This window comes from Condylostylus longicornis, unplaced genomic scaffold, assembly GCF_029603195.1.
Source record: "Condylostylus longicornis isolate FDR11 unplaced genomic scaffold, ASM2960319v2 ptg000051l, whole genome shotgun sequence".
Classification (NCBI taxonomy): Eukaryota; Metazoa; Arthropoda; class Insecta; order Diptera; family Dolichopodidae; genus Condylostylus; species Condylostylus longicornis.
Genome location: NW_026578020.1, coordinates 877,581 through 1,160,120, shown reverse-complemented (window position 1 = coordinate 1,160,120; position 282,540 = coordinate 877,581). Strand labels below are relative to the sequence as shown.

At 29.1% G+C, this 282,540-nt stretch overlaps 5 protein-coding genes and 1 long non-coding RNA gene across 14 annotated transcripts; all 6 read left to right on the top strand.

The window, feature by feature from the left end:
* The first annotated feature begins 4,793 nt into the window (after nucleotides 1-4,793).
* LOC129611529 (transcription factor grauzone-like) lies at nucleotides 4,794-6,935 on the top strand. The gene is made up of 6 exons (XM_055524721.1): nucleotides 4,794-5,080; nucleotides 5,133-5,367; nucleotides 5,424-6,003; nucleotides 6,067-6,236; nucleotides 6,291-6,496; nucleotides 6,552-6,935. Exons 1-6 carry the CDS (start codon nucleotides 4,970-4,972, stop codon nucleotides 6,714-6,716), a joined length of 1,467 nt encoding a protein of 488 aa, XP_055380696.1. The 5' UTR covers nucleotides 4,794-4,969; the 3' UTR covers nucleotides 6,717-6,935.
* A 25,689-nt stretch (nucleotides 6,936-32,624) lies between these two features.
* Nucleotides 32,625-54,860, top strand: LOC129611519 (uncharacterized). The gene is made up of 2 exons (XM_055524709.1): nucleotides 32,625-32,961; nucleotides 53,856-54,860. Exons 1-2 carry the CDS (start codon nucleotides 32,868-32,870, stop codon nucleotides 54,680-54,682), a joined length of 921 nt encoding a protein of 306 aa, XP_055380684.1. The 5' UTR covers nucleotides 32,625-32,867; the 3' UTR covers nucleotides 54,683-54,860.
* LOC129611520 (uncharacterized) lies at nucleotides 34,910-35,752 on the top strand. The gene is made up of 3 exons (XR_008697174.1): nucleotides 34,910-35,287; nucleotides 35,350-35,559; nucleotides 35,625-35,752. It is a non-coding gene; the product is annotated as an uncharacterized LOC129611520 (long non-coding RNA).
* An 18,539-nt stretch (nucleotides 54,861-73,399) lies between the features above and the next one.
* LOC129611518 (phosphatase and actin regulator 1) lies at nucleotides 73,400-185,484 on the top strand. Of its 7 annotated transcripts, XM_055524706.1 has the most exons (14): nucleotides 80,575-81,372; nucleotides 81,442-81,513; nucleotides 99,064-99,231; nucleotides 102,728-102,826; nucleotides 107,862-108,323; nucleotides 123,593-123,622; nucleotides 159,065-159,289; nucleotides 164,446-164,670; nucleotides 170,623-171,016; nucleotides 176,846-176,875; nucleotides 180,992-181,335; nucleotides 182,076-182,138; nucleotides 184,520-184,796; nucleotides 185,037-185,483. In XM_055524706.1, the coding sequence occupies exons 1-14, from the start codon at nucleotides 80,805-80,807 to the stop codon at nucleotides 185,050-185,052; spliced, it is 2,973 nt and encodes a 990-aa protein (XP_055380681.1). In that variant the 5' UTR covers nucleotides 80,575-80,804; the 3' UTR covers nucleotides 185,053-185,483. The 7 variants fall into 7 exon arrangements, with proteins under 7 accessions (XP_055380683.1, XP_055380681.1, XP_055380676.1 ...); XM_055524708.1 differs by lacking the exons at nucleotides 80,575-81,372; nucleotides 81,442-81,513 and adding an exon at nucleotides 73,400-73,825 and having other exon boundaries at nucleotides 185,037-185,480; XM_055524701.1 differs by having other exon boundaries at nucleotides 80,575-81,513; nucleotides 185,037-185,484.
* Nucleotides 185,485-193,808: 8,324 nt separating this feature from the next.
* On the top strand, nucleotides 193,809-247,743 carry LOC129611547 (cell adhesion molecule Dscam2). Of its 3 annotated transcripts, none has more exons than XM_055524742.1 (34): nucleotides 193,809-194,228; nucleotides 200,061-200,402; nucleotides 204,554-204,675; nucleotides 205,777-205,898; nucleotides 209,091-209,149; nucleotides 210,446-210,522; nucleotides 214,756-214,945; nucleotides 215,374-215,539; nucleotides 218,635-218,725; nucleotides 219,139-219,226; nucleotides 219,528-219,676; nucleotides 220,105-220,228; nucleotides 220,287-220,414; nucleotides 222,702-222,838; nucleotides 222,908-223,050; nucleotides 223,120-223,281; nucleotides 223,379-223,523; nucleotides 223,875-224,311; nucleotides 224,395-224,548; nucleotides 224,611-224,728; nucleotides 224,795-224,957; nucleotides 226,448-226,945; nucleotides 227,603-227,749; nucleotides 227,811-227,963; nucleotides 228,025-228,119; nucleotides 228,174-229,060; nucleotides 229,117-229,204; nucleotides 237,899-237,974; nucleotides 238,037-238,183; nucleotides 238,294-238,619; nucleotides 238,711-238,783; nucleotides 240,540-240,692; nucleotides 240,766-240,940; nucleotides 246,998-247,743. In XM_055524742.1, exons 2-34 carry the CDS (start codon nucleotides 200,351-200,353, stop codon nucleotides 247,143-247,145), a joined length of 5,793 nt encoding a protein of 1,930 aa, XP_055380717.1. In that variant the 5' UTR covers nucleotides 193,809-194,228; nucleotides 200,061-200,350; the 3' UTR covers nucleotides 247,146-247,743. The 3 variants fall into 3 exon arrangements, with proteins under 3 accessions (XP_055380717.1, XP_055380718.1, XP_055380716.1); XM_055524743.1 differs by lacking the exon at nucleotides 193,809-194,228 and adding an exon at nucleotides 197,627-197,881 and having other exon boundaries at nucleotides 199,852-200,402; nucleotides 240,609-240,692; XM_055524741.1 differs by lacking the exon at nucleotides 193,809-194,228 and adding an exon at nucleotides 197,629-197,881 and having other exon boundaries at nucleotides 199,852-200,402.
* A 17,932-nt stretch (nucleotides 247,744-265,675) lies between these two features.
* Nucleotides 265,676-267,799, top strand: LOC129611544 (uncharacterized). The gene is made up of 6 exons (XM_055524738.1): nucleotides 265,676-265,817; nucleotides 265,965-266,028; nucleotides 266,086-266,342; nucleotides 266,402-266,612; nucleotides 266,674-266,767; nucleotides 266,888-267,799. Exons 3-6 carry the CDS (start codon nucleotides 266,144-266,146, stop codon nucleotides 267,044-267,046), a joined length of 663 nt encoding a protein of 220 aa, XP_055380713.1. The 5' UTR covers nucleotides 265,676-265,817; nucleotides 265,965-266,028; nucleotides 266,086-266,143; the 3' UTR covers nucleotides 267,047-267,799.
* The last annotated feature ends 14,741 nt before the right edge of the window (nucleotides 267,800-282,540 follow it).

Sequence of the window (282,540 nt, the reverse complement as noted above, 5' to 3'; positions counted from 1 at the left end):
TTTTTTTTATTCAATGTATGTAATATCATTTTTTTAATACTTCTCTTACATATATTACGAGAGCAAAAACTTGAAGAAGAATACAATCAAAATTAAAGCTAACATTTCTAATTGAAATTTGAACTTTGGATTTTGAACAGAAAACCTTAAACTTCATTTTAATTTAAAGATCGTTAGATTTTAGTAAATTTTTTCATATAAACTCGAAATGAAATATTTAGAGAAATGTCATTTTGCTAAAAATACATTTTCAAAAAAAAGTTGTGTTAAGATGCACATGCATCATTACGTATTATTGTATCATTAATCATGAAAGAAAAAAAAAACAAGAAAACTAAATCGAATAATATTAAAACATATTTTATTAGCCTTTATGAAAATCTCTATTATCTTATCAGAAACTCAATTGATTTCTTTAATAATGAGAAAGACCGCAAGAACATAATAATAAAAGAAACATAAAAAAATATTTATGTACGGTTTCATATTACCAGCTAAATTAATGTCATATATTATGGTATAGTGATATACATATATTACTCACTGACATTATTGTCTACTAAAATTTATAACAAACAAACAAACACAATCAACCTTGAATCTTGAAAAAAATAATAATTTTGACTTATTTTTTTAGTATAGGTATTAGAAATCGTCGAAGATAGGCGGACAGAAATAGTCGTCAGATCCATAGTCCATAGTCCCCCACTATGACCCAACCTAGAAGGCATGTGGCTGGTCATAAACTCAAAAAACTAGTCAAACTGACCAATCATCAGTTTTGCTTTATAGTGTTTTAGTGTGTACATTCTGTGAAGGAAGGCACGGAAGTGCCTTCAGTCACTTCAGTCTTTTTGTTCAAATCCTCTCCCATATAAGTCGAAAGGCCTTGAGATTTACATGCAGTTGCAAGCGCGCCCTAAGTTTCATACAGTTCCTTTTTTCCCCACATCGAGGGACAACATGAAAAGAAGAAACGTTTGTTTTAATGGTATTCACCTCAATTTGTTATTTTAACTAATCACGTCAATTTTTTTAACTAATTTATGTTTTAAATTATTTTGAAGTAATTATAGTAACCCCGAATTTCAGAATGATCACATAACAGTCAACAAATGAGTACGAGTAATAACGTAAGAGGGAAAAATGACGTTTTTGAAACTGACACTTTAATGGAGGAATTACCTAGGGAACTATTACGTTCGTTTTGTCACTAAATAAACGATTTGCGTCTGAAAATAATAATGATTGACAATGTTTTGGATGATGTTACTTACATAGCATTAATATTTACTTAAAGGAAATAAAATAAGATACAATTGAATATATTGCTGGCTATATAATAAAAATCTTAATTAAAAGAATGAAATTTCTGAAAATTCCAATTTTATTCCTGATGATCTTCTTCTTTGTAAAAGTAAATGTAGGTATAGCATTTACGTTCTCCTTTTCTCATAGACTATTGCTTCTGAATCCTTTGACGCAACACCTTCTGGTCATTTCTATTTAGATGAAGGTAATCAAATATATTACTATATTTTATTTATATATGATTACAGTAAAAACTTTAGAAAGTACAACACATATTACTAAATATTTTTCTTTTTAAATAATCTTTAGTTTTTTAAATAAACTTTTATTTTTGTAATTTTCGCGTGAGAAGAATTATTTGGTAGATACGCAACTCGTTTTTTCTAAAATGCAAAAATTATTCGCTTTGTTTTTGAAGGTGCAACGTTCAGTTTAATAATTTGAGAAAAAATGCAAAAATCCAATTAAAAAAATGAGTAATCTTATTGGAAAAGTAAAACATCCATTAGAAAACACTGAGAATTCTGATTTAAAAGTGAATAAAAAGTAAGTAAAAAAGCGAGATACATGATCAGGCTGTAAATATTACGACAAAAGAAATTGATGTTTGAGAAATTTTTGTCTGACCTCTACTATAAATATGTGTAATTTGTAGGTTGATTTTTTTTAAAATATCATTTGAAATATTTGTAAAAACCAATTCAATTTCTAACAAATTTTAATTAATATTTTGGTTAGTACTGACTAAAGTAGATAGTATATTTCGCGTATTCTTTCTCATTAACTAACTGAGCTTCACGTATTTATTCAATCTAATGCAATATATTTTATGAATAATTTACACTAATATTTTGTTTTACTTTTTTCATTAAACGATACCGCACTGTCTGCATATATTTTTTTGTTGACCAAATCTTCGCTCTGCGAAGAAATTTTAACAAAACAATTCACATAAAAAATTTTTTGTTACAATTAAAGAAAAATCCGCCCCTGGTAAAATATAATCCGATGTAATTCCAGTTTAATATAAAACAAAAACAAATGTTTTATTCGCAAAATTAAAATTTAATAAATTTACGAGTTATGAATTAACTATGCACTTTTTCTTTTCCCAAAAAACTTTGTTCTTATTTCACGTTATATTTTTTTTATTTTTATAAGTTCTTATAGAATAATATTCTTTTTTTAACAGTTATTATTAAATATTTTATAATTTTTCATTTACAAACTGTACCAACTTTAAAACTAAATTCGTTAAACTTTCTTTGTTTACTTTTTATAAAAGCGCGGTGTACTTTTCCAAGAACAAAAAAACATTCCGCCTTTAATGCCAATTTCAATTTGATAATGCTTTGAGCAAAGAAAGAGACTTGCCTGAAATTTTTGGCTTCACTGTGTTTTTTTTTCAATTTTTTAGAGGGTGCACACAATTTTTTAGAGGCGAAATGAAACAAGGATGATCCCTCCTCTAGTATTTTTAATTCGTCATTTATAACGAGGCTCATAAACAATGGTCAAAAATTTTTTTTTTTTTAATAAATGATATTGCAACTAAGAAAATAATTTCTATCTAGCAAATTTTCTGGCTTAATTTGGGGGTTATGGGTGCATCATCCACTGATTAGTTCCCTGTACATTATATTTGTCTAGCCGATGAGTTCAAGCGGTCTGACCCTTTTTAGTCGTCTATGCACTTGATCAACATCTAAAAGTTGCAGCATCTCGGGGTTATCATGCTGGAGTAATTTTGATTGATGATTGATTGCATACTTCTTTATTTCATCTTTGACTGTCGGCACGTTTAGATCTCGATGTGCATTTACAATGATTCGGAAGACCTAGTTTTGGAAAGTTTTATAATTTTCAAAATGGACTCTTTGGTACAGCTCCACAGCTGTATACCATAAGTCTAAACAGGCTTAAGAACCTGATTGTAGAGTAGTAGTTTGTTCTGTGTATTAAGCTCAGAATGTCTTCCAAGAAGCCAATACATGTTTCTCAATTTGATGTTCAGCTCATTTTTCTTTTTTTTAAAATGCTCTTTCTTTTTTTTAACATTAAGTGAGACACCTATTGGATCGCTCCTTCTGTTGGTGTAGTTTACGTGTACTGATTTAGCTTCGTTGAGTTTGAAACTCCACTTTTTCGTCCAAGTAGACACTTCGTTCAATGAGGCTTGCAATTTATTCGTAGCTTCTTCAACAGTTTTACCGGTCGCTAATATTGTCGTATCGTCTGCAAAAGTTGCTAAGAAAGTTTTTTCGCTTTGCGGGATATCTCTGGTGTAAAGTAAGTACAAAAAGGGTACCACCACACTTCCCTGAGGCACACCAGCCCTCAAATTTTTAAAGGTGGAGTACTCTTCCTCAAATTTTACCCTGAATATTCTGTCAGAGAGGTAGGACTTCAATATTTTTGGAAATGGCTCCGCCAGAAACTCCCTTATTTTGAAGTTGAGGCCCTTGTGCCAAACCATGTCATACGCCTGGGCTACGTTCAAGAAGACAGTTGAGCAGTATTCCTTGCTTTCAAGCGCATTTTAAATGACGTTCGTTAGCCTATGTACTTGGTCGATAGTGAAATGTCTAGACCGAAGCCCAAACTGATGGTCGGGGATGAGACCTCTATTTTCTATTATTGGTTTCAGGCGATTCAATAAAACCCTTTCAAACAGCTTCGACAACACCGGTAGGAGTGAAATAGGTCTATACGACTTCATCTCATTGGCAGATTTTCCAGGCTTGGGTAACATGATGATTTCTGCGACTTTCCACTGAGCTGGGACATGATTAAGCCTCAGCGACGCATTGAACAGAAAAAGCAGCTTTTTTACAGCAATGTCTGGCAGGTTTTTCAGTATTTCAGCTATTATCAAGTCGTAACCTGGGGCCTTGTAATTTTTGAAGAGCTTGATTTCAGCCTTGAGTTCAGTTATTTTAATTTTCGGAACTCGTACAGCGTCAATCCTGTTCGCCGAAGTTAGACTTTCTTCTGAGGTCTGTCTTGGGAGTGGTAAAGAGATACCCTCGAGATAGTCTGCAAAGTTGTTCGCCTTTTCTGCATCGCTTACTATCCAGGAACCATCATCCTTTCTAATAGTAGGAACTTGATACTTAGGTTTCCTAATATTTTTAACAGCCTTCCACAAGGAGTAATTGTGGTCCTTGTCAGTCGATAAGTTACCTAAATAGTTGGCTACAGATGCATTTTCAAATTAAATTAAAATCAAAAATTAAACAAAAAAAAATATTTCAACCACAATACTTCGCAAACATAAAACAATTAGAATTGCTTTTGTAACGTTCTCAGTTCGCAATATTTCGGAAAATAACTTCAGCTTGGTGGTCGCTTTGGTTATGTTTTTACAATTATATGGCACCACAATATTGACATATTATGTTAACACCATGTACACTGATCAAAAACGCTATAAATTTACTTCTTATATGGCAATGCTGCAATAGTTTTGATTGAATGAAACATTAAAAATTAGTTATTTTGTGATGCATGTTTTGGTTTTCAACAATTAATTTTATTTAAGTTTATAAGTACATAATAAAATTTGTTTAGATTTGTTTATAAGAATATATAAATTAAAAAATTCGAAACCACTATTTCATTTGTGTTTCAATATTTGAGTTCAAGTCTGTCGAATAAGATGAATGTTTGCAGGCTTTGCATATCAGAGATCCCTAATAAAGATGGAAAATATATATTCAATGAAAATTCAAATATAGCTAAAATTATTGGAAAATATCTTTGGTTTGAAGTACGATTTTTATTATATACATATATACAACTCACAGCAAATTTGCTTTTAGCCGAAAATTGAGGATTTTTTACCACAAACTATATGCAATTGTTGTTGGGAAGATTTATCAAATTTTGATAAATTTTATAGCCGAGTGGCCGAAGCACAAAGTATTTTGCTTATGAACAAAAAAGAGAACGCATACACAGCGGAATTGGATATTAAGACGGAAAATTTTGAGGCGAACTCAAATGAGTCTTTTAACGTTTTAATAAATCCGGAAAATGAAGCTTCTGACTATGATGGTAAGTATAAAAAAAGAACTATGATGATTATTTTTAAAAAATTCGCAATATTTTAGAATCAGTATGTTCTGAAAATAAGAATATAGACGCATTAAGCATTGAACCCAAGTTTGAAGTTTTTGTCCCAACGAAATCCAAAAATACTGTAACAAAAACTGCTGCAAACAAGGCTTCAGGTAATAAAAGTAGCGATAATAAGTCAAATGAAAAACAGAGTCCCAAACCCCGCTTTGATGAAATAGATAAAAAAATATCGGACTTCATGAAATTGTTCTGTGATATTTGCATGTTGGAATTTCCAAAATTTTCTGAAATTAAAAGTCATTTCCGAATTGAACATAATATAACAGGATACGTAGTGTGTTGTGATAAAAAGTATAATAAGAGAATATATTTGTCTGATCACATAGATTGTCATCTAAATCCAGAGGAATTTAAGTGTAATATATGTAACAGGGTACAAAAAAATCATAATGCCTTACGTCAACACATAAAAGTTATTCACGAAAAACCAAAGAATTTTAAATGCGAAACTTGCGAAAAGTTATTAGCTTCCAAGTTTGCTCTTGAATTGCATAAATACACTCATATACCAGAAAATGAACGAAAGTTCAAATGTCCTAATTGCGACAAATGGTAATACGTAGATCTTTAAATTTTATTGTTGTGCTTTTACATATTTTTTTTAAATAATTCTAGTTTTGCTTCTGAAATCCAACTTAATTCTCATTATGCAAAAGTACATGAAACTCTTTCTAGTAATGTTTGCCATATATGTGGTAAAACTATAAAGGACAATGCTCTCTTTAAACGACATCAACTAGAACATGAAGGAATTGTAGAGCCTAGAGCTCAGTGCAAGATTTGTGGTTCGGAATTTGAAAATGAATTATTTCATTCAAATTAATTTTTTTTTGTTTTAGATATTTGGCTTAAAAACGAAATGTCCTTAAGAAAACATTTAAGGAATTTGCATGACGAATCTAGTATGGAGCATATATGTCCAATGTGCAAGAAAAAATGTCCAACAAGATCAGCTTTAAAATCACACAAATTTTATGTTCATAGCAATCGGACGTACGAATGTACGATTTGCAAAAAAGCATTTAAGAAAGCTATATCACTCAAGGTTAATATTTCTTTACTTATTATGTTATTTCTTTTTTAGAAATTAATCATTTTAGGAACACATGACAACGCATACGGGTGAAATATTATATACGTGCCCTCATTGTCCAAAAACTTTTACATCAAATGCAAATTTGCATCATCATCGTAAAAAAGAACATCGTTTAGAATGGGAGCAAAAAAGGGCTAATTCTATTTTCAAACGTTCTGTGAATGTTTAAGTTTTAGCCCATTAAATAATATATAATGTATATGGAACTTAAATTGGACGAATATTAAATATTTAGGAAAAGGCTTAATAAAACAGAAAATCCTATTTCTACATATAATTCTTAGTAGTATGTACTTGATTGTAAATTTTCTTGAAATTCTTAAATAGGAATTTTATAGTAAAAATTAAACTATGAATTTAAATTATTTTCTGAATAAAGTTAATTAGCAATAAGTTCTCGTTTAGAGATTTGTAATTTTGCAATTGCGTGGATATGCGAACAATTTTTACTCAATAGAGTCGGTTTTATAAATTCCTTGCTGTCGAACGACATTTTTCACGTGTTCAAATCGTTAATTAAAATTACGACCCGTTCGACAGGTTAAACAGTTCTCTTGCGAAATTTCTTCATGTTACTCCTTCAAAAATAAGTCAGTAACAAATATATTTGAAAACATGATATTTAATATCATTCATATTTCTTTTTTATACGTGTGTGAGATATTTTCATTTTAAAAATATTTATGAAAAAAATAACTAATTTTTACGGAGAACAATTTTTTAGAAAAAGATTATGTTTAAATATATGTAGCATGTACAACCCATTAGAGTTCCTGATACTTAATTGCCAAAAACCTATTACTTTCGAAATGATTAAAGAAAACGCAGAAAGCAACAGATATTTTTTTTGTATCTCAAGTTTTGAAGCTCATTTAAAAATGAAAATTATTTTTGGATTATTTTCTTAATTACAGTATAGAATTATGTAAAGATGAGAGTCAATTATGAATTTGTATTTGAAATTAACTGAAATATTTCATTTTCCAATTACAAATAAAATTTTAACTTATTGAATATGTATTTCGACTGCATTAGGACCCGGCCAACTAGCCTTTTCTACATGTTTTTTCACTAGAATCTATAAATACAAAATGCAGAACTGGTTATCTCAAATGTAATAACAATGTTATTCATTGAATAATCTAATGTATCAAAAATCAATGACTTGTAATATAACCATTAGAGAAAAAGATAAGACTTCATTATTTCAAACACAATTAAAAAAAAAACTCAATCAGTAACTCAAGTTACCTACAAAGGAACCTAAAGAGTTATACAAAAAAGGATTGCTTTAAAATCGTTTTAAACCTTTAAAAAGGTTGAAGAAATAATAAATTATGCGAGATGAATCATTCATTCTTTTCTAAAGTAAAGCTTTTTAGTAAAATTGTTATGTATATCAAATATGAAAATAACGATGCAAAGTCGATACAATTGTGTGTACTTCAAAATACGATTGCATGTATTTAATTTTTATTGTAATTTCCTCCAAAATTTTAATAGAGACCATAAAAAATGAAACAAACAATTTAATTTTGCAAAATCCTGCAAAAAGAAAGAAAATTCTCATTTAAAAAAAAAACCAGACGAAAATTTTCCGCCACTACGTCACGCTATGCGTTTTCCCACGGCTGACAGAAATACAGGCTTGAACCCTAAGAGAGAGTCACAGTTCACATTTGACGAATTTACACGTATTCTTATCGGATCTATAGAGCGCGCTTTTTAACATCATAAATCTCCCATAAGATCAACTTTTTTCAATCTTTTTCTACTTTACTAGTGCTTACATTTTTAAAGTTTTGTGTTATTAAAACATTAAAAAAAACCTTAAGATTCTGTTTATTTTTTTAAGATTTCAATATATGGTAAACTACAAGAAAAAAAATTGTGAAATTTTTTTTTCAGTGTTAAGTTGATTTTGGTGTATTTTTCAACTTTGAGAAAATTTACATTTTATACTAACGAGCTTGCTACTCTTATATAATATGTCTCCCAAAATGCATACTTCTGATATAATCACATACATATCTACATACATACATATATATTTTTCATGTGTATACTATATTAATTAAATTCATATGTTTGATAATTCATAAAAATTATTGCATACATATGTGAATTATTTTATATCAGAAGCTAATTTTAAATATTTGAAAAAATAATAAAGTCAGATTCATGAAACTTGGCAGTTGTTTGTCCAGTTATAGGTCAGACATATCCGTGAAGTTTCTATAGAATGGCTTCACAGGTTTGAGTAATTGCTATACAACAACGATAGGTGCAGGGTATAATTTAATCGGTTTATACCGACTTGTTGCTATATAAATCGGTTTTTACTTGTTGCTATATAAATCTGTGCGAAAATATATGACGGGAAGAAAATATATGTAATTTCTAAATTTTTCTAAAAATACATTATTTACTAAGGGAAGGGTATACTAAATTTGCCTTACCGTTTGTAACGCTAAGAAATAATGGTCTGAGATATAGACTCAAGTCTATGTTGTTGATCAGCGTCGAATTCTGAGTTGATTTAGCGTTGTCTGTCCGTCCGTCCTTCCGTCCGTCCCAGCGATAACTCAAAAACTAATTGAGCTAAGTTCACCAAATTTCCACAAATGATTTATTGTAGTAAGTGCCGAAACCCTATTTAAATTGGACATAATCGGAGTACAGGTTCGGGTAGCTGCCATACAACTTCAAAGTTTATTAGGCTATATCTCAGAAACTATAAAAGTTATGACATTGAAATTTCCCACAAATGAATACATCAGTAGGGCCAATGTGTTTGATAAAATTCGTTGAAATTACTTGGCTTCTTCTGGTACCAGCCATACAACTTCAAGAGCTATTTGGCTATATCTCAGAAACTTTAAAAGCTATGGTATTGAAATTCCACACAAATGAATATATTAGTAGAGCCGATGTGTTTGATAAAATTCCTTAAAATTGCTTGGCTCTTTTTAGTAGCTGCCATACAACTTCAATAGCAGTTTGGTACACACAGTGTTTTGAAAAAAAAACAGTACTGAAATTTTTCATAAATTAATATGGTAATACGGCAACTTAAAGTCATAGTCTGTCTCATAATCAGTTATGGCATATTTATTCGCTCATAGGATAACGAATTCGTCAGGGTATCACAGAGTTGACAAGGTCAACTCTATTTTTTCTCGTTTTTTATATAATAAACTGTGATACGATTAAAGAAAAAAATTTATCATTCACTTGTTTTATAATAACTGAATGATAAGTTCTACAAGTTTTTAAAAGTGTGAGCAATTATTCACAAACATTTTTGGGTCCTTTGAGCCGGATTGAAGGCTCCGTAATACTTTTCTTTTTCAATAAAAACTATTAATTTCACATAACTTTACAAAAATATAAAATTATGTATAGGAAATTAATTATAATTAACATTTACTATTTTTTTAGCACTATAAATAATTTAAAACTAACACTTCATTTTTCTAAATACTATTTAAATATCAATTCTAACTTTTAAAATTTTTTACTTTTACTAAAATGTTTTAAGTTTACTTTTAAAAATATCCAATTTTTCAGTATTTTTAATGTTTGTAGGAAGACTGTAAAATAGTTTCTTTGCACTACATTTTAAATTATTTTCTTTTTTCATTGTCCTGGCTCCAGATATATCTAAGTTTCTTCTATTTCTGGTATAATAATTATGAATATTTTCTCTATTTGTCAGAATTTATTTTGACTTAAAATTATTATTCAAAGCATTATACATATATTTACATTTTTCAAAATATATTAGCTGATTTACTAGTTCTAGGACTAATTTCAAAAAGTGCTTTTAGTCCTTTATTCATTATTGTACAACTATTTGCTTTATATGAAATTTAGAGCAGTAACTCCAGCTACATATGATATATCTGATTTTTGATAGAATATAGCCATTGTAAACAAGTTTAGCTGCATGTGTTGGTATGCCGTCAGATATTTTTATAGCCATGCTTATAAGGATGATCGTTTGCTTCAATTTTTTTATGTGGAAGTCTCATCTCAGATTTTTCTCAATTATCATTCCTAAGTACTTAACATTATCTACATTTTGAATTGAATTACCTTTAACCTTAATTGTGATATCATTAAACCTTTCTTTAGGAATTTTGAATATTATACAATTGGTTTTCTTGCATTGACACACAATTCATTACAATCTGGCCAGCAGCATAATGTTTTTAGATCTTTATTTAATATATATTTTAATTCTCCTAATGATTTGGCTTTTGCAATCGAATTTGTGTCATCCACACAAATGTTTTAGTTTGCTATAAACTTGTTTTATGTTTAATGCTCATAATATATAACAAGTAAAAAAGTGAAACTAATATAAAGCCTTGTGGTACACGTATCTTAGAACCTAATCTTAAAACATTGGGCGCTATTTGTCAAATAGTTTTGTAGTAGAGCATTTAAAATGCCTCTTATTCCCTCTTAACGAATACGGCTCCGACATAGTGCCCTCTTCTAATGCATTATATTTTTGTTCTAACGTAGCTGCGATCGTCGATTATATACCACTATTTTCCAACAAAACCATATTGATTCTTATCGAAACCTATTGTTTCCTTTATGAAATTTCTAATTCATACGCTAAATGCTTTTTCATACATTTTTGATATTGAGTTTTAAATTAAGATTGGCCTATTATTTCCTCATTAATCTTTTACGCCAGCTTTATAAATTGGAACCAAGCATCCCTTTTTCAATTCCTCCGGAAATTTGCCTGTAGATCTTTAATTGTTATTTTATCCAATCCTAGTGCTGCATTTTTACTAAGGTTTATGACAATATCTTGACTTTCTGTCCCTATAACCGGTGCAAGGAATATTGCTTTGGTATTATGTAGTTTCCGCTGGGGATTTTTTGATTCCTTCTACAATTTTTTCCCATTGAAAAACTTGTTCATGGTTTGTGCCGTATTTTTTCCTTCCATATTTTCTTTCATTACAAATGGTCGATGTTCAGATACGAGTACTTCATCATTCTTATTACTTATTGCAGCATTCAATATTTTCCATAGTTTTCTAGAGTCGTTTCCCGCTTTTATAATCGCTAAAGTTACATTTTTATCTCTAGCTTCAAGATATCTTTTCTTTTTCCAATGTTGTTTGGTTCTCTTTTATGTTCATCATACAATGGACGGCGGATTGGGCTACGAAATATCCGCAGTAAGGTATGCTTGTGGTAAGAGTCCACTAAAATCCAAATGAAAATCCAGACGCGACGGACTCACAATGAGCGGCTCTCTGGTCTGCGACTGATCCCTGAGGGACGGCAGAAATTATATGTGCTGCCTTGCACGAGGGAATTATTCTCAAAGGCTAGGAGAAGGAAACTCCGAAATAAAACAAACAAATGTAATGAACAAAACACAAGGATTGAATACCCCAGGTGGTAATCCAGTAATGCTGGAAAATCCACACTCTTCGGAGGCTAGTCTCATGGAATCTGGGGGAGACCACTTATTGCATAGTAGATTGGCGTTGATGGACCCATTTAGAAGGAGATCGGGGGTCATGCGATAACCCCCATTGGTGATTGCAGAGAAAAAGGACAGAGTTAAGGATGATAACTCTGAGAAAAAGTCTAGTAAGTTTGCGGAAGACAAAAAAATGAAAGCCCAAGAGGGTAATATGAAAAGGCATCTTATGCAGGAGAATAAATTGGATATTCAGGACTCGAGAATAACCGAGTTGGAGAGTCTTTGTAAGGTGCTGCAAAACGAAATCTGCAAATTACAGGCAGAAAATGTAGATTTAAAAAATCAAATAAAATCTGCATCAACAGAAAAGAAAAACAAAGATGCGGAAGTTATCGTATATGAAACCGACGAGGAAGAACTGGCAAGAGAAACTGACTGGATCCTAAAACAGAATAATGCAAAGAAGCGAAAAATGGAAATGTCTCCTGAAATAAATTCAGAGACAACAGTTAAAAAAAATAATGAAACCAGCCCTAAAATGAAGGCTGAAAATCCAAAAAAGCACAAGCCTCCTCCGGTTATATTGAGCAACATTAAGAACTACTACCACATAGTTAAGATATTAAAAGAAGAAAGAATAAACGTTAAGGTCAATATGATGAATAATGACCAATTAAAAATAAATGTGGAAAATGAAAATGAATACAGATTACTAACAAAAGCTATAAATAAGGCTAGACTGGAGTGGCACACCTATGAGAATAAACTGACAAAGCCAGTTAAAGTTATGGCTCGAAATCTCCATCCATCGTGTGAGCCCACGGATATAAAAAAAGAGCTTATTAGACTTTAAATGTCTAGATGTTGTAAATAAAAATAAAAGGAAGAAGGCTGTTTGGTTGCAAGAGAATTGCAAAAAAGAAAATTGAAAAAGAATAAGACCAAACAAAACCAAGTTAAATTTAATGAACAAATAACTCCAAAAATAGGCAGAATTACGTATTAAATCGACTAAACAGGACTTTAGTGTTGGTGCTGTATACTGTCCACCAAATTGCAGCATTAAGCAAAATACTTTTAAAGATCTCCTGTACAAGCATGGACACAGATATCTAATAGGAGGTGACTATAATGCCAAACATACAGATTGGGGTTCTAGGATTACCTCAACTAGAGGAAGGGAGCTAAGCAAAGCTATTCAAGAGCTAGGTTGTTACTATCACTCCACTGGCACTCCTACTTATTGCCCTACTGACACAAACAAGATTCCTGATGTTATTGACTTTTTTCTAACCAAAAAAATATCAGAAAACTTTCTAAGCCTTGAAGATAACTATGACTTTAATTCGGATCACTCTGCTGTCATATTAAAACTGAGTGAAAAAATAACTAAAACGTTATTTAGGCCCAGTTTAACAAAGAGCACTACAGATTGGGTGAGCTTTAGATACGAAATAATAAACAATATTGACGTAAATATTAATATACAATCAAGAGAGCAATTAGATGTGGAGTTAGAAGGTTTTATTAAAATCATACAAAGAGCTGCATGGAACAATACAAAAATATCAAAGTACAAACCGACAGCAAATAGCTATCCTCGAGAAATAACTGATTTAGTAGGTGAAAAGAGAAGGGCCAGACGTAGACGGAAACGTTCGCGTCACCCCGATGACAAAACTGTTTTAAACAGACTTTCCCAGATGCTTAAAAGAAAAATCCAAGAATTTAAATCGGCAACATGCGAAAATTATATAAAGAACTTGTCAGCTTCGAGCGAAACGAATTATTCCTTATGGAAGGCGGCAGGGAGCAAAAAGAGACCGATTAGGCACGCTCCGCCACTGATGAAAGCGAGGAGCAATATTGAGAAGGCCGAATTGTTTGCTGATCACTTGGAAAACATATCCACACCAAACGGAATAACCTCAAATGTGGGTTTAGTAGAATCTATCGCAAATGAAGCAGACAGTATAACTCCACTTACTTAATTAGAGGTTGCGGAAGATTTAAGATCCCTGAAGTTGAAAAAATCGCCAGGTTTTCATCTTATTACTGCGGAAGTACTTAGAGAGGTACCAGACGAGGCATTGGAGCATCTAACGAAAATCATGAATGCAGCTATGGATTTAAGGTATGTTCCTTGTGCTTGGAAAGTCGCGGAGGTAATTATGGTGCCGAAACCTGGGAAATCCTTGAGGGAAACAAAGTCTTACAGGCCCATTTCACTGTTACCAATGATGTCTAAGCTTTTTGAAAAACTGCTATTAAGGAGATTGAAGCCAATAATAGAAAATAGGGGCCTCATACCGAACCATCAATTTGGTTTTAGAAGAAACCATTCTACAATAGACCAGGAATAACTAATATTATAGAAAAAAGCTTGGAAAATAAGGAAATCTGTTCTTCTATGTTTCTAGACGTAGCACAGGCATTCGACAAGGTGTGGCACAGGGGCCTAATACTTAAGTTAGGGCAAATGTTACCATCGTCATTTGTAGAAATTTTGGAATCTTACTTAGCTGATAGATTATTTAGAACTAAACAAGATGCTGAATACTCCACGCTAAGAGAAATAAAGGCAGGTGTGCCTCAAGGCAGTATATTGGGCCCAACGTTGTACCCGCTTTACAAGAGTGATTTGCCACAAATAGAAAATGTTACGATAGCCACTTTTGCTGACGATACTGCAATATTGGCAGTAGGAGCGAACATTGACGATTCGACAAAAAAATTACAGGAGGCAATTAACAAAATAAGCCAGTGGATTAGAGATTGGGGGGTAAAGTTGAATGAAGCAAAATCGGTTCACATAAACTTCACCAATCGGAAAATAGTGAATCCACCACAAATTTACGTAAATGGAACGAATGTAGCGATCCATAACTCAGCAAAATCCCTAGAAATGACTTTAGATGTCAAGCTAAGGTGGAAAGAGCATATAAAGAAGAAACACATAGAATTAGAAAATAAATATACAGAAAATTATTGGCTCCTAGGTCGTAAGTCCAATTTGGCAATTGATATTAAGATATTAATTTATAGCCAAATCATTAAACTAATATGGCGATATGGCATTCTGCTGTGGGATTGTGCCAAGAAGATTACCGTCCAGAATAAGGTTCAGAATAAGGTTCTACGGGGCATGGTAAACGCGCCATGGTATATGCGTAACAGTGATATCAACAGGGACTTAGGAATTCCTTTGGTTGTGGATGAAATTAGGAGTTGTGCTACAAAGCATAGGGCTCGTCTAGAACAGCATGTAAATATGGAAGCAGCTCGGCTGCTAGACAATGGCGTTATGACAGAAAGACTTAAACGAACAAGACTATTCGATTTAACACGAAATACCAATTTCCTTATGGAAGGTATTTAATTCCTGCACGGAAAAACCAAGTTAGCGAGGAGGTAATAGCTGGTCTGTAGGACCAGTTTTATCCGTTCAGAATTTAGGTGATTTATTAGGGTAAGAGTCACTCTCCCCCACTCCCCACTCTTTCGAGATTTTTTCACCTAGTAGAAAAAAACAAAAAAAAAAAAAATCATACAATGATTTTCTATATTTCAATTCTTCCAGTGAGAACAGTGTTATTCAACTGTTATTTTTAGCTCTAAACGGGAAAGTTTTTGTACACATTTCCCTTGCTTTATAATTTTTATAAAAACATTAATTTCCGTTACCTTTGTCCTGCCTATTTTCTCTTTTACAATCTGACGTACGAGTAGTCGATCATAATTTGTTCTATGCATTTTAACTATATTTCCGTTTTCATAGGCATAGGCTTGTATTATAACTACTACCTGGGTTTTCATAGATAACTTTTTGGGCATTTCACATTTTAAAGCAACTATGGCTAACTGATGATCTGATAAATTTTATCTTCTATTTTGTAACTAATATTAAAATTATTATAAATATTTGTAATTATATGATCAATTAAGCTCTTTGTTTGTTGTCTTACTCTTGTACTTTCAATTTTGTTTACTATGTAATATTGCTACCAGTAAAGAACAAATGATCTGAATTATTTGTTAGTTTGTTTTCTAAATGTTCTATAAATATTTTGTTTATACGAGTAGTAACAAATATATACGAGTAACAAATAGTTTGTTTTCTAAATATTCTATAAATATTTAGAAAACAAACTAACAAATTCTAAAAAAAAATTTAAAGTGAAAAAGAACAAATAAAAGTAGAAAACTTAAAGTGAACTGTAGTGTAAAAACTGAAACCTTTATATACTTTATAAATAAGAAACAGTGTTGTATTTTAAATCGATATTAAAATAGACAAACAAAAGTAGTGGTGCGTTAGAAAAGAATAAAGATAACTAATATTAAATATTAAAATTGTTACATTTAGTCTTTTTTTTATATAATTTTTTAAACTGTATGTTTAAAAAAAGGTGTGCTTGATTCCAAAAAAATTATACTAAGACTTTTAAAACATAATTAAAACATTAAAAAAAAAGAGAAAAACTATTATACATACTTAAATTTTTGTAAAAAAAAAACAATATTAAAACTTAAGAAAACAAAAACAGGGAAATTTTTGGTTTAATCTTTTAGAATCTCTTGAATCTTTTGAAACTCGGTGTTGTGGCTGGAGAATTTAAAAGAATCTCCATGTCGATTCCGAAAGCTGCCAAAAACTCGATCTTCTATTTTCTATTTCATAGTCACATAAGCTATGGAAAAGGTCTGTCTAGGATAAAACTTGAAAAAACTTTATAAAAGAGAAACAATAGCAAAATTTCTCGCAAAAAGAAAAAAAAATCTCGTTTAAAAAAATATAAACTAGATGAAAAATTAAAAAAAATTTTCAAAAAACTTTATATGTAAGTATGCGATAAACGTTAAAATTCAAGGTACATATTTATCAAACATAAACACATATTTTTTGGTTAAAAACCCGAAAATTTTGATTTTGAATTATAAAAGTGTGAAACTTAGAAAAAACCATTTGTGAACCCATTTTGGTAATTTTATTTTATTTTTAATTGAAAAGTTTTGAAAAAAAAGTTGTTGTTGATGATTAAATTGTTTTAAAAAGTAAAACATTTTGATGTAACAAAGAAAAACATATGTTTTGACAGCTGTGAAATTTTTAAAGCACTAAATTTTACTTTACAAAACTTGAAAAAACTTTAAACTTGAGAAAATGTGAATGTCATCATTTTCTCTCATTTTTGTTCAAAAAGTATTAGGCCAGACAGTTTGCATACAAAAACTTTATAAAGTTTTTAAAAGTTTTTAAAAACTTTCTTTAGCAGACAGACCTAAAATATGGGGTTGATATATTGCTTATAGATGATTTATTGAAAATCAAATTAATACTACATCTTACTCTTAAATCGTGGACAAATACAAATACCTACGATTTAAGATACTAGATACTTTAATATTTATTCTTCAGCTGACTTAACAAAAAGAAGTGACGTACTTTCAATATACAAGGAATAAAGACTTACTTCATTTAAACAAGAAAAATAACTCACAATTTGGAACATCACCTTAAATGTATGTATATTGCCATAAAATTATATAATGAGCTTAAAAATGATATAAAACAACTTGATGCATTTCAAATGAAAAACGTTACATTTTGACCATACACCACAAAACTTTTTTTCCTTCTTTTTTCTATTCTTTGCTTTCTTAAAATTTCGTAATTTTATTTTTTTCTTTTTTTTATTTTATTTTTGTTTTCATTTTTATAATTTTTGAATAGTCATTTTATATTTTGTTTTATATACCTCTCATAACAACTTTCATTATAATGTTAGTTTTAATTTTTGCAACACATAACATATAATTACATATGTAGATCCTTATAATCATTTAAATTTTATACATATTTGATTTACATATACATTTTTATACATATGATACTTTTTTCCATTTTTCTTATACTTTCATTTAAATTAAATTAATACATGATCAATTATAATTTCAATAGTTAGTCAATAAACTTTTATTACATTGTAAAATCGCAAATTTTATACGAGTACTACATAGGCTAAGAACGAGGATCTGCTATGTTTCTCTTTGGATACTTTGAATATATAAATAAATGTATAAATAAATAGTTAATAAAAAATCTGATAGTGCAAAACGGTTTCGGTATCGATTCGCGTTTCGCGTTAGTTTGGAGTGAGTAGCTATCAGAAAAAAGAAGTAAGTTTTTTTAAATTTTTTGTTGAAAATTTTTTGGTTATAATTTGGTTATTAATTTATTATAAACATTTTAATTCAAATAAAACACTTTTATTTTTCAATAAAATTTATAGACATTTTTTGATGAATAGAGGAATATTATTTATTTTAAAAGGATAAATTATTTTAAAACGGATTCATTGTTTGTTGTGAATAGTTGTGAATATATAAATTTAATAATTATTAATTTGAAACATTGAAGGTATCTTTTACCATAAATAAAGTGCTTTGTTAATAAGGAGTATAAAAAGCGGACGGTATTGATTATTATTAAAATTGTTGGACATTGGATATTTGCTTCTGGTATATGTGTATATTATAATATATTACGTATATTCTCTGGTTTGGTAAAGTGAATTTAAACAAGTAAAAACGTTTCAGTCGGTATAAACCAATTGAATTATATCCTGCACCTTTCGTTGTTGTATAGCAATTACTCAAACCTGTGAAGCCATTTTATAGAAACTTCACGGATATTTATTATTTTTCCAAATATTTAAAATTGGACACATGACAGCCAAGTTTTATGAATCTGACTTTATTATTTTGCCGAATATAAAAAATTTGTTTTTGGAGTTGTATGACAGCCACCCGAACCGGTGCAGCTATCCCATTAAAATTTTTAGAGCATATGTAAAATATAATTGGACACATGTATACAAAAGTTTATATTTATACCCTTATTAGTTTTTGAAATACTTAAAATAAACTTTTTAAGAACCCGTTGTCCAAATTAGTCCAATTACAATAGGGTTCGTCCTTGGCACAAAAGAAACAACTTGTGAAATTTTGGTGTCGATTGCATTATTTGCTTTATTTGAGTTATCGTGCGATCGGACTGACGGACAGACGGACGGACATGTCTAAATCAACGCAGAATTTTACGCTGAGCAAGAATATATACATGTGTTCATACTGCAGATCACTCCTTCAGGTAGCTACAAACTCCATACCAAAGTGAATATACCCTTCATGAAGTTCAGGGTATAAAAATAACATTTAATAAAAAAACAAATTGTGTGACAAATAAATTAAAAGGATTTGGTATAACATAAAGGAATGGCAAATACAATTTAAATTAATTAGTGATGTACAATATTAATTTCATTTATCGATAAGGTTGTAAAAAAAAAGAAAATAGCAAACTTTGTACATAAAAATTCTATATGCAGTGTTGAAGAAAAGACATAGAGAAATATAAATTGAATTATATACAGATAAAAATGCAGACAATGTAAAATACCAATACCTGGAAAATAGCGTCTTCAACGAAAAAAAAAGCATTCTACCAATATAAACATTATATTATAGAAGCTGAATTTCCAGAAAAACCACCAGATCTATAGGTAAACCCGAATCAAAGCCTAAAGCAATGGATAGATGTTCCCAATACGACAATAAATCTGCCAAAAATTACTTTGGCAAAATTTTACCGCGGTTATCAGAAGTGGCCTTCATAATAATGAAACGATCTCTTAAGAAGTTACAATACCTCAAATTGCATCTTTCCGGCGAACCAGAGCATTTACTAAAAGCTTTTCAAGTCACGGAAAATAATAATGTTGCTACATTTAACATGTTAAATTAAAGATATGACAACAAGCGAGTATTGGTCAATAGTTAGCTCAAATTGCTACTCAACCAAAGTTTTATAAATCAGGAGTCGGCTGCGGCTGTTAGAAAGTTATTGGACACTACTAATCAATGTATGCAGGCGTTAATGAATCTGCAAATAGTTGTAGAGGGCTCGAATCTTATAATAGTTTATTTCATCATGCAGAAGCTACCAACCGAGACACATTAGCTGTGGGAACTGAGCTTCAGCGCAGAAAATCAGTTACTAACTTGGCGACATTTTTCATCAGTGACTAATTTGGCGATAACTTGCAAATTTTTCTTAAAACTAGATTTCGTACATTGGAGGTTACATCACCGAGGTTATATCAACAGAAGTTATAACGAGGTATTGTAACTTTTGGACCGTTGAGATCGGTTCATCACTATGCACCAAAGATTTTATATGGTCGCATTATAGACCCATACAAAACGATGCTAGTAAATATAGGAATATTCACGTTTCGTATGCTGCTACAACTGTGACAGCGAATAGTAACTCACCTTGCTCTATTTGTTAGGGCCCCCATAGGTTGAAGCGATGCAAAAAGTTTTTGGGATTAAAAGAAGCCAAAAGATTGGAGGCTCTTAAAATAGGATTGTGTAACAACTATCTCAATTCTGGGCATATGATGACCGATTGCCCTAGTCAACAGAGTTATCATCGACATGATACCCTATTACATAAAGAGAATGAGGAAATTGGGGATCGAAGCCTATCACGTATCACGATCCACCACCTCCAACCACATTTCGGTGCCAGCATTTGGACTCGTCAACAGCCATGTTCACACATACGTTATCAGGTTGAGTTACTTTTCATACCGAATGAACGTCCATCTAGACATCTAGACTTTGCGGAATGAAGAAATAATTTTCTAAAAATGAGGTAGAGACAACTACAATAAGTATATAACCAAATATTTAGACTTCAATCACATAGAGCAAGTCGAGTCAATGAAACTGAAAAGTCAAAAGCAATAAATTATTTAGAATTATTTGCCACAGCACGGCGTCATAACAGAAAGTAGTTCCACAACAAAATTTTGAGTCGAATAGTTCATCATTAAATGAAAAAATATTAAAGTGCCCAATCATACAATACGATTTGTCCACTCTTCTATTGTGTTTTAGAAAATATAAAATTGCATTTACGGCTGATATGGAAATTTTGTAGGTAAATCCAAAAAATCGGCACCGCAACATGCCGATTACTAAACAATATTTGGGAGAACTTCTTCTAGTGAATCAATTCTAGATTATGAATTAAGTACAGTAATCTTTGGTACGAAATCAGCACCGGTTCTAGCAACGCATGTACTAAAAGAGTACTAAAATTTTGGCAGTAAAATATGTTCTTGCAACAAGAACAACACTGGATTCCTAGATGACCTGCTGTTGGGTTCAAATTGTATCGAAGGTCATTGGAAATTCAAAAACAACGGACATCGGGCGGATTCTCGTTACGCAAGTGGTTGTCAAATGCAGCTGAATTCTAGAAGCCCTTCTACCAGGACATCGAGAAATCTATTGGCCTTTAAAAATGGAAGAAGTCGAAATAATCAAAACATTGGGCACATGGTCGATTTTCGTTTAAAATTTCTAGAATTCGCTGAATTGGACCAAGCGAACAATTTTATCAGAGGTTTCTAAAATGTTCGGTCCTCTCGTCTGGTTGGTAGAAAAGAGCTTGCTTGATGAATGACAGTTTTACAGGAAGGCTCTTGTTCTACTAGAAGTTTTACGTATAGACAGATGTTTCTAATATACAACATAAAATAGAAGTACATGGATTTTGTGATGCATCGATAAACGCATATGCAGTGGTGATCTACCTGGTAGTCATAGATGAAAAAGGAAACAGAAAAACTAGCATGTTAACTGCAAAATCAAAACTGCAGCTGGGCTAGGCCGCATTATCGGCTAAACATATAAAATATGTTCAGCGAGTTTTAAAAATTCAAATTATATCGGAAGTACTAGCTTGGACAGACTAAGAGATTATTTTGGCTAGGCTAAGGTCAAGCAAACAACGTTAGTGAGGAAAAAACATATGGCGTCACGTATTTTTAGTTTTTTACTTGAATTTTGGTGAAAAATTTTGGATTATTTGTGCACGAGATCAAATTCGACAATATGCATCACGTGCTATCGAAAACGGGCTATAGTTCAAACACAGCTTATAGGGAATTTGCCTGCCATTCGATTGGGGCCACTCGGCCATTTACACATACTGATGTTGATTATTGCGGGCCATTTGAATTATGAACCAATAAGGGCAAAAATCCAAAAACATATAAGACGTACATATGTATCTATTTTTATATGTGTTACAGTCAAAGCTATACATATTGAGCTGGTCACGGAATCTCTGCGGGGGATTCATCACAGTGTACTGACGATCCAGTAGCAGACGTGACAGGTGCCAGTTGCTCTATTACGATAACAGTTCTAATTTTGTTGGCGCGAGCAAAGAGCTCGCAAGGCCATATAATTAGATGTTACAACAGTTAAAAGCGGATTTAGCACAAGTGTGCGAACATGAAGGAGTAACTTTCAAGTTCATAATGCCCGGTTTACTTCACTTTGACGGTTCGATCTTAAAAACAACATCTTACTCGAATACTCGGAAATGCAAAGTTGACGTATTAGAAATTGTCACCGATCCTGAACTCTAGCTAGGGCCTAACATTTGGACATTTCCTGATTGGCGATGTAATTATAACACCACCTGAACCTCGTCAGATTTAAATGGAGACCGATTGAACAGGTGGCAGCTATTGCAAACCTTTTGCATCAACGCATCGGAGTATACTTATGCCGATTCTTGCTTATTGTTAATAAATTTTTTCTTAAATTAATTTTTTAGTTTGCTTATTGTTAATAAATTTTTTTTTCCTAACTCCCGCTTCTTTCATCTTCTGCCCTCTGCTCTTCATGAACAAAATCCATTTACATGACCTTAGTGATGGGTACAATTGGCATTTGGAACGTTTAATAAAAATTTGAAAACTTACCAATTATCGTCAGAATATAGATAATTAGCAATAGAAAATAAGAAAAAACGTTAACAACGGAAAAGTGAACCTGCCCAAGAACAACTCCGCCGCTGCACAACAGTTAACTCCAGATATTTTGAATTGGATCTATATAATATATTGTATATTAAAACAAAAATTTAATTTGTCAATCTCTTGAAAAGGAAAAAAAAAATTGTCTTTTCATAATATACATCTTTGTGAGACAACATATCAAGAGAAGAAAATATGTGTGGTTTGTAAATTTTTTTAAAAATACATTATTTTATTACATCTAATATTTTATATAATAAAATGTAATACGATTAAAAATCGAAAAACTTATAAAAGTTTTTAAACTTTCCGTATTGGTTTGTGTTTCAAGTTGAAATTCATGAAATTTGGTGAAAATCGGATGTGTAATCGAAATCTGACACCAGATAAGATCTGAATAAAAACAATAGAAACATATCCAATTATCATAAGATTTTCTGCTAGATTTTAAAAAATAACATGGCGGTAAATAAATTTTTAAAAAATTTTTGTTCTCTGTTTAGAAGTTACAAATATTGAAAACATTCTCGTCAAAAGTCGGACGTAAAAGTATTAATTAATCTGATGTGTAAATGCTCACCAGACTTTATCTTAGATTAAATGGTAGACATAGTTTGATGTAAACTGGTAGACATAGATTGGCACCTGCATATGCATTTCACTGATTGAATCGAAAATTTTATCGTGTATGTAAACGGTAAATTATTCTATGTAGTACGTGTGCGAAATAGAGTAATTTCAATAATTTTTCTGTGTTTGTACGACAAATTTTTCATTAACGGTTGACATAACAATAAATCTTCATAATTTAATAATATTTTAATTTAATAATTTTTCTGTGTTTGTACGACAAAATTTTTCATTAACGGTTGACATAACAATAAATCTTCATTACAAAGCTAATGAAACGTATGTCAACCATTGATGCAAAAGTCGTCGTTTAAAAGTTATTACGGAAGTTTTGGAAAAAGAGTTTTTGATCTGTTACAGAAAAAAATCTATTAGACACTACTGCGAAATTTTAAAGTGATGATTTTTTCCTATTTTATAGAGTTTGAAATTGCAATCACATTTGTGTAGATTTTCCAACAAAAACATTGAAATGGAAGATAGAACTAAGACTAAATTTATATTAGTCATGTGTCGTTCGCGAATCTTAAAGAACGAATCACTTCACTGAACTTAGCTGATTAGTTCACTTTTTCCAAAGTGAATCGTTCACTAAGAATTCCAATTTTTTAGTTATTAAAAAAAATTACTGCATATACATTGGTAATTGATGTGCACTTTACATTTTTCCTTATTTCTTTCTGTATTAACATTACACAATACAAATAAAATTTAACGATATACTAAGTCCAATACAAATACTCCTATATGGAATATTGATAAAAGCAAATGAGAAGTAAAATAAATGAAATTCTATACACACAAAAGTGACCGAATCAGTTGCTAATATAAATTCAATATCAGTAAAATTGAACGATATACTAAATCCAATTAAAATAAAAACGAACGAGAACTGATAAAATATAAATACAATGACCGATTCACGTCCCACGTGCCTATTGCCTAATATAAAGCAAAACAAATACAAGTGACCAACTTAGGAAAATTGAAAGATTGTACTAGTAGATTCAAATTGAAAGCTACCTGTATGAAATAAAAAAAAGGAAGCATTTAATTGAGTTACCATGTCTTATATTTCTGCATAAAATATTTAAAAAAGGGTATTACTTATAATTATTTTAATTGTATAAATTTCATATAAGGAATAATAAGAATAAACTCAAATGGTTTAAAATTTTTATTTCTTCAAATTTAAGAAATTACTTATAATTTCTTTTAACAGTTTTTTAAGTAACTTTTAAATTTTTTTAAAGAGACATTTTGTGGTTCAAAACTTATTACTAATTTACAAACACATTACATATTCTTTTCTTTAAAATTTACCATAAATAATATATTATATATTATATGGCTATTCGTATTCGTACAGAATATTATATATTATATTATATACAGAAGGAAAGAGAACGAAATGAACGATTGAACGAGATTTTATAATCGGTCAGTGAAAAAAAGTAGTTCGTTTAGAACGAATCACTGAAATGAACGATGCCCATGGCTAATTTATATATATTTTAAAAGTACTTATGTACTTGCATAAGTGAGTACAACAATAAAAACAAATCTGATGTGGTCAGCACATAACCGACCGGAATGTGTGTTGTCTAATTAAGTGAAAATGTTACAGAATATTATAAAAATGTCTATTAAATAATTATTTCCAATTTATAGGACATTAGTAAGTTTATAGTTAACATACCTAGAAAAATGTAAATTTGGCTTTGTGCTACCCGAATTCCCTGAAATGCTCGCCAGTTAGTTTCGGTAACAACCAGAACTTAAATATCAAATTTCAAAAAGTTCCATCAATTCGTTCCGTAGATATGGTGAAAACGGCCCGCAGATCAGTTTTCGAGCCCTGATCTTTCCAAAAAATTTATATGTTAATTGCTTTATACGAAGAATTTAAATAATAAATTTTAATGAAATCGGTTGATTATTTCTCTTTATATACGCAAAAATGTATATTTGACCCGTAGTAAACGTCCAGTTGCTGATACCTGATTTCTTACAAAAGTTAGGATGTTTTGCGGACGGTCGAGCTGAGCTTATATATGAAATTTCAAGGAAATCGGTTGAATATTTTCTTCAAAATGGTCAAAAATGTAAAACAGGCCCGCCAAAAAGTGCAGTTTCCGAGGCCTGATATATCCCAAAAGTTGATAAATCCGTGCCATGGTCGAAACAAACTTACATATAAAATTTCATCAAAATCGGTTCAGCCGAACTTGAGATAAACGCGTGCACACACAGACCGCCAGACCGACACTTCCCTTACTTACACTTCCCTACTATGGAGAAGTGCATTCCCACCGAAAACTCGATATGCAAAATTTGTTGCCATCACATAGCCTACCTATTGTATACACAATACGGTCGGTAAATGTTAGTGATTGGAATTATCAAATAATCGAATTGTTATGAAAAATTTATTCATTTTGGACATTCGTAAGATAAGATTGAATTAATTCGATAGTGCTTTTTCTATCGAATGTTAAAATTTTTCTCTTTAAAAAAGATATTTTCTCCTTAAATATTTTTGGTTTTCTTGTAAACTTAAACAAACAACATGATAGTATAATCAAGAAGTAAACATCATAAAGGAGTAGTAGTTGCCAACTCAAATTGTCAATTTTTTTATATCAGACATCCATTGCGCAAATAAAAATATCGTTTAGTCGCAATTATGCAACTATCAGAAAAAAAAAACCGGCTCATTCCTACCATAACCAGTAGAGTAATAGCGAACATTAGAACTCCACAGACCTAAGATTCCTTACGTTATCCCTAATAGAAACTTGCCTCAACAAAAAACGAGCAACAATGGCTCCGACACGAGCTGATGGATGAACACTATGTCAGCAACAACCCTACGTGCCCCCAAGGACTGCAAATCAATCAACATCAATCTAGCCACATACGACGGAAGCCTAAAAGGATCAAACCAGCCCAAACCCCTCAAAGTAAAACGCAAAAATTTCCTCTGAACAGATTCAATACGAGAAACATCCACAATACGAAAAGGCGCCGAGACAAACCCAACCAAATTGGTAACAACAGACCTGCCCCAATGAAAACCATGCTGGCCGGAGCGAATAAAAGGACTACAAAAGGAGTGGAAGTAATCAGCCAAAATACTTTCAAAAAGCTTCAGAATAGCCGACATCTTAACAATAGGCTTATAATTACTAACCGAAGAACATAAACCTTTCTTATGAACCGGAACAACGTACGACTCCTTCCAAGCTGAAGCAAAAACAGAAGACACCAACGATAGGTTAAATAAAGAAGTAAGAGGACCAACAAGGCTATCATCGCATCTATACAACACCACACCCGGAATCCCATCAAGACCAGGAGACCAGTTACCACTCAACCTCCCCATGGCCCGCAGAACGCAATCAGGTCCCAGAACAATACCATCAAGGACAAAATTATCAACAGACGCACGGACAATATTCACAAATGCAGCAAAATCCGGAGATAGTCCACCCACAACTTCTACTGGGGCAAAAACACTAGAAAAATGACAGGCAAACAAATTTAAAATAACCAGAGGATCACCAGAAGATCTACCAGAAAATTTCCTAGAATTAATAAAACCAAAAAACTTTCGCGGATCGCCAAACATGCTACGCCGAACGTCATTAAGATATGCACCATACAAATCACCGCAAAGAGACCTAAAGTCATTTTAGGCCGAGCAAAACCTGGCATAATCGGTCGAAGACCTCGAAACCACAAAAGCCCGCCAAGTAGAATTCCTAACATTCCTAAGACGCCGTAACTCAATGGTATACCAAGGAGGAAAAGACATACGTAACCTATCCCTAACCACTGGTACAGAGGCAAACAAACAGTCAAAGACGCACAAATAAAACTGACACAGACAAATTATTAAATAACTCGAAATCAGCCCTACGAAAATTAAAGTTGAAGCACCGCCCTCATATAAGATTCATCAGCATCAGAGAACACCCACTCAAGACCAGGCAAATTAAAATCACCCACCAACAAGAAACTATCCAAAGAATTCATACGAAGGCCCCTCACATTCTGATAAAAAATAGACACTACATCCCTTCCGCCCGGCAGCGAACCCCCAACTAAATTTTTGAGTCAGCCCGCACCGACGATCTCTGCCCACCAAAACCAGCTATTCTACGACCCGAGCGCGTGTATCAGATGGTATGCAGATGGAAGAACCAAATTCTCCGAACCTATGCGAATTTTTCCGAGTGTGGTTCGGGCTGAGTTGCACGCCATTGAAATGTGCGTGCGGTTCAGCTTGGAAAGTGGGTATCGGGGACAAGAGATAATGATTATGTCGGATAGCCGGGCTGCGATCAGAGTGCTGAACTTGTTTTCAGTATCCTCCGCGGCAGTATGGGGCTGTCTTGAGAAGCTCAATGATTTTGGCAGATGTAACCGGTCACACTGTGTTGGGTGCCGCACCATGTGGGCGTGTAAGGAAATGAGGCCGCTGATGCGCTTGCAAGGAAGGGGGCAAACATACCTCTTCTTGGGCCGGAGCCCTTTTTCGGAATTGGACCACATATTATTCGTTGGGAATTAAGGAAGGAATCAAAAAGAAGGCGGTCGGAGCGCTGAAGAAGTCTTCCGGGGCTGTGGCAAGCCAAGGAGCTCCTGGGAGATTATGACTAGAAGCGATTTAAGAAAATTATAGGGGTGGGCAAGAACCATCACCAAGAGAGTCCTCAACGAAATTTTGACGGGTCGCTGCAGGATTAGGGGACACCTCAGTCGGCTGGTCCTGGAAAATGAGGATACTTGCAGATTTTGTGGGGAGTATGGGGAGACCTCGGAGCATTTCCCGGGGGAGTGTGATGCTCTTGCTCATGGGAGGAGGGAGGTGCTGGGGGCTCAAGCGTGTGTTGTAGGGCACGCCTCGCACTCAGATGGGAGCGCACAATAGATCCTTATATGTGGCCGCGGTGCACTGTTGCCCCAGTTGTACAAATCTACAGAACCCAATTTCAGCAATTGCAAGGCCTCCAATGAAACCTTCCTACAATCACAACAAAACCGACAAATACCTGCAGTCTCACGAATACGATCAGCAACACTGCCCCCAATGCTAAGACATTTCGAATGAAAAGCCCTGCCACAAATTCCTGAGCATACCACATTGGTATCGGCCCTAACATGCTGATACAAATATTTATTTCTTTTTTTTTATGCCGATACATAAAAAAAAAGAAATAAATAAAAAAATAAGAACAACAATAACAAATTGTTGGCCAACAAAAAATGTAAATAAGAACAATAAAAATAAATTATTGATCAGAAAGAAAGAAAAAAAAAATAAGGCCAGCAGACCAAAAAAAAACCGCCAATAAACCAGGAAAGGGTTAATGAAATATGGAATAACCGAGAAGGCAACAGAAGAATAACTGTGAAAAGAAAAACACTCAAGAGAAAACGCTCGAGAAATTAAAATAAAATAATAACAATTGAAAACAAAAATGGCACCAAAAAATTATTCGAAAAAAAATATACATATAAAAAACAAAAAAAAATATATCATATATAAAAATAAAGGAACAAAATTGTTATGAAATATTCAACAAAAATAATGAAAAATATTTAAATTGGCAAAAAAAAGGAGTAAAAAGATAACATACCAAAACAACATAGACTTACGAGAAAAACGAATCATTCAGAAATAATCTAATAAAACAGAAACGGACACACAAAAAAAATATACCTTAAAATATTAACAAATCGCTGAACAAAATAATAAACTCAAAATTCAAAAAAAAAAAAATATCACATATAATTAACTAACATTAAAAAATTAACAAAATAAAAACGATAAAAAACACAACACTAGAGTAAAAAAAATATTTTGTTTATATTAATAAAAGTAATACAACAACTCAAAAATATAAAAATATAAGCAACCAAAAATCTACAACTTGTCACAACAAAAGGCAAAACAAGACTCGGAAGCTAAATAAAGATGGTAGCAACAACTTAAGAAAGACTTGAAAAGAAACTTTAGCTTTAAAGCATAGCTGATTTGTGACATATTTTAATATGATTTATCTAGCTACGTTTAATATATCACAAATCAGCTATGTGTATCACTACAGAATAAATATTGCTAGTTTTGTAATATTTTTAGCAACTTCAGACATAAGGTTGTAGTTATGTTTTTTGGCTACTAAAATAATTACCAGTCTTTTCAGTGTGTTGTGTTCAAACGTGAAACATGAAAATGAATAGCAAACGACAAAAACTCAAATATACAAAAAAAAAAACTTTTACATGTCTTTTAAGTTTTCAAATTTGAAAAATTGAACGGTGCGAATGCAACTCTCATTTAAATGTGCGTTCGGTTGAGTACGAAAACAAAACATATAGTGTAAATATTTGTGGAAAATTTCAAAAAACAAACGTGGTAATTTTAAATTCAATAAGGATATACGCAAAATATAATTTTAGTTTAATAAAATTTCTGCTTTTTACATTATTATGTAATGTAATGTAATACTTATTATATTACATTTATGATATACATACATTATCTGTTATAAACTTTAAATCTAATACGTATATTATTCGATGCATCCAATACTGAAATACATACAATATTCTTTTATTCGGTAGTAAAAACTATTCAATATGCAAACATACGATAGTACAAATCACTCGCTACTGCCCATCACTACAAAATATATAGTAATATGAAAGACATAATTATAACCAAAGTACATCTATTAATAAGTAGTTCGACTCGTTCCACTCCGTTAGTTTTCGTTTGCATTTTGCTTCCAAATTCTTAAAATATTCCATTTTTATTTAGGAATAGATGGTAATAAGAGTTGTGTAGGCAGGAAAGAAACAAAATATTGTAAACAGAAAACATTTAACTGAAATAAAATTAAGTTACGAAAAATTTTGTTATTTTTATTTTGATAACAATTTTTTTTTATATTTTATTTTTCATTTTATAAAAGTTAGGTAAAAACATTCGAATGTATGAAAGTAATAGTTATAAATTTAAAATTTCATACTTTCTTATACCGTACATACCTATTCAAGATAGATACACAACATAATGTAGAAATATGCATGTACCCCGTGAGAAAAACTCGGTTGTTGAGTTGAACATGTGCATAACAGAACACAGACACCATTTTGAACGGTTGTATACAGTAGTATATTTTTCTCAATCACTCCTACACCCGATCAGGTAGCGTGATGACTCATACACCAAATTAAAATTCAGTTGTCAAGGTTGCCACTTGTGCTAAAATTGGAGAAAGCTCCCATGTTACGTCACCTAGAAAATTAATGTTTTTTTAAAAATGAAAAGTTAAAATTTCAACTCTTTCGAAATTTAAAGTCATGCGATTCCGAAATCTGAACAGAAAGCCCTTGCTCTGAGGTTTCCAAATCATATTTGTTAATGCGGCTATGTTACACAGTCGCGGAGTTATACTTAAATCAGTCGAAATTGACTTTAAGCCTCTGTGGCTCCGAACCTGTTGAGCTGTGAACATGGTCTCCATACAAAAGTTTTGTCTACTCATGGGGGCCTATACAATGACATATAGTAGTGCACTTTGTTACAAGATAGCCTGTATATACATGTCCATATCGCAGATGACTCCTTCAAGGGGATACAAACTCCGTACCAAAGTTAATATACCCTTCACGAAGGTGCAGGGTATAAAAAATATGTACTTCAAATTTTCTTACTATAAGTTAATAAGATTACAACTTGCAATTTTTTTAAATAATTCTTTTGAGTTTAAAACGCTGCTTACCACTTCAACATAAAAAGAGTTTCTCAATTTAGTTTTAATCAAATTAACACATGAAAGTACCTTTTCATCTGCCGCACTACAATGCGCTAACCTTAGGTGGCTTTGATTAAATTCTTCAAGTTTTCAACAATATACTTGATCGAATTCAATTAAAATGTCAAATTTGCAATATTATCGTTCATTGAGCAAATTCTATATATAAACATATTTCAACTGCTGACGTTGTTGAATTTTCCTGTTTGGTTATGTGACTCTTTAACTCTCTAATTGATTAGCTTGAGTACAAAGAGATAAGTGGTGGCTTTAAAATTAGCAGAAAAAGGTATATGTACATAGTTTCGTTAATCAACGTAATGTCAACGAATTTTTAAATATAGCAAAAGAAGTTTGTTTTTACTTACAAATTATATTTTTCAATTGAAATTTTTCTTCAAGAATAATTATTAAATTGTTTTTGGTTCTGACTATGGAAAAAACAAAATCGGAGCCAATATGCAAAAGGAGGAGCCGGGGACACAAATTTTCAAATCGGAACCAAACGACAACTCTGGAGCAAACTATATGAATGCAGAATAATTTTTTAAAGCGAGTATAAAATTTAGCATAAAATTTGTATGTGTTGTTCACCATACAAAAAATAATTTCCTCGAAAAAAAGTTCTGTCCAGTATAAAACTTGAAAAACTTTCAAAGGAGAAAACAGTGACAAAAAGAAAAAAATTCTCATTTCAAAGAAAAAAATAGGATGAAGAACTTGAAAAAACATTTGAAAACTTTATAAATAGGCGATAAAAGAAATAAGTATTTTTTGAAACATGAACAAACATTTTTTGATTTTGATTTTACGATTATTGAAAACCGAAAATTTATATAAAAATATGAAACTTAAAAATAACCATTTGGGAATCCATTTTGTTTATTTTATTTTCAATTAAAAGAGTAAAAAATAACTATTGTTTGAAAAATAAAATCTTCTGACATAACCAAGAAAAACATATATTTTGACAGCTTTAAGAATAAAAGTTTTTAAAACACTAAATTTTACTTTACAAAACTTGACAAAACTTTTAAATACTGAGGTAATGACAACGTAGTCATTCTCTCATTTTTGTTCAAAATTATGTATACGAGTATAAATGCCTTTATAAAGTTTTTAAAAATTTTTTAAAAGGCAGACCTATAATATTGTACTTACTATTGAACCGCAATGTATATCACAATTTACGAACTGTTACCGTAACATGCAAGTAATTGAACTGTCAAACTTATTTAAATTCAGAATAAAATACAATCATTATGTTAGATAATATTTTATTATATGCATTACAGTTTTATTTTATTAGTAGAACTGCATTTTTATAATTAATTATTTTACAATAAATTTTTGTTAAATTTAAATATTAGAGATTGGCCTGTATATTTGGATTATAAAGTAATGCAAATTATACGTTATATGTGACTATTTTTATTATTGATAAACAATTTCATTGTGTACATACCTATAAGTTTATATGTATTTCGTGCACTAACATGGATACGAATTCGGAAAAAGTGCCATGTGTAAAATTAAATTCTGAAGAATTGAAAACAAGTTTGGTTGCTGAAATTCACCAAAATACCAAAGGTTTGTATTGATTATTTAGCTGATAAGTTTCATATAAATGAATAATCTCCCATTGAAAGATTTTAGAGGCAATAGACGATTTTTGATAATTCAGAGATGTATAAAAAAGTCTAAACCCAAAAATCTTTTCACGTACATATACTTACAAATTTACAGAAACAATATTGTACTTTTTGATTTGTAATTTATTCGAGTGGTTCTTCGATATCCAACATTTTTTATCTCTTCAATTTATAATATTTCTCTTGTAACCAAAAAAAATTAAAAATATTTTTCAGAACTTTCATTTTGGAAATGTTATTTTTGCAGATTTTGCACTTTGGATTTGCTTTACTCTATGATTCATGCTAGAACAAATTGTCGAAAGTTCCTATAATTTATATTGCGACCCAATTTTTTTTGGGATTGTCGTTGTTTTTTTTTTCTTAGTACCTATAACTTTAAAAATTCTTGCCTATATTGAGTATTATGCAGTTCATGCTTAAAAACCCGGAGAAAATCGATTCCGAATCATTATTATTATCATTATTTTTATACTTTTAATATATGTAATCTATAAAAAAGATAAAATTTGAATAATATTAAATATTTCAATTACCATAGAGCTATGTTTAAATAACCAGTTTGAGACCAATTTTCAAAATTTTTAATTATGGTGGCTGACAAAAATATAGGCCTGGACCCTTAGAGAGAGTGACAATTCACAGCGGACGAATTTACACGTATTCTTATTGGCTCTTTTCAACATCATTAATCTCCCCAGACATCTTTATTCTCTCCCTTATGTCTTTATAATTTCCCACAAAATCCTCCTTTTTTCAAATTTTTAATTAGAAAAAGTTTTTTAATTAGAAAATTCAATCTTTTTCTACTTTACTAGTGCTTACACTCTTAAATTTTTGTGTTATTAAAACATTAAAATTTGATTTAAAAAAAACCTTCCAAGTTCCGTTAATTTTTTTTTAAATTTAAATTTCAATAAATGCTACATTACAAAAAAAAAAATAGTGCAATTTTTTTTTCGAAGTATTTAGTTGATTTTGGTGTATTTTTCCAAATTTGAGAAAATGTACATTTGATATTAACGAGCTTGCTACTTTTATATAATATGTCTCCCAAAATGCATACTTCTGATATAATCACATATGTATGTACATATCTATATATTTTTCATGTGTATGCTATATTAATTTAATTCATATTCACTTTTTAATTAAAAGTTTTTAAAGTAATTTTACTTTTATTAGGAAGCGTAATTCGCTGATTTACCTAAACTACCGCATAAGGTATATAAAAACTTATACAAGTTTCTTTATAATATCTTTATTATGTTTTTTTATATAGGGGACGACTTGAAACGCGTTCCCTATATAAAAACTTTTATAATGATTATAAAATTTTAAAAGCACTTTCATAATTATAAAATTTAAAATCAAATAATTACAAACTTAAATTAAAATCTAGCAAAATTTTTTTGAACTTTTTAAGGCGTGTATTTTTGACTAAAAAATATAGAACCAATTTTTTTTTTAATCAGTGTATCATCATTTTTTACTTACAATTCTCTCAGATATGTTGCCTGACATGGCGGTACAAAAGAATGAGAAAAAAACTCGAAAATATATTTAATCAAAATTGTGGTTAAAATTTTGAGTTGAAATTTGAATTTTAGACATGTTGTTCAAAAAACTCCAAATTTCATTTTAGTATAAGAATTTTTAGGTTTTAATTAACTTTTCGTAAAGAAAACTTAAAATAAAAATAGGCAAAAATCATAATTTTTCTAAAAAAAACAAAAAAAGGATTCTTCAGGAATGTCCTTTTGCCAAAATATGCAATTTTACAATTAGATCACAAAAGAAGCAGGGTCCAGCCCCTTGATTTTTTGTAATGTAAAGGTACGTACTATTTTAAATATTTGATATGTATGTATGTATATAAATTTTTATTGTATGTATGTACTATTGTAAGTATTAGATTTAGATATGTAGTTCTTCATCTATTATGCCAAAAATAATATAGGTTCTCTTAATATCTTTATTATTTATATTTTTATTAGACATGTCTGTCCGTCCGTTCGATAGCAAGATAACTCAAAAACGAATAAAAGAAACAACACCAAATTTTCACAAAATGTTTCTATTCTGCCAAGGACGGACCCCATTGTAACTGGATAAACTTGGCAAACAGGTTCAGGTAATTGCCGTGAAATTCAACGAGAGGATTGTTGCATATTTTAAAAACTAATATAGTCCAATTACATTTTACATGTATGTATTCAAAAAATTTGATAGAATGGTTGCACTGGTTTGGAGCTGTCATATAAGTATAAAAACTAATTTTTAATATTCGAAAAAATAATAAAGTTAGATTTATGAAACTTGGCAGTCACGTATTCAATTATGGGTCAGACACATTGAATAAATTTTGGTAGTGTGACTTGAATGGTTCGGGTAATATCCAATATTAGCTTAAAAGCTAATAAGTATTGAATTTTTCAAAAAAATAATAAAGTTGCCTGCATGCTAGATATATCCTTGAAGTTTTTGAATTATATATCACCCACATTCATAAAGTTTTTATGAGATGGTTAGACAGGTAAGCCATACAACTGTGAAAGTTAATTCTAAATATTTCAAAACATTTTTATATTGTTATTGTAGGGTATGACTCAGTCCGTTCAAATTGACTGCAACGTTTTAACTTGTTTTAGAAATCATTAAGGATGTCTATGCAAAAAGCTTTAAAATTTTACATGTAAAGATTGCTAGTTTTTAATATTAGCTCAAATGAAAATAAATGTAGATACCTTTGAATGCTAATTAATAAATTTTCATAAATTTTTAAAATATTTAAATTTTCAATTTCTTTTTTTATAATCATTATAAGCATTCAATGATCAATGTTAAAACGATATAATAGTAGTTTAATACATACTTACATATGTGCATGAAAACTAAAAATAAAATACATATTTTTGGGAAGTATAGCGCTGGTAAATTTTTAAGTTCAGTTGCTCGTCTTTTTTGTTGAAAATTACTGTTTTTGTGTTTTTTTTAAATCCATTATTTCACAATTACAATTCACAAATCCATTCTACAATTTTGTAGGATTTATAAGGAAAATTGAAAACTTTAAAAGCTAGAAAATTAATAAAAAAATCAAATTAATGAACGTACAAAAAAACTCAAAGTAATCCTTGTTTATGGTAATTGTCGAGGTTAGGTTTAACTACAATAAGAATGGAACTTTATAATTTTATAAATAAAATTCCCTTAAATATACTTCGGACCTATTATGCAATCGATTCGGCATTTTAAATACATGAGTATATGTATTGGTACCCACCACAATTAGCAGAAATGGACCCTAAGAGACAATGACAGTTCTAACAGGCCTGGGCCCTAGGAGAGAGTGACAGTTCAAAACTGACGATTTTACACGTATTCTTATGAAAGTTATAAAGGGCCCTTATTAGTATCATAAATCTCCCACATGATCAACTATTAACAAATTTTGAGTTACAAAAAGTTAAAATTATATCTTTTTGTATTTTATTAGTGCTAACATTTTCTATAGTTTTGTCTAAACCTTCCAGACTTTGTTAATCTTTTCAAGATTTTAATAAATGCCTATGCTAAAAGAATAGTTTTTTTTTTCTTTGAAGTATTGATTTGGCTTTTATGCATTTTTACAAATTTCAGAAAATGTACGTTGTATATTAATCGCTTTGCTAATTATTAATGAGATGTTTCCCACTTATTTGTGTATATTTATATAATTACACATAACGTAAGTATCGGTATTTTTCATAGGTATACTATTTAATTATATTTGTATGCTTCATGATTCATTTAATCTATTTTATACATCTTTTCATTTCACATAATTCTTCTTAGGAATATATGTGAGTTTAGTTATACATATTAGGATACATGTATGTATGTATATTCATACGGGAAATAATAGAAATACATAATATGTACATTATTATGCTATAATTATTCTATTCATTACACATCCGCGTCAGGTACTTTAAAACTAATATAAATTTCTTTAAATTTAAAATATTTTTGTTCGTTTTTTTATATGCGACAACTTGAAACGACGCATTTTTATAATATGTAATTATAAATAATGTGTAATTATAAAAGCACTATAATAAATATGAAACTGAAAATCTTATCTAGTTGTAATAAAATTTAAAGAGAAAAACAATAGTCCACACACATAATAGGTAGTTGTAATGAGGATTTCAATATGCATTTTTTCTTATGAGAAGTACATATGCGTGTCAAGAAAAATATACAAACTTACATACATAATAGGGTTATTTGTGTCCAACAAAAATTGTGAAACAATTACATATATACATATTTATAGGCTTATTATGTATGTCGAATTCATGTATTGCATACTATTTTTAACATAATGCTGCATTATGCAATACATGAGCTATGTATGACTTGTCAAATTTTTTTGACCTGGCGAATTCGCCAGCTTTTGGTTTTATGAATAGCCTTACCAAAATAGACTGGCAGTTGAGCATTTCCTATTTATACATTTTCCGTAAAAAAGATTTAGGATTTACACAATAAGTTTTAAAGTATCTTCAAACATAGTGAAGTGTTTGCTAAAATTAATATTGACAATTGATTGAAAAAGTAAATACATATATTCTTTTTTAGCACTTCATTTTTATATTCCACATATTTCACTTCTTTAAATGTTTTTCTTGAGTTATGTTAGTTAATTAAGTTAATTGTAAGTTTTTCTTCATAAAACACTTTACTCATAAAAAAAACTCAATAGAATAAAAATACTATTAATAACGAAATGAAATATAAAAATATTAAATTTTTTTAGCAGGAACTTACTTTTGGGAGTATTAGCAGGAATTTACTTTTGGGAGTAAAATTCTCTAGGGGAATCTAAAAATGTGAACAGAGCTACTTTTCAATTTTGGGTGAAAATAACACTAGACGAAAGCTTCTTTTACTTTTCTTGGGGGTATTTTGTACATCAGGGCCTTATTGCATCAATCACTTTTTCCTTTCTTTTCAATCATTTAATCAAAAAATTTGCAAAACTTCTGTTGCATCAAAAGCCAAAACGATGATCATTTATACAAGAGCTGGGGAACCTTTGTACCCTTAGATAGCATATTTAAAATCATATAAATGTAACTTTTGCAAAGTCATTGCTGTTGGAATAAAGAACTTTACCTTAAGAGGCGGGACCGCTCTGAACTGTACTAATAAAAAAATACCTTTTTTAAAAAAGTCAAAATGATAAATAATGCCAAAGAAATACTGATGTCCCAAATACATAGTATAATATGTAAGATATGGGAACTAGAAATATTACCAGAAAACTGGAAGCGAGGTATTATTGTGCCCGCACACAAAAAGGGTAACAAGCTTGACTGCGCTAATTTCAGAGGCATCACCCTTTTTAATGTGGCATATAAAATATTCTCAAATATCAGAAATAGAAGACTCCAAACAATTTCTGAAAATATATTAGGAGAATATCAATGCGGATTTAGACAAAATAAATCTACTGTAGACCAAATATTTCTTTTAAGACAAACCATGGAAAAGTGCTATGAATATAATAAAAACTTAGACTTACTTATGATCGACTTTCGTCAAGCTTTTGACTCTATTAGACGTGAAATAATAGAACCAGTTTTTAGAAGGTTGGGAATTGGAAATAAATTGATATGGTTAAATTTACACTAAGTGACACTAAATGTAAAGTAGCGGTACAAAACAAATTAACGAACGAATTCCAAATCGAAACGGGAGTCAGATAAGGTGATGCTTTATCAACCACTATTTTTAACATAATGCTGCATTATGCAATACATGAGCTAGATCGAGGCGGACACATATGCAGATGATCTTGCAATTGTGGCCAGCTCTTTTAATGAAATGAAAGAAATGTTTTTAATATTAGAGAGAAGACCTTTTTCTGTGGTTCTGATAATCAATGAGTCAAAGACGAAATACCTGCTAATGACCCGAAATGATACAAGAAGGTACCCTTAAAACATAACCATTGACAATTACAACTTTGAAGGCGTAAGACATACCCGGGCGCCTTAATAAATAACAAAAATGATATGCACATAGCAATTAATGAAATAATTTTAGCGGCACAAAAATGTTACTCGTATAATACATACAAACGGCTTCTCTAATCCAGGCTAATAGCCAGGTTAATAAAAATTAGAATATACAAGACGTTAATTCAACCTGTACTAACATATAGCTGCGACACATGGGCCATGACAACAAGTGACGAGGAAAAGTTAAAAATATTTGAAGGAAAACTGCTCCGAAAAATATTTGGTCCAAAATTAAATGAAAATGGGGAATATGAAATAAGATCAAATCGGGAACTAGAGTGACCAATTGATGGAAAAACCATCGTCAAATATATTAAGGGACACAGACTAAGATGGTCAGGACACGTATCTCGAATGCCAGAGCATCTAGCGCAGAAACGAATTCTAGACGCAAGGCTAGATGGCTCGATGATATAGAGACTGATTGCAGAAGAATTGGGGTCCATGACTGGAAGGCAGTTGCCAAGAACCAAAAGCTGAAGTTTGGCAGAAAATTGTGAACGAGGTTAAGGCTCACCCGGAGCTGTAGAACGAAAAGATGATGATGAAAAAAGTCAAAAGTAAAACTGGTTGGTACAACAGGACCCTTATATTACACGCAATTCTTTTTACCGACCGCGTTGTATGCATTTTTCAGGGACGCACTTTTCCATAGTAGGAAGCGTTAATAAACTACTAAAGAGATGTCGGTCTGTCGGTTTTTGTGTACATGTGTGTGTTTCAAGTTCGGTGAAATCGATTTTCATGAAATGTTATATGTTAATTTATTTTAGCTATGGCACGGATTGATAAACTTTTGGGATATATCAGACCTCTGAAACTAGAACTTTTTGCAGGCCAATTGTTGGGGGTGTTAAAACAATGAATCTATGAATTTTTGGAAATATCAGGGCTCGGAAACTAAATTGGAGGCCGCTTTGCTTGCATCTTTTACTTAATGGGATTAATGGAATTTCTTGAAATTTGATATTTGACTTCTGGCTGTTACCGAATCTATCTGGTCATTTTAGGGAATTATGGTGACATAAAGTGAAACTCTCCTCACAGGCAAATTTACACTTTTCTAGTTATATTAGCTAATTTCGTTAAAAATAAAAGGAAGAGTTCTAAATGCATTTTCATAATCTCCTGTAACACTTTCACTAAACTAGGCAATATACATTCATGTATATGTGTTCACCACATCAGATTTTTTTATACTTTTTTTACAATATTTCGGAATAACACGGTTCATAAAAAAAATTTTTACACCAAATATTCATTCAATACGTTTTTATTTTCAAATATTTAAATTTGGAGTGTACAGACAATGAATCTATAATTCTTTGGGAAAGATCCGAGCTCGGAAACCGATCTGGGGGCCGATTTTACATTTTTTATCATACCTACGAAACGGATTAATAGAATTGTTTGAAATTTAATATTTGAGTTCTGGTTATTACCAAAACTAACTAACCAGCATTTCATGGCATTCGGATGGCACAAACCGAAACTCTATTAAGAGCCAAATTTACATTTTTCTAGGTATATTAACTAAAAGCTTACTAGCGCTCTGCAAAATTGGAAGGAAATATTTAAACGGCAGTTTTATAATATTCTGTAACACTTTCAGTTAACTAAACAATACACATTGCGGTTGGTTATGTGCTGACCACATCAGATTTTTCAGTTTGGAAAAGTAAACAAAACAAACCACTTTTCCACTTACGTATATTTTTGCCGACCGCATTGTGTATACAATAAGATAGGTTGTGTGACTATTTTGAAGAAAATATTCAACAGATTTATTTCAAATTTCATATATTAGCTTCACTCAACCAAACGCGCAACCATCTAACTTTTGAAAGAAGTCAGGTGTCAGCAACTGAACGTTTGTTACGGGCCAAATATACACTTTTGCGTTAAAAAAAATTTTTATATCAATATTTAATAATTATTCTTAAATTAATTATATTTTCAACTTGGCGCTACAGTTACTTTTCTCTTCAGTTAAAAATAATAAAATGCTTTCAGTACCACATAAGATGTTGAAGGTAAAGGTTGTGCTTCTCTCTTTTTCAGTTTATTTTGCATGTATTTTAAGAATTTTAAATGATTCTGAATGAAAATATTATTATATTCACTTGATTTGTTATATAAAATTTTTTTTTATATAAAACAGGTTATAATTATATACATTTTATACAAAAAGTGGAAATTTTACCTACCTAAAAATAAGTATGAATTTATCATACTTCTAAAAATGTATATGTCAGTAGTCTTATTTCAGTAATTTATATTACGTTGCTTCTCAAAAAATAGCCATTTCAATTAAAAAAACCCATATAAAATGAGTTAAAAGTTAAGTTTCTCTCTTAGCATTAGGACTTGTTAGATATAAAGACATCATATAGTGATACGCAGAAGACAATTCTTGTAATTAGAGAGCTAACTGCCTGCCGCTAGTGAGTACTAAGTTTTTTAATTTAAAAAAGAATCAAAAATATTAGTTCTATACGTAGTTTGATTAATTATAAAAATTGTCTTTTTTATATCATTGTAAATTATATACACAACGTTATAAACGGATACTTCGTCTTGAGCGACACTTGGTTTTTATGTACGTAGCTGAAATAGTTTTTGTTAATTTATTTTTAAATTTAAAAATTTTTTAATTCAACAATAATAAAATTTGAAAAGTAAATGATACATATTTTTTTCCTTATAACAATTGTAACGAAAGTAGGTTATATTGTTAATTTTTTCTGGTCCGGCGGGCGGGTTAATTTTTATCCCGGCGGGTGGAAATGCGAAATACCCGCAGTAAGAGTCCACTAAAATCCAGTACAAATCCAGAAGCATCTGATCCAGAATGGACGGCTGTCTGGTCTGCGACTGATCCCTGAGGGACGGCAGAAATTGGGCGTGCTGCCTTGCACGAGGTATTTATTGCCAAAGGCTAGGAGAAGTAGACTCCCAAATAAAACTAAATCAATGCAATGAACAAAACAAAAGGATTTTACACCCCAGGTGGTAATCCAGTAAATCTGGAAAAACCACACTCTTCGGAGGCTGGTCTCGCGGATTCTGGGGGAGACCACTCATTTAAACCCGACGCTTTTAAAAGAACACCTCGAGTCATGCGGACACCACCATGTGGTAAAAGCAAAGAAAATATGTCCAAAAGCGATAAACATAAAAATACCAATATGGGTGCAGTTAATGAAATAAATGGTCAGAAAACTGATAACTGCCACTTAAATATAATAATAAGTGAGCTAGAAACGTTTTGCAAAGAATTAAAAAATGAAATCCGGTATCTCAGAGAGGAAAATAATAAGCTTGGAAGATAAATTGGAATCAAGCAATGTAAATACAATAAAAGAAATAAATACAGAAAAAAATGCGATAAACAAAGTGGAATACTGCACAGACGAGGAGGATCTGGCCTGGGAAACTGATTGGATTCTCAAGAGAAAGAGCAAAAAGCGAAGAGCAAATAAAGTCGCCTGAAATATGTAAGTTCTGAGGACAAGATGAGCAAAATAGAAAAATCTGATACACTACAAGAGAGATCAAACACTACAAGAAAGATCAAACCCCCTCCTTTATATGAAGCAATGTGGATGAATATCCAAAAATAAAGAAAATTCTAAAAGAAGCCAAAATAAACTTAAGGGTCAACATCATGAATAATAATCAACTTAAAATCAATGTTGATCAAGAACAAGATTACAGAGAATTAACGAAAAAAATAAATGAATCTAAAGTAGATTGGCATACCTACGAAAATAAAATTACAAGACCTATCAAGGTAATGGCTAGAGGCTTGCATCCTTCGTGCCAACCTGAAGATATTAAAAGTGAGCTAAAAGAAAGGAGCTTTAAAGTTATTGAAGTCGTTAATAGAATTAGAAAGCAGAATAAAGAGAACAAGATCACTATGATCCGACTTCCCCTCTTCATGTTAATCATTGAAAATTCGGAGGACATACATAAAATTTACAAAATTCATGTACTTCAGCACATGAAGATTAAAATTGAATCACTAAGGAGAAATAATTTAGTTCCTCAGTGCAGAAGGTGACAGAGATACGGCCACACACAGAGGTTTTGCCAGCGTCTGGCTCAATGTGTCACGTGTGCTGGTCCCAATTTGACGATAAATTGTACTAAACAAAAAATCGAAGCTCCAAAGTGTGCAAATCGCCCTGGGGCACATCCTGCGAATTACAGGGGTTGTATAGTCGCAGAGGAATCACAAAAAAGGAAAAAACCCTTACAAAACAGAAACAAAAAAAATAACACGAAAAAATATTCCCAAAACTCCAAAAACCCGAAAACAACTACATTGAGTAAAAGAGTGCAGGGAATACAATATGCCCAAGTGGTGAGAGGTGAAACATATAATCATACCAAAGAACAAAGAGATTTACCACTTCAAAGACCTCTTAAAAACAATATAAATATAATGCAAATGATGCAAAATATGATAAGAACTATGAACGAAATCTCATTGAGATTGAACAGATTAGAAGACAAGCACGGTAATGTTTATGTATGTACACCAAAAAGAATAAAAAATAATGGACGAAGATAAAATGAGAATTGCGACGTGGAACGCAAACGGCGTTCTGCAGTAAGAAGCGTATATTAGAAATATTCCTAAGGACCCAAAATATTGATATATGTTTCGTAACGGAGACACATTTAACACAGCAAACAAATATACAAATAAATGGTTACATGGAATATAAAGCGGCGCATCCCAATAATGAATCAAAAGATGCTTGCGCCATTTTGATAAGGAATAATATAAAACACAATGAAATAAGTAAAGTAGAAAGAGACGATAGCCAATTTGTTGCTGTACGAATAGAGTCTTATAAACAAAATTTCGATGTTAGTGTACTTTACTGTCTTCCGGGACGTGTTATAAAGAGTGGTTCATTCAAAGACCTCCTGAATCTCCTTAAAGAAAGGTTTATTCTGGGAGGTGACTATAATGCCAAACATTTTGATTGCGGTCTAGATTCTAGAAAATCTCGCCAAATTTCATTAGTTTAGAAGATAACTATGATTTGGATTCAGATCATTCCCCAGTTATATTAAACTTAGCTGAGACAGTTACGAAAAAACAAAATAAGCCCATGTTGATTAATAAATCCACTGACTTAACTAGTTTTAAAGAAGAGATAGAAAATAAAATAAACTTAAGAATTAAAGTACGAACCAAAGATGATTTGGATTCTGAGGTGGAAAATTTTAATAAAATCATACAAAACGCTGCCTGGAATAATACAAAACATTATTAGTATAAATCCGTGGGTATGACTTACCCAAGGGAAATACTGAATATGATAAGCGAAAAGAGAATAGCTAGACGCAGATGGCAAAACTTACGAGATCCGGGAGATAAAACTGCACTCAATCGACTCACTCAGATCTAAAAAGAAAAAGAAGAAAAATCAAAGAAGATTCATTTGATAATTACATTAAAAATTTGTCAGCCGAACAAGAAAGTAATTATTTCTTATGGAGGGCTGCAAAAAATATTAAAAGGCCAAATTTACATGTCCCCCCTATTAGGGGAACGGATGGCAGATGTACAATAGTTAATAAGTATAAGGGCTGAAATATTTGCAGATCATCTTGAACAAATTTTTAGGCCAAATGACATACACATTGCCGATACAGAATAAGATCCTGCTCTATAACCAAATTATTAAACCGGTTTGGTTTTATGGTATCCAGTTGTGGGGATGTGCCAAACAGATCCATGTCCAACGAATGCAAACGTTCCAGAATAGGGTTTTGCGGAATATGGTGGATTCCCCTTGGTATGCGCGAAATAGAGATTTGCACAGAGATCTAAGCATTCCATGTGTGATAGATGAAATTAAAGAAAGGGCGGTGAGACATAGAGCTCGTCTGGGGCAACATGTCAACGTAGAGGCCTTTCGGCTCCTTATTAACCGGAATTCTCCTAGAAGGCTAAAGAGGACTTTGCCTTTTGATTTTAGGGGAGCGTTAAATCTCTTTCAATCTATATTAAAGAAAATTTGATGGTTGGTCTAAGGGGACTAGCATCGGAGTATGAGGAGGAGGTTTTTGTGGTGAAACACATAACTAGCTATGGGTCATGCTTTTCTCCTTCCTTCGATGAAAAAAAAAAATTTTTTTCTGGTCTTTGAACGTACGCTATATCCGATTTCTAATGTTGTAGAAAACCAACTTGGTTTTTTACCTAATTATAAAATTCACACTGATTTATGAAAAAGCTCAGGGTTTTTTGTTATCAAAATATCGAATGCAATATTATGGAATCCGAAATTTTCTTCGGTATATTCTATTTTTAAGCAATCTGATTTAATTTCCATTAACCATTTTTAATAAATTTTTGATTAAAGTATTCCATACTAATTTAAATTAATTCAAAGAACTAAAATTACGTTAAATATGCTAAATTTAATGCAATATTGCTATACATTGCCAAGACTACAACTAAAACATGTTCTTTTAAAAGAGACTATTGAAATTCTTAAAAGTCGGAGCATAGCCGAAAGTTTTAAAATTAAAAAAAAAATGCAATTCAACAACTAAATTTTAATTTATTTTTATGATGTAAAATGTCTCTAACAATGATGCTTCAACCAAAGAAAATATTTGTAATTCCTATTATTGCCACAAAAACTCTAGATATCTTGTTCAAATTTTCAATCGTTTATATAATTTATTCTAACTATCCAACCAAATTCAAATATATTTTGTTATTATGTTAAAATAGTTTTGGCCCTAAATAATCTTTCAGGTTCTTTTGGACTGAAATTTTCCGTAAAATGTGATCATAAAGTGTCATTAAAAAGGTTTAGGAGGGCATTTCTTACAAGTTTTGTGCAAATTTTTTTCCGAATATTTTGAAAAATTATGGGAAGAAATCAGGGCTGAAACAAACGTTTCAAATCTAGTAAATTGAATAACACAATTAAAAACTCATAAAGAAGTTGGACCCTTAAGTATAGAGTTTGACAAACATCAAAGTTTGACAAGTTTAAGTTAAATTTAGTCACATCAACTTCAAATTTTTAAAACATGTCCTTTAATTACAGTACTTCATCTACTGAGCTTTTCAGAAAGATGGTATGAAATTTAAGTGAGAACTATTCATGAAAATGCATTGAGAAGTTTCGAATTCAGCAAAGCTTTTCACATTTTTTATATTGAAAGGAAATTTGATAAGAACCGTATCTTTATAAACCTTAAAAATGATACACTTTTTTTTTTTAATAAATTAATATTTTCACTTGTTGAAGAGATTCGATGCTGCTCTCAACGGCTGAGAAACAAAATTATGTTAAGAATTTGAAATAGATTATGCTGCTTGGTTTTTTGTACCGACCGTATTGTGTATACAATAGGTAGGTTATGTGATGGCAACGAATTTTGCATATCGAGTTTTCAGTGGAAATGCACTTCTCCATAGTAGGGAAGTGTAAGTAAATTATTTTTAGCACCCTGACGGTCCGTCGGTCTGTCGGTTTGTCGGTTTATCGGTCTGTTTGTGTCGGTCTGTGTGTGCACGCTTGTATCTCAAGTTCGGCTGAACCGATTTTGATGAAATTTTATATGTGAGTTTATTTCGACCGCGGCACGGATTGATCAACTTTTGGAATATATCAGGCCTGTTTTACATTTTTGACCATTTTAAAGAATATTTTCAACCGATTTGCTTGAAATTTCATATATAAGCTTTGCTCGACCTTTCGCGAAATTTGCTAACTTTTGGAAGAAATCAAGTGTCAGCAACTGGACGTTTACTACGGACCGAATATACATTTTTGCGTATATAAAGAGAAATAATCAACCGATTTCATTGAAATTTGATATTTAAATTCTTCGTATTGAAGTAATGAACATATAGATTTTTTGGAAAGATCAGGGCTCGAAAACTGATCTACGTGCCGATTTTACATTTTTCACCATTTTGAAGAAAATATTCTACCGTTTTACTTGAAATTTCATATATGAGCTTTGCTCGACCGTCCGCCAAAATTCCTAACTTTTGGAAGAAATCAGGCATCAGCAACTGGACGTTTACTACGTTCCAAATATACATTTTTGTGTATATAAAGAGAAATAATCAACCGATTTCGTTGAAATTTAATATTTGAATTCTTCGTATTAAAAGAATGAACAAATGAATTTTTTGGAAAAATCAGGACTCGAAAACTGATTTGCGGGCCGATTTAACATTTTTCACCATATCTACGGAACGAATTGACGGAATTTCTTGAAATTTGATATTTAATTTCTGGTTATTACCGAAACTAACTGGTGGGCATTTCAGGGAATTCGGGTAGCACAAAGCGAAACTCAACTAAGAGCCAAATTTACATTTTTCCAGGTATGTTAACTATAAGCTTACTAATGTCCTAAAAATTGGAAGGCAGCATTTAACAGACATTTTTATAATATTCCGTAACACTTTCAATTAACTAGACATTACACAATGCGGTCGGTTATGTGCTGATCACATCAGATTTTTTTTTAAATATTTAGATTTTTAGGGATACTATTTTTGTTGACTGAAATGCAAAACAAAAGTGAACTCCAGTTTTAAGAAGCAATTTTGCACTAACCTCTTAATTTTTCTGAAGAAGAGAAAAATGCTTCGCAAAAAATAGAATGAAAACATGACCTCAAAATGTTCTGAGCGTCTACCAAGCTCAAACAGTTTAAGCCTTATTCTAGTTATCGCGTCACTTACGTGACATTTGTCGTTGTCGCTGTCACAACATTTGAAATGTGGTATTCTGGTTGTCGAGTGACGTGTGTGCGAGAAATAATCCAAAATGAAACGTTTCAAGTGAAATTGATACATTTTAAAAAAAAATTTCGGCGAGTAAAGTTCAAGCTAAAAAAAATTTTCAGTGTATATATTTATATTTTTAAATAATAAAAAATGACATTTGCATTATGGTTTACGAATTCATCTCATTTCGGTAGTGATGAAATTAAAAAAAAACAACAATTAAGGATCGAAAGATTTAAGATTAGCGACAGCTCTAATCCAAAGGATTTGCCAAATTTTTTCTAGTAAATTAGTTGCAAACATTTTATTTTATTCACAGATTTATAAACTATTACAGACTTCTAAAGGAGGCCTTTGTATATTTACTGAATATATTCGAGGGAAAAACGAGTACCCGCAAAAAGGCGTTCTCTGTTATGAAATTTCCAATTCTTCAAATTTATAAATACTTTCACGCTAAAAACGAAAATTAAATTATATATTTTATGACTTGATTTATGTATAAAATTAATTTTTTTATGATTTTGTTAAATTGTTTTGTTTTAACTTGCATTTTTGGTGTATTCTTCTTTCTTGTCACTTGTAAATACTTTTCGACAAAAAACGTCGTTTCACTACGACATATCTCGCATCAGAACGACAACTGGAATATGGCTGAAACACATTTTCCCGCTATTCCCCGACGATTGTCACTGCGATCGCCGCTTAGAATATCAAATTTAAGTCGTAACGACAATTGTCGCTCTACTTCGACAACTAGAATAAAGCTCTTTATTGGTGCAAATCAGATATGTAAACATGTAATGTATGTACATATTTCCTTATCAGATGAAAATCACTTTATTTTATGCAGCGTTTTATTCCTTCTGCTTTTCTTTTGAGAAATCAAGCAAATCAAATAATTTTTATTTTAAAAAACTTTAAATTTTTATTCTTTTCCAACAATTTTTAGTTTTTTCTTCTAATGCGTTTTTATTTTGTTATTTTATTTGAAAATACAATATACATATGTACTTTTTTAGGGTTGCATCACAGAGGGTCTTAAAGGACGGCAAGTGCGTAAAGAGGATGTTTAAATCCAAAATTCATACAACTTTTTTTATTTTCAAAAGTTTTTTAAAACTAAATTTATGTTGAGTGATATTGTAAACAGCAAAAATTTCTCACATATGTACGTTATGTACATACTTTTGTACATTATGTATACCGTCTATTTGTTTTATTTGCGTATAAAAGTATTAATTATTTGCGGAATAATGTGGTGCTGTTCGAGAAAGTGTAAGATTATATTTACAATAAAGTCAGAGGACTGCACATATTAAAATTGTGACTGAAATTATTTAATAGATCTCAGAATTTATGTCAAAGTTTAATACTTTAAATTGTGTTTAGGTCGTAAATCTGAGAATAGAGTAATTTCAATTAATTGACCGGTGGACTATGTCTGATGTCAAATAGTGTTTAGATATACCATTTTCATTGGATTTCATAAATTATAAATCTTAAATTTTGTGTGTAAATAGTAATTAAAATATGTGTTTTGTATTTTAGCTATTTTGTATTTTAGCTAGAGTAAAGAAAAATAATTAGCTATTGATTATGTGTTGAAATCAAGGCATGCATCCTGCTTTTTTTGTGAAAGCATTTATAAAATTGCATATGTATTTTTGGCGAAATGACAATTTTGAAGAATAATTTTATTTGTTGTTTTTTTGGACAAATCATGATTTTTGCCTATTTTCATTTCGAGTTTTCTATACGAAAAGTTGATTAAAATCTAAAAATTCTTATACTAAAATGAAATTTGGAGTTTTTTGAACAACATATCAAAAACTCAAATTTCAACTCAAAATTTAAACTATAATTTTGATTAAATATATTTTCGAGTTTTTTCCGCATTTTTTCTGTACCGCCATGTCAGGCAACATATCTGAGAGAATTGAGAGTAAAAAATGATAATATAGTGAATAAAAAAAAATTTGGTGCTATATTTTTTAGTCTGGAATACACGACTTAAAATAAAGTTAATGAAAACTTTATTAGATTTTAATTTAAGTTTGTAATTATTTGGTTTTTAGTTTTATAATTATGAAAGTGCTTTTAAAATTTTATAATCAATATAAAAAATGTGTCGTTTCAAGTTGTCCCCTATATAAAAACAAACAATAAAAATATTATAAAAAAATTTGTATAAGTTTTAAAGATTTTGATGCGGTAGTTTAGGTAAATCAACGAATAAGCCTTCCTAATAAAACTAAAATCACATGCATACCTAAAAAGCATTGTATGAACTTTTATTAAAAAAAGGAATTCACATATGCAATAATTTTTATGAATTATGAAGCATATAAATTTAATAAATACTCGTATAGTATACACATGAAAAATATATAGACATATATGTGATTATATCAGAATTATGTATTTTGGAAGACTTATCATAGCCACAGACATCTTTATTCTCAAGACTCCGTAATACACAATTTACTAATAGATATATACGGTGTATTCAAAGTTGGTAATTATACTTTTTCTTAAGAAATATATTCTTATATTAGGTATTTTCGAATTAATATGAAATGTTCATATTATTGTTTATTTCGTTTAAATATTAACAAAATTAAATGTCTTGTTCTTTCAAACTAGTTACTTATTACAGGTAACAGATTGCATTATAATAAATTACAAGTAACAAAATATTTTTCAGCTAAAACCAAAATAGTAAATACATAACAAAATTGTTTTTGAATAACCTACATAACATATTTACATAAAAAAAAATAAAATTTTTAATCAATTTTTCTTAAAACTAGTAAATTTTGTAACAAAAATGTATTCAAATAAATTCAACAAAATTTTTTTAATTTTCTTTCTTTAGAGATTAAATGACATACATATGTACCTATTTGAATTGTTCAAATCTCAACGTTACTAAGTAATTAATTAAATTATATTTGCCATAGGCAGAAAAATAGAGTTTAAAGTTTTTACAAATTAAAAATACTTCGGTTGTGTCGAATTCGTTTTTCCTAATGCTTGTATTCATTTATCCCTGACGAAATCGTTCTTTGGCAAAGTAAATGTAAATATAGCATTTACGTTCTCCTTATCTCGCAGAATATTGCTTCTGCATCCATCTACGCAACAACCTCGGGGCATTTATATGACACAACACCTATTTACATAACGCAATCAAATATATTATTATGTTTTATTTAAATACGATTCACCTTTGTTTTATTCTAAATATTATGAACAAAAGACAAAATTTAGTTAATATAAATTATAAATCTTCATTTTATTTAATAACACAAAAAATTAAGATAATTACTCACTAAATTTAAATTAAAATTAAATTTTAACCTTAGCGACACAGCCTTGCCGTATGAAATTTATATATGGACTAAAGAAATGAAGAGTCTTTTTCTGAACACATAACTTTGGATACACACATACGCAAAAATATTAGATGCTTGTACATTATAGGAGTCTATGTCATAGCAAATTCGTTAATATCAAAATACATTTTATCAAAATTCATTTTCTCAAATTTGAAATAATACACCAAAATCAACTAAATAGTTCAAAAAAAAAATTGCGCTATTTTTTTTTTTGTAGTGTATCATTAGTGTTAAATTAAAAAAAAAGAACGGAACTTGGAAGGGGTTTTTTTAAATCAATTTTTTAATGTTTTAATAACACAAAATTTTAAGAATGTAGCACTAGAAAAGTAGAAAAAGATTGAATTTTAACTTGTTCTAATTAAAAATTTGAAAAAAGTTGATCTTGTGGGAGATTTTTAATGTTAAAAAGAGCCCTCTGTAGATCCCATAAGAAGTTGTTGTGCACTGTCACACTCTCTTAGGGTTCAGGCCCGTATTTGTGTCAACCGTGGTTGAAACCAAAGTTCTTAACGTCAAGTTATGTCTCTGCCATTGACAAAATTTGAGGATTTCTAGATTTATGCATGCAATTTTTTATTCCGTGCCATTTTTGGTTGAATATTCAACTGACATTTCGTAAAAAATGGCTCACAGGTTTTTATCAAGTGCCTTAAGTATTTGCCTCTCTATTTTGTACTATGTATTTGGAAAAAAATTAAACTAAACTAAATTTAGGAAGAAAAATTATAACAGTGACAAGGTTAAATTAATGTGTGCGTACTAAAAATAAAATCTGAAATCTGGTGGCGTATTAGATTCGGACTTGAGTCGTTATACATTTTTTGTAATAAAAATGTTATTTAAAAGTTTAAAAAAGTATTCGAAAATAAAAAAAAATTTGATTCTTTTCACAATTTAGGTTTAAATCAGGTTTCGTTAAATGAATTATATTATTTGTTTTAAAAATATTGTGTTCTCAGGTAAAACCGATAAAACTGTAAAAGCGGAGCCTTTTGCTTTTGATTATTGGTGACCACGTCTATAATAAGAAATGTTCACATTACCTTGTTTTCCAACTATTTAATTTATAATTCGTGGAAAGTTAAGAAAATTTTAAAATTTTTGTTCTCTGATGACATGACGTTAGTAGACAGACTCAAATAATAAAATAAAGGTTCTGTTCAAATTCTGCTGTGCGGTAATGGTAGTTTTCATAATGGCGAGTTCCATCGTTTCTATTGCATTTTGACAGTATTTTTGTTTTTCACAAATATCGTAGAAAGTATTGTTACAAGTTAGTTATAGTTATTATTAATTTCCCATATTTCCGGTTATAATTAAAAGAGTTAAAAAATATCTAAAGCTTTAATTTTTCTAAATTTGTCAATTTCTGCAATTTTTTCATAATCTTTTTTAAATTACGTTCTCAAAGTATAATTTGTTTCAATTACTTATTCTCTTCTTTACAAAAGTGAAGAGATAGTTTTTAAAATGTATCTTTATAATGTCACGTAAAAAAAATATTTCAAGTGAAACACGGTTGAAATTTTTTTTTGCTATTTTTGTTTTAATAAGTAGTGAAAATGTAGTGAAGATGGTTTAAAAAGAAATACACTTTTTCCGATTTTAATTATGTGGTATCAAGCAGAACTGAATAAGCTCTTTTATTTAGCTTTGAATGATTTAAATCGTATATATATGACTTAAAACGTTCACTTATATATGAACATAACCATAATGAACCATTGAATATGAAATTAAGAAATGAATATGAAGTTTCATTCTGCATGGATTTGCAATTTGAAGCAAAACATTGAAAAATAGAATACATTCTTAATTTTAAAAGTGTGTAACATCACATTTCAATGCCTCTTAAAAAATTTTATGATCTCGAAAAGTGAATAATTGTTCACAATTTTTACAAAAATTTCTAAAGGAATTGGCTACTTATAATGTTTTTCAAGGATTTTTTTTTAAAACTGCTGAAAAAAATTTTCTTGTGTAAATAATTGTGTCAATGTTAATGATACAAAACAAAAATAAATAAAATAAATTTTATTAAAGCTCGCTTAATTTTAAAAAAGCCTTATGAAAAATTGGTAAGAATTTATAAAGTAGATCTTTTCACATAAAAGGATCTATAAAATAGACCTTTTTTTCTCACAATAAGTAATTAGTATGAAAAATTTAGAAAAAGAGATACAGCACAAAGTATTTTTTTTTGTGTAAAAAAAGAATTGGATTGAATAAGGAGGATGAGAACCTGCTAACATGGAGTATAGAGTTTTCGTATGAGCAGTTTCTCTGCTTTAAAAAAAGTAACATTAATTTGAATTTCTTTTTGTGTAAATAAAATTAAGTAAAATTGTTTTTTTTATATTTGTTTTAGAGAATTCTAAAAAAAAAAATTAATTTTGTATGTATTTATTAGCACGATATTTAAGATTAATTATAATTTTTATAGAATATATATTATAGCTTGTATGTTTTACTTTGAATTCTTTCAGTTACTTTTTTACATTAATAACGTAATCAAGCTAATTCTAAGATACATTCCACAAATCCATTTTTCTACATTTTATTTCAGCTCCAAAATTGGAAAAACTCTCTCGGGAAAATCAACAGGCTCAGGAGAAAATATTTTTGCTTGAGGATTCAACTTTACAAAAACTACCAGACTACGCCGAAACTTTACTGAATATTTTTATGCAATCAAAACAACGAAGCGAAATTGAGTTGCTTATTGCTTTAATATATTGTATTGCCTTGGAATCTGGTTTTGCTGTTGAAAGCTGCTTAAACTCGAATGATAATGAAAATTTACATCTATCATTTTTTTATGGATCAACATATAACAAAATATTTGCAGAAACTTATTCATCACATTTTCCTGATATATTGCCCGATAAAATTAATCAGAATTTCTATAAATTCACTTTACTTCTTGCTAATTATCCTCAATACAAATGCGTTTTCGTAGCTATTCGTACTGGCGAATATTTGGTTGTTACATTGACAAATTGTCACAGTCCTGGCTATAGCTGGTGTTTATCAGTCCCAAGATATGTTTTGACAAGAACTTCAAATAATTTTCAAAGATTGTTTCGGAATTTGCAAGAACTATCAATGCTAATGAAAAATCACTTATTTGGACCTGTCAGAAATCTTATTTTAGCACAATCGAATAATTTATTTCCAGGGCTAACAGGCTTACCAGTTGAACTGTGTTGTGTAATTTTGCGAAATTTGAATAATACAGATTTACAAAGTTTATCTAAAACATGTTGGAAATTGAGATGCATATGTGTGGATTATTACGTATTAAAAGATAAACCTTTGATTAAACCATATGGATCAAAGTATCCTCAAACATTAGATAATTCGTCGTCAGCTATACTTAGACACTGTGTTTAAAAATTAAAAATGCAATAGCATTTCAATAGTTCGACTACAATTGAAACTTTAAATTGATGAAATTTAAGATTCAAGTAATCAGAAATGTGTCGCAAAATATCAATTTGCATCATTTACTTTTTCTGTTTAAAAAATTTTAATAAAGTTTTACAGTTTTAATATCAATTTTCGTCACGAATTTCTTGAGTTTCGTTTTCTAATAGAAAGCTTCTATTGAGTTTCGTTTTCTAATATAAACCTTGTATTCATAAAATTAACAATGATTATAATATGGTATTTTCATTTTGAATGCCTATGCTGAATACTTTTTATCTAGTTTCCAAAAATATTTGTTTTTCGTAAAAACATAATGCTATTTTTTAATTTCAAGTAAATACATACATAATTATGTGTGTATGTATGATTACTTGAAAAAAATTGTAAACATGAATTTTCAAAAGGGCTTCCAAAAGTTATGATCACTTAAGTTGGGTACTACTAACATAATTAATACGTATTCATGTCTGGGAATTTAATTTTTATAAAATTGCTTTAAAAAATTTCGTTTAAAGAAGTTCATTTAACTTTAGTGTGAAAGTTTTAAAAATCTGTACATGATAAATATTCTTCAAAGTACATATGTCACGTACACACGCGATGAGTGTTTTGCTCAAAATAGTTCAACTTACGTACTAGTGAATTACAACTTAAGCAATTAGTGAAGAATCAATAAGTTTGGATTACCAATTATGCTTATAAATATTCAGTACCATCACTTTTTTTTGGAAAACATGAGAAAAATGTAAGAAAATAGGTATTCTACAAAAATAAATTTCTTATCGGACACAAGTGATAAGACTACATTGTTCAATGAATTATTTAGACAGGTAAAGCAATAAACTTTTTTTTTTTATAAAATACAAAGAAAAATATTTTTTTGAATTAAAACCAAAATTAGTTCCATAATTTCCTTGTAAATTTTGATTTATTTTTTTATGTAACTGTGTGGTGAACGAAAATAAAATTAAAAGTCTAGTTCTGTTGATATAGCATAAGTAGATTAAATAAGCACATTATACATAAATATGTATGTAGATGTGCATAAAAACGGAATGGAACAAGGATTTTTTCCAAAAATAATTTGGTGGCATTAAAATTGGTATTTGATTTAATATCTAATTTTTACCGACCGCATTGTATATACCATAGTTAGGTTTTGGCAACAAATTTTGCATATCAAGTTTTCGGTGGGAATGCACTTCTTCACGGTAGGGAAGTGTAAATAAACTATTTTTAGCAACCTGTGGGTCTGTTGGTCTGTGTATGCACGCGTGTATCTCAAGTTCGGCTGAACCGATTTTGATGAAATTTTATACGTAAGTTTCCGTGACTTCAATAATGCTTTAAAAAAGATTTAAGTACGGTATTAATACGGTATTAGTACCGTCTCAGAGCTTTCAGTACCTTTACATTGTAAAAAAAACTACTAAAGCTTTTGATACATTTTGGAATACAATTTTTACCATATCAATACAACTTTGACATTTGTTTGAAAATTTCAATTTAAAGTTCTGTGCAAAAGTTAATTTTAAAAAAAAATGAATGTGTTCGCAAATATTGTTGTAAATAATTCAATTGATTTTAATAGTAGCAACAGTTCAAGTAATTGCAGCAATTTTAATAAAATTAAACAAATAATAACATTAAGAAAGCATTTTTTCCAAAATAGCATTCTTATGCTTTATTTTGGAAAAAACTTGATAGCTACCACTTTATTGCTGAAAATATATGCTAGTTTATTTTATCGGTTATTTCTGGTAACATTTATTAGGCAATGTATAAGAAAAGCGTGCTCGATTTTTTCGATACCCGATTTACTTTTATTTTACGTCTCCATTACGTATAAAACGCATTTTGGAAAAGTGTACAATGTCAAGAGCTTTTAGTAAACTTTTTGGAATTTGATACTTTGTAAAAATTTACGTCTTAAGCGCATTATTGAAGTCACGGTTTATTTCGACTATGGGCGGATTGATCAACTTTTGGGATATATCAGGTTTCGAAAACCGGACCTTTTAACGGGCTTGTTTTACATTTTTAGTCATTTTGACTTAGACATTTTGACACATAAACTTCATTCGACTGTCTGCGAAACTTCTTAACTTTTGGAAGAAATCGGGTGTCAACAACTGGACGTTTGTTACGGGTCAAATATACATTTTTCCTGACAATATATTACTTATATACAATATATTTCATAACAATATATTACTGATATATTGTTATGAAACCTTTGTTGTACGATTCGCGCAAAATGCTTGTGGTCATTATCTTGTTGATAATTCCAAATTAGAGGCATACTATTTTCGGCCTAGGGAAACATAATATTTTCTAAAATTTCTAGATAATAATATTTTCTTTTATCAAATATATCAAATCCCCACACTATACCAAGAAAAACAATCCCCAAGTCATTATATTGCCGCTATCATGTTTTATGGTCTTAAGTGTGAACCTGGGTTTTAATTCAGTATTTGGTGGACGTCTAACGAAGGTACGACTATCTGGCCAAATAAATTAATTTTTGTTTCGTCTGACCAAAGAATATTGCGCCACTTTTTTACATCTTCTGGCCGAATTCACTCTGAATAATTTTTAGCAAAAGTTATTCTATGTTTAATTTTTTTTTCTGACCCAGGGACCTTTTCTAGCTTCGCAATCAAATAAATTATTTTTATATATTATTTTGCGTAAGGTCCTAGTAGTTCAATTAGTAATATTTAGTAATAATGTGAGTGCTAGAACCAAACGGTAATTCTCAAATAAACTTAAAAATTAAAACAAATAAAAAATTCGATCACTGTAAAGTTATACTCGCAATAATTTTTAAATGAATTTTGAAGTGTTTTAGTCATAATTCAATAACTATGCAAATTTCAAAAAGATGAAAAAATCCAATTGAAAAAGTGAGTAAAAGGATGAGAATCCTGATTTGATACCAACTAAAATACAAACTACCAAATCAACCTGTCGTAACAATAGACTAGATTAATAGACTGGGAGTAGAGTTTATCTTTCGTCTTTTCTCTTATGGGATTTACCATCCATCCAATTTCCGTAAAAAAAGGTATGATTTGGTGACTCAGATGTTTTTGATAACTCATTATTTTAATAAAATAAGACAATTTTTAAAATGAGACTACTAGAACAGGTTCCTTAAAAGAATATTAAAATATAGGAACGATATTTCAAAGTGAAGTAAAACTATTGCTTTTAATAAAAGAAGAAAACAAAATATTTTGTATCATCATTAAATATGTATTTTAGTTCATCCAGGTTCTTTTCGTTTCTTTATTTTACTACCATTGGAATAGTATTTTAAAAGGTATTTTTTAATGCTGGTTTTCGCTGCAGCAATAATCAACTAGTTATATTCAACATCATAAAAACTTAATTGAATAAAACTTGAAATATCAAAATATATGTATGTACATTATTATAAATGTATTATTATAAATTATTATAATAATAAAAATATTATTATAAAATTCATTATAATAAATTAAAATATAAAAAAATTACTTTTTTAATTAAAGTACAAAAAAGTTACTTTTTTAATTAAAATCTAAAAAATTCGCAATTTACGATAGTCAACATTATTAAAAAGTATGTATAGCTTTCTAGAAAGTAATATAATGCATCTGTCTAGTTTATGTCTTTACATATAACAAGTCCCACCCAATACGAAATTTTTTTTACGAAATATTACGAATTCTTGCCTTCGTTTCTGTTTTTTTCTTTAAATGCCACTGATCGTGTCATATTTCTTATTTTTTTTCTTTTTTTTACGTAAAAAAGAGTTTAATATTTTAAAAAATCTCAGGATATTATACACATTTTTTAAAAAGCTGCCCATTTATATTGTATTACACGAAAAAGAAAGAAAGGTAGGAAGAAAAAAAAAATTAAAAAATTTTTCAAATTCATATTTCAGTATGGTTTCAAATGTTAATGAGGAAGGATGTATGATTCTTCATGTACATTTTGTATTTTTTATATTATTATTTTAAAACTACATATTTCAAATATGTTATACTATTTATTTTAAAAATAAAAAAGATATTCGAATCCGGTTATAAAACTATATTATTGTCTTTTCCAAAACCATAGCGTATAACGAGAGAAAATTCGAATAAAGTGAAATGTTTTCCAGAAAAAAAATTTTATTCTAAATGTATTTTTCTATATATGTATGTGCATATGTATGTATCATATTTTTGGAATTGTTTTTTCAAATAAAAGAGAATTTTGAAGGATTTTTTTTTCACAAATTACATTTCAAAATATTTATTTAAATTGACAACTGTTGCTTTGTTCTTTCTTTAAATAGTTCTCAAAAATAATAGCAAAAATTTCGACTTAAAACATGTTAATGTTGAGTGGAATCTGATCTCCATAACATGTTAATGCTATGAAAGCTCGGAAAGAAAGGAAAACATGAGCATGAATAAAATGTTTTCCTTTATTGTGAATTATAGAAAAACATGTTATTCTCCTTCAGCGTGAATAAGGAATATGTAGACTAGTTAGTGTGAATATAAGGTATGTATAAACTGTATAGATAAAGTACAGACTAGTATCAAGTCTACGGTGTAAATATGTAGACATGAATACGTGATACTTTAATGCAGTATAAATATTCTTTTTTAAAATGTCCATTACATTATTGACGACTTTGAAATATAAATATTTAAATTTTTACAATTTTTATCATCTCCTAAACTTACGAGTTAAAAGCCCAAGTATGAAATTGAGCTCTTAACGTTTCTAACCTTATATTATTGATTAATAATCATAATTATATATGCAACTTTTATCCGATATATTTTCAAATTGTATAATGCTTTTATATTAGGATTAATTAAATTAATATTAGGTTATGTCCCATTCACACTACAGTGAATAACATATTATTCTCGAACAACTTATTATGAATAGTGTTTTAACTACAAATTTTATATGGAAAAATTTGTCAAACTGAAATATGTTTCTTAGCGGATTTGCTATGTAATTCGATTTTCGTGAAACGACTTTCGTATTCAGAAAAAATCAGTGTTTGAAATTTTATTATTGATCGCTCACATTTTGTTGCGTATGATACAATACAGAAATAAAATAATGAAGCGAATATACAGCCGCAGCGAAAAACAGCTTGTTTGTTTTTTATTCTATTTTTAAGAGCTTCTTACCATTTAAATAGTATTCCGTGTTAAAAAAATATCATTTTTCTCACTTGATATTGTTGTTACAGTAGGGGAAGTAAGATTGAAAAGAAGAAAAAAATCTCGTGAAAAGAGAAAAAGAATTTGTTTATTTCTCATTTCGTCTATTGAAATATTTCTTACATTTTTTTATTTTGAAATAGTCTAATTACCAAAGTTTATTCTTTTTTTTGTTTTCAATAGTATTTATTATTTACTAAAATATACTCCAAACAAAAAAAAACAGCTTTACGTTCACTAGATCAAATAACGAAAAAGGAGAAATTGACTTGTACTTTTTAATACTAAAAATATTTCTTATACATTTTAACTTCTACTACAGCAAAATTTATAAGCGAATTAAAACGATGCTGCAAAAAAGAACTAATTTTATTTTCTTCTTTTTTATATGTACTAATGAGAGAACGCTTTATCGCTTTAAAATAATTTAAAAGATCATGTAAAGAAAACAAAAAAATCGCTGCAAAAATTTCGCAGATTATTTTTTTTTTTTTTTCGTTTATATTTTGTTTGTGTAAGAAGTCTATATGACAAAATACGTTTACTTGAAATGAGAAGCTGTACCATATGATGTGTTTTCTGTTTTTTATTTTGCCGGCGAAATCCATATTTTTACGATAAAGTATTTCTCTTTATGAGACGTTTTAAAAAACTATGAATGAGATCTCATTTAACGAAAAATTTCAAACACTGGGGAAAATGATAAGATTGTACCAATAAATTTTCATTGTTGTACTTTCTTTCGATTTCTGCAAATTCAACAATCGTTTCACGAAATTCGTATTACATAGTAGGGCCTGGATAACAAATCTTTCTATAGTGAATGATTTATTTTTGGGATTTCATCCTAAAATTAAAGGAAATTTTTTTTTTTTTTTGTTTTTTTTTTTTTTTTTACCGAGAGGAAGGTTGAAAAATCTCGAAACACACTGCCAGACAAAAAGCAGTAGTGTGGAACTTTAATCCACTAAAAAACACCCTCCTCAAAAATAAACTATAAAACTAGTCGGAAACGACTAACCATTAATTTTGCTCTAACTTTTTTGATTATTTACAAGCTTTTGATCTGACACAATAGCGTACTAAGTACTCATTGTTCCAGATAAAAAGCCTTAAACTAACTCAAGAGGTATCGTACGTTTAAGTCTCATAACAAAGTTTTGATTGTGAACCAATCGAGCCGCCTCGATATTGACATGATTGGATAAACGCATTTTATGATTGGCTGTTTGCTTTTTAATTTTGTCTGTGACACTTAGGATCGTGAGATCCCTGTGTATATCGGCATTACGGACATACCAAGGGGCGTTTAAAATGTCCCGTAATACTCTATTTTGAAATCTTTGTATAGATTGGATATGAGTCTGCGCAGCGCAGCCCCACAACTGAATACCGTAAACCCAGACAGGCTTAAAAGCCATTCAAACTTTCTGTATTCCTCCTCTAGTTGAGATCTTGAGATCACTTTTTCTTTATGTGCTCCTTCCATCTGAGCTTCGCGTCCAACGTCATTCTCAAATACTTCGCTGTGTTTACGGACGGAATCAAGACGCCATTTATTTGAACCGAAAATGAATTGTCAATTTTCCTATTAGAGAAATTTACATGTACTGATTTCACCTCGTTAAGTTTTATATTCCACTTTCTAGTCCATTTTGAGATCTCATCACTGGCCCTTTGCAATTTTTGTGTAGATTCATTTTCATTTCGTCCAATTGCGATAAGTGCTGTATCATCAGCAAATGTAGCTGTTGTCACTCCTTCCGATTCAGGAATATCACACGTGTATAGCAAGTATAATATCGGGCCCAATATACTCCCCTGTGGTACCCCCGACTTGATATCCTTAAGCGAAGAGTACTCCTCTTCCTGTTTAACTCGAAATACCCTATTAGTCAGGTAAGATTCGAGCAGGTCAACGTACTGCCTTGGTAGTAATCGCCTAAGTTTTTTTATGAATCCATAAAGGAAATTTTAAAAGAAAATTCAAAAAATTTTTAAAAACATTTAAATTCATAATAATTTTCAGTAAATTGAAATCCAGAAGTAATTTAAAGTACAAAAACAAGTTTACCGTCAAAAGAAAACAGCATTAGCTGTTTATATTAATAGTGTGAATCCAATTTTTTATAACATGTTAATCAAAGCGTATAACATGTTATTCTCCTGTAGTCTGAACGTGCTGTTAAATTGTATGATCATTTTAAAAGTAAATATCTAAATATGTAAGTATAAACAAATTATGATGGTGATTAGGTTTTTCAAAATATAGATGGTTCGGACACATTTTAAGAAGACCTATAGTGAGATAGGAAACAAAATGGAACCCCCTGGGACCTAAAAATATTGGAAAACCCAAAAATATTTGAAGTATGTTGAAAGAAATCACAGAAATCGGTAAAACATGAGCTAAAATTAGAGCGGTACCCCAAAATAGAGATAGATGGAGAGTCCATATAAAAATTTCGTACGGGAGAGTAAAATATTGCTATTTATAGCGGTAAAATATTGCTATTTATTTGCTATTTAAAAATTTTATTTTAATTTAAACTAAAACTAACTGAATTTAGTGATATTAATTTTTTGTGTTATTAAATAAAATGAAGATTTATTAATAAAATTTTTTCTTTTGTTCTTAATATTTGGTATGAAAGAAAGGTGAAATTTGAAAAAAATAATACTAAAATTTATTTAAAAAGAAAAATTACTTTATAAATAAGTAAGATTTGGTACCCTTTTAATTTTAAAGTTTTAATTGTAATTATATTTTATTAAAATATAATACATAGTATATTTGATTACCTTCATATAAATAGAAATGCCCCGAAAGATGCAAAAGCAATAGTCTACGAGAAAAGGAGAACGTAAATGCTATACCTTTATTTACTTTGCCAAAGAACGAGGTCATCAGGGACATATGGATGCAAGCATTAGGAAAACGCGATTCGACACCAACGAAGTATTTTTAATTTGTAAGAGCTTTAGGTTTTATGCTGTTGCCTGTGGCAAATATAATTTAGTCAATTACCTTCTATTAAGATTTTAACAATTTAAGTAAGTATGTAATTAAATCTCTAATAAAAGAAAATTAGAAAATTTTGTGAATTTAATTGAATATATACATATGTCATATTATTTATTGATTTTCTCATAAAATGTTACTAGTTTTAAAAAAAATGGATTAAAAATTTTATTCTTTTATATAAGAATTCTGTTGTTTTTTATATATTTACTATTTTGGTTTTACCTCAAAAATATTTTGTTACCTGTAATTTATTATAATGTAATTTGGTAGCTGTAATTAGTAAACTAGTTACTGTAAGAACAAAAAATTTAATTTTGTTAATATTTAAACGAAATAAAATAATTTCTGCATATCTTTTGTATTTAATCGTTTTTTAATTTTCATATTTAAATGTATTTTACATATTTAAATGTAACTAACCAAATTACCGCTGGTGATAAAATAGTCAAAATTCCTGTTTTTTTCAAAAATTTCTAAGACGATTTTATTTTGAAGTCACCTGTTTCCATGTATATGTGACATTACACGCAAAATATTGTACAGCTGATCTTGCCATTCCGCTGTTCTTCTCTCGCCTGCCGTTGCAACTCACTGGTTGGATTCTGCTTTTAAGATTACGAGTAAAATGTAAGCTGAAGTTTTTTGACATAACTTTCTTCTTTCTTGTTCAAGATGAAAACAGTACAAGTGCTTTTTCGTGTTGAAATGTCAGAATTCGTATAGAATCGAACTGCTCAAAATCAAGCAAAATTATAGCCGCGACTTCACCCGCCGGCGGCGAAATAGCTAATTCCTATTTTATCGGTCGCGGTTTTTTTGACATTATCTGCTTCCAGGTGTGTTAAACAGTACATGCAAAATTCTGTTCTGCTGTTGATTTTCTTTTCTGCAGTTATTTTGGGTAAACAACGGAAATCCTCCACCACTGGCAATCTCCGCCCATGTTTTCACAATAATATAGTTTTCTTTTTTGTTCAAATGTCAATTTAACTAAAAAAGACATTTGAAATGTTATAATTATGTTATTATTAAATAATGTAATTTTAACTGCGAAAGTACAAGATCCATCTATTGGGAATGAAGAAAATATAACGCAATTTGTCATTTATTATGCTTAAAAAATTATTATTAATTATGCTTAAAATTATTAATTTTCTTTTATATAAAAACAAATTTTAACTTTTTCACTCAGTTGAATTAGTATTATTCTAAATTTGAACTTACTTAAAAATTAGTCAGTTCATTACCATCCACATTAAGTTTCTCGATTGTACTTTCCCATAGCACTCTTTCGTACTTTACAGATCTGCTGTAAGTCTCGTTTCCTGGTTCTGTGGATTGGCTTCTCTGCTCATGTATAATTACGTATAGTTTTTTCAACTTTCCTAGTTAGCTAGTTCTTATCAGATAATTCCACAACTTCGGTAAATTTTTTTCTGGTATCACTTTTTCTTTAATTTTTTGTAGTTCTTATTTTTAGTTTTATTTTTACTAAGGGGTTACTTTCTTTTTTAATTTTTGTTATTAAGTTTTTTTTTATTCTGTACCAATACTATTTTTACTTTTATTTCCAACTCAGTTTGGCCTAAGTAGACTAATACAATTTTATTTTATTTTTTGATAAATTTTTTTTTTTGTTTTTTTACTTGAATAAAAATTCTTTTTTATTTTACAGGTAACACTCAGTTTATACACTAGCACATTGCAGTAGGCGGTTTCTGCTTGGGGGTAAATTAAGTTTTAATGCAAATATTTGATAACTTTTAGATTGTACAATTTTAATAAAAACTCTTTATTTGAAACAAGCTAAAAGTTAATCCATATAACATTTTCCTCTATCTCTCAAAGTTTTGCCAGTGAAACGTGTTAAAAGTGTTTAAAAACATGGCATAGACCCATAGCTAAAATGTTCACTATTTCTAAATTGTGTAAGAAGATTTTGGTTGGTTACTTTTATTCTTATTGTCAGCTTTTTATTTGCGCAAATCAAAATCGTTTTCAGAGAGGTAAGTCTGTGGTCACCAATTTGATGGGGTTTTTTTGTCTAGCAGGGTGGTCCGGTTTACGTCATTTTCACAGGTAATAGTAAGGCCGTCGATAGGTTTCATTTAAGAATAATAATAATGAAATTAAGTGATATAAGGTTCTCTTTGTTGCCGCTGGGACTTCTCAGATAGCCTCCACTCTTTTTCATTATATCGACGAACAATGCACCGAGTTCTGTAGCGGACTGTAGACTGAGTAGTTTTGCCATTGACAAAAAACTTAGTGAGGCGGTTTTTTTTCAGAGTGATTGTTTTTCGCTACAAAACGAGTTGGACGGATTTAATTTGTGGTGTCGCAGAAATGGTTTAGAACTGAACGTTGACAAGTGTCTTGTATTAAGTTTCTTTTGTAAAAATGAATTTTCTTTAATTAAATACGTTATATCTACCGCATGGAAGAATTCTGAAATCTTAGTTATCTTAGAAGGTTAATCTTAGATGAAATTCTGGGGGTTATGCTTAACCATAGGCTTCACTTTAAGGCCCATAATATGGTTATAAAAAGGGCGAATTTTAAATGAGGTTTCGTTGTGAGGTGGGCGACGGGGATTGCTGACCCCTACGTTGGGAGACATCCTTATTTATCATATGATAAGGACATGCATGTGTTCATGCATTGAGTGGTTTAGTTGGCCGAATCCTTGCAGGTTGCCGTCCCGTGAAGATAGGCCATTATTTTTAAACTTGCAAACGTTACACCTTCGTAGGATTTTTTCCCCTTTTCCACTCCTAGGAGGAGTATAGGGCTAGTGCATGACATCATAGACTATGTCATGCCTCAGTTTCATTGCGTCATAGAGTTTTAACTAGGTAGGTGACTAGCCTGCCGTAGTTTTTTTTTCTTTATATTAAATATGTAAACTTATTAATATTTATTGTTTATTTATCTTGGTTTTTAATATCGAATTAATTATGAATATATGAAAATTACTTGTATACTAATTTGTTTTTTCATATGTATTGCATATTAAATATTGAATATAATTTTTATAGTGGCCTGACCGGGGTTTGAATCCCGACACTTTTAGAAAGAATTTGAATTATTTGAACTTGGTAGAGTTTTTCAATATTCATACGGATTATGGTAAGAATGAGCCGATTACTATGATGTTGCCGCAAATTCTAACTATGTATAGTATTTTAGAATGTTGACATCTGTACTTTCTAAGAATTTGAATTATGTTTAATTACGAGTAATATAGGGTAATTCAGAAAGTTAGTCAACAACATATATTATTTGTTAGAGGATCAAAAAATTGTAAAACTTTTTTTCCAGACTAGGTGCTAAATCTCAAAGGTTTTTGAGTTACAGAGATTTTAATGCATTTTCATGCTTGTCCAAGTTGTTTCGCTTATAACTTCCCTTCTAAAAAAGATAGAAGCTTCAAACAAACGGGTTTTGAAAGAATTAGTAAAGGCCTTAAACATAATAGGTGATTTTTGTGTTCTTTCAGAATATTATGGATTCGAACATTGAAACTCAAGATTTCTTATGAAATTTTTAGGCACCTTAAAATTTTTTTTTCATAATTTTGGCTACTTTCTTAAGCTTTATTTAAGTCGCTAAATGTTAAAAATCCTGTACCATGACAGAGGAAAAAAACCCTTTGCTGTTTAAGAATACTTAATAATATGTGTAAGCTCAAAGAATTATCGTGATTTTTGATTTTGATTTTTATTTTTTGATTGAAGTGCTTTAATTTTTAAATATTATTTATTTTTTATCAGAAAAATCATTCTTGAAAGCAGTTTACATTTTTAAGAACCGTTATTTAATAAAAAAAAACTGACATTTATCAATGTTATTGAAATACAATGCATATTGTTACTTTTTTTAAACATCCCATGGTATCCATATCAGCAAAAAAATCTCGTTTGGGTTACTTTTTTTAACTTTTGCCTAGAAATGCTCAAATGCTCAAGCTGTTCGGGGATTTCAGAATTGAAAAAAAAATTGCACGAAATTAAATATACGGAACCTTGCCGATCAAGAAGGAGTGAATGAAATGACAATGTTCTTTCAGTGGTCGAGCGATTCTTTAAGCTCGCGGCAACTCTGAAATAGTTTAAATATTTATGAATGAACATATTATAATATTTTTTTGCACCAAAAAAAAAAAGATAGGAGGAAAGAAAAAATGATAAAAAATTTCAAATTCATATCTCAGTATGGTTTCAAATGTTAAGGAGGAAGGATGTATGATTTTTTATGCAACATTTTGTATTTCCCAATAAGGTAAGTTGAGTAGTGTCGGCTAACAAAAATGTTAGTAAAAGTAATATAGGTTGACACATTTCAACAATTTGAATTATCTCATTTATACGTTACTTATAAAATTGTTTCAAATAATTTCAGTTAGTTTTTAAGTTATTAAAAATAAATATGTATCTACCTACTTCCAATAAATTTTTTTTTAAATAATTATTTTAAAACTATTTCAAACATGTTATATTGAGTGCTTGAGAAATTTTGTTGTGCTCTTCCTTCATATTTTATTAGCAGGTCTTTAAACAAGAGCAACCTATTTATAAAATGGCCCTGTCTGTTTATGAATCATAATAGTAAACGCAAACGAACAAAAATTTAAATCAGTACCAATTACCTGTCATTTTACAATCGGAGTTTTTGAGTTATTTGCTAAGATACTATTTATTTCAAAAATAAAAAAGATATTCGAGTCCGGTCATAAAAATATATTGTCTTTTCCAAAACCTTTTAAATATTTTTTTACTTAGTATTATTAGTAATATATTAAGTTTAAAAAAATTTTCTCAAAAATAGAGGTAAAATTTTGAAGTGTATATAAAATTTGTATTTAAAAAATAATATTTGATCGTATTTTAGATAATCCCCTCTATTATGTATATCGGTATCGGCCGATAAACGATAATTTATCGGCAAAATTTTGTGTTTGTATTACCAACATTGTTTATCGGTAAATTTTATCGGAGTCGGGAAAGCTTTTTTTCCCTGTATAGGAAACGTATTAGCTGGTATTATGAAAACGATAAATTGTCGGGTTTTCACCGATTTAAAAGCGGGTACAAATTTTTAGACGACAGATTTTTTTTTTGTAAAATCTTCATTTTATCAAGGAAACTGGTGTAATTAATTGCTTTTTTAAAATGTAAGCATTTTTTCTAAATTATTTTCTTTCAAAATGTTATATATTTTATTTAGGAGTAAAATCGTAAGCAACAAAAAACAAATTGCGCGGTTAGTAGAAAAAATGGAAGAGGACTTAAACCTGGCAAAGAATGATAATCTGAAATTCTGGATAAACCTAAAAAATGTGTACATATTATATAAATAATAAAATAAAATAGGTACATAAACATACATTTTGTTGTCTAAATCCAATGGATTAGTTGAATCTCTTATATGTCGTCTTTGAATAGCTTGCGTTTCTTCACTTTCAAAATATAATGCACGTGACATTTTCCTGATATATGTATACTTTTATTTTACAAATTTAACAGAAAATAATTTTCTTACAACAACTTTTTAGCACATCAAAACCAAATTCAAAATAGTTTTAAAAATTTTTTGAAAATAACTTTTGAAAGAAAACAAATGTCATTAGAAAAAAAAACATTTTCTCCAATTTACAAAAACAAAAATTTGTATGAAAAAGCTTCTTTTAATCGGTTGAAATATTTTTATCGGTATCGGTTCATAATACAGAAGAAACCCAAAACCGATGAGAACTGCCGATAATATATCGGCCGATACCGATGTTCATAATAGAGGGGATTATTTTCTAATTCCCTCTTCAAATTTTTTCTTTACTATGTATTTATATCAATATTTAATAATTATCTTTCATTAATTATATTTTCAACTTCACACCACAGTTACTTCCCATATCTTGAGTTAACTTACTCTATTAGAAAAAAAAGCTGTTCACTTAAAAATAATGAAATGCTTTCAGTAACATATAAAACGTTGAAGGCGAAGGTTGTGCTTGTTGTTTTTCTGCTGTTTTAAGAATTTTAAAATAATTATGAATGAATATATTAATATATTTTCTTTATTTTTCAAATATATTTTCTAAATTTTACCTGCTTTATAATAAGTGTGAATTTATTTTAATATTTCTTCTCAAAAAATAGCCACTTCGATTTAAAAAAACCCATATAAAATAAGGTCGTGCTTTCAAGTTTCTCTCTGAGCATTGGGACTTGTTAGATATAAAGACATTATGTAAGCAAATGATCTAGTGATTTGTATGCGTTAGTGGACAGAGATAATGAAAAGACCTGTCATGTTAATTGAAGTACATATTCTGAGTAGCATCTTCGAAAACATAAAAAAACAAAAAGTTTCTTTCCCGGTTTTTTTTTTAACAAAACGTAGCCCTTCAAGTTACGATAATCGTATTTCTGGGTTGATTTCTGGGTTGAATATAGAAACACTGTGAAATTTTTGTTTTAAGGAATACGAGACATTTTTTTACGGTCCATTAATGAAGTAATCTAACGGATTCAAAATAATTGTGACATCATTACCGTTTCAAAATAAATTTTTATAACAGTTTATATATCGCGCTAATACAAATTTATGATATCTACCTATTTCAAGGGCTAATTTTAAAAATACATATTTAAAAATTAATTCAATTTTTTTTTCAATATCAAAAAATCTATAAAAAGATAAATAATATTGATTCCTGCGTATACATACATATGTTTTTTGATACCAGGTTTTGAACTGACGTTAGTTTTCTGAAGTAAAAGAATATAATTTTCTTGTACATAAAATATTTACACAAATGCTTCTTCTTGTTAAGTTTGCGTTACACATCAAATTTAATCTAACATTAAATGTGAATATAATGAAAAATTGATGTGTAATCAAAGTCTGATGTCAGATAATTAAATATTAAATTAAATATATTCTTTTATAACAAATATTAACAGGTAGTAATATATCACAAAAATTAAATTCATTTAACTTTACGTACATTCTCTATTTTATCGGTTGATAAATATCAATTTCCAATGATTGCATTTTTTATGTTATTATTCAGATTGGCTTGATTATTAAGTTGAACGGTTCTAGATTTAAACTATGTAATTTATCATGTTATTATAAATTAATCTCTATAGCAGATTTCTATATATTATCAGATTGGTAAAGACGCGTTAAAAAGGTTCAATAACTACAGTTTGTATGTTATTAGTTTACATAACCTCCATATACAACTTCTTATTTTTATCTATATCCGGCGATTTTGAAGTTACGGTTTTTGAATTAACAACTTTAATATTCAAATATTCTTTACGAATTTGTTTTAAAAGCATAACAAAAATCAAATATAAAGTTCATTCTTTTTTTATAGGTATTATAAAATTTAAAATACCTACAATTGCAAAGAACTTAAATAAAGGTTTTTTTAAATACCATATTTGACAAAGGAACAATGTGGGTTACGTCATTTTTTTTAACACACTTATTTAACATGCAATACATCGTAACACGATAATATTTGGGTTACGAGATATTGCAAGACAAAAATATGCATAAGGGAGATAGCAGGGTTACGTTTTATTTAAATTAAATTAGGAAAGAGCTGTTGTTGGTTTACGACATCAAACGACATCAAAATGTTAAATTCGAATTACGTTACGAATCTAACGATATCGAAATGTTAAATTCGAAATTTTGGGATTACGAGAAATTGCATTCACAGTTTGCACAGTCCATATACTATTTTGACACTTCAAATTTGAAAAATTATTGATACATAATAATATTGTGTTAATGGCAAAGATTACACGGTCAGTGTTCACATCAGTTTTCACTGAATCCCATGTATTTTTCTGTTGTAAAAAAGTGGGGAAACTTAAAACCACTTTTATATTTTCTTTTTTGTTTCGATTCCATTGTTTCTATATTTGGCGTTTTATTTGTATTTTTGTTTGTTTCTATTTGTTGTTTTATTTTTATTTGTTTCTATTATTTTCATATTTTATTATTTACGTTTCAAATGAAAGCGTCAAATTGACTTAGCAACGTCGTTCCATGTTTTTTTGTTAAGTTTTGCATGTATTTAAAAAAGTGAATGTGTATAAAGATTACATTTCTTTAAAAAAATTCCAATTTATGAAAAGTTGTACCATCGTACCGGATTTAACAAAGAAAATAAATACATTGAAAACATAATATAGTAAAAGAAAAATCTGATCATTAAGTCAAGAAAACATGGATCAGATGTGTAGGATACACCAAAATTATGGTTGTTACTAAGTAAGTTGCTGATTGTAGTTTATTATCCATTTCTAAAATAAAACTTATGTTAAATTTTTATTATGTATCTACATTATTATAAAAAATTTACGAAACCTATAGTATTAACATACCTATTTAAATTTATAATTTGTTATATTTTTTTTTTGAATTCAAGACGGAATTTGTATATGTACTATTATTATGTATGTATCTATGAATAATTATAAATATTAATAATTCTTTTTTCGGTAATGTTTAATTTTTCACTTGTTCTTCAGTGTTTCACTTCCAATCTGTCTCAAAGTCACAAATTAAATTTTTCATTTTCTTTAGTTAAAATTTATAGTGCAATAATTTGTCACTTTTTTAGTCCTGAATCACTAACTTGAACACAGCTTGTAATTTTAGCCAATGAATTTTAGCCGGCATTGTGTTCCCTTTCTCTGAGACAAAAAAAAAAGGAAAATGATGATTAAAAGAAAATATTGAAAATATGTATGTATGTACATTTTTTTAATCCAGTATTTCGTTTCTTTTATTGAACCATAAATATATTTAAATACATATTTATTTATTTTTTATTATTTCGTGGAGATATATATATATGATTATGACACTTTATTGTGCAAATATGTATTTACAAAAAGTTGACTTTACTCATGTAAGTTATTTTACTATTAATTATAAACAATATTTGATTATCTTTAAACAAGAAAACACCAACGCAAAATAAAATTCAAGAATGTTTTTCACAATTTTATCTGACTCATTACTTGTCATTTGACAATTTTACGCATTTTTGAGTTACTACAAAATTCTATTTTTTTATATTGTAGCTGTACTGTAGTAGTTCCTCGAACGGTAACACAGAAATGGGAGTGCATTTAAAGGCTATTATATTGAAGTGGAAATAATCACGTCGTGGAATAATAAATAATCAGTCTGATTTTGAATTTCTGAATTATCTATATTAGTATTTATTTATATTTCATAACAAATATTTTGTATTATTATATTTGAAAAATTATTATTTTCATTATTGAAAATATTTCACATTAAAATATAATAAAATATTGAATTTTCAAAAGATTTCGTGTTTGACAAATATCCGTTTTGGTTTAAGTTGAAAAACATTTAATATTTTATGATTATGATTTAAAATAAGGTTCCATTAAGAATAGTGCTTTTTCAGTAGTCAAAACTTGAAGGTTTTAAAAAATAAAATGTAAATTTTAGTTGTTTGCTTTAATTTTTACATTGAATTTATTTTGTTTTTTGTTTCTTTTTATATATATGGATAAATATTATACATGCACACACATGTATATTTGACGTTTAAAAATTTTGTGATTAATATTGTGTGAGCTCAGTGAATATATGTATGTACAAATATATTTTGGACAACTTCAAAATAATAATTTTGTAAAGGAATAAAATGCAATGAAATATTTATATGCAAACATATACATGAAATTTGTGACTAAACATTTTACTATGTGGTTCTGAACACATGCATACATATGTTCATTTAATATCAAATTAAGTATTCATTAAAAATAACTAAAACAAGTGTTATAATTTAAGAAAAAATGTATAACCGAAAAATATTCTGAAGTTTAATTAATATGAAACAAAGTCATATCGTCATAAGTAAAAGAAACATTAGCTTGACGCTTAAACATTAGCTTGAATATTTTTATGAATTAACTAATTTTGTTGCAATTTCTATTTTTATATAAAATGAATAGTTTTATCCATTTGAATTTTTGTAAAAAAATATTAAGAGAATATAAACAATCAATTTAAGTTTTCACTTCAAATTTGTTATGTTGGTACTTATCTCAAGTATTGTAAAAATGGGGGTGAAAAATATATGTACCTACCTACTTATAGAAAAATGAAACTTACATATTGGAATCTAAATACTGTCAGGTTTCGCAGTGGTAGATATGTTCCTCAGAAAAACTCAAATTTAAATTCACATTAGGACATTTCTTACCTCGAAAAAGGAATCCGCGATTTCCCAAAATAACTACAAACCAAAAGAAGCAGTTGAAATTAACTTAAAATCGCATAAAATATTTTGCAAGTAGGTATGTTAGTAAATTAAGTAGGCTGCTTAGTAAATTACTTAAGTGTCTGAAAGAAATTCATTCAAAAACTTAAAATAAACAATTATTCAAAATTAATTAATTTTATTTTATTGAAAAGTACATTTATTACTTGTTTTTATATTTTTTAAACATTATCGCAATCTGTTAGTGGTTTTTACTGTTTGTAATGTGATTCAAAATCACCCTTATGATTAGAAGAAACAGTGCTGTAACAGACATCAGCGGTATGGGCGATTGATTTTTATAAATTTCATTTTCTTTCTGTGTATATTTTTCTTTTTTGACATTGTAATCGATTTAAATCCTCCTATATGAATGTTTGTTCATTTTTTAAATGAAATGCAAAAAGTACAATTTTAAAACCCTATAAAAAGAGAACTTACAGTATGTGTTATTTTAACATTAAAAAAAATGGAAAAAACATGGAGACATATGTATTTGGTTCGTGTGGTATCTCTGTATGTATGTAAGTATACATATTCATGGAAATTTTAATACCTAAATAGATTAATTCAACTAATTAATATCAGTCAGTTAAAACTTATAAGAGATTGTATTGGTTTTTTTGGCATTTTTTAAGATTATGTACATTCAGAAAGATTTAATTTGAAGTATTTAGAAAAATAGAAAGTAAAATAGTTTTGTAAAGTATGCTGAAAATTATTTATGGCATCAAAAATTATAAGTAACCAAAATTATTAAACAAAGCAATATTAAAGAAATATTTATATTGGAATTTTGGTATAATTGTAGTTACTTCCTAAAACTTCCGTACGAACTATATTAGGAATAGGGATGTATAATGGGATATTAGTCGCGATTTAACGCCGCGCATCATTCTTCAAATTATGTTATATAACCTCAATAATGATAATTGCGCCTTTAATCATTCTAGTAATTCTAATGGTACGATTTCATTTCTTGTGGTATTATTAGAAATGACATTTGATAAATCAAATTTTCACGGAATGTACATATTTTCATTTTAGATACGAAAATAAAGAAAATCCTTAAAAAATATCCTTATTTAGGTTACATCTTTGTGGGCAATATACTAAACCAATATTGAGGTTCTGCTTGGTGAGTTCTTCACCACAAGCTGAACGGTTTCCGTCTCTAATTTGGATTTTTCATTATGCTTCATGGTTTTTTCATCTCCTCTTGAATGGTTATCAGGGTAAGTTCCCCTGTGGCATCTATAACCCAACATATCCAAATCTTTCCCCAAATGTGTTTCTAGCAACGGATATACATCGATATTTTCAGTTATAAGAAATACATTCAATTCAGACTTTCTACATTAGTATTCCACTTACCATTTGCTATATTTATAGACATTTTTCAAAAAGTGGAATCGCTTCGGGATCGCCAAATACACGTTACTATATCTCAATTCTTTGTAGCATGTCTTGCATCATTTGCATTATGCTACCGAAAATTTTTTTTAGGTTGTTGCTCTGTATTATTGTAAATTTCTTTAGTTTTCATGCCTTTTTTTAGGTCTTTATCTATATAACCTTCTGTAATTTTGGAAGCCACTTGTGAGTATGTAAACATTTTTTACCTTATTTGATATAAAAGTATTCATCGTCCTTGGAGATTCTTTTATGTTTACACAGGATCCGTTTAAGCCAATGTTTACTAGCATATTTAACATATATAACCCTTCTTTGGCAAAATTTTTATGTCCAAACTGGCATCTCTTGCATCTGCCATACTCTCATGCGCTGAAGATTTCCTGTTTTATATATTTTTATGTTTTCGGTATAATCGAAGGACAGCACGAAAAGGGGTAATATTTTAATAGTATTCACGTAATTTTCTTTAATTTTTTTAATTTTATTTATGATATCTACGCATTACAATCCCGTTTGGATAAGTTCACACTTAATATCCTGAGGTTCACATGATGGATGTAGGTTTCTGACCATTATTTTAATTGGCTTCGTCAATTCATTTTCATAAGTATGCCACTCCGATGTGGTTTTGCCAACCGCTTTAGTTAATTATCTCTATTTATTTCCACTTTCAGCATTTATTTTTATTTGATCATTGTTTACTTTCACATCAATACTTTCCTCTTTGGGGATCCTTATAAAATGCGTAAAATAAGTTAAATTACTAACTATTACCGGCGAGTGTTTATGTTTTTTAAGTTAATTTCTCTACTTTAATGCTATTCATTTCTAGTGCCGGTTCTATTACTGGTGAACCCTTAGCTTTTCGTTTCGCTCATCTGTTTCCTACACGACCTATTTTGTGTTTTTCGGTGTCATTTGAAACTGCATTCTACTGTCATAATAATCTCAGATTTTCTGCTTTGAGTTTGCAGATTTCTTCTTTCAGCTCCTTATACAGATTTTCCAAATCGCTTATCTGCGAATCGATCATTCGCTTTTTATATTACCTTCAGTGGGTTTACTTTTGTTGTCTTCTTAAGACTCTTTCTTTATAAACTTCTATGGTTTTTCTTCTAATTTCATAGGGGGAGACCTTGCAACCCTTGCGCTTTGTTAAATGGGTTCATTTATTTCGCTAAGTAATTTTTTTTTCCACTGGCGACTTCTCTGAAAATCTTGTCGACACTTTGGTAGATATTTCTACCGCATTTATATTCTTAAAATTAGAAATTTAATATTAAGTCTTAAGATATGTGGCTGTTAATCCAGCCAGATTTTTTCTACTGCCGTCCCTTTGAGATCGGACGCTTACCAGCAAGCCGTCCATTCTGCATTAAATGCGAATTCGGATTTTGTGGATTCGTACCACAAGCATGTGTGCTATAGGTGTGTTTCTACTCCCCAATCCGACGGACAAACAGAAAAGAGGATGAAAGTTTTAAGCACTTAATTACGTGCGCACATATTTTTTTTACTACTCGTATTAGTTTGATGCATGGATGGACAATAACATGTGGATAGTTAGTCCTATATGTTTTACTTAGACAAGAATATAGCTAACATAAAGAGAGTGTCTGAGTGTCTTTGAGAAGTAGAAATTCCATCTCTGAAAAATATTAAAATAGAGGAAAAAAAGTTATGGGAAATTAAAAAAAAATCTTGGATCTAAAACATTTAATTTTAAATATATGTATTATTTAAAAAAAAATATTTGTATAAACTAAAATAGAAACGTGAAAGATTGTACTAAAGATGACATAAATTATTTAAAATAAAAAAGATATAATAAGGTAATAGAGTACATTATATTATATTGCTAATAATATTACAGATTATACAAACCAAATCAAATTGAATAAATGAAAGTAAAAAGAAAAAGAAAAGTACAAAATGAAAAGAAGTCATTAACTAGAAAAATGTATAAATTTCGTTAAATGAATTCTTTTTGCTGACATTTTTTAAAAAGAATTTGTTGTTGTGGTCCTTTAACTTTCTCGCCGCTTTCCATAATGAATAATTTGTTGCTTCACTTGGCGTTAAGTTGGTTAAATAATTTTCTATTGCGTCGTTTTTTATCTTATTAAGTAATGTTTTTATTTTTTTATTAGCTTTGTTCAGTTTTTTCTTATTTGATGGAGCCCTAGTTTTTTGCCATATTTTCCTAAGTTTCCTTTTATTATATATTTCAAGCTTCGCAGCTCTCAGATATATTTCCTCCCACTTTGTATGGTTCTGTACCGGTGTTGCTTCTTTATCGGCAGACTCTATTGCTTTGGTAAACTCTACAATCGCCTTAGAAATTTTTCCTTCATCTGTTAGAGGTCTGTTGAAACTTATATGGTGGTCCAATGAATCTCTAAATTTATACCAATCCGTCTGGTTCGAATAAAATTTCGGCGATTTAGCTTCAGTTAGAACCCTTGTAGGGGCATTTACAATTACGGGCGTGTGATCCGAGGATAGGTCTAAACAAGATTCATCAAGTTGTTTACCATGGATGATTTTGGTAACGCAAAAATCGATTAGATCTGGATGTTTATCTGGTTCCGTTGGCCAATATGTTGGTTGACCCGTTCATAAATGGTTTAATCCATTACCTTGCATAGCCATAAATAACTGTCTGCTCTTATATAAAGTAGTTCTTCACCTACAGTGCAAGTGTTTTGCGTTGTAATTACCGCCAGCAATAAATCGTTTCCAAGTGACTTGAAATAATCTTCATACTGGAATTTTGAGATGCTAAGCTTGGGTGGACTATATAAGGCTGAAATAGTGATGGGTCTGAACCAATCCTCAATTACTGCACTTATTGCTTGTATGTACGCTGTATTTTAAAATTATAAAAATAATTTTTAGTTGTAAAATGTGTTTCTGATATAAGATCGATATCTGTATAATGATCATTGATAAAAGTTTTCAACTCTTCTTTGTGTTGACTTAAGCCATTAGCATTCCAATGTGCAATTTTCAGAAGAAAAGGCATTATTTCATTTTTGTAACGAGTGAAGTCAACAGGTTTAGCAGTAGTTGTTTGTCCAAATAGATCTTTCGCCATGACCTTAAGGTTATTGATTTCTTCTGTGAATCATTTTGTACTCTCAACACATTATGTTGAGAGTACAAAATACTCTCATTATACTCTCAACAATATATTATTGTAACGTATTACACTTGAGTAAGAAGTGTCTGGTTGAATAAGGACATTCTGTTGAACCGGTGAATTTTTCTCCATTTTGATTTGTTGCTTGATGTGCAATGGAGGGAACTTCTTTTCTGTAGTTCCTTATAGTGATTACAACCCTTATAATTTGCCGGATGGTTGCCTACGCATAATGCACATTTAACGTTGTCGCTCCTAGTTTTTCGTTGACACTCTTTTGTCAAGTGGTTTCCAGCGCACTTTACGCATCTGGCATCTCTATTACAATATTTGTATGTATGCCCATATTGTTGACTTCTGATGCATTGTGGAATATCCTTTTTCCTATGTGGAGGTTCAAAAGTGACTTTAGCATGCAAAAAAGTTTTTATATTATTGATGTTTTTGTTGTTTTTACTCGGGCATAGATCTATATAAAAGAACGGAAGTAGGGCGCCGTTATATCTGTTCTTGATGTTGTAAATATTTACAACATTGTGGTTTTCGTTTTTTATCTCCTCCATTATCTCTGTGGGATTAACAGATGGATGCAGCCCTCTAAGTACATTTCGAAAACTTCTCTTCTTTTAACTTGTACGTGTAGAATTTTGTGTTTTTTTCTTTTAGTCCATTGACTAGATTTCTATAGTCTTCTGGCTCCGAGGTCTATATTTTGACCTTCATCTGTGATTATTGCTTTTGTGCTGTGTTCCTGTTTACATGTGTCGAGAAGAAATTTATTTGAAGGATTAATGTTTTGTACTCCAGCTATCTAGATAAGTGGTGGTTTAGCCTTCTTTACATCAGCTTCCCTATTGTGGTTCTCTCCATCAGCCTTCTTATGGTAGTCTTCTTCATTTGCACTATCGTCAAGATTATTAAAATCCATTTTCGGAATTCTCGGTATTTTCATTATTTAACCTGTAGCCTTTTATTTTAGGTTGTTTTGATTTTGGAAGTTTTACGCGGCTGCTTCTTTTTCTTTGGTTGTCATCGATTCCGCTTTAACCTTCTTTGGGCAGCTGAAGTTTATGAATCTTCAGCGTGTTAGAATTTCGGGGCAACAATATATATTTTCGCAGCTCATTTATTTGTTGTTTTAGTTCCTGGTTGCCCTGCATTAGAAGATTCATTTTTTCAAGTTTTTATAAATGTAATCATTAATCATGTACTTTATTTAAGTAAATATGCGTACAATAAAAACCTTAAAAAATACAGTATATCTTACCAATTTATTAAGTCAATTTTGTTTTTTTAATAAACTTTAGTATTATTTTTTTGAAAGCACCTTTGTTTTAACTTAATATCACGAATAAAAGAAAAAATCTGATGTGGTCAACACATAATTGACCGCAGTGTACATCGCCTAGTTTAGTGAAAGTGTTATAGAAGGTTATGAAAATGCATTTTGAACATTTAGACATGGTAAAAAATGTAAAATTGGCCCGAGCCGTTTGGTTTCCGAGCACTGATCTTCCCAAAAAAAAATATAGATTCATTGTTTTGACATCCGAACTTTTCATCAAAATTTCATCAAAATCGGTTCAGCTGAACTTGAGATAGACGCGTGTACACACAGACCGGCAGACCGACATTTCTCTAAAATTAGTTTATTGACGCTTTTCTACTATGGAGAAATGCGTTCCCAACAAAAACTCGACATCGAAAATTTGGCGCAATCACATACCCTACCTCATTGTACAGAATGTGATCGGTAAAAATTTAATAAATATAAATTATACTTAAATCTTCATTTTATTTATTAACAAAAATAATAAATATAATTTTTCACTAAATTTAAATTAAAATTAAATTTTAAAACACAAATCCTTCCTGTACGAAATTTATATCTAGACTACAGAAATTCAATAGTCTTTTTATTCGTAAAAACTTATACTCTATACACGAATGCAAAAATATTAAGATGCCATGGTACGTTATAGGAGTTTATAACAGAGCACAAGAGATTTTAATTATGTAAAATTAATGGTAATGGTATAAAATTGCATATCAAATAAAATTTTTACAATCCATATTAAACTATGATTTCATTTACAAATATATACATATATTGCATTTTAAATACTTATTTAAAACATTTTTGAAGTTTCAAAAAATAATTATGAAATTTATGTACACACAATAAAAACAGGAATTTTGAAAAGCAACTTTATTAAAATTATAATATTTGTTATACGTTACGTGTACGTATAATAAAAGTGTGCAAAACCTTGTGCCAAAAATTTTGATAATAGTATTTAAAAAAAATGAACACCAGTGATTATTAAAAGAAAAGTTTGCTTAATCAAGTACGCTTTGCAATTTATAAGACAAATAACGTATGTATTATATTTAAAAAAAGTCAATTAATAGTTTTGCTAAAAATAATGTTAAATCAAAAATTTAATTTTTTAAGGCAAAAATGTATGTCAAGAAATAAAATAATGTAATATAAAAATGTAATATAAAAATGAACTGTTATAAAAGTAATCAAACTAAAAAATTTCCCACAAAAGTTTTTACAATAATAACTACAATACATAAGTAAATGAGTAAAATAACAAATTATATTATACTGCAGCCAAACCAATTTATAAAATGTCTACTTCCAATTTACATATATAAGTATAAGTAATTGTTTAGTAGAAAATATTATATGTTAGTGACAAATAAAATTAGTTAGATATACTTATTCTTTATATTTATACATTTAATTGGTAGATTGGCTTATAAATTATGTTTCTATTTAGAAAGCAATAAAAAATGTTTCAATGTACGCACAAAAAATTTAAAATTTTGAACTTTTTCTAAATATACATATGTATGTAAATGAATACACGTTTAATGAAATAACAAAACGTACTGTGTCGAAAATTTTATACACTTTAAAAAAACAATACTGAGTCATGTCAGTAAGAAGCACTTCAAATCATAACAAGAACACCGTTAATGCAACAATTTCAAGAAATGTTTCAGGGGTTTTATCATCTACAAATTTAATTGCTGTAAAAAATAGCGACAAAAAACAGCAGTCTCAGGATACTTTGCAATTAGCTGTACCTCCATCTAGAATATTATCACCAAATTCTCCAATATCCGAGTTTCATCAGCAACTCCAACAGCATTTGCAGCAAAATTTACAGCAGCAATTACAACAGTCAAAATTTTTTCAATGTCAGCAAAAGAATAACCAAGAACAACAAGTTTCTACCTCAGAAACTATTGATGATAATTTGTCAAATTTAACTAACAATATTTTGATAAATAAGAATAATAGTAATGATAAGGATCATGTTTATGAAAATTCCGATAATGATAGATTATTTGAATCTCCAGTGCCACAAAAACAACAACAACTTAATTCAAACATGGTGGTGAATAATGAAATTCCAAATGCGAATCGAAAACAAACTAAAGTATGTCTGGTCGCGAAAATGCAGAAATCTGTGACAATAACTGTGACACCACAACGAAGTAATTCAATGGATTATTTGAATTTTGAAGAAAAGAGGCAATTAATAGCATCTTCATTATCTTTATCAGATATACTACAGTGTGGACCAGCTGTCGCAGCAGCAGCAGTAGCCAAAGAAGCAGTGAATACAGTCAACATCGGTAAGCGAAAAGTATTTTGTAATTGATATATTGTTTCAACTTATAATTTGATTGTGAATTACATACATACATTTTATATACGTACTTACAGGTAGTCGCAAAAGTGTTGACTTACTTTTAAATTCTTTAAAGATATTTCGTTTTTGACTCTTGTAACTTAAGTGTAAATAAAGTAAGCCATATTTATAAAGTTCGTATATTATATATACTCGTATTATATATATTTCAAATAAAAATTTTTTTTCCTACCAGGTGGAAAAATCCTGAAAGACAAGGAAGGACGGCGCTACCTGCCTTTTTCCTCCGTCAGTGGGGGGGGGGCATGACTTCTACCCTAAAAGAATCACCTAAACTCTGAAGGGATAAAACTGGTACTACAGACCAACTATTGTTGCGCTAACTTTGTCTTTCCGTACAGTAATTAAATACCTCCCATAAGAAAATTGGTATTTCGTGTTAAATCGAAAGGTCTTGCTCGTTTAAATGTTTTTGTCTTCATGCTGTTCTAGACGAGCCCTATGCTTTGTTGCATAACTCCTAATTTCACCTACAACCGAAGGAATTCCTAAGTCCTAAGAAAGTTCTGATATTTTTTTAGTTATAAAAAAGTTAATAAAATCAGGAATCTTGTAAGTGTCAGTAAGCCAATAAGTAAGAGAGCCACTGGAGTGATAGCAACAACCTAGTTCTTGAATAGTTTTTTTTAGCTCTCATCCTCTAGTTGAGGTGATTCTTAAACCCCAATCTGTATGTTCGGCATATGTTACCTCCTATTAGATATCTATGTCCATGTTTGTACAGGAGATCTTTAAAAGTATTTTTCTTAATGCTGCAATTTAGTGGACAGTATACAGCAAGAGCACCAAAGTCCTGTTTAGTAGACTTAATTTTTATCGCAATAAGCTGAATTTCAGTAGTTTCTATCTTGAATTCTTCATAATGTTCTATACTTTCTTTTATTAGTATTAGATGTATCGTTTAATAGTGATTGTAACCTTTTATTTCAAGAGCCGTATTATATGTCAAATGAGCTTCCGACAGCAAACAAGTATTTATATTTCTCGTTTTGTGAAAAATTTCTAATTCTTGTTTCTTATTAAGAACACCATTAGCATTCCAAGTTACTATACGTACATCTTCATTTACGTACATCTTTTCTTAATTTCTTTGGTGTCCTGGTATACACCTCAGTGTATTTTTTTTTCTATTTTTAATAATCTTTTAGAGATCTCGTCAATTATGCATCAATCAACATATTATGCATCATTTGCATAATGTCTGCGTCAGTTCTTTTTATTTGTGGGGTTTTGTTCTCAGGTTCCTTATTATTATTCTTATATCCTGTTTTGATTTGAAGCGCTTGTGAATATGACACTCCCTTAAACACTTTTCTGGTTGTTGTTATTTTGGATATATTTAGAGCTTAACTTGATTTTCTTTGATTAAGTTTAACTTGATTTTCTTTGAATTTATTCTTTAATATTCTGTTTTGCAATTCTTTTGCAACCAAACAACTTCGACAGCCATCAGAGTGTGTCTCATTAAAGTTCGCAGATTTGGGCTGAAAATTATCTTTCTTGTTGCACTCTGCCGTCATTTAGTCTCTCTTTGGCTAAACTTTTGTGTGTGTTAAAATCTCTCGCACCTTTTGCATTTCGGAATGGACCTGCTGCTTCTAAGAGCTTCAATTTTTACTCTCATGTGTTATAAGTATTCTATTTAATAGATTTTGGTTATCTCTTCCGAATGGTCAAAAGATAACTAAAAGAGCGGCAGTTGTACTGAAATATATTTTCCATTTTCTTTTTTCATTTAATTTACAAATCTAGACATTCAAAGCCTTTGCTAATGAGCTCATTTTTATGTCCTTGGGCTCACACGATGGATGGAAATTTCGAGCCATAACTTTACCTGGCTTTGTCAGTTTATTCTCATACGTGTGCCACTCCAATCTAGCCTTATTTGGGTCAAAATTTAAAAGTTGGCACAAATGAATTTTTTTTTCCAAATTATTTTTTTAGAATTTTTTATTAAAATTATTTTTTTATAGTTGCCTATTATATAATGTACAATCTCCTCAAGTGGTCCGGAGGTTTTGTAAATATTTTAGAAATTATAACCAAAAAAGTAAGCTCAGGTTTGAATTTAGTTCAACTACGTTACCGATAAAAATAGCTTAAATTTTTCGATCTCTTCAATGGAAATTATTATTTTCATATTTTACTCTCATTTGTAATTAAAGTTATAAATAAATTTATTCTGTAATATTGAAAAATCATTTTTATAAAAAAATAAATTATAAGTTATTTCAACTTTGTTACTAATTTTAAATTTAAAGTTTTTATTTTTAAAATAAAACTATTTAATAGTTTTTTTCTTGCAGGAATTTTTACATAACTGCTTTAAAAATTAATTTTTTATTCTAAAAATGTCCATAACAAAAAAATTAAAAGCTTAAATTTGAAGAAAAAAGTTTAAAACAATATTTTTTTTTGTGACAAAACAGTAACGCAGTGGAAAATATAGTAACACTGTTGAAAAATTTGATTCAGTCTTCAGTATATTAACAAAAAAAATTAAAACAAAAACAGTAAATTTCCTGCTGTTCTGGAATATGCTAAGATATTAACTTTTTTCCTCTCGATGAAGTTGTATATATTCGGTTAAGTTTTTTATTTGCATTTTTAACAATATACATATTTAAAATATAAAATAGAATGCGGCATTTTGTCTAATAATCAATAAAACATGTTATCGCCTATTTGTATGTAAAATTATTAAGAATTTATTCACCAACTTAGAGTAAACTGCCTTAAAAATCAACTTTGTTACCATGTCCTCAGTAGCGTTACTTAAATTTAGTAACACAGTTGAACAGTAACGCAGTAGAATATTTTAAAATAAAAAGCGTATTAATATAAAACTACAACATATTTTTGCATTTCAAGGTATACAGTTGGTTAGTTTACTTGGTTTGCTTAATAATATGCCACTTTTTTGAATTTTTAAAAATAATATTTAAAAAAAAAAACACATAACACAGTTGAAAAAAACGTTTTACATTCACGGCAAAAAAAATTCAAACTATCTCCAGCGATGTGTTTGGAACAATATTCACCACAAGCCCGAATATACTTATTGCGTATTCTTTAAAACAAATAATGATGCCAAAATATTTAAAAAAATGATTAATTTTAAGAAGTTTTATGATGTAACATAGTTGAAGTAACGCAGTTGAACAATTCTTGTAACACACTTTTTTTCTGTTAAAATGAAATTAAAATAAATTAAAACTTAAAAACTAATTTTTGATTTTTGTTTAAAAATAATGAAATAATTTTGCAATATAATTTAAAATATATCCTTCTGTGGAGGAAGTTCATGAAAATTTAAATTGAAAATTAATAAAGTTGGGTCAAACCACTGGTTTGTATTGTAGCACTTTTCCCTTCAACAAGTGAAAATTCTGCTTTTAAATACAGTTTATGTATATTTATCACACTATTAAAATTATTTTCGTTCATATACAAAGCTATTTCTAGGATTGCATATATTTAGGATGATGCATACATGCAGTCTTTGAAATAAAGCAAAAATTAATATAAAGAGGGGTTAACATAATGCTCAATTTTAAGGGTTAATTGTGTGTGTTAAGAAAAATAATTATATTTTTGAATGTTATGAAATTTACCGTTAGCTTTTTGTGTTTATAGAAATTTGAAAAAGCTAGCGGTTTCGGAAATATAAGGTGTCAAAAATTCAAATTTTACAAATTTCAAGAGGCGATAACTTGAGAGGGGGTGGAGATGGAAAAAAATTTTCTTCTAACAAAATGAACTCTTTGTTAATGTCTAAAAGCCCCTAAAATTTCAAGCTTCTACAGGCTGGGGTCTAGAAGAAAAACGAAATCAAAAATTTGGAAAAAAAGACTTTAGATAACGGTAAATTTGAACGGCCATTTTGTTTTCTAAAGTTTAACTATAGTGTATCGCGCTAGGGGAAGCAAGTCGCTGCCTCTCTGCGTTTGCAAAATTTCAAAAATGCTTATGGTTTCATTGCAACAAATAGTTAAAAAAAGGCCAATTTTAGGGTTTTGGGGGGGTATAACTTTTAGAGGGGGGGAGATAGCTAAAAATTTTGTTCTACGGAAATAAGTTTCTAGTGAAGATCTATGTACGTATGAAATTTCAGCTTTCTATCTTCAAGGATGTAGAAGTTTTGTAAACAGACACACGGACAGACGGACGGACGGACGGACAGAGTGAAACTAATAAGCACTTTTTTTCAAATTTTTTTTTGGAAAAGTGCTAAAAATGTGGCCTGTGACAAGTTTCATTTATATGAAAACAGAAAACGCGCTCCGACAATTTTCCAAAATTTCCCAAAAATACTTACTTTTACAATTTAAAAATTTTTTTTATTTAAAATTAATTTATTTATTTTATTAATTATAGTTTAATTTATTTTCTAAAAAAGTATTTATTTAAGTGTACATTTTTGTGACGCAAATGTGCTAACTTTTAAATTTTCACCCATTTATAGCTTTTGTTCACAATCTGTATTCATTTTCATTCTCCACGTTAATTTTTAATTGGTGTTGAACCTAACGTTTATTTTTTCTTCTTTTAATATCTTAACTATGTGACAGTAGTTTTTAATGTTGCTCAATATAATCGGAGGAGACTTGTGCTACTTTGGATTTTCAGCCTTCATTTTAGGGCTGGTTTCATTATTTTTTTTTTAACTTTCTTCTCTGAATTTATTTCAGGAAATTTTTCCATTTTTCGCTTCTTTGCATTATTTTGTTTTAGAATCCAATTAGTTTCTCTATCCAGCTCTTCCCCGTCGTCCCCGTAACTTCGGCATCTTTGTTCTTCTTTTCTGTTGATGCAGATTTTATTTGATTTTTTAAATTTACATTCTCTACTTATAATTTGCATATCTCGTTTTGTAGCACCTTACAAAGACTTTCTAACTCGGTTATTCTTGGGTCCTGAGTATTCAATTTACTATCCTATATAAGATGCTTTCTCATATTACCCTCTTGGGTTTTAATTTTTTTGTCTTATGCAGACTTATTGGACTTTTTCCCAGAGTTATCATCCTTAACTCTGTAATTTTTGTTGGCAATCACCAATTGGGATGATCGCATGACCTCCGATCTCCTTCTAAATGGGTCCATAAGCGCCGATCTCTTATGCAATAAGTGGTCTCAAGCATTACTGGATTAGCACCTAGGGTATACAATCCTTGTGTTTTGTTCATTGTATATGATTTGTTTTATTTCGGAGTTTTCTTCTCCTAGCCTTTGAGAAAAATTCCCTCGCGCAAGGCCGCCCATATAATTTCTGCCGTCCCTAAGGGATCAGTGGTAGATCAAGAGCCGCTCATTGTGAGTCCGTCGCGTCTGAATTTCTATTGGATTTTAGATATTGGATTTCACAAGCTTACCTTACTGCAAATATTGCGTGGCCCAATCCGCCTGGAGTAAAATAAATAAAATTAATCAATAATTCAAATAAAATTAATAAAAAAAAGAAGATAAAAATTAAAAGAACAAAAAAAAACAAAATTCATATTCCAAATTTTTACGCACCAAATTATTGACTCATTGTAAAAATATTCTTGAAAAACTGGGGAATTCCTCTTTGTTAGTGGATTATTCGTTAGTAATCAGTGTTATAATAAATCTTAGCTGCCTCTTTATACTACAATATTAAAGTTTGGTGTTTTGTTGTAATTAATATTTAAAAAGTGGGTAAAGTTCGAGAAAGAACAATAGAAAAAAGAAAATCCATTATTTTTCTTTATGAGAAAGGGGTATTCTCAAAGAAAAATTGAACAAAAGTTAAATATACTACAAATACAAGGCACCAATAAACATAATAGAGAAATACACAACCCAAAGTCCTTTAGAAAATAAACCCCGTTCTGGTAAACCTAAAGTTTTGACCCCTAACGTTGACAGACAAACCATAAAACGGGCCAAAGAAAACCTAATTGCCAGTGGTGTAACTATTTGTAAGGAGATCTGAAAAGCCACAAAAACTAACGTAAACGTTGAAACTGTGCATAAGACCATTAGAAATTTCGATAGAAATAATCGTGCACCAAAAAAGCCTTGAATCAATGAAGCTAACAGGAAAAATTGTTTAGCCTTTGCTAAACTTGAGTTAAATCTTCATTTAACTAAAAATCCTAATTTTTGGAACAAAGTTATATTCAGCGACGAATGTAAATTTGAAATTTTTCGATCATCCAAGAAACGTGTTTGGCGAAAGCCCGGTGAGGGTTATAATAAACGAAATTCATTACTGACAGTAAAACACGGTGGAGGATCAATAACGGTATGGGGTTGCACGTCGGAGATTGGCGTTGGGCGTTGGTGACCTGCATTTTATAGGTTCAACAACTAATAAATTCATTCACCTGAAAATTTTAAAACAAAATTTAAGAAGCATTGCAGAACAATTAGAACTTTCTAATGGTTATATGTTTCAATATAACCATAATCCTAAACATTTTACTTTCTTAGTAAAAGAATGAATCCCATATAGTGTTTCAACAAAGCTTGAAACACCTCCACAATCACCAGGCATGAACCCCATAGATCATTTATGAACCTACTTAAAATGTTCTTTGCTGAAACATGATATTAGAAGTACAGAACCGCTGAAATCCTGCTTAAAAGAAGAATTCTCCAAAATTAGCACTTCCCTGATATCCATTCAAAGCCCAATAGACCTATTGTTGAGTCGAAAGGTTACTCAATCAAATATTAATGTATATAGATAAATTTAATATTGGTCAATTAATATTGAGTCAATACTTTTGTGCGTCTACATTTAGAATATGAATTTTGTTTTAATTATTATTTTTGTTTTTTTTTTAATTATAACAAAATATGAAGAACGATGTATAAATTTTTTCAAGTTGGCTTATTTTTTCTCAATATACAGTAGTCAAAAACTAAACTTTTTTGAAATAGTTAAAGGTGAGTCAATACTTTTGTGACTGTAAGTGTAAATTCATACATTTCTCTATTTTTTTTCGAATATATATATTATAATAACAATCATTTTTATGTTCGGTATAATTTACAGTTCCGTTTGTAAGGCTAAGAAATAATTATTTGAAATATAGGCGTATATACTCTTGCTCAGTATCGAATTCTAAGTCGATTTAGCTATGCCTGCCCGTCGATTCGTTCGTCCGTTTGTCTGTATGTCAAAATATTCGCATTTTGAATAAGCAAATGCGATAATAAGGTTACTACTTTAATAAAATTTAAAAGTGGTTGTATAAGTTCTTACAACAACTACCATGCAACTCCAAAAATAATTTAGTCAGAAACTAAAATGCCTATAGTACTCCAAATTCACATACTTGGTAATAGGACTACAAATCTAATATAATTTATTTTTAAAGGTTCTCATAGTAATTGCCATAAAACTTCAAAAATTTGGTCATATCGTGGAAATTATAAAGTTTACAATATTGATATATTGTATAAATGGGTGTGGTTATGGGGTTGTCATTCCTATTAAACTTAGTTGCAATAGATCTTACGGGGACTGCCATAAAACTTAAACCAAAATATTGTCATATTCCAAAAACAATAACTACAGTACTCAAAAAATCAAATTTAACAACTTCTTCTTCTTCTGCTGGCGCTACATCCCGTTGTGAGATTTGGCCTTCTTTAGAAGTTGCCTCCATTCTATTCTGTTTTCCACTTTTCTTTTCCATTCGCGAACTTCTAGTGTTCGTAAATCACTTTCCAAGACGTTCATACTTAACAATACTTAACAATACTTAACAAATTACTTAACAATAGCTTGTACTCAAAGATTCGCTTTTGTTTGCGGTCCTCAGGCATCCGTGCTAAGTGGTCAGCCCACCTTATTCTCTGTGATTTGATGTGTTTTATAATGTCTTCGCCATGCATTAACTGATTTAGTTCACAACAGTGCAACATAATCAATTAATTTGAATACAAATTATTTTTTTCGTTACTTTCATAGCTATTTGGAAGCATTCGCATGAGTGTATATGGACTAATTACTGCTGGTACTAGACTAATTGTTTTGTCACATACTCCTTTTGGCACTAGACAACTTTTTGAGCCAAATATTCAGAAAATCTTCGGTAGATATTGCAACTTAATCAAAATAGTTGAAAATAAGTTTCGTGTATTAACACGTAATATTAAAAGCTTTTCAACGAATTGTTGTAAGTAAATTATCTAAAACTTCAGTTATTTTTAGGAACAAAAAGAAGTATTTCCGAGAATATACCGTTGCCCTAGTAGAGTTGTTGATGAGAAAACAATTTTTGTAGCATTCTCTATTTTTGTATATTATGTATATTTTAGCAATTTTATCATCATGTCCATTTTCATCAAACAGTATAAATAACAGTATAAAACAATAATTTTGTTTTTGTTTTTCTTTCTTGTAAATATACATATATAATCCACTATTCCACTTGGTCCTTCAACACGTTGAAAAACATGTTGATCAACATAGCCATTAATACTTCAGCACTACGGATTTAAATTTATTTAAAAGTGCAGATGTAGTTTTATCCAACAAACAAAGTTACGCTAACAAAAACCAAATTTTTTCAATATGTTCTTTAACCAAGTTTCAACCATCTATCCGTGTTGAGGAACCAGGTTGAATAGTGAATGTGAATTATATACTAGCATATAAAATGCAAGTTACAAAATTATTATTTTATGGAAACTGTTTTGGTATTTTCAATGTTAAAAAAACAATCTTAAAAAAATTTTTTAACACTGTAAATACTAAATTAAGTTTTGACAAAATTTTACTAAATATCAAATTTTTATTAATTTATCTAATACTACTGATAGACATATAATATCGATATTGTAATATCAGTATTATAATACTCTCCATATTATAAGAGCAAACATCAGTGACAAACACAAAGGTGGTATAAGGCAGCTGCGTAGAGAGAGCAACTCTATTTTTCCTTTTATGGTTTTTAAAAAAATGTATAACGCTTATTTATATGAAGAAAAAAAAAATTAACGTCCTTTTATGATTTAAGTCATTTGCAACTACTAATAACTAAAAATATTTTTATGTAAATGAATTTTGGAATTTTATTTGGATGTTTGCAAAAAAAAAAAATGCCAAAAAAAGAACGTTTGCATTCAAAATAAATTTTATTAAAAATAAGTATGTTTATTAATAAAGTTGGGTCAAACCAATGGTTTGTATTGTAGCACTTTTCCCTTCAACAAGTGAAAATTCTGCTTTTAAATACAGTCTATGTATACCTATCACACTATAAAAATTATTTTCATTCATATACAAAACTATTACTAGGATTGCATATATTTAGGATGACGCATATATGCAGTCTTTGAAATAAAGCAAAAATTAACATAAAAAGGGGTTAACATAATGCTCGATTTTAAGGGTTAATTGTGTGAGTTAAGAAAAATAATTATATTTTTTAGTGTCACGAAATTTACCGTTAGCTTTTTGTGTTTATAAAAATTTGGAAAAGCTTGCGGTTTCGGAAATACAGGGTGTCAAAAATTCAAATTTTACGATTTTCAAGAGGTGATAACTTGAGAGGGGGTGGAGATGGAAAAAAAAATTCTTCTAACGAAATGAACTATTTGTTAATGTCTAAAAGCCCCTAAAATTTCAAAGTTCTAGAATATAGGATCTAGAAGAAAAACGACATCAAAAATTTGGAAAAAAAGGACTTTAGATAACGGTAAATTTCAACGGCCATTTTGTTTTTCTAAAGTTTAACTATAGTATACCGCGCTAGGGGAAGCAAGCCGCTGCCTTTCTGCGTTTGCAAAATTTCAAAAATACTTATGGTTTCATTGCAACAAATATTTAAAAAAGGCCATTTTTAGGGTTTTGGGGGGGTATAACTTCTAGAGGGGGGGAGATAGGTAAAAATTTTGTTCTACGAAAATAAGTTTCTAGTAAAGATCTATGTATATATAAAATTTCAGCTTTCTATCTTCAAGGGTGTAGAAGTTTTGTAAACAGACACACGGACGGACGGACGGACGGACGGACGGACGGACGGACAGAGTGAAACTAATAAGCACTTTTTTCAAAAAATTTTTTGGAAAAGTGCTAAAAATCGAGCGATACAAACGTTCCTCATTGCCATTTACAAAGGCACTGAGTTAAATTACGGAAAAATAAAATCAAAATAAATTTTATTTACCAAAATTTTTCTTAGGGTAAATTCACCAAACTCTGAACATATTTTGCTTTTATTAGAAAATTTTACTTTAAATCTTTATACATATTGAAAAAAATATTGGGTATTTTTAATAACCAGTGGTAACTAAAAATTAATACAAAATATTTCCGACGAATTAAAACTTCAAATCTGCAAAAACAGAATGTTTGATAAAAAAAGTACGTTCGAAAATCCGTAGTTTATCCAAATGTATCTAAAGTATTGTTAAAAATTTTGTTTATATATGCAACAAAAATATTTTAAGTTTGAAAAACATTATATTGAAATAATATTAAATATAGAAATAATAATTTGTTGCTATTGGTTACATTTTTGTATAAGTATATATTTTTAACTACATCATTTAACCAATAAATCTACCATAGTAAAATTTTTAATTATTAAAGATCAGCTATAGTTATGCAAAAAAAATATTTTTACGATTTCAAGTAAAGGTTTCAGTTAAGAACCTAAAAAGGATCATTCAAATACCTTTAATTGTTCATTTCGCTTATAATACGAGTATACGAAAATAAAAATAACAAAATACGAAGCAATCGAAAAGGACCTACTTCTTCAATAGTTTTCTTCCAACAAAAAAAATTTCAATAGAAAATAAATTGATTGAAGCAGTTCTGAAATTTTTTTTTAATGCGGTGGCCTTATACTTACCAGGGCAGTGCTTGTATCTGCTTAGTATAAATTTATTGACTATTTTTGGTATTAAATACATTAAAGAATTCAATTTTGAAAACTTGAAATATAAAAAATTATGGATACAGGGTATGCGCGGCTCAATGGTATTCCTGAAGTAGGGTGATAGAATAACTTCAGTTGAACAAAAAACACTTAGTAACATTTTACTTTTTGGACTCTCCTTGTCCAAAAGTTATCAAATATATATATTATCAAATATATATAACGACATTTGTCAAATAAGATATAAATGATATTTTTGGAACAAGTTCTACATGTATTGATGTACAGAATATTTCTCAACGTACCATTATTTTTTCAATAGTTTTTCTAATTAGTATTTAAATATTCCACTATAATATTCGAATACGTTAAATCCTCCTGGATTACGCTTATTTAAATTAAATATTAAGTTAGGGTGAACTGTAATGTTATTGAAAAACTTCTGCGTAAAAAATAAATTGTATAATGGAACAAGACTGATTGTTATAAGAATTCGTCAAAATGTTATACAGAGTAAAATCGTTAAAGGATCATCAAAATGAATACAAAACGAAAAATATTTAATAATAAAATCTGGCGAAAATGATGATTTAACTTAGTAAAATGTAGTATATAGATACAGTCATCAATATTAAAATTTTTTATAGAGGCCTATATTATTCATGTTATTTACATATATAAACATATAAATAAATAAACATATAAGGACTTAGTAAAATCCTAAAGCGCTATAAAGACTATGAAAGAATTTATAATAAAAATAAATAAATACATAAAAATATACATAACCTACTAGTTGTGAAATATAATAATAAAAATAAAAAATGTATGTAGAGAAAATTATAAGAAAGTTACAGTTACAAATAAATTTTTTATTTTTTATGATTTTTATGTATTATTTCTTCAATTTTAATATTTTTGTTATACTTACATGCTCACATATTTAGTAACTATCAAAAACAAAAGTTTACAATTTGACTTAAAAGGGGATCGAAGTTTTATTCAACTTAACTAATACTTTAGTTAATCACTCATATTCTGGTAGTGTGGTACCGTACGCTATACTATCGATACTATCACGTCTATGTATTATTTAAGTAGCCATATGGCAGATGTCAAAATCATCAGGTGTGCTCTTTCTGTAAAACTTTTCATATGTGATATGATAATAATTTTTTATCACCTCAAAATTTGCACTTGATAAACCACCACGGCGAGGTTTTTTAGTTAAAATCTATAAATAGAATGGAGGAAGTTAGTAGGTATAAAAGTTATTTAATTAATTTTATACAAAAAGTTTTGCTCTATTAATTTTTATATTGATAATTGGGATTTTTGTATTCTACAGGACGAAAAGAATAAACAATACGAGTAATTCAATCTTCTAATAAAATTAATGGTAGACAAAGTTGATAAAGCCGGAGGTTTTTGGGGATTCTCAAACAAGTACATATTAGCAAGTAATTTTCAAGTCAATAAAAGTTTAAAACTTTTTTTTGAAATTTGAAAATAAGATAAGTGTCTCTAATACTGACATACTATGCAACAAGTTCAACTTTGACGTGAGATATTTAATATGTGGAGCACAATAAGCGATCGTAGTCCCGATTTCTGAATAATTTAGATAATTAAGAATAATATTTTTAATAAAATTATTTAATCAAAATATATTTTAATTCATGATTGTCCGATTGAAGATGAAAAGAAAAAATGTTTTTAATATTGACGTATGCACAAATGTGTTGCTAATACCGACAATGTAATTTCATATGCTGTAATCTAAATTTTATATATGAATAATGGTTTAGGAATGTTAAAATGATAATATTCAATAAGAATGAAATGATAATTTAGATTTCTACGGATATTTCACCTTGTTTAAAAAAAAATTAAAAATGGGTCAAATTATAATTCAAGCAAAAATAAACAACATCTTTTATATTGAATTAAAGGGAAAAACATGTGAAATTCATTTGACTTGAATTTATTATTACTAAAGAATGTACTTGTACTAGTAGTCTTAATATGCAACAATGAATAAATAAAAATTTTTAAAATATTTGTGAAAATCCAATTTGAAATTACATAATTTTTTATAAAGTATTATAAGAAATATTTGCTACAAATGTATTTTTATAAATAATACTTAAGATATGATGTACCATATCACAAGATATTATAAGAGATATCATTCTGCCCATCCTCTACCCATTTGCTTTAACAAGGGCTATTTTGCTACGTAAAGAGAGCAACCCATCCTTAATTTTTTGAACAACTTTTTGAGATATTAAAAAGGGCCACTTTCTTCTTATTCAGAGAGAACCATTTCCGTTGTGATATCTGTTATAACGTTAATGGTTGGAATAATTTTAAAGGATTTTTTAGAAGATTTTTTTTAGAACAGCTATATGGAATTGTACTGTTTTTTTGACAGTGTTGTATGCAATATTGATACACAATTTATTAGAAGAATATCACTATTAAAAAGCTAAAAAGGTCGTGATCAGATATAAGTTTTCACAAATATAATTGATTTTTATAAAAAGAAATCGTTTAAATAATTTTAAAGTATAAAGAAAGTATTTTAAATAATTAAAATGAATGTAAAAGTCAAAACTTTATACTGACATAATTTTGTATATAATACTGACCTTTTTTAGAACCTATTTCTAACACCAGTTTTTAAAGCTAAAATACTCCGAAACTGTGATGAATTCTATTGCCAGAAAGAAAATTCAAGTTCGATTTTAATTTAAAAAGTTAAATATTTTAAATATGACGACATTTATTACTTGCTGACACATATGGCAGTATTCTTCTATTAGTATTACTGACACATATGTCAGTAATAGAAGCAGGGTCGAATTTCAAATGTTCCTAATACTGACAGAAATAATTTTTAAAAATTCTTATTTATTTAACGTTTTTATTCCGAATAACTTATAAAATAAGCAAAAAAAATAATCAAAATATTTAATTTAATGCGAATAAATATATTTCTAAAGCTCACATAAATCAAAAAACAATAAAAACAAAATCGGAAAAATTAAGCATAAAATATAAGAATACGTTTTTACTATGTCTACAGAAACAAAACTGATTAAAAGAAAACTTTCAAAAATGAATAAAAGAGAGTATCGCGATAATTTGAATTAATCTAGAAATAAAACAATATATATATAAGTACAGGCGCGGTCCTGGTGTATTCGTCGCCCTAAGCGGTTCCTAAAAAGTGCGCCCCCCCCCCCCCCCCTCCAACGTTTCACCTATTTTATTACTGCGAACAAAATTTAATAGGCATTGCACATTGTGCATCATAAAGCACTTTCTTGTAACCTTATTATGCTGAATTATAGAATTAAAGTCTGGAACTAAACTTTTCAATTTTTTGTTTTATAAATTCAAAAACAAGGTAATTTATTTAACTGTATGTTTTTTTATGAAGTTATGATCAGATTTATATCAATCATTTAAACTTGATTTTTTGATTTTAACAACCAAAAAATTTACTTTTTGACGTTAGTGAAACTTATTGTAAAAGGTTCTGTGAAAATTATATCAAATGAACTTTTTCAAAGCTTATTTGAATATGAAAAAAAGTAGAAATTTATTTTTATTTTTATTCGTAATTTTAAATTTATGAATAAAATTTGGCTTTTTATTTCACTAATCGCCTAAGAATTTAAGCAGCGTATAAAAAAAGTTTCGACTTGCATTCAAAAATTTAAGGAAAATCAAAGTTTCGTTCTAAAATTTATGACTTAAAAACTAAGCTTTTTATGTACATTGGTACAAGCTTTTATGCTGTTCATTAAATTTTTTTGATTTTATTAAAATAAATCCATTTTTAATTTTGGAGTTAAATGTGTGAAACCAATTATTGCGCCATTTCATTTTACTTTTATTGTTTGCATGATTTACACAAGATCAATTCAACATAAAATTGTTAATATTCGCTTGATTATTAAACAACATTTTTCCAATTCAATATAAGTAGTAGATATTACCAATTAATATTTAATTCTGTGATTGATAACAGTTTTTTCAAAAACGAAAGCAAAACATAGTAGTAGAAATTCATAACGATCATGTAATTTTGAAATTCATTCAAAATTTTTTGTTGTTAAACAAAAACAAAATATTGGTATACACAATCTCAACATCAAGCTACGCATAACGCATTCCATTGTTTAAAAATATTGCTCTCATTCTCTTTTTCTAATTTCTTTCTATTCTCATTCTTAATTTTTGTTTTTTTTTTTTTGTTCTTGTTGTTTACTAATGCAATAGTATACAGAAAAGTAATACATTATAATAATGTGTTTGTTTGTTTGGTGAGTGGGCGACAACTAAGCATAAATAAAATTTTGCATATATGAAACAATTTAAATATAATGTGTACGAACGACTGTAGCCAGGGAGATCACTAAGCATAATAAAAATTTTGCTTTGTGATATAATTATATGTGTACGAGCGAGTGTTGATAGGGAGCAATCTCAGCAAAATAAAAATCTTGCTTTATGAGATAATTATATGTGTACGCATGAGTGTTGATCTTATTCAAATTAAACAATATAAATTATGTGTGCGTGTGTATTTTTGAATATTTTTATTTTTTGCGTATCTTGCTTCTATGCATATTATATGAGATGATTTCACTTATGTATACGTATATGTAGGATTGAATGTGTATAGCTGTATGAAATAATATTTTCTGCGTATAGGCATAATATGCGAATTTATTCTAGTATGTATGTAAAAGGAAAAATTAATATTTGCAATTCTGATGATTCATACATTGAAAAAAATATTTTGTGTATTCGTACAATAAATAAAAATAAAAGAGTAGTTTAGAGTAAGAAAATGTGTGAATAATTTTCATTCTATGAACATTTCATTGTACGGTGCGAAAGGAAAATATATGAAGATCAATACTAAGTGTTTTGCGTAACTGACCGTTTTTTTTCATGCACATTTCTTATATTATTAGGAATAAAATGTTATGTTTGTATGTAGGTACATTTTATCAAGTAAATTTCGCTGTAGATTGAATTAAATTTGTATTAAAATTTTTTTTTTTTAAATTTATGGTTTTTTAAAGTTTCTAATGGCGCCCCTGCTTTTCTGTCGCCCACTGCAAATGCATACTTTGCATATATGAACCGTCCGGGCCTGTATAAGTATATATTGTATAGAGAAAATTTCTTAATAATTAAAAAAAACCTCGTTCGTATATGTTAATATTACACCACTGTCAGTATTAGAGACACTTACTTTACTTTAGAAATCTAAAAAAATTCCGCTTTCCTTCAATTAAATAGTAGTGCAAGTAATTAAAAAGATCACTAAATATTGCTTCAAAATCTTCTTTGCTTCCTCGTGTTTAAATTTTTTTGTGAAATTGCATCATCTGTTAATGCTATAAACCTAAAAACATTTTTTATCGCCTCTACAGACACGACCACTGGAAAGGCATATTTGAGGTGATGTGGCGTGATATTTTTTTTGTGAGAATATTTCGAATTTTCCACTATTTTCAGTTAAATTAAAGATAAACCAATTTAAAATAGCCTTTTGACTAAACAAGAGCTGGCTGAAAATCACAGAAAATTACGTTTTTTCTGTGCTCGTTTTTTAGCAAGTTCTTATATTACAAGTACTTACTTTTATCGTTTTGTTTTATCCCCTGTATCATGTTCATGAATAGTATGTTTATTATTAATGTTATTCACATTGTAGTAAAGCTGCCATACGTGTCATAAAAAATCGTATGTACCTACATAACAGTATACCGATGATAGGTGTAAGACTTACTGGTTTTAAGTATTTAATAGCTAAATTTTAATAAACTAAATATTATTATACCTCAACACTAAATATAAGGACTTTATTTTTTTTCTCAATGCGCTACATCTGCTTCTACAACTTTCGTGGCACGCCTGCGGTTTTGCAGCCAATGTAATATTTCACTTAATTAACAAAAAAGTTTTCAAACACAACTTTGCTCTAGCTTCAACCGCGTCCAAGATATTCACCACCCCCATCCTTTCACTCCCAATCCATACGAATTTTTTCCTTAAAAACTCCAACGAATCACCTTCTGAGAGCTTTAACATTTCAAAATCTTTTTTTTATTTATCAATGACAATATGTGGAAGTCTTTAGAATATTGAGAAAGACATGTCCAAATTAAAAAGTATATTATTTTTCTTAGAATTAGTTAAAAATGAAAAAATTTCGTTTTTCAATATATACTTATGTAAATCTTCATAGGTTGTATAGCTTAATACCTTATCTAGTGTAAGTAGGTTTATATAACATTTTTTCATCAAACGTACTTCTATGTCCAAACTAGTGCTCTTTAGATAGATTCATTGCATGTATAGGCTATTTCGCATAAGGTGACAAATAATTTAAGGGGTTATTCTTTGATTAATTTCCAGCAAAAACATATATGGGTGGGGGGTTTCTGCATGTACATATAAAGCGACACACCCTGTATATGTATATGCAGACCTAGGCTAGGGTTTGCAATAATTATATTTTATATATACATCGTATGTGTATTTACGAACATTATTTTTAAACATTTTCAATTTTAGGTAAAAAGCAGAATAGTTCAGCTTTGAGAACGAACAGTTTAGGATCAACGGGATCAAGAACACCACCTTTAGAAAGAAAAAGTAAATTTAGCGCAATAGGAAGATTCTTCAAGCCTTGGAAATGGAGAAGGAAAAAGAAAAGTGAAAAATTTGAAGCAGCATCAAAATGTAAGTATTGTTGTTATTAGTATAGAGCAAAAAAATTTTTTAGAAACAGACGACAATTAAGATGAATGACAGTGATAATTTTCTTAGAGGAGCTAACATTTTCTTATTATAAAATATACGTTTATTCAGCTTATGAGCATTTTAGAAATTAGAACTACTTTTCGGTCTTTCTAACTAATTTCCGAAAGTAATTTGAATTTAAATTGTCTTTCCCAGTTATTTTGCTTAATATTACTTTTTTAAAAATATTTTATTATATTTATGTAATCTAAATCTAAAATTGTAATTATGATCGAGAAATAGAAAACACGAAATCAAAAACTTCACGTAATGGAAGCGAACATCCCTCATCAAAACTAACAAGTAATAAGACTTGCGATGATTATTTTTAAATATGTAGATGAAAGACAGTATTAATACAGAAATGGCATCAATCAAGAAATATATAAACAGAATAAACAAGTGTAGTCCCTCACTTTCTTGCAAAAGAATTTTTCGAATCAGTGAAAGATTGATCGCTTTTCCTGGGAAAAATATATGAAACTTACCGTGACTTCAATAATGCTTTATAAAAAGTTTATGTATACTGTATTGATATGATTGTACTACCGTCTTAGAGCTTTCAATACCTTTAAATTGTAAAAAAAAAAAAACCAACAATTTTGATAAATTTTGGAATACAATTTTTACCATATTAACAAATACTTTGACGTTTGTTTGAAAATTTCAATTAAAAGTTCTGTGCAAATGTTAATTTTTAACAAACGTTACCACATCATTAAAAACATAGTATTTTTATGCTGCATTTTAGGGAAAAAACTTAATAACTAGCATTATATTGCTTAAAATATATGCCAGTTTATTTATTTCGTTATTTCTGGCATTATTTATATTATATGTACTATAAGAACAGCTTGCTCGATTTTTTCGATACCCGATTTACTTTCATTTTACGTATCCACTACGTATAGAACGCATTTAGGAAAAGTGTACTTTGTAAAGTTTACTTCGTAAGCGCATTATTGAAATCACGGTATGTTTAATATGAATATACTAACGCTCTGCAAAGAAAACAGCACACACATGAAACTGTCTTCATCAAAAATCATCACTGTGACATCAAAAAAAAATTCGCCACTGGTGAAACGGAGTTGTAGGATATTTTAACGCCAACTGCTTATATAGAAATAATATTTTTCAACTGAAATTTTTTTTTTTTAAATAATTATCAATATTTTTTGGGGTTTTGGCTGAGAAAAAACTCAAATCTGAACCAAAATGCCCCGGTTGGAGATCTTGCTAAGGTTAATATTAAAGAAAAGATATAAAAAGTCATTTATATATTTAATTTTCAACACTTTTTCAAAAAAGTTTTTGAAAAAAAAGTGCTTTTTAATTTCACTCTGTGTATCCGTCTGTCAGTGTGTCTGTTTACAAAACTTCTGCACCTTTAGAGATAGAGAGCTGAAATTTCATATGTACATAGATCTCTACCAGAAACTTATTTCCGTTGAAGAAAATTTTTATTTATCTCCCCCCTCTAAAAGTTATAACCCTTCAAAATCTTAAAAATGCCATTTTTTAGTAATTCTTGTAGCAAATCCAAAAACCATGTTTTAAATTCTGTAAACGCAAAACAGTAGTGACTGACTTTTTTCTACCGCGTCATACCTAATTTGAACTTTACAAACAAAAAAATGGCCGTTAAAATTTACCGTCATCTAAAACTTGCTCTTTTCAAATTTTTGATGTTATTTTTCTTCCAGACCCAAGGCCTTGAAAGTCTGAAATAATAGATAGACAGTAATAAATAGTTCATTTCGTTGAAAGAAACTTTTTTTCCGCCTTCATTCCCTCTCAAGGTATCGCCCCTCGAAATTTGCAAAATTTGAATTTTTGGCCCCTTATATTTCCGAAAGCTTTTCCAAAGTTCTACAAATGTCATGTCGTTAAAAAATATAGTTATTTTTGTTAACGCATCTTTAAATTTTTGTTTTATTTCAAAGATTCCTAAAGCTATGCAATATTTGAAATGTATGCGTATGTCAATGAAAGTAATTTTAATAATGTAGTACATAGCTACATTGTCTTTACAAGCAGTATTCTCACTAGTTGAAGACAAAAGTTCTACATTACAAACTATTGGTTTGCACGTTGACATTACAAAATATCAAGGCCTGGACCCTGCGTTTTTTGTGCATGTATTTGTAAAATTCCATATGTATTTGTGACGAAATGACATTTCTGAAGAGCAATTTTTCGTTGTTTTTTTGGAAAAATTATGTTTTTTGCCTATTTTTTGTGCGAGTTTTCTATTCGAAAAGATGACTATAATTTGAAGTTTTTTTGAGCAACATATAAAAAATTCAAATTTCAACTCAAAATTTTAACTATAATTTTTATTAAATATATTTTCGAGTTTTTTACGCCTGTTTTTGTACCGCCATGTTGGGTAATATATCTGAGAGTTGGTTCTCAAGTTTTTAGTCTAGATTACACGACTTAAAATAAAGTAATTAAAAATTTAATAAGGTTTTAGTTTAGAATTTAAGTTGAATAATTATTTGATTTTAAGTTTTATAATTACAATAGTGCTTTTAAAATTTTATAATCATTATAAAAACTGCGTAGTTTCAAGTTCTCCTCTATATAAAAACAAACATAATAAAAATATTATAAAGAAACTTAAATAAGTTTTAAAGTTAGCTGCCTGATGCGGTAGTTTAGGTAAATGAATTAGCCTTACTAACAAGATATGTGAAAATATTTCCTAATAAAACTAAAATATGTATGTGATTTTACCTAAAAAGAATATTATATAAACCTTAATATAAAATGGTATAAATTAGATAGACCTTTAATGTATATGTGATTATATAAGAAGTATACATTTTGGCAGACATATACAAAATTAGCAAACTTGTTAATATCAAATGTACATTTTCTCAAATTTAAAAAAATACACCAAATCAACTAAATACTTAGAAAAAAATCATTTATTGAAATCTTAAAAAACTGAACAGAACCTAGAAGGTTTTTTTCAATAGCACAAAATTTTAAGAATGTTGGCACTAGTAGAGTAGAAAAAAATTGAATTTCAACTTTTTCTAATTAAAAATTGGAAAAAAGTTGCTCTTGTAGGAGATTTATGATGTTAAAAAGGGCCCTTTATAGATCCCATAAGAATACGTGTAAATTCGTCAGCTGTAAACTGTCATTGTCTCTTAGGCCTGTATTTCTGTCAGCCATGGTTTGCGCCAACTTTGTTTTTGTTTTTGTTAGAGATTGTTAAATTTTATGCACACTTAAAAAAGTAAACAAAGGAAATAAAACAAAGGAAACTTTAATAAAAATTGACAAAATTATAATACATAGATATATTCCTTACAGTGGTGTAACCAAAATTTCGTAAATGCGTTGAATGTTTTTATAAACTTTTATAATATTTTTTTATAAACTTAATTTGCAATTTTAAATTGTATTTTTATCTTTTTAGCCCTTGAAAGAAAAATATCCGTACGTGCCAATAGAGAAGATCTTGTACAGAAAGGAATTTTGCTTCCAGAGAGCCCTATTGGAGCCATTCCTGAAATAGGTAAATTTAAATTAATAACTTTTTGCAACTATGCAATGTTTTGCTAGTATTTCTCGCAGAAATTTAAAAGGGACGACAAATTGCTTGGGTAAATGCTAATAGCTTATGCAACTTAAAAATGCTAGTTTTACCATTTTGACTTATACTTTTTTTTCATATTGCGACTTACGTTATTTAACAGTGCTTTAAGTACTTCAAATTCAAATATTAACATTTTGCAACTATTAGCAATTTTTTTTGTCATATTTAACGATCTGTGCCGAAAATTGACATATTTATAGGCTTTTGCCCTGCTCTTGCATAATCGTGAAATTTTTGTGACGGGCAGAGAAGCTGCATAATCACACGACAACATAATAGGATATCAATTCAACGGTTTAAAAAAAATTCTCATCTTTTCCAATGTTGTTTAAATTTAGTTATAAGGAGACCTTTTCTTCTTTTATAGGAATCAATTTTTGAGAATAATTAGTTACAAGTTAAGGATATTTTAAATACCCAATGCTAGAAAAGTATAAAAATACACTACCAATGACAATTGGAAATTAGGTAATTTTAGTTTGGCAGGTATAATGTAAAAAAAAAATTTTTTTCAAATTTTAAATAAATAAAATGTTATTTATAAATTCATCTATATTTGAATACTTTTTAAAAAATTAATTTTTACTTACTTAAATTGCTTTTTACTTTGAATTTTCAAAACTAAATTCCTTTATCTTATTTAAAATTATCTAAATGTAGAACAATGTACACCCTCTTTGAGAGCTAACGCTCTTTTTAAGTTTGTATAATAATATTTAAGTTTGAATAAAATAAATAAAAATAATATTATATAATCAGCCCTATAATGAATTGCGTTTGTAGTTCCGAATTTCGAAAAATTACAATTTTTATATTCTCAATTCCGAAATACTAAAATTCTATTATGAATATTGCTAGGTATGTTAATCTTTACTAATCTAGACTATATACATTGTGGTCGGTTATGTGCAGACCACATTTGATTTTTTTTGTTTGAATTTGAGTTCTTCTAAAACAGCTGCAATGAAACGAAATGAATTTATATTTGCTAAAAAAAAATTTTTCCACTTTTCAAAAAAACTCGAAAACGAAACAAAATTTCAAAACTTCGTTTTTAAAAAAAGATCTATTTTTATGAAAATTTTGTATTCAAATAGCAACAAAAGCAAAAATAAACATTTGATATTTAAAATAAAGTACTGATTTTGGCACTCCGGAAAATTGTACTGGCAACCATTACTGATTCATAATCTGTAATGGTTGCCAGTACATAATATTATATAATCAGCCCTATAGTGAATTGCGTTTGTAGTTCCGAAATTCGAAAAATTACAATTTTTATATTCTCAATTCCGAAATACTAAAATTCTATTATGAATATTGCTAGGTAAATAAATAATGTGTGAAAGGAATTTATCATCATTTTATTCATGATATGGCTGAATAAAATCTTCAGTTTCATGAAATGTATAAAACAGGTATTTTTGACATGCACTTTAGATTTTATTGTCAAAACTATGAGAGACTGACGAAAATATTGTATGGAGAAAAAAAATCGAAATTTCTTATTTTTCCCCCAAGTGTGTACTACTTTTAAATTGTGTTTAAACTAAAATATATAATTAAATGAAAAGTAAATTAAGATTAAGTAAGATAAGACTAAAAAAAATTAACTAGTTTTATGGAAGTTTTCCCGATTGAAATGGTTCGTAAAACATTTAATGATGCGGTGACTAACGATCACGATATTAAGTAATAAAAACTATCTATTAACATACATAGTTTTTGAATTGATTGAATGATAATTTTCGAAATCTTTATACTATTATTAAGCTAAAATAGTAATGCTATTGATGCATTTAAGGCGTAAGGGTATAGTTTCGGTTAAGAGGCTGATCGTTTACAAATTTTTGTTTTTATGGAAAATCGTTAGTTATACTGTGGAGGTAATAGTGGAGGACAATGGGGCTTTTGCGAATTTTGAGAGTTAATAACTTAGTAAAGAAGAGAGTTTAATAAAATTAATAAGTCGATATCTATAAATTGTTAAAGTTTGAGGCAAATCCAAATTGCTGTGTAAGAGGAAAATTTTTCCCAAAATGAGCGAAAACTGGGTTCATTTGAAAGGTCAATTCAATAGACTTGCATTTGATTATATTTTTTTAAACAGCGCAATAAAAATGGGTAAAAATTTTGTTCTGGAGTGTGTACCAATTCTAATTGGTTTCCAAAATATACGAATTCAAACAAATTTTTGCGAAATCAGAATCTTTGGAACGCATTTCGAGAGTAAAGAATCTTTGGGTCATTAGTTTTCTCTGAAATCGAACAGCGTTTCACTCATCACCCATCCACATTTTCTGAAGTATCTCTCATGAATGCTTTTTAAGAATATTTTTGCGGTGCAGTGGAATAATATACAGTCCTATCACATTCTACTCGTAGAATCTTACCTGGGCTGTCATTTGGGTCCAATCGGAGCCATTTGAAAATTGAAAATTTATGTTCCCGGCTCCTCGTTTTGCATTTTGATTCCGATTTTCGTTTTTCCTCAGTCAAAATTAAGAAAAATTTACATAATTTTTCTTAAAAAATTTTTTCAGTTGAAAAATATAATTTCTAAATAAAAAAAAAGAACTTGTTGCAATATAATTTTGTTGTTAAAACCGTGACTAACGAAGTTCTGTACATATACTAAATTCTGCTTATTTAAAAGCCGCTATTTTTTAGTCATGTTTCTCGTTGATTGTCTGTTTCAGCCGAACGCGCTTGAACTATGTGTACTTGATTGGTTTCACGTCTTGTTTCCGGTTCTTTACTGGCTTTTGAAGTCTATAATGCCTTTTTCCTTCGTGCTTGTATTGTAGATTGATCAATTGCTTGTCGTTTAGGAGATATAATATATCCCAAAATCAGCTAAGTATATGTATAACAATGTCGCAATGAATCAAACTTGTTCGGGTTTCACACACGAAACGAAAAATCCCTGTTGGCGACCGGTGATGCCAATATTTTTCACATAGAATGTGCAAAAGTCTCTTTGATGTTGTGCAAAAAAGTGGTAAATAATAATTTTCAAATTCTAAATCAAAGATTAGTTTTTCAGTCCTCATATTTTTATTTTGCATAATAAGTTAAAACAAAATTAAAACATTAAAAATTCATATTCAAAAACTTTTTCTAATCTTCTCTTATTAATAATATATTTTTCCAAAACTAAGAATGTGTAAATAAACTTTATGTCTAAAAAAACATGTGAAAAAATATAATCCTTCATTGAAAAAATATGTAAAAATTTTTTTAAAATAAAGTTGGGTCAAACCAATGGTTTGTATTGTAGCACTTTTCCCTTAAACAAGTGAAACTACTGCTTTTAAATATAATCTATGTGTACTTACCCACAGACATCTTTATATACATTATAGGAGACCTACCATACTATTAAAATTTTTTTTATTCATATACGAAATTATTTCTAGGATTGCATATATTTAGGATGAACGATTTTTGCAGTCTTTGAAATAAATCAAAAATTAATTTAAAGAGGGGTTAACACAATGCTCAATTTTAAAGGTTAATTGTGTGAATTAAGAAAATAATTATATTTTTTAATGACATGGAATTTACCGTTACTTTTCTCCGCGTTTATAGAAGTTTGAAAAAGCTGGCGAGGGGGTCAGATAGGAAAAAATTTGGTTCTACGAATGTTAATTTCTAGTAAAGATCTATGTATGTATAAAATTTAAGCTTTCTATCTTCAAGTGTGTAGACGTTTTGTAAACAGACACACGTACAGACGGACGTACAGACGACGAACGAACGGACGGACAGAATGATACTAATAAGCACTTTTTTTCAATATTTTTTTTGGAAAAGTGCTAAAAAGAACAATTGATCATAAAAAACATTAAAATTTATTTCAAGAGAACATTCTTATTAAAAGTCGTTTTTTGTTTAAATTTTTTTTTAATAATTTTTAAAATAAGTTTGTACGTGTATGAGTCTATTTTTTTATTTCAAATTTTTTTTTCTAATAGCTACTTTTAAATACTTACACATGTACGTGCACAAAAAATATCTACACATTCTTTTTTTTTCGAAAAAATGCATTTTTAATGAGAAAAAAATTTCCTCGTTTTTTGTAAAGGAGTGTACTTATTGTTATATTATACATAATTAAGTATCATTATTTACTTTATGATAAAAATTAATAAGAAGACAAATTAATTAACAATAAATAAGATTAAAAAAAATTATATTAAAACTATTATATAATAGTTTACTTATTTTGAATTGCTTGTTATTGACATTACCATGCCAGTCATTTCTTCGTTGTCATTTTCTTTTTCAAAATTATATAATTATGTTCTAACATTATTTATCACCTTTCTACGAAACTATAAGTATTGTAACATACCGAAAAATGCTAAATTGGCATCACTGTTAACCATACTGAAAATTTCACTGGAGAAAAAAAAATTAGTACTGGAGAGGGATCTAATTTCAATTCAACGTATATGACGACAAGGGCAAACACTGCATAATTAAATTACTTTTATAGTTGTAAATAAATTGCTTTATAGTTGGATAAAACTGTCTACTGATAAATAGACTGTACAGTCTTAAGATTAATTGAATTCAAGTAAGATTTCGGCCTAATAAGTAAAAAATAATTTTATCTGCTTTTTTTCATTTTACATATTTTCTTTATTTAACAACTTAACTGCCAAAAATAATTTTCTAAATTCAATTTGAGTAATATTCGGAGTATACGATTTATGATTTTTTGAACTGTTTAACTGTCAAGAAGTCGGAATTCTTTCTTATCCTTTGCTTTGTGCCTTCGAAATTAAATAATATTACAAATATATTACAAGAAAATATATTACAAAAGTTTTTTTATAAATGATGTTTTTGTGCATTTAGTTACTTTGAAAAGTAATATTCTCTTAGTGTTTAAATATATGTATAATGTATTGAAAAACTTAATATAAAATAGGGTTTCATATTTTAGGTGAGGAGACATTCTCTTCTTCCAATATTGCCAACGGTATTTCAAACACTGTTTCAAATAGCGCAAATACAAATAATGAGCCAGTGCCCGTCGGAAATATACAAACAATTAATAATTCGACACAGCTAATTCAACCTTCACAAAATACCACTTTACAACAGCAACAACAGTCACAACAACAATCATCGCAGCTTTATCAACAACAACATTATCATATTATTAACAATTACAATAGCAATAACAAGCTTCCAACAAATTCTCCTGCAACTAGTGGTAACATCACTGGGGTTAATCAAGTCAATAATTCTGTACAAAATATAAATAATTTGTCTTTGCCTCACTCACAATTAGCTCATCAATCAAATTCGAACAACAATAGTAACCAAACTCCCTTAACACCTCTGGCACAACATCACCAAGCGTTAACACAACAACTACAGCAACATTTCGCAAATGCCATCGGTAAGTAAAGATAAATTGTTTATTTTCTTCATTTACCTTAGTTTATTTGAAAACATGGGAAATAAAAAAAATAAATAAATTTGCCTAACAAGCAGAATTATTAACGATCAATTTCTTTTACTCAAGCTAGTAATTTATGAGATATTTTTGTTTTTATATTTCTTAATTACTAATATATTTAAAGTTAGATGGAAATAGCCTTAATTTCCATATTTTATAAATTCAGTAATTGAGAATGGAAATCGGTGTTCCAAGTTTTATTTCCATCATTAAATTCAATCTACACTCATTTTATATCCAGAATGAATTTAATTTTCGTACTTTATAATTGTAGAAAAAAGCATAATTTATTTCACATTTGTTATTTTGTGTGCATTTCTTTTTTAAAGTTGGAAGTAAAGTCAAGATTTAATAAATTCGTTAATACATATATTTTCTGGTTTCAATAATTTATAATTCTTCTGCCTTTTTGACAATTTTCAATTATTTTATTTTTTCAATGCTAGAACCCACTGGACCATGTTGTAGGTGTTAATTTTACCAAAAAATTTATTTATTCTTTAGTAAAAAGTGTTTCATGAGAGAAAAGAAGATTGAATAAGAATTTGAACATCGGTCTAATATAATTGGAACGTCTTTGAGTCAATTAATTTTTATCAGTTAAGGTGAAATGAATTTTGTAAAAATTATTTTTTTTTTAAATTTAAAATTAATTGCTTTATCAAGTATAAGGTTTCAATCAAATTGATTTCGTTATATTTTTGGACCTACTTATTTATTTAATTGTTTGATTTCGGAAAAGAACATGAATAATTAAATAAAATATGGCTTAAATTTACATAAACATATATGTTATATATGTTTTATATATAATAAAAAGTGATATTGCAACATTTCAATATATTAACTACAATAAACGGTAATTTGAAATATGTACTAGTAGATAGAAAGTATAAACTACCTGAACATAAACAAAGATTTTGGCTTGCTTTAAAAATAATCTGAAACTTTAAATTTAGTTATTGCACGAATTAATGCCAAATAGCTATGTAACCTTTTCAGATTACAATTATTCATGCAAATTTGTAAGCAAATCAATTGGGGTATCGGATTTTAATTGCTCGGAGAAAATTGGGTTACAAAACATTTAAGTATTAAACGGATTAGCATAGTTCACATTAATGTTATTAAGTCACTATCATGTTGCTGACACAAGACCCTTTGCTTTTGTTATAAATTTTAAAAATTGTAAAAAAGCCGATTTATTATTGTAGTATGCACATAATATAAATTTGAAAAAAGCAATTCTAAAACTGAAAAATAATATTATTTATTTTAATGCTTAAGCGATTAGAGTAATAAAGGTAGTTTTTTTATATGGATTACATAACTGAACCTATAGATTTTTGAGACTTTCATTCAACGTCCTACATTCCTATATAACAAGTTGATAAATTCACCAGAAAAATCCATTCCGATTAAAGAGAAAATTTTTGGCTGAATGAAATTACAAAAAAATTTTTTAAAAAGTTGCTTTAAAACTTTCCAATACTTTACAAAAGAATTTTGATATTAAAAAAATTTAAATGTTTGAATAAATAATTATTATAGTGTTTTACATAATAATTATATTATGCCAAATTATACAATATTTCCGTGTTTACTAGTATCAATATTAAAATAAATTAATCTTATTTTTCCAAAAGATTTTATAACAAATTTTAGCTTAGATTAACAATTTAATGCTCAATATTTTGAAATATATAATTGAATTTCCTAAATAAGTATAATTCACTTATGATGTGGAAAAATTACTTTAAAAATCAAAAAATCACTAAGCCATAATTAAAGCACTATTCCCATAAGTGCAAAAATCCAAAATCTTTTGACACACATTAGCTGTTGTAAAGTGCAAACTAGCTGTTATAACAGTATATTAACTGTTATTTTGACTCTTAGTTGTTCGTATCAACTTTAATGATATAGAATAGATAAGTTTGATGATATTTCCAAAAAGTTTATAGATTCTTAAATTTAAATGTTAAATTTAAATTGGTTGATTATTTCTCTTTATAAACGCAAAAATGTATATTTGGCCCGTAGTAAACGTCCAATTGCTGACACTTAATTTCTTCCAAAAGTTAGGAGGTTTTGCATATGATCGAATATATATATGAAGCTTATATATGAAATTTCAAGAAAATTTGTTGAATACTTTTTTCAAAATGATCAAAAATGTAAAATAGGCTCATTAAAATGTCAAGTTTCCGAGGCCTGATATATCCCAAAAGTTGATCAGCCGGTGACATAGTCGAAATAAATTTACGTATAAAATTCCATCAAAATCGTACCGACGTACACGCGTACACATAGACCGACAGACCGACAGGTTTCTAAAAATAGTTAATTTACACTGCCCTACCATTAAGTAGTGTATTCCCACAGAAATCTCGAAATCTAAAATTTTTTGCCATCACATAACCTACCTCATTGTATACACAATGCAGTCGGTATAAATGATATCACTTCAATTTTACAAAATGTAAGTAATGGTATAAACCGACAGAATAATACCCTGCACTTTGACAATCTGAGTTTAAAAATTTTTTTTTTGAAATATCTAGAATTAGCTTTTATTGTTAAATGGCAATTACTCGAACCTGTTAAACCACTCTCTAGAAACTTCCCAGATATTATGTTTGACCTATAAGTGGACACAAGACTGCCAAGTTTTCAAATATTTAAAATTTTCTTTTGGAATTCTGTGGCAGCTACCCGAACCTGTCAAACCATTCCACCAAAATTTCATGTTTACATCTGCACTGAAATTGCATACACGACTGCCGAGTTTCATGAATCTAGCTTTAATATTTTCCCAAATATTTATTAATAACTTTCGTTAAATATAATTAACTTTCGAAGTTGCATGGCAGCTACCCGAACCTGTGCAGCCATTTCATTAAAATATTCAGAATCTATGTAGACACACCTTTACAAAATTTGATATTAATATCTTTATTAGTTTTTGAAATATTTGAAAAAACCCGTTTGAGTTGTATGGCAGCTACCCGAACCCGTTGTCTGAATTGGTACAATTACAATAGCAGCCGTCGTTGGCACAAAAGCAACAACTTGCGAAAGTTTGGTGTCTTTTGCATTATTTGTTTTTGAGTTATCGTGCGATCGGACGGACAGACATGTCTGAATCATCGCAGAATTTTACGCTGAGGTCTTAATATATGTATATATCTGTCCATACCGGAGACGACTCCTTCAAGTGGTTGTAAACTTCATACCAAAGTGAATATAAGCTTTACGAAGATGCAGGATATAAAAAAAAACACATAATTGAATTTTGTACGAAGTTTCAAATAAACTATATTACTACATTAACACTTGCATTATTTAAAAAATTAAGGCTTTTATTAAAACAAATGCAAGTAATAAATAAACTAAAATAATTCTTCCTAAAAATTTACACTAGATACGAGTATTATAATAAATTTTAATAGTAATAATAAATTTATATAAATTTTTAAATTTGTTTCCCTAAAAAGGAATAAATAGAATGAAAATATGAAAATGTTTAATTCGACGCGTGACATAGAAAATTCGAAACGTGCCCAGTCTGGCACGCGTGCTAATGATTTGCCATGTTGAAAATTTTTTTCTATGGCTTGTAACGAAAAATTCCATAGAAAAACATTAAAGTTTAATTTTCCAAATAAAAAACTTATAAGAAACGAGGTGTTTCTATAACATTGAATTAAGACTACATATAAAAGCACCATGTTTTGTTTTGTCGAACTAAAATTCTTACTTTGAATCAAGGGCTGCGTTTTTTTATGCCAAGAAACATATTCCACATAATGCATACGCTACCCTTATATATATATACATTATTAAATTTCTCCGAATATTAACACCATTCTCTCAATTAACTCTCCAGAAACTTTGAAGTTTCAGCTTTTGAGAAACTTTAAAAAAATAAATATATATTATATATATATATATATATATATATATATATATTATTGCCATTGATGCCAAAACTGTATGTATCGTGCTTGTGCACACAAATAACTAAAAAAATGCTATTCTCCCTTTTATATTACCTCTTTTATTAGTTTTTAACTTTCCAGAAATTTTTGTCATTTAGCTTTTCCCACACTTGCATTTATTGTTGAAACAAGTGAGGGATGATGTGAAAAGCATTGGGCGCATATCGTGTAGAAAAAAAAGTTAAAATAGGAATTCTAATGCACAAAATATTTTGTTATTATTTCGTTTCCCTCTCAAAAATTACAAAAAAGCTTTTTAGAAATTTTAGTATTCCTTTCTCTGTTTTTGAGCTTTTACAAAAAAAAAACCAAAATATAGAAATAGACGAACAAAAAAAATGAGGAAATTGAGAATTGGAATAGTTAGTCTAGGGTAGCGAAAGCAAAAGCGCTGTAAAATTGTTCTTACAATTATATTTGTAGTTTACAAAAAAGAAATAAATTATACTTTCCACACAGAAAAATAAGTGAAGCTAAAATTATTTTAATTAAACAAAATATTTAATTATTTCGAACTAACACAAACAAATTAAAGAGAAAGGGAAATGAAAACTTAATAGAAGTGTAAAATTAATAATGTCAGCGGTTTGTTAATTTTTATTTATTTCTTCCAAAAGTAAGCAAATATGTCTATTATGTGGTAAAAAATTTAAGTTTTAAAATTCTCAAAACATTTATTTTTCAATTTGTTTTAAACTATTAAAAAATTTCATTGGCTTTATTAATGTGTTTGTATGTTTTGTCTTAAATAAATATGTATTAAAAACCAAAAGCAAAGACTTGTTTTTGAAAATATTTATCAGTAATTTTCTAATAATAAAAGCTCTGTGAAGCGTGTACTTTATAATGATAAAACGTTTTAACTGTGTTATTTGAGAAATTAATTAAATTATACATATTATGTACACATTTAACATATTTTACATGTATGCGCATATTATATATATTATAATATTCACTTAATTACTTGAAAATTAGAATTGAATGTATTTAAAAAAATATTTTAAGAAAACCATATCCTAAGGAATTGTTATCAAAAATAAATTATGTAGATTTTCAACGAAAAATGTAACATCAAGTTTTGTCTTTTTATTTCGATTTATGAAATCAAGGTCTAAATACTGTTATTTTTACTTCCTTTTTTTTTAAATTTTGGGAAATTTTGTTTATAGTTTTCACGTAATTTTTTATTATTTTATAAATAAATGAGATAAATTACGGTAAGATTATTTAAATTCATTTTTCCATAGTATGATTCTATTTTTGTGTTACCATACCTTTGAATATTAAATTTTTCCTTTCGTAGACTTTTTATTTCGAATTTTACCGGTATTTATTGGAATGTCCGTTTCTTGTTCATTATTTTTTTTTTTTTGTAAGAATAACCTTAATTTATTTTAAAAGATAAACAACTACCTGTGATTTTGTTGCCACGCTAAAATTAACTAAATTAAAAAATAATTTTTACTTTATCTCATTTTTTTACATTGTTTTATTAGTTTTACTTTGTGCTAAACCTTCCAAAAGTTTTAAAGCATTTACATTTCAAGAATTTATATATACAGTAGAGCATAGATAAGTAAATTAAAAAAAAAACATAGTTTATTGTAATTCACGTCACGAAGAAGTAAAAATGTACACATATTTTGCAAGTACACAGTACATGCAAAATATGTGTACATTATACGTACAAAAATATAAGCAAAAAGAAAATAAAAACAAAAAATTTGCACATTGCAAAAAAAAAATAATCAATTCATTACAACAAATTTATAACTGTAAAAATGAATTTGGAATTGCACCCACAGAGCGCATCTTGAAAATGCGAAAAGTAGAAAACTTTAACATAATTACAAAACTGAGTTTGTTACTTCTCCCCAGCATATTTGTTAGTGATTCTAAATTCACCTGAAACTAATGTAGCGGAATCGAGTATGAACATCTAACGTAGCAAGTAAAATAGAGATTGCAATTTTTGCAGAAAAATTATCAAAAGTATATCTGCATATTAACATAGGAATTAAAATTGCTTACTTAGCAGAGTTTTACATTTTTCCATGTTGCACTTAAGCGTGTTGTACTGTATATAGTTATAGGAGTTCTGTTAACATGGAAAAACAAAATTTTGTAAACAAACGGCTGTATCAAAAATAATGAAATGAGATAGAAAAACCAAAATAAAATAAAAAATTTTCAACAATACAAAGTCACTTATAAATAAATACATATGTGTACAGAGTTATACACCAACTTATTATACACCATAGAGATATACAGAGTTATTCACCAACAAGTTAGGAGCCAAAAGATAGAAGAAAAAGATAGAAAGATTTCCAAAAAAGATAGAAGTTTCAAGGAGCTTTAAGATGGCTTTAATTTAAGAACAGCGGATTATTTGGTTTCACATGTTTTTTAGAAATGAAAGTATTCGAACTTTAGGAAAATTCCGATTGTCCTCATCTTTTATTTTTTTACGTTTTTTGTCTCCGACAATTTTTCTTGAATTTTTTGAAACTTCCAAAATTCTCCTAAATCAAAGAAATTTCTCTTTTTAAATGTAACTTCTGCTGCGTTTTGTGTAGGTTTTGTAAATATAATTCCAGCCTGGAATTCAGAAATAACCTAAGCTTATCTGGCTCACGGAATCCGTGAACAGCTTGAGCAATTGAACATTTGCAACTCATTAAAAAAAGCAAAACCGTGGCAATTTTCTTCTATAATTTATGTACTTAATAAAAATGTTAAAATTAACTAAAACCAAACACAATGTTCACAGCCCAACAGTTTCGAGTCAGGGACTAATTTGGGCTGTTTTTTTTACTTTTTGTAACTTTAGGTACAACTTCGTTCTTATGTCAGCATTTTTGCATTATTAAATATGATTTGCAAACCTCTTAACCAGGGCTTTTCCATAAGTATTTGCATTTGGGAATCACATTGCTTTAAAGCTAAGAAAATTTAAGTTTTTGACATTTTTAAAACAAGTTCATTTTTTATGTGGCGTAACATTGCAGCTTTTTCTAACTGTAGGACAATTTACGACCTGGTTAACTGATTTTTTACTCGTCATTTTCCTACCTGTTTTATTATTTAGAAGTTCAGAAGTTATTTAGAATTTGACTGAGATACATATTTTTATTGTACGCAGATTAGAATTAAAAATGAAAAGATTGGCGCACTGGTACTAAATTTTCTCACACAAGGTCTCGGTAAAGGCTTTAAAAAAATTACAGAAAAATATGGACTTGCAGCATGTTATTGAAAATATCTCTGAAATTTCCACAATTTCTTTTGTCTGCCCTTTAAACTGTTAAAATTTTCTTTTCTCACTCTGAATGCAATAATTTGATGTACATACTTTTGTGTAATAGTGAATGTACGTTAAATATTGTAGTAGATTGTTTTTAAAAGCAATGTTTTCCCTTGTTCAAGGTAAAGGTACTACCTTATCAAACATTGGTTTGATTTAAATTTATTTTGAACATCGGTTCTTTAAGGTTGCAAAAAAATGTCTTTTTGTTTTATTAAGCTGCTATGGCCATGCCTGATAAGACATATGTATGTCATAAAAAAAAATTCTACGTATAAGTATTGGACAACATCATAAATTTTGCAAATATCTAATAGGGTCATATATCACTAATAGTTTGGCTGTCACTATACGTAAACGCCACTATTCACAATATGTATTGAAGGTTATCAAGAATGTAATTCGCATTCGGCAAAGGTCAAAAATCTTAAAAAAGATTAATCTCTTACTCTCTTTTTAGCACTTTTCCAAAAATTTTTTGAAAAAAAGTGCTTATTAGTTTCACTCTGTCCGTCCGTCCGTCTGTCCGTGGACACTTTTTTTGTTTACAAACCTTCTAAACTCTTGAAGATAGAAAGCTGAAATTTAATACGTACATAGATCTTTACTAGAAACTTATTTCTGTAGAACAAATTTTTACCTATCTTCCTCCCTCTAGAAATTATACCCCCCGAAAACCCTAAAAATGGCCTTTTTTAACTATTTGTTGCAATGAAACCATAACCATTTTTGAAATTTTGCAAACGCAGAAAGGCAGTGGTTTGCTTCCCGTAGCGCGGTATACTATAGTTAAACTTTAGAAAAACAAAATGGCCGTTCAAATTTACCGTTATCTAAAGTCCTTTTTTTCCAAATTTTTGATGTCGTTTTTCTTCTAGACCTCAGCCTGTAGAAGCTTGAAACTTTAGGAGCTTTTAGACACAAATAGTTCATTTTGTTAGAAAATTTTTTTCCATCTCCACCCCCTCTCAAGTTATCGCCTCTTGAAATATGTAAAATTTGAATTTTTGACACCTTATATTTGCGAAACCACAAGTTTTTTCAAATGTTAACCCCACTTTATATTAATTTTTGCTTTATTTCAAAGACTGCATGTATGCATCATCCTAAATACATGCAATTCTAGAAATAGTTTTGTATATGAATGAAAATAATTTTAATAGTATGATAGGTATACATTGACTGTATTTAAAAGTAGAATTTTCACTTGTTGAAGGGAAAAGTGCTACAATACAAACCATTGGTTTGACCCAACTTTATTTTTTATATTTTTATAAAATCTTGAATGTTTTTCGATCATGTTTTCACTTGTTTATTTTTCATTTGTTTTACTTTTAATATTTGTTTTTTTGCATTGTGTGTACAATAGGTAGGTAGGTTATGTGATGCCAACAAACTTTGCATAACGAGTTTTCGGTGGGAATGCACTTTTCCATGGTAGGGAAGTGTAAATAAACTATTTTTAGCAACTTGTTGGTCTGTCAGTGTGTCGGTCTGTGTGTACGCGTGTATCTCAAGTTTCGTTGACCGGATTTTTGTGAAATTTTATATGTAAGTTAATTTCGATCTTGGCACGGATTGATCAACCGTTGGGATATATCAGGCCTCGGGAACTACACTTTTTAGCAGGCCTGTTTTACATATTTGACCATTTTAAATTAAATATTCAACCGATTTACTTGAAATTCCATATATAAGCTTCGCTCGACCTTTCGCGAAACCTCCAACTTTTAGAAGAAATCAGGCATCAGCAACTGGACGTTTACTACGGGCCAAATATACATTTTGCGTATATAAAGAGAAATAATCAACCAATTTCGTTGAAATTTAATATTTAAATTCTTCGTATTAAAACAATGGACATATAAATTTTTTCGGAAAGATCAGTGTTCGGAAACTGATCTGAGGGCCGATTTTACATTTCTAACCATATCTACGGAACGAATTAAAGGAATTTCTTGAAATTTGATATTTGAGTTTTGGTTGTTACCCAAACTAACTGGTAACCATTTCAGGGAATTCGGGTAGCACTAAGCGAAACTCTTCTAAGAGCCAAATTTACATTTTTCTAAGTGTGCTAATTATAAGCTTACTAATGTCCCAAAAATTGGAAAGAAGTATTTAACATACATTTTTATAATATTCTGTAACACTTTCACTTAACTAGACAACACACATTACGGTCGGTTATGTGCTGACCACATCAGATTTTTTTATCTTCAGCTTCAAAAATGCTATTCATTTATTGTTATTTTGTTGCTTTTACTTTAGCATGCGACCTCTTAAAAAAAATAATTTTAATAGTATTAGAACCGAATAATAACATGTTTCAAAGAACAATTCGTATTTCAAATTGGAAGACATTTGCAGCGTATGTCTTAGATCTATATTTAGCTAATTTCATTAGCTTTAGTGAGTATAAAGTTCAAAAAATGTGAATTTTCGAATATTCCAACTTTGAGGCCCCATAAGTCGAGAACAAGGGAAAAGCCACTAGGAAAAATGTCACTAGGCGCTTTTGTTCGTCTGAATTCATTTTATCACGCTCCTTCAGGAATACCATTGATTTTCGCTTACCCTGTATATATGTATCTACAAATGTTCCATAACCACATAATATATGTTAATAACTAATAACTGATAACTAATAAGTAATAACTAATAACTAATAACTAATAACTAATAACTAATAACTAATAACTAATAACTAATAACTAATAACTAATAACTAATAACTAATAACTAATAACTAATAACTAATAACTAATAACTAATAACTAATAACTAATAACTAATAACTAATAACTAATAACTAATAATTAATAACTAATAAATAATAACTAATAACTAATAACTAATAACTAATAACTAATAACTAATAACTAATAACTAATAACTAATAACTAATAACTAATAACTAATAACTAATAACTAATAACTAATAACTAATAACTAATAACTAATAACTAATAACTAATAACTAATAACTAATACCTAATAACTAATAACTAATAACTAATAACTAATAACTAATAACTAATAACTAATAACTAATAACTAATAACTAATAACTAATAACTAATAACTAATAACTAATAACTAATAACTAATAACTAATAACTAATAACTAATAACTAATAACTAATAACTAATAACTAATAACTAATAACTAATAACTAATAACTAATAACTAATAACTAATAACTAATAACTAATAACTAATAACTAATAACTAATAACTAATAACTAATAACTAATAACTAATAACTAATAACTAATAACTAATAACTAATAACTAATAACTAATAACTAATAGCTAATAACTAATAACTAATAACTAATAACTAATAACTAATAACTAATAACTAATAACTAATAACTAATAACTAATAACTAATAACAAATAACTAATAACTAATAACTAATAACTAATAACTAATAACTAATAAATAATAACTAATAACTAATAACTAATAACTAATAACTAATAACTAATACCTAATAACTAATAACTAATAACTAATAACTAATAACTAATAACTAATAACTAATAACTATTAACTAATAACTAATAACTAATAACTAATAACTAATAACTAATAACTATTTAATAACTAATAACTAATAACTAATAACTAATAACTAATAACTAATAACTAATAACTAATAACTAATAACTAATAACTAATAACTAATAACTAATAACTAATAACTAATAACTAATAACTAATAACTAATAACTAATAACTAATAACTAATAACTAATAACTAATAACTAATAACTAATAACTAATAACTAATAACTAATAACTAATAACTAATAACTAATAACTAATAACTAATAACTAATAACTAATAACTAATAACTAATAACTAATAACTAATAACTAATAACTAATAACTAATAACTAATAACTAATAACTAATAACTAATAACTAATAACTAATAACTAATAACTAATAACTAATAACTAATAACTAATAACTAATAACTAATAACTAATAACTAATAACTAATAACTAATAACTAATAACTAATAACTAATAACTAATAACTAATAACTAATAACTAATAACTAATAACTAATAACTAATAACTAATAACTAATAACTAATAACTAATAACTAATAACTAATAACTAATAACTAATAACTAATAACTAATAACTAATAACTAATAACTAATAACTAATAACTAATAACTAATAACTAATAACTAATAACTAATAACTAATAACTAATAACTAATAACTAATAACTAATAACTAATAACTAATAACTAATAACTAATAACTAATAACTAATAACTAATAACTAATAACTAATAACTAATAACTAATAACTAATAACTAATAACTAATAACTAATAACTAATAACTAATAACTAATAACTAATAACTAATAACTAATAACTAATAACTAATAACTAATAACTAATAACTAATAACTAATAACTAATAACTAATAACTAATAACTAATAACTAATAACTAATAACTAATAACTAATAACTAATAACTAATAACTAATAACTAATAACTAATAACTAATAACTAATAACTAATAACTAATAACTAATAACTAATAACTAATAACTAATAACTAATAACTAATAACTAATAACTAATAACTAATAACTAATAACTAATAACTAATAACTAATAACTAATAACTAATAACTAATAACTAATAACTAATAACTAATAACTAATAACTAATAACTAATAACTAATAACTAATAACTAATAACTAATAACTAATAACTAATAACTAATAACTAATAACTAATAACTAATAACTAATAACTAATAACTAATAACTAATAACTAACTAATAACTAATAACTAACTAATAACTAATAGCTAATAAGTAATAACTAATAACTAATAACTAATAACTAATAACTAATAACTAATAACTAATAACTAATAACTAATAACTAATAACTAATAACTAATAACTAATAACTAATAACTAATAACTAATAACTAATAACTAATAACTAATAACTAATAACTAATAACTAATAACTAATAACTAATAACTAATAACTAATAACTAATAACTAATAACTAATAACTAATAACTAATAACTAATAACTAATAACTAATAACTAATAACTAATAACTAATAACTGATAACTAATAACTAATAACTAATAACTAATAACTAATAACTAATAACTAATAACTAATAACTAATAACTAATAACTAATAACTAATAACTAATAACTAATAACTAATAACTAATAACTAATAACTAATAACTAATAACTAATAACTAATAACTAATAACTAATAACTAATAACTAATAACTAATAACTAATAACTAATAACTAATAACTAATAACTAATAACTAATAACTAATAACTAATAACTAATAACTAATAACTAATAACTAATAACTAATAACTAATAACTAATAACTAATAACTAATAACTAATAACTAATAACTAATAACTAATAACTAATAACTAATAACTAATAACTAATAACTAATAACTAATAACTAATAACTAATAACTAATAACTAATAACTAATAACTAATAACTAATAACTAATAACTAATAACTAATAACTAATAACTAATAACTAATAACTAATAACTAATAACTAATAACTAATAACTAATAACTAATAACTAATAACTAATAACTAATAACTAATAACTAATAACTAATAACTAATAACTAATAACTAATAACTAATAACTAATAACTAATAACTAATAACTAATAACTAATAACTAATAACTAATAACTAATAACTAATAACTAATAACTAATAACTTATAACTAATAACTAATAACTAATAACTAATAACTGAATAACTAATAATTAATAAGTAATAACTAATAACTAATAACTATTACCTATTACCTATTAACTAATAACTATTACCTATTAACTATTAACTATTAACTAATAACTACTAATTAATAACTAATCACTAATGAGAAACAACTAATTTTCTTTTAAGAGAAAATTCATCGGGTGATCACGGGGGACTTTAAAGGTCCCCGGAAATCTTAAACATGTTTATTCTTTGTTTCATACACGTGTTGTTTATTCTTTGTTCCATACAAACGTATGGAACAAAGGTATGGTTTAAACGTACCCTTTCTCTACTTACTTGGGGGACATCCAATTCCGTTTTGCGTACATACTAGGAAGCATCCACTATATTACGAAGTACTTTATTCTGGAAAGTTTGTATTTGTTTGATACTATGTTTGCTTGTTATACCTGCATAGCCTATATACCTTATATGCGTATACCTTATGTCCACATAAATCTTAAACTGAACAAAATTTCAGTATAGAAAGGTGAGGAATCAAAAACAGATAACAGATGTTACTGCCTAGTAGAAGGTTGTTAAAACATATAGAACAAATTAATTAAAACACGCAATATTTTCGGAGATCGTTGCAACAAACTATGTCGCTGTAATGTACATAATTTGTGCAGGTGTGTAGTGAAATTATACAGCTATTCATTTAAGAATTTTTAAAATCATGTATTTGATTTTTAAATTTATTTGTTTGAAATATGTTTAAATTGAAGATTTACATTTGTAAAATGTAAAACATTAAACTAATGGTAAGGTTCCTCTTGTGAAAACATATGTACATGTTCCTATCATCAACATGTTGCTAAACTCCGTAGTAGAATCAAAATGCTACGGTTGTTTTATTGCTTTATTTGTTGAAGTTGCAGTAAAAGCAAAGCGTGTGACAATTTCATTCAAAGTAAATCAACTCATCTCGAAAGTTCACGAATCATAAAATCCAATTTTAACGCATGACCACAATAATAGCTTAAAATAGTTTAGAGCCTTGATTATATTCAAGCTGCTCAAAACTTACTTTCATTAACACAGCCGATGATATTTATTTTTATCTTTTGTTTATTCTTTGATGTATTGTGCAATATGAGAATGAATGTTTCCTTCTCTAGCACATTTTTATAAAAGTCAGTATTGAAATTTATACATATAAATAAATTGAATTACAAGGGTAAATTAAATTTACATAAAGAATTATTGCAATGTGCTTACATTTTTTTAATTAATTTAGAATGAATAAAACGTTATTCATTCATAAGTAAAGTAAACATTCATAACAATTTTCAGTTTTTCTTTCATTTCAAATGTTTATTTATTATATAACGTATGTATCTATTTTCTTGTATTGTAGACACGTTTATGTCTAATGTACTGTTATTACACTACAAAATCAAAAATTATGAAACTTTTTATTAAATTAAACTGTTGAATATTTTAAATAAGATGGATTTTTCACAAAACTGAAATAGTGTTTTTCAATTAAATTATTTATGTAATAATTTTAAAAATGCGTTTTATTAAAAGGTGATAGCGCTGACTTTTTATATATTATTTTAGTTAGAGGTTTATTTTTCAATTTTTGTCAAAAAAAAAATTAATATTTATAAACAAGTGAAACATTTAGTTGAAAAATATATCTCTTTAGCTTGCAAAAGTTCTTCCATTTAATGTAAATTACATATATTATATACAAAGTATAAGATAGGTAAATTTCTGCTAATAGTAGACTTTAAAAAAAAGTTTCGCGCACAAAGTTTAAAACCTGCTGCTCTGATGATGGGATACATTATGGGCTGTGCTTGTTTTAAAGGTAAATAGATGTTTTTCATTGTATTTTTAAAATTGTATAATATAACAAATTTTTACAAAAGATAATGTATTGCCTACATTTTCGATTTTTTGAATATTTGATAAAATTGTGAATATTCACAATGTCGAAAAATTTTCTGATAAAATAGGTCAAGGCAATTTTGTAATAAAGTATTCGTTGGATAAATTGCAGATATTAGCTATATCTTAAACCTAATTTTTATTTTTTTTACGTTACAGGTAAGCAAGGAATTGAAGATTTTAATAATGGTAAGCAATAACAAATTAATAATTGTTATAGAACTTTTCAGGAAAGCGAATACAGTTGAACGTTGATGTTCTATAACGTTTTTTATCAAAAAATATTAACAAAATTATGGAAGTTCATTAAACATTTTTAAAATACTTTATTTTTAACCGACTTCAAAAAGAAAATTCTGTTTTTTTCCGAAACAGCTCCGACTTTCAAAATTCTAGATATATTTCACAGATAAATTTTTTGTATGTATATTCGCAAAAAATTTTGGAAAAATTTGTGCCTACTAGTTTTATGCTGTTTGTCGTTCATAACCTTAATAAACAATCAAATTTTCATTAAATGAAAATTTTTGACGAATTAGTGTGCCCAAATCAAAAACAATTTGAAGATTATGTAAACGCATTAAAGAAATTACTTATACCTTAATTATGAACAATTAAATTTTACCTCAAACCGGGTTTTCGCTTATTTTGTAACAATTCTTTTCTTACACCACAGCTCGATACTGTCCCACATTGTAAGAGTATCTGTATTTACCCATACTGATTTATTAATTTTCACACCATAGAACTTGAAAAAAAAAGAATATTATACCTGTGGATCGTTCTGGTATGTAAATGTTCTGTTTTTAGCACTTTTCGTTTTTCTTCTAGACCCCAGCCTGTAGAAGCTTGAAATTCTAGGGACTCTTAAACACTAACAAATAGTTCATTTCGTTAGAAGAAAATTTTTTTCCATCCACCTCTCAAGTTATCCCCTCTTGAAATTTGTAAAATTTGAATTTTTGACACCTTATATTTCCGAAACCGCAACTTTTAACTTTTTCAAATTTCTATAAACACGAAAAGCTAACGGTAAATTCCATGACATTAAAAAATATAATTATTTTTCTTAACTCACACAATTAACCCTTAAAATCGAGCATTATGTTAACCCCACTTTATATTAATTTTTGCTTTATTTGAAAGACTGCATAAATCGTTCATCCTAAATATATGCAATTCTAGAAATAGTTTTGTATATGAATGATAATAATTTTAATAGTGTGATAGGTATACATAGACTGTATTTAAAAGCAGAATTCTCACTTGTTGAATGGAAAAGTGCTACAATACAAACCATTGGTTTTACCAAACTTTATTTTTTTGGATTTTAGAGCTTGTATAGATCCTCGTTCTAATTAATGGAAACTTTTTTTTGTTTTTATTAAAAAACGTTTGAGTTAGTTTTTCCCGAAATATTCAATCTTGTTTTTATACAATAAAAAATATCTTTCTTGATTTAAATTTGAACTTTATAACTAATTTTTTTCGGATTTTGATTTAATTCGGCTTTAAGTTCCCAGGCTTAAAGTTGATATTCGAAATGTTTTATTCGATTTTTTTATATGTTTTCTGAATATTATATTTTGAATGTTCTCTGAGTATTATTAACACGCAATAATGTTCTGAATGTGTTTTAATTTTTACAGTTTGTAATTAATTTTTTTAGTTCGATTTCTTATTTTTGCGATTGTGAATTTTAGTTTGTTTTATTTTTACTTAATTTTTGATGTTTTGAGTTTTTGAGTTTAGATTAACGTTAGGTTTAGGTTGACGCGGCTGTCCGCAGATAAGCCTAGGCTAAGTAAACCCGTTGTGATACCGCTGGATCTCCATATCTCCACCCCCATGTGAATCAGCTCGAATTCTTTATGAACTGGTTAAGTTCTTTATAACTAGCAAAAAGAAATGCGACCAAAAGAACCTCCACCTTTCTGTGCCAAAGCTGGGCATGAGCACAGAAAATGAGGCATTCTCCTCAGCGTCATGATAGTTTCTGCAAAGATCTTTAGCGAGGCGCTACATTCACCTGGCGTGTTCGCCATTCAGACAGTGTCCCGTTGTAGCTCCTATTACAGCTCTAATGTCACAACGTAGATCTAGTGTGCACACCTGCTGTTGGCTTGCTCCGTTGCCGCAAGGATCCCGAACCCTTCTTAAAGTGGACTTTCGTGTTATCACATTGCGCGGGATTGCTAGTTTGCAGTGTAAACGCGGCTATACCATAGAGTCACCGAACCAATGTGATGCAGTCCTTAGGCGTATAGCCGATCCTGCCGCTATTTGCTTCCCCAGAATGTCAACCGAAAGAAGATGAAAAACCATCTCAATCAATGCGCATTCATGCCATCCTTTGTACCTTGCTTGCCAATCTCATATTGATGGCAGGCTACCATACCAGAATATCGTACATCAGCACAAGTCTCACCACCGCAGGTAGAGTCAGTAAATCATGCGTGGGTCTACACCGTATCTTTTCCCAATGGCTCCCTTGCCCTTAGCTTAGAGTCTAAGATTAGTTCCAAAAATCTAGTCTCAGGGGAGGAAGAACCTTGTTTCATTCTGGTGGAAACACACCGGACATTTTATATTTTCTGCAGAAGATTGTAAAACGGAGCTTACGCATTTCCAAGATTTTTAATAGAAAAGATGTTAGATTGATCGGTCCAAGATCTTTAGATTACTTTCAGCTAGGGAAGGACGTTGAGCTTTGCAGTTCTGCCGGCACTATATCATCTGCATCAGCCGATTTGAATGGCTGGAAGCTGCGAATGGGGCATATCATTCCTCTTTTCAAGACGACGGTCCTCGAACACGATTGGTGGCCCGGTCCTGTGCAACTGGGAAATATGTGACCAGCATTAGCTGCAGAGATCCGATTAGAAGAGTCGGTAAATTGTTTCCTAGGAGACAACAGCTAATTTAGCACGACTAAGCTTCCTTGTCACTGCGGTACAGCTCCAGCAGAATACCTGCCAGATCGAGGTGTATTATGTTGTCGTACGTCGCTTCTGCTGCAGACAATAGCGGAGAGCAACCAGACGACTCTTCTGGCCTTGCCTCCACGGCTCCATCGGCAGTTCTCAACTTCTTCCAGCTTCTGGAGCTGTCGTATGCCGCGGCTTTGAGCTGCCCGTGGTGGGTCCTTTGTGGATGGTTGCCTCCTCTTGGCCTCCAATTCTCTCCAAATTCCTGAAGCATTCTCAGAGAGCGTGATGGCCGCCATTGCCATGCGTTTAACGCTGGAGTCAGTCTTCTTGATTGTAGCTAACTTTCACAAGTTGCTTCTTTTGTGCCAAGGACGAACCCTATTGTTATTGAACCAATTCGGACAACGGGTTCGGGTAGCTGCCATACAACTCAAAGAGTTTATTTTAATTATTTTAAAAACTAATAAAGGTACAAATATAAAATTTTGTGTACATGTGTCCAATTATATTCTACATATGCTCTAAAAATTTTAATGAGATAGCTGCACCGGTTCGGGTGGCTGCCATACAACTCCAACAGCAAATTTTTTATATTCGGCAAAATAATAAAGTCAGATTCATGAAACTTGGCAGTCGTGTGTCCAATTATAGGTCAAAGATATTTCTGAAGTTTTGGTGGTTTTGCTTGACAGGTTCGAGTGGCTCCCATACAAGTCCAAAAGCTTATTTTAAATATTTGGAAAAGTAATAAAGTTAGATTCATGAAACTTGGCAGTTGTGTGTCCAATTATAGATCAGATAGATTAGCGAAGTTTTAGTGGAATTGCTTGGCAGGTTCGGGTACCTGCCATACAACTCCAAAAGCTAATTTTAAATATTTGGAAAAATAATAAAGTCAAATTCATTAAACTTGGCAGTTGTTTGTCCAATTATAGATCAAGATATATTTGCGAAGTTTTAGTGGAATTGCTTGGCAGGTTCGGGTACCTGCCATTCAACTCCAAAAGCTAATTTTAAATATTTGGAAAAATAATAAAGTCAGATTCACGAAACTTGGTAGTTGTGTGTTCAGTTATAGATCAGACATATCCGTGAAGTTTCTATAGAATGGTTTCTTAGGTTTGAGTAATTGCTATACAACAATGAAAGGTGCAGGGTATAATTCAATCGGTTCATACCGACTGAAACGTTTTTACTTGTTTTGTTTTATTTTGGTATGTTTGAATGTATTGAATTATTCACATATTTAGCACATAGAAGATACACATATGTATGTATATGTACCTTTGGATTTTACATATGTATATGTAAATATGTAGTTACTGTAGTAAATAAATTTAAAAAAACACAAGAACAAAACTTGAAATAATATTGTTAATTATGCCTAGATCTTTATAAAGAAAATTGAGTTATAAAAGAAATGGAAAGCGTTAATAAAAAAAGTCTCGTTCGGAAAATGTTGTACAAAAATAAAATGTTGAAAATTGCAACTCAACGAAGAAAAATGAAAAATGAAAATAAAATATTTTGAAAAAATTGAAGAAAAATTGTAATGTAACCGTAGAAATTGATATTATTATATTAGAACTGCTATTGGATAACAAAAGACTTAAAAAGTAACACTTGCTAACTCAAAATTCGCTATTTTGAAAAAATTAAAGAATTTGTTATTATCAAAAAATCAGTTTTTCTTTTCCATTTGAGTTTGTTGATAAATCGCTACCCACATGGCAAAACATCTTAAGTCGGCTTAAGATCTTTTTCCTTGTGCAGTTTTCAGAATTTCATCGAATTTATTAGTGACGAAGATAATAGGCCCTTTCATAAACACAGTATATCGCGCCATATTTGTGTTTATAAACAAATGTTGCTAATCAAGTTTGTAAACATTGCTAATCTATTACAAAAAGATTAAAATTATCATGGCTAGCGCAGTTAAATTAGCTGTAATTTTTTTTTACTAGTTTTTGCAGTTTGGTTTCACATTTTTAATTGTTAATTGTTGTACTTAAAAATAACGAAATTTCTTTTTGTTTCAGTTTTCTTTTTTTGTTTTTCTTATTTATTATTTTCCCTAAAATAGAATTTTCTACTATACTTGGCCGAAAATAAATAAATTTTTTTTTGAAATAAATAAATTTTAATATTTTCCAAATTGAAATTAATTCAAATTATTAATTTTTAACTTAATGCTATTGCTTGTATGATATTATGTTGTATGGATATGTATGTAAATATTAACGTTAACAAAACTAAGTAGGTATAAAACGAAACAAAAGAAAGTGCGTATAAGAAAATGCTAATGCGAATATATTATTAATGTGTACTAATTCTCATACGCAAGTCCAATGTATATTGACATATGCAATAATACACAAAAAAAAGACATCTTTATATAAGACTTCGTAATAAACGATTTACTAACACATACATACGGTGTATTGATCGTACACTTCTCTATTTTTGTTAAGAAATATGTTCTTATATTAGGTATTTTCGAATAAGTTAAAAATGTTTGTGCTGATTTGGGATGTTTGAAAAATAAACAAGTGAAAACGTTTCAGTCGATATAAACCGATTATAGTATAGCAATTACTTGAACCTGTGAAACCATTCTATAGAAATTTCACGGATATGTCAGACCTATAATTGGACATACGACTGCCAAGTTTCATGAATCTGACTTTATTATTTTTCCGAAAATTGAAAATTTACTTTTGAAGCTGTATGGTAGCCATACTAACCGGTGCCGCCATCCCATTTAAATTTTTAGAGCATATGTAGAATGTAATTGGACACACGTATAAATAATTTTAATAAATACTCTTTGAGTTGTATGGCAGCTACCCGAACCCGTTGTCCGAATTGCCACAAAAGAAACAACTTGTGAAAGTTTGGTGTCGATTGCATTATTCATTTTTATGTTATCGTGCCGTCGGACGGATGGACGGGCATGTCTAAATAAACGCAGAAGTTTACGCTGAGCAAAAATATATATATGTTCCTACTGCAAATGATTCCTTCAAGTAGTTACGAACTCCATTCCAAAGTTAATATACCCTTCACGAAGTGCAGGATATAAAAACGATTAAATACGAAAAGTATGCAGAAATTATTTTATTTTGTTTAAATATTAACAAAATAAATTTCTGGTTCTTACAAGCTAGTTACTTACTACAGGTAAGAAATTATTATAATAAATTACAGGTAACAAAATGTTTTTCAGCTAAAACCAAAATTGTTTTTGAAAAACTACATAACATATGTATATACATAAAAAAATAAAATTTTTAATCCATTTCTCTAAAAACTAGTAATATTTAATGAGAAAACCTATAAATTCAATACTATAAATATATCTATGTATTCACCTAAATTACACAAAATTATTGAATTTTCTTTTATTAGAGATTAAATTATTTACTTATTTAAATTGTTAAAATCTTGACATTAGTATGTAATTGATTAAATTGTATTTGCCACAGGCACAAAATAATCGATGGTGCCGAATTTCTTTTTCCTAATGCTTGTATACATTTATTCCTGATGACCTCGTTCTTTGGCAAAGTAAATGTAAATATAGCATTTGCGTTCTCCTTTTCTCCTAGACTATTGCTTCTGCATCCTTCGACGCAACACCCTCGGGGCATTTGTATGACGCAACACCTATTTATATGAACTTAATCTAAATATGTTATTATATTTTAGAAACATTAAAAAGTACATCCAATCTTACTAATTAATTAAGTCATTTTTTCTTTTTAAATAAAATTTAGTACCATTTTTTTTAAAATTCACCTTTGTTTCCGACGAACAAAAGAAAAAATTTATTTATATATATTATAAATCTTAATTTTGTTTAATAAAACAAAAAATTAATGATAAAATAGTGAATAAATATCACTAAATTTTAATTAAAATTACATTTTAAACAGCTAATAAATTATTTTACCGCTCAGTCTTTTATATATGTACTAAGAAATGCTGTATTTTTTTAAAACCAGTAAAACCTTATTCAATAAACACAAATACAAAAATAATAACATGTATTGTGCATTATAGTAGTTTATGACACAAAACCATAAAATATGTAATGTACACAGTTAGTAATCTCAGTAAAAAGCAAAAAAAAGCCTTCGATCGAAGCCATTTGGCTCCGATTTGAAAATTTGTGTACCCGGGTCCTCCTTTTGCATTTTGACTCCGATTTTGTTTTTTCCTCACTCAGACCTAAAAACAATATTTATAATTATTCTTAAAAAAATTTTTTAGTTGAAACTTTTTTTTCGCAATATTTAAAAATTTGTTGAAGAAACCTTGGTTAGCGAAATTATGTACATATACGTATCACTGGCAAAACTGTGATACGACGTAAGTGCAAATATTTCCAAAAGTACTTTACCAATTTTCTGTTTAGGAAATGTCCATCTTTTAAATTTACGAAACAGTAAAAACTAATAAATAATTACATATTCTTTAAATAATTTTCATATTTTCATAAATTTAAAAGATGAATTGTTTGACATTTCCTAAACAGAAAATTGGTAAAGTACTTTTGGAAATATTTGCACTTACGTGGTATCACAGTTTTGCCAGCGATATACCTTTTTCTGCTAATTCGGAAGCCGTCACCTATCTTTTTGTAGTCAAGTTAAACAAATAGTCAATTAAAGTATTAAATAACCAAACTTAAGAAAATTTGTGGACGTCAGCAGATGAAATATGTTTGTATACAATTTTTTCAATAGACCATAATATTGCAATTTTGACATTTTAATTGAAGTCAATCGAGTATATTGTTGAAAATTTTAAAAATTCAAAGTTTGATTATAGCTCCCTCAGATTAGCGCACTGTACTGCGACAGCTGAAAAGGGTATTTTCTTCTGTTAATTTGATTAAAACTAAATTGAGAAACTTCTTTTATGTTGAAATGGTAAGCAGCATTTTAAATTCAAAAAAATTATTTAAAAATATTGATACGAAAAGCTAGGAACCAAGTTGTGATCTTATTTAACTAACTGTAAGAAAATTTGAAGTACTGTAAATTATTTTTTTATGAAATATAGGATTTGGCTTCACTTTTTTGAAAATGGCTCCCTTTTTTGAATGCTTTTGCTCCCCGTTCAAAAATCAAAACGCAGCCCTGGCCAGTACTAGTAATAGACTCTCCTAAAAGAGATTAATTCATTTTTGTTAGTATTTTTAAATGTAATAATTTTTGTTCTGTCAATGTTTGGTCCCCGATTTTGATTTAAAAAATGACATATCTGCAGCTTCCGGTTGTATTTTAGGTATGTATCGAATGTCTGTTGTAACCTAACTGATAAAATCTAGATGTTGTATTGTTCTTGGATTTGCTTTATATTTAAAATTTTTAAAGCAAATTTTAATGATTTGTGATTTCGAATATTGAAAATGTTTGATCGCCAAATAAATGGACGAATATATTTTCTGACCGGCGTCAAGAAAAGTTAAATACTGATTGGAGTAGGTGATTTGTAGCTTACCGTCCATGGCTATATGTGGCGAATCTGTTGTTAGTATTGTCAGATTTTATCCTATCATGAATTTCGTTCGTAGCTCTGAAATTTGGAAAATAGGAATATCATATTGTTGATTACGAATTATTAAAATTCTACTCCGAATATTCGCAATGCAATATTTATAAATTACGCCATTTTTAATTCTCTGTTCGTTGTGAAAATTTCATTCTAAAGTTTATGTAAGAAATAACCATACACAACAAATAATTTAAAGAAAATGGTCGAATTACGAATTATTAAAATTCTACTCCGAATATTCGCAATGCAATATTTATAAATTACGCCATTTTTAATTCTCTGTTCGTTGTGAAAATTTCCTTCTAAAGTTTATGTAAGAAATAACCATACACAACAAATAATTTAAAGAAAATAGTCGTATTAAGTTTTCAATGATTGAAAATTGTCAGACGCAGCTTAGGTATAAAATTTCAAGAAAATCTGTTGAATATGCTTTTTTATATATTACGCAAAATGTAAAATCGTTCAGTAAGAGTTCAGTTTATAAGATCTGACATATAACAATAGGTTCAGATATATATTCCTATCCAAAATCGAATCAGCCGGAAGTGAAATACACCAGCGCTTCAATTTCGAGTACATCAAAAAGAAACAGGCATCTATCTCTAAAAATAGTTTATTCATGTTTCTTCGAACACGCGAAATTTGGTCGATCGGTAAAAACGGAGATATATTCGAGGTATTGTACTATCATTTGTAAAATTTTTTTATAAAATTTTTGGTACTGTGTTTGGATTGAAAATTATGATTTGTAGTAATTTTTTACAAATTGTGTCACTTTTCCAAACAATTATTAAATTGTATTGAAAGTTGCGAAACTAAAAATTTTTTGTATGCACCAAAATTAAGGGAAAATTTATTCATTTTGATACAAAAGTTTATCATAGTGAGAAAAATGCACTGAATGTATCTGCACGTATAACTCAAACCATTTCCCTAAAAAATCTATTACATTTTCATTACATTTGTGCACATATGTATGTAAGAATGAATACAAATTAATATTGTATTTACATATGTACTTATTCAAAATAAATAGAAATATTTTGTTAAGAAAGGAATATTAGATTCATATAAATTTATAATGCTTGTTTTAATTTTTTGTTAATGCTAAAATGTGACCATAGACAATTTTTGTTTTATTTGAAAAAAGCTTTATTTTTCTTCATCTTATTATTTTAGGTGTGTATGCGCATGTGTTGTAAAAATTATAATTCCAAATATTATTTACCAATTAACCAACACACACAAATGAGACTTTATATTTCTTGTGCACTTGCTTACACGCACTGTTTTCAAGTATGTAATTATAATGCTTTACAAAGTTTTCTTTTCGTAAACTGAAAACAAAAGGCGAACAACAGAAAGAAACAATTTGTCACAAAAATGCAAGACTGAAAAATTCTTTTACTTAAATTTCAGAAGGATAATATGATTTCAAATGGCAAACGACTAAATTCGATGTGCCAATTAATGCTTATAAAACAAACAATATTATCATTTATTATTATTAATACTAAATTTATTATAAATTTAATATAAATTTTAAATGCTCCTTTCTATTTTTTTTTTGGTTAATGTTATCATGTCATTTATGGAATTAATTGCAAGTACTTATGTATATATTTCTTAGATATTAAGAAATTCATTATGCCTTGTGCTATGTGAATAAAAATTATTCGTTATACTTATCCAGTGTCCGTTCTAATACGAGGCGTACTATCGCAAAATACAATCATTTTAAAAATGGTACATAGAAAAAAGAAAATTTTTCTGCAATTGATAATAAAATAATTGTATAGTATTATGTAATAATTAAAATAAAATATTATGTAATAATTTATTTTAGCTTAATTTTAAAAATTTTGAGTAATTTTGAGATGACAAAATTTAATTAGAAATTGCAAGACTAATTCATACGGGAGAATTTAAAGCAATAGCAGTTGAAATCGTTCAAAATTTAAACTTTTGCAAAATGCAAAATCTTTTACGTGTTCACCTAATTTTTTCTGCACAAATTTCAGTGTATTTTATTTTAAATAAGTTTATTTAAATTCGTGGAAATTTGTTTCATTCTACTTCTTAACACTATTTTAAGGAATTTTAAAGAACGCTTTTTAGTTTCACTTCACTCACCCTTAAAGATAGAAAGGTGAAATTTTATATGTAAATAGATCTTTATTAGAAATTTATTTTCTTTAGAGAATATTTTTGCAGAATGAAAAATAAAAATTTATTTTATGAAATATATAAATTAAAACAAATAAATAAAAGGTCAACTTAAAGTTTATTTTAATAAAATTAAATTGTACTAAAAGAAACTAACATTATTTTGACGTAAAAAAATAATTATTATAACCAAAAAACTAAAATAAAGAATAATTATAAATTATAAACTAAAAATAAATTGTGTTATTTTAAGTTTGGTAAGGTATGTATATGTGGCTGCATATTTTATTATAATAAAATTTGTAGATTGATATCAAGGTACATTGTCGAAAGTTCAATAAAACCATTGGTTTGGTCCAATTTTATTTTATCTGTCGTAACAACTTTTTTTTATTTCGAAATTTTTATTACGATTTTTATCTTAGGAAGAACTGAATTTCAACAGCTACTAAAATTTTAGAGTTATTAAATATAAATATATGAAACAATTTGTTAAATTACTTCTTTTTCTATTACCTTCTCTTCTTAAATTACGCCCATGTAATTTAGTATAATGTCATTTTCATGCAATTTATATCTTTGAAATTATATATAACTTTTGTTTAATTTAATTTATACCAAAATTCTGCTCCGAATAATCGTAATTTATTTTCGTAATTTCATTAAATGTCAAAGGTTTACGATAGAAATATCTCGCAACAAGTAATTGAAAGAGAACGGTCGTTTTAAATTTCTAAGTCTTTAATTATAATTTTTTACGTGAATGAATTTATATTTGCAAAAAATTTTTTTTTTACTTTTCAGAAATAATAAAAAACAAAAAAAAAAACTGCAAAACTCCGCTCTGAGAAAATATCTTTTTGTATGAAATTTTTTATTCACGTAGCGATGAAACTAAAATCATCATGGTGATTGTAGCAATTAATCATATAAAGAAAACTAAAGCGAAATTTAAAATTGAAAATAAAACAACATTTGAACAAAATTTTTAACATAAAATTAAAGTAGGTTATAAACATATGTACCGATTTATTTAAGAACAATGTGTTATTTTACAATCGATTTATTTGATCCGAGTTTATAATATAAATGACTTCATTATCATTATTTTTGACGTATTCCTCGTGAAATGGTAAATTTTTGAAGGCTTCAAACTGAAAGCTATTGTTCTTCTACAAAAAATTATAGAATAAGCCATAACTACGCATTAAATAAATGAATTAGCAATACAATTCAATGTTTATAATATTATAATTTTTTATAACCTTCATCTTCGCGAAAGGTATATTAACTTTAATACGGAGTTTGTAAACGCTTGAAGAAGTTATTTTCGGTGTGGACATGTATGTATATATATTCTTGCTCGGCGTTGATTTAGACGTGTCCGTTCGTCCAATTGCACGATAACAAATATGAATAAAGCAAATACCACCAAACTTTCGCAAGTTTTCTTTTTTATGTCAAGGACGGGCACTATTGTAATTGGACCAATTCGGACAACAGATTCGGGTTGCTACCATACAGATCAAAGAGATTATTTTAAATATTTCAAAAACTAATAAAAATCTAAATATGAAATTTTTTATATGCGTGTCCAATTATATTTTACATATGCTCTAAAAATTTTAATGACTTGGGTAGCATACAACTCCAAAAGCGAATTTTATATATTCGGAAAAACAATAAAGCTAGGTTCATGAAACTTCGTATTTATATATCCAATTAAAGCCCAGATATATCCTCGAAGTTTTAATGTAATTGCTTGTAAGGTTCGGGTAGCTGCCATACAACTACAAAAGCTAATTTTGAATATTCGGAGAAATAAAATTAGATTCATAAGACTTCCCAGTCATGGTTCCATTATTATACGTCAGACTTATTCCTTTGCGGAATGGTTTGATAGGTCCGAATAACTTTTATAAAACCATGGAAGGTAATTCTAAATATTTTAAAAATAAGTTTTTATGTTGAGATCGCCAGGCTACAATAAATTCAGTCGTTTCAAATCCACTGAAACATTTTTATTTGTTTTTAAATAATATTCCCATTAAAGTTTTGAAATTATGGAAATTCATATCGCTTTAAGGGAATTTTTTCAATTCTTCCACTTCCAATCGACTTCATTTTTAGATTTTATGTAGAGATCTTTAACTTCTTTTTTGTTTCAGTAAGTAGCCAAAAAAAGGTTGCATTAAAACTGTATCTTCCTTTATGTCTCTCACATAAACCTTCCACAGTAAAATGAAACTTCTTATTAATTCTCCATTCTAGGAACACAGTAGTCATTAACTTCTCCGGTTAACTTTAGGAGCGTTGACACCAGGCTCTTATTATGGTCATAAGGTTTTCTCTGCCAGCTCCTCTGTATCGGTTAAGTTTTTACTTTAGAATTCTGGTGAAAGCAAATGCAAAAACTTCTGTAATGCTGAGGCATGCAGCTTTCTTTACTCTATCAATGTTAATACAGCGGCCTTATCCATTGGCTAACCATGCGTGAGTAGAGACCGTACAATAGCCGTTTACAACCACAAAACTATGTTTGGTATTAATCCCCACCGCCTTCTAATAACTTTGTTTAAAAATGTAAGGAGCTGTGTAAGCTTTTCTGCCTGTTATTTCAGTAATAAATCTCACGGAGTTGATCACCTTACTCAAATATTTATCCCTTTGGTTAAGACTAATCGTTTCATTCGCTGATCTGCTATTAGTTTATATTAAATTTTGAAATTTTATCAATCACAGAATACAGTTTTGTCTTTTACAAGAACTTTGACATTAATTATTATAAAATCGTGAAGTAACTATATAAGGTTGATTTTAAACTTGCATTTGAATTAAAGTAGAAATTTTAGTAGCGCATAAGCATATAGTAATAAAATGTTAGACAAGATTTCGATAGTTAAATAGTTCACATCAATGAAATCGGTAAAACATAAATTTTTGCCAATTAATTTATGTACGTATGTACATAAATGATTCAGATAACAATTTTCTTTAAGGTAAAAAATCTTAAGAACGTTTTTGAACTGCTGAAGAAGAGTTCCATATTCTATCTGCCTCTATTGTCTCTATAGCTCTCCTTTTACATTTTACGGATGCGCTAAATATCCAATGTCACAAAAAATTTTTTTTTTTACTATTTGTAAGATATTCTTAATTTCTTGAATTTTCATAAGATTTTTTGCCACGTGTAGCTTTCAAAAATTCATCAATTTATATAAAACAAATTTTACTTTTTACTCCGTTAAGAAAAAAATTTATTTCCGATGAATCAAGAATTTTCTATAGAAGAATTAAAAATGTGTATCTGTTAAAAGCGAATGTCAAGACTACGTGACTATCTAAATCTGTTTAGAGAGTGTCACACTATCTGCCTTTTGCACGTGTATACTGATTGCGGAAAGAGAAATTACATGTAGAATAAGGTTTCAATGTATTTAGAACAATTACCGTAGAAAGTTTCCTTTTGTTATTTAAGAATGTCACATTATTGATTGTAATTCGACTTATGATCCATAGAAGGTTAACTTTCAGATGAATTTTATTAAGAGTTTTAAACAAAATTTTGGTATATCTAACAATGTTATTGCATTTAAGTGATGTAAATGTGTAATTTAACTGATATATCACTTAAATTATATGAAGTAATATCACTTAAGTTATATGAAAAATTTTAACTTAAACGTGTTTGTATGATCGATGCCAGGCACTTAAGCTGCAAAGTAAAAACCTTGCTACTCTCTGTTTTATTATGCTATATTTGGTTATATTAATATGCTTTGGCACCAAAATAGTTCCTATATGAATGTTAAAAATAAAAAAATATGTAATACATAAAGAGTTAAAACATCACTTACATTATGTGTAAATATTTTACAGTCCAAAATACTTACACTTCACCAAAATACGGGAAAATCTTTTCAATTAAATTCTGTTCTCAGCGGATCTTTAAATCTTTGATTTCTTGCTGGAGACTAAAGGGAAAACTATTGGAAATTTTATCTTTACTGTAGAATGAGAAATATTTATATACTTTTAAACACAAAAATTTTTAAACTTTTATTGATCAATATTTTATTAAAATGTTTAAAAACCATTTTTTTTGTTTTAAAATTAGTAAAAAATCGCTTATAAATATTTATGTTGTTTTACAGCCCTTCTGCACTAGTTTGAGTAATCATCCTTAAGTAAAAACGACTACATCTGGCAATAAATGTTTTTTGTTCCTAAACCCATCATATTAACACTTGCTTTGACTTTTTTCAGAAAACCTTTTATTTTTCGGAAATTTTTTTTTTAAACGGGAGACTTAGTTGGAATTAAAGTTAAGAGACTGCATTTATTTACGCTTACAAATAGATTTGATACTTTGAAACACTTTAAACAAAACAAAAACGGCATAATGCTCGAAATTCAATGGTTAATTACGTCAGTTAAGAAAAAAAAAACATATTTTTTGTTGGCATGGCATTTTCTGTTAGCTTTCTGTATTTATAGAAATTTGTAAAAATTTGAAGTTTCGGAAATATATGGTGCCGAAAAATTGAATTTTCTCTCGAAAGGTAGGGTAGTGGTGGAAAAAAATCTCCTAATGAAATGAACTATTTATTAGGTTCTAAAAGTTGCTGAAATTTTAGTCTTTCTGCTTGCTATAATAAAATAATATCAAAAATTTGAAAAGAAAAACCTGTTTTAGATAACTTTAAACGGCTATTTTTTAATAAATTAATTAGCTGTAAATTTCAAAAAAAGACAAACCACTACTTTTTTTGAATCTGTTGAACTTAAAAAATGTTTGTGGTTTTGTTACAATAAATAGTCAACAAATGGCATGTTTAGGGTTTTAAGGAGGGTATAACTTTAAGAGGGGGTTTATAAATAAGTTTCTAGTAAAGGTCTTTGTACATGAAGTCTCAGCTTTCTATCTTCAAAGGTATAGAAGTTTTGTAAATGGGTCAACGGACTGACGGACGGACAGGCAAAGTGACACTAATAAGAACCTATTTTAAATTTTTTTTTGGAAAAATGCTAAAAATTAGCTTATAAAACCTATGATTGTTGAAGAGTTATCAGGAGCTGTTAAATATATACAAATGTTTGCGTGTGCATTCGAAATAACAAGGTATTCCCTACAGCTTTTATTAAAATATTAAAAGATATGACCAGAAGGGAACACAAACACTTGAATAATGGTAACAATTTAATTTCTTAAACATAACTTTCTTTTCCAATACCGTTGCAAAAACAAAAAAATCATCGCAAGAGAAAGATAAGCGAAAACTGTCAAAACTATCAATAGTGTAGGGTGGATGGTCATAAACTCCTAAAACTAGTCAAACTGACTAACCATTAGTTTTGCTCTATCTTGTTTTTGTGTATACATTTCGTGAAGGAATGCGCGGAGTTCTCTGTCAGAATTTTAGGGGCTCAATTAAGTGGTCTCGTTTGCTTTAGTCTTTCCGTACTAATCCTCTGCCCTACAAGTCAAGAGGTCTCAATATTTATATGCAGTGCTAAATGTTTGTTTTTTTTTGGCACAGTTCTTTATTTCCTCACTTACTTGAAATCTCTATGAAAGTCACTATTGCGCACGTACTAGGATCAACTACCGCCTTACAAAGGACTTTGTTGCAGAAAGTTTGCATTTGTTTGATTTGTGTTTGCTTGACACAACACAATAGCCGCAAACCATACGTCCATATAGGCTTTATTATTTGGTTATATACCAACATCTTGTTACATTTCGCCAACCTAGACCTGCAACCTAAGACTTACTATTGTTCTCTATATTTGTTTTCTAATTCTATTCTTTTTTTGACATGTTCTTTCCATCTGAGCTTGACATTCAAAGTCATACCTAGGTATTTCATTATGTTTTGAATTGATGCTTTACAAATTCAATTGTGTTGGATTTACTAAATTTTTGTTTGTGAAATTTACATGTAATTTTCATGCATTTGTCTATTTACTTTTGTTGTTACTTACTTCCAGTTTTTTTTTTGTCGATTCTTGAACATAAGACCTACTGCCACTATTGCTATATTGTTTGCAAATGTTACATCGCCCAAATCTGGCAAATCACTTGTATAAGACTCTTATGATGCAGTAGTCAGAATACTGCCTTGACACGCACCAACCCTGATTTCCTTAAGTGTGGAAATTAGGATTGGAAACTGCTTAATCCGGTAAAGTCTGTCAGTTAGATATGGTTTAAGTACCTCCTCAAATTGTAAAATTAACCTTATTAAACGCGTGGGCCACGTCCGGAAATATTGTCGAACATATTGGCCTTTTTCACAATGATTGTTGTTCTGTGTGAAGCTTTGATAACATTATTGGCATAGAAATCGGTCGTTATGACTTTGCCTCATTTTAAAGTTTCCCCGGTTTTCCTATCATAACAACATCCGCTACTTTCCAAACACTAGGAACATACGTCAGGTTCACTGCTGAATTCATCACTTTTTTCAAAAATGTTAATGCACTTCTCGGAAATTTTTTTATTATATCAGCAGTAATGAAATCAAAGCAAGGGACCTTATTCGTTTTACGTGACTTTATTGCTGGGCAAATTTCTTTTTGTTTAAATAGCGTCATAGTGCTTTCATCCATGACAAAATCCCTTCTTTTTTATGCTTTTAAATCAGTTATAGACTCAGAAAATCAGTTAGAGTTCAGAAAATGTTATATTTTTACAGGCGGCTTTCTGTATCAATTTAATAAAATCCTCCATTTCAGAATGTAGTTGATCTCTAAATTGCAGTTCAGTATTAAGATTTATATTTCTAATAAAATCATGTTTCAAGCCTACCCAATCTGTGCTTCTGTTGACTAAAATGGGCCCGCTCTGTCTGTTAGTTGTTTTCTCACTACGGGTTAATATGACAGCACAGTGATCTGAATCCAAATTAAAATCATCTTCAAAACTCAAAAAATTGGTCGAAAAGTCAATAAGATCTGGGATTTTGTTTTCATCAGTAGGCTAATAAGTGGGAATACCATTATAATGATAGGAGCATTCCAACTCCTAAATTTCTGGGTTGCTAGATAAACGTTAGTATATCTGTTCTCCATTGTAGTTAATCTCGTTGAGATTTCGTCAACTCTTAGTAGCATGTTTTGCATCATTTGCATAATGCTATTGTCAATTTTTTTAGTTTTTGCAATGTAATATTGTCAATTTTTTTATTTGAAATTCCTTAGCCACTAAACAGTCTCAATAACCAGCATGGTGTGCTTTGTTGTGAGGCTCAACATTTACTCTCATGTGCTGAAAATATTCTATTTAATTTATTTTATTTATATTTAACTTTTTAATAGTATTCACGTTATTTTATTTTATTTTTTTTATATAATTTATCACATGCCTGCATTTGAATAAAAAGTTTACACTTAATATCCTGTGGCCCACCTGACAGATTTAGGTTTTTGACACTAATTAGCCTTGTCAATTTATATTCATAAGTATGCCATTCCAGTTTAGCTTTATTAATTTAGTTAATTGTCTATATTCATTTTATTTTCAACATTTATTTTCAGTTAATGATTGTTGATCACGCTTACCTTACTAGCAATACTTTCCTCTTTGAGCATCTTTATTAACTGCGTTTTTTTAGTTGTATTACTAACGATTACCGGTGCAGGCTTATGTTTTTGTTTTCTAAAAATTTTTGAAAAAAAACTGCCCATTGGTTTCACCTTGTCCGCCCCCTCTCAAGTTATTGCCTCTTTAAGTTTGTAAAATTTGAATTTGTGACGCCTTATATTTCTGAAACTGCAAGCTTTTTCAAATTTCTATAAACGCAAAAAGCTGACGGTAAATTCCATGACATTAAAAAATATAATTATTTTTCTTAACTCACGTAATTAACCCTTAAAATCGAGCATTATGTTAACATCTCTTTAAATTAATTTTTGCTTTATTTCAAAGACTGCATAAATCGTTCATCCTAAATATATGCAAACCTAGAAATTGTTTCGTATATGAATGAACATAATTTTAATTGTATGCTAGGTATTATGTATATATACTGTATTTAAAAGTAGTACTTTGACTTGTTGAAGGGAAAAGTGCTACAATACAAACCATTTGTTTGACCCAACTTTATTTAAATTAAATCTCAAGACATTTTAATATTTTCAAGAGGAGTGAAATTTATTAAAAATCGTTCTTATAACTTGGAAAACAATAATTCGGAATCGTGTATAATAATCGGATTTGTGTACCCGTACATAATATTTATTTCATAATATATTGATAATTTTTATCATCACTAAAAAAATAAGTACGCGTGCAATATTGATTGTTAGTATATACTGTATTTTAAGTTATAGTCTTTAATATTTGTATTTGCACTTATTTTCTTCAATAACTGATTTTCAGTATACTAGAATTTGACAAATTTGTGCTTTTTCTCGGTTAAATTTTTCATTTCAGTAGTTGTGGTTGAAATTGAAATACTTTGCTTCTTTTCATTTTTTTTATTATTTTTTTTCTTAATTCTTTACATCTTTTATTACAAGCTTTTTTCAAATAGGGTACACTACATTATCTTCATCTTAGGGAAAGTAGATTAGTTCGGTAGAACTGTTCAGTGAACTTGGTTGTTGTATTAATTATATTTACTATATTTTATATATAGAACAAAAAAAATTATCACTAGTTTAATTTTATTTTATTTTTTTTTTTATTTTTTTTTATATTTTTTCGACAAAATTTGTTGTTCTAATTTTTGCGCTGCAGGGATGAAATTTAATACCCTTATTTATATTGTTAATAACATTGTAATAGTGAAATATTAAGAGAAAAAAATATATTTTACATATAAAGCCACAACAAAAAAACTAAACATCTGTGTCTTCCAATAAAAAAAAAAATGCGTTTTTAACTCTTAATTAACAAAAAATATTTTAACTAAATTTTATTTCTTTTCTGAACAGTAATTTCATTTTGGTGTTAATTAAGTAAATTGTTATAAATAAATAATTATAAACAAAGCAAAAAAAAATTATTACGTATCTACCTGCCTACACAAGATTCTATCACAAAATAGTTTTGATTTTTCTCCTCAATAAAACATGAACATCCTTGTTTCATTTTCATGCGTTCGTTTTGTGAAAATCAGAAATTAATTATTTATTAAAAGAATAAATTTATTTTTTTAAAAAAAAGTTATAATATCAAAAATAAAGCAAAACTACAAAACTACAAAAAAAAAAAAATTGCGCAAAAAAAAAAGGGACAATGTGTATTACAAGATTTTAAGGCTGTGTATACAATAATTGATACACACACACATACCAAATAGCTCCATAACTCTACGTATATTTATACACATCACATATGTGCATAATGTTAAGAAAAAAATGTATCTGCTGAATTTTTAGAAATTAAAAAAAAGTAATAGTGGTTTCTTAGATATTAACAAAGAAAAATATTATTTACAAACAAAATGAAGTTTGTTAAGAGATGTGCACATATATATATACATATTTATGCTTCTTATCTATATGTATAATTGTAATATGTAGTATATCAGAAAAGCTTGAATAGCACTTTTATTTTACTATTCGTTATGTTTATTTTATATATGAACATATTAATAATAATTCTAAGATATTGTTGAGTAAAAAATAAAAGTTTTAGAGAATTTCAAATTAATTATAATAACCCTCATATATAAATACATTTACACATATAAAAAAAGACTGCTTAATAACTTTAACGTTAAACTTTTCTCAAAAATACACATATTTATATTTAGTTAAAAAGAAAAATATAAATTTAATTAATATTTATAATTTAATGTATGGTTAAATTTATTAAATAATGAAAAATCAGAAACATAAATACATTAAATGTGCAACAAAATTTTAATTCAATTAAATAATTTAAATAATTAAATAATTAATAAAAACAAATAAAAAAAGAAATATCTAAAATCTTTCAAAATTTTCTATACATTTTACTCTTCGCATAATCGAAAATTCCCTATGTATATAAATACGAAATTAATTTTAAACACTATGTTAGACATTCGTCCTTAATTAAAGGGAAAATTCGTATATTATTAATATGAATATATTGAGAAAAAATACAAACTAATAAAAAAATGCTAAAAATTATAATAGTCAAAATATATTGTTAAAAGCGTTTACAAAATAATATGTGTTTTTTGCACTTTATATATATGCTTAAAAATAAAATTTATATAGATAATATTTATGGTTGTTAAAACATTGAATGAAATCATTTAATGAAAAAAAATGTTAAAAATTTGTTGAATTAAAAAAAGGTTTGTTCTGATCAAATAAATCTCAACTATAATAATATAAAAAGAAGGTTACTTACATATATTTATTTATTACGTGCATGTATGTATTTAAATATCTATACATAAAAGTATATAATAGGACCTTGAATAAATTTTCGCTGATATCTTCTTAAAAGTTAAAAAAGAAAAGTTAGAAGATTTATGTTTCAAAGTTTAATTTAAAAGTTCCATCAATAACTTCCATTACTAAATTTATTGTTATTAGGATTATAAGTAACAGACTTTTTGTTCATTATTGTCCTAAATGAGAATTTATATACTCCTGAAAGTTATAGGTTTAATATGTGTCTCACGACACTTCAAAACTATAATAAAATTTAACCAAAATATTTTTACTCTATAGATTATAATTATAATATAGAAAGTACAAAAAACTTATTTAAAGTAAGTAGTATACTTATAATTTTTGTCATTAAATTTTGCATTTAATTCATGAAATACAAATTTATAGAAATAGGAAAAGATATCTCTTCTTGAAATCAGCAATAACTCATGACTTAGATTTGAAAAATGTATTACTGCAATATTGAATGTCAAGGAAATTATTATTTTTTTATGAAAATAATATTTATATAATAATATATACGTACATACATACATGCCTACGTTTATTTGTATATGTTTTCTATGCAATTCACTGTTTTTTTATGTTTGAGTTTATTTTGAATTGGAAACGTTTGAATCTAATTATTATTTCTAAAAATTAAAAAAATATTTTCTAATATGTCTAAATAACGGCATATAGACACATATTCTTCAAATCAAGCGTACATAAGCTTCCTACAGGTTTTTCAAAATTTTCTCTACCTTATTTTTTTTTTATTTGTTTTTATATTTTCATTTACTCTGACGCAATAATGTTTTTTCGTTAAATTACGTACACACGTACAACTTTCACGAACATTGTTATTAGCATGAATTTCAAACTTCCTCCAACTTCTACCAATTTATGAAATTTGTTTTCAAGAAAATCATGTGGGAGGGAAGGGAAAACACTTGTTTTTGGTTTGTTTTGATTTTGTCCTTTTCATTTTCATAAAATTCAATTATTGAGTAACCTTATTGAGTTTTTAATCTAAATTTTTATGATTATGCATACGCATTATATAAATTATTCGTGCATATAGTTATTACAATTTTTTTGTTTTATAGTTACAGAATTTTAACTATACAATATTAAAGTTTCCATATCAAAAGCTTATAAAATAATAAGTAAAATTTAATAATGTAATTTCGTATTGGATTATAATATTAATGGATTATAAATTAATGAAAGGATTATAAATTTATAAGGAACATTCTAAATTGGGGAAAATTGTTGTTATAAATTCGTATTAAGTGTGTTTATTTAGAAAATATATTAACTAATATATTAAATAAAAAAAAAAACATTTTTCGAGTGTTAAATTTTTATGTATATTTCATTATGCAAATAATTGATATTAAAATCATATACATATAATAAAACACATATATAATAAATTGAAAATGCTAAATAAAATTAATTTAAAAATTATTTTTAAAAAATTTCAAAAATAATCACAAAAAAATTCAATGACTATATAATATATTAAAAAATACTAATTAATCAAACAACTACAATATTTAACCTATAAGTTTATTAAAAAAAATTATAAAATATTTAAAAAAACAAAGATAAAACACAAATAATTAAAGCAAATTAAATCAAAGTATACTATTTTTAACCAAATATCAGGAATTTATAAATCACATGCAATTATATATACATATGTACATATAAATAAATTTATTTATTCAAAAAACTAAAATCAAAGATTTTTTTAAGACACTAAAAAGGTAAAGATTATAAAAATATTTATTGAAAACTTTATTTGATATTTTATAATTGTAAATGCTTAAAGTACAAAAAATGTCACGCTCGGTTACAATGAAAACTATTGCACCCAGCATAAGAAGGAGAAGACGTTGTGAAAAACATCATTTAGAATTATATCGTGATCAGCCTGATGTTGTTCCGTGCTGGGATAATATACCAGCACCTCCTATTACACCCCCCCCAGCATTCTTAGCACCAGGGTTTAATAAATTATTGGCTATTAAGCGAGGTACTTATACATATATAAGTTGTAGTTATTTAAAAAAAAGATTAATGAAACTTAAAAATCAAAATCAAAATCAAATTAAAATGTAATGAGTAATATTAAAATTAAAATCATTTGCATAATATATAGCTATAAAATGTTTTATAACGGAATTTCAATCAAGTTTTATATTGATTCTATAAAATCATATCATGTCTATTTTTATTGAAACAGTTTTCTGTCTTTAGTAACTTAGTAAAATTAATAAGTTGTTAAATTAACATTTGTTGTTATAATTTTGGTAGGTGAAAGCCAGGACACAATTTAAACATTTTATATTTTTAAAGCATTCATCCTCGTTGCATAAGTTAAGCATACTAACAACAACTTACTTTCTGCAATTAAATCGTTTTTAGCAATAAATTGCATGTGCAATTATTGGTAACTGGCACGATAACTTAAAAACAAATAATAATACAATCGGCACCAAACTTTTACAAGTTGTTTCTTTTCTGCCAGGAATAGCCGCTATTGTAATTGGACAAATTTGGACAACGGTTTTAGGTAGCTGCCATATCACTCAAAGATTATCTATTTTAAGTATTTCAAAACAGATATTAATGTTGAATTTTGCAAGGGTGTGTTCAATTACACCATGACTTCAATAATGCGCTTACGACGTAAATTTTACAAAGTATCAAATTTCAAAAAAGTTGAGTAGAAGCTCTTGACTTTTTGTACACTTTTCCTAAATGCGTTTTATACGTAGTGGAGACGTAAAATAAAAGTAAATCGGGTATTGAAAAAATCGATAAATTTTCTTATACCTTGTCATATATATTGTTGTCATAAATAACCAATTAAATAAATTAGCATTTATTTTCTGCAATAAAGTGCTAATTATTAAATTTTTTTCCTTAAATGCAGCATAAAAATGCAATGTTTTTAATGACTTGGTAACTATTGTTAAAAATTAACATTTTTACAGAACTTTAAATTGAATTTTTCAAACAAACGTCAAAGTATGTAATAATATTGTAAAAATTTTATTCCAAAATGTACGAAAAGCTTTAGTAGTTTTTTTTACAATGTAAAGGTATTGAAAGGTTTGAGACGGTACTACAACCGTATTAATACCGAACTTAAATCTTTTTTACAGCATTATTGAAGTCACGGACACTTCTCTTATATTCTTAAAATGCTAATGAAATTGCTGAACTGGTTCGGGTAGCTGTATAGAACTCCAAAAGCAAATTAGGAAAACTAATAAACTTAGATTGATGAAACTTGGCTCTCATGTTTCTAATTACAGGTCAGATATATCCCTGAAGTTTTGGATGGGGAAATTGAATACTTAACTCCCGGAATCCCAGTTGAAAGTTTTTGTTTTGGACAAAAAGGCGTATCGACTTAAATGTCTAGTACTTCTACAATTTTTAACCGCTTTTAAAAATTAATGTGCAATTGAAAGCTGAAAAGTAGCCTTTATTTAAAGAAAAAAAGAAAAAAGAAATGGTAAATTTTTCACAAAGTCATCAATTAGTAAAAAATTTACCATATTCAATTTTTTCTTTCATAATTTGAAAGATTTTGAGTTGGTCTACAGATTACATCTTAATAATTTTTTAACTAACGATTTTTTTCATTGAATTGTTCCACCTTTCTGTCCCTGAGAGATTATACCACATTACCACGTGTTTAATACGTCAAAAAAGTTAGTATTTTTTGTTATTTCACATAACATTTTGTAATTCTCAAGCAAATGCTCTATAAAAATTACAAGCAGAACTACACACGTTTAACTTTAAAAACTTTGAAAAAATCCCGCCTGCTAAAATTAAAAACGTAAAAAAATATTTCTATTACATGAGCGTTCTTTTGAATGTCAAGTTTAAAATTATGAAATTTATAAATAAACAAAATTTATAAGTTATAATTGGCATTCAGAAATTTATTTTTTTATTTTGTTAAAGAATCAAAAAAAAAATTGTGTATGTAAAAGTTTTGTTCTTTATTTTTGTAAGAATGTTGCCATCTTAAGTATTAGAATTGCAGCAGATACAATACTCGTATGTATTATTAAGTAACAAATAACTCTCACTTTTTATAAAAAGCGATGTTTATGATTGAAATGAATTTTAATCATAAAAGTCAAGAAAATATATTTTTAAGCTTTAAAATATATTTTAAATATTTTTTAAATTATTTATTTTTATTTTAAAATTTTGGGCGATTGAAATTAAAAAGAAAGTAATGTAGCTCATTCCACAATGAATAAAATAAATAGTTTTTTAATACCATTTTATGATTAAATAAAAATCTACAATTTTTACAAAATAGAAATATTTTTGTCCAACGATTTTATTGATTTTTAACTCGTTAAATTCCACACATAAAAGCCAATTGGTTACAGTTTCTGTCAATTAAAAACAAATCTATAGTATAAAATGCTTATTTGAACAAAACTAATGAAGATTGTGGAAGACTTTTCCAATTAAAATTTCAGTTTCAAAAAATTTTAATTATGTACATATGAGTGTATTTCAAAATATTGAAAACGCCGCTTTTTGTTTTAACAAATACTGCGTATCTTCATATATACGAGTACCACTACAAAAATTTTTGTGTTGGTGACAACATTCTTATGTATGTAGGTAGATATATAAATTCGTAATATATTTTTATTTTTAATTTGATTTTTTTTTTTATTTTTGGCAAATATTTTTGGTATTTAAATAATTTATGAAACAAAAATTCTAAATTTTATGAGTGACTCATTTAAAATTTATTTGTTATGCATAGTATATTTTGAAAGTGAAAAAAAAAAATTTATCAAGTGATATTAAAAATAAATTCGATATTCTAAAACAGGGTGTCCATTCTGAATGATTTCATTTTATTAGCGCAAATTTTGGTTTTCAAAATTTTGCTTTATTTTTGGTTAAAATAACAGTCTGCTACATTTATTTTTTTTAATCGAAAAATTTCATATACATATATATTTGTAATATAATATATTTTGCATGTTCATACGCATTAGTACAATTATTTAACTTTCCATATCTGTTGAATATGTATAAAATGTATTTGAATATGTACATACGTATATTTTAAAGAATGCCTACCTTATACTTTCTGTATTTTTAATAACATGGTCATTTGTAGCTTTGATTTGTAGTAGGTCAACAGTGTACCGGTCAAGAGTTAACTCATGCGTTTTTTTCGCATCGCTGTTGTTTTCTCTGTTGGCGATCATGCAGTGCAATTGTTGGTCATTATAACAAAAGCTGTTTCTTTCGCTTATAAGTCTCACCAAATCTTAATAATTTAAAAAATTTAAAAAACGATCACAGAACGTAATGAAGAATCTCTCAATGAATTACAAGCGGATGCTTTATCTGATTGTCCGAGTGAGACATGAGATAAATTTTCAGTAAAATTCCCGGTCAACAATGTGTTAAAAAGTAAAATAGTTTATTTTAAGTTACAAATAACCATGAAAATATTTTATAAAAAATTTAAATAGAAATTAAATTATAATTTAAATTTATTGAAATGTGTCTAAAATTTAGCATTTAAGAGAAAAACGATGCGAAAAATTTGGAACAAAAACAACGCCCTTCTATCTTAATTCAGCAATTTTCAGTGCCCATTGTAATATTGGTTAAAATCGATTGAGGAATAAATTTCTCATCTGTGCACAATATATTTCCATCTTAAATGCTGTAGAAGTGTGAAATTAATAAATATGTACAGCTTTTTCCAATTTAGTTAGGAATGTGGTTTTATGAAATTGATTAAAAAATCATATAAAACTGATCAAATTTCTCTTTTCTTTATTTTAGCCGAGGTCCTCTGATAAAAATGCCGTGTAGAAATGAATAGGTATACATATATACCAACATTTTAATATTTATAATTTTAAGATTAAATCAAATTAAACTATTGAATTTCATAATGGTTCTTCGTTTGTTTTTTAAAATTTTCTTTTATTAAATTATTATTTATCTGATCCTTGGTGCAGTGGTTATGGCACCGGCCCTTTAACCGAAGGGTCTCGGGTTCAAACCCCGGTCAGGTCACTATAAAAATTATATTCAATATTATATAACTTAATATGCAATACTAATAAATATGATACAAGTAATTTTCAAATATTTATAATATTCGATACTAAAAAAACTAAGAAAAATAAACAGTAAATATTAATAATCTCAAATAATTAATATAAATAAAACTACGGCAGGCTAGTCACCTACCTAGCTAACTCTCTATGACTATAGAAACTAGGGCATGATAGATATCATGCACTAGCCCTATACTTCTCCTAGGAGTGAAGAAGGAAAAAAAAAAAAATTATTATTTGAAATTTTTTAAGAATATGAAAATATTGTTTTTGCGCCTGTTGTATAGAATGGTCCATTTTTTTGCTTAAATTTGATTGCCAATATTTTTTCTAAATTTTAAAAATTATTTTAAAAAAAGTTTTGGCTTCTGTATCATGTAGGTTTTATTTTCTAATCAATTCAGGTTTTGAGACGTTTAAGATTCTTGTCAAATTCATCAAAGTTATAATCATCCAAACAAATGATTATAACTTCGGAACCGAAGCCTTCTGTATATTTATAAATGTATAATATGTCGCTGTAAGTATTCAAACAGGAAAATGTGGCATGGTTCGAAAAAGTTTTTATCGTAAAGCGCGATTGTCAATTAAGTTTGAATCATATAAATCACAAAATTAATAAAATTCAACTTAATAAAATTTTGAAAATACTCGTACGTCCTCATTGTAATATTTTCTAAAGTAATACAAATTAATGCAAAATTGTTGATTATCTATAAAATAAAATATTATCTTTTTAATGCTCGTAAAATTTTCTAAATTTTGTATTCAAGTAACAACAAAACTGTAAACAACAAAAAATACAGCTTTTGTTAATATTAAGTAAAAATGTTCTATAAGTGTAATGAGAAATAAAAATTAATATAAAAGTCATTTCAGTACAAATAAGCATAGGTCGTTTCTCAGTTTATTAAAGATTTTAAAAGCATTGCAAATTGCAAAGGACATGAAGATTTTCAGCGAAAAGATTTCAGTAAATATTTCCTCAAAATGATTGAGCGAAAACATTAAATTTATCAATAAATCTAACTATTCACCACTTTTTAAATAGGTTCTCTGAAACAAAGACAAATCGACTTTATTGAACAAAAAAGAAGAAGAAATAAATTCTATGCAAAAAAACTAAAGTAGAATCCGAAACTCACTTTTCCGAAATGTGGAAATGAAACAAATTCCGATTTGGAGATTATTTCCAAAAATATTACTTCCGTCTTCTGTAATATACCAGGCTTACATACCAAGTTAAGTCAATACGACTTTATTTAATTTTTTTGCAAATTATTAATGGTTTTTTTTATATACAGAGTGATTCTGTAAGGAGTACAATATTATATAACATTGTTTAGGGTTTAGATGACAAATCATTGGCACATTTCAAATTTTGGAAAAAATTTAAAAATTTTTTTTGTATAAATTTTTAGAAAGAATTATTGTAGTTTGTTTATCACTCACATTCGTTTTAATAAAAGCTTACATTTTTCACAATATTGCAAGTGTTGTTGTAGTACTCGTAATACAGTCTATCTCAAGCTTCGTGCAGAATTCAATTATGTTTTTTCTTTTTATCCATCGTTAAGGGTATATTCACTTGGTATGGAGTTTGTAACCACTTGAAGGAGTCATCTCCGGTACGGACATGTTTATATTGCGTTGATTTGGACATGTCCGTCAGTCTGATCGCACGATAACTCAAAAACGAATAACGCAATCGACACCAAACTTTCAGAAGTTTTTGCTTTTGTGCCAACGGCGATTGTAATTGTACCAATTCAGACAACGGGTTCGGGTACCTGCCATACAACTCCGAAAGTTAATTTTTAATATTTGAAAAAATAATAAAGCTGAATTCGTGAAACTCGGCAATAGTGTGTCCAATTTCAGATAAGGTATAACCCTGAAGTTTTGGTGGAATGACTTGCAGGTCCGGAAAGCTGCCATACAACTCCAAATAAAAATTTTAAATATTTGGAAAAATACTAAAGCTATAGATACTAAATCTATAGATTCATGAAATTAGGCAGTCTTGTGTCCACTTATAGGTCAGGCATAATATCCGGAAAGTTTCTAATGAATGGTTTAAGCGGTTCGAGTATTTTAACAATGAAAGCTAATTTTAAATATTTTAAAAAGAAATTTTTAAACTAAGATTGCCAAAGTGCAGGGTTTATACCGACTGAAACATTTTTACTTGTTTATTACTTACATTTTGTAAGATTGAGTTGATATCATTTTTTTATTGAAATAAAAATTATTTGATACTTACATATGTATTATATAGCTAATTAACTCTTCTCTATACTAGACTTCTTTATAAGACTATAGAAAGTTATTTTTCAGTTTAATTCCCTTATAAAAACTTCTCGGCACCTTTGCATAACAAAATATATAATTTTTAAAATTTGGCACGCACGTCTCACAAGTTTTGCCACCCCGGGGTTAGAGTATCAAAAACTGTTAAAATTTTTATTTGGAACTAGTTGTGAAATCTCAACGGTTTCCGAGATGCAGGTATTTTAATGAATTTTCATGAAATTTTTACTTGCCCAAGCTTTTTTGCTTACAACTTCCCTTCCAAAAAAGATAGTGTTGCAGTATTTCGAGAAATTATTTCGGTGCTTTGAGTTAAGCTAAACCTAAACCTAAACCTATCAACCTAAATAAAAATATATTATTTTTTGTACGTCAGTTGTTTTGCCAGTATTACAATTTTAAAAACTGGACGTACCATACATATCTTATATATTTTGATATGTTGGTCTGTAGGTATAAAAATACGTCGTTATTTTAAAAGTTATAATATTAGTTGACTTACATACTATTTTCGTCAGAAATTTGTTGTGAAACAAAGTAGTCGAAATAAAGGTATTAAAAATTTTGAAGCTTTTGAATTTGAATTTATGCCATTGCACACCTTATCAAACTTATAAATTGTTTACAAAAATATGAACTAAGATCTAAAAGTGTCATCATATTTATAATACAAATTAATTATCGTAAAAATTTTGAATAGTACGTTGATTAATTTGCAAAATTAAATCGTTTGTTAATAATTTTAAGAAAATAAAATTTTTGTTTCTTCAAGAATTGTACATTTAAAGATCAATTATATAGTTTATTTAATTTTCCGCCCACATTTAATTATAAAGACATATTTATCTAAATTTATTTTCTGCGATATTCAAAAATATTAAGAATGTATGTATATATTAATAAGTGTTATTTTGTGTACACATTCGGTGACGTTGTTGGCAAAATTGTTGATTATTAATCATTGGGTTATTTCTTTTAGCACTTTTACAAAAAATTTTTGAAAAAAGGTGCTTATTAGTTTCACTCTGACCGTCCGACCGTCCGTCTTTCTGTGGACATGTTTACAAAACTTCTCCACTATTTTTTAACTACTTATTGCAGTGAAACCATAAGCGTTTTTCAAATTTTGCATGAGCAGAAATATAATGGCTGGCTTTTTCTACCGCGGCATAATATATTTAAAGTTAAAAAAAAAAATTCCCCTTAAAATTTACCGTTATCTAAAATCCTAATTTTTGATGTCGTTTTTTCAAATTTTTGATGCCGTTTTTTTTCAAGTTTTTGATATCGTTTTTCCTCTAGACCCCAGATTGTGGAATTCTGAAATTTTAACAGCTTTTAGACACTAATAAATAGTTCATTTCATTAGAAGAAAGCATTTTTCCACCTCCACCCCCCTCAAGTTATCATCTTTGAAATTTCTAAAATTTTAATTTTTTGCACCTTATATTTGCGAAACCGCAAGCTTTTCCAAATTTCTATAAAAACCGAAAGCTAACGGTAAATTCTATGTCATTAATTATAATTATTTTTCTTAACTCAAGCAATTAACCCTTAAAATCGAGCATTATGTTAACTCCTCTTTAAATTAATTTTTACTGCATTTTAAAGACTGCAATAAATAGCCCATTCTATAATTAGGATGCAATCGTTGAAATAGTTTCGTATATGAATGAAAGTAATTTTAATAATATGCTAGGTATAGATAGATTATTTTTAAAAGCAATATTTTCACTTGTTGAAGGGAAAAGTGCTACAATACAAACCATTGGTTTGAACAAATTTTATTTCTTGTAGCATGTTATCTCTTTCGTTTTTTGAACAATATGATATTATTTTTTTTTTCAAGGTGAAGTTGTCAAAAATGACTTGCCTGAAAAGCATTTATTTTTAGTTATTTGAAATCAGTTATATTTTTACTTTTCAGTAGTATTGATAATAATTTCATAGTGTTTTTAATATTATCTTTTTGCATATTGGATAGTTAGAAAAAAAAATAATATAATTAAATTGAATATACTAATTGTACGATATTAAAACGTTTGTATAAATGGTTATTTATCATAAAGAAAAATTATAAATAAATAAAACCAAAGACTATGGTGACGGCGAATATTATTATTGGTAATGTGGCAACTCTGTTATGTGATGAAAGTTGTATATTTTGTGAAAACTGGTTTAACGAGCTAAACAAACATAATATATTTGAAATTTTTGTTTTAATATAAAAGATTAACTTACGTATAAGATTTAGTTTAGCGAAAAATAAAAAAAATAAGCTTTTCGCCATCTTTTGTTCATTGTAGTTTAATTAGAATAATAAGTTTTTTGTAATATGAAAATTATTTTGAATTTATTATTATGAAACATACTTTGAATTTCACCATGAACATAAGTTTAACGTCTTGTTTAAATGTGCAAGAAAGATTATGTGGACTGTTTTACAAATTTCGGAAAATATTTCAAAAGTAATAAAAACAGATGAAACAAAATTATAAATAAATAAAAATAATAAATAAAATTTTTCTTTTGGGAAGAGCGAAATAAAATTCATTAAAATATAAATTATTTGACACGTAATTAAATAATATGTAGGTTTTTCTGGCAGACTATGATATCTACATTTTTGCAATTTCGAATAAAACATCATTGAATTTTTTTTGTGTTATTTTGGTTTTACTATAACATTAACTGGTTAAAATTTAGTGAAGATGTTTTGAAAAGTTAGCATTTTAAAACGCTGCTTCTAAATATTATATAGCATTAAAATTTTTCCATATCAAATAAGATATACACTTTTTCCAATTTTAATTAGAATTAATCAGAACTGAATAAGTCTGAACAGAGATAAGTGATTATCTAGTTTTAAATGTTTTTACCATGCGTTTCACTTATATGAAAATAACCAACATCGACATTTAAATATGAAATGTAGAAATGAATATGTGCAGATGTTTCATTTTCTACTTGAACGAAACGATAAAAAAACTAGAGAACATTTTCATTTCAAAAGTGTATAACATGACATATCTATATTTCAACGCCTTTTAACGATACTTTTATGTTTTACTTAACGAAAATTTTATAATCTCGAGAAGTAAATAACTGTTGATACCTAATTTTGTCAGAAAAATTTTTGGAACAATTGGTTAGTTGTTTTAAAAATTTGTTTTTAAACTAATGGAAAAATTAATTTTTTTTTTTGCATTAGAAAGCGCTTAAAATTTAAGTAATACTGCATTCATAACTATTTTTTGTCAAAAATGCAGATATGATGTTCTGACATTATATATTACAAAATTGATATATTAAAAAAATCTGATGTGGTCAGGCACTTAACCGACCGTAATGTGTTGTCTAGTTAACTGAAAGTGTTACAGATTATTATAAAAATGCCTGTTAAATAGTTAAGTAAGTTTATAGTTAACATACCTAGAGAAATGTAAATTTGGCTTTTAGTAGAGTTTCGCTGTATTCCACCCGAATTCCCTGAAATGCCGCCCCCCGCAGTTGGTTTTGGCCCAACCAGAACTTAAGTATCAAATTTCAAGAAACTCCATCAATTCGTTCCGCAGATATGGTAAAAAATGTAAAATCGGCCTTCAGATCCGTTTCCGAGCCCTGATCTTTCCAAAAAATTTATAGATTCATTGTTTTAATACGAAGAATTTAAATATTAAATTTCAATGAGATCGGTTGATTATTTCCCTTTATATATAAAGGGAAATAATATACGTTTATAAACGTGCAATTACTGACGCCTGATTTCTTCTAAAAGTTAGGAGGTTTCGCGGACGGTTGAGTGAAGCTTATATATGAAATTTCAAGTAAATCTTTTAAATATTTTCTTCATAAATCCCAAAAGTTTATCAATCCGTGCCATAGTCGAAAAAAAACTTACATATAAAATTTCATCAAAATCGGTTGCGATGCACGCGTGCACACACAGATCACGAGGCATGGGGCAGCAGTGATACCGATAATAGAGAATAGAGTCGTTGCTAGAATAAGTAATTCAAGAGAATCTATAGGTATTCAATGTAGGGAATTCCCTAACTTTTATTACTAGAGTTAGAGGGGAGGTATTCGATCTCACGTTCGGCAGTCCGAGCGTGGGATATTTAGTACGCGACTGGAGGGTATCGAAAGGGTCTTTATGTCGGACCATAAGATCATCCGATTTAGTTTGGGAGACTAATGGAGGAGAGGCTCTCCTTCAGAAACTCTAGGAAAGCTAATTGGGAGAAATATAGGAAGGACTTGAGCGGGACCCGGTCGTTGGGATGGTAAGACATCCCCTGGTGCTGGAAAGAGCTTTGGAAGAGGTTGGGAAGGCCATGGTCAAGTCATTTGAGTCGAACTGTCCCCTTAATAGGCCGTTGAGAGCAGGCAACGCGCTATGATGGGCCCGAAGGCTAGAGGACATGAGGGGCGAGGTTCGCAGGCTTTTCAATAAAGCCAAACGAGATGAGACCTGGGACAGGTATAGGGAAAAATTGACCACCTATAACAAGGAGATCCGCAGGGCCAAGCGTAGAAGCTCCAGATCCTTTTGTGAAGGCATAGCATAGCAAAGGACAACGTTCTAAGATCATTATATTTTCAAATATTATTTACTTCTCGGTTTGTGTTTCTAATAATAACGTAAAACGTATCATTTATTTCTTGGCTTGTGTTTCTAATTATAAAAAGTATAAAAGAAAAACGTGCTTTTGTTATACAAACAATTTTTTCAGAAAATCTTAAATAGAGTTGTTTCGGGGCTAAAAAGTTCAAATGTCAGATTTTTCTGGAACCCTAGTGACCTTTTAAGAGAAAGTGCCTTTTGTCCCATGTTGCTAGCCCTTCTAGAAGTACCCGTACTTTTTGACACCTGAGAAGTAACTATATATACTCGTATATATTATAATGTAAAATAGGATGGTTTTTAAGAATTATACGAAATATGAATAAAATATAGAATTATAAAGTTAAATTCAAGAAGGTTATGCTTGCCTGGATGTATTTTTCTTTTTTTTGGATTATTTTAAATTTTTTTTTTATTTTCTTTAAATTATAACATATAAATATTATTATAAAAGTTTAAAGAAAATTTCCAAAAACATATTGTTATAATATGTGCCTATATTTTTTTCAAAGCTTCCTAACTAATTTTTTATAAGCTTCCTATATGAATTGAATAATATTCAAAACTGTGGTTTGGCATATAGAAATACATATTTATTAAATCATGGGGGTAAAATACAGAAATAAATTTTTCAAATAAAGAAAAGGTTTAGGCATATATAAAATAATATTTTTATTCAAATATATGTATGTACATAACTGTATTAGAATTGAACATTTGTTCAAAAAATTAGAAATAAAATATTAAACACAAATATACATAATTATGCGGGTGAACATATAGAATTAAATTTTTCAAATAAAGAAAAGGTTTAGACAAAAATAAAATAATAATTGTATTCACATATATGAATGTACATATGAATGTAATTTTTCAAATAAAGAAAAGGTTAAGGCAAAAACAAAGTAATAATTTTATTCAAACATATGTATGTACATATTTATGTATTAAAATTTAGCATTTTGCAGTTTTTCTCTTGGAACAATAAAAATAAAATTTAAGTACATATGTACATAAATTCTGTATGTATATTTTTTTAAAGCTTGCTGACGAAACATAATGTTCAAAACAATAACAAATAAAGCATTAATATTCAGATGCCACAAAACATCTGATGTCTTTGGTAAAAGCTGACATTTATTTACGTTAAGATTAATTCGATTTTCCGAACCAAAAATATGAGAGATCATTATATTTTCAAATATTATTTATTTCTCGGTTTGTGTTATTATTTCTCTTAAATCTTATCGATATCATTTTCAATTTTCAACAAGTTGAGTTTTCTTTTTGTTTCTGTTCAGCATATCTTCAGGGCATTCTTTATCCTAAATGATAAATTTCCGTTTTTTAGTTTCCACTGTTATAAAATTCTTCAATTAGAAAAAATTTTGAAAATTCACTGAATAATTCAAGTTAAATAAGTGAAACTTTAATAAGAATTCAATTTTTAACTTTTTATATTGCATATGCAGAAATTAATAACTTTTTGTTTTTTTAATTGTTTTTATAGAACCGAGGAAAGACAAGACTGATGCACCTATTGGTGGTAATGGAACAATATCATCTAATAATGAACAATCATGCCAAGGGTCAATGTTACCATCTCCGGGTGGCGGAAGTGGAAATGCTCATAATCAAGATACTACAACATTATCTTCAAAAATTGAGCGTCCAAATTCATTAGGACCTAACAAAATTTCAAGACGTGTGACTTGTTATCATAACAATGAAAGATGTAAGCAATTCATGGTTATTAAAATGAATTTTGCATAATTTAAAGTAGTGTAGTTTGCTGATAAAAACATAATCTATTATATTTTGCTCAAAAAATATAATAGATTATGTTTTAAGTCAGTCTCAAATGAGACATCCATGTCCGATCATAGGCAGATTAGGTTTGATATCATGGTCTCCGGAGGCCTGGCAGAAGAAATTTATCGGGTGCCCCAATCCACAGATTGGAGTCAATTCGAAACGCTCCTCATGGATGGGATTAGATCCGTTCCTGCTTCTGTCAGAACGGTGATGGATATCGAACTGGCCAGCGAGGCCCTGACGGCGGCTATTACTAATGCCTATCACGGGAGCTGCCGTGCTAAGCCGAGGCGGAGCAATAGGAAGTGCCCGTGGTGGAATGAGGAGCTTTCAAGGCTTAGACTAAAGACCAGGAAGCTATTCAATAAGGCCAAAGCGTCAGGTTCGTGGGAAGAGTACAAGGACTCACTCACAAAATACAATAAGGAAATTAGGAAAGCGAAGAGAATCTCGTGGAGGGCGTTCTGCAAGGGCATTGATGAACTCCCCAGCAGTGCGCGTCTTCACAGGGTGCTTTCCAAAAAGTATGCTAGCAGGTTGGGCCTAATGGAACGTCCTGATGGCTCCATGGCTGAGAACGGAAGGCAGACGTTGGAGCTTATGGCGTCAACGCACTTTCCTGACTCGGAGATTCTTCGGAATCACTCAAATGCAGTCATCGAACCGGGGGCACCCTGGCCCAGGAGGGATGACTGGCAACGATCCCGTCTAGTCTTCACTATGGGCAGGATTAGATGGGCTGTTTTCTCTTTCAGGCCCTTCAAATCTCCAGGTGATGACGGGATATATCCTGCATTTTTGCAGAGGGGTTTCCAACATATCGCTAGAGCACTGTTGGGAATTTTTCGCGCCAGCTATGCGTGGGGTTACATCCCTCAGGCATGGAGGGTGGCTAAAGTGACGTATATTCCGAAGGTGGGTAAGCGACCAAGCAACCACCCAAGGTCTTTCCGTCCAATCAGCCTTACTTCTTTTCTATTGAAAGCAATGGAAAAAGTGATTGATAGATTTATACGGGACGGTGCACTGGGAAGCAATCCCTTGCATGAATCTCAATACGCCTATCAGTCGGGAAGGTCTACTGTACTCGCTCTGCAGAGTCTGGTCGGGGTCCTTGAAAACTCACTGGAGGTGCGGGAGGTAGCAGTTGGCTGCTTCCTTGATATAGAGGGAGCTTTTGACAACACCCCATATCATGTCATCTGTGAGTCGTTGCACAAACGAGGGATTGATGCGACGACTAGCAGATGGGTCAATCGGATGCTACAGGATAGGATTATTAAGTCCACCATAGCTGACGATATACTCTTCATCTCCGCTGCAAAAGGATGTCCGCAGGGCGGGGTTCTTTCGCCCCTCCTGTGGTCCATTGTAGTGGATGATCTAATAGCTGCTCTCAGGGGCTCCGGGGCGCGTGTCTGGGGATACGCTGACGATGTGGCCTTCGTCGTGCGGGGAAAATTTGAGAGCACTATTTCTGATCTTCTACAGCAAAATTTACGTGTTGTGGAAAGGTGGTGCAAAGGCGTTGAGTTAAATATAAATCCAAACAAGAGCACTTTGGTCGCCTTCACCAGACGCAGAAGCAGGGACAGGTTAACGAGCCCAATTCTGTTTGGTGAACGTATTAGTTACTCGAGGGAGGTGAAGTATCTGGGGGTAACCCTGGATGATCGTCTCTCTTGGAATACCCATATCGATAGAGTTATCGGGAGAGCTACGGCGGCCTTGTGGACGTGTAGGAGTTTCATCGGGGGGACCTGGGGAATTAGTCCCAGAATAGCACTGTGGCTATATACGGCCCTTGCTAGGCCCATCGTCACCTATGCGTCGATTGTATGGTGCCGTAAGGCTCAGCAGGCGGGTGTGCGGGCCAAGCTAGAAAAGCTACAGAGGCTGGCCTGCCTGGGAGTGACCGGGGCGATGCGGACGGCTCCCACCGCTGCATTGGAGGTGATGATCGGATTGCCGCCACTGCACCTCCATATATTGAAGGAAGCTCGGCTGGTGACTTACCGACTTCTCTCTGGCGAGGACGGGGCAGGGCTAAAGTTGGCCCACAGAACTCACAGAGACTTCATTGAGGGCGATCCGATTCTAAGGATAACCATGTCAGATACCTGTCTGCCGCGGTACAACTTCGACCACAAGTACAGGGTTCTGTTTCCTGATCGATGGACGTGGGATCGGGGTGGTCCGGTACTTAGGTCGGGTTCGAGCGTGTGGTATGCGGACGGGTCCAAAACGGAGTCGGGGGTGGGCTCGGGCGTATACGGTGTCCGCCCGGACACGCGTGTATATGCAACCCTTGACCCGTATTGCACAGTGTTCCAGGCCGAAATACATGCAATAGAAATCTGTCTGAGAATCAATTTGGAAAGGGGGTATAGAAACCGCACCATCTATGTGTTCTCAGACAGCAGGGCTGCACTGCTGGCGCTCCGTTCAGCTCAGGTTACATCCAAGCTGGTCTGGAGCTGCCTTGCTGCACTTATGGAATTGGCATCGGAAAACAGAGTGATGCTCATTTGGGTGCCGGGCCATAGTGGCCATGCGGGCAACGAAGTTGCCGATGAGTTGGCGCGGAGGGGATCTGGGGCTGCCTTTGTGCAGCCGCTGCCTTTCTGTGGTCTGCCTTCTTCCGCCGTGGGGGCCAGGCTTGCCTGCCTACTCGCGGCGGAATGCAGTCGTCACTGGCGGGACACGAAGGGGTGCCGTCATGCGAAGGTGTTTGTTCCGGCGTGCTCCGGCGGATTCGCTGCGGAGTTGCTGGGGATGAGCAGGAGCCGGGTTCGCACTATTGCGAATTTCTTCACGGGGCACTGCCCGGTGAAATACCACCTGCACAGGCTGGGGAAGTCGGGCTCCCCCCTGTGCAGATTTTGTGGGGGTGGCGATGAGACCGCCGTGCACATTCTCTGCGACTGTCCGGCACTGGCTGTTCGGCGCCGCAATTGTCTTGGACATGGGTCCCTAAGTGTTCGGGAACTATTGTCCAACTCCCTTAGGGATATCGCCGGCTTTGTGATTGGGACGGGGATATTATAGACGGGAGAGTGGGGTGGCTACAATAAGTCAAAAAAATGGCTGCGGTGGCTTGGGGGGATGCTCCTGTCCCACTCGGTTCCCTTAGAATCTACAATCTACAATCTACAATCTATATTTTGCTCATGTAAACTTGTATTCGACTGCTTTTGAACGTTCTTTTTAAATTATCAAAGCTAAAGTTTCTAAAAGTGTTCATTTTATCCGTAGAAAATCAAATAATCCAGTTTTTCCTTTTCATTTTTTTCGACACCAGTTCTTTCACTTTGCATGTGTTATGATTATTAAGAAGTCCAATGGACAAACTTCTTATAAAGTCGACTTTTATCAGCCCCAGCCGTGCTTTTGTTGATTTATGCCATGAGCATGTCGATACCAATTTTTTGAAAATTTAAGTAAAAGATAAAAGTCATGAGGGGGAAAAGCCGTTGATGGAAAAATTTTGTGTATAAGGAATATTTTCGTTCTTAATTGTTAACTAATGTGTGATACGTAAATTAAAAATATTAAACAAAATATTTCTTTAATTACATCTTGATACATATTTTATCTGGTATGTTAATTCGAAGTCGTTTTTAATCAAAATATAAAAAAATTTGATTCTTCCGAAAACGCAGTTCTAACTTTGTATTAGATTGCAATGTGTATGTTAAATAAGAACTGCCTTTTTTTTTTAGTTTACGTAAAAATTAATAAATATTTATAATTTTAGTAATTTACTAAACAAAAGATATTGGGACTCCATAATCAAAATGTTAATTCAAATAAGATGAGAAGATTAAAAGAGTTTCAGCGAAAAAAAGAAAAAAGGGGGTGTTGTGGCGCCTGCGAATCCGGAAAATTAAAAATATTGACTGGAACTTGCCTTTCACTGTAGATGAATGTAGTAAAAAACTTGTGTTAATGTTCAAGAAACATTACCTGGACTGTTTTACAAAATAAATAAAACTAAATAAGCTTAAAGTTATTTACTTTAATAATAAAGTTCAAGAAACTTTAATAATAGAGTTGTAAAAGGGTAAAAATCCTAAGAATACTGCCAGCAATATTGTGATACGTGATTATATCCCTTTTTAAAAAAATTTTTGAAACTTTTATCTCTATTTGCTTTATTGGGGTATTTAAGTTTATAATTATTAAGAAACCTTTTCCGATAATCGATTTTTTTAATTATGTATTTCAGCCAAATTCAAATAATGACAACTTCAATTTAGTACTAGAACTGCATTTTCAAAACTAATTTAACTAAAGATCTGCAAAAACTTTTTGTTAATACAAAACAAACGGCTAGTTTTTGCAGTTGTCAATCAATGCAAAAAAGTTTATTTAGTTTTAAGTTAGAAATGGGTACGCATGCTGCGTTTTCAAAAGAACATAATATGTACAAATAGCCATTGTCTAAATTTATTTCAAACTCGAATGAAACTGGATTCTCAACAATCCTGTTTTTCTTACTCACATTTTGAAAAAGGAAGTTCAAAAGTAGTCCAATATAGCTCTTTAAATTTACACGAGCAAGTCCATAACACATAATACTGTTAATCAATCAAACGCAAGGCCTCTAGTTAAAACAATAATATTGTACACGATATTTTTTAGTTCAAGAAAATATCTCGCACAATATAAAGTACATAGTCGAAAATAAGAATGAATGTAACAGAAGGAATGAAAGAATTATTGAAAAATAGTGTACTGTACATGTTTTTGGATATTCACGAACCACTTTATACAACACACTTTATCGAGTATAATGTGTGTTCATGCAGATGTTTTATTTGAGAATATTTATTTCGTTCACCTCTCTTTCGTTCTCTTTTGATTTTAATTTATTTGTGTTGTAATTGAATATGAATATACACAAAAAAGTTATTATTTGAATAGCTTTTTCGAATTGTTTTTTGCTTTTAATTTTTATTTTTTGTATTTGTGTATGCTATGAGTATACACAAATAAGTTATACATAAATAAGTTTTTGACTTGAAAAAATTTTTGTAAAATATAATGTAGATTTATTATAATTTTATATTAAAGATCCAGAAGGTGCTGGTCCACCAGGAAGTACACCACCTCCTCCCAGCGATGGGCAGCAACACTTTCTATTATCTGAGTTTCCAGAACCTCCAATTCCATTATCAGAAATCGGTCCTATTCCACCACCTCCTATGTTCTCAACGCCTAGTCCCACATTGATAGCGGGGCGTCCTCATGGACCTGGTGCTGTAAATGACGTAGATTATCAGGATTATGATTATGAAGGTATGAATTTATTATAAATTGTTTCAAATTATTTTATTGAATAATGTACTTAAAAGTTAATGTAGACGTAACTAATTTATCTTTGCGTATGGTATCCATTAACGTTTAGCAAGGTGACAAGTATTATGCTTAAGAGTGTAATTAGTGACATTATTAACCAACCACAATTCTGTTCCGGAACAACAAACTTTAAAAAACTAATGTCTAATACTATGTGTTCCAATATACTTCGATTGAGTTAAAATTTTTAAGTATATTCTTTTATTTGTCACATTTGTATTTTAATTTAAAAATTTCTCTTCGAATACTTTGAATGAAAAGTTCAAGAAGTAGCTTTAAATTTTTTTCAAAATCATTTAATAAAAAATTCTCTCTAAAATTCAGTTAATGGTATTTGGTAATTTTGATTCACCAAAGGTATTTCACTTACTTAAAGTAAAAACGAATAAATAAAAATTAGATACATAAGTAAATAAAAGCGGAATCAAAACATTAAAAAACTATTTCCTTCAAATAAATAATATCGAATACCGCATTTATTTAAACATATGATATAGCAATATATTAGTAACAATATAATCACAGACTGCGACATCGTAAACGTTGCAAAATTATTTAAACTTATTGATATAGAATATAAGTTCAGATATTGTTTTTGCTTAGACATTTTAAAAGCTTTCAAAATTTATATTAACTTTACTTTTGAATGTGTTAAAAAATATAAATTTTCTTTCCAAATCCAAATTGTATTTAAAAAAAATTTATACAATTTGTCCGAAACTCGATGGCATTCCGAAGCAGGGTGATGGAATGCGTCCAGGTGACAAAAACACCTACTGACATTTTCCTTTTCGAGTTATGAGGTCCCAAAGTTGCAATTTCTGAATACTCCATGTGTATATTAAAAATCGGGAAATTCGATAGGTAAATTTAAGTTAGTATGCTCATTTTAAAGCTCAATTTTTCTTCAATGGTACATTGAAGAAAAATACAATGGCACCAAAAAACTGCCAATGGTGTCAAAAACTTTTTCAGTTTCAGAAATATTTAAATGCCAAGTCAAAATTTTCTCTCTGTCACGACATTTTTAAACTTTTTTTGAATAGGCTTTTGTCAGTTAAAAATACCTGACAGAAATAAACTAAAAAAATTGTTTTGTCAGACACTCCTACCTAACAAAAAGCTATTCTCCCTGAGAAAGAGGTAAAATGGTACCTATAAATGTTTTTACTTTTTGTATCCTAAAAATAATAGCGGTGGCGGGAACCACTTTATCATTTTCTTTATGACCGTTGTCGACAGTGACGCCTCAGGCTTTTTAGACTGACGTGGTAGTGACATATTAATCGTCATTTACTCATAATTACTGGTTACTATACCATAATTTTTTATACGTATAAAGTGACTCTTCATTTTGACATAACATTACGTAGCAAATATTTCAGGAATAACATATTTCAGCTAAAAACCTGAAGTTAAAACTTTAAAAAGCAAAGTAAAACTAATAAGTGTTTTACGAAAAAAAAAATGTTGTAAGCTTTGTTACTCAGAAATTTACATTATTTACGTGTTAATTTTATACAAAGTCAAGGGTATTTGATTCACCCTCATTTCACTGCCAAATATTTCGAAAGAATTTTTGAATATCGTGTTTACACGCAAAAACTTAAAATCAAATTTAAAACAAGCAATTAGAATTGCTCTTCATAATGATCAAAAATTTAAAACAGGCCCGCTAAAAAGAGCAGTTCGCGAGGCCTGATATATCCCAAAAGTTGATCAATCCGTGCCATAGTCGGAAAATACTTACATATAAAATTTCATCAAAATCGGTTCTTATATTTATGCATAAAATATTTAAAAAAGGATAAGAATAATTATTGATTTTTTACCTAAATATTTTAAACAAAAGAAAAAATTAAAAAAAAAAAATTAATCGTTATAAGTTAACACTCCAACCCATTAAAGATTAAAATAAAAGATTAAAGTAAATTAAACAAAAATTTGAAAAAATTAGGATAGGATTGCAGTTTAATACGAGGATTAAAAATAAAGATAATTACAAATATTTTTATTCTATAAATTTCTTATTAGAAATAATAAATTTAAATTCAAATGGTTTGAGTTTAAATTTTAATGGACATTTTGTGGTTCAAAACTTATTACTAATTTACAAAACCCATTACATATTATTTTCTTTTAAATTTACGAATAGCAATAATTACGAATAGCCATGTAATTATAACCAAAAATCTTGCAATTATAATATACAGAAGAGAAATGAACGAAATGAACGATTGAACGAGATTTTATAATCGGACAGTAAAAAAAGGAGTTCGCTCAAAACGAATCACTGAAATGAACGATATTGCCCGTGACTAAAACAAACAGCTGATTAGGACATTTTTATTATAGTTTTGTAAGAATCTAGTTTTGTCCCATTTATAATTTGTGATACTTTATTTAATTTATTTACCTATACAGGTGTCTCATAAGAAAGTACACTGCTATATACCATTGTATAGTATAGGCCCTCATGAGTAGACAAAACTTTTGTATAAGGATGATGTTCACAGCTCAACAGGTTGGGAGTTGCAGGGACTTAAAGTTAATTACGACTGTTTTTTTTTACATTTTGAAATTTTAAGTATAACTCTGTGACTGTGTAAGACAGTCGCATTAACAAATATGACATGAAAACCTCAGGGAAATGGCTTTCTTATGAATATCTACATTAGTCATAATCTGTTGATTTCGCAATCACATGACTTTAAAGTTCGAAAAATTTGAAATTTTAACTTTTCATTTTTACTTAATTTTAATAAACGTTTTAATTTTTTAGGTGACGTAACATTGGAGCTTTCTCCAATTTTAGCACCTTGACAACTGAATAATTTGGGGTATGAGTTGTAGATTGTAGATTGCAAAAGGGGGGTGACAGTGCACCGCGACCAGAAAATATAGATCAATTGTGCTCCCAACTAGGTGCGGGACAAAAACCCTACGGCACCCCCTACAGCACCCCTTCGAGACGCACCCTCCTGATGAATTCGAGAAACTTTAAAGGGCGGGCAGACCGCAGCTTCGCTGGCGTGAGTACGAAGTTCCCCAGTACCTCCCTTCTCATGCTGGCTAGGGCCCCGCATTCCCTTAGAAGGTGCGCTGAGAACTCCTCATCCTGTCCGCAAATCCTGCATACATCTTCACTTCCCAGGCTAAGCCTTCTAAAGTGATAAGCCCGAGGCCAAAATTTTTGTCCTGGCGAAGTTCTGGAAAACACCTCCAGCGTTCCGAACGCCGGCCCTTCCATTTCCTTTCTTACTTCTCCTCGAATCGTATGTGGTCCGATTCCGCAGAAGGATTCTTGACCAAGAAGAGGTGTGCTTGCCCAACGTTTCCTTCTACGCCCACATGTCCAGGCACCCAGCACAGTGTGACCCAGTTGCACTCACTTAATTTGTAGAGCTTCTCAATACAGTCCCACACTACCTCAGAGGATACTGAGAAAGAGCCCAAAGCTCTGATGGCAGCCTGACTATTCGACATGATTAATATTTCTTGTCAGCGGTATCATCTGTCAAGGTTGAACTGCACACACATTTCAATGGCATGCACCTCCGCCTGAAAGACGCTAGGATACGTCCCCATGGGTTCGGAGAATTTCGGTTCTTGGCCGAACAAACCCGCACCCGTCCCTCACAGGTCTTTGATCCATCCGTTTACCACACGATGACATGTGACCCGATCGGATATTATCGATTTGGCAGCGAAGGCGGCCATTCTAAGGTTAGGGAAGAATGAGATGTGAGTGCTTGAAGAAGTAGATCGGAAACGTCAAGGCTCCACTCCCCGCATTTCCCAGAGATGACATGGTTAGAAGATATACCTTCGAGGAAAACTGCATCTCGTTGCTAAGCGACAGAAGGCCTCTTTGCACTATGTCGCAAAGAGCCTCCTCAAACTTCCCCCTTGCGATGATAACAATATCACCAGCGTATGCTTGGACGCCTATATTTCGGCGGCTAAGCTCCTCATGTAAGCCATCCACAACCGGACTCCACATCAGTGGAGAGAGGACTCCACCCTATGGACAGTTCCTAGCCGTGCAAGTGCTCACCGTACCCCGCTCGACTACAGTTTCTGCAACCCTTGCAGTGAGCATCCTGGACATCCAGAGCGACGTCGTGGTATCCACGCCCCTGCTCCCCAAGGCCCTCTTTATCGCCTCGTGCAAGGCGTTATCGAAGACTCCCTCAATGTCCAAAAACGCACGGAGCGCCAAATCATTTTGTTCTAGTGTCCGGTTTATGGTGCTCGTTAGCCGATACAGGGCGGTCTCCGTCGATTTACCCGCCTGATATGCATACTGACTGCCGCTAAGCGACTCCGCACCAACACAGTGGCCCTGATATGAGTATCAATAACCTTCTCTGTCGTCTTCGGTAAGAAAGACGTGAGACAAAATGGCCTGAATGACTTGGGCACCATATCTTTCCTTCCCACCTTAGGGATAAAGCCAACCGCCAGGATCCGGGGATGTGTCCAAGAGCCAAGCTACTCCTGAATATTCTTATCAAGAGGGCATCCACTCCTGGAGCCTTAAAAGGCTAGAAGGTGGAAGGTAGAAGCCCATCTCAGCCTCTGATGCGTAAAAATATCTGCCGCCCTTTTCTAACCCTCACGACATGTGGACCTACTTTCCCATTCATCCGATTTTGGCCAAAACTACCGCCAGGAAAAAGAAGAAGAGCCCTTTGCTGTTCATTCTCCGTGTAACTACGATCCGGCCTCCTCAGAGATGCCGGGATTACAGCGTTGTCTTTTGCCAATGCCCTATGTAGCCTAGCAGCAGCCGGCGTTTCGACTATGCCTTCACAAAAGGATCTTTGTTATAGGTGGTCAATTTTTCCTCGTTTGGCTTTATTTTACTTTATAAAAGCCTGCAAACCTTGCCCCTCATATCCTCTAGCCTTCGGGCTCACCATGATGCGTCGCCTGCCCTACCCGGCCTGCTACGGGGACAGTTCGACTCAAATGACTCGACCATGGCCTTTCCAGCCTCTTTCACAGCTCTTTCAGGACCAGGGGATGTCTTGCCATCCCAACGACCGGGTCCCGCGCAAGCCCGGTGCTCAGGTCCTCCCTATATTTCTCCCAATTAGCTTTCCTAGAGTTTCTGAAGGAGAGCCTCTCTTCCATTAGCCCCCCAAACTAAATCGGATGATCTTATGGTCCGACATAAACACCTCTTTCGATACCTCCAGTCGTGTACAAAGTAACCCACGCTCGGGTTGCCGAACGTGAGATCGAATACCTCCCCTCTAACTCTAGTAATAAAAGTTAGGGAGTTCCCTACACTGAATACCTATAGATTCTCTTTAATTATTTATTCTAGCAACGACTCATTTCTACTATCAGTATTCCCGCTGCCCCATACCTCGCCTCGTGATGTTTGTTTGCGTCAGATCCGATGATGAGTGGCCATTTCTTTTTATTGCAGTGCTCCACCAACTTTTGCACCTCTGGTGTTGGGGCAAATGCCCCGTTTCCCGGAAGGTATACCGATGCCAGTACCAAGTCCATTTCTTTGTCATATTATAATATGACGTCTGTGAAGCTATAATAATATTATATAGTAATAAGCTCAATAATTATATAGTAATAAACTTATATAGTAATATTTTAGTGGGGAACCCGCAGCTTCCAGGCCGCATGTGACCCCTAAGGGTTTTTGGGACTGAATTTAAAATAAAAAAAAAATTAATTTACACAGCAATAACTCTACAAAACCTATATATATAGATAATTAGCGATGTTAATGATATAAAATATCGTATATTTTCTTTGTATTTATAATTAGCATTTTATTTTAAAATTTTGAAACAAATTTGAATAAGTAACTTGTTTTCAACTTATACGTATATATTTTGTTTTAAATTTCTTGAAATATAGATAATGATGACGACAACGAAGAATTGGATTCAGATGAGGAATATATGTTTTCTATGTCGCAACCAAATCCAAATATCGACACTTGTCGCGTTGAAGAAATTCCAGCCAAAGAGCCGAAATTTAATGCAGTCCCATTAAAATCTGCTTTAAAAAAGAAGTCTGGACAACAACAAATTCAACAACATAACCAACAACAACAATCACAAAAACAGCATCATCAGTCACAGCAATTGCAGCAACAAAATCAACCGCAACAAATAAACTTACAACAACAACAGCCAACGCAACAAAATTCAAATGTAATATCGCCAGGAACACCGACGCAAGATAATAATTCAGCATCAAACAATCGTCCTTTAATGATGAGGCAGGACGGAAATAGTTATTCTTTTAAGTAAGTCATGTAATTTTCTATTTTAATTACACGCATACGCACATATGTATTACATATGTATGCATCTTATATCACTAACACATAAGAGCTCTTTTCTTAACAAACAACGTGAGATGCTTGTGAAATTTGGAATTGAATGGTACAACACATAGTCGTCAATTTAGTTATTTAGAACTTTAGTTTGAAACATTAAAGTGCTACATGATGTATGCTTTTTTTTGTTTTATTTTTACCGACCGCATTTTGTATACAATAGATAGGCTATGTAATGGGACCAAATTTTGCATATCGAGTTTCCGGTGTGAACGCACTTCTCCATGGTAGGGAAGTGAAAAAAAAAACATTTTTAGCAATCTGTCGGTCTCTCGATCTGTCTGTCTGTGTGTGTACGCGTGTATTTCAAACTTGGCTGAACCGATTTTGATGAAATTTTATATGTAAGTTTATTTCGACTATGGCACCTTTTGATTTTTCATTGATCACCTTTTGGGATGTACCAGGCCTCGGGAACTGCACTTTTTAGCGGGCCTGTTTTATAGTTTTGAGCATTTTGAAGAAAATATTTAAAAGATTTACTTGAAATTTCATATATTAACGACCGTCTGCGAAACCTCCTAACTTTTGGAAGGAATCAGGCATCAGTAACTGGAGGTTTACTACGGACCAAATATACATTTTTGCGTATATAAAGAGAAATAATCAACCGATTTCATTGAAATGTAATATTTAAATTCTTCGTACTAAAACAATGAACATATAATTTTTTTTGGAAAGATCAGGGCTCGAAAACTGATCTGCGGGCCGATTTTGCCTTCTTCACCATATCTACAGAACGAATTGATGGAATTTCTTGAAATTTGATATTTGAGTTCTGGTTGTTATTGAAACTAACTGGCTAGCATTTCAGGGAATTCAGGTAGCACAAAGTGAAACTCTACTATGAGCCAAATTTACATTTTTCTAGGTATGTTAACTATAAGCTTACTAATATCCTAAAAATTGGAAGGAAAATTGGAAGATTTAACAGACATTTTTATAATATTCCGTAATACTTTCACCTAACTAGACAACACATTACGATCGGTTAAGTGCTGGCCACATCAGATTTTTTTACATTATCTACGGATATCAGATTTTTTTTTGTGTTTTGGCGATATACGTATTTCGGTATTATTTTTGTCATATCGAGTTTTGTTTGAGAGGTATGTATACACCACAAGAATACAAAATAAAAATTAGATAGTAATTTAACATATGAATATAAAATAATATCGTGAATTTGATTATATTATTGTATATTAGTAACACCAACTGTAATATTGGTATATATTATTTAGATTTCCATTTTTAATATACCAAATATTTCAATATACCAATAATTTAATATACAAGTCCCAAAAAATGTAATCTAAGGGCGGTGATAAGCTCCTAATCAATTTACGAATGGTGTTAGTATATGAGTAATTTGGGTAATTGAAAATTTTTCCAACAAAATTCAAAAAGAATATGTTAATTATTTCAGTCACACTGTCTGTCTATTCATGCGACTGCAAAATCCCTTCATCTTTTAATATAGAAAGTTTTATTTAAACGTATACAAATAGACCTCTGTGAGAGACGTATTTCTCTAGAAGAATTTTCTTGCCTACGCTTCTTCCTATTTAAACGTTTTAATGTCAAATTGCACTTTTTATATGAAAATGGTACTTATTTCTACATAAGACCAGTGCTCGAAGTGAGGCGGGATGGAGTGGGATGCCATCCCAGTACTTTTAAATAATTGGAAATCCATCCCACCACTTAATAGGAGAGAAAAATGCGGTCCGGAACATGTTTTTTTAAATTCAAGAAAATTTTCTAATGAATTTTAAAAATTTTTTTAACAAAAAATTAAATATAATATGTAATTTTAAATAAGACCAATTTCAAATAGTAACGTATAATTTTTTTCTATTAATGAAATTTTCGTTACTACATAGTAGTCTATGCATTTCTTTGGTAACAATTTGCAGTTTTTGATTCAATTTTTAGTTGATATAATTTTGAATATAAATATTCTCGTTAGTTTACTTCCAAAGTTTGGTAAATTTTGTTTAGTTATTTTTTTAAAAAATAACTAAAATAATACTTTTTTTTTTTATTTCTTTTTTTACCATCCCACCACTTTGAGTATCCCACTTCGACCACTGCATAAGACAAATAATATGAAACAGCAACTTGCTTTTTCTGTAGTAAAATTCAAAAAAAAATCAAAGTTTTAAGTACTGAGATGGCCTTTAAATATTAATCGTTATTCCTGAAACATTTTCTTTAAATTTCTTTCATTATTTTTCCCTTGACTGTAGGTTGTAAGCAGGAAAATTGAACGCTTTGTAAGCTTCAGTAAACAGTTTATTTTGTTAAAATAAAATTGTTTCTTGTTGTTTTCCCCTCCTGAATTATCTCTATGAATTAGTGAATTTTCAACACTTGATTTTTTCGAAACCATTAGTTTTAAAAATTGTCTTTTTAAGCGGGAAAGTAAAGGTTATGTTTTGCTATCAAAAAATGAATAGAATATATTTTAAGTTATTCTATATAATTGGATTATCATAAAGTATTTGTATGTATATGAAGCATTATTAGTATTTTAAATATATTAGCTAACAACTAACAGACACTTTATTATTTTTATTACCAAAAACTATGAGTTTTTATTTTTTGAAAGAATAATAGTATTGAAAAAAATTTTGAAATATAATTAATAAAAAATCTGATGTTATCAGTATGTTATAATGTATATTGCCTAGTTTAGTGAAAATTTTACAGATGAAAATACATTTTGAACACTTCCTTTAAATTTTTAGGAAGTTAGCAAGGTTTTAGATAACGCCACTATAAAAGTGTAAATTTATAGCAGTTAATTTCGGTAACAACTGGAACTCAAATATCAAATTTCAAGAAATTCCATCAATCCATTCCGTAGATATAGTAAAAAATGTAAAATCTGCTCTCAATTTGCTTTCTGAGCCTTGATCTTTCCCAAAAATTTACAGATTAATTGGTTTAACATCCCGAAGTTAAATATTAAATTTCAAGAAATTGGTTGCTTATTTCTCTTTACATACGCGGAAATGTCCATAGTCCGAGGTCTGATATATCCAAAAGTTGATCAATATTTTGGCTATAGCCAAAATAAACTCACTTCAATTTCATCCAAAATGGTTCAGCCGAACTTGAGGTATACGCATGCTCACAAAGACTGACAGACCCTCATCTCTGTCATTCCAAATTTGGTGCCATCAACATCCAAAATTTGGTGCCATCATATAACCTGTCTCATTGTATACGGTTATGTACATGCGATAGATTAACGTGCCACTTTACTATTGTTAGATTAACATTAACATTTGTTTTAAAGAAAAATGTTCTTCTGGTATACTTTCAATAAAAATAAAATAAGATCTATATCTAGATCTAAAAATAAGTGACCCCTTTACTATTTTTCATAGATACATAAAAAGCAGGTGAAATATGAGTTAAATAAAGATTAAACGCCTTTAATATAAACCAAAATGAGATTTTCTGTATTATATTATTAATTTACAAACATTCAAAATGGCATAATTATTTTTCCATTCGTTTCTGGAATTTTCTTTGAAATCTGCGAAAAAAATTCGTAGATTACAAAGAAATGGACTCGGAACTCATGGTCTCCATTATCAGAATTTTTCTGCCTCTTCTCATTGAGCCTTATAAAATGCTCTTAGTTTTAGGACTGTAATTCCTTTTGAAGGTGCACTGTTTTGGAACGAAACTATAATGTGTTCTTCCATAAACTTATCACAGGAGTTTTGTGAGGTTTGCGGATAAAGAAATATACATATACGTATAACGCTTGACCAAAAAATTTAACTTAGTTTTTCGTGGAAAAAGTCTTAAGATAAGATCAGGTACTTTTTCATAGGTGATCTATAAGAGGTGTCTTATAGATGTACTTATTTTGTTATCATTTCATATTAAGAAATTTAATTTTTTATGATGGCTTTGAATTTGTCTAGACTTACGGATTTTTTAAATTATTTTTAAATTAAGCTCGATATTCAAGTTAGTATTAATTTGTCTATAGAAAAGTGATATTTTGTATAAACTTAATTCAAGAATTTTTTCAAGCAAAATTTATTCAAAGAAATTATTAAGTATCTTGTTTTTAACACAAGGGTTGAGTGGGCAAGGGAAGGAACCTAAATTTGGCTTGTCTAATTGTTTCATGAATTTGTTGTTAAGAACAGTTTAGATATCTAATTGATAAAAATTAAAGAATTTTCGTGAAATATGAGAAAGAGGGTTTGAAATAAAAGATATGAAGTATAGTTATGTAGAAAAAGGTGTGAAATAAGGCAATTTGTTGTATAGAAAAAGTATTGAAAAACGTCACAAATTTTGTTTTCGGAGCTTTTTTTATCGAAAGATGCTGCCTTAAGGAGCGCAAGGAGGCAACAGGATTCATAGAGCTATAAAACAAGAAGTATCAATGTCAGTGCAATTCTCTGAAAAACACACAAATGGTACTGCGGCACCAAGAATGCCGTAATCAATACTATCATGAATGCCTACGCTACATATAGTGCAAAAAATTACTCCGAGATATATCTTGGGTCATGAGCCATATGAGGACATTAGATGAACTATTAATAGAAGAATTGAACTGCTTAAAACTGGCTAGAAAACTTTCTTGTAATAATGAAGCATTACAAAAGATGGCTGGAATGCAAAACGTGTCGCTTTAAGTCGTGAGATTTTCGACTGCTTCCAGATAACTGGAAAGGTTCCTTGTAAAAGTGAAGTATTATAAGAGATAACCACTACCAGTTTAATAAAACCATCATGAGTTTAACCCGTACGAACGTTTTTTCGAAGGGTTCGAAGGCTATTAAATATAAAATATTATTACTTAAATATACTTATTACCTGTAATATTTTTACATAATATAGATAAAAAAGAAATAAAATCCAATGTTCATAACTATATACTTACATTTTAGTTTTGCATTTTAGTGACCACCGCTTACCTGGAGGAAGAATTTATTTCAAATTCGCGTTATGTTTTTGCTTTAAAATTAACAAGTCATCTTTTCTTATAGAACTTCACAAAATTTTTAAAATTTTTCTATTGAACATAAAAATATTCGTTATACAGTTTCGAAGCTATAAAGAATTTATTTTATGAAATATCAGTTCTTTTTCGAAAATTATTATTATTAATATATTATTTGCTTTATTCACTTGTGTAGCTTTATTGCTTACCTTGAACTATGTAAAATTACTACATATGTGTACTTATCTGTCATGGAAAAAGATGACTTTCCAATCTTTAATATTACCTTTGAGGTTCTTCTTGATAATTTCATTGGTTTAGGAAAAATAGATTTTTAACAATTTCATAAATTTTTGAAGGTCCTTATGGATTTTCAAGGACATTTTTGCCAAAAATGGTAGAATGAAAGTTTCCTGTCACATCATTGGACATGACGTTACAAAATGTGAATCTGGAATCATCTTTTTGCTACGATTCCCACTTTTTTTCTTTATAATTTTTTCCCTAATTCAACTGATGCATTAATATTCGTAATGTAGAGCAAACTGCTTGAAGCAATTAAATGTGTTAATGAAAATTAAAATATTTAAAAACAAATAAACAACATTATAGTTATGTACTTTTAGATGGAAGTAAATAGACCCCGAAAATGATGACAGTAATCGAAAAAATTTCAAAAACTAAAAAAATACAAATTTCTTTTTATATTTTATATTTATTACGTTTTTTTTAATATTTATTTGAAAATTTAGGCCGATTCTAAGACCAAGGATTAGAATATGGTAATTATGAACAACTTTATTACTTTACTACAAAATTATATTTAACATAATTTGTTGCATCATTATTATCTTGTATGTATTGTATAAATGCACGAGCTAATTGAAAACTATTTTTTATTAGTAACTTTCCATTTTTGATGTGCTAATTAAAAGTGTAAATATTTTAAAATGTTTTCAAATGTATCAAAATATAGATTCCACGTTCAACTAAATGAATTTTAAAGATTTGCTTGAGTTAAAGAAAATGGTTTTTATCAGTTATTGTTCTTTATAGTTTCGAAATAATTGCTCCTTACAGTTACGAACGCACTGATTTATAAATTACTTTATAATTTATTAGATTAAAATCAGAAGTACTGAAAAATTTGGGCGACACTTCTGGCGCGTGAAATGATGGAGTTTTTTTATAGAAATTGAGTGTAAACTCTGTAGTTGGATAGAGTCAACAAGATCTTGTTTTTATTCATAGAGTCAACCAGATCCTGCTTTTAATGTTTTTCATATTTCATTTATGATTTCTGCCTTGGCCAGCAATCGATATGGCTTTTCTTTGCCTTTTGAGTGTGTTGAAAAAGGGCTTTAACTATGTTTTCTATAATATTTTCTGGTATTTGATTGTATGTTGTTGACCAATGGCCGTTGATTTCTTTGCTTATATGACATCAATTTTTTTATTGCAAGCATCTGCAATTATTTTTATTGCTGATTTCGCCAAGCATTTATTTGTCCTGTTTCCTCTGACTTTTCAGGGAACGTACCATCGTATGAAAATATCATTTCAGGATTTTTAATTTTAATATATTTCATTTAACGTTATGTGACAGAATTTTTATGCTATTTCTTCCAAATATTTGTTCGCTTAGCTTCGTCTGACTTGTCCACATGGCTTTGTCATATATCTGTTCTGTAGTTTAATGATAAAACTTTTACATTTATGTCGCATGGTCTCTATGTCGCAGTTTAACTAAGGTTTTGCTGCTGAGAACATTCTATTCAATAATAATGGCTAGTGGCCTTTCCATTCTAACATTATTTTTCTTGCTTTGACTTCATGAAACAAGATGAATTTCCATTCATGGTCACAATTTACTTATAGCCCTTTTTGAAATTGCATTTACTATTAGGTATGTATGTATTTTCAACTTTATTAATTAAGCCAAAAATTGACTTGTTTCTGTTTAAATTTTTAGTTATAATTCTAGTTTTTACTTAAACATATTAATTCTTTCTTCTTTCTGCTCACTAAATATATCTTTATTAATTTTTGAACTGAATATTCACAATAATTAATATGCATGTTGACTGCTTTTTATGCATAATGAAATTGTGATACATTTAGAAAGTCTTTATCTGTAGAAAATTGCACAAAGTGAATTTCGTCATTCATATGTATTTATTTTTGTAAACTATTTCAAGCTTTACGAGTATTGATCTGATTAAGTAAAATTTGACATTTATGTATTTCATTTAATTTTTTTATCACAATTTTTTTTGTATATCTATTTTTGATAATAACAAGATTTATTAATCATTTTCAAGAAGAATATCTGTAGTATCAAAGAAATATATTTTATGTAAATATATGTCAATTTACAAAATTTTTAGGAGGATCAATATTTTATCAGATGCAATATATTTTCATAGAGAATATGTGGGAAAGAAATTATTGTTCTTGACCGATTTAACTTGTAGTTTTTGTCGCCATTTTTAATAAAAAAACCCAGTGATGTACAATAATATGAGAAATATATGTATGAGCGTCAAGATATTAAATCAAAATAAATTTTGGTGAACCAAGATTTTTTTTTGTTTTGGAGTTGCATCACTAATAATTTCTGGGTAGTGTTTATGTAGCGTTCATGTATTTGTATTATAAAAATGCTTAACTTTTTTTAGTTAATGCTTCTTCCTATTATTCTTTGTTTTTATTTAATAACAAATAATAAATTATTTTTTTTTTTGTGCCACACTTTGATTTTTTTTCATTCCAAAGCATTAGTCTTTTGTGAAAGTGCAAAATTAAAAAAAAGTAACTGGTAAATTACTTTAAAAATATTAATAATAAATATAAAGCTATAAATTAAAACTGTTTTTTTAAATGTAATATAAAATATAATATTAATATAAAATATAAAATTATATATAATAGTTTACATGTATATATAAACTATTTATTTTTGACGGTTTTCTAATTATTATTATACAGGGTGTTTCTCATAAAGTAGCAAATATTTTCAGAGATGATTCTTTGATAAATTTCCAGCAAAAAATTCTATGTATATGTATACATACATTGATGAACAAAATTTAAAATCAAACCCATCTTATCTTATATAACAATTTTGTTATATGACTATCGATATGAAAAAGAGGGAAACTCTTCAAAAAAAAGAAAATGGTCATCATAGTATAAAAGTTAATTTCCCGAATATTAGTTTACTTTTAGGGTGTGTTTAGCCTTAAAAGTAAACTAATACACGGATTGAATTTGTTTCTTGTAAAAAAATTAGCGGTTATAATTTGTTTAAGCGAATGGTTGTGTTTACGTCTAAAATTTTTCATTTGGTGGCGTAACTGAAGTTGAAATAACGAGAAAAAATAAAACAAAAATTCTGATGTGATCTGCACATAACCAGCCGCAATTTATATTATCTAGATTAGTAAAAGTATTCCACGTACCTTGGAATGAAACTTAAAATGCGGTAAAAAGAAAATAATTCGACATTTTCTAAAATTAGAATGATTGGCATTCCGAAAGTACATTCAATTCACAAATTTGGATAAAATAATAAAACATTATTTGATTGATTTGAATTTACATACATTATTATAATTAAATAAAAAAAATTAATACTAAAAAGAGATACGCGAAATGACAGGCCATAAAATGCTGTTAAAATATCTGGAAAACAAAAAATAAAAAAAAAAATCATGCAGCGTTGGAAAAATAAATAAGGACAGGAATAAAAGCGGGTGTTTTGTGAAGAACTTTTAAGAACGAAAGGAGAAGATTTTTAGAAAGAACATCTCCAGATTCAGACAGTCGTTTAGGATATTGCACTATCGTAGTGTTAATCGTAATACTTTAAAAGCAATGTATGTCTAACTATTCAAGTCAGTGTACTTATTTTTTTTTGTTGAAAGAGACATAAACATTTACCTCTTCAACTAGCCCTTCTATTCTGAAATTGCCGACGAAATTTTCTCTACATTGTAATAAGCACATTACTTATTAATTTCACAACTATGTTGTTGTATTAGTAAAATTTAATTTATATTTTTTTTATATAAATTATAAAACAGTTATAAATTATAAACAACAAACTATATAGCAAAAATTAAAGACATATAGTTAACTATCAAATACACATTTTTGGAACTCTTAAAAACTTTTGCCGGAATATCCTACCTCAACTTAAACTGTATCTGAAAATTAAAAAACAACTTTATTAAGAATATTTATTTAATATGTATTTTTGCAATTTGAAACGTATAACATTGTAGAAAGCTTCCGATATAGAATAGGGAAATTGAAAGTTTACAGGGAAAAGTTTTTTTTTATTATGTTATGAAACTTAAGGATTCTTTATACAAGTAAAAGGTACGTAATTCTACTTAATTTCAACCATCACAATTAATATAAAACTTTATATGAAATTCTTTAGGAAGGGTTTATAATTTTTTGGATTTATTTGAACGATTATATTGAAAAGGCGAACATTGCATATACAATAAAACTGGTTAGAAAAAAATACTTAAAATTTTTATAAGAATAACTGAGTGTTGTGCTATTTGTTTTTCATTTTTTATCAAACAGTGAATGTACTTATGTTTGCTTTGTTAAATATTTCAAATTATTCTATACTTAAAATCTAGAGAGTTGTGAATTTATGAGTTTTCTGTATATTATTATGACTATTTATTTTTAAGAAATTGATATCATATTTTATAATTTTAATTGCATGTTTTTTTATTATGATTGACATACATATATAAAATGTACATCGTATTTATGTCATCAATCACACTTTTGTTCGCGTGAAATAGCAGGACAACTATGTTTAATACATAAATACATTGAAAATTTTGTTTAATCACTTTTTTTAATTTTTACAGCCGACCAGTACGTTTCGGTGTTGGCTTACCTTGTTCTATGGAAAATAAAGAAAATGCAAGACCTTATGTGATACGAGAAGACAATGATAGTGATCAAAGTGATGGTCCTATATTATATAGAGATGATGACAATGAAAGAGAAAAAAAAATAGCCAGAAAAGAAAGTTTATCATTAAAACTGCAACTACGTCCTGATAAACAGGATTTAATTAATAGAAATATTTTGCATCAACAATCTGATAATGAAATGAAGGAATCAAAAGAAACAATAGGAGCAAAATTAAGCCGAAGATTATCGATGCGACCAACAGCTGAAGAGTTAGTTGAAAGAAACATATTAAAGAGTAAGAACATTTTTATATTATATTTTAATTTTAATATATATTAATTATATATAATTTAATTATGTTCAAATAATATATACATATTTTCTTATATATTATTTGAATTTCTTTAACCCATATGAAAGAATGAAAAAACTATTATATAAATACGAAATTAAGATAGAAAAATGAAGAGTATGTTCAAAGTACTTAGCTTTGGAGTTTTTTCTTCCACAATGTTAAAGATAAATTTTACTGAAACCGGTTTCGAGGTATTTTTAAATCATTACTTTTAGTTAAAACACTTTATTGAGCAAATCATAATATTTTGATTTAATTTTTGTAGAAACGCCTTTTGTATTAATTTCTTAAGTTTCATATACTTATAAATACTCGTACAAGATAGAACTTGAAATTTTTCTAACCTGTCAACGGTTGGCTGTAGATCTTAGAGCTACTGGTTCTAATATTAAAAAGGACCAAATATGAACAATATTTTCATTTAGTAGGTGCATCAATAAATTGATAAACAAAATCATGGGACAATCATGCTTTGTGCGCTTAAAATTTGAATAGAATTCTTTTAGTAAAGGAATCCCTTTTGTTTTCAAAATTAATTTTTAGGGTATGCTTAGATTACAGAGTACACGGAAATGCTCCGTATTGTACAAGAAATCATATTGTCTTTATGCTAATTGATTTTATGTGCAATTGATTTAGTTGAGCGTTTTCATATTAGGTTTCATATTATTATTTTGTAGGTTTAAACCCGGTTCGAAGTATTAGAACTAGATGGTTAATGGATGAAGATTGGATTTTTACACGTAAGAGAAAATATAAGAAGCTGTTTTAAATTTGTTTTTACAAAATAACAACTAATTCAAGTTTGATTTGATTTAAAATTACCTTGAGTTAAATAATTCAATTAGATTAACACAAAAAACAAACAGAATTCAGTTAGTTTGACTTTCTTGCTTTAATATAACGTTATATTAATTTTAAAAACGATTTTTATCCTCGACGTATAAAATTGTGTTGTTCTTCATTTTTAACAATTTCTCCATATATTTTTTTAAATTTATTTTATAATTTATTTCATTAGTTTGATAAGAAAATCTTAAAGCTAAGAAACCTTTTACTTTGTTGCTCTTATTATTTTATTTGTCATGTTTTCTTTGTTTTGTTTCAACATTGAAGAAAAATTTTGTTGTAAAATGGGTATTATTTGTTTGGTTTTACTAATATTTTGCTCTTTATTCATTTTAAATTAGCAAATGGAACAAAAATTATTCTACTAAAAATTAGTTCAATTATTTATTTCACGGTATTATAGATTCTTTCAAATAAATGAGGGGAACCTAATAGCTTAATTTTTAGTGATATACAGGGTGTCCCGGACTCAATGGTATTCCCGAAGCAGGGTGGTAGAATACAGGCAGAGGAACAAGAATCGCCTACTGATATTTTTCTTTCTGGGCCCTTGTTCTCGAGTTATGGGGCCTCAAAGTTAGAACATGCAAAAACCGTCTTATTTTCACATATATATTTTCTCATATATTCTTCTTCATATTCTAAATTGCAAATGGTGTTAAAAACTTGCACTGTTTTTGTGGAATATTAATAACATTTTACAAATAATTTTATACTATATACTCAAATTTCAAAAAGTAGTTTAACTGCTATCATAATTAATTTTTGAAGTAACTATATATACATCAATTTGATTACACTTCAAGAATTTTTGTTTTTGCTGTATTTTCGTTATTTATCCACAAAAAACAGAGTTAATTTCCCTGGCGATTTTTGTAAACCTATTTGATTTCAAATTGAAAAATAAAAAATTTTTTGAGAGAATTTGTTTCAAGTTGCTGTAACTTGGATTTGTTTCAAGTTGCTGTAAAATGTTGATAAAAGAAGCAGTCGGTAAATATTTCATCAGTAACAGCATTTTCTTTGACATAAAACATCAAAAAGAAAAATAGGGACAAAAAATTTAAGGACGTTATATAAATATTCAGAAAAATATTCGCTTTACAAAACATGTTTTAATAGCTTGATGTATTAGTGCAAAAAAAGAGAGGAAAAAATAGTGAAATCCAAAAAAACCGATTTTTGTTTAATTTTTTAGTTTTCAATTATTTGAATGCAAAATGTATTCTGAAATATAATAGTTATTTAAAAAAGCAAAATATGCAGGAAAGGTTTTGTTTTTATCGCTACAAAAAAAATTTTAATATATTATCATAAAATCTAAGGGCTCTATCAACGCCATATATATCTATCAGGCCATCAAGATCAGAGAGCAAATCAAAAATAAATTTACATTGAGTTTAAATGGAAGCGGTGTCGGAATATATTTGTGTGAAGGAAATTGATCAATATTCTTGATTCTACTGATTCTACATATTTTTTTAAATTTAAAATTTAAATTTCAAAAAAATCGGGTGGTAAATTCCATCTGAAAAATGCATTAAAAAAAAAATGCAATTTTTAGCGCAGGCAACCTTTCTCGTCTTCCAAATAGAAGGGTACTGAATTACAGAGTAAAATTTTTGAATAAGGAATAGAATTTAAAAATAAATTGAAAAAAAGCAAAAAAATTCTTATTATAATGTAGATGGCTTTTAAAACTATACTAAATAAAATGAGAATCATAAAGAATACTCAAAAATTTCACAAAAAAAATAAAAAAAATATTTAAAATAATTTTCGGAGACGTCTTGAAAAGACGATCCATATAAATGTCACTTATAACCCACACATAATAAAAAAATTAATTATTTTATAAAACAAAATAACAATTTTTTTTTTGAAATTTTCTTAGAAATGAAAATATTTGAGACTACGTTTTTGTGTAGGAAATTTGCACTTTTTTTTACATATATGCATGTCTATGATGGTTGAAGTAGTGCAAAGTTTTGCTCTGATACATCAATCCATCCCTTCAGGACATTTTTTATTAAGATGTAAAGACTTCAGGGATTTTAAAGTGCAATTTTATGTTAAAAAACTCAGTAATATGCTGTTGATACGGGTTAGATATAAATTTTGACGTTAGAAATAATAATAAAATAAATACATAATATGTATTTTTCTTTTTAAATTATACAACGATAATTGATATTGCATATCTACTTTTGAACCGAGCTCAGCGCATAATTTTTGTGTAGCATATAAAATAATTTCCTAACTTTTATTTTAACAGCGACTACTCCCGCCGAAGAACGAAAACAGAAAGAAGAAAAGAAAAGATATCTCCTTAGGAAACTCAGTTTTCGCCCTACCGTTGATGAATTAAAAGAAAAGAAAATAATACGTTTTAATGATTATATTGAAGTAACACAGGCACACGACTATGACCGGCGAGCTGATAAACCATGGACAAGACTGACACCAAAAGATAAGGCAGCTATACGAAAAGAATTGAATGAATTCAAAAGTTCGGAAATGGCTGTACATGAAGGTAGTCGTCATTTAACGAGGTGAGTTGATAAATGAAATTTTTAAATAAAATAGGTATTCTTTGATTGTTATTCGTATATTATAAACCTTATTATCTTTTTAATATATTTTCATTAATAAAAAAGTTTTAACCTTAAACTTCTTATGCGATATTTTATGTACATTTGTCATAGTCTTCTAAATTTGGAAGAATCATACTATTTTCTAAAAATTTTAACTGAAAAACATAACTAATTAATTTCAAATATATTTAATTCAAGGTTCCACAGGCCATGACAGTTGCAATGGTGTTTTAAAGAAATCAATAAGATAAAGATTACTTGGGGCAATACAGAGCTAGAAGACATTAAAACTACAATCATTACAGAAGTTAATGTAGAACAATTGATTTTCGATTCAACGTATATCTTCTGATATTAAACTAAACTTAATATTTAATTTTTTTTACTAATTTAAATTAAAATTGGTTAAAATAAAAAAACAAGTTAATTTCCAAAAAACAAAAAACCAATTATTATAATAGAACTTTAAAATATAAATTTTGTTATTTTTTGTCCATTTTAGTTTTACCTAATTTGTGAAAATACAAGTAATTGTCTCAATTACTACACAGTTAAGAATTATTATTATTGTTAATGATAAAAAACTGACATTAAACTATTCATCGAAACTTAAAAAAAGAAAAATTAAAGCAAACATTTATTTATAATAAAAGTTACAAGTATTATTTTTTATGTATTGGTTATAAAAGCTTTAAATAAAGATAAATATTAGTTTAAACTTAACATAATTTATATTTATTTTTAAAGAATTGAAACTTTTGTTTAGTATCTTTTTTCACTTAAGAATACTTCATTAATTTTGTAATTTATAACATAAATTTTAAAGGATACAAAATATTTTTTAAGAAAAATTGTAGTAACAAGTTGAAAAACTTATTTAAAATTTGATATCTTTTAATAAACCATTAATTAATTCCAAAATCGGTATGAGTTTGTTAAATTGAATAATTTATGTTTTTTTATTTCATATATTTTAAGATAACTTTAATATGACGTTCTATTACATCTTTAAATGGATGGATTGATTCATTTTTATTAGGGGACTAGTTCCAAAATATCTATATTATAATTTGTTATTATACATTATATAACGAGCCTCATTCTAGTTGTCGAAGTAGAGCGACAATTGTCGTTACGACTTGAATTTGATATTCTAAGCCGCGATCGCAGTGACAATCGTCGGGGAATAGCGGGAAAATGTGTTTCAGCCATGTTCCAGTTGTCGTTTTGATGCGGGATATGTCGTAATAAAACGACGTTTTTTGTCGAAAAGTATTTACAAGTGACAAGAAAGTAAGATTCACCAAAAATGCAAGTTAAAACAAAACAATTTAACAAAATCATAAAAAAATTAAATTTATACATATCAAGTCATAAAATATATAATTGAATTTTTGTTTTTACCGTGAAAGTATTTATAAATTTGAAGAATTGGAAATTTCATGACAGTGCACGCCTTTTACGGGTACTCGTTTTTTCCTCGAATATATTCAGTAAATATACAAAGGCCTCCTTTAGAAGTCTGTAATAGTTTATAAATCTGTGAATAAAATAAAATGTTTGCAACTAATTTACTAGAAAAAATTTGGCAAATCCAATGGAATAGAGCCGTCGCTAATCTTAAATCTTTCGATCCTCAATTGTTGTTTTTTTTTTAATTTCATCTCTACCGGAATGAGATGAATTCGTAAACTATAATGCAAATTACATTTTTTATTATTTAAAAATATAAATATATATACTGAAAATTTTTTTTAGTTTGAACTTTACTCGCCGAAATTTCTTTTTAAAATGTATCAATTTCATTTTAAACGTTTCATTTTCGATTATTTCTCGCAGAATACCACATTTCAAATGATGTGACAGCGACAACGACAAACGTCACGTAAGTGGCGCGACAACTAGAATAAGGCTCAACATTAGAAAGTTTCTTCGTCGCCAAACTAATATTTAAAATTTAAATATTTAGTTTACCTTTCAAGATTTTTAATATTTTCTTTGTGAATTTAAATTAATGTGGTCCTAATTTGATACTGTTATCAAATTCTATATTAATATAAGTTTTATATTTTTATCAAACTAATAAAAGTGTGTTTGTGAAAGAAGACCGTGACTTCAATAATGCTTTATAAAAAGTTTAAGTACCATATTAATACGATTGTATTACCGTTTCAGAGATTTCACTATCTTTACATTGCACAAAAAACTGCCATAGCTTTTGATACATTTTGCAATACAATTTTTACAATATTAATACGTAATTTGGAGTTTGCTTGAAAATTTCAATTTAAAGCTCTGTGCAAATGTTAATTTTTAACAAGCGTTACCACTTCATTAAAAACATATCATTTTTATGCTGCATTTTGGGAAAACACTTAATAACTAGCATTTTATTGCTGAAAATATATGCTACTTTATTTAGTTGGTTATTTCTGGCAATATTTATATGATATGTATAGGAAAAGCTTGCTCGATTTTTTTGATACCCAATTTACTTTTATTTTACGTACCCACTACGTATAGAGCGCATTTAGGAAAAATGTACAATGTCAACAGCTTTTACTAAACTTTTTGGAATGTGATACTTTGTAAAGTTTAAGTATTAAGCGCATTATTGAAGTCACGGAGATTGATAATAAAATACAGCAGTCTCTCTTATAACGTAGTCTTTTACTATATAATTTTGATATATGATTTGGATTTTATTTTTCTCATATATTTTCATTTAATCTTATATTTATCTCGTTTAATGTTTTTTTGTGGAAAAAAAAGTCTGTTACTGTAAAAACCTCACAAAAATCTTTAAACGTGTGATAATGTCCTTTCTTTCACATGTAAACTCCTCTCTAAGTAGATACTTTTAGTAAACTGTAATTTAAGCAAACATGAAGCATTAGTCTTTTTGAACCTCCTATAATGTAATTTCACTTAAACTAGAAATTTTCGGTCCTAAAAATTACTCTAATTTGTGTTACAATCTATCTTATGGATAATCTATATATATTATATTTTTCAAAATTTTCTCCTGTTCTTTCTGTCCTTTTTTGTGTATTTTTTGTGTAAACAGAAATACAAAAAAAAAAAAGCCAAAATATTAAAAGCAAAAAAGAATAGAAAAAAAAAATCGGCTTTTGCATAATATTAAAAAAAGGACAAAAACACAACAAGAAATAAAAAAGTATCCAGTTACATTATAATTTGTCGAAAACCCTAAACATTAAAAAGCTTTTGATTCAAAGTAAGAGAATAAAATACTCCAATTGTACACAATCTTGGTGATTGTACAATCCCGACCTTAATGTGAACATTGTAAAGCTGTTAATTTTAAAGATGAATTAAAAACCAGGTGTTGTCTCAAAGATGAACTGTGTCATCTATCTTCTCAAAGTGATTCTGAACATTTTCCCGCTTTATTAAAGAATCTTTTTTATGGGAACTGATGCAAAATGTCAATTCGCATCAATAAATGCTAAAACTGAAAACATTCTGGGTCACGGGTCATACCGTTTCGAAATTCCCGGTGAAGTATATTATTATGATTCAGAAAATAGTAAAATCGAAAATAACTTGCAATTTAATTCTGTTCAAAATCTTATTCAATAGCCTGCTTATAAGTTCTATATTAATACTACTTAGAAATCTATCAGTAAATAAAGGGTCATGCAATGGAACTAGAATGACTGTGAGAGGGTTTTATTAAAACGTTATTCAACTAAAAATAATCAATGGCACATTTCCTAGAAGTGTTCATTTTATCTCTAGAATTTTGTCCTGAGGACAAACTTTTAATAAAGTCGGACTCCATCTCCCCCCACCAAAAATGGGCAATTATATGCAACATGTTCAAAGAAAATAGAATTCCATTAGTATATAAACCAATTTGATATGTGGCACAATATGGTTAAATAGTAAATTTCTTAACTTAGGTAGAAGAAGCCAACCACTCCTTTTTTGCGCTTGCAAAGTTTGAAAAATGTTTATGGTTTCGCTACAGTAAATAGATGGCATTTTTAGAGTTTGAAGAATTATAACTCTCAGAGGGGCAGATAGGTAAAAATTTTCTTCTACGGAAATGAGTTTCCAGTAAAGATTTATGTTTAGACATGTTGTTTGATTTCGCCAAAGAAATCAAATTCGCTAGTGCGTGTAGCGAGGAGGAAGGACTAGCACACTTCCTGCATTCCTAAATTTTGCAGATTCACTGCAAAATGCAGTTGCCCACATGGCTCGCGCCCACACATAACATACAACTCTCAGGTATTTGACCTCTGCGTTCCTTCCTACCAGCTCCGTCGTACATGAAGTGCTCGTGTTCCAGCTTCCTTCTCCTAATATAATGTACCAGGGTGTATGCGGCTGGTGAAACTTTTTGTACAAAGAATCACCTCATACGAGTACTAACATTTAGTGATGATGGCAATATTATCAGCATAAGCTCGGAAATTAATTATTTAACCAAGCAGCTCATCAAGAAGCCCATTTACTACCAAAATTCACATGAATGAAAATAGACTCTGCTGGCGTCCCCTAGCCACGCAAATCTTTAGGGTATCATGCGCCACTACAGAATCTGCCACTCTTGTAACTTACATATTGGACATCTATTGGGAGTTGGTATTAGTCACTATTTCCCACAGACCTCTGTATAATTATGTCTGTTATCTTGTCGATCGTCTTCAGTAAAAACGATGTGGTGCTAATAGATCTGAATGACTTGGCCACCATTTGCGTCTTTCCCACTTTGGGGATAGTGACCATCTTGGTAGGATTCAGGGATGTATTCGAGCGCCAGGCTGCTTCAAAATACTCTTACTGAAAAAAACATAATTTGCTCCAGTTCTCGTTTCGGTAGAGGTGATGAAATCCCGTCATCTTGAAGTCTTGAAGGGCTGGAAATAACCTACAGCCCATTTTATCGTTTGGTGTGTAAATATAAGTGCAGTACCTTCGGAATTCTTCAGAATGTAATGTTTTAAATTCTCACGCTGCCGAAAAAATGCTTTCATTTTAGATGCAACAATCCAGCCCTCTGAAAGATTATATGATCTTGGAGAACGATCTGAAGCTTCTTCGACTAACCAGAGGTTATTAATTTCACCTTTAACTCTTTCCGGGTACCTACAGTCACAGTCCAAACTTAGGATTTGTCAAGGTGCGGCCTTAACATCCCTTGGTACACTAATGAGGCAACTCGATTCAAAAGCAACGACTATGGCCTCCAAGTTCTTAACAGCTCAGAGGTCATCTTTGTACACATCCAGACCAAGATGGATGGATTGATCGTCCGATATCTTCTTCGACACCCTTCAGATTTTCGGGTAGCTGAACGTAGTATTCATTCCCTGCATTACATACTTCTAGGTTTTCCTTAATTAAAAATTTTAGCAAAGGCTCACCTGGTGTTTTTCTATGGCTTGTCTGCCCCTTGTATACCCAGGTTTCGTCTATCACGGCTGTGCTCAGATATTTTTTGATAAACATCTTTTCCTTTATTATCTGGGGTTAAGCAACGGCTTAACATGTATTTGAATGTACAACAAAATGTTTGAAGAGAATGTTTGAGCAAAAGATACATAGATAAAATTAAAATTGTATACGAGTTATGAAAATGATTTGGTACTGGTTTTGTTAATGTTTTGTCGATTTTGCTTCGTCAATCGCTTTTACATTTATTTCGGTAAATTATTTTTTCTCCTTATGCATTTCTTAAAGCAATAACTATGTTTTAAACGCATATCTAACAACATTGAAAAAGTGTTCTTATTGACAGTTAATTGTGCAGAAATCCAAAATTCAAACTGCAGAACAAAAAAGTAACACCATGTAACCTTTAGCAAATTGCATAATTTGGAAAATATTTAGTTGCTTTTTTACGTCAAAAAAAAATTGCCAAACCGTACTCTTAAATTTTTCCTTAATTCCATGTTGTTTTCAATTTTTGTTTTCGAAAACACTCCAGTAAATTCAAAATGCAAAAAATTATTTTATATTTTATTATGCAAACTAACATTCATCGGCTCATTCCTACTACAATCCGTATTAAGTTGATTAAAACCTATACCGACCTCAAGTTATTTTGATTTTTAAATTTGATCTATATCAAAAATTTCTCTACGAAAAGGAAGGATTTAAAGTGTATCAATATGAGCCGTTTTTCTTCAGAAGGGAAGGATCAGACCAAGTAAAACAACACAATGCAAAAAGGAGAAGCACGGTAAGTCACCAAAACCTGACATGCGCAATCCAAAATGGGTCTAACGTTTGATAAACAAATATGTTTTCCAATGTAAGAGCTAGCAAACTTCTTTTGCTACCTCATAACGAAATCTGATCTAGAATTAAACCATGTAAAAATGGGTCTTAAATGCAAGTTTCTGTCATCCAAGCGGTATATTTATTTGGTTATGGGAACTTGTTTTGACGAGCGAACCTAAAATCTGACACTTATAAACGTTCCATTCTAAACCATTACTATGCCCCAAAAATAAATCGTCCAAGTCGATCTGCAACTTCGGATAATCACTCTATCAAAAAACTGTTTTGTTAAGTTCTGTTCATCCGCATAAAAAATAGTGGACCCAATTGGCTAGCTAGCGGGCCACCGGAACGTAAACAAAATTTTTAAAAGATCAGTTTTTTCAGTCTTCTGAAACTGGTTTCAAACTCTGGACACCAAACCCAATCTCTGAACCCTCTAATACCATACTGATTTACACAGATAAAAGGTTTACAATAAGAGCAAAAGTAATGAAATAATTGATTTGAATCTTTCTGTATGATTACTGTTTTGACTCTATGAATAAAAACCACTTTTGAGGTATTGAAATTTTCTCAAAGCTAGTGCCTATTTTAAACATTGAAAAAGTAATTTTTCGGTTTTAAACGTTCAACACAACTTTTTTGTTCAAGATGAAATCGTTTAATTCCATCCAATATTCGTAATTTTTTTTGTACCTTTTTTTGTACAGAATTTTTCGTTGTCATTCAAAAATCGAAATTTTTATGGTAGTATAGCATCAGAATTTTTTTTTCAGATTCATCAGATGAATATTATGAAATACTCGTATTTACATATAAAATATATTGAAAATGAAATTTTATTTAAATAAATTTTCTTATTTTCCTATTTTTTTTTATTTTGTTTTTTTTTTTCTTGGTAATCTATAGCCATAAAAAAGAAGTCATGGTGAAAATATGTCTTGTCTAAAAGCGTAACTGATTATGAACTTTATATTTTTGACAATTTTAAATCGGTATTAAAGCTGTCTAATAAATTTTACTCTTCGGAACTTGTTTCGCCGCTCTAGAAAGAAATCTTTCTTAAGGCAGACGCAAGAAAGATTCTAAAAATGACGTCGCTAATTATAATTAGATAAATAAGAAAAATAAAATTGCAAACTTTCGGTCATTTCAAACATGTTTGAGCTGCTGATTTGCGACGCTCTCTATGATTACTGTTTTTACTTTATGAGTGACTAATCTTGTTAAAAACACGTCTATCGTCTCAAATAACATGGAAAGCTTTTTTTTTTGCTGCCTCCGAAGTCGTAACCTTAAAGTTATAATAATAAAGCTTTCAGTATACTTCCACTACCTAGATCACTTCATTCCGTTCAAATTAAATTTGCAACATAGTTAAGTCTATGGTGTTTCCTAAAGCGTTCACTTAAGATATATGAGATTTAGATTTAGTAGCCATTCCATAGTATTAATAGGGTTTTTCAATCAATGAGCTTTTTAAGGTTTTCTTTGCCTCATTTGTTCTGTGACGAGCCCGCATTTCTATTGTATTATTTATTCCCTACTTTGAGGACAAATACAAAGTACAAAAATGATTTTTAAAACGAGTTATGACCACTTTATATATGCGTCTTTCTTAAGTAAAAACAGTTATTGTTACCTTCAAGCTTTTACAGAAGTTCTTTGCAATTTAAAATGTCAAAGAAATAAACAACCAATAGATTTCTAGATAATGCTGAACTTAAAAAACTCAGATAAACAGTAAGAGTCCCATTCGAATTACTGTCAATTATCAAAAAATTGAATTATCAAAAAAGTGTTTATTGAGAGAACAAGAAAATTCGAAAAGTTTTTAGAAATACTTTTGGTTATTATATGACTATTGATTATTAGACCCTTGTATGCTTTTTTCGATATTTTGTTGTTTCCGATAGTTCGTTTAATTATTTTCCTTATAAAAAGGAGTAATATTTTTTGTTTAGCTTTCTTTCATGCAATTATGCACAAATGTATGTACATAAGTATATGAATAAGTGTTTTGCTGCATTCATACATAATATGTATATAATATGTACATATGTATAAAATGTCTATAATATTCGTTTTTGTAGGTAAAATATGTTAATAATAATAATAAAGATAAGGGAGTATGAGGCTAAATAAGCTATAAGATATTAGCATAAGCTGTGCTATTTTACAATTACGAACAAAAAGAATGTTTAAATAAGTATGTTTAAAAATATTTTTTCTTGACTACTTGTTTATAAGGCAACAATACTCGTAATTTTTAAATTTAAGGGAATACACATAATATGTACATATTATAAATTTGTTGTATGCATGTATCTTTGTATATTAGAAACGAATATAGAACTTTTGGATTGTGTGCTTCACTTTAACATTTTCTTTGAGATAGCATCCAAAATCTCATGTGAATAACCGCATATTAACGAACACAATACTTAAGCATGCGCTCTGAATTCTGCAAATTTCAATGTACCTTTTTTTATTCAAAAATTCAGTTTACATTTTTTTTTATTTCTTTCTTTTTGTTTTTTTTTTGTCATAAGATTGAATATGGGCCCATTTGTACGATATACATATGAACGTTTCTGTAGATATATTAGATGGTTGAGATTAAGATTTTATTATGATCCATACAGTATGAAATATTTTAGAATCAATAAATTTTCCTATACAAAAATTTATGCTGGACGTAATAAAACGAAGCTAACATAAAATTAAAAGAAAAAAAAACAAAACCAACAATATAAAGAAATCAGAAGCATAAACGAAGCAAAAAAAAAATGTAAATAAATGAAAAGGATAAAATTAAAAATTGAAGAAACAAAAAGTGAATCCTTCTCATACAAGAAGTTAATTTTTTTCCGTATAAAAGATAAATTTTCTTTTCTAGAACTTTAAAATTATTCCAGTTAATAGTTAATACCGGGCTAGTGCACATCATAACATTTCGGTGTTATGTTTTATTTTTCATTTTTTATAAAAAGGAAAATATATTATACATAATAAATAGTTTTTATTTAAAAAATTAAACGCAATAAAAAATAATTCATTTTTTAATATTAGTATATAAGAAAATGAAAAATAAAATAATTAAGCATAACATACATAAATCATAATTAATACGTTAGTATTTTATTATACTTAAATAAGAATTTTTTAGAGACAATTGAAGTAGGAATAATTTCAGATTATTACGTATCGATATATGTATGTATGTATGTATGTATCTATATATTTACATCGACATATTTTCATCATTCATGAACTATCTATATAAATCAGGTTTCGTATAATATGTTTTTAATATTTTATATTAATAAGTGATAACTCTGTGTATTTTTTCTAAATATAATTTATATATGTGCAGATAGATGTACACAAGTTTATTGCATATAAGAGACTTTAAAATTTTTATACAATTTAACACTAATTTTTACAAAAAAACAATACAATTTAACTTTAATTTTCTACAAAAAAAAAATGTTATAAAAAGAAAATATTAAACATTCATCCATTTTTCCAAACTATTCCGTTATTTTCACAATAGAAAAAAAATAGTACATGGGTGTATGAATTATATATTTATACAAATACATCTCTAAGAAGAAATATATTTATATATATATATATATATATCATTATTTTAAACATTGAATTAAGGTGAGCTTCTCAGAATAAAATAAGTATTAAAAATACTTATATTTTTGTTATCAGAACTAACATTTTTGCACTTGTATTTAAATATTGTGTGTACCCATACTTACATACATGCAAATTATACATAAAAAATGCACTACTTACAAAAATATACTCCTTTTTTTATTCAATATATGCGTGTTTTTTTGATAACGCATTTTTTTACGCCCTTCAAATTCGTAAATTTTGAAAATATTTTGAATAATTTTTCCGCTCATCAATAGTATTTTGTACTCATAGTTCATATATATATAACTATGTACATGTGTATGGATAAACAATAATTAGGTCCACAAATATTCATTCATATTGAATTTTGATAAGAAAAAAAGATACTTATACTAGGATGCGTTGATGTGTATATACCCTACATGCTCTACAATTAAAAATTCAAAGAACCTACAACAATATAATGAACAATCAATAAATGGACATATATATGTATATTCTTATACATAAAAATATATGTAGAACCGATAGATAAATACATAACGGTATAATAAAATTGTATAGTCGCAATTACGTTTTTTGATGTTGTGCACCTTTATTTTATAGAGTGCAATTACCTCATACTTGAAAAAAATAAAAAAAAATCAATATGAAAAACAAATTAGTGAAAAATGTGTGTAAAAATATAAAATGAATTAGTGTGCATATAATACTCAAATATATAATTACATTTATATAATTATGTATATATATATACAGTTATTAATATACTGTACATAATTATTTTAATAAAGATATAAGTACATATTTATACCCGTAAACCTTAAAGCCTATGCAAAAAAACAATAAAAATTTAAGATTTACAAGTATTTTTTTTTAATAATGTTTAAAATATAAAAACAATTTATTTTATTTATAAAAAAAAGGAAAACCAGGCAATTCTACATGCATATTTACTAATTTAATGAACAAGTTATTGAACCTGCAAATTTCGTTAAGGAAAGCGAAGAATAGATAAACGTTAATATACAAGTTTAAATGAACGTTTGTTTCTCAAAATAACGATTAATAAAAAGGAAAGCAAAGAATTGTTCTTTATGTTTAATTCTTATTATATGTATTATTATATATATGTATGTATATAAACAAATAAATAATGCGGTTTAAAATATTTTGAATATAAGCATAAAAAAAACATAGAAATAAATAATAACAATTAAAATAAAAAATTAAAAAGTATTACACTATCCAAAAAGGAAAAATTTTCAAAAATACTAAATAAAAATGTGCACAAGCATCTAAAGTACATGGTATTTTAATATCGATAAGCAAAAATTATAACAATAAGTGCATATACACATATATGCATAAATGAAAGAAAAAAAAACAGCGAAGATTGTTATACACATATAATGATTAGAGCATATTATATACATGTATGCATAGGTATATATATGTTTGCGATTGAGTATGATTATATGTATATTATATATATTTAAATATACCGTGTATATTTTCTACTTATTCCATTTTTATTTTAATTATTAGAAAATAAATATTTTTTCAATTTCCCATTGTTTTTTTTATATCAAAGCTACCTACATACATATATTTACACATTAGTACATAAATTTTTAACTTTGAAATGAACCTTAAAGCACAATTTGTGCGTACTTACGCACATAATAATTATAATATGTGTACCCAAGTATATGTACATATAAATATGTGTACGTGCGTAATGCTTTTTAATTAATATTACATTTACGAAAAGTTTTACTTTTTTATCCTAAATAATTTATTCTAATTGAAATTCATGTTTTTTAACGAGAAAGTTTAATAAGTCCTTATCTTTTGGTTAACATAAATACAAATAGAAGTATAAGTAACTAAGCATGTTATACCATACTCATATATATAATAGGCACATACGCATATATACTTTAAATAAAAACATTTTTGTTTGTATTCAGAAATGCAGTTACTCTTTTTATGAAAAGAAAAATATAGCCGTCCTCCATTATATTTAAAAAATCGTGCGGGATTATTTTAAATAAATTATTGCATATTTTTTCGAAAAAAAATTCACTTTTATGTTAGTTATATATATATATATATATATATATATATATATATATATGTATATATATATATATATATTAATATATACAATAAATATAAGTATGCAAATCATATTTCTGTCGTTCTATTTGTAAAATAAATTAAATTTTTTTTAAATATTTTATAAGTATGTATGTATGCGAAGAAAGATGAAAATACATATATTTAGCATTCGCGGTATGGGTAAATATATGTATTAAATACATACATTAATATAATAGTATGTGCATACAGTTATGCCTGGTAACATACGGATGGTGTTATACATATGTACGGAGCCACCGATAAATTGCACAAGTTTCAACTTAAGATTTAAAATTTAAAAATAAGTTTTTAGAGTAACCATAATCAAATTATGTTTTTAACTATGAATTTTGGCAAGTCTGTATATACAGTATTAACAATATTATTATTTATTGTGTATATACTTGTGTGTACTTATCTACATATTATTTACATACGTGTAACTTCCATATGAGGAACTTCCTTTAAATATTTATTTAAACCTTAAACTATTTCTTATAACATATTCTTTTGATAGATTTCTTTAATTGATTGAGATTTTATTAAGTAAACAGGCTTTGTATATATGTACATACATATAAGAAAAAGTCGTAATTAATACATAAATAAATACCTGCTGTTACACATAATATAACAGTAGAAGAAGTTGTAATACACAATATCTTCAGCAATTACCGTTATTAAGATAAGACAAAATTAAAAAAATGATGCTTATATGGTAGATAAAGTGTTAAAATAAAAAGCATGCGCTTAAAACATGGAACTAATGTATAGCCATAACATAGAATTTATAAATTATTCTTTTAAGAATATTTACTTTATTTCTACTCTAATTAATTGGTTATTATAATGTAAAATAAATAAATAATTTGCTTTAAAATTTTGAACGTACCAAGTTAACAACTTATTATTTCAAAAGTGTAATTAATTTAAAAAAAACTAAGTGATTTTGTTTTCTGTGAAGAACAACGGCATCAGCCGCAAAGGTATCAAAATGGCAAGTTTTATTCATTATTTGAATATAAATAAAACAATGAGTTTATATCAATGGTGGAAAATGTAATATGTTTTACTAATTCGCTATGCGGAATAAATAAAAAAGCACTTAAAGCTAAACCATAGATAAATTTGATAATGACGACTGCTTTCTAATACTTTTTAGGAGCCAGTATATGAACTATAATAAACATCGCTCGCATAATCTTTACTAATACTATAGGAAATAGTTTCTCTTGTAGCTTAATTGTCAAAAGTGGATCACTTATTTCTAGTGATATTCCACAAGATTCACAATACTTTTTCCACGATACAAATTTGAATTTTAGTTCAAAAAATTTTTCATTTGTATGTATACGTTACATATAAAATGAATATGTTTGAGATATTTTGATATGTTTGAGAGTTGGAAAGCAAGTCACAACACTAAAAAAATTAACAACTTACAGGAAATCAATATTCTTTTTAGACATGTTTTCCAGTCAGAGTAAAAAATTAAATATTGCAAAATAAATTCTGCTTCTGTTTTGCCAATTTTTATAGGTTGGAGCAAAACTTATATTATACATTTTTATATACATATATGTAAGTATATTATATTATATTATAATATAGTATACATTTAAAGTATATAACGTACATACATATATTATATATACACTTGTATACTCCCAACATAACGATAATTTTATAAAAAATCTGTTTTTGCTGTTAGATATAGTAAGTGCTAACCGGCTTAGACAATATTGTGGTTGAGATTTAAGTGCGCACATGTTTATGTGAACAATATAATTTATAGTCAACGATAACTTAATTTTTAGCACTTTTCCAAAAAATTTTCGAAAAAAAAGTGCTTATTAGTTTCACTCTGTCCGTCCGTCCGTCCGCCGATCCGTGTCTTCAAAACTTCTACACCCTTGAAGATAGAAGGCTGAAATTTTGTATGTACATAGATCTTTACTAGAAACTTATTTCCGTAGAACAAAATTTTTACCTATCTCCCCCCCTCTAGAAGTTATACCCTCCCAAATCCCTAAAAATGGTCTTTTTTAAGCTATTTGTTGCAATGAAACCATAAGCATTTTTGAAATTTTGCAAACGTATAAACGCAGCGGCTTGCTTCCCCTAGCGTGGTATACTATAGTTAAACTTTAGGAAAACAAAATGGCCGTTCAAATTTGCCATTATCTAAAGCCCGTTTTTTCAAAATTTTTGATGTCGTTTATCTTCTAGACCTCAACCTCTAGAAGCCTGAAATTTTAAGGGCTTTGAGACACTAATAATGTTCTATTTTGTTAGAAAAAAATTTTTTCCATCTCCACCACCTCTCAAGTTATCGCCTTTTGAAATTTGTAAAATTTGAGTTTTTGACGCCTTATATTTCCGAAACCGGAACCTTTTTTAAATTTCTATAAACGCAAAAAGCTAATGGTAAATTCCATGACAATAAAAAAGATAATTATTTTTCTTAACTCACGCAATTAACCCTTAAAATCGAGCATTATGTTAACCCCTCTTTATATTAATTTTTGCTTTATTTCAAAGACTGCATAAATCGTTCATACTAAATATATGCAATCCTAGAAATAGCTTTGTATATGAATGAAATAATTTTAATAGTGTGATAGGTATGCATAGACTGTATTTAAAAGCAGTATTTTACTTGCTGAAGGGAAAAGTGCTACAATACAAACCATTGGTTTGACCAAACTTTATTATTTCTTTTTTCAGAATTATCTATGAGCGAACAATAATTAAGATTTTACAAAAATTTTGACTGTCGGGATTGTATTTTGATTTTTATTAAAATTTATTTGCATAAAAAAATCATTGAATATCAGCAAACATAGATCTTAAAATTGATTAATAAAATGTGGTTTAATATCTATACTTTTGTTTATGCTGTAGGGATAATTCTATTTTGATAATATTTGGTAACTGGTATATTTTCAACTTTCAGTATTAAATTTAAAAATCGGTGATATTTTATATGATATTAATTATTATAATGCAAATTCATAATTGAAAACTAATATTAAAATTGGTTACATACAAGTTCTTTGTACTATAAATGGGTACGTATATGTACATAAATATGTACATCAATAAGAGTAAATAGTGAAGTTCAATATAAATCATATGTATTTTCATAAAAAACATGACTGCCAGAAAACCCTGACTCCACAAAATATAAAACTTTTAAAATTTAAAATATAATTACAAAATGGAATAAAAAGAGCATATAGTTAGAATATGTGACGCGCTATTTTAAGTGTTTGAATGATTTATAACTTACTTGCATGTAATGTATGCGAAGAAATATTAAAAGAAAAGTGTAAATTAAAAAATACATAAAATAATTTAAGAGAAAATAAAAAAATTTATAGGAACTATAAAAATGCTCTTTTCAAATAATTCATAAAGGATGTAATGGAAAACATTACTCATTTGCTCAAACAATGGATTTACCCAGCCTTTTAAAGGCTGTTTTGATCCTCTGCATGTTTCAAGGTAAGTGATTTTATTATGTAAGTAAAACGTTATATTTTAAACAAGCAATCAAAAGTCTCGAAGGTTGAACTAATGTCTTTACATCTAACCATAAAGATAATAACAGATATAAAGACAGATTTTTCCTTATACAGAGTGATTCAGTAATCAGTGACATAACATACATATACCATCATTTAGGGCATCAAAAATGAGTAAAATTTTTATTAAGAACTAGCTGTCAAATATCAACTGTTTTCGTTGTAAGTATAAAATAAAATATGTAAGTGTGTTCATTTGTTGGTGAACATTTCTTTTCTTTTTATATTGCGGGAGCTTTGACCGTAATGTTTATTATAATTGAATAAAAACACTTTTCCAAAAACATAGTAAAATTTAAATAAATTTCAGTAAGTTTCTTGGGTCAGTCTCTAAAGTGTATCTTAGAAATTATGCATTGTTTTCCAATAGCTTGACGTATGTTTCTTTTAAAGATATGAAGATATCATATTTTAAAAAAATCTGATGTGGTCAGCATATGACCAACCGCAATGTGTATTGTTTAGTTAAGTGAAAGTGTTACAGAATACTATAAAAATGTCTGTTAAATACTTATTTCCAATTTTTAGGGCGTTAGTAAGCTTTTAGTTAACATACCTAGCAAAATGTAAATTTGGCTCTTAGTAGAGTTTCGCTTTGTGCTACCCGAACTCCCTCAAATGCTCGCCAGTTTGTGTTGGTAATAACCAGAACTTAAATATCAAATTTTAGGAAACTCCGTCAATTAGTTTCATAGATATGGTGAAAAATGTAAATTGACCCGCAGATCAGTTTTCGAGCCTTGATCTTTTCAAAAAATTTATATGTTCATTGTTTTAATGCGAAGAATTTAAATATTAAATTTCTTTATATATGCAAAAATTTATATATAGTTCAAAAAGTTTCCAGTTGCTGACGCCTGATTTTTCCAAAAGTTAGGAGGTTTCGTTGACGGTAGAGCGAAGCTTATATATCAAATTTCAAGTGAATCTGTTGAATATTTTCTTTAAAATGCTGAAAAATGTAAAACAGACCCGTTAAAAAGAGCAGTTCCCCAATCCTGATATATCCCAAAAGTTGATCAATCCGTGCCATAGTCGAAATAAACTTACATATAAAATTTCATCAAAGTCGGTTCAGCCGAACTTGTGATACACGCATGCACACACAGAGGGAGAGTTCATAAAATCAAGTAATATATTGTTTCCAAGCTCTTTACTAGCCCTTTCAGAAACTGTTCATTTGAAGGCCCTATCTTTTTCGGAACAGAAGTTATAATCAAAAAAGCTTGACTAAGTCCTTCAGATTTCGCATCTAGTCTGGAACAAAAGTTTTACCCATTTTCGATCCTCTAACCAATGGTATATGCTATTGTATACCTTTCTGAATCACCATGTATTTACTTATAATATTATATATTTTTTGTATTTACTTATATATTATATAATACGTTTTATTGAGTTAATGTATTCAATTATAATAATAAAACTTAATTGAACTTAATTACTATTTTTTAACATATTTATAGCAAATAATTGTTTATTAAGCAAATATTACAATTATTATAAAGTTAAAGTTAAATTATAAATTTAAAAATGCTTGTTAGGCATTTATTGTGAGAATTGTAAAAATAAAGTTTTCACAAGTAAATTACTAAACAATATTCTCATGTACCAGTTTGGGGTTTAGTGCGCCAATACCTATATTAGAAAACTTCAAGTCTTGCAAAATAAAATATTAAAGATGGTATATAACTTACCATTGCGTTACTCTACCCTTGCTTTGCACGATAGAGATAACATTTTATCAATATCGGAAAAAATGGATATTTTAATCGAAAGGTTTTCGCATAATTGTGAAAATTCTGAAAATCCCTTGATAAGACAAATATCAACAACTTATTTATAAATTTAGACTAAGTTTTACTATAGAATAAGTTTTTATTAAAACTAAACTGTTTATAGATTTCTCTTTTGTTTTTCCTATTTTTATACTTTTAAATTGAATTTAATTTTTTAGATAAACAAGTTTTTTGAATAAGTCGAAAAGAATAACATAATACAAAATATTAAACATATACAAAATTATTGTAAAATGTATATTCATCTGGAAACAATATAGAATTGAAAAATTGAATATTCTCATAAAAATTTTGCTGATCTCAGCATTTGAAGCTATGCGCGTGTATCATAGTGTCTTAACTTACATATGTACCTAAAGCTATATCGCACGTCTTATTGTTATAAAAAATACATAAATCTGTTAAAATTGTTATATGTTACTACAAAATTATCAGTGGCAGAAAATTAAAAGGAGTAGATAATAAAAAAAAAATAAAACAAAAATAAAAAATTTCGTATTTTAATTTTCATACGAGTATTTAATTTTTTTCTTAGGTCATAATTCACCTATATGCTACTTTTTTGTCTTAATAGTTCTCAAAGAATGTACAACTATCTATTACAGAATTATACTAATTTTAAGCTTATACTAATTAATAATATGACAGCGTCAAAAATTAAGCAAAATTGTACGACTTAGTTTGAAACGATTAAAATTCAAAGCATATTTGATTTGTAAGCAATCAATCTAATGAAACTAATTCGTATGAGAAAAATAAAATAGTCCTATTTTCCATTCAATATCTCGAAACAAAGTGTGTGTACTAAAATAATGAAGTTAGTAATAAAATCATAATTTTATTAAATTTTCTCATTTTCTTCTTATGGTTTTTTATTAAAGCATAAAGAGTTTATATGAAGAACATAAAATTATCACTATCGTTTTAAGTTTAAAGTCATTTACATCTAAAAATACTTAAGAAAATTTTTATATAAATAAATTATGGAGTTTTATTTTGATGTTTGCAAAAAAAAAATACCGAAAGAGAAGAATGCATTCAATATAAATTTTATTAAAACTATATTTCCTAAAATTTATAAAAATTCAATCGAAACACACCTTCCTTATTATTGCCATTTAAGAAAATATTGAGTTAAATTACGAAAGAAAAATCAAAATAAATTTTAAATTGAAAAATTTTTGTAGGGTAAATTCACAAGACTCTAAGCACATTTTCCTTTTACTACAAAATTTATGTCCAAGAAAATACTGGGTATTTTAAGTAATCAGTGTTAACTTAGAACTAATATCTCTAAATTTCTAAAACACTGTAAAATGATTATACATAATACTGCAAAATTATTCCAAGTTTCCATAGTACAGAAATACATAATCATTTGTTGCTATTGGTTGCATTTTTGTATAAACATATAACTGATTATACATATAACTGGTTAACTGATATCATTAAACCAATAAATCTATAAAAAAGAAAAATTTTTAATTATGAAACATTAACGGTAATTATGGAAAAAATTATTTTTTTAAAAATTTTAGTTAGAAGAGCAAATCAAATGCCTTTAATTTTACATTTCTCTATATACATAATAAAAATAAAAAATTTTAAGCAAACGAAAAGGATCAACTTTTTCAATAGTTTTTTGTCAAAATATAATTTCAATAGAAAATAAATTGAGGAAAAACATACGAATTATGCTGAAGTTGACCCGACCCGATTGAAGTAATTCGGAAAATTTTTTTAACACGGTGGCTTTTTACTTACCAGAACAGTGTTTCTGTTGTCAGTTGTTACGGTAATATCAATTTTAAATTTTGTGTTTTAGTTTTTCAAAATCTCTATAAGTAAAACTAAATTGGGCGTCGACAATTTAACAGACTGTATTTGGAAAAAATATTATAATCTAATAAAAAATCCCATACGTCAATTATGTCGTAAAAAACAATTAAAGTGAACAAAAATTTCCCCAAATCAAATTTGATTTGTAAACTTTAATCTGATTAGTTGTACGATTTACACTGCCTATAAGATTTAATTTGTACAACTAATGACAGTTTAACGGATAGACATGTGGATGGGCATAGTGAACTTGAGATACACTTTTATTTAGGAATTTTTTCCCAATAAACAAAAAAAATTGTTTTGATTTTAAGGTACATATAAATAAGTTTCTCACCCTTTAAAAAATATACTTACATATGTATAAACGCTCTATGTAAATATTTTTGTATTAAAATGTCGGTACAAAATTAATATATATTTTTCTTTTCAGCTCTGAATGCATTAGATCTTCAAGGCCCGGTGTTTCTCCATGAACCGCCACACAAGGTTGAGTTTTCCAACAATTCTGGCGCAATAATTGAGTGTTCAGGAAATGGAAGCCCTCCACCGGAGGTATTTATATGCCCCAAAAAAATTCAAAAACTCTGCAATATTTTTCAATTTTTAAAAAAAAAAATAAGTGCAGTAAGGTATATATTACAAACCTTAAGAACTATAAGTACAAAGATAAAGCTTGGTTATAGCAGTTTCTAAACGGTGTTTTGCAAAATCTCTCTTCCTTAAGAAATATTTTCTTTTTTCATGTTTTTATTTTATATAATATGTTATGTAACTTGAGAATAAAATTTACTGAGTTTACCAAAAATTCAATGAAATGAAAAGTATTACCTGGATTACTATAAAGAACTTCGAAGTTAATTCTGATTTCACTTCCCAGACCTGATTTCAAAATAAAAAAGAAAATGTTTTCAATTAAAAAGAAGAAGCCTAAAAAAGTAGTTAATGCTGTAGTAGAAATCTCTAAACTGAATAGGTCTTGGTTGCAATATTTTCTGTAAGATAAATTTTGAAACTTGATTTTTATAACAATTTATATGTTACGAGTAAATACCCAAGTTATAATCGTAGACAAGCGAGATTTTTTTGTCAATGTATGTTATATTCATATTGTATTAGCAATTTTAAAAAAAAATTTTATAACGTTTTTTGATTACTTGATTAAAAAGTTTGCAGGGTTTCTGTAATAACAAAAGTACTTTTTTAAAAAGTTAAAAAGTAAAGAAAAAAGTAAAAATTGCAATGGGACCCAGATTAGCCTTGAACCTACGAGGTGAAATTTTTAACAAATTCATCATTAATTATCTCACCTCTCTCCCAAGAGGGAGGCTAGTGTAGTAATAAATTTAAGCTCTTTCACTCAGTGTGAACATACAACAGTATGAAGAAGGTAGTGAGGTGCAGAGAATATGAAAGTGTGAGAGAGTTAAGGAAAAAATTACAAAAGAAAAAGCGCAAAGTGTATAATTTATTACCACATCACCAGTTAAAGGTTCCATGGTGGCTTACATTTCCATGGAGAGTCCATTTTTAATGTAAAAAGATTTTCCTAGAGCGAGTTTCTATAGTTTCTACTTACATATATACCTACATATGTATATTGCAAAATATTTATAAAAGTTATGAAATTTATATTATTATTTAATTTCGTTAAAGGTTGAATGGACAACGATACCATCGTCGCAGGATCTAGTCTTCACTCTACAAAACGGTAGTCTAATGTTCTATCCATTCACAGCAGAAAAATACCGGCACGAGGTTCACGCCACTGTGTACAGGTAAAAGTTATTTGCCAAACATAATAACTTGCATGAGTTGATATTTTTGTGCAAGTTTTTTTGCTATATACATATATGTAACTTACACAACCACAAATAATTCTTTATTTGAAAAAGTCTTAATTTTTTGAAATTTAAGTATGTAATTTGTAGAAGGAATCACGATTTTTTAAGGCCAGGCTTAAACGAAGATTATTAATAGTCTCAATGGGTTCCAACTCAACCCACGCATGATCTCTAACAAGGTATTATAGTCCAAAACAATTTTAGTATTGTAAGAGGCCTTCTTAATAGGACTCGCATCCATCAATGTTCGGAAAACTCATTATAATAATAAAATAATAAAAATAAATCTTCACTGACAAATGTAGCAGTGGTTTTAATTAGAATGAGTAAGACAAAAAACAACGTTGTTTTTTTTCTGAGCCACAAATAATGCAATTATAAAAGCAATAACAAAGCCATGCCGTAATCGAGTTCGAGTTATGACATGCCCGTCCGTCCGGCCAATCGCGCGATAACTCAAAAGCGAATAAAGCAATTCTCATCAAACTTTCACAAGTTGCTTCTTTTGCGCAAACGACGGCTGCTATTGTAATTGGGCCAATTTGTGGGGTCCAATACAACGGGTTCGGGTAGCTTCCATAAAACTCAAAGAGGTTTTTTTAAATATTTTAAAAACTAATAAAGATATCAATATTGAATTTTGTAAAGATGTGTCCAATTATACTCTACATATTTTCTAAAAGTTTTAATGGAATTGCTGCACTGGTTCGGGTAACTTCTATACAACTCCAACAGCTAAATTTAAATATTAGGAAAAATAATAAAGCTAGATTCATTAAACTTGACAGTCATGTGTCCGATTGTTGTTCAAATATATTCCTGAAGTTTCGTTGGAATGACAGATTCGGGTAGCTGCCATACAACTCCACAAGCAAATTTTAATTTGTGAAAATAATAGAGTTAGATTCATGAAACTTGGCAATCGTATGTCCAATATCAGCCCACACATGTCCCTGAAGTTTTAATGGAATGGCCTAACAGGTTTGAAAAGCTGCCACGGAACTAGAAAAGCTAATTTAAAAATTCAAAAAAATTATAGAGTTAGATACATGAAACTTGGCAGTTGTGTGTCCAATAACTGAGAGCTAATTCTAGATATTTCAAAAACAAATTTTAAACTCAGATTGCTTACGTGCAGGGTATAACTCGGTCGGTTTATACCGACTGAAACGTTTTTACTTGTTTTAACTTCTTATTTAAATGTGCTTTTAAATTTTATCTTTGTTTTAGAAAATAAAAAAGTGCAGAATTCATTATATATAACTTTTGTTGTTCAAGTGATTTTTTAGTAAAAAAATGTTGGAAATAAAAAAATGGTAAAACTGTCCAAAGTGAAAAAATGGTGTTTTAAAATGGTGTTTTAAAAATTTTTAATTTATTTCAGTAGTTGAATTTTTAATTTATTTGATTGTTTTTTGTCTTTTGTTAATTTAAGAAATATTTGAAATATCAATAATATGATACGAAAAATTAAAAATTCATTTTGGTTTTGGTTTACTTAAATATTTTTGAATATTCAAGTGAATAGTTAGTTTAAAATAGTGTTCATGATAAAAAAAAATAAAGTTTGAAAATTTATGATTCGATTGATTTTTGACCATTTAAAGTTTTTAGTTTAAATAATATTTTAAGTACCAAGATATATATTAAAAACATAGTAAAATAAATTAAAATTTTGATAACAATTTTACATATTTTATTTCGCTCAAAAAAAAACCTTTATAATTTCTAAATAAAAAGTTAATTCAAGACATAGTAAAACATATAATAAATAATAAAAAATTTTAAATATAAAGTGTTTACTTTTTAATATGTTTAAATTTTAATACGATTGATTCATGTCTATTTTCGATATTTGAAACATTTTAATTAACAAAATTGATTTAAATAACAAGGCAAATGAAAAATTTAATAATAATTTACCATACTATATTATTTTGCTCGAAAAAAGCTTTTCTAATTTTTGCATAAAATTTTAGTTCAATATTATTTGGAAATTAGAATAATTTTAACAATTTTGTCAATTTAAACGTCAATTAAAATATTAATTGACAATATTAAAAACGTTTCACATTGTCATATTAAACCTCATTTAAAATATTGTTAACTAAAAAAGTGATTAATTAAATATAAAAAGAAAAATTTGTTTTTTTTTAATAGGTTAGCAATAAAAAAATCATATTAATTTGCTGAATTATTAGCCATATTAACCGTTATTAAAAAAAATATATTAAAATATATATGTAAAAGATAGATATTTTATTGAAAACTATTTCTGATAAAATTGATGCCCTTGTAGAATGAAATTTTAGGAGTCTTTGTTTCTTCTTTTTCACATACAAAAATGCTGCTGTTTTTGATCCATTATATCTATTATTTCCTCTTTTAAGCATTCACGATGGTAAAATCTGTTGAAAGTAAGTTTTTAAATTTCTTTTTTGTTTCCATGAAATTTTCGAAGCGATATATAGAGCATATCAATTTCTTATATGTTCTCGTATTCAGAAGTTGTTTAACGTTATAATGTGTTCAGCACCCACATTTGATTTTATTTTTAAAACAACTGTTAAAACTATTTTCTTAGGATCAACAACACATACACATGGAAATAGACAATGTCAAAAAAAACCGTCAGCGGTTACATGGGAATTTTGACAATTTTACAGTCGGCGGTGAAATTCACTGCGAGATTTTCGCTTGATTCGGGACAGTCCCATTTAAATATGTGTGTTCTATATGAATTCTGACATTTCTGAAAAACGACGATTGCATTCAAATAATATATTTGACCAAGTTTACCAAAAATCACGAAAAAAAAGAAGAGAAAATTTTCAAAAACCAGATTTCAAAACTCATTCCTTGCAGTAGATTTTTTTTGCAGCAAAAATACATTTTTGTATTTTATTTTTGTATGTGAATTTAATATAATATAAAAGATTTTTTTGACTACTCAAATATAGCATCCCTGTTAGTCTGTATGGGCTTTGATTTTTCTGCACTCATATGTATATTTACACATCTGAGATTACATATAGCCAATATTATTTTACATATTATAGCTAATATTATTTGAATTTATTATCATGAAATGATTTTAATAATTATCTTACTTTTGTTTATAAATAGATGTAAATTGAAAAATCTTGTTGGGACTATTTTAAGTAGAGAAGTGCATATGCGTGGAGGTAAGTGTATATCAATTTTTGCATCATACATCAATTTTTAATTTGCTAAAATGTGTAATATCTTAAGCATATCCAACTCTTCCAATATATATAAAATCGAGAAAAATTCTTAAATTGGTTAAAATTACTGACTAATGTTTTTGAAAATAAAACTTTTTTTTGTGTATTCTAAAAGTTTCACATCTTTAATATATTATATTTACAAAATGGTTTCATTATTAATAGTGAAAGTCTTTTGTGACAATATTTTTCGGAATGAAATATAATAGTTTTGCGTTACTGAACAAGAAAAAACAAAAATGCAGTTTTACACAATAATTCGCGTGTTGTTGTGGGCGTAAAGTACCAGATGGTTTCTGAAAATTAAAATACTGACGTCAAAAATATTGCAAAAAGAGACTGAAATAAAACATTCCCAGAAATAAATAGAAAAACTGCTGTTTATGATTAACGACAGAATTAATTAAAAGTGAGAGCACTAGTTACCAAACATGTTAAATAAGTAAAATTGGAAATTTTGAAAATTATTCATATTTGAAGCTAGAACAAAAAGTGCACGGTTTGAAAATTATGAAACAAAATAAATTTTTTAAACAGTTGTGGTATCTGAACTAAAAATGCTGTGAATAAGTTTGCTAGGTTTACACGGGTTTTAGGTTTACATAGCCTATTTCTATTGCACTACCTTCTGAGGGAATTTCTAAAAGGAGCGCTATATCTGACATAGCAAAATTCATAGCAAAGCTTGCTTTAAAAAAAATCGCGAAAAGCAGCATTTTGGCTTTACAGTCACTGTCTTCTAAAGCGGTTACTATATTAAACTCCATTAGGAAACAATTTATTTGCCTACAAACGAAGATCTGCATTCTTATATGTGTCTATGCAGACAGATATAAGCTTATATGTGGCTATAGAAAGCAACCCGAATATATTTAAAAAGAAAAGATATGTTTCCGCATTCAATAATATCTAAATTTGGATTGTAATACAGGAAACTTGGATGGGAAATGACACTGTGGAAATATTTATAGTGTGTGTATTGCAACACTAACATGTTTGATGTTCTAGGGTATGAAAGTGGAATGTTTCACCGGTGACGCTTTGATCCCTGAGGGAAGCTTTTTTTATGATCATCGATGATGACCGGTTGCAAAGATTAATAAAAACTAAAATTCCTAATTCGTATTTTACTATGAAAGTGAATTTCAAAATTAAATTGAAATTTAAAAATTGAATTATGAATTTTCAAAATATATACATATTTATTAATTATTCTTTTGCTTTTTTTTGGAACAGTTGTAAATCAAAAATATTCGGTCAATGTACACGATGAATACGTTATGACTGGCAACACTGCAGTTTTGAAATGTCAAGTAAGTGGAATAAACATCGAATTGAATTTAATAAATTCTAGATTTAAATACAAATAAAGCTTTGGATTGATTCGATATGTTTAATAGTGTGATGATTTAATTTTAAAACTTGCCGGGTTTGAACAGCAATATTTTGGTTGTCCATAAACAATGCCTTAAATTACAATATGTAAAAACATTTTCAAAAACCAATTTAACTTTTTATTGATATTTTAGTTTTTCTTACATTAAAAGTAATTGTTCTGTTGTCATAGCAGAAAACGTAAGAAATGCAAAGAATTCATAATCTATAAAAAATTAAATTAATTATTATTAATTATATTTTTTTATACTGTTATTAATTATTAATAGCTGTAAATTAATTATTTTAATAAAATATTTTTCAACATGTTATTTCTCAAAATGTTGTACATATATGCAAAATTTTTTAAAAAATCTTACCGATTTCCATTATTACAAACAAATTTTTGTGTTTGAAAATTAAGTGAAAGTAAAATCCTTTTTTAAATTTGCATTCATTTTTTTTGGTTTATTTTTTAACAAATTGTTGAAATTATATTTTTTATCTTTCAAATTTACAAACCAGAGCTTATTCACTTCAAATTAAAATTTTCCATTTTAAGTTCTTAAATTTCAAAAGAAATTTTCTTGAATAAAGAAAAAATTGTGATTTAATGCACTCTGGTCACTTATTGTTATTTTCACTACTATTCTACTTTTTAGCTCTTTTTCAATAAATTTTTTAAAAAGGGCTTATTAGTTTCACTCTATTCATTCGTCCGCCCGTAGACATGTTTACAAAACCTCTACGCTTTTGAAGATAGAAAGCACAAATTGCATCTGAACATAAATTTTTGCTAGAAACTTACTTCTGCACAAAATTTTTACCTCTCTCCCCTCTAAAAGTTATAGCGCGCAAAAACCCTAAAAATGTCATATTTAAACCGTTTTCTAAAATCCGCTTTTTCAAATTTTGATTTTTTCTATAGACCTCAAGTTTAAGGTGTCAGAAGCTTTAGCAGCTTCTGGACACTAATAACTATTCATTTCGTTAAAATAATTTTTTTTTCTTTCTCTACCCCTTCTCAAGTTGTTGCCGCCCAAAATTTGTAAAATTTTAATTTTGTGCATCTTCGGAAATACATATCCGAAACTTCAAGCTTTTTTAAATTTCTATAAATGAAGAAAGCTGACGGTAAACTATGTCATTAAAAAATATAATACCCAACACACGTCTGAACCTTAAAATCGCGCGTTATATCGAAGTCTCTTTAATTTTTTACTGACCGCATTCTGCATTCGATAGGCAGGTTATGTGACGGTAACAAATTTTGCATATCGAGTTTTCGGTATGAACGCACTTTTCCATGGTATGGAAGTGTAAATAAACTTTTTTTAACAACCTGCCGGTCTATCGGTCTGTGTGTGCACGCGTGTATCTCAAGTTCGGCTGACCAGATTTTGATGAAATTTTATATGTAAGTTTATCTCGACTATTTGATTGATATATCAGGCCTCGGAACTTTTGAGATATATCAGGCCTCGGAAACCAGGCTTTTTAGTGGGCCTGTTTTACATTTTTGATCATTATGAAGAAAACATTCAACAGATTTATTTGAAATTTCATATATAAGCTTCATTCGTCGGTATGCGAAACCTCCTAACTTTTAGAAGAATTCAGATGTCAGCAACTGGATATTTACTATGTGCCAAATATACATTTTGGCCTATATAACGAAAAATAATCAATCGATTTCACTGAAATGTAATATTTAAATTCTTCGTATAAAAATTCTTCATATATTGAATCTCTAAATTTTTTGGAAAGATCAGGGCTTGGAAACTGATTTGAGGGCCAATTTTACAATTTTTACATTATCTACGGAACGAATTGATAAAATTTCTTGAAAAATGATATTTGAGTTCTTGTTGTTACCGAAACTAAATGGCAAGCATTTCAGGGAATTCGGGTAGCACAAAGCGAAACTCTACCAAGAGCCAAATTTACAATTTTCTAGGAATGTTAATGTTAAAGCTTACTTAATGCCCTAAAAATTGGAAAGAAGTATTTAACAGGCATTTTTACAATATTTTGTAGCACTTTCACTTAAATTTCTACAATATTCTGTAAAAATTTCTACTTAAATTTCTACTTAAATTTTTACAATATTCTGTAACGCGGGTACGTTCAAAGATTTTAGTTCATTGAAATTTTGTTTTTTAATATAATTCCGTAAAATCGTTAATAAAATTCTGTATAAAGCAAAAAAATGCTTTTGCAGAATTGTATTTTATAATTATAAAACACAAATATAAATTAAATTACTTCCTTCCATCGCTTTGCAATACATTTTCTTGTTATATATTTAATTTTTTTTTCTGTCACTTCATTCCAAAGTTTTCTTCCAAAGCTGTTGTTAATTGTCGAAAAATATAATTGTTTTCATAAAAGAAATTTGATTTGAAATCAATTTTAAACAAATAACTGGTACGCGCGTGACACCTACAAATTTGTATAGAAAATAAAATTTAGAATTTTCTTAATCACATGTCAAAAAGAACAAACTTGAAAAAATCATTATTTTTTATTTGGTGTTAATGATGAACTTAAATTACTATCCTCGCATTTTTTGTTTGCTATTGAAAAATAGAATAAAACTAGCAACAGTGGCCTTGCTTAGTGTTAGGCTACCGCATTAAGAGATTTTTCTGAATTGCTTCAATCAGGTAAACTTCGATATAATTCGTATGTTTTTTCTTAATTTATTTTCTATAGAAATAATTTTTTACTTTGAAAGAAAATTATTGAGGAAGTAGAAACGAACAATTATAGGCACTTAATTGATCCACTTTAGGTTCTTAACTGAAACTTTTAACTGAAATTTTAAAAATATTTTTTTGCATAATTGTAGATCCTTAATAATAAAAAATTTTAGTTTTGCAGATTTATTGTTAAATTATATTAGTTACACTGAAAAAACGCATATCTAAAGTGGCTATAAACCATTCTGAAAGTCATATTTGGGGTTTGAAAATAAAACATTTCATAACTCGTAATATTTTTAGCCAAAATAGAAATAATTTTTTCTTTATATGATAAAAGCTTCTTATAGTCAAGCAAAGCTAAAACGGATTTAATGCACAGCAATTTCGCAAAGAATCCAATTTTGATAGGTTGCATATTTTTATCGAACATACTGTTTTTGCAGATTTCACAGTTTTCGGAGATATTTTGTTTTAATTTTAAGTTACCACTAATTATTTAAAATAGCCAATATTTGCTTCAATATAAAAATGTTTTCAGTAATTTTTTCTAATAAATGAAAAATATGCTTAGAGTTTGGTAAATTCACCCTCTGAAAATTTTCCAATTTAAAATTTGTTTTTATTTTTCTGTTATAATTCAACTCAGTACCTTTTTAAATGGCTATGGGGAAGGTTTACATACATGGAATTTCTACAAATTTTAGGAAATATATTTTTAATAAAATTTATTTCAAAAACTTCCCTCTTTGTAGATTTTTTTATCAAATATTAAACCTGAAAATATATTTATTTAAAAATCTTTTTAAATATTTTTAGATGCAAATTAACGCAAAATAAAATAACCTTAACAAATGAATTAAAAAAATAAAAGAACCGTAAAATTTATCGCTTTTATGGATCGAAATAATGTTTGGAGTCCTTGTAAACTTGTCTTAATGTCTTCATAAATTAATTTTTTTATTAATATTGTTGTCTACAATATTAATAAAATAATAAATAAAAATCGCTTATTTACATTTTTGCTTTTGATTATCTATATGTATTTATAATTTTATGTTCAATTACATATGTATGTAAATTTAATTAATAAAACGACAAAATGATAGATCGTTTCGGCTTCGAATAACCCAAAAATTACGTTTTCTTAAGTTTAAATATTTTACTTTATATATTTACTTTATTAAATTACTTTCTGCCGAATTTAATTTTAGGTAAGTCATGCGCCAAAGTATGATAGGACATTGTAAATAGAATATTAATTTTCCGTAAAACTTGAAAAATTATAAATTTGGCAAAATAAAATTTAAATTGAATTATGCATTTTACTCAAAAATTTTGTTTTTGAAATAAAAAACACTTTGAAATAAAAAAATTACATGTTGCAAGAAAAAAAGTATGAATGAAAATATGAAAATATGTTTATATGTTAAAATATACCAATATTTTTAAAATTTTGTTTTCTTACAGGTACCTAGTTACATGTCCGAATTTGTAATGGTAACCGCATGGGTTCAAGATTCGGGCATGCATTTGTATCCTAATACGGATATTGGAGGAAAATATACAGTTTTATCAAATGGTGAATTGTATATCAACAATGCCGGTACGATAGATGCATATAAAACATATACTTGTAGAACAGTTAATAGGTTAACAGGTTGGTATTAGTTAAATATCATAATAAAAAATCGGCATTTAAGTAAAATTAGTGTAACATCATAATAATAAAGTAAATCATTATTATGATGCTATACGGCAAAGGGAAAATTCAAGCCCAGTTTTTATTTTTTTAAGTATAAAGTAGTATTTAAATCAAATCAAGTGCGAAAATTTGTTAAATGCACAAAAATTTCTATTTAAATAACGACATTTTGAGCACACTGTTTAAGACCAGTTTATTGTTTTAAATAATGGAAGAAATTAAAATAAATTATCGTTACAAGAAAAGTTAAGTAAACCCTATTTTTATATTGCGCCAAAAATTAGAAAGTAAATATTCTTAAGCTTAAAATATTAATATTTACTAAACTCCTATTTTCAAATTAATTTTAAAATAAATTTTTAAATTTTAATATTATTTTTCAGGTGAAATTCAAGTTTCTACTTATCCAGGTAGAATAATCGTTACAGAACCAAAAGGTTTAGTTCAGCCGCGTATAAATGTTGAAAAACATTCTCTACGGCACGTTGTATTAAACGGTCAAATTACACTACCATGCATTGCCCAAGGTCATCCTGTTCCAACATATAGGTAAAATAAAGCTATAATAATTTTAAAGCTTTGAAATTGTGTAAGCCAACTGAATTGGATATGAGAAAGACTGCAAAAATAAGTAAAAAGTTTTTATTTTTAAAATATTATTTAAAATAGCTTGAATAAAAAACAACCTGATATGGTCAGCACATAACCGATCGCAACGTGTATTACCTAGTTAAGTGAAAGTGTTACAGAATATTATAAAAATGCCTGTTAAATACTTCTTTCCAATTTTTAGGGCATTAGTAAGCTTATAGTTAACATATCTAGACAAATGTAAATTTGGCTCTTAGTAGAGTTTCGCTTTGTGCTACTCGAATTCCCTGAAATGCCCCCAGTTAGTTTTGGTAACAATATCCAATTTCAAGAAATTCCATCAATTCGTTCCGTAGATAATGTAAAAAATGTAAAACTGGTCCTCAGATCAGTTTCCGAGCCCTTATCTTTCAAAAAAATTTATATGTTCAATGTTCTAATACAAAAAATTTAAATATTAAATTTCAATGAAGTCGGTTGCTTATTTCAATTCATATACGCAAAAACGTATATTTGGCCCGTAGTAAGCCTCCAGTTGCTGACACTTGATTTCTTCCAAAAGTTAGAAGGTTCTGCGGACGGTCGAGCGAAGCTTACATTTCCCGGTTGAATGTTTTCTTCATAATGATCAAAAATACAAAACAGGCCCGCTAAAAAGTGCAGCTCCCGAGGCTTGATACATCCCAAAAGTTGATCAATCCGTGACACAGTCGAAATAAACTTACATATACACGCGTGTACACACAGACCGACAGACCGACAGACAGACCGACAGATGGACGAACCGGCAGATTGCTAAAAATAGTTTATTTACACCTCCCTACCATGGCGAAATGCGAAACTACCACCGAAAACTGGATATGCAAAATTTGTTACCATAATATAACCTACCTATTGTATACACAATGCGGTTGGTAATCATGGTTACGCCTACTATATATCCATGCTCTTTGGACAAATTTGATGTAAACCAATTTGTAATACAAAAAAAAATTGATATACTCTAATTGTAATAATAAATTCTGTAAATGAAATTTTTTTAATTCGAATTTAGTATCTTGGTTATTGTTAAGATGAGTTCTAAGTTTTGAGGAGGTAGCAATGTTCTTCAAGAGTTCTAAATTCTTATACGTATAGAAATGTCGAAACATAATTTTCTCAACAAGTATGTTCTCCCAAAAAAATTTTTTCCGAAAATTAGCTACACAAAAACTTAAAAATTTTAATATATTCCTCAAATTTTAACTGTTTGAGACTATTTGTAAGATTTCAGAGTAACAGTTTCAGAGGATTAACCCTTTCTAACACCTTTTATGTTACGTTTTTTGGAAGGGAGGTTTTAGCTACAAAAAGATCAACGCGTAGAAATTTTGCGATTATTGTTTAAAACATAAAATATATGTGTCTTAATAGCTGATAAGCTTGAAAGTTATTTTTTAGTAATATTTTAATCTATTTCTGATTATTTGATGGTATACCATTGTTCAAATATATTTATTATTGTAATAAAATCTCCCTGGACCTATCTTACTATTTTATTACAAGTATCTAGTTTTTTACACTATCATTTAGAAAATAGTGAATTTTATTAGAAAAAAGACGATTGAACTCGAATTGTAAATTTATAGAATTAGAATTTTATTTTTTAAAAATAATCAAAGTTGCGCTTAAAGAAAATGGATAAGTAATCATTATAATCGTAGTTATTCTAAATTATTAGATACTGATGGCTAAGAAGAGTAATGGAACTAAGTTATTGAGGTCCAATAAATGATAAAAAGCTTGTTTCCAAGGCAAAATACTAATAATCAATCAATAGCATTTGGTTGTAAATTGTAGATTTGTAAACCGGGATAACAGCGCACAGCCATCACGCGTTAGGATCTATTGTGGCCCCTCCTGAGTGCAGAGACATGGTCCCATAGCACTCGCTTGAGATCCGCAGCCCTCATGTATTCGAACAACTTGTGAGACCGTACATCCGCCACCGTGAGGGTGAAATCCTCCAGTATTTATCTTCCTCCGCGAGCGATAGCAACACACTCTTCCAGAAAGTGTACTGGAATCTGCCTCTGCTGCCCAAGTCTGCTGTGGCCCGACAAGACCCCAGTGAGAATTTTCACCTGATTCTTGCTCATCCCTATAATCTTCTTGAATCGCGTCTGGTCATATTCTCCCAGAAGCTTCTTGCCCTATCGCAGCCACCGTTCTTAGTTCTCAACGAATAGTATGTGGCTTGATTCAGCAGAAGGTTTCCCACCCTGAGGAAGTGTGTTTGCCCACCTCCTCGCCAGTGCATAAGCTGCCTCAATTCCTTCCGCGCCCCCAAGGCCTGGCATCCAGAACAAAGTGACTTGGTTGTACTTTCCCAATTCATTAGGCTTCGGAAGACAGCAATATAGTGCAGCGGAGGATATTGGAAACGAATGCAGCACCTCGATGGTAACCTGGAAATGTCACAGAGAGTTTTCTCAAATTTTCCCCTAGCATGATTACAATATCATCAGTATAATCTTGAACAAAAAATTTCGTGAGGAAGCATTTCATCAAGGAGCCGGTCCATCACCAATCTCCACATCTTGCGGAAATCCCAGGTTGCTGAGTGGACGCAGAGGGGAGATTCCTCATGTCCACACGAATGTGAGCGTTACGGAGGTGGTCCTGATATTGCTTAGAAGATTGTTGCTTGCCTTGCCTTGCTGCTGCTTTTTAGTTGTTTCCCGCCGGTGTTTTCCCGTGCGCCCGTTTGTGTTCTTTGCTTTTGTTGTATATTCATTTTTTATCCCACCAGCAAATAGTGAAAAGGTAGTCCGCTAAGTCAGAGCCCCGATAGACATGGTAAGGTCAAAATACTCTCTATGGTGACCCGGTATCAGAGAAAGTGTTCGCTGCAGCGGATATACTGATTATGATTTTAAATTTTCAAATAGCTGTAGCTGTATAGAATCACCAAACATGATTTTCGATTTTGTTGAATTTTCTATTTTGGAAAAATATTTATTTTAAATAATGAAACATAGAGACTAAAATATTTTGTTTATTTTACTTTTTAGGTGGTTTAAGGAGGATCATGAGCAATTACTTCCCCTTCAACTTAGTGAACGTATCACTATGATATCAGCAGGTCTGCTCAAAATAATGAAGGTAATTTCTTCCATATCATATTGGAATAGTTTAAAAAAAATGAAAATGTAACAAAAATTGTCATTCGACCAACGTTTCATCTTTATAAAATCTTCGTAAAGACTGCATTCTATTCCCACTATTATAACTTTACCATTAAATTATGATATATTCCAAATAGTTACTTGCTTCATGACAATACTATTTCCAAAACAATTTATGAAAAAATTTTAAAGGAAAATTAAAATTTAAAAGTTTACAGAAAAATAAATTCTTTTTTCAATGTTGTTGTCAAGGAAACTACCATAGCATACTACCTTTCCTATATCTTGAACTAAATATTAAAAATAGCGTTCTTTCATATTTGAAGATACTTTTAGAGCTTTGTTTGGAATCACACTAATTATAAATTTTGAAATATATTTATTGCGTAGGCTCGCTTAGAAGACAGTGGTAAATACCTATGCTGGGTAAACAATACCGCCGGCGAAGAAACTATTCAAGTCTCTTTAACAGTAACAGGTAAGTTTAAGTAAAAAAATAGGTATAATTTACAGTACAACACGGTTATAAGAAATACTCATAGAAAATACTAAAAACCTCCTATGCGCACATCTTTTTATTTTATAAATATCAACGTGTTTATTGAATTTTCTTTAAAGGGTACTTTCTATTGCATAAAAATTAATGACAAAATGAGTTTCTTTTAAGCGCTTTGTACTAAATTATATATTAATTTAAAAACTTTAAATCTTGTACAATTTAAGAATTGCGACGAATCAGAAACTTTTGTGATACAACTTGTGCCAACAACTCTTTTCAGCTCCACTTACAGCGCATTTGCAACCTCAAATTCAAACAATCGATGTTGACAAAGATGCACAATTCCAATGCATTGTCACAGGTCATCCTATACAAAATATAAATTGGGTACATGACGGAAAACCCATTCTCAGAGATAACAGAATTGAGGTATTAAAACTATTTTAAAAGTTATTTGTTCAAGAATCTTAAAGATAAAAATAGACAAATTCGAAAATGTATACACACTTTATTATGGGGAAAGTGCAAACACACATGCATACATATATGATAATACAAAATGCACTTTAAAGAAAACTTATTATTAATAGGTTAAGAAAATAAGTTTTCCATCTTTGTAACATTCTAGTTTTAATTCTTTTTTCTTGGGACGAAAATAAATTTCTTTTTTAAAACTTCTGCTAGTTTAAGATCTAAGAATACATCACTTCTTCGAGTAATTTAAACTAGATTCACTTCTAAATACTAAACAAAATATTTTAATTTAAAAAAAAATAACGGTAAAAAAAAATATTGGGCAAAAAAATTATTAAACTTTTTTATTATTCCTTTAATATTTAAAGTATTTCTCTTTCTAGATATTTTCAGATCCTCCAAGACTGATTATAAAAAAAATACAAAAGGAAGATCAAGGGATGTTTCAATGCTTCGTTTCAAATGAGTGGGAACAAGTACAATCAACAGCTGAATTACAACTAGGTGGTACGTTCACATAAGTTTTTTTAATTGACGATTGGACCTTATTAAATTATCTCTATAGATGCTTCTCCTGAGTTATTATATTGGTTTTCGGAACAAACATTACAGCCAGGGCCAACAGTTTCATTAAAGTGCGTAGCAACAGGGAATCCACCGCCACAGTTTGTATGGACTCTAGATGGATTTCATGTAAACATTAATTTTACTTTAGGTTATGTTTAAATTAGCTTTTTAGGAACAGCTATTTCTGAATCCTAAAGTTGTCTTTCTCTTTAACATACTTCGTTTTATAGCTTTAGTTTTCCTAATGACGTAATGTAGTTATATGATAGAACTTTTTGAGCCATTAAACAATATCATGAACTTTTTGAGTTATTAAAGGGTTTAAACACATTTGGCTTTTATCACATTTCTTTGATCGGTTTGCTTTACAATAAGCGTTAAAACAGATTTGATTGATGAAAGTTGAATAGTAAAGTTATAAAATGTATGCAACTCTACATGTAATTCTATTTTCTACTACTATTTATACATCCATTTTATTTTTCAAAACTACTTTTTTGAATAGAATTCAATTTTATGTAGCTTATCAAGTTTTTTTTTATTTTGTTATAGTCAGTGTTCGAAGTGAGGCGGGATGGAGGGGGATGCCATCCCAGTACTTTTAAATAATTGGAAACCCATCCCACCACTTAATAGGAGAGAAAAATGCGGTCCGGAACATGTTTTTTTAAATTCAAGAAAATTTTCTAATGAATTTTAAAAATTTTTTTAACAAAAAATTAAATATAATATGTAATTTTAAATAAGACCAATTTCAAATAGTAACGTATAATTTTTTTCTATTAATGAAATTTTCGTTACTGCATAGTAGTCTATGCATTTCTTTGGTAACAATTTGCAGTTTTTGATTCAATTTTTAGTTGATATAATTTTGAATATAAAATATTCTCTTTAGTTTACTTCCAAAGTTTGGTAAATTTTGCTTAGTTATTTTTTTAAAAAATAACTAAAATAATACTTTTTTTTATTTTTTTTTTACCATCCCACCACTTTGAGTATCCCACTTTGACCACTGGTTATAGTTGAAATTTTTATGTAAATCATAGCTAAAAATAGAGATAAAGACCCTATTTTTCGCTATTATTTAACTAAACATTTTAACCATCATAAAAGAGATAGGAACATAGTATATACCAAAGCATATAATTAAAACATACATACATGGCAAAGGAATAGTATGTATCGAAAATTTTTTGAACTTTATTTAGCGATTTTGTTTAGCGACTTTATCTTATGACATTGATGAACAACAAATTTTACTAAAATGTCATTTCATGAATATATGCAACTCACTTTCAAGGCAACTGGAACAATCATAATATATGAAAAAAATTCAATTGGAGTATTTGCAAACAAGAATTCGAACTTAATGAGAACCTGTGAATTGATAGATTATGTCCTGCCATGCTTTTCAAAAATCAGTAGAATAAAAGTAAAACGCGGGACAGATAGCGCAATTTGCTATTATCAAAACAAAATAGCTAAGACATTGTTGGGCGAAACATACAAGGGAACTTATTTAACTGGCTTTGCATGAATATACTTAAGTTAACCGTAGACAAAACTAACTGTATTGTATTAAAGAATTGAACTTGTGATAGAATCCATATGAGAATGGGCAATACAAGGTTACAAACTGATGATCAGCTTAATCTAGATCTCCATGCAGATTATATCAACAATAAAATATCACAGAAAAAATTGTATTCCGATTCCGTAACACCAATAAAATTATACATCAATAATGTACAATACCATGATTTACTTTATATGAATTATTCTGCCTCATTACTATTCCTTATGTAGTGAAACTAAAATATTATTTTAACTCAATAAATATTACTTTATTATTTATTGACTTCTCAGCTTCCATTTAAAAAAACTTTGCATCATACAAAATCACAAAAGCAATTGATGCACAGCTGATTTAATAAAATGCGCATACGATGCGTATTTTTGACATTTTTGTACGCCAAACTTTAAAGTATTTCCGTATTGATGCATTTTTTTACATGATTTTTACATGATTACACTTCGATGCTGCATCGATTACTTTCCGATTATACCCATTAACTCTTTTAAAAACAACTCAATATTAACTCTTTCTTCTCTTCTATGTTAAACTTTTATCTTAATTTTAACTTGTTTTAATTTTTCCAATATTGTTCACTTTTACTGAATTAATTAAATTAATTCTTCCGTTAATATTTCTTAAAAACTATTTAAATAATATTAAATACTATAGTAATTAACACACGAATAAAAAAGTAAAAACTGTAACTTTAATATAACTTTGAAAGTAGAAAAACTAATTTATTTTTTGACAATATTTCTGACGATATGAATTTTAACATTTGCTCTTCTATTATCAACGCAAAATAATTAGAAAACTTTAGCATTTAAAAATGATTAGATTCCAGATAATTCGAGGTTTGTTGTTGGTCAATATGTAACAATTCATGATGATGTCATTAGTCATGTAAATATAACCAACGTCAAAGAAGAAGACGGAGGTGAATACTCTTGCACAGCACAAAACAGCATTGGCAAGTTAGTTATTTCTTATCTCGTTGTTTTCAATTAATAAACCATATACTTTAAATAAAAAATTTAAAACAGAGTCACTCACAGTGCCAAAGTTAATATTTATGGTCTTCCATATATTCGGGAAATGCCTAAAATAACAGGAATTTCTGGAAAGAATTTAATTGTGAAGTGCCCTGTAGCTGGTTACCCAATAGATAAAATCCATTGGGAAAGGGGTAAAATTTATAGCAAAACTAACTTTGGTTAGTAAGTTTACTTTATTTTTTAACATATTTTACATACAGATGGACAAACTCTACCAATTAATAGAAGGCAAAGGGCTTATAACAACGGCACTCTTTTTATAGAACAATTGCAAAGACTGGATGATGCTGGAACTTATACGTGTATGGCTCAAAACAAACAGAAGCAAACTGCTCGTCGCAATGTCGAAATACAGGTTTTAGGTTAGGGTTTTAATTGGATTGTGATTTTTAAAATAAATCTTTTAAGATTTTTTAAAGTATATTAAAAACAAAATATTTTTTCAAAATGCCTTTACAGTGCCTCCAAAAATTATGCCTATACAAGCCATGACCAATATGTTACGTGAAGGAATGCGAGCAGCAATATCTTGTCAAATTTTGGAAGGTGATTTACCGGTTAGTTTTCGCTTTGAAAGAAATAATAAACCAGTACTAGGAACGGGGTACATTTTTCAATTTTAAAATTTTTGTGTAGTGGATTTAATTTTAATTGAGACATTTAAATTTTTTTTATAATTGTAATGGTTAAAATTATAATGTACATATGTATTATAATATTTGTATTTGCTTTCGTTTACTCATTGACAAGGAATAATGAACACTTAATATCCAATTCTTCTTCAATTTCGTTAAAACTAAAATTAGGTTATTCTACAATTGAAAAATTGAATAACCAAGAAAATTGTAAAAAACAAACAAAAAGAGATTAGTTATTATTGGTTTTTCAAAGACGTCTCAATTGAAATAGAATCAAATAATATCTCATTATAATGTTCTAACTAATTTTCTCCTAGGAACGAGGTAGTTCGACGCTTAGACGAATATTCCGCTAGTTTAGTAGTGGAGCATATTTCTTCGGAGCATTCAGGAAACTATACATGTATTGCCAGTAACGTTGCTGGCACTGAAAGGGTTACAGTGCCTTTAACAGTTAATGTTCCTCCAAAATGGATATTAGAGCCAAAAGATTCTAGTGCTCAAGCTGGTCAGAATGTTTTGCTACACTGCCAATCTGATGGTTACCCCAAACCGATTGTTACCTGGAAAAAAGCGATAGGTGTAAGTCCCGGAGAATATAAAGATTTTTTATATGAACCAGGTGTTCAATTGTTTTCTAATGGCTCTATATACTTCAAAAAAATTAGCAAAGAGTCACAAGGACATTTTTTATGTGAAGCAAAAAATAATATTGGGTCAGGTGTTAGCAAAGTTATTTTTTTAAAAGTTAACGGTAAGCAAAAGACACATTCTTAAACCAAAAATTTTGGAAGCAATAAATGCAAAATTAAAATAATCAATGATTGATTTTTCAAGTACCTGCCCATTTTACTACCAAAAGTAAACAAATTTCTGTGGCCAAACAAAAACAAGTACACATTCAATGTAATGTTCAAGGTGATAACCCTATAGATATAAAGTGGAAACTCCAAAACACCCAGCAACTTTTGGATGAATCACTTGACACAAGGTACATAGAATATTTTAAATATTTAAATTTTGTTGTTTATTAGTCAATTACTAATATTTTAGATATACAATAAGGGAACAAGTTTTAGATGACGGAATGGTGTCAGAACTGGGAATAACACATACTTATAGACAAGATACTGGAATTTATATTTGTCAAGCTAGTAATGCATTTGGACAAGTAATCACATTATTTTATTTTGTCGGAAATCAAACATATCATTAAATGCATATTTATTATTTTAAGGATGAAATGTCGATTCAACTGATAGTACAAGAAGTCCCAGAGCAGCCAAAAAATCTACGAATAAATTCGCAGCAATCAAGGAGTTTACAACTAACTTGGGGCCAGCCATTTGCTGGAAACAGTCCAATCGAAGAATACCATATATTTTATAAGCAAATATCAGGTATAAAAAGAATTTTAAAATTGGGGGAATTGTTAGCATGGTGTCTTCGTGAAATGTTGATTCATACTTTGTAACGACGCATACAAAGAAAGAGACTGGGGTGTTATTTTTGGTGAAGAAAACTATAAAAGAATAATACGATCTTTCAAGATAAAATTTTGTTAAATCTTTAAGTTTTCGCTTAAATTCGCTTGAAAGGAATGAATTTCGTTTTAAATTCATTCCTTTCAAGACCAAATAAATCTAATAAAAACTCAAATGGATTTAATTTTTCATTTTAATCAATTTAAAATGAAAAATTTACATAAAATTACACATTAACGAAATTTTTTATATGTAAATAATGCATACATATTATGTATGTATAAAAATATTTACATCGTACACCTCCATAAAACTGGTTTCACATAATTAAAATTATTCTCAGAACAATCCTTAATTTTTCATAAAATTATATTTCGCAAGATTTTTTAAGTGTAAGTTTTAGTAACTTCAACCCTACTTCAACTAAGAAATTTAAGATTTGGACTATATATATTAAATGAATGTTATATTTCTTTAAATTTTTCTTTATGGCTACATGAATTTAAATATCAAATCTTGGCTCTTAATTTTCTATAGAGTATTTGTATTATTATGCAAATGTTGATTTAAATAATAATTTTTAACAACACAATTAGGCATTTACACTATTTTTCTTCAAATAATAATGCCGTTTTCTTATTCTCTTAGTTTAAGTAAAATTTTTTGTAATAATTTAGAGAATAAAGTATAATAAATAAATAAATAAAATAATTCTTGTAACAGCCGATGCGTAGGTGATTTTAGGGATGGGTAGAAATTCCAACGCGAAACCAGCATAATTTTTTTTGTCGATCCAAAAAAATTACAATTGATAGAAAAATTGATTGATTGAAAAATTGAATTGATGTATTACTTATTTTACCTTTAGCAGTATGTTTATTTCGAGTCGGCCGAACACATCCGATACGGTTGTAATTAATTGGATAAAGCAATAGGGCTAGATTAAAGTATGATATGTCTACAGGGTCTTAAAAATTTTAAAAATTTCACCAAACGTGAAATCGTTAACTTCCTCCACATTGATTAATTTAATCTTAACAGGCCACAGCCCAAGATTAAATCGTGTTGAATGTAAAGTGCATATACATATGTGAACGTAGGTGGAAGTAGCTATAAAATGAAACATTTTAACTTTTCTTCCAAAAAATTAATTTTTTATATGCCAAAAATTGCAAACAATAAAAAATATCAAAAGGCAATATAATGGTTTTTCAAAAAACTATTTTAAGCCGCCATTTAAAGTTCAAAAGCTATTATTCAACAAATAAACCTGAAAGGACTAAGCAAATATTTATCTTTCAAGGTTGTTTAAGTCTTTTAAGAGTTGTTAAAAATAATAAAATAGCTTAACACTTTACTAAATATAAGTTTCTTTCTATAAACTCTCTTTTTTGTTTTCTTAATAGATACTTGGCAGAATGCTGAAAGAATCTCAATAACTGGAACACAAACTGTAGTAACAATTCAAAATTTAAAACCAGCCAAAGCATATCATATTCGAGTTTCTGCGGAAAACAAATTAGGGTCTTCCGAATTTTCAGAGGTTATTCAAGTAACTACCTTAGAGGAAGTGCCTTCAGGGCCGCCATTAAATGTGCGTGGCGAAGCTAAAAGTTCAACGGAAATTTCTGTAATTTGGGAAGCTCCGGATCGCGACAACTGGAATGGTATACTTTTAGGTTATTATATTGGATATCAAATTGCTTCACAGCCTGAAGATAGAGAAATTAACCCAACAACCGGTTTTAATTTTAAAACGGTAGAAGTAAGATCGCATTTTGGTGGTGAAACAATTCTTACAAATTTAAATAAATACACTCAATACAATATCATTGTTCAATCGTACACTAGCCAGGGAAGTGGTCCGCCAAGTAAAGAAATATCAGTACAAACTCTAGAAGATGGTAAGTGTAATATTCTAAAGGTATAAAAGATGTATTTTGAACAGGAATAAAAACGGCAATACATTAGAAGATTTATATTAAGTACAAAACAAAGAAGCTTCCACTAATTATTTACAACTGCTATTAGAATTATGCTTATGTTACTTTATTTTAATGGAACATGAATGGAATTGCAATAATTATTTCAATATTTATTACAATACAGAAATACAGTTTACATTACATTTTATGACGCACTTTAAACTTTAAAGGAATTTTTGTTCTTTGAAGTTCATTCGATAATTAAATTCGCTTTATACGAATCTTAAAATCATTGTAATTAAACTAACAGATGCTGCGACAAACCATTTGAACAAGCTCAACTTAGCTTTGCGAACTTCGAATAGATGACGGATCCAAGTTTTCGTTTTAGCCGTCCGAAAGGGCAGTTAAAACAAAAATATAAGCGACAAAAGTTCGAGGCTATATTTAAAGTTGGTGTAGTCAGTCAAAATAAGTCTCTCAAATATTCTTTCCTACAAACCTAACGGGCTTAGAAATATGTATATGTATAAACATAGTGTATACTCGTATGTTTTAATTGAAAATATTATAAATTTAAACTATAAAAAATTTCTATAAACTATGAAAAATTCAATAAACTCATAAAATTTACAGTTCCTTCTTCGCCACCAGAGAGTCCACAATGTGATGTTTTAGGATCTACATCTATATATATTACTTGGTCTCCTCCTGAATACGATGGGCAAAATGGGAAAATCAGAGGATATAAAGTTTTTTACATATCAGTTGACGATCTTTTTGGTATATTCTTTAAATTTTAATAAGTGTTCATTACTTAGCAAAAAAAACTTTGATTTAATAGAAAAAGATCCCGAAGTTGTAAAATCAAACAATCAGTATTTAACAATCGAAAACTTAAAAAAATTTGCAAATTACAGCGTGTGGGTATTAGCTTACACAAAAATTGGAGACGGTGTTAAGACAAACCCTTTTTACTGCCGAACTCACGAAGACGGTAAAGTTTCAATTGGTATTATTTCTGTTAAACAATTTTTGAATTTTCCAATTTACTTTAGTACCATCAGCTCCGCAAGCAATTAAAGCGATTCCGGCTTCAAGCACAAAAATTATAGTGTCTTGGTTACCTCCACTTTATCCTAATGGAGATATAGTAAGTTCACAAAATTTAAATAAAGCTTAAAACTTAAAATTACATTTTTTTAAGGTCGGTTATACATTTTACATGTCAGTATTGGAAGGTGGTAGAACAGAAGGTTCACATAAACGAGTTCTCGGGGCACATGTTGAAATGCACGAAACTCAACGACTACAGGAAGATGCAACATATCAATTTTGGTTAACTGCTTCAACAAAAGTAGGTGAAGGCGAAAAAACTGACGTGGTGACGGTTCATCCAAATACAAAAGTACCTGCAAGAATAGTTTCTTTTAGTCAAACAGTTGTCACTCCGTGGAAAGAAAATTTAATGCTTCCATGCCAAAAAGTTGGAGCTCCAGCCCCTGTAACAATATGGCGGCAAGATGGTCACGCGATGGAAACAAGTACACGAAAGACTATAGCGAAAAATGGAACATTATTTATTAAAGATTGTCAAAGTACAGACGTTGGAAATTATACATGTAGTGTAGAAAATACGTGGGGAAAAGATGAAATTGTTTACAATGTAATAATAAAAGTGCCTCCGGATCCACCCAGTTTACTTGTTGTCAGCACATTTACAGATAGTTTGCTTCTTGAATGGACCGATAACAAACATGGCGGCAGTCCAGTTTTAGGTTATGTAATTAATTTTAAACGCGACAATGGTGATTGGGAAGAATTACAAATTGACTCAAAAACCAACACACATTTACTTAGCAATCTATGGTGCGGTACAAAGTACCAACTTTATATAACAGCTTACAATAAAATTGGGACTGGTTTGCCATGTGATATTGTTAACACTTTTACAAAAGGAAATGCTCCTGTCCAACCTAAGCATTCTCAAATGATAACGAATAATTCAACAAGCGTTACATGCTGGTTAGACTCATGGGGCGACGGTGGTTGTGGGATTTTATATTTTGTAATAGAATGTCGTTTGCTTGGAAGGTATTATCTCCGATTCAACAAATAACCTAGTTTTAACATTTCTCATATACATATAGGTCGCAATGGAACATTATATCGAACCATATAGCACCAACGGAAAGAATTTATACAGTTAGTGATTTACTGCCAGGAACCAAATATCAGGTAAATTTCCTTTTATTATATATATTTCAAATATGTACATAATGTATTTAAAACATCTAATTGTTTAAAAGTTTTAAATGAGAAATACTTATTTAATAATGCATATGAATATATGTTCACGTATTATAATTTCTTGATTTACCGAAATTTGCACTGTTTTGGAGATTTTCGTTGATATTAGAAAATTTGAACTTTACTAGCTATTAGAAAATTTTAAGTTTAATTCAGTTTAAATAAAACGGCGAATAAAAAATTATTTTCATGTTCTCTTAACAACACCTGAGCCAGAAATAACATTTTTCGGTTAGATATCGAAAGTAAATATAACAATAAAAACAAAATGTAAAACAAAAAATTAAAATTTTGAAATTTTAATATTTTGAAGATTTAAAAAAAATATTTAAACAGAAACTATTTTATAGACTTCGATATTCCTACAAAAAAACGTGAACATTTTATTTTTCTACTTTTCACCTTTTTACTCGTAAATTCAACTTTTCAGTTTTTTGGATGGGAAATTTTTACTTTTCAGTTTTTAAAAAAAATATACCAAAAATTACAAAATATATGAAAATATTCAAGGAGGTACAAAAATCAAATATAAAAATTATAATTTTCGACGTAAACCAATATTCGTTTTAAAAAACTGAAAAATAGAAATTTCCCTTAAAAAATTTTAATAATACTTCAGATATTATCACCTTTGGTTTCGCCTAGTCGATTGCTTTGAAGTCATTAGAATATGGCAGTGTGCTAACTTCTCTCAATATATTACGAATTTCGTAATATATTGAGAGAACCACTTCCAAACTGTTCCGATCCAATTAATAGATTTTCGAGTTCCTCTAGTTCTTATTATGGAATTCATTATTTGATCGAATTAATATGGCAACTAAGGTTTGATAGTGCTAGAATCGTTAACATTGTTTACTAGGGGTATCAACTCTTGATTTCGTCATAGTTTTTTAGATTCCTAGTTGTCACATAGGATCTGAAAAAAAAAGAATTTTAGTTGGGAGTGTTGGGAATGTGGGGTTTGTGAACCCGTTTTCCCGATATTGTAGTGATGGTGGCTTTGTTGTTCTTCAAAACTGTTTCTTTTTTATATACATATTAATAGGCTTGTGCATAGACTTTATCTGTTTGTCTTTAACGTATATTACTTCACCCTTTTTGAAGTATGTAGGTTTATTTCCTTTCTATTTTCTTGATGAAGTTTTATTTGCTGCGAACGTTGGATCTGCTGCGTTAGATCACTGTGTATCTTTTCTCTGATGTTTAGCATATTCCGACAATTGACGCGAGATGTTCTTCCATAGAATATATCGCCGGGTTTCTTCTTTGTCACTGATTGTTACGTATTGTTGTACAATAGAGGATGTTCTTTCTGTAGAAATTCAATGTGGGGAGCACTTCTTTGATATTTCCCAGAGGTATTTCCTCTGTTTCTCCGAAAATAATGACATCGTCTATGTAGACGTAGCAGCGCTTGCCGATTTGTTTCTTTAGCACGTCGTCTATCATCCGATGGAAAATGGCCGGTGCGTTCCGCAATCCAAAGGTTAGTCGGATTAACTCGTATGTTCCATTCATGGTGGAAAATGCTGTTTTCGGGATATTTTTCTCCGACAATTTATCTGATAGAACCCGGATGTGAGATCAATAGTTGTAAAATATCTAGCTATTCATAACTTGAAGTCGTGTTGGTAATTCCAGGATCGGTAAGTGTCTGGAATAGTCACAGCATTTAACCTTTTCAAATCAATCACCATTTTATATTTGCTACCGAGATGGGAGAGCTATACGGACTCTTTAAAGACCGGATAATGTCCTCTTTTAATAAGTTTCTTAGTACTGTTTAGCGTAAATTGGTTCTTCGTTGGCTGTTTTAATTTTCGGCCTTACGTCCGTGTCTATAATTTCCCTGTCATTGATCGGTCCAAAAACAAAAACGCCTCTGGTAGTGTTTGGGCCGTTGAATCATCTACATTTTTGTTAGCTCTTCATTTAAACCTAGTGCCTAGTGTCTTATTTCTGTATGTTTCAATAAGCATTGCTATTGCTTCGGTGCTGTGTGTTTCCGCTTTTAGTTTGCTCACAATGAGTGAAAATTGGTGATTCACAGTAGCATCGAACGAATCGATGCTAGAATTGCCTTGTTTAAGCATGAAGAGTTGGTGCTCGAGTCTTGTCGGCATATTGCATTGATAGGCATCCCTTAATTGTTACCCAGTCTCCATCATAGATATTATACGATACTAACGCTAGATTAGCTTTGCCCCTAATTTCTTGCCTGATGCTTTGCAGCAGGGTCTGATATATAGGTTTTTCCTTTACAACTTCGTAGTCACTTAATATGCTCTCTACGGCATGCACCTATGATATGTATTGAACTGGGTCACCCTCGAAGTAATGCAGTTCCTAGACCTGTCCGTAAGTCAGCTTATTTCTTTCAAGTCGTCAACAGTTTTTGATATTACTAAGGTGTGATGGTTTTGTGTTTGATTGCCGCTGGATCCAGAAAATTCCAAGCGTTGGATTCGATGTTCCAGCTCTTCGATAAACGCTTGTTGCTCTTGTGCTAAGTTTTTACCCATAGTGTATTGTTCCAAATTTATGATGTGCTGCTCCAAGCTTTGGATTTGTTCTATCTGACTATTCACGATGTCAGATAGGTTGTTGATCGCCACGGTTAGTGCTTTCATTTTACACTCTGAGATTTTCAATTTTTAAACATTTCAGTTTATAGATCTTTTTTGCGAATGTGAGTTCCTTTTTTATTACACGGATCAATTCTTTTTTTCTTGCGGTAGGGTTCCTACGTTTTTTGTGTATTGACGTATTACTACCTTCACCTTTTTCATTAGTCTTAACTCTCATTTAAATTATAATGTTTATACCCGTACGAACGAATGTTCGAAGCTATGGTATTGAAATTTCACACAAACGAATATATTAGTAAGGCCAATGTACTTCATAAAAGTCGTTGAAATGACTTGGCTTCTTCTGGTACCTGCCATACAACTTCAAAAGTTATTTGGCTATATCTCAGAAACTATTAAAGCTATGATATTGAAACTTCACACAAACGAATATATTAGTAAGGCCAATGTGCTTCATTAAAGTCGTTGAAATTACTTAGCTTCTTCTGGTACCTGCCATACAACTTCAAAAGTTATTTGGCTATATCTCAGAAACTATAAAAGCTATGGTATTCAAATTTCACACAAGCGAATATATTAGTAGGGCTAATGTGTTTGATAAAAACCGTTGAAATTGCTTGACTCCTTCTGGTAGTTATCGTACGACTTCAAAAGTTATTTGGCTATATCTCAGAAACTATAAAAGCTATGGTATTGAAATTTCACACACACGAATATATTAATACGGCCCACGTGCTTGATAAAATTCGTTAAAATTTCTTGGCTCTTTCTGGTAGCTGCCAAACAACTTCAATAGTAGTTTGGCACACATAGTATTTTTAAAAACACATAGCATTGAAATTTTGCATAAATGAATATAGTAATATGGCAACTTAAAGTCATAGTCTGCCCCATAGTCAGTTATGGCATCTTTATTCGCACATAAAATAATAAATTCGTACGGGTATCACGGAGTTGACAAGGCCAACTCTAATCTTTAATTTCTTCGTTACCCCTTTTTGTATTTTAAACCTTAAATTTTATTTGGTTTGGTAATATTATATTTTCGTATAAGTTTTAATTTTTTGTGACAATTTTAATTTTATTCACAATTTTATATACAATTTTAATCTTAGTTTAACTTGTTTTACCTGTACTTAAGTAAAAAAATAACATTTTTTTACTTAAGTACTATATTGAGTATTATTATATTTTATTTTTTTTATTTATTTATTTCAAAAAAAAAAATTCTCTAAAAAGAGCCTATGCTCGTACAGAGTGTTCTCTTATTAATTATTTAATATTGTATAACAATTTGACTTTATATTAAAAATTCTAGTCATAATTTCATATTGCTAAATGTGAGAAAAAAAAAAAAAACTTAATAAAAATTTAAACAAAATATAACAAAATTTATAAAAAGAAAAAAAAGTAAAAAGTAAGGAGAAAGCAAAACTAGGTAGAAAATTTGAAAGTTACAACAGTTTAAAAAAATGTTTATGTTTTCAATACTTTTCTAAGAAAAATGATTTAATGTTTTTCATTATTTTTGATGTTTTGGAGTTATTAAAATCGATAATTTTTAATAATTTGTTGTACAGAATAGCACCTGAATTTAAAATAGGTTGTAAACCTTGTAAGTGTAATCCAGCATCAAATCGAATATTTTTAGCATTACGGGTGTTATAATTATGAATTTCATTGTTTGATGTTAATTTCACATTTGATTTGATATTATCAGCTTGAATGTTGTGTATGTGGAGTGCTTGTAACGTACTTATTAAATCACATTTTTAAAACATTATAATTTTTATGTAATTCATTTGTAGGCGTTCTGTGATGTAATCTATGTATATTTTTCAAAGCTTTATTTTGTACTTTTTGTATTGCATCCAGGTTTTTAACAAAGGTGTTACCCCATATTGCTATGCCATATGATATTTTATTATGAAATAAGCAATAGGAAATTTGCATTTTTAGATTTTCTGGTATTCTATTGCCAATTTTTTTGAAAATACCGGCAATTCTACTAGTTTTTTTGATAACATCATTACATTGAAGATTCCACACGAGGTCTTGATCAAAAATTACACCAAGATATTTATAAAAGGATACTTTTTCTAATATGAAATTGCTGTATTTAATTTCAATTGTTTTATTGTTTGATTTGAGCATCATATACTTAGTTTTCGCCGTGTTAACAGTGAGTTTGTGTAGTTTCATCCAAGTCTCTATTTTAATCATGTCTTCGTTAGCTTTTTGTTGCAGGTCATCATATTTTTCGTCAGAATATACTACAACAATGTCATCTGCGTACATGTATAATTTGCCATTCAACTGTAGTTTTGAAAAACTGCTAATGTAACAGGAGAATAAGCCTGGACCCATCGAACTACCCTGGATTACACCAAATTCAATTGATCCTATTTCACTTTCAATTTGCTCGCATATTGTGTATTGTTTTCGGTTTTTGAAATAGTTTTTGAACCAAGCATATTCCCGACCTGTCACACCACACTCAAACAATATCCTTAATAAAGTGGTTCTGTCGAAAGCCTTTGACAGATCAAAAAACACCAAACACACTTTCTTTTTCATAGACACCTGGTTTTGAATGTAAGAAACAACATCAAAAAGAGCTGAGTTTGTGTTTGATTTTCTTGTAAAACCGTACTGCGCATCAGAAACGAGATTGTTATTTCTCAGGTGTTCATTTAGTTCACTTATAACGTAAGTCTCCAATAACTTACTAAGAGTAGATGCTAAGGAAATCGGTCTAAAGTTGTTGATGTCTGACTTATCTCCAGTTCTTTTATAGATAGGTATTACCTTAGTAATTTTTAGTTGGTCTGGCACAATACATTGTTCAATACTCGCATTAATGAACTTCATAATAGGATTCGCTAGCTCATTTTTACATTGCTTGACAACCCAAGAAGATGTATTGTCAGTACCACTGCTTTTAGATGTAGATAATGAATCAATTAGTTTAATTGTTTTCATGATGTTAATTTTGTTTAAGAAAAATTTCGAAGATGTTCTATTTTGCGGAAAGTAAATTGAATCATAATTTTTAGCCATATTCATACCAACATTACAATACATTTTGTTAAAACTATTAATTTTTTGTAGTTTTTCATTGTCTGAAAATTCACTTTCGAAAAATTCGTTATGACATTTAGCAGCTCCATCTGTTATAATTTCCTTAATGTAGTTCCAAGTTTTTTCAGAATTGTTTTTATATTTACTGAAATAATAGTTGTCATATTGTTTTTGTTTTATACGTTTGACTTGCGTTAATTTATTAAGCCAATAATGATACTTGTGGGTTCGCATGTCCTATTGTTCCCGTTTGTTTGCTGAAATTATATTTTATATCAGGAATCTTAGATGTTCTGCTTTTTTCTCCGGTCGTGGTTGGAGGCACCGTATTCTTCCTTTTTAGCAGGTAGTGTTGGAGATTTACTACCGGCCTAATGCGGAACACTGACGTGCAACGAATCGTTTAACCGTTTTTAACTTATTTTTACGCCCTGTCTTTGCTCGGGCGCCAGTTACGAATTTTTAATTCAGTTTGATTAAAAAAAAATTACTTTTATTTCAAAGTTAAAAGATCGTTTATAGCACAATGCAATTTTACTTTATAACACAATTTTTATTTTGTTACACAATTTTAATGACCATTAACTCTAAGACTAAATTCCAAAACTAAGTTCTACCTAATTTATAGTATTAAATTTACTTGCTTAGCAAATTTAATTCTCTGTGATTTTCCTAAACTAAATATTCTCATGCTAAAGTGCAGACATGTTGTCAGAACTTTTTGTGGAAATATATTTTAACGCTGAAATTTCTCACGGTGATTATGTTTGATAGATTTGATCACGGTGAAATATGTTTGATAGAAGCATGTTTGAACGTGTTTAAGTCCAGCGGTTATTTGATCCACTTAACTTGTATGTTCGTACATAAAGTTAACAAAACGACTAATCCTATTGAAACAAAACTACTAATACAATTATCTTTAATTCATTAAGCTCAAATTTTGTTCTCTAAATTTTTAGATATTTACTATGAAATAGAATTTGATTAATTTTTAACACTATCCAACAAAAATGATTATAATATTTTTAATGCAATTCCTTACTTATAGTATTTATTAAGCCACCATAACCAAGCTTTAGTGGAATAGTCCACCTATAATCCGATCTTTTTATAAAAACTTGAGCACTAACGTACATGCTTTATAGTTTTGGACTTTTAAGTAAATAATAGGTCTGTCTGATATAAGAAAGTTTTGAAAAACTTTTAAAAACGCTATAAAATTTTTGCATACAAAGCGTCCTAGGATAATACTTTTTGAACAAAAATGAGAGAAAATTATGACATTCTCATATTCTCAATGTTAAAAATTTTGTAAAGTAACATTTAGTGCTTTGAAAACTTTTAAAATCTTACAGCTGTTGAAATATACTATGTTTTCTTTGTTATGTTAGAAAATTTTACTTTTGAAAAAAAAAATTTTTATCAATAATAACGTTTTTTTCAAAATTTTTTAATTAATACATAAAGTTGGGTCAAACCAATGGTTTGTATTGTAGCACTTTTCCCTTCAACAAGTGAAAATTCTGCTTTTAAATACAGTCTACGAGTATGTATACCTATCACACTATTAAAATTTTTTTCATTCATATACAAAACTATTTCTAGGATTGCATATATTTAGGATGAACGATTTATGCAGTCTTTGAAATAAAGCAAAAATTAATATAAGCAGGGGTTAACATAATGCTCGATTTTAAGGGTTACTTGTGTGAGTTAAGAAAAATAATTATATTTTTTAATATCATGGAATTTACCGTTAACTTTTTGCGTTTATAGAAATTTGAAAAAGCTTGCGGTTTCCGAAATATAAGGTGTCGAAAATGCAAATTTTACAAATTTCAAGAGCCCATAACTTGAGAGGGGGTGGAGATGGAAAAAAATTTTCTTCTAACGAAATGAACTACTTGTTAATGTCTAAAAGCCCCTAAAATTTCAAGCTTCTACAGACTGGGGTCTAGAAGATAAACGACATCAAAAATTTGGTAAAAAAGGACTGTAGATAACGGTAAATTTGAATGGCCATTTTGTTTTTCTAAAAATTAACTATAGTATACCGTGGTAGGGGAAGCAAGCCACAGCCTTTCTGCGTTTGCAAAATTTCAAAAATGCTTATGGTTTCATTGCAACAAATAGTTAAAATAGGCCATTTTTAGTGCTTTGGGGGGGTATAACTTCTAGAGGGGGGGAGATAGGTAAAAATTTTGTTCTACAAAAATAAGTTTCTAGTAAAGATCTATGTACGTATTAAATTTCAGCTTTCTATCTTTAAAAATGTAGAAGTTTTGTAAACAGACACACGGACAGACGGACGGACGGACGGACGGACGGACAGAGCGAAACTAATAAGCACTTTTTTTCAAAAAATTTTTGGAAAAGTGCTAAAAATAAAATAACAAAAGTTTTCTAAGCTTCACACTTTGATAATCCAAAATTAAAATTTTCGGTTTTTAGTATAACTAAAAAATATTTATTTATGTTTAATAAATACTTTGAAATTTGAAGTTTATCACCTATTTATAAAGTTTTTAAAAGTTTTTTTAAGTTTTCCATCTGGTTTATTGTTTTTTAAATAAGAGTTTTTTAATTTTTTTTTTTTTGCGAGAAATTTCGCCATTGTTTCTCTTTTTAAAGTTTTATCAAGTTTTATCCCAGATAGACCTAATTTGTAGAGTTGTATGACAGTTATTGCATGAACTTATGCAACAACAAATAGATTTTGCTGAAATAATGAGCATATTATTCATTCACTTGTGCATATTGTTAACTTTACAATTTCCGTAATGTGACCAAATTATTTTTAGAGCTGTATGAGAGCTAGAATAGACAAACGGGCTGATAAAACATAATAATAAAATTTGCTAAGACAATTTTATTTTATTTTACGTAAAACAAACAGTTTCATTAAAGAAATTTGATTTTTATTTAATTTTTGACTTTATTTTTGCAGCTTAGAGTTACCGCGCATAATAACGCTGGTTCAACTGTTGCAACTTATAACTTCACGACCCTCTTACCGCAAGGAAGTAAGTAACATTTTTGCAAGCGTTAAACGTTGTCCTGTGTAAAGAAATTAAATTTTTTTCAGTGATATACAGCCCAGATCATTCCTCGCCAATATCTCACATAAGTGATGGACCATTTTATGCGAATTTCAAAGTTTTATTACCTATTTGTCTATCGTTACTTTGTTTACTGGCCTTAATTGCAGCAGTTTTATTTATTCGAAAAAGAAGTAAGTCAATATATTGTGTTCTTAAGCACACTATTTTGAATTATTTTACTCGTTTTATTGGATAAACTGGTTTAATTAAAACTTTACCTATTTTATTGTATTAACCAAAGAGTTAAACGAATCGAACCGTGTTCCATCATCATCAATGTCAGAGTCTCCATCATTGGTTAACTTACAAAATAAACAAAATCGTGATCAGCAATATTTATCTACACGTTGTAACTCAAGCAATCGCCCATCAAGTAATACAAACGATTCAGGTAGCTTTAAAACTGAAGGAAATGAGTACATCGAAGATATATGTCCATATGCAACGTTTCAGTTAAACAAACAGACTTATAGTGAAAGTTCATATAGCGGAAACGTTTATAGTGGGCCATATCATTCTGTTCGAGGCTCATTTGTATACCATGATGTAAAACCAGATAGTTACCATGTAAGTTATTTATGTATGTACATTTAAACAAAATTTTCAACATACGAGTTCATCATATTTTAATATTCTACACATTACAAAATCTAATTAGACTAAAGAACCGGAGTATACAAAAGTGAGACGAAAGGGAGGAAGACTGCGAGATCCTCATTCTGAGAGTCAAGGTAAGTTTTTCAGTTTTTCAAATTTCAAAATTAAAGTCTTTGAATTTTATGTATCATACTGCATTAAACAAATTTTAAAATATCCACACTGTTATATCAAAAACACAATGTCATTTTCATTTCATTAAATATTTTTGAAAATCATTGTAGTAGCCTAATATTTAAATAAATTGGAAAACATTAGTCAAAAAAGCTTATCACATTTTGTTAATTTAATTTTCTTTTGTGCATCTTTTCGATAAGGGTCTGTTTGAGCTGTTCTCTTAAAGTTCACTGCAATAAGTTTCTTAGTAACTAAAAAGCTTTTAACAAGCACTTTTTTTTGACTAAAATTTTCACGAAAGACGTCTACCGTTTGACAGCAATTTTAAAAAAATTTCTGACAGTTTACAATTCAATATACTTGTCACTGCGCTGTTATATACTTGTCAGTATAACGCCACCGCATTAAAGAAATTTTCCGAGTCAGTTTCGATATACATACATAATTCGTATGTTTTTCTCAATTTATTTTCTATTAAAATTATTTTTCAGTTTGATAAAAAACCAATTGAAGAAGTAGGCTCTTTTTGTTGGTTTAATTTTTTTTTATTTTTATTTTCGTGTAATATAAGAGAAATGAGCAATTAAAATGTGTTTTAGGTTCTCAACTGAAACTTCTAATTGAAACCTCAAAATATTTTTTTTCTTTAAAAAATTTTACTTTTGCCGATTCATTGTTAAATTGTATTAGTTATATGTTATATGTATGTATGTAATAAATGTAGCCAACAACAACAAATTATTGTATCCATGCTATGATTTTTTAAACTTGAAATAATTTTGTGGCATATAAACAAAATATTAATAATCCTTTAAAACTTTAGACATACTATGATTTACAACGTACACTTTTTACATTAACATTTTTTGCAGACTTCGCAATTTTAATGTGTCAGAGATATTTTGTATTAATTTTGAGCTAGGACTAATTATTTAAATTACCCAATATTTTCTTCAATATAAACATGTTTTCAGTAATTTATTTATTATGCTTAATTAAATTATGCTTAAAGTTTGATAAATTTACCCTATAAAAATGTTTCAATTTGAAATTTGTTTTGTCCCTCTTTTGGAATTTTTTTTTGCAAATATCAAAATAAAACTCCAAAACTTATTGTTAAAAAAATCAATTAAGTATTTTTAAATTCAAAATGCTAAAACATAAAGGGATGGTAAAAAAATTTTTTCTTTCATATAAACTCTAAACATTTTCTAAAAACTAGAAAAGGAAAATGAGAATTGCTCTGTTTACGCGGTGGCCTTATGCTAACCAGGATGGTGTATTTGTAACTTATTATGTAAAGTACGTATCTACTTATGCAAAATTACATACATAGGTGAAGCACGCACCTAATTATATGACATTTCCAGATAAACCAGTAATGCACGCTTAGAGAAGGTTAATATTTTTTTTTTAATAATTCTTTACCACTTGTAACCTTCATTACATTTAACAAGTGGGCTTATTTCGTTAGAATCTCTAGACTTTTTGATTCCATAATTATGGACATCTATTCCATAATTATGGCAAATATAATGTTACACTATACCGTTGTTCGATGTTTTGGGGTATAAAATTTTAATCTTCTAACTAAAGAAATTTCCGTTAATAACATCATAGTTCCAGTTTGTGAAATCGCAATAACAAAAAAAAAAAACAGAAATCTCATTTTTACATAATAAAACATACATCAAATCGTTATGAACTTTGTAGAATCGGACAATCCAGGCTCAACAGATTCAGAAGTCAGAAAAATCCTAACGCTTCACATACCAATTACAGAATACGATACTCTTGGCTCAGAATCGGACAATGATATCAGCTCACGTGGAAATACAAATTCAAATAAATATAGACCTACAATTGGTAACGGCTCTTTTATTCTTTTATATCATACTTTATTGAAATTTTTCAAAACGTAATTTTATTTAATATTTAGATGCTCAAAATGAAACATCATCTTCATCAGAAACTACGCCGACGAGTTTATCCAGAAAGTCGAAACCACCATTTTCAACAAGAAAGTCAGGAAAAGCAACAGCACAAAATTTCCCTAAACGTCATGTTAGAAGTTCCAGTGGGTATTCAAGTCACAACGAAGAAACTACATTTAGGTACTTTAAATAATAATTAATATTAATGGTCTTCACGTAACAGTGTAAATTGGTGTAGCATTTGTGCAAATTTGTGACATATGTATATTGCTATATAAAACTTATACATATATTTTTACTTACACCAAAATATGTTCAACCTAAACCCTAATGCATAATTTAAATATTTGTTTGTTTGTATATTTTTATTTATTTTAGCAATCAATTTAATACTTCTTTAGAAGTACCAGTAAACATTTGTTTGAACCAGTCAACATTGCAATTATCTGTAAAATTTTACTTTGCACTTTAAATTTTGTACTAGTTTGTTCAAGTAAAAGAGTATTTTTGATTTATTTTACACCATTGTACAGTTATGGGAAGACTATTATTAAGTTCCTCTATTAACTTAATGTTGCATCAAAATGTTATAATCATTTATTGAAAAACTGAATTTATAAAATTGGCACATATGTATATACAGGACTTTTTTGGGTAATCATTAAGCTTTTAACCCTTTAAAAAATTTTGGAACTATTTCCTGCGAAAGCCGCGTCGTTCGCAATAACAATAATCAATTATTTTCGCTTATCGCTCTCTCACATTATCAAAAGATTGTTGAAATCAAAACTGATTTACAGGTCTATATCAACGAACGATACCAAATGATGTTATGTGGCCCATTAATTTTGGCAGATGTAAGGGTGTTAAGTTGAATTTTTGCGTAACAAGAGAGATACACCCTTTTGAACGGTTGTTGTACATTTTTTACATTACTAAAAAAAATTGTGTAAAATAACATTTGCAATATTTTAATTTTCTCAATAAGTTTAAAGTTCGATTAAGTAGGAAGTTGCCTCATATACCATATAAAAGCTTTGTTCACAAGGTTGCCAGCTGTACTAAAATTAGCGAAAGCAAAAATGATGTGTAACCTAAAAAATTAAGGTTTTCTTAAAATGAAAAGAATTTTTTATTTTTAAAATTTATAAAAATTTAAAATTTTTTGAATTTTAAAGTCCTGTGATTCCGAAATCTGAACTTAATATAACTAACGCAGATATTCGTAAGAAAACTCTTATTCTAAGATTTCCAAATACTATCCCGAACCACAAAGCTTTCACATTATCGTCTCGCAATTCTTAATTGATTAATTTATATAGTAACTGAGTCCGCAGCGTCGAGAGGAAACCAATTTAAATTGAGCTCTCTTTTGATGATGATTGGTTTGAGGAAGAGGTGAAGGACCTTACTCTTTAACATAAGTCATTTGTTTTCTTTAAAGAACTTGAATGTCTTGCTTGAACGGTCGTCATGTACCATTTAAGCACCACTCAATTTAGCTTTTCTTGGTCCAACTTATTTTTGTCAAAGAAAACAACCTTCAATCGCCTGTCAAAATTAAGTCTATCAATTCGTTCTCAGAAATGCTCGGCTATAAATCACATCTTTAACATAACAATTTTACAAATCTTTAACATAACAGTTGATGCGATTAAGTTTTACAATGAAAATGTAACAAAACATTAAAATTAGGTTTCTTAAATTATTTGCCTGGATTGGAACTATCTGCCGGGAGATAGCATCAGTATAACGCAGCCACCTGATTCTTACGCAGAACAGTACTCTGGAACGAAAACTTTTATCAGTATATAATAAATAAAACCTCCACCTGTATTGTCATATAATAACTCATCTGTTGAAACCTAAAGCTAATCCTTCACTATGTAAGGCTTTTTGATAAGAACGATGTTGAGATGATTCTTCACAAATCTATCACCCAGAACATCCGTAGATGCCATGGCGTTGCTGTACATTTATTTCGATATATCTCACAGCCATATTGTATTCTGTGGCTCTTGTATATAGATTTAGGTCTTTTAGAAAATGGCTTTCAATGAAGCCATGGTGTGGCCTATTCTTTTGATGAAGAGGCCACATCTTTTTCAACACCAGCCCTTAGAGCAGTCTCAGGCTTCCAAATGGACTTGGGTCCGTTTACTTTACTCGAAGTATTCGCAACAATTACGTTAGGCGTCGACTATACCAAATTACATCCCTGACGCCCTGAAATGACTTGGTGAAAATTAAGTTAAGGGCGAAACTGTGCTTTCTGTAGGCTTCACAAAACCGTAATCATCTACGGACAAAGGATTGAGTATCCCCCGTCTCTTTTCTTATCCATACAAAGAACCCTCTATTAACTCGTCTTAACACTGGGATTAGATTAGAGATTTGCTGTCTGGGAATATTGTCGCCATTGAACATCTCTATATTACATCCGTCCTTAGGTTTGATCGCTGGTGTTCTAATTGTTGTATGTGACGGACATTCCTTTGCATCGATACAGAAAATAGGAAACGTTAATGGCGTTATCCGTAATAGCTTCTTTTATTTTCACTATCTGGAAATCGAATAGTGGACTATAAAAGAACTTCTTCAGTTCAGAACATAAAACCCTGCTTTACCGTCTTTACATTAGCTATTGTTATTTTTCCCACCGGCGTAAAGAGAAATTTACATCTGTACCGGTAGAAAGAAAATCTGGTACCGAAAACAACAGATCACAGACCATCTTGTTATCAGAGTTTTCCTTGCTGTTCTTGTTGACTTTGTTATCTTTTTTGCCCTTATTATTATAGATGTTGTTTTTTTTTCATTTTTTTTTTTGGAATTCCATTTCTAATCTCACGAGTAACGCGGGAAAATACAGTTCCCTATGGCAGAACTCGGCATATATTAGGAAGGCTAATTTATAAAAATTAAATTTATAGGGCCGTATTATTAAAACATCATCGTGAAAGAACTTCAAACGATGAAATTTCATATTATGTACATCGCGTTTATTTGCATTGTATCGAAAACTCTTATAATTTTGTTCCAAAGATGTTGTTCTTATATAAAATTAAAAAAATTGCGAAAAAATGTAATTGCTTTTATAAACGAAATTTGATTTGAAATCAATATTAAATATGTAATTATTAACTGATTTTCAAAAACATGTCTCAATTTCTAAGCGCCTGTCGTGCTTTTTAATAAGACCTACAATTTTTTATGCAAATGTAGTAGTGAATGTATGAATAACTTTTTGGCAAAATGACATTTCGCAAGCATATTTTTTTCGAAAATTATGTGTTTTTATATCCTGCACTTCGTGAAGGGTATATTAACTTTGGTATGGAGTTTGTAACTACTTGAAGGAGTCTTCTGCGGTATGGACATATATATATATTCTTGCTCAGCGTAAAATTCTGCGTTGATTTAGACATGTCCGTCCGTCCGTCCGTCCGATCGCACGATAACTCAAAAACAAATAATGCAATCGACACCAAACTTTCACAAGTGGCTTCTTTTGTGCCAAGGATTATTGTTATTGGACCAATTCGGACAACGGGTTCGGGTAGCTGCCATACAACTCAAAGAGTTTTTTTTAATTATTTCAAAAACTAATAAAGGTACAAATATAAAATTTTGTATACATGTGTCCAATTATATTCTACATATGCTCTAAAAATTATAATGGGATAGCTGCACCGGTTCGGGTGGCTGCCATACAACTCCAACAGCATATTTTTTATATTCGGAAAAATAATAAAGGTAGATTCATGAAACTTGGCAGTCATGTGTCCAATTATAGGTCAAATATATTTCTGAAGTTTTAGAGGAATTGCTTGACAGGTTCGGGTACCTGCCATACAACTCCAGAAGCTAATTTTAAATATTTGGAAAAATAATATAATCAGATACATGAAACTTGACAGTTGTGTGTCGAGTTATAGGCCAGATATATTTCTGAAGTTTTGGTTGAATCGCTCTACAGCTACGAGTAGCTCCTATACAAGTCCAAAAGTTTAAATATTTGGAAAAATAAAGTCAGACTAATGAAACTTGGTAGTTGTGTGTCCAGTTATAGGCCAGATATATTTCTGAAGTTTTGGTTGAATCGCTCTACAGCTACGAGTAGCTCCTATACAAGTCCAAAAGTTTAAATATTTGGAAAAATAAAGTCAGACTAATGAAACTTGGTAGTTGTGTGTCCAGTTATAAATCAGACATATCCGTGAAATTTCTATAGAATGGTTTCACAGGTTTGAGTAATTGCTATACAACAACGAAAGGTGCAGGGTATAATTCAATCGGTTTATACCGACTGAAACGTTTTTACTTGTTTTTTATTTTTTTTTAATTTTCTATAAAATTCCTAAATATTTGAGTTTACCTAGGACCCCTTAAAAAAACCAAAACAAACAATTAAACTTTTTCTCTCAGTAGTTTTATTCTTCTTGATTTGTATGGTTCTTTAATTCTTTTCAAAAGATTGTGTGTTTGTTAATTGCACGGCTGACAGAAATACAGATCTGAATCCTAAGAGAGAATGACAGTTCACAGCTGACGAATTCAGACGTATTGTTATGCAAGCGGTCTCTTTTGTCCATCACAAATCTCTAACAAGAACAACTTATAATCTTCATAATCTTAGTCATAATTTTTCACAAAACAAAAAGAGATGATTTAAAAATGTCATTTTACTGTAAATATATTCGCAATTTTAACAAATACATTCGCAAAAAAATAAGGGTCTAGGCTTTGATATTTTCTTTATGTCAATGTTAGTATGTAATATGAAATCGTGCATCAGAATTTTTTTGAGTTTCTTTTTTTCTTATTTTTATTTCTTATATTTTTTGTTTTAGTTTTTTCGCATAACTAAAGAAAAGAAAACAATTGAGTTTCAGATTCTACTTTTGATAAACAATTTTTTTTTGTTACCAAAAAATTTGAAATCTATTTTTCTGAATACAAAATGAATTACTAATAATATACACAGTTTGTCTACAGGGTCACTATTTTTTACTAATAAAATAAGTTATATTTTAATCACATGCGTCGAATGCATAATGAATTACTTTTCTTCTTATGGACTATAAATTACAAAGTAAAATTATTCTAAAAATTATTATTTTTCCATAGAAAATATTTAATGCCAAATTCAATTTTTCAAAAAAAATATACACGGTGTCTCAACAAAGTGCACTGCTATATACCATTATATAGGCCTTCATGAGTAGACAGAACTTTTGCATGGAAACAAACAATGTCCACAGCTCAACAGGTTCGGAGTTACAGGGACTTAAAGTCAATTTCAAGTGATTTTTTTACTTTTTGAAATTTTAAGTAATATATAACTCCGCGCCTGTTTAGGGCTGGCCCATTAATAAATATGATTTGGAAAGCTCATAGTAGGGGCTTTCTTATGAATATCCACAATAGTTATAATCTATTCAGATTTCGGAATCACGTGACTTTAAAGTTCGGAAAATTTGAAATTTTAACGTTTCATTTTTAAAAAACGTTAATTTTCTAGGTGAGCTAGCAAATAATATAAATAGACACATCCCGTAATTAATTATTTGTTTCATAAGTACATATAGAATTAATTGCACATATTCATACACAACTTGATTTAGTAGGCAAATGAGTTCTTAATTATCATGTATTACCCCTGTACCAAGTGTATGATGTTGTTTTATGTTAAAAATAGCATAACTTAACTTCAACCAAAGTTTATCTCAATAAAACTAAACAGTGCAAGAAAAAAAAGCAAAACAGAAGACGTTCAATAGTTTGCATTTGGTATTATATGAACATACCTTCATTAATAATTTCTATTAAATGGTATTATTATTATTTAACTCATTTCATATAGATATACGAATCCATAATAACTTTAAATTAATTTACGGTGAAATTGAAAAATCTGCATAATTAGTATATGAAATTGAAAAATCTGCAATAATGAAAGTTTATCGGGCCGATTTAAGGCCACTGAAAATTATGAAAAGCCTTGTGATAAGATTTATAAATTCAATTTGTAAAGAGAGATTTCCTTCATTAACAATAATACTATTAATAAATCATTAACTCAATAATTCTAATTACTCTAAGTAGCTCAATTAGTTAGTTCTACAACTAGTAACCATTTCTGGTATTCCGTCTTCTTAAAGTATTTCAAACTTTTCTGTCTTTTCTATTGTGGTAAATAATTCAACTTCTAATGTATAATATTAATTTTTTCAGTATTTCAAATTATCCAAACTCCAATTATCAGGACCACATAAATCCACCACCAAAATTTTCAGATGGTAGTGAAACAAGATCTGCAAATTCACCAAGAGTACGTGCTAACCCGAAATTACATCGTGAAGCGTTTCAAATTAACGTATAATAAAACAAAAAAAGGGCGGCTAATTATTATTTAAATACATTGTTTATAATTGAAAATATCGACTCGTTTAAAATTTAGGTTACTGAAGTAAAAGTATAAGTAAGTGTGGTAAAACAATATAATAAAATTGCGAACGCTGAACCATTCCATTGAAGTAAGTTCAACATTAAGAAAACTACATAAAATGAAAATGTACTGAAAATGGACTGAAAATGGAATTAATTAAGGGTTAAAATATTGCGGACAAAATATATTATCGCAAATTACAAAAACTTCTCAAAGTTGAAATTTTTTTATTTCAAATAATAGTTAAATATTAGATTTAACAAGTTTATAATTATTGTTTAATTTTTCACTTTTACCAAAATGTATTTATAAAATTTATTGTAATACTTTTATACAAATAATATCAATACATTATTATTTACAATAATTATTAGGTTAGTTATACGCAAATTTCTTTATCTTTGTATTGGTTGTAGACAAAATTTTTGTAATAATGTTGTAAATAACTGAAACTTTAATATTTAGGACACATATACACTTACCCCAAAAAATGGAAAACAAGATGCTAATATTATTAATATATTAAAATAGAATCCAGTTAAGAAAATAGTGTTTTCTTTCTTTTACTTTCAAATTTTATAAGGAACTTTTAAGGAATAGCCGGAACTCTTTTAGATGTCATGAATATATTATAATTATAACATAAATCAAATTTTGAAGGTAAATATACCAATGATACTTCAAATTATTCTAAAGGATTAAAAAACCAGTGTAAGTCAAAGTATATCTAATTTCGCTGCCTGCTTGCGGAAACCTACTTCAATTTTTTTACGCAGACACCATTATGCGAAAATCTAAGTAGATAAAAGAGTCAAAAACTATCTTGTTGAATGAAACGTGGCACTAAAGAGACAAAGAAAGTTGACGACGGTAGAAAGTGTTATTTGTGGAAAAAAACTCAGAAATAGGAATTTTTCTCTAAAATTTATTACATTTTAATAAAAATCTTAAGCTTTCGTTTTTTTACCAAAAGAATGGTTCTTAAAAAGGTCAACTACTTTTAGAATGACCATTTTTGTCAAAATAAATCAAAAATATCGATACTCTTTGAGCTTTATTAAGGCCTTTGAAATCTTCAACTAGAAAAGGTTTTTCTCCTATCTCTTCTGTACCATAAAAATCTTGTTAACGTTTATTAACTTATAAAGTTTAAGAAACTAGCAAAAAATCTATAAAAAAATTTTTAAAGGTTCTTATAGTTTCATACAAAATTGTAGGAATAATAATAAAATTGAGTTAAACCAATGGTTTGTATTGAAAGAAACTGTAAAAGTTGTATTCTTCAACAAAAGAAAATACTGTTTTTAAAAACAATCTACACTATTAAAATTATTTTCGTTCATATACGAAACTATTTCTCGGATTGCTTATTTTTAGGATGAACGATTTATGCAGTCTTTGAAATAAAGCAAAAATTAATTTAATGGGGGGCTAACATAATGCTCGATTTTAAGGGTTAATTGCGTGAGTTAAGAAAAATAATTATATTTTTTTTATCAACAATAACTTCTAAATTAAAGCTATAGGAGAAAAGTTCACATACTGTTTTAAAGAGAATTTAACTGCCTTAATTTTTTGCTGTTCAATATTTTGCAATTTCATTTAATAGTTTATAAAATTTTTTTAACTATATTCCTAGCAACCAATACAATGTGTAGTTCTTTATCTTTATTATTAAATTCTTATAACAATAACTAGTGGAAACTTCTTCATACAACTACAGAACAGATGGATCAAGGGAACGAGCCAAGGCAGAAAAATTAAAAAAATTTTCTCTCCGAACTTGACTCGAACCAGTGACCTACCGTCTTCTAAGCGGACGTCTTTATACAATTAAATCTGAATCTGATCACAACCTGATATTCAATCGAAGTCTGACATCAAATAAAAGCTAAAGAAAAATATATAAACATACCTAATTATCATCAGATTTACTGTCACATTGTAAAAAATAAGTTGACGGGAAGTAAATTATTAAAAAAGTTTTGCCACGATCAGCTGTTTTTCTTTTTAATTTTTATTGACAGTTTATAGATTAAAAATATAAAAAAACATTACCGTCAAAAGTTTGACATAAAATTAGAATAAATAGAATTTAATGCGTAAATACTCTTCAGATTTTATTGTAGGTTAAATGGTAGATGTAATCTGATGTGTAGTTGGTGCCCAACATTAAATTTCTCTTTATCTCTTATACATTATGTCAAATTTCACCAGTTTTTAAAAATTTTTTGAAAATTAAATAATCAGCTTTTTGTTTTTATGCTTTTTATTTAAATAAAATATATGTACAAATATATATGGTAAAATAAAAATTTTTCATAAAAAAATGGCAAAATGATTCGTTAAAACCTCCAGTAACTTAGAGGAAACTCTCAAAATTGGTATCAAAAGAAAGCTAATAAAACCCTTTTTATTTTTTGCTAAAATAACTGGTTGAAATTTAATTTCGTCGGTTTGAGCGATACTATTTAATATATTACTATTAATTATTATTTTTATTTTATTTTTTTTTCCAAAAGTGTCTCTGTATGTCCGCACAGAGTATGTAAAAATTAGTTTTGAGATTCAAATATCACAAAGTTGCAATTCAATGTAAAAAAATCTGATGTGGTCAGCACATAACCGACCGCATTGTGTATTGTCTAGTTAAATGAAAGTGTTACAGAATATTATAAAAATGTCTGTTAAATACTTCTTTCCAATTTTTAGGACTTTAGTAAGCTTATAGTTAACATACTTAGAAAAATGTAAATTTGGCTCTTAGTAGAGTTTCGCTTTGTGCTACCCGATTTCCCTGAAATGCTGATCTTTCCCAAAAAGTTATATGTTCATTGCTTTAATATGAGGAATTCATATATTAAATTTCAATGAAATCGGTTGATTATTTCTCTTTATATACACAAAAGTGTATGTTTGGCCCGTAGTAAACGTCTAGTTGCCGATGCCTGATCTTTCCAGAAAATTTACATATTCATTGTTTTAATACGGGGAATTCATATATTAAATTTCAATGAAATCGGTTGATTATTTCTCTTTATATACACAAAAATGTATATTTGGCCCGTAGTAAACGCCCAGTTGCTGATGCCTGATTTCTTCCAAAAGTTAGGAATTTTTGCGTATGATCCGAGCAAAGCTTATATATGAAATTTCAAATAAATCGGTTGAATACTTTCTTCAAAATGGTGAAAAATGTAAAATCGGCCCGCAAATCCGTTTTCGAGCCCTGATCTTTCCAAAAAAGTTATATGTTCATTGCTTTAATATGAGGATTTTATATATATTAAATTTCAATGAAATCGGTTGATTATTTCTCTTTATATACACAAAAGTGTATGTTTGGCCCGTAGTAAACGTCTAGTTGCCGATGCCTGATCTTTCCAGAAAATTTACATATTCATTGTTTTAATACGGGGAATTCATATATTAAATTTCAATGAAATCGGTTGATTATTTCTCTTTATATACACAAAAATGTATATTTGGCCCGTAGTAAACGTCTAGTTGCCGATGCCTGATTTCTTCCAAAACATACGAATTTTTGCGGACGGTCGAGCTGAGCTTATATATAAAATTTCAAGTAAATCGGTTGAATATTTTCTTCAAAATGTTCAAAAATGTAAAACAGGCCCGCTAAAAAGTGCAGTTCCCGAGGCCTGATATATACCAAAAGTTGATCGATCCGTGCCATGGTGGAAACAAACTTACATATAAAATTTCATCAAAATCGGTTCAGCCGAACTTGAGATACACGCGTGCACACACAGACCGACAGACCGACAGACCGACAGACCGACAGGTTGCTAAAAATAGTTTATTTACACTTCCCTACTATGGAGAAGTACGTTCCCACCGAAAACTCGATATGCAAAATTTGTTGCCATCACATAACCTACCTATTGTTTACACAATACGGTCGGTAAAAATTTGTCGCATGTACATATAGTGAAGGCTAATATAGTTTATTAATAAACATTGCTAAACTTCCGCAATAAAGCGAAATTACTAAGGTTTTAATTTTGCAATTTTGCTTGAAGTCGTTATTGTTTTGCAACATTACGTTTATGAAAACCTCTAGTATTTTAACTATAAAAAATTATTGTTTGTATTGTATGTATACACAAAATTCTGATTTACATTAAAAATGTTATATTATTACTTTCTCTAATTTCATACACATTTACATGCCAATATATGTATTTAGAAATTTAAAAAAAACTTATTATGTCAAACATTTTACAAAATCCGAATCATCTGTTATTATAAAATATAAATATGTTATATATGTAAGTATATACGCAAGGTGATGCAAAACTGGTTTAAAAGCTCTTGAAGTTTCTTAAAGATTTTAGGAAAAAAATTGCTCGATTCAGCGTGAAAGGGAACTAGGACTTTTTAAGAGAATTAAATATTGAAAGCGTTCCATCTAACAAGAATCCATAACAGTTCCAAAGTTGATAAAGCTAAAGTAGTTAACTGTTAATTAACATTTTTACCGACCGTATTGTGTATACAATAGGTAGATGATGTGATGACAACAAATTTTGCATATCGAGTTTTCGGTGAGAATGCACTTCTCCATAGTAGGGAATTGTAAATAAACTATTTTTAGCAACCTGTCGGTCTGTCAGTCTGGAAATTCTTCGTATTAAAACAATGAAAATATAAATGTTTCGGAAAGATAAAGGCTCGAAAACTGATCTGTAGGTCGATTTTACCTTTTTCGCCATATCTATGGAACGAATTGATGGAATTTCTTGAAATTTGACATTTGAGTTCTGGTTGTTGAATTCGGGTAGCACAAAGCGAAACTCTACTAAGAGCCAAATTTACATTTTTCTAGGTATATTAACTATAAGCTTACTAATGTCCTAAAAATTGGAAAGAAGTATTTAACCGACATTTTATAATATTCTGTAACACTCTCACTTAACTAGACAATACACATTGCGGTCGGTTATGTGCTGATCACTTCAGATTTTTTTTACTATGATGTTTACATTTGTACTATTAGTTGTTTAAGTGAAAAGGAAAGAATCATGAAATCATAACTTTCCTGTTCGATCATTAGATTTACATTCATTTGTAGATCAATGAATCAACCATCATCAATGATAATATGCAGGTATATGTTGATTGCTGCTGCAAAAAGACATGTACATATTATGTATTTGATTTATATAAACGAATATATCTGCTGCTCGAAATCCGAAAAGAACCAGACTATATTCTCTTTCTATCTCTGAGTTTTCTCTCAACGTTTAAAATTCTTTTTCAAGTTTTGTGGAGTGAAATTTCGTGTTTTAAAAATTTTTGAAATTTTACAGTTGTCGAAACATACATATGTTCATAACAAAGAAACATTTTCTTTGTTATGCCAGGAGGTTTTAATTTAATTGAACAAAAAAATCCAATAACCAAAATGGGTTCACAAATGAGTTTTTCTAAGTTTCACACTTTGATAATCCAAAATCAAAATTTTTAGTTTTAGTATTTTGAAATTTGACGTTTATCCCATATTTATAAAGTATTTAACAGTTTTTTCAAGTTTTCCGTCCGGTAGCCGTTCTCAGTAGCCGATGTTAAATAATATATGGGGGACAATTAGAGTAAAAATCAGTATATTCCTTTAAAATTTCAGTCTAAAATAGTGCAATAAAAGTTATTAATTTTTATATCAAGTTTTTGCGTAGTTAATTAAATTTAAGGACCTGATTGTCTATCTTGTTATTTTACTCGGCAAGTGAGAAAAAAGTAAGTAATTATCATATGTTTGCGTAATGTAATTTTCGAGTGTGAAGAGTTATTCGGTATTTCATATCTCGTTTTTTTCTAAAATGCATACAAAATTTATTCACTTTGTTTTTGAAACTGAAACGTTCAGTCGATAATTTGAGAAAAAATGCAAAAATCCAATTGAAAAAATGAATAATCTTATTGCTAAAATGATAATCAGACTGTAAATTGTAAAATTTTTTTTGGAAAACGAAATTTGGAATACGTATTTTCGATTGGTAAAGAGTCAACATAATGAATAATGAACAATTAAATGTGGAGAATGAAAATCAAAATTGGTTGCGAACAAAAACTATAAATAAGGCTAAACTGGAGTGGCACAAGTATGAGAATAAACTGGCAAGGCCAGTTAAAGCAATGGCTAGACATCTCCATCCATCGTGTGAGCCCAAGGACATAAAAATGAGCTCATTAGCAAAGGCTTTAAATGTCTAGATTTGTAAATAAAATGAAAAAAGAAAATGGAAAATATATTTTAACTGCCGTTCTTTTAGTTATTTTTTGACCATTCGACAAGGTGCAAGAGATTTGGACACACACAAAAGTCTTGCTAAAGAGAGGCTAGATGTGTAAAACGTTCTGGTAATCATATAACAGCAGAGTGCAACAAGAAGGATAATTTCCAGCCCTAATGTGCGAACTGCAATAAGGCACACCCTGCTAGCATTCGAGGTTGCTTGGTTGCTAAAGAACTCCAAAAAAGAAGATTAAAAAAGAATAAAACCAAACAAAATCAAGAATAACAACACCCAGCAAAGTGTTAAAGGGAGTATCACAGGCAGTTCAAAGCAAAACAGGTTATAAGAATAATTGACATTATGTAAATGATACATAGTATGTTGATTAGAATTGACGATATCTCTAAAAGATTATTAAAAATGGAAAATAGATACACTGAGGTGTATACCGGGACACCAAAGAAATTAAGAAAAGATGTACGTAAATGAAGATATACGTAGTAACTTGGAATGCTAATGGTGTTCTTAATAAGAAACATGAACTGGAGATTTTTGTCAAAACGAGAAACATAGATATTTGTTTGCTGACGGAGGCTAATTTGACATACTATACGGGCCTTAAAATAAAAGGCTATGATTTCTATAAAGCGGTACATCCCAGCAATCAGCCAAGAGGAGGTAGTGCAAGACTAATAAAAGAAAGTATAGAACATAATGAAGAATTCAAGATAGAAAAAGCTGCAATTCAGCTTATTTCGATAAAAATTAAATCGACTAAATAGGACTTTAGTGTTGGTGCTGCATACTGTCCACCAAATTGCAGCATTAAGAAAAATATTTTTAAAAATCTCCTGTACAAGCATGGACACAGATAAGAGGTGACTATAATGCCAAACATACAGATTAGGGTTCTAGAATCACCTCAACTAGAGGAAGAGAGCTAAGAAAATCTATTCAAGAACTAGGTTGTTGTTGTCACTTTATTGGCACTCCTACTTATTGGCCTACTGACACTAATAAGATTCCTGATGTTATTGACTTTTTTATAACCAAAAAAATATTAGAAAGCTTTCTAAGCCTTGAAGATAATTATGATTTTAATTCGGATCACTCTGCTGTCATATTAAAACTAAGTGAAAAAACAACTAAAACATTACTCAGACCCAGTTTGACAAACAGCACTACAGATTGGGCGAGCTTTAAATACGAAATAATAAACAATTTTGACGTAAGACACTCTTTGAGCTTCATTAAGGCCTTTGAAATCTTCAACTAGAAAAGGTTTTTCTCCTATCTCTTCTGTACCATAAAAATCTTGTTAACGTTTATTAACTTTTAAAGTTTAAGAAACTAGCAAAAAATCTATAAAAAAATTTTTAAAGGTTCTTATAGTTTCATACAAAATTGTAGGAATAATAATAAAGTTGAGTTAAACCAATGGTTTGTATTGAAAGAAACTGTAAAAGTTGTATTCTTCAACAAAAGAAAATACTGTTTTTAAAAACAATCTACACTATTAAAATTATTTTCGTTCATATAGGAAACTATTTCTCGGATTGCTTATTTTTAGGATGAACGATTTATGCAGTCTTTGAAATAAAGCAAAAATTAATTTAAAGGGGGGCTAACATAATGCTCGATTTTAAGGGTTAATTGCGTGAGTTAAGAAAAATAATTATATTTTTTTTATCAACAATAACTTCTAAATTAAAGCTATAGGGGAAAAGTTCACATACTGTTTTAAAGAGAATTTAACATTTAATAGTTTATAAAATTTTTTTAACTATATTCCTAGCAACCAATACAATGTGTAGTTCTTTATCTTTATTATTAAATTCTTATAACAATAACTAGTAGAAACTTCTTCATACAACTACAGAACAGATGGATCAAGGGAACGAGTCAAGGCAGAAAAATTAAAAAAATTTTCTCTTCGAACTTGACTCGAACAATTAAATCTGAATCTGATCACAACCTGATATTCAATCGAAGTCTGACATCAAATAAAAGCTAAAGAAAAATATATAAACATATCTAATTATCATCAGATTTACTGTCACATTTTAAAAAATAGGTTGACGGGAAGTAAATTATTAAAAAAGTTTTGCCACGATCAGCTGTTTTTCTTTTTAATTTTTATTGACAGTTTATAGATTAAAAATATAAAAAAACATTACCGTCATTAAAATATAAAAAAACATTACTTATTGGCCTACTGACACTAACAAGATTCCTGATGTTATTGACTTTTTTATAACCAAAAAAATATTAGAAAGCTTTCTAAGCCTTGAAGAAAATTATGATTTTAATTCGGATCACTCTGCTGTCATATTAAAACTAAGTGAAAAAACAACTAAAACATTACTTAGACCCAGTTTGGCAAATAGCACTACAGATTGGGCGAGCTTTAAATACGAAATAGTAAACAATATTGACGTAAATATTGATATACAATCAAGAGAACAATTAGATCTGAAGTTAGAACGATTTATTAAAATCATACAAAAAGCTGCATGGAAAGTACAAAAATGTCAAACTACAAACCGACAGCAAATAGATATCCTAAAGAAATAACGGATTTAATAGATGAAAAGAGAAGTGACCAGACAGAAATGGCAACGTTCGCATCGCCCTGGAGATAAAATTAGCGGAAGAAATAAGATCCCTGAAGTTGAAAAACTCGTCAGGTTTTGATCTTATTACTGTGGAAGTACAGACGAGGCATTGAAACATTTTATGAAAATCATGAATGCAGCTATAGACTTTGAGTATGTTCCTTGTGCTTCGAAAGTGGCAAATGTAATTATGGTGTCCAACCCCGGGAAATAGTTGAAGGAAACAAAGTCTTACAGGCCCATTTCACTGTTATCAATAATGTCCAAGCTTTTTTAAAAACTGCTATTAAGGAGATTGGAGCCAATAATAGAAAATAGGGGCCTTATACCAAACCATCAATTTGGAATTAGAAGAAACCATTCCACAATAGACCAGGTCTATAGAATAACGAATATTATAGAAAAAAGCTTAGAAAATACAGAAATCTGCTTTTCCATATTTCGTAACCATAGACGTAACACAGGCATTCGACAAGGTATGGAACAAAGGTCTTATATTTAAATTAGGGCGAATGATACCATCCCCATTTATAGCAATTTTAAAATCTTACTCAGCTGATAGATTATTTATAATTTAACAAGACGCTGAATACTCCACGCTAAGAGAAATTAGAGCAGGTGTGCCTCAAGGCAGTATATTGGGCCCATCTTTGTGCTTGCTTTACACGAGTGATCTACCACAAATAGAACATGCTACGGTAGCCACTTTTGCTGACGATATTGCAATATTGGCAGTAGGATCGAACATTGAGAATTCGACAAAAAAATTACAGGAGTCAAGCAACAAAATAAGCTGGTAGACTAAAGATTAAAAACTTAAGTTGAATGAAGCAAAATCGGTTCACATAAACTTTACCAATCGAAAAATAGTGAATCCACCACAAATTAACTTGACTTTAGATGTCAATCTAAGGCGGAAAGAGCATAACGTATAAAGAAGAAACACATAGAATTAAAAAATCAATATGAAGAAAATTATTGGCTTCCAGTCCAATTAGGCAATTGATATTAAAATATTAATTTATAACCAAATCATGAACCCAATATGGCTATACGGCATTCAGGTGTGGGACTGTGCCAAGAAGACTCACATTAACAAAATTCAAACCTTCCAGTATAAAGCTCTACGGGGCATGGTAAGTGCGCCATGGTATTTACGTAACAGTGACATCCACAGGTACGTAGGAATTCCTTTGGTTGTAGGTGAAATTAGGAGCTGTGCTACAAAGCATAAGGCTCGTCTAGAACAGCATGGAAATATAAAAGTAGTTCGGCTGCTATACAATTTCGTTATGAAAAAAAAACTTAAACGAACAAGATTTTTCGATTTAACAAAAAAAAAAATTTCTTACAAGTAGTAAAGGTTAAATACCCTTCCTGTACGGAAAAACCAAGTTAGTGCAGAGGTAATAGTTGGTGTGTAGAACCAGTTTTATTCGTTCAGAATTTAGGTGATTTTTTAGGGTAGGAGTTACGCTCCCCCACACGTGTATCTCAAGTTCGGTTAACCGATTTTGATAAAAATGTATATATATAAGTTCTCTTTGACCCAACGAATTAGAAATACAAAAGGAAGGAGTATCTTTGTTTCTTAACACTCACACTTACAGGGAGTGTATCTTGAAATGAAACATAGTGAAGCTGAAAACTTTAGACAAGTCTTTCTTTGCTCTGAATATTATCAAAATGAAATTAAAATTATATATCAAATGTTGTTTTTTTTCTTAATATTTTTATTGTAAACAAAGAAGGTTTTATTATTTTATTTATAAAATTAGCTTGTAAATAAAAAATCAACAAATATATTAACACTTATTGTTCAATTTGTATAATAAGTATAAAAAAATACACTTTGTATAATAATACAATTTGTAATAAGTATAAAAAAAATTATAATAAATGTAAAACAGAAAAAAACTTTTTGAAAAAGAAAAAGGTATATAATTCTAAATTGTTATTCCCATTTGCAAAAACGAATAGTTTTTTTACACTATGTACTTGCGAATATTATTCATTTCAATAATTAAAAGAAATATTCATTCAATAGTGCTTTGATTAATCCATAATTTGTAATTTTATTAAGTTTTTAATTTTGCAAAGAAAACATCTGTTTTTGCTTTAAATTAAAATTCCTTCGGATAACATAATTTAATCAGGACTGGATTTTTTTTATAAAGAATTTGTATTTGATAAATTGTAGCACACAAACAAATATTTTGAATGATCTTTTTTTTTGAAAATTGTAGTTTTCCTAGAAATGATGAAATGAAATATGTTTCCCTTTATAGAGTGAAGATTTAGTCACCAAAAAATATATGAAGACGTCCCAATGCCGTTGAATTCAGTAAGTAAATTAAAATGTTAGCGTGAATTATTCATTGTTATTATTGTTTAGAAAACATCAGCTATGCCAACAAATCCGACTCTCACCTCCCAGAAGGTAGGTAACATAGTTATCTGCCGGTTGTCTCCTGGGCAACATACTTAGTAAGGCTGACGAGAGCGGGTGAAAGCGAGTACTCGGCGCTTAATCCGGATATCGTTGGTTAGGAAGCGCGTGGGTGGTAAATCCAGAAGCGTCTGACCTAGAATAGGTGGTTCCCTGGTCTGCGTCGGATCCCTGAGGGACGGCAGTTTTTGAGTCCTGGCAGTAGGTATAAAATGCAGAGTTTAATCTTTTGTGCAATGGACAAAACAAAAGGATTTAGTACCCCAGGTGGTAATTCAATTACGTTGGAGAATCCACTCTCTTCGGAGGTCGGCTCTACGGATTCTGGGGAGAGCCATTTACTGCATTTGATTGGTCCGTTCAGGAGGAACGCGAAAATCCGGCGTTCACCACCTACATCTGATGTACGGATTTTAGAAAAGAATAGAAATATAGAAGATGCACTACCGAACATTCAAGCTCAACAGACCAATAAGGATATAAACATGAGTAAAGCTCAAGACAAAGAAAGTGATGATCAGAATGCTGACATACACAAAAGGATTAGTCAACTGGAACAGCTCCGTGGGCCTTTGAAAAGCGAGGTTCTTCAACTGAGGACTGAAAATGAGAAGCTAAAAAAAGTGAAACATACGCAAATTACAAATAATAAGTCTAATGTGGGCAGTCATAAAAAAAAGACGCTGCACCACGAGCAAAGCAGGTGAGGTCAGTCTTGGACGCCTACTCAACAGATGAGGAGGAACTCGCCAGAGAAACGGATTGGATCCTAAAGCAAAAGAGGTCCAGTAAAAAAAGAAAAGCGGAATCATCTCCGGAAGTGGTTCAAGTGACGACCAACGCTGAGAAAGCGGATGTTCCTGATTCTAAAAGTTGAGGCAATGTCACGAAAAACTCTAGGCCGCCTCTAGTAGTCATAAGTAATGTGGTTGACTATAATAAAATAGAGTCAACAAAAAAAAATAAGGCCATCAATTATAAGGTTAAAATGATGAACAACAATCAATTTAAGCTCATTGTAAATTCCGAAATGGACTACAGGAATCTTACCAGGGCCATGAATGGATCTGGACTAGAATGACATACCTATGAGAACAAGCAGACCAGACCAATAAAAGTCAAGGTAAGAAATCTTCACCCTAGGGAGTTACAAGATCTAAGATGTAACCAATAAAATTAAAAAAATAAAAGAAATTGGGAAAAACATTATGGTGCCTCTACCGCTGTTTATGTTAACATTCTCAAATGAAGAGCAAATGAAAAAAATTTATGAAATCGATCACATAAGCAGGATGAAAGTTAGGATAGAGGCACTTCTAAAGGATAGGACAGTGTAAAAGGTGTCAAAGGTATGGGAATATACAAAAATTTTGCCAGAGAGAACCGAATTGTGTTAAACGTGCAGGCAGGCACTTAACATCAGATTGTAGTAAGCCAAAGAGTACAGCAGCAAAGTGTTCAAATTGCTTGGAGGCGCACGCAGCAAACTATAGGGGATGCCTTATAGCTAAGGAACTACAAAAACGTAGAAATAAGAACAACAACAACAACTTGAAGAATTCTGAACGGCCACCGAGGCAATTCTCTAAACGAAAACTGATGACGGTGGCACGAGCAATAAAGCAAGAGCCAGTGACGTGAATGTTTTGTATAAAATGCAAAATATGATGCAGAACATGCTAGATATGATGAACAAAATCTCTCAGAGATTGAGCATTTTAGAGAGCGAATGGAAAAAATCGAGTACCAAAAGGCTTGGTAGATGATGGCACGAGGTAATTTTAAAATAGCAACATGGAATTGCAATGGTATTGCAAATAAAAGGGACATGCTTGAAGTTTTTCTTCATACACAGAATATAGACGTGTGCCTCGTAACCGAAACACATATGACCTCAAGAACCAGGATTCGGTTTCCATAGAATTTACAACTCGGACCACCCTGGAAATATAGCGAAGGACGGAACGGCGATAATAATAAAAGAAAATGTGGTGCATTGCGATTTGCACCAGATGCAAACCGAGGGAATGCAAATAACGGCGGTTCAGATCACTTCGACTAAGCAAAAATTTAGAGTGGCCGCATTGTATTGTCAGCCCAGATTTAAAATTACGGCAGAAATGTTTCAAGGCGTTCTGACAGACCTAAGCGATAGATTTATATTGGGGGGTCACTTTAACGCCAAGCACACTGATTGGCATTCAAGGCATACCTCAACTAGTAGAAGAGAACTTAGGACAGCAATTGGCGGCACGGGGTGCCTTTTTCACTCTACTGCGAAGCCAACGTATTGGCCAACCGATGTTAATAAGTGTCCAGATTTAATAGATTTCTTCATAACAAAACGGATTGCGAAAAATTTCATCGAGGTACATGATAACTATGATCTTGACTCCGATCATTCGGTGGTTATTCTTGAACTTAAGGAAAATATAGTTATGAAAAGAGCAAAACCTGCGCTGACAAACGGAACTACAGATTGGTCAAGATTTCGCTTAGAGATTGAACTACAAATAGATAGAAGGAAAAGAATAAGAACGACCCAGCACATAGATGAGGAGGCCGAAAGCTTTACTAAAATTATTCAAAATGCGGTTTGGAGTAGTTCCAAATAACTATTATTATTGGTGCTATTAGAAGAGGGGCCATTAACTACCCCCCACATATACTAGCAAAAGTAAGAAGAAGCAGGCGGGCGAGAAAGAGGTGGCCGCAAACGCGTGATCCTACTGATAAAATCAGATATAATCGTGAATCGCAGCAACTAAGACGCTGTGTTAGAAAATACAAAGAGAATTCGGTTGCTAATTATGTTCAAAATTTGACGGCGTGTGAGAAAACCAATTACTCACTGTAGAGGGCAACAAAGAAAATGAGGCAACCTATCAAACATCTCGCTCCTATCAAAAACAAAGATGGAACGTGGGTAAAAACTGACAAGAGCAAGGCAAATGCGTTTGCGGATCATATGGCCGATATATTCTGCACGCATGACAGCCAAGTCGTGGATGTTAATGAGGAATATGCTTTTGTTGGGGATAGCGTGACTACTCCAATTGTCAAGGAAAGAGAGGTCATAGAAGAAATCAGGACTCTTAAACCTAAAAAGGCCCCAGGATTTGACCTAATAACGGCCGATATTTTGAAAGAATTACCCAAAAGGGGTATAACGATGCTTACGCGCCTAATAAATGCGTGTATAAGGTTCAATTACATGCCTGAAATTTGGAAAGTTGCAGAGATAAGCATGCTGCACAAACCTGGCAAACCTATAGACAGGGCGACTTCTTATAGACCAATCTCATTGTTGACTATGATTTCAGAACTGCTAGAGAAACTTTTATTGAGAAGATTTCAGCCTATAATTGAAAGTAAAAGGTTAATCCCGAATCATCAATTTGGTTTTCGCCGGAACCACTCAACCATAGATCAGATTCATAGAATAACTGACCTAAGAGAAAATTCACTGTATCATATTTTTGGACGTAGCCCAGGCCTTCGATAACGTTTGGCATTGTGGATTAATAAAAAAACTTAGGCGATTACTACCAAGGCAGTATGTTGACCTGCTCGAATCTTACCTGACTAATAGGGTATTTCGAGTTAAACAGGAAGAGGAGTGCTCTTCGCTTAGGGATATCAGGTCTTGGGTACCACAGGGGAGTATATTGGGCCCGATACTATACTTGCTATACACGTGTGATATTCCTTAATCGGAAGGAGTAACAACAGCTACATTTGCTGACGATGCAGCAGTTATCGCAATAGGATGAAATGAAAATGAATCTACACAAAAATTGCAAAGGGCCAGGATGAGATCTCAAAATGGACTAGAAAGTGGAATATAAAACTTAACGAGGTGAAATCAGTACACGTAAATTTCACTAATAGGAAAATTGACAATTCATTTTCGGTTCGAATAAATAGCGTCTTGATTCCGTCCACAAACACAGCGAAGTATTTGGGAATGACGTTGGACGTGAAGCTCAGATGGAGGGAGCACATAAAGAAAAAAGATCTCAACTAGAGGAGGAATACAGAAAGTTTGAATGGCTTTTGGGGAGGCGTTCTAAATTGACAATATACAACAAAGTTTTGATATATAATCAAATATTTAAGCCTGTCTTAAGGTATTCAGTTATGGGGCTGCGCTGCGCAGACTCATATCCAATCTATGCAAAGATTTCAAAATAGAGTATTACGGGACATTTTAAACGCCCCTTTGGTATGTCTGTAATGCCGATATACACAGGGATCTCACGATCCTAAGTGTCACAGACGAAATTAAAAAGCAAGCAGCCAATCATAAAATGCGTTTATCCAATCATGTCAATATCGAGGCGGCTCGATTGGTTGACAATCAAAACTTTGTTAGAAGACTTAAACGTACGAGACCTCTCGAGTTAGTTTAAAGCTTTTTATCTATAGAACAATATAGAACAATGAGCACTTTGTACGTATTGTGCCAGATCAAAAGCTTGTAAATAATCAAAAAAGTTAGAGCAAAATTAATGGTTAGTTGTTTCCGACTAGTTTTATAGTTTATTTTGAGGAGGGTGTTTTTTAGTGGATTAAAGTTTCACACTACTGCTTTTCATCTGACAGTGTCCTTCGAGATTTTTCACCCTTCCTCTCGGTAAAAAAAAAAAAAAAAAAAAAAATTATTGTTTAGAGTTGTTCAGTAAAATTGTCATGCAAAACTGATAATATAAGAAATTTTTTAATAAGATATGTTCTTTTTCGAGGATCATAAAATATTGTGATATTGAAATAGTTATAAATATTTGCAATTTATAAAAGATTTCAAAATAGAGTATTACGGGACATTGTAAACGCCCCTTTGGTATGTCTGTAATGCCGATATACACAGGGATCTCACGATCCTAAGTGTCACAGACGAAATTAAAAAGCAAGCAGCCAATCATAAAATGCGTTTATCCAATCATGTCAATATCGAGGCGGCTCGATTGGTTGACAATCAAAACTTTGTTAGGAGACTTAAACGTACGAGACCTCTCGAGTTAGTTTAGAGTTTTTTATCTGGAACAATGAGTACTTAGTACGCTATTGTGCCAGATCAAAAGCTTGTAAATAATCAAAAAGGTTAGAGCAAAATTAATGGTTAGTCGTTTCCGACTAGTTTTATAGTTTATTTTGAGGAGGGTGTTTTTTAGTGGATTAAAGTTTCACACTACTGCTTTTCGTCTGACAGTGTCCTTCGAGATTTTTCACCCTTCCTCTCGGTAAAAAAAAAAAAAAAAAAAAAAATTATTGTTTAGAGTTGTTCAGTAAAATTGTCATGCAAAACTGATAATATAAGAAATTTTTTAATAAGATATGTTCTTTTTCGAGGATCATAAAATATTGTGATATTGAAATAGTTATAAATATTTGCAATTTATAAAAGATTTCAAAAAAGAGTATTACGGGACATTGTAAACGCCCCTTTGGTATGTCCGTAATGCCGATATACACAGGGATCTCACGATCCTAAGTGTCACAGACGAAATTAAAAAGCAAGCAGCCAATCATAAAATGCTTTTATCCAATCATGTCAATATCGAGGCGGCTCGATTGGTTGACAATCAAAACTTTGTTAGGAGACTTAAACGTACGAGACCTCTCGAGTTAGTTTAGAGTTTTTTATCTGGAACAATGAGTACGTAGTACGCTATTGTGCCAGATCAAAAGCTTGTAAATAATCAAAAAGGTTAGAGCAAAATCAATGGTTAGTTGTTTCCGAAAGTTTTATAGTTTATTTTGAGGAGGGTGTTTTTTAGTGGATTAAAGTTCCACACTACTGCTTTTCATCTGACAGTGTCTTTCGAGATTTTTCACCCTTCCTCTCGGTAAAAAAAAAAAAAAAATTATTGTTTAAAGTTGTTCAGTAAAATTGTCATGCAAAACTGATAATATAAGAAATTTTTTAATAAAATATGTTCTTTTTCGAGGATCATAAAATATTGTGATATTGAAATAGTTATAAATATTTGCAATTTATAAAATAAATTTATTCAAAGAGGAAAAAAAATAATGAGTTTTGCTTAAATTTGTTTTTTTTTTCACAGATATCTAAAATTAAAAAATTGTTTAAAATATTTTTTATTTTTATTTTTAAAAAAATTTTTAACTTAACTTTCTTACTAATTATGCATATTTAAAGAAGAATCCAATAAAAAATAAAACACATACGCTGCTGCTATGTCTTTGACAATGCTTGGAGTAAAGAAAAGTCAGCTTGAAAAAATTTGGTTTCATTGTTTTTTCAAGATGCTAATTCGTTTAGTAATTCCAATTCGTTAGACGCTCCTTCCTGTAATATTTCTAATTCGTTGATCGCTGCAGCATCGATTTAAAATCATCTAAAAATCATGTAACACTTGGTTTGATCTTTAAAAATGTTAAAAATATGCATCGTATTCGTATCAGCTGTACATTATTCGGTTTTTATGATTTTGTATTTATGCAAAGTTTTTTAAATGGAAAAAAAGTAAAATATTTATTATATTAAAGTTCCCAAAATTTAATCGAATTAAAAAAATTTTTTTTAATAGATTTTCAATTGTAAATTATAATTCTCTGTCTCGATATGAATAAGACGGTAAACATATGGCCAGAGGAAAAAACGTACATATTAAACATTTTTTATATGGTTTTTTAATATTTTAAGGTATTTTTTCACAAGAGGTTACTCATATAATATAATACCAATTTTTTAAGAATTTCAATTTTTAATATTAATTGTACAAATCAAACCCGTTTTCTAAAAAAAGCTGATTCAGAAAAAAATTTTTGATTGTGAAATGCATTTTCGAAAACTATCTTAAACGACATTTACTTAAATAAATATAAAGAATTTGAAATTATATTAGAATTAAAATTCAATTTTTAAAATTTTATTTTGTGATGTTTTTTTTTAAGAGCACTGTAACAAGAGTTTAAACTTTAAAAAATGTAAAAACAAATATCGCTGCATGCGAAATATGCAGAAACTCTTTGTATTCACATATATAAACTGTTTTTGCATAAAACACTATAAAAATTGGCTCCACTTTTTTAAAAATGGTGGCCACCCTTTTTAGAATACTTCGGCTGCCGATCCAATCCAACGACAGCCCTGCGAACATCACTAGTGTGCGAATACTAACTACTCATTATCAGGGCTGGTATCATATAATATAATATAAAATGATAATAATCGTTTTCAGGATTTAGTTATTTTCCATGTTTTGATAGAATTTTTGTACTTCCAGTTTAGGCACATAATAAGTTTATCGAAAATAATGTATTATAAAGCATTATTTATAGCAATTCATTATTAGTGTTTATAATACGTTTTTAAATAAACGTATTATAAATGCTGTGGTTTCACATATTTTGAATATGTACGTACATCTTTTATCGATTGCATACATATTTTCTTTACTTCCAGCGGATGGAGGCAAAGGTTGGAACACCTGCTTGACATAAACAACATTTGTTACACATCATTTCATGTTTGTAAATAAAACAAAGTGTCTGCCTACCATTGTAAATATTTTTTTAATTGACAGTATTGTGTTGTAATTAAAGTTTGCACATTGGAAATTTGGTCAAAATTTAAGTTTTATTATGTCTGAATCAAAACTTGATACTAAAGTCAAAAAGTGCGATAAGACTAGAAAGAGTTATAAGAAAAAAGAAAAGGGGAAACTTGCACCATTAAATCATTATGCGAAGAAGAAAATTTTAGCTTTTTTACAAAAAGAAGAAATCGGTAACTGCGAAACTTTAACGAAGAAATTTTCTTGCGATCCACGTGAATTAGAAAGTAAGACCTTAAACATTGAGTCTACATATTTAGTCTTTAAATTCATATTCTCATTTTAGAATTTATCAATATGCATGCTAGGAACTCCGAAATTGGTGTGCAATTCGAATGTAATTCCACGACACTTCGTTCAATATTAAGTTGGATTGAAGGTTTTAGAAATAACAGTTTAAATACTACAGGGATTAAAGAGCTGCCTCTTGTTTTAAAAGCAATTAGTCGATTAGAAACTCATCCTTTACCAGTCGAGTGTGGTGGAGTAAATTTGAAGTAGACTGAAATTTTTGTACACAAAATCAAAGTTTTTGAAACATAAATTTATAAATTTTAGGGAGCTATATTTATTTTTAGCTAAAGTTATGAGCGGAGAACCAGTTCTTGAACTGAATGAAAAAAATAGAAGTTTTCTTTGTGATATTTTGGGTGTAAGAATTTATTTGTGCGATATACCGAATTGATTGTTAGAAATTAATTCCAAAACCAAAAATATTGTCAATCAATCCGGTGAATGCAAAAACAAATTTACATAAAAATTTTATTTAAAGGGCTTAATAGATGACATAAACAGTGCTGAAGGAGATGAAAATGTTGCAAAGCTGCGAGATGAATTTTTGAATCAATTTTCAAAAGAAAAAAAAATTGTGTATTTAAAGGACCAAATGCTCCAAATTGGGATAAATCCGTTAATGCTAAATTTACATTGAAATAACTTTGATGTTTTGTGCATTTTCCTCTTGTGTTACTATGATAACAAGTAAATTTATTAATATATTGGAATTTTCTAAAGTTTCGTTTATAATTTTTGTCAATTTGTTAACGTATGTACCTTACTGTGATATCGTGAAAAAGGTGATAGATAAAAGAAAAATTCTAGAATGTACACAATTGGGATAATGAAGTAGCGAAAAGATTGAATTATAGTAATACATATAGTACCGTTATGCTAACAGACTTCGATAGAAAAAATGCAAAAGTTTGTATTTTTTCGTTAGCAGGATTATATTTACATACAAATGTTATATATGTAGATATATAATTATAATAAATAAATAACGTGTAGATATATAATTACAATAAATCAATAATATGTAATTATAATAAATCAATAACGTCACGTAAGTTCAGTCATATTCAATGCGCAGTCATCTCGAAGAAAAACGATTTTGAATAAGGATATGAGGCATTTTTGCATTTCGTGTTTTTTAAATACATATTTGTTGGTTTTTTCACTTTAATCGAAATTTGTAAACTTTTATTATGGTATGAAATGTTTAAATAGTTTGCAAGGTTCGTAGTGCACATTTTTTGACGATTTTTTTAGTTGTGTATTCTTGAGGAAATTGTTTAAGTGTTAAGGCTTTTTTTGCATAATTTTATTACTAGCGGTGAGAAAATATAAATCATAGTTTTATTAAATATAAAATAAAAATAAGAATTTTATTCTAATAATTGATTTGACTGAACTAAACCTAACTTTCGTATTAAATTAATATAAATTTTACTTTATTGATACTTGTACAATTTTTTAGACTCTTGTATCATGGAAAATTTTGACTTGTACGCTAATTGTACCATTTGTGAAATTAATTTTTATTAGAAATTCATTGAGTTTGATATTTTTCTTAAAAGAATTTTTTCTCTGAAGAAATGATATAGAGGAAAAATTAAGTAAATACATATACAAATAACTCGAAACCAAAAACACGATGAAGATGATTTTTATAAATAAAATTTTGAATTATTTTACAATTAATTGCTGCTCAAAGTTGTACCATTTTTTAGAATCCAATTTATGTCAGCGTATTTATGTTAACGTAATTATTATTTTCATTATATTTTGTTCTATTCTAATGTATATTAAGAGCTGTGCATATTGCTTTTGTTAAGATTTGTTTTTAGCAGTTTTCCAGAAAACTTTTGAAGAGAATTTGTTATTAGTTTTATTCATCCGTCCATGCGTCCGCCAGTCTGTCCATGTGTCTATTTACAAAACTTCTACACCCTTTAAGATAGCTGAAATGTCATATGTACATATTCGGAAAATGAATAATAAAATAATTTTTATATGCATTTTGTATATTAATTTATTATTGTTAAGAATAACATACACATTTTTAAGAATAACGAATTTTTTAAAGTTAGAGTAAAATAGCTACAAACCAGCTAAATTACGAAAAAAACTTAGAATATCAAAATATTGTTTCAAGTCAATACATCTGTAATACTAATTTTGCTTGCTCTTTAAAATTTCGTTTGCTTCAATTGCATTTTTTGCAAAATATTGTGAATGTGACATATGGCACTCTGCTTCTGAGTCCCTCATATATAGGTGATAATAAAATTGTAAAGTTTCCTTTCTTCAGTCCTGTGAAAAGTTTGCAGCCATTTATCATGAATTCCACTCGTATAATCTTACGAATACCGAACTTAGCTACGACTGCGGACTTAGCTTAAACTTTTGAATGATCACAAATTCCTTTCGCAGAGAAAGAAATCGGCACAATTTATCTCAGTGTCAAAATCAGTATTTTATTTCACCCATGTCCACAGCTGATAGATTTAGTAAATATTTGGAATTACAATAAGGTTCTATCATGTAGAAAAAAGAAAGTCGGGGGTGGTGCTGGCTTATTTATCCATAATAGTTTGCGGTACTCTGAGCAAGACATCTTTTATGATGAATACAACAGTATTGTGAGGGTAAATATCAAGTTGAAAAAACGATATTTTAACATTTCGGCTATATACAGACCTCCTAAAAACTCTGCAAACAGTGTTGAGGTATTTTTTCAAAAGCTGGACTCACATTTGGAACACCTAAAAAACCAAAATTCAATCGTTTTAGGAGATTTAAACTTTAACATTAATAATGAAATAGATAGAAATGTACAAAGTTACTTATCTGTTGTAGAATCCAATGGTTTCCATTTATGTAACAATGAGATAACTAGACCAATTTCTAATACTTGCCTTGACCATATATTGGTACATGATCCTAATACTGAAGTACATATTTTCCTTTTTCATCATGATATTTCTGATCATCTTGGTATGATCGTGGAAATTTAAAATTTACAAAACATAAATCATACTGAAAAAGATGAACAGCTGATTAAAAAAGTCAATTATGAATATGTCAAAAATGAGTTAAGTAGATATGTTGTCAAAGATATTGAAGTTAATAACATAGTAGATGACCTGACATCTAGCGTGAAAAATATAGTAACAGAGTCACCGTTGCCAGAAAAATTAATAGAAAATGTAGTAAATATACTGCACCATGGATAGACGACGAGTGCGCTAAACTAATTGAAAGAAAAAATTACTGGTATGGGAAATACATGCAGAATGGAAGTTGTGAGTATTTCAAATCAAAATATAAGTATTGGTTGAATAGATTGACAGCTATTAAAAGAAGAAAAAAGGGAACAATATGATTGTAAAAAATTTCAACAAGCAGAAGGTGACCCAAAAAAGAGTTGGAATGTTGTAAAACAAATAATAAATTCGTCAAACATGCGAAAAAATAATTTTTTCTCAAATTTGGACATCGGTGAAACAGAAAAACTTGATAAAATTAATAAATTTAATTTGCATTACTGTAAAGTTGGTGAAAAAATGGCCAAAAAATTTGACAGCATATATTTTCCAAAGGTGAGAACAGAAAAAGAATTTAAATTCAACTTCATTAATGAATATGAAACAAAAAAACTCATTGCTAAAATCTCGAACTCAGCGTCAGTAGGCGTAGATGAAATTTCACCTAAGTTAATAAAAACATGCAAGGAAGAGATTTAAAAAAATATTGAATGTCTAATAAATGCATCACTATCTCAAGGAAAAATGCCAGAAAAAATAAAAATTAATAGAGTGGTACCTATTTATAAACGATCGGGTGATATAAATGATGTAAGTAACTTTAAACCAATTTCAATTTCATCTATTTTTAATAAAATTATTGAAATATATGTTAATTATCAACTTGTCGAACATCTAGAATCTGAAACATTAATTAATGAAAAACAATACGGCTTTAAAAAAAATTCTAGTACTCAAGCAGCTTTGTTTGACGTGGTTTCAGAAATACAATTAGGAATCGATGAAAAAAAAACAGTTACGATCGTATTCTTCGATCTATCGTTCGATTCTATCGACAGAAGTATTTTATTAAAAATATTGTATGAATGTGGTGTCAAGGGTAAGGATTACGATTGGTTCGAAAGTTATTTAAGCGAAAGAATGCAATACACGGAGTGTGATAAAATTAAAAGTGATCTACATAATGTACCATATGGAGTGATACAGGGTAATTCACTAGGACCAACTCTGTTTTCCTGCTATATGAGTGGTTTTGGAAATATAAAATTAAGGGGAAATCAAGTAGAAAACGCGATACAAGAAGATCTGGTTATAATAAATGACTGGATGGAAAAACATAAACTTACAGTTAACGCTAAAAAAACGAAGTATATGATAATAAAAAAAAACCAAATCAAACTATAAATATCAAATACAATAATGTGAATCAAGAAATGATTGAAGCATATAATTATCTGGGCATTATAATTGACAGCAGTCTCACGTGGAACATGCAAATGCAAGAGCAGATCGAGAAGACCAGAAGAATAGCTGAAGTTTTTTCGCTAATTAATAATAGAGTTCCTGTAAAAATGAAAAGATCGCTTTATTATAGTATGTTTCAGAGTACCATTACCTACTCCATTCACATATGGGGAAACACATTTGACAAAAATTTAAAAGCAATTCAAAAACTACAAAATAAGGCAATAAAAAATCTTTTCGACTACAAACACAGAACTTCTACAAAATACATTCACAAAGAACACAAAATTTTGCCACTGCATCTTTACATTAAATACAACTTGGTAACACAAATACACATGATACTAAATAACAACATAAATACATGCATTTCACCACCCGTCAATAAAAACTATCAGCACTACAATACAAGAACGGCTCAAAACTTAAGAATATTATCATCAAATATTAGATTTAATAGACAAGATACTATATACAACATGGCGTATAGAAACTACATATAATGAATTAGAAAATGAATTTAAAATTAATGAATGAGATAAATTTAAGGCAGTAGTCAGGGACTTTTATTTAAACCAAATTTAAAATACATACTTTTTTTCGCATTAAAATCAAATTAGCTTTAATTTTTTTTCTTATATCATTTTTATACCCTGCACTTCGTGAAGGGTATATTAACTTTGGTATGGAGTTTGTAACTACTTGAAGGAGTCATCTGCGGTATGGACATATATATATATTCTTGCTCAGCGTAAAATTCTGAGTCGATTTAGACATGTCCGTCCGTCCGTCCGTCCGTCCGATCGCACGATAACTCAAAAACGAATAATGCTATCGACACCAAACTTTCACAAGTTTTTTCTTTTGTGCCAAGGACGAACCCTATTGTTATTGGACTAATTCGGACAACGGGTTCGGGTAGCTGCCATACAGCTCAAAGAGTTTATTTTAAATATTTCGAAAACTAATAAAGCTATAAATATAAAATTTTGTATACATGTGTCCAATTATATTCTACACATGCTCTAAAAATTATAATGGGATAGCTGCACTGGTTCGGGTGGCTGCCATACAACTCCAACAGCAAATTTTTTATATTCGGCAAAATAATAAAGTCAGATTCATGAAACTTGGCAGTCATGTGTCCAATTATAGGTCAAATATATTTCTGAAGTTTTAGAAGAATTGCTTGACAGGTTCGGGTACCTGCCATACAACTCCAGAAGCTAATTTTAAATATTTGGCAAAATAATAAAGTCAGATTCATGAAACTTGGCAGTTGCGTGTCCGATTGTAGATCAGATATATTTGTGAGGTTTTAGTGGAATTGCTTGACAGGTTCGGGTACTTGCCATACAACTCCAAAAGCGTATTTTAAATATTTGGAAAAATAATAAAGTCAGATTCATGAAACTTGGCAGTTGTATGTCGAGTTATAGGTCAGATATATTTCTGAAGTTTTGGTGGGATTGCTTGGCAGGTTCGAGTAGCTCCCATACAAGTCTAAAAGTTTATTCTTAATATTTGGAAAAATAATAAAGTCAGATTCATGAGACTTGGCAGTCGTGTGTCCAATTATAGGTCAGACATATTCCTAAAGTTTTGGTGGGATTGCTTGGCAGTTTCGTGTAGCTCCCATACAAGTCTAAAAGCTTATTCTTAATATTTGGAAAAATAATAAAGTCAGATTCATGAAACTTGGCAGTTGTGTGTCCGATTGTAGATCAGATATATTTGTGAGGTTTTAGTGGAATTGCTTGACAGATTCGGGTACTTGCCATACAACTCCAAAAGCTTATTTTAAATATTTGGAAAAATAATAAAGTCAGATTCATGAAACTTGGCACTTGTATGTCGAGTTACAGGTCAGATATATTTCTGAAGTTTTGGTGGAATTGCTTGACAGGTTCGAGTAGATACCATACAAGCCTAAAAGCTTATTCTTAATATTTGGAAAAATAATAAAGTCAGATTCATGAAACTTGGCAGTCGGATGTCCAATTATAGGTCAGACATATCCGTGAAGTTTCTATAGAATGACTTCACGGGTTCGTGTAATTGCTACACAATAACGAAAGGTGCAGGGTATAATTCAATCGGTTTATACCGACTGAAACGTTTTTACTTGTTGTTATATCAGTTTTTTACTTTTTCTTTTATTGGATGAATATGTTAAGAAATTAGATTGATCATTATTTTGGATTGGAATAATTTATATATTTTTAAGTTAATTATTTACAAATTTTGTTATTGTATATTATATATACCTATGTATATATAGTATATTATATATACCTCTCATGAGAGGTATATATTATATATACCTCTCATGAGATAAAGAATAAATAAAATAAATAAAAATGAATAAAAAAATACAGGCCTTGATAATTATAAAACTTAAAATCAAATAATTACAAACTTAAATGAAAATCTAATAAAATTTTCATTAACTTTATTTTAAGTCGTGTATTTTAAACTAAAAAATACAGCACCACATTTTTCATTCTTTGCATTATAATTTTTTACTCTTAATTCTTTCAAATATATTTTCTGACATGGTAGTACAAAACAATGCGGAAAAAACCCCAAAATATATTTAATCAAAATTACAGTTAAAATTTTGAGTTAAAATTTGATGTTTCGTTGTTTTTCTGAAAACTCTTATTTTAATTTTAGTAAAAATTTTTAGGTTTTACTCAACTTTTCGTATAGAAAACTCGAAATAAAAATAGGCAAAAATCATAATTTAAAAAAAAAACAGCAAAAAAAAAAATTATTCTTCAGAAATGTCTTTTCAAGAAAATTCCATATGCAATTTTACAAAATCACTCACAAAAAAGCATAAAGTCCTATAATATACTCCTATAAAGATTTCTGTGCAAAAAATTCAGGGTTCAGGCCGTGATTTTTTGTAATGTCAAGATACATATGCAATTTTACAAAAATATTCACAAAAAAGGCAGGCTTTAATTTTTTGTAATGTCAAACCCACGGCTGACAGCAATACAGGCCTGAATCAGTGCTGTCGTTTCAAATTTTATTTGGGTACATATCTTAATTTTGTGTTGTATTTTCAGTCTGAGAGTAGTACAATTTTAAAATAATTTTTTTCGGTATACTGAGACGAGAATATTTGTAGGGTTTTCTGTCAGATCATTATAATTACATTTTTGGTATTTTGAGCTAAACACGATTAGAACTTTTTTTTTACATTTGAAATCTAATAGTTATAATACTTTTTTTAAAATAGTGAAATATAAATTTTTATTCAGCTTGCATACAATTTTTCACACTATACTGCATTCATAACTTTAATTTGTCAAATTCATAGCTATCATGTTCTAAAAATCATAGACTTTACGCAATTGTAAACAAAAAAAAGTAGTAGCACAGCTTGAGTTAGAGTTTTTACATTACAAAAAATCAAGGCCTGGACCCTGCTTTTTTTATGAATGGATTTGTAAAATTGCATATGTATTTTTGGCGAAATGACATTTCTGAAGAATAATTTTTTCGTTGTTTTTAAAATTATGATTTTTGCCTATTTTCATTTCGAGTTTTCTCTACAAAAAATTGACTAAAATCTAAAAATTTTTATACTAACATGAAATTTGGAGTTTTCTGGACACCATATCAAAAGTTCAAATTGCAACTTAAAATTTTAACTATACTTTTTGATTAAGTTTGATTTGAGTTTTTCCCGCATTTTTTTGTACCGGGACGTCAGACACCATCTGAGAGAATTGAGAGTAAAAAATGATAATACAGTGAATAAAAAAAAATTTGGTGCTATATTTTTTAGTCTAGAATACACGACTTAAAATAAAGTTAATAAAAATTTTATTAGATTTTAATTTAAGTTTGTAAATATTTGATTTTAAGTTTTATAATTATGAAAGTGCTTTTAAAATTTTATAATCGTTATAAAGTTTTGATTGGATTTTTATATAGGGTAAATTTGGTTGCGCTTTGATACCGAGGCAGATATTTGAAAATTTTCCAAACTACTTCGTTGGATAGTCTCAGCACAAGAACAAGCGTTTGAACAATCTGTATTTTTTATTTCTAAATTATTCGCCCGCTGAATTGTAGACGGTAATGAATCTACGTCCATCGGGTGGGACCGGGAATTTTGAAAATTTCCGGACTGATTTTTCAGATTACGTTGAGACCTGAACCCAGAATAATTATTGTTACGGTTGTAATTATAACTGTTATAATTATTGCTATTATTATTACGATTAATATTACTACTAAAATTACCACTATTGTTAGGATTTCTGTTGTTGTTGTTACCGCGGTCATAACGCACGAAATTACTATTATGACTAGCGATATTATAATTATATTTATGTGCGTAGTCATTATTAGTATTTCTATTAGTATTAGTGTTAGATGTATTGTGATATGATTTGTTATTTCTGAAAAAAGTTTTTATTTGTATTAGAATTTCTATTGTTAGAATTGTATGGATTAAAATCTGCATAATTGCCTTCATAGAGGACTTCAATAGCATCTTCTAAAGAGGCTGGTTTGCGAATAAAAATCACTGAACGCATTGGTTCAGGTAATTTCTCCTTAAATATTCGCAACCCAGTTTGAATGTTTGCTCGGATAATGGCCTGCGAATTTGGCTCGACTTTTATTTTATTACTTATTCTACGTAATATTTTTTTATGTCATTATAAAGATCTACACTTGTTGTGCGAAAATTTACACTTCGTAACTCTTCGAAAAGTTGCAAAGCCGTTTTTCTTTCGCCAAAATTATCTACTAAATTTTTTTTAATTTCAAGCCAGTTTATAACATGATTGTTTAGTTCAACAACCTCTCTAGCTCTATCTGTTAGTTTAGCTTTGATTCTGTTTATTAAAATGACCTGACTACTTGTATTATACTTTGCTATTAGCGGTATGATATTTGCTGCTAAATCTAAGAATTTATATAAGTCTTCTGACTTACCACTAAAATCCGGGAGGTCCGCTATATACCCCATCGGGTCCAATGTTGGTGTTAATTCTGGTGTATCTGGTCGTGGTCGTGCGGTTGGAGCCTGTGTAGTGGGGGTACTGCTGTCACTGCTGTTGGAGTCTTTCTGACGATCAAACTGCGATGGGGCCAATATGCTTTTTTAGTTTTCCATGATGCTTATTTTTTTTTATATTTACTTTTTTTTTCTGTTTTATTATTATTAAATTTTTGTATACAATTTCCTTTTGTCAAGAAAAATTTTAGTAATTATTTTGTTTTGAACAATTTTCAATTGATTTTTTTTTCCTTTTTTTTTTATAATTTTTTTTTTTTACTAATTGAGCAGTTTATTATTATTATTTCTAGGTATAACTTATTATGAATAATTTTATTAGTTTATTAAATTAATAAATTTCTTATGTGTTCACCAGTTTAATACTCAAGTTTGTGAGAGTCAATAATAAGTCAATTATTTGTTGACGGTTTATTATTTTATTATTATTTCAAGAAAGTTCTCTTTTTCACTTTCTTTTGTTATTTTGAGTTCACCTTTTTTTTTTCACTAGTATATTCGTTTCAAATTCAAAATCACCCTATTTATTTTTCAATCCTTTATTGGTTTTACAAAAATTTAAAACGTTCTTAAAAATTACAAAAATTATACAAAACAAAAAAAATACTTTTCTTAATTTAGAGCACATTACAAAATTATCGTTCATTTTGCTTATCTTTAAAATAACACTTATAATAATAATTTTTGAAATATTTGGAATACTTACTCAATATTCAAACCAAATGTTAATTATTATTGATTATTAGACATTCTCATTACGCATTGTATCGTATTTAGGTTTAACACAATGTAAGAACAATAATAATAAAAAAAAAATAAAAAATGTAAAATGAAACACAAACGATTTTTAAGTGTGTCGTTCGTTCACACATTAATGTAATTGTTCCAAGCAATAACTTTTGTTTTGAAATATGATATGAGATATGAAAAATTATTTAAAGAAAGAAAAGAAAAAAAAAAATAAAAAGAAAGAAAGTACTGATTGAATCTTTTTGAGTTTATTATAATTGTAGTGGGTAATCTAAAAGAACAATATTTGTATTATTATTATTGTTATTAGGGTTTTCAGTATTTTAAGTGGATGGAAATGTAACTACAGTGGAATCCGCTTATAGTCACTACTGTTTATAGTCATAATTCGGTTACAGTCAACAATTTCGTTGTCACGTACTCTGAACGCCTTTTTTTTTTAAAGCGGTAAGTAGTTTTACTACCTACTTTAGGGCAAATAGTTTAATTACAATATTTGTTGTCGAATTTGTAGCGGCAAATATTGTAACTTAAATATTTTTTTCCTTCACTTTTGTGTATGTATGTACATACATAGGTACATTATTTCCACAACAAAAATTTGTCATTAATTTAATTTGCAATTCAAAAAGACGATTTTTATTTATGTACATAATCATATAAGTACTTAATTTAAAATTAAATTTAAAAAAAAATAAAGTTTTGAGTTTTATTAATAAATTTTTTTTTCTACTGACGCTTATAGGCATATGATGCTTATAGTCACACATTTTTATGAAATTTTTTGTGTGACTATAAGCGGACTCCACTGTATATATATTTGTTTTTACTGCGTTGATGGGAACAAAAACCCGTTCCGCAATGGAAAGCTCAATGCAGACCAACTAAAATTTATGGCTATATTATGGTGGCCCGAGACTCGAAGGAAGGGCCCCAGACACTATGACGAGCGCACACTCTCGTCAGTTTACTGCAGCACTCGCCCACCAGCTTCGACGACAGCCTAGGCAACCTTAGAGGCAGAATTACGGCCCGTCGCTATTGCAACCTTACTAGCTGCAGTAGAGGATGCCTGAGATGCTGCATGCTTTAAATATGGCGAAAACTTCCGCCTCAACACTCGACCAACCGGGAAGCCGAGAAGAAAATCAGCTTTGATAAAATGCGATTGTAGTATGAAATAAATTAGCAAAAATAAAATAATTTTATTCCGAATAAAAGGGGTTTTCTTTTCAAACACCTAATAATAAAAAAAGAAGGAGGTCGCGCAGCTTAGAGTAGAGAAATCTGTAAAACGGGACGGATATACCGAACTATTCCCTCCACTGCTCCACGAAAAGGAAATCTAAGAAGCAAGTAGAAAAATGTGAAGCCAATATCTTTGTCGCCCCTGGGACAAACCGGAGGCCGTGACCACCTAAGAAGGCAGGAGCTAAGTGGGGTAGGCGTGAGATGGTAGTTGCAGTTCCTGGAACAGGGAAAACCATTCGATGGTGTTTATGCCTATGTTAATAACCTATGTAATGGTGGCGTCACACCTACAAATAAAAATTAAAATACCACAAAGCATCGTGCACAAAAATATAAATACTTATTTATATTTTTTAATGATGCTTATTTGAAATTAGTTCAACTTGCTCATCTCAGTGGGTTGAATCTGGCCCATCCTTCAAGAATGAAAACGCCTGCTCCCAAGTAACAATTTCGAAGAGTAATACTCTAAAAAATTGACTAAAAATCTCATAAAACTCTCATTTCACACTCTCATAATTTTTTTTTTAATGGGACTGAGAATTCTTTTTTTGAAAGAAGTCCGAAAAATATTTATTGTACAGGAATTATTAAATTAAAATTAGTGGAATGCAAAACTATAGTTTTATTTGAATTATGAATAATAAAGCTTTAGTTGGAATTTATGCACATTAGTATATTTATTTTTTGCGTAACAATTCTTAAATTTTAAAATTTATGTAAAAAAAGAAAAATAAATAAGATATTATAAGGTTAAGAAATTGTATAAAAATTTTTCAAATTTTAATTATTTTTAGTTGGCATTGCTTCTTTTCGAAGTACAATATCAACTTTTATCAATAAAATTTTAATACCAGACACTTTTTGGTTTATAATCATGACAAAAAAATTATTTTAATTTCCCATATTTAAATTTTATATTATTAAATTTTTGAATGCAAATATAGACTGATTACATATCATATACGTAAACATATCTATATTTTGTTTCATTTTTGTTAAAAAAAATAATATAAGGAATAGATATATTTTTTATAAAGTTCGAAGTAAGACCGATATATTTATTCTACAATGTATTGCTTTCTCTTTGTAGTAACGCTATTATAAATGGCTTGTGAGAGTTTTCGTAACTCTCATACTGGTTTTGGTATGAGAGTTATATGCTTTAAAAACTCTTTTAATGGGAGCAATTACTAGAGTTATTAATTCATTAAAAGAATAATTACAAGACTGAAATTATAAGAGTAATATTCTTTAAGAATTCTCAATATAGCTCTACAAGTGTCTTATGAGATAAAAATTGTTACTTGGGCTAAAAAAAGAAGCAAAAAGAGAAATTATTAAATTTATATTGTAAAATTTGCACGGGTTTTTGTTGGTTAGGTTACTTTTTAGCACCTTTCTAAAAAAATTAAAAAAAAAAGTGCTTATTAGTTTCACTTTGTCCGTCCGTCCGTCCGTCTGTCTGTCTGCGTGTCTGTTTAGAAAACTTCTAGAACCTTGAAGATAGAAAGCTGAAATTTTCCATGTACATAGATCTTTACTAGAAACTTTTTTCCATAGAACAAAATTTTGACTTATCTCCCCCCTCTAGAAGTTATACCGTCTCAAAACCCTAAAAGTGTCATTTTTTAAATATTTATTGCAGTGAAACCATAAGCATTTTTCAAATTTTGGAAGCGCAGAGAGGCAATGGCTTGCTTCTCCTATCGCGGCATATTATAGTCAAACTTTAAAAAGATAAAATGGCCGTTTAAATTTACCGTTATCTAAAATCCGTTTTTCTCAAATTTTTGATGTCGTTTTTCTTCTAGAGCCCAGGCTTTAGGAGCCTGAAGTTTTAGCAACCTTTAGACACTTATAAATACTTCAGTTCATTAGAAGAAAATTTTTTTCCATCTCCACCCCCTTTTAAGTTATCGCCTTTTGAAAATTGTAAAATTTGAATTTTGACGCCTTATATTTCGGAAACCGCAAGTTTTTTCAAATTTTTATAGGCGCAAAAAGCTAACGGTAAATTCCATAACATTAAAAAATATAATAATTTTTCTTAACTGCAATTAATCGAGCATTATGTTAACCCCTCTTTGTATTAATTTTTGCTTTATTTCAAAGACTGTATAAATCGTTCATCCTAAATATATGCAATAGTTGAAATAGTTTCGTTTTTGAATGAAAATAATTACTAAAATAATTAATTAGTGTGGTAGGTATACCAGTTTTATGTTTATATATTTTTTAATTATAAAAAAAGAAGAATGAGAGATGCAAATAAAGAAAACTATTCTTTTTAAATTTATTTAGTTTTATTCTTTCTTTATTTAAAAGGTTTATTTTATTACACTTAAACACAACGTTCTTTATTTTGTTTAAAATAAAATAAGGTTTATTTTATTATACTTAAATACAAATTTATTCAAAAGGTTTATTTTATTTAATTCAATTTTTGTTAACCCGATTACATGTTATGGCGATTAAAATCTAACTTGAATTGCCACGATAAAAAATTGATATCGCATAAGCTTGCAATATGATACTTTAGTAATAAAAATTTGCAGTCAGCAAAACGTGTCTTGAACTTAAATAAAAAATATGAACTTTGTTATTATTATTTAACTTTAGATATTTTATTATACTTTAGGTATTTTTATGGGAACGGAAGTTTGAAAGTTTAATGGTTTAGGTGGTACTACCGACGAATATATAACTTCCCCTCCTTAAAACTGTGGTTCCTCTGAACAACATATTTTTCATTATTTGTTTTAGACAATCTTATACGACATTTTCCTTTGTACAAAGTTGTGGCTATTATTAAAATTACAAATATAATATAAAATTTAATGTTATATTCAAATATGTTAAAATTTTATTTTCAAATTCCTTAGAATTTATAATATTTATTTTTTTATTATTTTCAATTTGTTTTATATTGAGTGATTTTAAATTTACAGTAAAATTTACATTTTTTTAAATAAGGTAATTTTTGTATAATGAAATTTTGCTTATATTCCAATAATTTTTTAGAAAATTTTGAATTGTTAATTTAAAATAATTTTTAAAAAATAAAATATAATTTTTATTCAAAATAAATTCTATTTTATAACAATCACTTAATAACTTTACATTTTTGGCATTTATGACAAGAACAATTACGAATTTTAAACATATCTTCTGTAATTTTGGAATAATTTTCAAATGATTTATTAACTAGGCATTTTGACAAGCATTTTGAAACCGGCTTTAACTTATTTTTGTATTCTTCCCGTTTCCCCGTTATGATGGAATGTTTTATTTGAAAAGGTAATAATGTCTGAGATATCTATGGAAATTTGCTCAAAATTTGAATTTGGAACTGGGATCATTTTGAAACGATTTGCCTTTTGTTCGCTATCTTAGGGATTTGTAGAATGAAAATAAGAGTATTATTTCTAATTGCTAGTGAGCTTTTTAATTCTTGAATTTTGAAAATATCTATATTGTAATGGTCTATTTTTTTGGGTGTTAGAATTGATCTTATCATTGTTTGATGCATTGTTGAACCTTCGACATTGACCTTCTTGTTTCTTAAAGGTATAAAGGTTTTAAATGAATGTTTTAATTTATTAATTTTATTTTGTAATATTTTATAGGAACTTTTGTTAGTATAAATTTGGTATGAATCGGTTATTTGGTTTTCTATTATTTCGATTATTACCGACCGTATTGTGTAAACAATAGGTAGGTTATGTGATGGCAACAAATTTTGCATATCGAAGTGTAAGTAAACTATTTTTAGTAACCTGTCGGTCCGTCGGTCTGTCGGTCTGTCGGTCTGTTGGTCTGTCGGTCTGTCGGTCTGTGTGTGCACGCGTGTACTCAAGTTCTGCTGAACCGATTTTGATGAAATTTTATATGTAAGTTTATTTCCACCATGGCACGGATTGATCAACTTTTGGTATATATCAGGCCTCGGGAACTGCACTTTTTAGCGGGGCTGTTTTACATTTTTGAATATTTTGAAGGAAGTATTCAACCGATTTACTTGAAATTTCATATATAAGCTTTTATCGACCGTCCGCAAAAATTCCTAACTTTTGGAAGAAATCAGGCCTCAGTAACTGGACGTTTACTGCGGGCCAAATATACATTTTTACGTATATAAAGGGACATAATCGACCGATTTCATTGAAATTTAATACTTGGATTCCTCGTTTTAAAACAATAAACATATAAATTTTTTGGAAAGATCAGGGCTCGAAAACTGATTTGCGAGCCGATTTTACATTTTTCACCATATCTACGGAACGAATTGATGGAATTTCTTGAAATTTGATATTTGAGTTCTGGTTGTTACCGAAACTTACTGGCGAGCATTTTAGAGAATTCGGATAGCACAAAACGAAACTGTACTAAGAGCCAAATTTACATTTTTCTAGGTATGTTAACTATAAGCTTGCTAATGTCTTAAAAATTGGAAAGACGTATTTAAAAGACATTTTTATAATATTCTGTAACCCTTTCACTTAACTAGACAATATACAATGCGGTCGGTTATGTGCTGACCACATCAGATTTTTTTTTTTCAATATCATTCAAGTAAATAATATGTAT

Bases quoted from the DNA above. Each gene is read 5' to 3' on its own strand.
- LOC129611544 (XM_055524738.1), top strand. From the start codon at position 266,144: ATGTCTGAATCAAAACTTGATACTAAAGTCAAAAAGTGCGATAAGACT. The intron at 266,613-266,673 runs GTAGACTGAAAT...TATAAATTTTAG, and splicing joins TGTGGTGGAGTAAATTTGAA to GGAGCTATATTTATTTTTAG. The intron at 266,768-266,887 runs GTAAGAATTTAT...TTTTATTTAAAG, and splicing joins TTCTTTGTGATATTTTGGGT to GGCTTAATAGATGACATAAA.
- LOC129611529 (XM_055524721.1), top strand. From the start codon at position 4,970: ATGAATGTTTGCAGGCTTTGCATATCAGAGATCCCTAATAAAGATGGA. The intron at 5,081-5,132 runs GTACGATTTTTA...ATTTGCTTTTAG, and splicing joins GAAAATATCTTTGGTTTGAA to CCGAAAATTGAGGATTTTTT. The intron at 6,004-6,066 runs GTAATACGTAGA...AAATAATTCTAG, and splicing joins TGTCCTAATTGCGACAAATG to TTTTGCTTCTGAAATCCAAC.
- LOC129611518 (XM_055524701.1), top strand. From the start codon at position 80,805: ATGTCAGTAAGAAGCACTTCAAATCATAACAAGAACACCGTTAATGCA. The intron at 81,514-99,063 runs GTAAGCGAAAAG...TTTCAATTTTAG, and splicing joins AGTGAATACAGTCAACATCG to GTAAAAAGCAGAATAGTTCA. The intron at 102,827-107,861 runs GTAAATTTAAAT...TTCATATTTTAG, and splicing joins TGGAGCCATTCCTGAAATAG to GTGAGGAGACATTCTCTTCT.
- LOC129611519 (XM_055524709.1), top strand. From the start codon at position 32,868: ATGGATACGAATTCGGAAAAAGTGCCATGTGTAAAATTAAATTCTGAA. The intron at 32,962-53,855 runs GTTTGTATTGAT...ATTTTATTTCAG, and splicing joins AATTCACCAAAATACCAAAG to CTCCAAAATTGGAAAAACTC.
- LOC129611547 (XM_055524742.1), top strand. From the start codon at position 200,351: ATGGATTTACCCAGCCTTTTAAAGGCTGTTTTGATCCTCTGCATGTTT. The intron at 218,726-219,138 runs GTAATTTCTTCC...TTTATTGCGTAG, and splicing joins GTCTGCTCAAAATAATGAAG to GCTCGCTTAGAAGACAGTGG. The intron at 229,205-237,898 runs GTAAATTTCCTT...TTATTTTTGCAG, and splicing joins TGCCAGGAACCAAATATCAG to CTTAGAGTTACCGCGCATAA.